The 203777-nt window shown below is 41.2% G+C and overlaps 2 protein-coding genes across 2 annotated transcripts; one reads left to right on the top strand and one right to left on the bottom strand.

Moving 5' to 3' along the window:
* The first annotated feature begins 43064 nt into the window (after positions 1–43064).
* Positions 43065–157092, top strand: Arhgef6 (Rac/Cdc42 guanine nucleotide exchange factor 6). Its single transcript, XM_051142457.1, has 22 exons — positions 43065–43904; positions 45073–45156; positions 75988–76072; positions 78191–78318; positions 81001–81202; positions 90146–90216; positions 104146–104240; positions 108232–108327; positions 109324–109446; positions 134589–134727; positions 137765–137824; positions 139939–140085; positions 142609–142695; positions 143413–143491; positions 144437–144582; positions 145643–145768; positions 147352–147372; positions 148796–148889; positions 150244–150321; positions 152355–152454; positions 155567–155621; positions 156793–157092. Exons 1-22 carry the CDS (start codon positions 43740–43742, stop codon positions 156931–156933), a joined length of 2322 nt encoding a protein of 773 aa, XP_050998414.1. The 5' UTR covers positions 43065–43739; the 3' UTR covers positions 156934–157092.
* Positions 157093–166117: 9025 nt separating this feature from the next.
* On the bottom strand, positions 166118–179463 carry Cd40lg (CD40 ligand). Its single transcript, XM_051142135.1, is given in 6 exon segments — positions 166118–167042; positions 170207–170269; positions 172128–172182; positions 176789–176884; positions 176886–176921; positions 178855–179463. Coding segments are annotated over 6 exon segments (783 nt in total). The 5' UTR covers positions 179011–179463; the 3' UTR covers positions 166118–166665.
* Between the last annotated feature and the right edge of the window lie 24314 nt (positions 179464–203777).

Below are 203777 nucleotides of genomic sequence, written 5' to 3'. Positions count from 1 at the left end.
AGTGCTATCAAGCCTAAGAAGTAAAGGCTCATTGACTAAGACTTTCCCCTGTACCATCTACCTTGATTTCCTGCATATCCTGGAGGGGTAGGGAGGAGGAGCGGGGGGTGGGCCAGTAATTTCTTTGTGGTACTTTGGACCAGAGCCCTTCAGTGACGGAAATAGTGCAACCCATAATGATCATGCTTCTGTGTGGTTGTTTCTAAGTTTCTTAACTTACTGTGACATGTTCAGTTAAGGGTAGAAGAATGTTGACTTCACAAAATTTAATTGACAAAGGCAGTGAATAATCTTTGTCAGAAGATGGAGACCTGAGCTCCATCCCCAGAGCCCAAAGGAAAAGCCTTGGATGGAGTCCTAATTCCAGTACTCAGAGGATACAGACAGAAGGGTCCCTGGGCCTTACTGGCCAGTAAGTCTAGCTTGCTCTGTGGGCCTCTGCCCTATGGTTTTAGGTTTTATATTAGGGCAATAAAACCTTCTGAATTAATTTTCACAGAGAGAGGAATTTAAAGTATTTTTTTTTTGAAAACACAGACCACCATTTATTCCAGGATCTTGTTGAAATGGCCACCTTTCTAAAACTTTTATGCTTACTTCAAGGTTCTTCTCCCTACTTTAAAAAAATTGTATCTTTGTATATCAGTGCCCATGGAGGCCACAGGCATCAGACACCCCCCTCCTTCCCCTGCAGCTGCAGGTACGTGCAGTAGTGGTGCTGGGATAGTGCAAGAACAATACAAACCCTTAAACATGGACCCAGCCTGCCAGCCGTTTCTGACCTCCTCTGAAATGAGGAGGGTTTCAGGGTTTGTGCTTACATTGGTAAGAATACGGAATCTGGCCAGGCGTGGTGGCCCAGGACTTTAATCCCAGAACTCTGGAGGCAGAGGCCGGTAGATCTCTGACTTTAAGGCCAGCCAGGGCTATGCAGTGAGACCCTGTTTCAAAGAAAACAGAATTAGCATGTATGCTCTGAATGCTTTTTGACATTGAGAATTTGGTGTAGAACCCCTTCTGTCGGTTTCTTAGGATTAATTTTTTTTTAGTTGGAATAGGACGTGATGGGTTTCATTGTGGTATTTCTGTGCATACTGTGTGTTTGTTCTGCCTCCTATCCTGCTCCACCCCTGGCTGCCCTCTTGCTGTTCCCCTATTAACCCTCTCTTAAAATCTCTTTCCCCTCAGAGCCTCTTTTCTAGTTCTTTGAAGCATATCCTCCTTAACCACACATGTGTATGTATATACATCTATATCTAATACTCAGTCTGCCTACCTACCATGTATCAAGTCCTGAGTTCAGTTCCCAGCACCACGTAAACCAGGCATGCTGGCATATGCAGGGAATTTAAGACCAACCTGAGCTACATGAGACTTGATCTAAAAGAAAGAAAAGCCTATAGCTATGGTTCAGCACGCAAAGGATGTTTGCTACCAAGCCTGATAACCTGAGTTTGGTCCTTGAACGTTCTCTGGCTTCTACATATGCATTGTGGCACTTGCATACCCCAGGCCCCAAATCAAAAATATTTTTGAACCATGAAAATGATTCCTGAAGGATGTTTTAATGCTTTAAAAATCTAGAATCTCTGCCCCAGAGAATGTTCCACCGCCCTTGAGTTAATCAGAGCCCCCCCCCCCACCAGGAAGGCTCCAGCAGATCCTTGCCTTGAGGCACGTGCCCAGCGGCCCAGAGTGTAAGATGGGGTTGTTCCATGTAGCCTCTGTGACAGCCCATGGAGCATGCTCCACAGCCCCGCTGGCTTCCAACACTACTGTCACTTGCCACTTGTAGTCTCTGTCTAGACTGAAGTAGGGAATGGTCTTCCCAACACTAAGTTGAACAGGACACATGCAAAAACTGCTTTCCCAGCCTCCTAGATCCACAGTGGCATTCGTTGTAGGCTACCCCTCTCTATCCCAGAGTCGCCATTACCTGTCTCTAGACATTTCATAGTGAGTTTAAATTCGTGGTTCAGCATGACCATGAGTGGAACGTTGGAGAAATTATAGGTGCTCTCTCACCTGTAAAGAGGGTTGATAATGTGTATGCCAGAGATGGGAAAAATTGAGCTTGTGAGCCTGGCTCAAATAGTAAATACTACATAATTATTAAATCTCATTATTTTCCACCAATTTCCCCCTTCCAGGACTGAAAATTCTTACAAACTGAATTTTGCTTTTCTCCTTGTTCAGTCATATTCATTTTTTGAGTGTGATATTATTAGTCCATGTAGTGTTTTCATTTTGCTTTCGCTTTCCTCCATTCACACTCCCCCATTAATGATTATTTTAAAGCCATGTATGTCCTTTTTGTAAGATCTTACTAAATATTGGGGTGGTTTTTTGTTCATTTATTTTGATAAAAGGGTCTCTATATAGTCTGGCTATCCTGGAACTCACTTTGTAGAGTCACAAAGATCCTCCTGCCTCTGGCTGCTGAGTGCTGGGATTAAAGGTGTGAGCCGCCACACCCAGTCCTCATTCGTATTTTTTGAGACAACGTCTCACATAATAGGCTGACCTTGAACTGCTGGCCTCAGCCACCCAGTTTATAAAGTGGCAGGAATAGAACCCAGGGCTTACCCTCATGCTAGGCAAGCGCTCCACCGTGTTATATCCCTGACCCAAAACTGGTGTTATTCCATTGCTTCTGAATGCAGCATAACCTTTATTCCATGCTGATACTCCACCCATATTTTGCCTATTCGTTCTTCTCAGTTTGATTCATACACCTCTAGGTTGTGTGTCTGTGCTGTGCTTGCATAAATCATGCTAACATTTGGCCCTGGGCTGCGATCCTACTGCTAGTTGAATAAGGTTCTGGTAAACATAGAGGAAGACAGTATCTTTGAATTGTCCCAGGCAAGTCATCTGTGACTTTTTTTTTAAGCAGAGGAAGTCTCATTTCTACAGACTGTAGGGCAAGCTGCTTCAGCTTAGGCTGGGAGTAGTCCAAGTAGCAATGTACTGTCCCACGAGAGACTTGGTAAGATTCAGTTGTCTGTATTCAGAATTCTCCACAGCTGATATGCAGCAGTGGCCATCAGAAGATTAGAAGAAGTACGCATTGGCAGGGCTACTGATAAGCTCTCGGATTCTCAGGGCCACTTGTGCTGAAACTTAATGTACAAAAGCTTGCAGTTTTCTTTGTTAGCACAAGTAAAAGTCAAGAATTCCCCTAGTCTCTGTTTTGAAGGTCATCCAAACTGCTACCACAGTGCCGCCGCTGTCCCTGGGGATTCCAGTTGGTACTTCTAAGACTCACACAAGGTAGCTTGATTGTGCTGCTCCTGCCTGCCAGACATTGCTAGCAGCTCCTGCGCCATTTCTAAAGAGCACTGTACTCAATATTGAGCAGCATGCTATTATGGGTTCATCTCTGGAGTGGCATCTGTAGGATCTTTTCTATACTAATGTTATCAAGCTGGATTCCAGGAAGAGAGAGAATACAGTATTTTGTATAAGGAAAATTTGGTATGAAGAATTTCTTAATGGGTAGGAGTAATTGAAATAAAACTAAGTATAGGAGGGCCAGATAAAATAGCAAACAAAAAATTTTCTCTAATCACTCCTGCTAGGTTGAGATGAAAGTACCCAAAGGAGACCTCCTACCTTTATAGTCTTCAAAAACTACTGTAGGGCTGTTCTAGAAGATCAAGGAAGGGCCTCCCCACCTACTTAATCAAACCCAGGAGAGGTGTGGCTAGGACTTTTTAAATGTTTAAGGTACATTGGCATCACACCAGCAGCCCCTACTAGAAACCCGCCCTCTAAAGGGACTGCTGCTAAAGGAACTACACAGGGAGGTATCTGGCCAGACACCCTTAACTGGAAAAGCTGCCTAAGGGTGTTTCTGGAGACACTGTTCCAGTCCAGACCACATGCGCCCCACAGGATCACATCCCAGACAGGCCCCAGGCGAGAGATGTCCATGCTGTGGAACCAGGAAGCAGCACCAAGTCCTGCGGTGGCTTACTAATACTTCTCTGACAAGACCTCCATGTGCACCGGAAGGCAAAGGTCCAGGATTCATTTTCATGGAGCCAGAACAAAGTGAACCTGGAGTCAGAGGCAGTAAAACAAAATAAGCATAAATGGTGCTGCTGGTTGCCTAAACTGAGTTAGGAAATGTTTCCTCCTTTGCAACTATTTTTTTTCCCCTGAAGATGCTATATAGCCAGGCACAATGACTATCGGTTTTTAAATCCTAACACTTAATCTAGGTAGATTTCTTTAAGCTTCAGGCCAGTCTGGTCTACATTAATATGTTCCAGGCTGGCCAGGGCTTCATAAGTGAGACTATGTCTTCAAGATATCAGAGAGCCTAGATTGACCTTGAACTCCTACCCATACACCCCAAGCGCTGGCATTACAAGCATGTACCGCCGCCACCACTATGACTAGTTTATGTGATGGAACCAAGGACTTTTTGTAATGTAGAGGCTAGAGAACCAGGCTTCTTCTAGTTCATAGTCTCTTGTTTTTTAGTGAATGGTAGCATTTTATTCAGCGGTGTAATCTGAGGCTTAAACACTATGTGGGCTGAGCTTTTTCCATTCTACCTGTGTGTTATTTTATTGTAGCATTTACCTATGGCCTTCTACATTCTACAACTGAGTTATATCTTCAGTCTATTCCTTGGCTTGGTTTGATGAGGTATTTTTTGTTTTTGTTTTTCGAGACAGGGTTTTTTTTTGTGTAGCCTTGGCTGTCCTGGACTCGCTTTGTAGACCAGGCTGGCCTCGAACTCACAGGGATCCGCCTGCCTCTGCCTCCCGAGTGCTGGGATTAAAGGTGTGTGCCACCACTGCCCGGCTGATAAGGTATTTTGAGACAGTCTCACTAAGTAGTCCAGGCTGGCCTGGAATGTACTATTGTAGACCAGGCTGTTCTCAAGCTTTTGGTAGTTCTCTTGCTTTTGTCTCCCACATGCTAAGATTGTTGGCATGAGTCACCATACCTTGCTTAGCTTCTTTTGAGGTAAGATCTCATAAGGCTGACCTTGGACTTGCTATCCTTCTTTCTCTATCTCTGCAGTATAAGAATTTTAGACATGTACCACCATGCCCAGTTTTATGTGGTAATGGGGATTGAACCCAGGGCTTCATGCAAGCACTCGACTGCCTGCTGAAATATATCCCAGCCCTGGTTTGGCCTTTAAAAAGAACTTGCATTTTATGTACTTGTATTGTCTGCATGTGTATCTGTATACCTCTTGCTTGCCTGGAGCCTGAGGAATCCAGAAGAGGGTGTCTGATCATCTTATAGATGTTTGTGAGCTGCCATATGGATGCTGGGTCTTCTGGAAGAGCAACCAGTACTCTTAACTGCTGAGTCATCTCTCTCCTCCCTTTGGCCAATAAACAGGAAAAGATGTTCAATCTCATTAGCAAATGCAAATCATTAGTACATTGGGATCCCATTGACCCTATTCAGAATGGCACTCATTAGGAAAAAGAATAACAATAAAAACTGGTAAGAGTGGAGAAAAGGGAGCCCTTATTTACATTGTGTGAATGTAAACTTGGACAGCTATTATAGAAGCCAGTATGGAGATTTCTTGCAAAAATTATAAATACATCTAGAATATAACCCAGCTATACTACACCTGGGTATTTATTTACTCTAAGAACTTTAAGTCAACTATCACAGATGCTTGCACACCAATGTGTACTGTTCACTGTAAGTTAAGGAAGCAGACTGGTTGTCCAACAAGAGAGGAATAGATAAAGAGTATGATGTGTGCGTGCACACACACACACACGCACACACACACACACACACACGCACGCGCGCGAGTTTTTCAATCATGTCATTTGTAGGAAAATCAATACAGTTGGAAATAATCATGAAGGGAACTAAGCCATTCTCAGACAAATTAATTCTTTTATCTCACTTGTCCTTTATAAATTCTGCGTAGGTAGACAGAGTCATGTATGTGCATGTCACGTGACTGTCAAAGTGAAGCTGTTTGAGGGCACTAAGACAAAGGAGAAGAGGCAAGGGAAGGTTTTGGGGTATAGGTGAGACTGTACTTAACATATCATAATGCATACATAAAACATAAAATTACAACATTTACATGGTTTTTGAAAATTTGATTTGTAGCTGAGCATAGTTGTACACACATGTATTCCCAGTATTCTCTGTGAGAAAAGGAGCCACGTGAAAGGAGCCCTATGTTCACTCCTGCCTGCAAAAGAATTTGCTGATAATATCACACAGGGAAGTAGAGTCCGAGCACAGTGCATGCGTTAGGGTCTCCGGACAGGGGCCAGAGGTCAGACCTGGAGTTTCAGAGAGGAAGAAAAGCACAAAGTCCCCCAGATGTCACTTTGAGCTTCCCTTGTGGGTCACTAGTTAACAGCTAGCCTGAACATTCACAGTGTGACATTTTGCCAGGCCTAGAATGAATTCTAGCAGCTATGGAGTAGAAAGAATAGGAATAGACGTCACATAGTGCTGAAGCTCTTGGGACTCTGAGCTGGCTAGCCAGAGTGGAGTCAGCTTTTTAACACACAGACATTCTGTTGAAAAGACACACTTGAGAACCTCTCCCTGAGGAAGGGCTACTCTGTTTTCCTTGACAAAGCCTAAATTGTGCTTCGCCAGGATCAAGGAACAAGGAAATTCACAGCATCTCCAAACAATGTTCTCCTTTTTGAAACATGTTTTCTTTTTTGAGACAGGGTCTTATATAGCTCAGGCCAGCATTTATTTATTTATTTATTTTGGTGGTTGTTGCTTTTGTCTTTGTTTTTTGAAGCAGGGTCTCTCACTTTATAGCTCTGGCTGGCCCGAACTCATTGTGTAGACTAGGCTGCCCTCAAACTTGAGTGCAAGGATCAAAGGCCTGTGCCACCATGCTCAATTCTTTAGGCATGCATGTGATGAACATGACATAAATTCCTTTTTTTTAAAAGTGTGACAAATTTGGGCATACAGCAGAAAGATTGGGAGTTCAAGGTCAGTTTTAGCTTCATAGTGAATTTAAAGCGAGCCTGGCATATATGACACCCTATCTTCAAAAAAGGACACATAGCAAGTTTCAAACAAACATAGAGAAGTTGAAGCCCTCATACATTACTGATGAAAATGTAAAATGGTGTGGCTCTTACTGAAAGTTTAAGTTAACACATAACCAGCACAACCATTCAAAGAAATCAAAGTAAGTGTGTACATGGACATCTAACTTAAGGCCAGCCTAGGATGTGTGTGTGTGTGTGTGTGTGTGTGTGTGTGTGTGTGTGCGCGTGTGTGCGTGTGTGTGTGTATGGCTTTGTAGAGACACAAAATGGATCCATCGTAGCTTAAGCCTGAGGAATCTTAGATGGAAATTTCATAGTGGATTTTAACAATGGTCATACAGCTCTTGTTAATAGAATCTAGAGATTTAAGTGCTTAAAGATTTCGTTCCCAGCCTATGGCATTTTTGGTAGGTGATAGAAAATTTAAAAAGTGGAACCTGATTGAAGGTCTTCTGGCCATGGAACGCAAGTTGTTGAAGGGGATATTAGAATGCCAACCTCCTCATCTCTGTATGCCTTTTGTATGTCAACTATTAGGCGAATAGTTTCCCATGTGTTACAGCCATGATATGCAGGCTCATAAGCAATATGGCAATATTCTCAGAAAGCTAAAACACAGATAGTCCTGCTACCTGTATTTATAATTACCAACAACAAGGGCCAGACATGGTGGCGCACACCTATAATCCTAGCACTTGTAAGGCTGCGGCAGGAATATCACCACGAGTTGAAGGCTAGCCCAGACTAGATATTGAAGCCCTGTCTAAAGGAAACACCACTGTAAAAACTAGCCAATAATCAGAAAAATTTCAATTATCTACAGACCGGTGACTGAATAAACAAAAGGCATAGAATCATTCAGTGGCATACTATTTAGCACTAAAAAACATAATATAGGAACTTCAGAAACTACAAAGGGGGACTGAGGAGATGGTTCAGAGACCACTAGCACCCACATGGCATCTCACAAGGGTGTGTGACTCCTGTTCCAGGTATCTTGTATCCACTCCTGTCCTCTGTGGGCACTTCATGCACATCTTGCATACACATAAATGCAGACACTCAGTAACGACAAAGGACCATGTTCTTTATTGTTTCATTTGTGATAAATGCTCAGAAATGATGATTTTTTTTTTTTTTTGGTTTTTTGAGACAGGATTTCTCTGTTTAGCCTTGGCTATCCTGGACTCCCTTTGTAGACCAGGCTGGCTTCGAACTCACAGCGATCTGCCTGCCTCTGCCTCCCGAGTGCTGGGATTAAAGGCGTGCGCCACCACCGCCCGGCTAGAAATGATGAATTCATCTAGACAAAAATAGATCTGTTGTTACTTAGGCTTTAGGAAGTAGAGATTACCTGTGTCTAGAATTTCACCAAAGGAAATTCCTCATATCTACAATTTCATCTAATCCAAAAATCATACTGGATTTTGAAGATGGTCACATAGCTCTCGAAACTTGCCAAAAAATGTGTTAAACAATTATAACTGAATTTTGTGGTTTCTAAATGACACCTCAACAAAGCTATTTTAAAAAAAACATCTGGGGGCTGGAGAGATGGCTCAGAGGTTAAGAGCACTGTCTGCTCTTCCAAAGGTCCTGAGTTCATTTCCCAGCAACCACATGGTGGCTTACAACCATCTATAGTGTGATCTGGTGCCCTCTTCTGGCCTGCAGGCATATATGAAGGCGAAGCACTGTATACTTAAATAAATATTTTTTTAAAAATCTGTTGAACATGTCACTAATAATTATAGAAATATAATTTAAGACCATAATAATTTTGATACACACACACAGACACACACATACACACATACATACATACATACATACATACAGAAACTGGATTGCTGGATTTTCCAATTTTATATGTGTTCTTTGTTTTAGGTTTTGAGGAACCGCCATATTGTTTGGCACAAAGGCTTTATTAACTTCTTTCCCATCAACTACATGTAAGGGTCCCCATATCTTCATAGCCTCATTTGTACTTCTCATTTTTTGTGTTTTTCATATCAGCTCTTCCTATGAGTCAAGGTGACATTTGAACATGGGTTGATTTCTATCTCCCTGGTAGTGACGCAAATCATTTTCACCTATATCTGGGTCATCTTTTTTTTTTCTTTTTCTTTTTTCTTCCTGGTTTTATATTCTGTTTTGAAATGGGGGTCTCAAATTGTAGTTGAGGCTGGCCTGGAACTCATGGCAATCCTCTTGCCTTGGCCTCCTGAGTGCTAGGAACTCACTTGGCTCATATGTCTTTTGAGAAATGTCTGTTTAGAGCTAAGTGTAGCATCATATACCTCTGAATCCTCGTTACTCACAAGGCAGAATCAGGAGGATTAAGTTAAAGACCATCCTGGCCTACATAGTAAGACCTTGTCTCAAAACCATAACAGAAACAAAGAAGGTATATATAGAGAGGATAACATAATTTTATTAAGATATTTAGTTTGCTTAAAAAATTGGATTACTTTCAGGTGTCCTTGCCACTCCTTGTCCTCCAGAATAGCCTTAAACTCATGGAATCTTTCTGCTGAGCTAGTTTTCGTTGGTTAGTTTGGGAATTTTTTTCCCCGTTTTTTAGCTTTTGACTTGCTTGAGTTTCTTTTTTCTTTTTAAAATCAATTTTAGATATTAAAATGTAAAAAAGAAAAGGAGGCACGGCAAGAGGTCTTCAAAAGCCTGATGACCTGAATTTGATACCCTGATCATGTGATGGAAGGAGAGAACCACTTCTGAAAGTTGTCCTCTGATCTCTGTTTCTGTCTCTGTGCCTCTGTGCCTCTGTCTGTCTGTCTGTCTGTCTGTCTGTCTGTCTGTCTGTCTCTCTCTCTCTCTCTCTCTCTCTCTCTCTCTCTCTCTCTCTCTCTCTCTCTCCCTCTCTCTCTCTCTCTCTCTCTCTCTCTCTCTCTCTCACTGAACACACACACACAAATTTAAAGTTCTGGATAATACCCTCTTGCTGTATATGCAGGTGTTTTGTTCTTTTGGTTGTTTCCTTTGCTGTAGTTGTATAAAAGCCTGTTGTTTTGATATAATCCCACTTGTCTATTGTTCATGTTTCTTTCTAGTGCTTTTGCTGCCTTATCAAAAGAACTTGTTCATTACGCTGCCATGATGAAGTCTCCTTGTGTTTTCTTCAAGTGATTTCTTAGCTTGTAGTTCTATCTGTGTTTAATCTGTTTTGAATTGATTTTTATTTTTGGTTCTATGTTGTTGTTGGTTTTGAGACAGGTTTCTCTGTGTAACAGTCCTGGTGTCCTGGAACTCACTCTGTAGACCAAGCTGGCTTCGAACTCACAGAGTTTATATCTGGTGAAAAGTAGGAATCCAGTTTCATTTTTCTGCTGTGAATATGTAGTTTTCCTAGCACCGCTTATTGAAGAGACTTTCATTTGCCCATCATGGATTGACTGCTTTGTTAAAAGTCAAAGGTATATATGTTTGGGGTTTTTTCTGTGTTTTGTACTCTGTTCCTTGGTGTCTGTGTGCATTTTTATGTCAGTAGTATGGTATGTTGGTTACTATGGTTTGATAATTGATCCTTTAAAAAGAAAACTCACTTTTACTATTTATTCATGTGTCTATGGTCTGTGTATACAGGTTCATGTGGGTGCCCTTGAAAGCCAGAAGGCATTGGATCTCTTGGAGCTGGAGTTGCAGGTGGTTGTGGATGCTGGAAATTGAACTTGCAAAAGTGCTCTTAACCACCAAGCTATCTCTCCAGCCCTGTGGTATATTTTGAACTCAGGGAGTGTTATGCTTCCAGTTTTGTGCTTTTAACTGAGTGTTCATTTGACTATTTAGGGTCTTTCATTGTCCCCTACCAATTTTAGGATACATTTTTGTTTCTGTAAAAAATGTAATTGGAATTTTGATAGCAGTTGTTTTAAATTTGTTCATCATTTTCAGTATAAAGACTATTTTGACAATAATCAATTTTGTCAACCCATGACATGAGCTCATTGCTGTGAATCACTTTCAATTTCTTTCATAAACAAATGTTTTATACTTTTCAGAGATTTTACCTCTGCTGTGCTTTGGATGTCATTTGTACCCTATGAGTTTGTCATAGCTTAGTCCCTGCAGAGGACTATTTTATGGAACCTTAAGAGTTAGTGTGATGGCATGGTCTGGTGCTTGTATTTTATTGTTAAATCATTTTGCTTCCCAAGATATGCTTGCTGTATTTTACTAGGAGACTATCATGCATACAAGTAATGCTATATAACCTTGTCTCACAAATTCTCCCTGATTGGCTCAATAAAAGGCCTACACCTGGGCAGGGCAAAGTGCGATAGGCAGAGCTAAGGTTCTGGGGATGGAGGACAGAAGAATCAGGGCAAGAAGAGTGGGACAGAGATAAGGAGAGGACAGGCCAGGAGAAGAAAAATCACCATGGGTTAGCTTAAAGGAGAACCATATGGACAGGGGGCCATTAACTCTGAGGAGCAGTGTTGGAGAGAAGCAGCCCAGATGGAAAGTATAAGCAAGTATTTATGGAATTATGGACGGGAAGTAGCCCAGATAGGACTGATTAAAACAAATGGCATGGGATGTGGGGCTGGGAGGTAACAACAAAGTAGCTTGGGCTTTGAATCTGCCCAGCCCTGGGTTTAAGGCATATTAAAAATCCAACATTTATATGTGTCCTTTATTGATTGATGTGAGATAAATAATAACCACCATAGTAATCATATGGTTAAAAATAAGTTATTAATAGACAGTTTTCCACAACAAGTTAGAGCTTAGTGAGGCCATAAGTAGGTAGTTATTCTGGGATTGTGAGTTCTTTGTTTTTCATGTTCTTCTTTATTTTGAGGATTTCAAGCATATATACAATTAAAAAAATTCACTCCATATTTCTTTCCTCTAACTTCTTTAACTCCCAATATGTTCCCCACTTCCAACTTTGTCTTTTTATTTTATTGTTTTGTTTTTGTTTTTCGAGACAGGGTGTCCCTGTGTAATAGCCCTGGCTCTCCTCGTCTCGCTTTGTAGACGAGGCTTGCTTCGAACTCACAGCAATCCACCTGCATCTGCCTCCCAAGCGCTGGGATTAAAGGCATGCACTACCATACCTGGCTGTCCTAATTTTGTCTTTTTAAAAATAACCCACAAAGTCCAGCCTATCTATGCATGGGTTTGGAGCCATCCACTGCCCATTTCAGCAACAGTTGACTTGGGATTTCACTCACTCAGGTCTTTCTCCACTCCTCATAGGCAGTGAGTTAATTGGGCAGAGTTAAGTCTTGCCAGGACAACATATTGTCAAAAAGCATTAACCTGAGCTGAAATGTATAGTAGCTCTTTATAAATCCCAGTACTCAGAAAGCAGAGGCAGGAAGATTGCCACATGTTCAAAAGGCCAGTCTGGCCTACATCATTAATACCAGACTAGCCAAGACAATAGAGTGGGCCCTTTCTCAGAAAACAAACAAATGGGCTGGACAGTTGGCTCAGAGGTTAACACTTCCTCTTTTTGCAGAGGACCTAAGTTTGGTCCCAGCACCCTCATCAAATGGCTCACAGCATTCTGTACCTACAGCTCCAAGGGATCCCACACCAAGACTTTGTGAACAGTTCTACCCACACCTGAGCATATATCCACACAAACACACTAAATATATACACAGTATTAAATAGAAACAAAATTTAAAAGCAACAAAAAAAAAAAAAACCCCACAAAGCTGTAGAGATGGCTCAGTGTTTAAGCATTTGCTGCTCTTGCAGAGGATATGGGTTCAGTTTCTAGTGCCCTTGTCATAGGGCACATAACTGCCAGTAACTGCAGCTCCAGGGAATCTGGCCTCCACCAACACCTGCACTCACCTCCATCTCTTGGTCTGCCCATGTGATCCAGCTCTTTTCCTGCTTAGGTCTTTATGTATTATTTATTTCTGTATTTAGCAGTGAACGCACATGCCGCAATGCACATGTGGAAGTCAGAGGACAGTGAGAGGGACCCGGCTCTCTCCTTCAACTACTTGGGTTCCAGGGATCAAACTCAAGTCATTTGGCTTGGTGGCAAGTGCTTCTACCCACTGAGCAGTCCTGCTCATCCTTCTCAGGCATGTTTGTCAATTGCAAAATGGGATGATGACACATGCTTGTAGTGCTAGCACTTGGTAGGATGAGGCAGGAGAGTCATGATGTAGCTGAGGCCTGCCTGGGCTCTAGAAAAGCTCTTCCTCAAAAAATATGGGTGTGTTTGGCATCCTTGAAGAAAACATCTTTTCTATCTTGGTGAATTTAAAATTCTGAATGTAAATCAATATCTATCATATCTCATCTCTATCAACTTAAAAACATCTATCTAGACCTAAAAACATCTTAACCTACTAAAAAACTAAGCTTAATTGTAAAGCTAAAATATCTGGTCTTCAACCCCTTCAGAGACTTGAGAAGGAATAAAATTAATTACCTTAGTATAAAGAAAGTGCAGGTTAGCAGCTTCAAAAATGGAAAAAAAAAATGACAGAGACAGTTTACTGCCTGAGCAGTCACCCAGAACTCTCTATATCATTGGAGCAGCATCTTCAGCCTTCTTGCTCAGTATATCTGACAGACATATTTGTGAGGCAGGAACTATTGAGGACTTGCTACCGTGGCTGGGCAGAGTTTGGCCGTCAACTTGTGTAATGATATAAATGTATATGTTAAAAAAAAAATAAGGAATGAAATAAAATCATGCAAAGACAAAAAATGGGGACACAGAAAAGGAAGATGCAAACACATACAAGCAAGAATGAGCGAATATAATTAGAAATTACTATCCTGATATAATTTCATTTTTAAAAAGTAAAAGTGATAAGAACTATAAAAATATTGTCATCTGCAACTCCTCTGAAAGTTTGTTATTAATAAATGGCAGTACTATTCATTTCTATATACTGATTTTTACGTCCTGCAACTTAGCTGAATTTAGTAGTTATAACCGTTCTTTGTTTTTAAATCAGTATGCAAAAGACATATCTATATTCCCAATCCATTATGGAACAGTTCACAATAGCCAATATAAGGAATCAACTTCAATGTCCATCAACAGATGAATGAGTGGGAGTGTGTGTGTGTGTGTGTGTGTGTGTGTGTGTGTGTGTGTGTGTGAGAAAGAGAGAGAGAGAGAGAGAGAGAGAGAGAGAGAGAGAGAGAGAGAGAGAGAGAGAGAGAGGCTATTCATCTATAAACTGGGTAAAATTCTGTTCTTTTCAACAACATGGATGAGGCTGGTGGACATTTATGTTAAATGACATGTCAGATAGATAAATAACACTAAATGATCTCATTGATGGATGGGAATTTGTAAAGCAGATTTTTATTTAGTATACTATAAGAGTGCAGAGGGCATTGCATTAATGAAGGAATGCCCTGTCTACAGATGTTTAAAAATCGACTTAATGCATATGGAGAGTCTATCAGTCACAAGACATGGGGAAGGCAAGTGGGAGATGTTGAGCAATTGGTATGCTGTTGTGGTTAAACAGGAGGGATAAGTTCTGATATGCTATTGCGCAGCAGGGTGCCTAGTTAACTGTAATGTATTATTCATTGCAAAATAAACTATTGTGAATACTCTTACTGGAAAGATACGAATATCTAAGGTTATGGGTATGCTAATTATCCTTATATAATCTCTTAAGTTTTCATGTTGTACCTCATAAGCATTTATAGGTATCTGTGAATTACAAACCAAGTCAGGAGGCCACCTCATGGTGTGGGTCTGCCATCCCTGCTACTAGAAAGGCTAGGGCGGAAGGAGTACAAGTTCAAGGTCAGCTTGGACAAATTAGTGAGACCCTGTTCTAGAGTAAAGTAAAAAGAATTACAGGCTTTTCTTTGTTTTTTGTTTGGGGATGTGGTTTTATTTTGTCTTCCTGCTTTTTTGGGGGGGGTGGTTGTTGTAATGTGGTCCGTTTTGTTGTTGTTGTTGTTTGTTTTTGTTTTGAGAAAACTTAAAGTTGGATGAGTAGGGAGGGATAGAAGATCTGGAGGGACTTGGGGGAAGGGGAAATATAATCAAAATATACTTGAATTGGAAAATTGTTTTAAATAATGAAAACTATAATAGTAAGAAAGTAAAAAGAAGACTGAATGTATGTAGCTCAGTGACACAGCACTCAGCTACTACATGTGAGGTCCTAGGTTCAGGCCCCAACACTGCAAAAGAGGAAGGTAAAATAGGCCTGGGAGGTATCTCCACTGGAGAGTGCTTGCCTCGTATATGCGAGACTTTGGGTTGAATCCTATCAGTGTCCAGAAGTTTTGAAAGAAGAATAATTAAAACAAAACAAGCTCACAAGGATAGAACTATATGCCCACTGGAAAGGATAAAAAGGTTAGAGAGTAATAATCATTGTAATATATGGAGAAATAATTGCTGATCTGAAAGTCATGGCTTGCTCACTATGGAAAACAGATCGGCAGTTTCTTAGTAAGCAAAGTGTAGGTTTATCATATACTCAATTGAAGCATGCCCAAGGAGGAATGCACAAGTTGAGTGTACAAAGACTAGGACAAGGGTTTTCCTAGCTGGATTACTTATGAGAGCCAAAATGGTAACAGTCCAAACGTCCATCTGCAGATTACTGCATAAACAAGAATAGAGGATAGAATCTCATTAAGCCATAAAAGAAATGTAGTACTGATACATACCACAACTTGAATGAAACTTGAACACATAATAAATGAAAAAAGTCAGATACAAAAGGTCACATGTCATACATTCCTATGAAAAGTTTATAATAGTCAAATTCATAAAGGTAGTCACTGCAGGAGCCTTATGACAAGAAAAGGAATTTAAAATAAATGGGATCTAAATGAATTAACTAAATGGAATTAATCCTGATAGTTATACAATTTGTTATTATTTTAAAAAAAACTCACAGACGAAGAGGCAGAGGAAAAAAAAAAAGGAGCTGGAGAAAGGGTGCGGCAGTACGGAATGCTGACTTGCAGGAATGGCTTGGCTACTGCACTCTGGACCCCACAGCAGCTGTGATTACAAGATTGAGCCTGTCAAAACTCTATCATGCTTAGGCATGGTGACGTTCACTTTCAATCCCACTATTCACCAGGCAGATGCCAGTCAGGGCTATAGAGAGAGACCCTTCTCAAAAAACAACAGCAACCAAGAAAACCCTATGACATGGAACGGCTGAGAGCATACATGCAGTTAAAAGTTGATGGAGAAATTAAATTAGAAACATTTTCCTTCAGTGATTTAGCTACTGGTTCAGATTCCAATGCTTCTAAAAACAGCCCTAATGAAACTTATTGGGCCACACTAAAGCAAACAAACAAATAAGCAAACAAAAAACCAACCAACCAAGCCAAACCAAACCAAAACAACAAACTACTTAAAAGTAGCCGGGCAGTGGTGGCACAACCTTTTTTGTTTGTTTGTTTTTATTTTTCAAGACAGGCTGGCCTCAAACTCACAGAGATCTGCCTGCCTCAGCCTCCCTGAGTGATGGGATTACAGGTGTGTGCTCCCACCACCACTCAGGAGCCAGAGGCTCCTGTGAATTCAAGGTCTAAAGAGAGTTACAGGACAGCCAAAGTTACACAGAGAAACCCTCTCTCAAAAACCAAAACAAAACAAAGAAAGAAAGAAAGAGAAAAAGAAAGTAAGCCAGGTATGGTGGGTCACGCCTTTAATCCCAGCACTTGGGAGGCAGAGGCACGTGGATCACTGTGAGTTTGAGGCCTGCCTGGTCTACAAAACAAGTTCAGGACAGCCAAGATAACACAGAGAATCCTGTCTCAAAAAACGAAAAGCAAAACAAAATAAAAATAAAATAAAATAAAATCCCGAAAACATAGAAGGTAAAAGCAGTGCTACTCCCAAAGGGGGATTAGCAGGAACGGGATGGGGACACAGTATGGATATATATGAAAATGTCAGAATAAAACCCATTATATGCTAATAAAACATTTTAACCCACATACATTGGATCAAGTATGGCAAATGGCACATGCTTCTGATTCAGCACTTGGCAGGGTGTCTACAAGTTTAACGTCATCCTCAGCCACATAGTGAGTCCGAGGCTGACCTGAGCTGTATGAGATCCTATCTCAACACACAAATCAATCAACGGTGTACTTGAAATGGGTAAATTATATGACATACAAAATAGGCATTGAGCTGTAAGAAACTAGTAGTGAATTTCAAGATGTTGTTAGTGTTGTTCTGTCCATGTCTTTTGAGTCTTAACTGTTTCATTCGGTAGTCATTCTATCCTTCACTCGGGCTGCTCTCAAGTTTGTGATCCCCCTCTCTCAGGCTCCTGAACGCTGCTGAGATCACTAGTATGACCCACCCTGCCCAGCTGCCTCTAACAGTTTCTGAGAATTCTCTTGGGCCCACTTTTCTGTAAAGCCTATCCTTTGTCCATGGGCTAACCAAGGCGGAAGCTTTAGTTTAATTCGTGGCTTCAGTCCCTAGTCTCTTGGCCCTATTGCTTCCTGACCCATATGTCATAAGTCATCATAGCAGAAGCATGTGGCAGATACACAAGAACTAGGACAAGGTATTCCCCTTCAAGGCAGGAGCCCCGGGACCTACTTCTTCTAGCCAGGCAGGCTCCTCTCACTTCCTGACAGTGTCACATTATGACTCCATCCATGGACTAATCTGATTTGGGTCAGATGCTTCATGATCCAAAAGTGCGTGATCCAAAGTCCAGCTCTGAACATTGCATGGGGGACAAATATTTCAACACAGGAGTTTTGAGAAGCAGATCTTGAGTCTGGAGCCTTGGACTAGTTAGGTGTCCTGACACCCAGTATGTGGGTTTTAGAAAGACATGGTCATATCTGTTGTGGTTTGATCATCATGCCATGGTTGCTGCATAATAATGGACACAAAAAGGATGCCTGACATTCAGGGACCTATTGGGGGAATCTCTTGGTATTCATTATGTAGCCCTTGATAACTTTGAACTCACTATGTATCCTAGTTTGGCCTCAAACTCACGATGTTTTTGGCATCAGTGTGAGTGTGACTGTAGGGATTACAGGTGTGCACCACTATGCCCTGGAAAGACAGCTATTTTGCTTGGGATACATTACTACATTGGAGCTTCTTGGAAAGGTGTCACTCCAAGTGAAGGACTTGCTAGGACTTATGGGATGAATATTGTTCTCACTGGAAGTTTAAACTGATTTAGAGTGAAGCTGAAAGAGGTAAAGAGGAATTATAAGAGTTAAAGACACGTTTCCTTTCATGGAAAGCTCCTTCCTCTTCCTTTCTCTACTCCCCTGGCCTGCATGCCCTAACTCTGCTCTAACTCCTCCTCTTCCTTCCTTACCCTTCTCCACCACATATCTTTTTGTTTTCTTCTAGTGGCCAAGGCTGATTCTTGCTTGTTTCTGCTTATGCAGTATTTAAGCCAAGAACTTCTTATGAGCTTTGAAACTCCCCCTTCACGAATGTTTAGAGAGTTCATTCATTCCACTGTAAGTATCTATAGTTTTTCCACATGCTCCAAGCCTCAGAAACCAAAACGGAATGAAAACTGATGCTTTGACGTTATCCCGTCTTTGCTTCATAATGTATGAAGGTCTCCTTAAACTAATAATATTTTTTTCTGAGGCAAAATTGTCACAGATTCTGTTGTCAACTATAAGCCACAGAAAGTTGCAGTTTAGGAGTCAGCTGTTTTGCAGATCAAATGGCATACTATAAAACAACATGGTGCCATGGCCTGTAGGTTGGCGTATGTGTTGAATCTCAATCCTCAATATGTTATTAAAAGTCCAGGGTGTGGGATGGCAGTGTCACTCAGTGGTAGGGAACTTGCCTGAGGGCATGGTTTTATCCTGAGCACTGCAGAAAGGAAACAAACCAAGGAAGAATCTGGGCGGGGGGGGGGGGGAGTCCTCCAATCCATGTCCTCAGGAGGTAGAAATCAGAGGGCTGCCTATGAGTGTCACTGTGAGTTTCAAATCAGCCAGGGATACACAGTGAGACCCTGTCTCAAGCAAACAAGCAAACGGCATGCCAAACCAACTGAATGAAACAAAACCAGGAGCCAGGTGTGGTGACAAATACCTGTAGTCTATGTTTTTATGATGGTGAAGCATGCACGTTACTGAGTGAGCCATCTCCCCAGCCCCAGAATTATTTTCTTTAAAAGTCTTACAACATTATCTGACAGTGAGTGCTCTACTTTCTTTCTTTCTTTTTTATTTATTTATTTATTTATTTATTTATTTATTTATTTTTTGAGGAGACAGGGTTTCTCTGTGTAACCTTGGCTGTCCTGGACTCACTTTGTAGACCAGGCTGGCCTTGAACTCACAGTGATCCACCTGCCTCTGCCTCCCAAGTGCTGGGATTAAAGGCGTGTACCACCACACCCGGCGAGTGCTCTACTTTCATCTACATTGACTGTAGGTTTTTGAAGATGGTGACAGCAATGTAGATTACAAAAGTATAGAGCTTGTCTGGGGAATCTTGATCCACATTACACTTTCTAGATAACCACCCAGAGGCACACAGGGTGTGTGGGACATTTCTCATTCCTTTGGCCCATACGTTTCATTCCTAGCAAATGCCCCTATCTCTTTGAGTGCTAGGGGAGCATACTTTTTGCAGCATGAAAGAGCTTGTGAATGTTGCTGGCATAGTCTCAATCACCGATGGTAGAAGGATGCTTTCTACCTTCCTTTGCTGGATCCATTCAGTCAAGCTACACTGGAAAGGAAGATAGCTAAAGTTTCTGAAAGGAAGTTCTAAGGCATCAAAGCAGGCACAGTATGTTTTCTTTACTTGCTTTACATGGAACCTGGTGGCATTAGCATTTATAGAGATAGTACTCAAGGTAACAAGGGCTCTAGCTCAGTTGGTAGAATGTTTGCCTAGCATGTCTGATTCCCTGCGCTCCATCTTCAGCACTACAGAAGCCAGATGTATTAGCACATGCCTGGGAGGTACAGTCAAGATGATTAGGAGTTCAAGGTTGGTCTGGGAATGTTGCTCATAAGTAGAGCATTTGACTAACAGGAGCAAGGGCTTAAATTCAATTCCCTAGCACCACCAAGAAGGTAAGGGTGTTGTCCTAGGACATCCCTGGTGATAAAGTGAGTTGAGTCAAGGCTAAGGTACATAAGACCTTTTCTAAATTCTCCTACTCTTCCCCAAAAAAAAGAATGCTTGGAACTAAGATTTGTTTTTAGGTTATGGTATATCTAGGATCTGGGTGGGTTGACATCATTCCCTCTGGAAAAGCTGATGTTCATGTAAGTAGTATGAATAAGTTCTAGACATCTGCTATCTAATATTATACTATATTAATTCTGCAATCTTTCTGTTGCATGTATTTACATGTTCTAGGCATAAAGATAGGCATGTGTTGTGTGACCTTCAACCTCATGTAGTATTTTCAAGGTTCAATCATGGCACAGAATTTCAAACTTTCAAAAATTTATTTATCTATTTGGGTTCTTTTTCAAACATATTCTCAATATATATGGCCCTGGCTGACCTTGAAGTTGCAGCAATCCTCCTGCCTCTGCCCCCCAAGTTATAGGATCTAATCATGAGCCACCAGGACTGTCAATATGTCATACTTTTTTAATGACAAAAGTTCTACTCTAATAATTTACCTTTTTAAGCTTTGGGACAGGGTTTCACTATGAAACCTTGGTTGTTGACCTAGAACTTATTATGTAGGCCTCTATATAACCCTGGCTGCTCGGGAGCTGGCCATGTAGACCAAACAGGTCTCTAACTCATGACAGTCTCCTACCTCTGCCACCTGAATTGTGGGATTAAAGGCGTGCACCATTGTTCCTGTTGATCCTTAGCTATTAGAATAATAACATAGACATTTCGGTGCAGGGTTAATACTAACATATGTCTTTCACTTCCTATGGGTAATTTTAGGGGTAGAATTGCTGATTCAGATATTAACGCAATGTTTAATCTTTTGAGAAACTGCCAATGATCTAGTTAAATCATACTTTCAAATAAAGAGACTTGATTATAGAAGTGAAATATTAGATCTAATAGTGGTGACTTCTCTGTGCTGTTTTGCTGGAATTCTCATTTGCTGATATCTAGCATTTCGGATATATTCACACCTTGCTTTTCCTGACTCTGAACAGACAGAAGTAACAGTAAGAGAAATCCCTAGGCGCACGCCTTTAATCCCAGCACTTGGGAGGCAGAAGCAGGCAGATCACTGTGAGTTCATAGCCAGCCTGGTCTACAGAGTAAGTCCAGGACAGCCAAGGCTACACAGAGAGATCCTGTTGCAAAACAAAAACAAAACCAAAAAACAAAAAAACAAAACAAAAAAAAAAAAACCAAACAACAACAACAACAAAAACAAAAAAAGAGAAACCCCTAGTCTACTTTCCATACTGACTAATGGAATCAAAATGTTTGAAGTGGTGGGAATCTGAAATGATCATGTTTAACAAATCGTGACTGTCAAGGAGGCAGGCAGATCTCTTTGAGTCCAAGGCCAGCCAAGGCTACATAGTGAGAGCCTGTCTTGAAAGAAAAACAAAAGTACTATCTTTATGTTGTATTTTAGAGCCAGAAAAATAAAAAGTAACTCTACTTGTTGGAACAGGTGACTTAGTGTTAACATTAGGCATGGTGGCACACTCTAGAATCTTAGAATATGGGAAGTGGAAACAGGAAGATCAGAAGTTCAAGGTCATCCTTGGCTACATGGCAACTTTGAGGCTACCCTTGCCTACATTAAGACTCTTAAAAATCAAGGTTTTATTCAGCAAAATCCTGTATGAAGAAAAGAAAAAGGCAACCTACAAACCAGGAAAATATATTTAGTCAGTATAATTTTTTAAAATTAGGGGCTAAATTGATGGTTTAGTGGGTAAGCACACTAGCTGTTCTTCCAGAAGACCAGGAATTTGATTCCCAGCACCCACATGGCAACTCACAAATGTCTGTAACTCCAGTTCCAGGGAATGCAATGCCTTCTGCCTTTGTGGGTATGCACTTGTTACACAGACATACATGCAGACAAGACACCTATACACATAAAAATAAAACTTAAATTAAATAATTAATGATAAAGCATAAGGTTATTATAATAATTTTACTAGTATTATTAAAATAGACAGATGAAAACAACATACACACATATGTGTATATATATATTTCTATATATTACATACCACAGAATACTACTTTGTAATATAAGCAGTGGATTGTAATCCTAGTAATTAGGAGGCAAAGACAGGAAGGCTAGGAGTTCAAGTCCAGCCCTGTGCCTAGAATTTAAGACCAGCTGGGGGTGTTTGTTATTCTGTTTTAAAACAAACAAATAGACCCTAAAAAGGAAGAAAAACACTTAAAATTTCTCCTTTTATGGGAACACTCCTCCATGGTTGGTGAAAGTACAAACTTGTACAACTACTTTGGAAATCAATCTGGAAATGGTGCTACCGCAAGACCCAGCTATACCACTCCCATGCATATACTGCAAAGATGCTCCACCATACAAGAACATTTGCTCAACTATGTTCATAGCAGCCACAGCTAAAATCTAGAAATAACCTACATATCCTTCAACCAAAGAATGGATAAAGAAACTGGTACATTTACAGAACAGAGTACTATTCAGCTATCAAAAAACAAGGAAATCTTGAAATTGCAGGCAAATGGATGGAACTTGAAACCATCATCCTGACTGAGGTATCCCAGACCACGAAAGACATGCATGGTATAATACGCACTTACAAGTGGATATTAGCCGAACATAGCTGTCCTCTGAGAGACTCACCCAGCAGGGATCAGGACAGATACTGAGACTCAAAGCTGAACTTAGTTAAGAACTGAGCGTTGTATGGAAGGATGGAGGTGGAGTGTCAGGGCTCCACAAGGAGACTATCAAAGCTAGCAGATCTGGACCCAGGGAGCCCTGCACAAACTGATGCACCAGCCAAGTCCCCGTGGGAACACAGAGGAAGGGGATGCAGGCTATCCAGATGAGACCTGATTGGCTGTGGTCAGGTGGTGGGAGAGGAGGACCCCACCTGTCAGAGATCTAGAGGAGGGGAATAGGGCAGAAGAGGAAGGGTGGGTAGGAACAGGAAGATAAGGGGGGGGGGGATTACACTCAAGATGTAATGTAAATCAATTATAATAAAATTATCTTTTTAAATGATTTGTCTCAGCAATGAAAAATATAACTAACACTCTCAAATATATCAAACAAAAAATTTATAGTAAAATATACACAATAATAATTTGTATAACTCATTAGCAAAACCTGAAAATAACCAAAAAACATGAATACATTCTGGAAGAAAAATATATAAATAGCCAAAATACATGAAAAAAATGTTCAACATTGTTGATCATCAGAGCAAAATTACTATGAGGTATAACTACATATTTGTCATAATAGCTAAATTGGGATGGAGAGATGACTCAGTGGTTAAGAAATTCGTGTTCAGAACCACGAGGACTGGAATTTGGATCCCAGAATCCATGTAGCAATGCCTCTACCCTCTGAGAGATCCACTACCTGTTTGTGGCTTCCAGGGATGCAGCCATGAGCATACACATGTGCAGTCAAACAAACACATGTATACATACAAAATAAAATTATTTTAATGCATTTAGTTTGTGTGTGTGTGTGCGCGTGCACGCAGATGAGAGAGAGACAGAGACATATATATATATATATATATATATATATATATATATATATAGAGAGAGAGAGAGAGAGAGAGAGAGAGAGACAGAGAGAGAGACACACAGAGAGAGACAGAGACAGAGACAGAGACAGAGTGTGGAGGGAGCATATGCATCCATGCCACAGCATGCTTGTGAAAATCAGAGGACAAGTAAAGGAGTTGGCTCTTTCTTTCTACCAGATGGGACCCAGGAACCAAATGTAGGTCCTCCCGCCTAGCAGCAAGATTCTTTACTGGCTCAACCTTCTTACAAGACCATAAAATAAATCTTTAAGAAAGTAACTAACTGATGGCACACACTTTTTATCCCAGCACTCCAAGAGGACGAGGCAGGGGGAGTTCGAGGCCAGCCTGGTCTACAAAGCAAATTTGGGACAGCCAAGGCTACACAGAGAAACCCTGTATCAGAAAAAAAAAAAAAAAATACAACAGAAGTGCCTAACTGAAACAGTAGCAGCAAATGGTGAGAAAGGTGTGCAGCAGCTGGGCAGGAGCAGATGCCACTATGTGTGTAAACTACTGGAACAACTTGGGAAACCATGTATTGTTACTTTGATTACTTTTACATTTTGACTTCTTTAACAGTTTGTAAGATACAATTTGTATCTTACATTTGTAAGGTACAATTTAGCCATTTTCAACTTCTATTTGCCCTTCACCCCCTTCTCTCTACTTCCTGACAAGTTACCCTCCTAATTTTGAGTCTGCTTTTTTTGGGAGGGCTTCTAAGTTTAATTAGACTTCTCTGAGTGTGGCTGGGGGATTATTTCCCGCAGCAAGGAGAATTTAACATCAGCCGTATCAAAAGGAAAATGATACCCCTTACCTCAATGACTACTAACTGCTAATGGACCATCAGGGCCAAGTTGGGTCTTCTGGGCCCCTCCCCGTCGAGGGGCCCAGTCTTGTGCAGGTCTGGTCTAGATAGCCATAACGGCAGTGAGTTCGTGAGTATGATTGCTACGTCTAGTCTAGAAGACGTGTTTTTGTTGCATATTTCCTCATCTTCTGGCTCTTCCATTTTCCTGCTCCCTCTTTCAGTGTGTTACCTGAGCCTTGGCGAAGATGACACAGTTGTTCCGTTTAAGGCCAGCCACTCCAGGATCACATATTCTCAGCACTTCGGACGTCTATGGGTTTCTGCACCAACTGCCAGTCACTGCAGTAAGAAGACTCTCTGATGCCAGCTCGGGACATTAATCTATGCGTATGAATATGAGCACCTAGGAGGCAGTTTGACAAGACCATTTAGTGAAACTTCTTTTTTGTTCAATTCAGTTTAGAGCCTGATGCCAGCCCCTCCCCCCTCTCCACCCAGGCCCGCCCTCATGCCTCTTCTGTCCGTTCTCCCCTCTACTTCTTGGAGAAGTGAGACTAAGGGGTACCAACTCACCCTGGCACCTCGGGTCTTAGCACGACTGAGCGTATCCTCTCCCACTGATGCCAACCTGCCAAGGCAGCCCAGCTAGGGGAAAGAGATCTAAAGGCAGACATGAGAGTCAGAGACAGCTTCTACTCCCATTGTTAGGGGACTCCCATTTTGACTATAATGGACATCTATTACATATGTGCAGGAGGCCTAGGTCTAGCCCATGCATGTTCTTTGCTTGGTGGCTCAGGCTCTGTGAGCCTCCATGGGCCCCGGTTAGTTGACTCTGTAGGTCTTCCTGTGGTGTCCTTGACCTCTCTGAATCTCTCAATCTTTCCTCCCACTCTTCCACAGCTCTGTCTAATGTTTGGCTGTGGGACTCCACATCTGTTTCTTAATAAGCAAAACATGAAAATGACCTAGCAATGCTGCTAATGGGAACTTATCCAAATGAAGTGAAACTTAGACATTCAAAGTCTTATATAGGATCATGGCAGCTCTATTTATATAGTCTCAAACAAAAAGCAGGCTGGTGGTCCAACTTTAATAGAATAAACTACACTCTATTCATCAACTAAATATTACTCAACAATCACTACTAATGCAGGATTTGCTGGGGGTACTTGCCTGTGATCTCGGAAGTTAGGAAGGAGAAACAAGACAACTTCAAAGGTAGCCTGGTGTACACAGTGATTTCCAGGCCAGCCAGGGCTGTATAGCAAGATCTTATTCCCTTAATCCAAAGGGTTGGTGTAGCAGTGTGAGGATGGGGGATAGCCCACGCAGCACGGGGGGGGGGGGGGGGACTCTCCAAAACATCCTGAGTGAAAGAAGCCCAGATTTTAAAAACATATAATGGAAATTCACACTTAGTAAAAGTTGGAGAAGTGTAAAAGGACCTATTGTGGTAGAAAGTAGATCTTGGTTACAAGGGGAACAGAGGAGAAAGGAGATGGGAGAAGAATCGAAGAGCTGCAAGGAAGGAGAGCAGTGCATGCCACATGAACCTGTTCTAGATTTTTTTTTGAGACAGGATCTTGTTATTCAATCTAACCTTGAATTCATGGCAATCTTGCTGACTCAGCCTCACAAGTCCTAGAATTACAAGTAGGAGCCACCATACTAGGCTCTAGTATTCTTATCGTTCCTATTTTTTTTTTACCATTATTTGTGTGTGTGTGTGTGTGTGTGTGTGTGTGTGTGTGCGAGCGCGTGCGCGCTCTCAAACGCGTCTGTGTGTGTGCAAGCACCCATGCAGGTTGCTCTGTGGGCGTGGAGATTACACTCAGGTTGTTAGCTTGGTGGCAGGCACTGTACCTTGTAACCCACCTCAGCAGCCTCATGGAAGAAATGTTTGATAAGCCGAGCATGGTGGTGCACACCTGGGATCCCAACACTCTGAGGTAAAGGCAGGCTGCTCTCTATGAGTTCTAGGCCACCCTGATCTACCGTTGATGGGATTACAGGCACGAGCCACCACATAGAGATTCATTCCTCTGCTGGTTTTCATAATTCTGAGGTTGGGAAGTAATACAGTGGCAGAGTGCATACCAGCACTTAGGAAGTCCTAGGTTCATAGCCTAGCACAGCCACCACCACAAAGCAGTGGTGTGACGCCCATCTTTAATCCCAACACTCAGGAGGAAGAGGCAGGTGAATTTCTATGAGTTTGTGGCCAGCCTTGTCTACATAGTGAGTTTCAGGTTGGCCAAGGCAACATAGTGAGACACTTCTCAAAACAAAAGTTCTCTCTGTGGGAGTTTGAGAGTTAAGAGCATTGGTTGCTCCTTCAGAGGACCTGAGCTTGATTCCCAGCACCCATATGGCCTATTACAACCATCTGTATCTTCAGTCCCAGGGTATTCTGCACCCTCTGTTGGCATCTATGGGAACCAGGCAGTACATGGTGCACATACATGCATGTAGGCAAAACGCCCACACATATAACATTAAAAAAAAATGAGGGAAAGGGAGGCCTGAGATTACTTCCTGACACCCACACAGGGGCATCTGACACATTCTGGCATCCGAAAACACTGCAATGTGTAGATACCAACATAAGACACACACATACATATTATTAAATAAAATTAAAATATTAAAAATTCTTCCTGTGAAATTAATATATGTTGTGTATATTTGTAATATTACTAACATTCTTATATCTGTTCTCTCCAGTTTATCGATGGATACTCAAAATCAACTACAACTGTAGCATCGTACTAATTTATAATCCTTCTTATTGTCATGACAGTACAGACCTCTACCATCTTCAAATTATATTGCTCTGGTCCAAAAGTAATGTATACCTATTGTATAAATTATATTCCTGTTGTATCTATCATTCACAAAGAGAGTGTCACCTGATTTTCCCATCCACGCAAGAGAGCCCTCATGTTGAGAAAGTCATGGCACTTTTCTCGTTTTTCATAGTATTGGAGATAGAACACAGGGCTTTGCTGGACAGGTTTTTACCGCTGAGCCACATCCTCAGTCGGCTACGATATTTTTGTTTCTGTTTTCAGGCAGAATTTGGAACTCTGTAGTTCAGGGCTAGCTTTGGCTTTATATGATTACCTTGTATCAATCTCTGAAGTGCTGGGATTAGAGATTTGTGCCACCATGCCTGACTTCTGTGGAACTTTTAACTACTATATATATATTTTTTTCATTTGTTGCGTGTCTTCTATGTACTGGACACTTTTTTTGGACACTGGGACATATATGTAGCAGTAAACAAAATATTGCTGACATCACGGAACTTAGTTTGTGGTAGGAGCTGCTAACAAACAAATAGGGAACATGCTGAGCAAGCAATAAGTGTTTTGATCAAATATAAAAGAAATGCAAAAGAGAAAATGACCATGTCCCCTGGATGGGGAGGCCTGGTGGCACTCAGAGGAAAGATAGCAGGCTACCAAGAAGAGACTTGATACTCTGTGAGCATATACAGAGGGAGGAAGTCCCCCTCAGTCACAGTCATAGGGGAGGGGAATAGGGGGAAAGCGGGAGGGAGGGAGGAATGGGAGGATACAAGGGATGGGATAACCATTGAGATGTAATATGAATAAATTAATAAAATATATTAAAAAAAATGAAAGTGATAAGAATTTTCAATAATCTGTTGGGTGGTTTCTTTCTTTCTTTCTTTCTTTCTTTTTTAATCTTTTACAGGAAGGTTTTTGCTTTGTTTTTTGGTTGATTGGTTTGGGGATAGAGGCTCACAAAACCGAGGCTGGCCTAGAACATAAAATGTAATCAACAATGACCTTACGCTTCTGATCCTCATGCTTCAGCCTCCCAGGAACTGGGGTCACACCATGCCCAGTTCCTGCCCTGCTGGAGCTTGAATCCAGGACTCTGCACCTGCCAAGCAAGTACTTTACCAACTGAGCTCCGGCTCCAGCCCTTGTTATTTTTAAAAAGAATTCTCCTAATTCTTTGAGAATTTCGTACAATGAATTTTGACCATATTTACCCTTTCTCCCAACACCTCCCAGGTCCACCCATACCTCCCTACCCGCTTCTGGTCTTTTTGTTTTGTAACAATGTGTGCAACTCGAGTACTCTTGGGTATGGGGCCACTCCCTGGAATGTGGTCAACCTACCAGGGATCACACACCCTGGAAAGAAACTGGCTGGTCCTCTCCCAGTGTGGAAAGGAAAAGGACTATTGCACATATGAACTCACAATAGTTGTGGTGTCATCCACAAGACCTGTGTAAACTCAAGCCAGACAAAGTTCCAGTATGGAAGGGGGAGGTGGGCATGGAGTCTTTGTTTTTTTTTTTTTTTTTTTTTTCCTTTGGACATAAGGGGATTTATGATGTAGCCTAGTGTAGCTTCAAATTTCCACTTTCGGGGATTATTGGTTTTCACTACTACTCCTGGCTAAAGTAATGACATTTTAGTAGCTCATACAAAGACAAATACAAAAGCCCCTGGGTTTCGACTTACTTGGTATGCAAAGAATCCATGGGAGCAGGTCAAGTAAGAAGCTTGGTAGGGGATATAACTTAATCTAGACAGAGGCCAAATCATGGAGGCCTAGGTGTCCATGGTATGCCCTTTGGGTTTTATCCCAAATATGGTGAAAACTCAATTGGAAAAGTGAGACCACAAGAGAAAGATTCTTTCCTCCTGTTCGTTTGAGACAAGATCTTGTGTATTCTAGGCTGGCCTCAAACTCAATATGTAACTGACCTTGAAGTCTTGATCCTCCACTGGGGTGACAGGCATGAGCTACCACATCCAGCTCATATGTGTTTCTGAGGCCTGGGAATGCAGCTCTGTTGGTAAAGACCCTGCTTAGCATGCATCCAATGTTGTGTGGCATGCCCAGCATTGAGTAAGACTGGGCACAGCAGTCCTTACCTGTACCTACACTTGACAGACGCAACAAGAGTTCAAAGAGCTGCCTGAGACCTTACCTAAAAAAAATATTCTGGGACTGGAGAGACGGCTAAGGTTAAGCCCACTCTCTGCTCTTGCAGAGGACCTGAGTTTGGTCCTCAGCACCCATGTCAGTCAGCTTATCACTCTAGCTCCAGAGGATCTGACAGCTCAGTCTTCCCCACAACACCTATACTCATGGGCCCCCACCCCATGTTAAAAAAATGATAAAAATGAAAAAGTTATCCTGTTTCCCTATGTTCATGTGTAGAAATTTTCTACAGTACAACAGGGCAAGAAGAGACATAGCAGGCCTTTGGGGCAGTGCTATTAGCTGAGATTCAGGTGAGACAGAAAGTAGCTTAGACCAGTACAACAGCAGTAGAAAGAATTGTAGGAAGATGACTTCTGAAATTGTACAGGGTGGACAGCAGAGCCAGTTGCCTGAACTTGGGGTCTAAAGGAAGGAAAGGAAGTGAAGTCTGACTTCAAGGCTTTTCACCTTGATTTCAGAACTCACTGAGATTGTCCATCTAACTTCCTCCTGTACTTAGTCCCTTAGGAAGAACAGGCCTGATGCACTGCAGCACGGAATCTGAGTCACACTGACCCGAGGTTAGATCACTGGGGACAATAAGTAGGCAGTTGAAATATGAGTCTCAAGTTGAAGGCACAGGTCAGGCCTGGCCATTTATAGTGATGAATTCACCCAGGAAATGAATATGGCTAGAAGAAAGATGACCAAGGCCTGATCCCTGGGGCACTCCGATCTCAATCTGGAAGAAACAGAACAACTGGTCAAAGAGACACACGTACACTAATGAGGTTAGAAGACACCAAAGTCACAGAAGCACAGTGGAAGATGTGTCTCCAGAAGAGCCTTTATGGGGCTAGATAATTCATTTATGAAAACAAAAGAAACAATTTCCCATCTCTTTCTCAAGTAAAAATAATGAATTGCTTTACATAGTACCTGGAATTGAACCTGGGCTTTCATGAAAGGTAGGCAAGTAATCCACTGAACTGTAGCCCTAGCCAGTAGATGTCAATTTTGAGAAGTAAATTCAATTAGCACCATTGATGAATTTTTCTTAAACATCGTTTTTCATCTTTTGCTGCTTAATTTCACACACGCTTGGGTGGCCTAGGAGTGTTTTCAGTAGACTGGGGGTTGAGGCTCTGTAAATGTTTCTTCTCCTTAAGAAACTGAGGAAGCAGGGTGAAGGAGTAGGGAGGGGGCCATCGGTTGACCATGTGTAATGCATTCAAATCGTTAGTCTCAAGTCCTCAGAATCCCACGGCACAGAATTAAAGCTATATGCCCTCAAATATTTGACAGTTTCCATAGTGGATACGGTAAACCCACACTGTGTGATCCTGAAAGGAAGAACTTAGAACTTGCTCACATTTCATCACAAAATCAAATGTTAACACTTTCCACTGCAAATATCATTAAGACACTTTAAAAGCACCTATGATCCAGTCTTCAGGGGAGTTTGAGTTGTCAATAAAAATTCACCAATAAACATGAAATAAGGTTATCTCCCATTGTTGTTTTCCAACTGCTTTTATTTTTTCGTGTGGTGTGCGAGAGACTAGTATAACATATATCTTAATTTTTAAGTCCCTAGCTTCATGAATTTGTAGCAATACAATTCTGATTACATTTAAAGGACAGATTTAAAACAATACAACCCCCAGCTTTGAAACCAAGAGTCTTTGAACAATAAAAATATTTTTAATTGATTATTTAAGATGTCTCTGAATATTTCAGTAGTTAGGAACACAGTGCTCTTGAAGAGTCTCAGAGTTTGAAGAGTCACAGTTTTCTGGTGAGCTCAGAGCTACCTGTGATTCCAGCTCCAGGGGTTCCAATGCCTCAGGCCTCCATGGGCACCAGCACTCTTGTGCACACACCCACCTACAGGCATACTCACGACAATAATACATGTCCACAGCTCATCTCTAACTGTTAGGATTTGAGCACTGGACTTCCTTATGTAGCAACATGAGTTTCCAGAAGGTAATAATTGAGCATTTTTGCAATTTTTTATTATATTGCACATATATGACACATACATACAATAAACTATATGCAAAAGGAGAATCACAAAATAATAAGGAATTATGTAAATGTTACATTCTTAGTGTTTTGGCTATTTGTATTTGGCAGCCTTGAAAAAAAAATCTCTACAATTCTGAATGCAAACCACTGTCTATCATATCTCATCATTATCAATTTAAAACATCATCTAGACCTAAAAACATCTTAATCCCTAAACAACTAAGCTTCGTCGTAAGACTAAACTATCTGGTCTTCAGCTCCATCAGAGACTTGAGAAGGAATAAAACTTAATTGCCTGAGAATACAGGGGGTGCTGGTTATAAATGCTGCCGAGAAGTCTGGTGAGAGGTTCTATAATTCATCACCGGGTAACATGGAGGTTGCTTGGGCTCGGTTTGGCTGTGTATAGTGACTTATGCTTGTAATCCCAGCACCTAAGCAACTAAAGGAGGAGGATTACCAAGAGTTCCAGCCTGAGCTCCATAGTGAGTTTCTGGCTAGCCTGGGCTACTGAGTGAAACCTTGTGGGGGGGCGGGGGAGAAGAGGAGGGAGAGGGAAGAGAAGGAAGAAGGGAAGAGAATTTCTGTTGAAGAGTGATTCCCCAGATCCTCATAAGGTAATGATTTTAGGGGATAGGGTTTGTTTTGCTTTATTTTGTATTGTGGTACATTTTGCTGATTTGAGAAAGGGTCTCACTATGTAGCCATAGCCAGCCTTGAACTTGTGGGAAACCTTATTCCTCTACCTCCCAGATGCTGCGATTATAAGTGTGTACCACCAGACCTGGCTTATGCAGAACTGGGGAGTGAGCCTAGGGCTTTGTGCCTGCCAGGTGAAGTATTCTACCAACTAAGCAATATCCCCAGGTCTCTACTGACATGTATTTTTCTTTTATGATGACTCAATGAGTTTAATTATGATTGCTTACAGGAGCATGAGTAGGGTGTTATTTCCTGGAGCAGGGCAGTTTACCACTAAAGAGAACATCTTCCCTTCCTCCCAGCAACTATTAACTTCCACTACCTCTTCTCGGGGCAGAAGAGTGCCCTGCTCCACTCCCTGACATCTTGATAGTTGACATCTATCTAATGTTCATCTGTGAGAAAATACGCTTTGCTTTCTTAGGCCACCTAGTCCATGGCATCTTGTCAAGACATCCTCAGCAAGGAAGCATAGAGATGTAGGAAATGGCATGGACATAGCTGCTGGACTGAAGCATTCAAGTGTCTAAACCCCAGGTTAAAGAGGGACACTAGCACTTAGCATGCTGTACTGGGAGGGAAGACAGAGCACATACTGCAGATGCGGGTAGGCGGCTTAGTTTGCAATAGATGGATTGCTGCTTCTTAAGCTAAATACAAAGCAAGACTTCAACCAAGTGGGGAAGGCAGGCAGGGAGTTGTTTCAGAGTCCACAAGAGAGAAATGCTTTAAATAGTCTTCTGATAGGTGAGAGCTGTTTTCTTTTAAATACCTTAAGTTAAGATCACCTCTGAGCCTGGTGGGTGTGGGAGCACATACCTGCAATCCCAGGACTTGGGAGGCAGAAGCAGAAGGACTGCTAAGAATATGAAATCAGTCTTGTCTACAAAGCAAGTTCTAGCCATGGTTACATAGGAATACACAGTCTGAAAACAAACAACGTAAAAATAAAGAAGGAAGATCTCTCCTAAAGTATTTTTTAAATCTTTTTTTGCAACATAATATTTTTATTGATTGTTTGGAAATTTTACATAATGCACCCCAATCACAGTCACTTCCCAGTCCTCCCAGGTCCACCCTACCACCCTTGAGTCTTTTCCCAAGAAGAAGAAGGAGAAGGGGAGGAGGAAGAGGAAGAAGAGGAGGAAGAGGAGGAGGAAGAGGAGGAGGAAGAGGAATAGAATAAAACAACCAAAATACCAAGTCCAATTTGTGTTGGCCGTCTTCAATGGCTTCCAGTCTAGACTGTTTCTTTTTTGTGTCTATGTGTCTCATTCTTGGCTGTGGGTCTGCAGTCATTGATACCACTGTAAAAGAAGCTTCCTTGTCCTTTACAGTCAGCAGCATCTATCATGGACTTCCACATGGTTCCTGGCCACAGCACAGACATCTACATGGCCTCCAGTGTCAGAAGGGACCACAGATCTCTGCATGGTCTCTGGTGCCAGTAAAGACCATAGACATAAACATGGCCTTTGGCCACAGCCTGGACCACAGACACAATCATGGCCTTTAGCAGCAGCACCAGCACAGTGAATGTCTCCTAAATGGGGTTAGTTCCTGGATGAAAGACACTCAAGAGAGACCCCCCCCCTCTACTTCCATGTCATTTTGTATGCATCACCCAGTGAATTTTATTATTATTGTTTACAGGATCATTCCTGGACCATGAGCACCTTACCAGTGACCATGTTTCCCCCCTCCCTAGCAACCATAAAGTGCCTATAGATCCTGAGAGAGGGGTGCTGCCTCTATGATGAGCCCGATCTGGTCCAGATAATCCTAACTTCTGTGACTTCAAGAGTGTAGCATCTATGTTAGTCCTAGAATACAATGTTCTACCCCCTCCTCTAGCTCTTTCATTCTTCCTGCTCCCTCTTCTGTGCTGTTTCTTGAACCTTGAAGAAGGCAATGGTATTTTTGATAAGTGTGTGTGTGTGTGTATGTGTGTGTGTGTATATGTGTGTGTGTGTGATAAGTGCAAGTTCTCATGGAAGCCGGAGGTGTTAGATCCTCAAGAGCTAGAGTTTAGCCACCTGATCACCTAATATGGAGGCTTAGAATTGAACTCAAATCCTCTACAAGAGGAACAAGCACTCTTCACTGTCAAACCTTCTCTCTAGTGCCCAATATTTTTATGGATGTTACACCTCTGACACCAAGAAAGCTCTGAGCATCTATGATTTAAAGAATATTAATAACCTGGTTAATCAAACACATACCTATATTCCTAGCACTTGGGAGGTAGAGGCAAGAAAACCAGGAGCTCAAGGCCAGCCTTCCATACACATTTGAGTCCAAAATCAGCCTGGGATACATGAGACCTTGTTTCAAAAAAAAAAAAAAAAAAAAAAAGAGTATTAATAAATAAAGATCTATAGTATGCAACTTTTTGAAATTGGCTTTTGTTCAATACAATACTTTGTGTTCCATCCAAGTTGTTGTATATATCAATCATTAGTTTATTTTTATCATTAAGTGGTATTCTACACTATGTCTAGAGATCAGTTTTAGGCATTTGCCTATAAAAGAACATTTGAATCACATAGGTATGGTAGCTTGTGCTTGTATTTTATAATCATTTTGGAGGGAAATGCTCACAAATGTACTTACACATTTAGTGCTTGTTTGCTTGCTTTTCTTCAAGAAACTGCAGACTGTTTTCAAAACAGCGGTAGCACTTTCTTGACCAGCAGTGATATTCAAGTTCACCTTTTCTGTATTCTCACTAGCATTTTGTGGCATCACTGTTCCTTTATTTTAGCCCTTATTCTGTTTGTGTCTCATGTATCAGGTAAGCATTTATTTCTCCAGTGATTAATTAAGCTATGCATCTTTTCATGTATTTATTTTATAATCCAAATATTCCATTTCATGAAATGTCCATTCAGGTATTTTGTCCATTTTCTGTTGGATTGGGGTTGGGGCAAGGTTGAGACAGGTCTCGCTACTGTAACCCACTCTAGCCTGGAATTTACTATGAAGCTCAGGTTGGCCTTGAACTCATGGTAATCTTCATGCCTTGGTCTCTTCAATGCTAAAATAGTAAACGTGAGGCAGTATGAGCAGGTAAATTGGCTCTCCCCCACTGTTGAAAAATTTGTAAAAATTTGCAAATCCTTTTGGGGTAGTAAGATGTCATTAGACATGTGATTTGTGATATTTTCTTCCTGGCTCTGATGTTTCATCCTCCTGAAATGAGATATTATGAAGCATTCATAACATTCCATTAACTCTAATACACTCCGGGGCCAGATGAAGTTTGTCCCTTTTCATCCTTCCTGCTAGCTGTGTTGTAAACATGGTGCCTTAAGCTAAGGCAATCTTTTTTTTTTTTAATTCATGGTTGCATTTCTAAAAAGGAAAGGCATTTTATTGAGATATAATTTATATAGCACATAATTCAGCTATTTAAAGTGTATACTTCAGTAGCTATCTCTATAGTCACAGAGTTGTGCAGCCATCACCATGTCAAGTTTAGAACATTCCTGTAACTCCTCCCTCCAACCCACCCACACACATAAGCAGTCACTAGTCCTTTTTCCTCAACCTTTGCCCCAACCCTGGGACATCACTGTGCTACTTTTTCTTTTCAGATTTGCTTATTCTCAGTATTTCATGTGAGTGGAATCACAACATATAATCTGTGTCCAACTTCTTTCATACAGTGTGATATATTAAAAGTTTATCCACGAGATAGTATTTATCAATATTTTATTCATTCTTCTAATAAATTCCATGTTGTAATAGTTTATCAGTTAATCATGTGATGCATATTTATTTTCTGTTTGTTTCTTGGTTATTTTGAGACATTTTTCATGTAGCCAAGACTGGCTTTGAACTCAATATGTAGCTGAGGCTGACCTTTAACTATTGGTTTACCTGTTTTCCCTTCATATTGGTGGGAGTGCAGGCATATGCCACCATGCCCAGCTTGTCTGCCCTTTGAATTATAGCTACCTTAATTCTTGTGAAGTGGAACCCTGCTGTAGTTTTTATTTATAATTCTCTGATTGCTGAAGAAGTTAAGCATCATTTCATGTGCTTATTGGATCTGTACATGTTGTCTTTGGAGAAACATATTTGCTTTTAGTTGTCATATTATTGAGTTATAGGTTCTTTACAAGTCTACATAAATGTCCTTTATCAGAGATACTTTATTTGTGAACTCCTTTTCTCTCTCCCTCCTCTCTCTTGTTCATGTGTATGATGTAAGTAAAAATTTAGAACTCTGAACTAGCACTTGGTCAATGGAAAATCATGTCTTTGTGGGAATAAAAATGTATACAATTATTATGAGAAATTATTTGGAGGCCTCTACAAAGTCAGGAAATTATAGTGGGAGAGATGGAAAAATGTACTTCAACTCCATCATTCAGGAAGCAGAGCATTTTCTGTGATGACGACATACAAGGTATAGCCTTGCCACTGGCTTGTCGAAGTCGAGAAGAGGTGTTCTTTGAAGACAATAAAGTGACTCTGTTTACATTCAATCAGGTTGCAGGCACCTTATAGTCATTTGAAAAGTACAAGTTCAGCATAAAGAATTGCCAGCCGGAGAGGTTCATCAGGTAGTGTGCCTACTGTGTGAGAGTGCGGACCTGATTTCAGATGCCTGGAACCTAAGAGCTGCATGCTGGGCTTTGGGCTGGCTATTTGTTTACTCAACTTGACATAAACTCCACTTAGCTGGGAAGAGGGAAGCTCAGCTGAGGAATGGCCTCCTTCAAGTTGGTCTATGAGCCTACCTTGCAGGGTGCACTGTCTGCATTCGTGAGTGAATGTGGGATGGTGCACCCCACTTCTGGGAAGGTGGTCTTGGCTTGGATAAGAAAGCAAATTCAATGGGGCTGGAGAGATGGCTCAGTGGTTAAGAGCACCACCTGCTCTTCCAGAGGTCATGAGTTCAATTCCCAGCAACCACATGGTGGCTCATAACCATCTATAATGTAATCTGATACCCTCTTCTGCAGATAAAGCACTCATATACAATAAGTAAAAATAAAATAAAAAAAAAAAAAAGAAAGCAAATTCAGCAAAGCGTTGGCGGTAAGATGGGAAGCAGTGTTCCTCTACAGCCTTTGCTATAGCTCCTGCCTTGACGAAATGCTCTGGCATCCTTTCATGACGGACTCAAACTCACATGGAATAAATCTTTTCCTCCCTACTTGTTTTATATATATATCATGGCTTTATCACAGCAATAGAGACGCAAACTAGGACAGCCTGCAACCCTAGCTCCTGGGAAATGGAGACATGCAGTTTCTGGGACTCACTGGCTAGCTGGTTTAGCCAAAACAAGGGGTTCCAGGTTCAGTAAGAGCTTTGACCTCAAAAAATAATGTGGAGCTCAATAGAGATTGTTACTTGAGGTCAACCTCCAGCCTCCACAAGTTTATGTGCAGGAATGTGCACCTGGCTATGTATGTGCACACACACGCATGCCACAGAAGAAAAGAGCCAGGTGTGGTGCATACCTCCTGCAACCCCAGGACTTGGGAGGGAGAGTGCAAGTCCAGCCTGACTACATAACATTGATCTCAGAAGTAAAAAATAGCAAGGGTAGGTGTGGTGGCTGGCCCTATAACCCCAGCACTGAGGACTCAGGTCCTCATGTTTGTACAGTGAGAATATTACCCACTGAGCCATCTCCTCAGCCCCTCTGGCTGCTCTTTATTTTCCTTTCCTTCTTCCCTTCCTTCCTTCCTTCCTTCTTTTCTTTCTTCCTTTTCTGAAGATAGGGTCTCACTATGTACCTCTGGTTGTCCTGAAACCCACTATGGAGATCAGGCTGGCTCCAAATTCACGGAAATCCCTCTGCCTCTGCCTCCTGAGTGCTGAGATTACAAGCATGTACCTCTCACCATGCCTGGTTTGGGCTGATAATTCTTATGATAAACTCTTCCTTTTCAAATTACTGTAAGGGTTCTCCATCTTGAGCTTAAATTGGTTGACTTTTCAAGTCTGAGACTAACCTAGGGAATAAATTTAAGAAGCTAACAGCAGCAGAAGCTTAGAGGATTGGGGTGTTGAGGGCCTGGATAGAAGTAAATTTCATACAGTGGACAAAAGAAGTAAAGGGAACCTTAAAAGAATGTAAGACTAGCAGATTACTATAGAATAGTCGATATGGTAAACATAATATACCATGTCCAATGCCCCATGGACTGTGACAACCGCCTCTCAATCAATAGCTGAGGCCCAGGCCTTGTTAGAGACCTTGGGCTAAGCTGAGTCAGTGGAGCTTGCTGGACAGCAGCCATCTGCCACCTCCTGAAAGCATGCCCTTCTGGGCGGGTTGTTCCCACGGGACGTGTCTCACCAGAGACATTTTGCTACAGAAGCACTCAAGGGAACATCAAGGAAAACTTCTCCCCACCACACATCAGAGAAGCCAGAGAGCTACAGAAAGAAAGTCAGTGGGGCAAAAACTGGAGGGGGGAAGGGGGAAGGGGAGAGGGAGGGGCTCAGCGAGAGCCTGTGGAGTGAGGAACCAGGAAGTAATCGGCACTACTTCTCTCTCACCCCTCAGTGATAAAACTTAACACTGTGCCATCTGGCAAAGCAAGAAGCATTTAGAAATCCTAGGTCTATCTTCAGAGAGAGCAGCCATGAAGGCTATCTGAGAGGTAGTGCATCAATCCCAGTGAGAGGCAGTCTGAGGACTGAGAGACTCACTGCCGTAGTGCGAAAATTGTTCCTGTGGATACTGAAACCAAGCACATCTTGCCAGGGGCTGGAGTGCAGGCGAAGCTCAGAAGCCAGGCTGTTTCTTCAAGTGTGGCCTTGGTCTGTGTGCATCCGAGACAAGGGAAGGGCTCCACTGCAGGCCTTCGGAACTAGAAGAGCTGGGCACGGGTCCAGCAGATCTTTGTTTAAACAAGTGCCCCAAACAGACTTGTGGTTAAAATAGCAAATCAATGTGAAAATTTCAAATGCATAAAAGTAAAGAAAATAGTATAACAGGTCCCACTTTACCCATTAGCCAGCTTTAACATATGTTCACATATGGCTCATTCCTTTAAGTCTTTTTATTTCTAACAAAAATGTTACCTGCTTCAGCTCAAATTCTACCCTCATTCCCTTTTCTCCATTACAAGCAGGAGGTTATCATTGTGCACATTCTTGTTTGTCAATCACTGCTCAGGCAATGGAAAGCCTTTGAAAGATTTTTAAAATCTATTCTTTTGAAGCAGGGCCTTCACATAGCCCATGCTGGCCTCAAACTCACTGTGCAGGCAAGAATGTCCCTGAATTCTTGACCTTCCCTCATCTGCCACCCAAGGGCTGGGATGGCAAACTTGCACCATCATCATGTTCACCTCCTTTGAAGATTTTGTTGTTGTTGTTGTTGTTTTTAATGTTTCGAGACAGGGTTTCTCTTTGTAGCCATGGCTGTCCTGGACTTGATTTGTAGACCAGGCTGGCCTCGAACTCACAAAGATCTGTCTGCCTCTGCCTCCTGTGTGCTGAGATTAAATATGTACACCACCACACCTGGCTTGAAGAATTTTTTTTTTTTAAGCAAGCTATCACTAGAAGCATGAAAAGAAACCAGAACAAAACTAGCTAACGGGGGTCTTCTGGAGTTTTCTTTGGGATAAAGGGAGGTAGGCGAACTTTTAAGCAGGTAGACTCAGCGGGGCAGAGGGTATGAAGCTGGACTTTTGTTCTTTTTCCTCATTCCCTCCTAGGAAGCTTGCTCAGTTCTTGAGACCGCCACTATCTGCTCTCATCTGACTTCCCAGCTCATCGGCTCCTTTCTCGTCTTGACCTGCCTCTCAAGCCAGCCTGGGTGCCATGGTTAGTCACTTCACACAGAAGCTTGCCCGCTCTGACATTATTCCGTAACAGATCTAACTTTCAAGTCTCTATATTAAACAATCATTTCTTTTGCCTGGATGTGATGGTTTGTGGCCGTCTCCACCTTTTCATTACTTCTTACAGTAATTTGATATAGTTAAATGTTTAACCAGAGGTAGAAAGCTAGAAGTTATGGAGCACATCTGTCCGCCTCTAAAGAGACTGAGGTAGAGGATCACATGAGCTTTAAAGCCCACCTCGTCTATTATTGAGTCCCAGGCTAACCAGGGCCATACAATGAAATCTTGTCTCAACAAAACAAAACAAAGCACATTTTAAACCAGATGACACTGGAAATGAACCTATTTTGGATAACAGTATATTCCTGAAATGGCTCCGGCTTTGTTTATCATCATAAAATATAAGTAGTACCTCAGTAATACTGCCAGTTTTTGTTTGTCTGTTGCGTAAAATTTGCCTGAGCAATTATGATGCTATCCAAAATGGCATACAACACTCTATTTAAATAGGTCATATTGAGGAAACAAATCTATCAGCAAATGGACTCTGTTTATTTCCATTACATAGATTTGGCCATGGGTCAAATCCAATTAAAATTTTGATTGACTATATTTATTTTACTTATAATTACAGCAAGCCAAAACCACAGAGATAAAAATCTTTCTTATACAACTATAGATAAACCCAACTACATTACTGAACCTCAAAATGTTAGTGTTAAGAAACCAAAGAAAGAAAAGGACAGAATCAGGTAGGCATAGGAGATAACTTTGATTTGGCTTGGCTTGGGCTATGTGCACCTCTCTTTGCTAACAATGCATCTAGCAACGTGTCGACAACTTGGGGATCCCTGCTTTAGGCTGCACACATACCTGCTTTAAGCAATGGGCATATATTGCCCTCTTCAGCAACCTTTTCATAATGTCTGATAATCAGGTGCGCTTGAGCACCTTCACTCGTGGCTGCCATCTGACAGTGTGCTCCCTATGAGCTATACTGTTTCTTCACTTTGAATAAAGATTTTTTTTTTGCTACTTTCACAATACATGTGAGCCTTTATTTCAGTTCTTTGGTTGAGAAACCAAGAACCTGTAAGCACCTGGTCCAGACTATGACCACCAGTAACGCCACCATATTATATAATTCCCTTTATGCAAGATCCTTGAAAATACAAGCTGGCATAAAAGGATTGAAAGAAGGTGGGCAGTTGCTTATGATGTGGAGAGAATAAAGGTAAAAAGGAGTTGAAAGAACACACATACACACTTTTTTCCTTCAACATTTTTTATTGAAAATTGCTTTTTTAATATAATATATTCTGTTTACAGTTTTTCCTTCTTCAAAACTCCCCAACACCCTCATCACTCACATCTAGAGCCATACCCTTTCTGTCTCTGCTCAGAAAACAAACAGGCATCCAGAGAATAACAATAAAAAAACCAAAAAACACATCAGAATACGACAAAAACAAGCAAACAGGAAAAAAAAAAAAAAAAAAAACAAAACAAAACAGAGAGCTGAAGAAAAACCAGGAGAAACAGATAGATGCAATGAAACACAAGTTCCCACACACAGGAACCCTGTGAAAATACAGAACCCGGAGCCACAAGATAAATACAAAGACATGTAATGTTAAAAACAAAAGGAAAAACACCTGACAAAGCATTATGGGAGAAAGAATCTCCAAAGTTCCCATTGAGTTCATTTGCTGGGGGATTGCTACTGCTGGGAATGGGGCCGGAGTGGTTTTTATGTCCAGTGAGATGATTCTTTTGGAGAAGATTAATTTTTTCATTGGTGAGTGGTTATAATTGAATATAGCTTCTGGATTAAGGAAGAATATGCATACTGTTGAGACTGATAGAGAAAGGTCATCTAGAGCAGTGGTTCTCAACCTTCCTAATGCTGTGGCCCTTTAATACAGTTCCTCATGTTGTGGTGACCCACCCCCACTGTAAAATTATTCCATTGCTACTTCATAACTGTAATTTTGCTACTGTTATGAATCATAGTGTCAATATCTGAGTTTCAGGATATGTGATACACGATCTTTGTGAAGGGGTCATTTGACCGAAGGGGTTGAGACACACAGGTTGAGAACCACTGATCTAGATTGTGTGTGATTGTAACCAAATAACCTGCAAAGGTCAAAATCATTATATTGGAAGCACCCCATACCCTCAGTTTGGTGCTGCATGCCTAAAACCCTAGTGCTTGAGTGGTAGAGGCAGTAGTAGGATCAGGAGTTCAAAGCCAGCCTCAGCTACATATGGAATCAAAGCCAGCGTGAGCTACACAAAACTATCCCTAGCCCTATCACCATCAAAAAAGCAGAAGGGAAGGACTAGAAAGGGACTGTGAGGCTTAGCAGAAAACTACTATGATTAACCGAATGCCTCCCATATGTGAGGAGAGGTAGTGATGGGGTGCGTTTGCCAAGATAAAGCTATGCAATTAAACTTTGCTTTATCATACATTTCTCTAGATGTATTTTACCCGGGCCTCCAAATGTTTGAGAATAATAGACCTCTCTTGGTCATACTACAGAGAAATTTGTGATAAGGCAACATTTAATAGTTCTTCTGGATTCATGACTGGGGCTGGCTTTAGGATGACTATTTTAAACTCAGAGTGTTTGTTGATGGAGAAAAGTGAATTTTTCAGTCTGTAGTGTAGACAGAGAGGACAAGTGCTCTTTTGTTTTCAAGTGCTCTGTCTCCAAGAATATTTGCCTTATTTTCTGTGACTATGTCTGAGTCTTTGCTAAGGGTACTGCAGCTGGACTGTGGAGTGGAACCAGGTCCAGAAAAAGAATTGCTAAAGAATGCAAGTAAACAGGATGTCAGATGTTATCCTTAGCCTATTTCCCTAAACATAGCTTTTTGGCTACAAAATAAAATGCCATTCTTCCAGCTTCTGCTTATATGCCGTGATGGTTGACAGCAGGGACAATCTTCATTTGCTTGGCAAGTTGTCACCACGGGACTCCACGTGTTTTGTAAGGAAGGAATGATCGTGACACACACCATCTCTGTGAGATTGTCTGAGGACATCTGGCCATTTCTGGGAGGAGTTTTCTCAACCCACCTAATTCTTCGAGCTCTGTTTTACCAGCACAGCTCTCCACGAGGCTCAGATCGTCGGACCTAAGAGCCAGTTGCCACCTTCATCGTGACAGAAGCCAGATTTTTTTTTACTGGGGCTAGACTGTATTAACAGTGTTTCCCAAGTCTGTCGGTGCCTATCTCATTTCTAAGGTTCTTTAGAGTGTGGGCTCACTCCGGTTTCCACCAGCACTTGCTTACTTTTCTGCCTCCCCGGCATCCTCCTCACTTCCTTTCCCTACAGCTTCTTTCACTGCTGTACGTGTTCCTCCTTAAAAAAAAAAAAAAAGCCTAATGAATGTGTTTTGCAGGTCTTGAAAAAAACCAGCGATGTTATCCCCAGGAGTCTGTCCATTCGTTATCATTCCTTTCCATATCTTTGAGTATGATCTCTGTGGTTTAGAAATCCCACGTTCCAGTGCTGTCAAAAGAAAAGTTGCCTTAAACCTTTGCCCTGCAAGCACCAGAAAAGAGCTCATAAAAAGGAAGACAGCAGCAGATGCAATCGCGGATGTGGCTTAGTCCTCACAGCTGCCCCAGAGAGCTGTTCAGAGTGTACGAGAGCGTCAGTCATGAATTCAGAAGAACAAGTCGTGACATGGCTTATATCTTTGGGAGTCTTAGAGTCCCCCAAAAAGACCATCTGTGACCCAGAGGAGTTCTTGAAGTCCTCGCTGAAAAATGGGGTAGTGTTGTGCAAACTCATCAACAAACTTTTGCCTGGCTCTGTGGAGAAGGTAAGGTTGTTTTGCGGTGTCTTTGCGATTGCTTTTTTGAGATTTTTTTTCTCTCTCTATTGCCGGGTCATGGCAATCTCCTACTTCAATATCTTTTTTAGAGTTAGGCATTCTTTCTTACTGTCCTTGTACTTTGAAAAAGTCACAAAAATGAAATATTATCCTTCAGTAGTTGGTCCTCAAATGTCACCCTACTAAAAACCTGCTACACGACTGGCAATTGGAGATGGGAGGGCAACCTTACTGTGCACGGGTTTGCTGTGTTGTAGAGATGCACACTAAACTTTTCTGTGTACTTTGGACATGTTTTGAACTTTGGGTACACAAGTCTGTGGAATATGGAATAATTTGCAGCAGACCTTTCTGGTGTTCAAGAGTTTACCTAAAAATTGATGCAGACTTCCTTTAAAAAAAGAAAACCCCACTGAAGAAAAGTCTATTCACAAAAGTCAATTTTTACATAAAACTCACAAAAAAGCAAAGAGAAACCAAGACTATGCATTGAATGCAATGAGCTTTCAAAGTGAAACTAAACTGTGTTAAAGAAATAGTCCAAGATTTTTGAGGCTAAGAAGCCCATGTTATGACAGTGGGTGGCTTCTAATGTAGGCGCATTTATATCGTTAAAAGTAGAGGTTCTCTGACTCTTTTCCCAAGGTCATTTCATTGTAGAATGTGACTGTAAATGGGGCTCCTTTACCTTTTGGAATCAGTTCTACTTTTGTGGAGCAAGTAGATTGACTTATATATATTTTTTTAACTCGGGAAACAGCGATTAAGCTACTGATGAGATACAGAGAGACATGGTAAAGTGTCGTGCTCAGCCACAGTGAAATAGAATATCAACAAGTTACCATCAGGAGTAGAGGGAGGAAAGCAGAGTGGCCTGCTGCGGTCTTAGTCTCTCTGATTTGCTATCCCCACAATTGAGTCAAAGCTGCAAGAAAACCTTTTAAAGTGAAAGGGGCTTGGAGACATTTGAAACAAAAACCAACTGTTTAGGCGTTTGCGTCACTTCCTTCAGTGGCTAGTTCTCTTCCTGGATGGAGAGTGAGGCTGCCCTCTGCCTTCAAAAGCCTACCATGTCTAGTTAGCAGCAAAGGATGATTATGGTCTGTTTGTCATGGCTTAGCAATCTCCAAGTGACATTTGCCTCTTTTTTTTTTAGTATTGTCTGGAGCCCCAAACTGAGGCCGACTGCATCGACAACATCAATGACTTTCTGAAAGGATGTACAACCCTTCAAGTGGAAGTAAGCTTACTTACCTTGCCTTTCATTTGCCCATTAGTTTCTGCTCTGCTAATAAGAACTGTTTGCAAAAGTACATGATTGATTTGCCCTGCCAGTATCCACAGAAGGAAACAGAGGTAGCTCTTTAGAGAAACCAAAGTTGAGGCTGGTGATCCCCATTACTAGTGTGTGTCTTTTAGAACCCAATTTTAGACAAAGCAAACTTATTAAACTGGGCATGGTGGCACATGCCTATAATCTGCGACACTAAGGTGGTAGAGGCAGGAAGATCAGAAGTTTAAAGTCATCCTTGGTTGCTATACATTTCAGTTTTGAGCCAGGCTGGGCTACATGAAATTCTTTCTCAAAAATAAAAACTAAAAAAAGAAAGAAAGAGAAAACCAGAATTGGGGAGGAGAGAGAGAGAGACAGGGAGACAGACAGACAGACAGACAGACAGAGACAGACAGAGAGACAAAGACAGACAGACAGAGAGAGACACAGAGATAGAGAGACAGAGATAGAGAGAGACGCAAAGATAGAGACAGAGAGAGACAGACACACAGAGAGAGACAGAGACAGACAGAGACAGTGTACTTAAGCAAAGTGGGAGATGCAAATCAGAGGCCCTGGATTCAATGCCCAGCACCAGAGCAAAACCACACTAAACTATGTTGTACTTCATGTGGAACTCTACTGCATGCACAAATTATCTTACTTTCAGATATTGCCCAATTTTTCAAAGAGGGCAATAATTTCGTGTGTGCCAAGTTACTCTTCTGTGTTTCCATATTGTTTCTGAAGTACAGGGAATGGATCCTCCCTTTACAGGTGCCCAGGAATTCCTAGCACGGAGCCATACCTTCATGCCCTCTCATAATGCTGTTGTCTGCGAAAGAAACATAATATTAACTACCTCCTGATGTTGTTTTAGGGTCAAATGAGATATTGCTTAATTATTTATGTTTAAGAAAGTCAACCTCAGCTGGACATGCTAGTTCATGCCTTTAATCCCAGCACTTGGGAGGCAGAGGCAAGTGGATTGCTGTGAGTTCGAGGCCAGCCTGGTCTACAAAGTGAGTCCAGGACAGCCAGGGATACACACAGAGAAACCCTGTTTTGGGGGGAAAAAGTAAGTAAGTCAACCTTTTTTTTTTAAAGAAGGGGTTTCCCTGTGTAGCCTTGGCTGTCCTAGACTCGCTCTGTAGACCAGGCTGGCCTGGAACTCACAGCGATCCGCCTGCCTCTGGCTCCTGAGTGCTGGGATTAAAGGCGTGAGCCACCACACCCGGCATAAGTCAACCTTTATTATCTTCATCCCAGGGCCAGGTCAGAAGGGTTTTATATTAAGAAACAAGTATCATCTGTGGACAGACAAGTGGTGGGAGTTTGAGCATAGACTCTGGTGCTAGACTTTCTGGGTTTAAATCTCAGTTCCTGTTCACTAGTGATATTATGACCTTTGGATATTTTATTTCACTCTGCTTCTATGCCTTGGCCTCTCCACCTATAAATACAAGTGTTACCTGCATGTCTCTTGCTTTGATCAGAAATTTCAATGAGCCATATTATTCTTCAAATAGCTATTATTGTTATTATTATTAATACTACTACTACTATTATTATTATTATCGTCATCATCATCATCATTAGTTTTATTAAGTTTTGTCCCAGCTAAATTTTTTTTCCTTCAAAATTTTTCTTAAAATAGCTGGCTATGGTGGTACAAAAACTTTAATCTCAGCACGTGAGAGGCAGAGGCAAGTGGATCTCCTTAAGCTTGAGGCCATCTTCATCTAGACTGATAGTTCCAGACCAGCCAGGATTACACCATGAGACTTTGTCTCAAACCCCGTTCTTTGGTTATTTGCTTTCTTGAAGCCAACCTCAATCTAAAGCCATGCCTGTGCCAGAGTATCTTAGTCCAATCTTCTATATTTCTCAGATTGAGAGGTTCATGGTCCATGTGGCTTCATAGCAGCTGATATGCATTATAGGATGCTGTCTACTGTGAAACAGACCATGACATTTTCATGTTTAATTTTCAAATAAAAACATGGTGAAGTTGCCAGCGATTTCTGTGCTGAAGCAGCCAGAAGGTGTACTGTGCTTCTTTGCAGTTCTAAGAATACTGGATGGTACAGAAACACCTCCTGCTGCTCTCACTGTTGGGGGTTTTCTGATACCTAAAGATTATTCATTTAAGCACAAATGCTTAAAATGATTTTTTTTTTTTAAATAAAAAGGATGTTTTCCACTTTGGGTAGAAATTTTGCTAAAAAGTATATCAGACTGAGATGATTTGAATATTGTAATAAAAGAATATCTGATATTGTGGTTATGAATTCCTTTTCTAGCTTCATAGCATGTTAAAGTCTGTCCCTGTATCCCGGTGGGGTGTGTGTGTGTGTGTGTGTGTGTGTGTGTGTGTGTGTGTGTGTGTGTAATACATCTGGATGTTTTGGCTGTAATGTATGCCTGTGCACAACATGTGGCTTGGTGCCTGCAGAGGCTAGAAGAGGACCTCGGATCCCCTGGAACTGGAGCTGCAGATGGTGGTGAGCTTCCATGTGAATTCTGGGATCTAAACGTAGATCCTCTCCTAGAGCCGCCACGGCTCTAACTGCTGAGCCATCTCTCCAGCTGCCTGCAGAAGATTTTAAAGTTAATTTTTAAAGTTAGCATTCCCTGGGGTGGGTTTCATTACAGAGAATTACTTTAAGGGTCTGGGGAAAGAGTGAGTCAACAGCTCTTAGTGAATGTATCACTGCACCCAAGCACCTTGTGACCAGGTGCTCTTTGTACTATTGTGCACAAAACTGAGACACGGTGAGTCACTCACAGAGGCCTGAAGGAAGGCACATAGAGTCACCCCAGAAGGAATGAGACTGAAAGATGAGCTGGAAAGCACGCAGCAGCAGCCAAGTATGTGACCTGTCCAGTCTCCAAGCTTCCAGGCAGCTGAAAAACAGACCTGTACAGAAGTATTTTCAAAGGTCACAAGACAGAAAAGGCAAAGGGGACGGAGCAAGAGAGAGAGAGAGAGGTATAACTTAGCACCAAGTGCTTAGAGCAGTGTGAGGCATCAGACATGCCCGGTGGATCTCAGTTAACTTTGTAAAGCTCTAAAGTATGAAAAGCAAGAACAGGGCTTGGCTCTTTCCCAGGGCATACTATAATTTATCTGAAGAAAGGCTGCCAGTTTGAATCAGTCAGTTTGAAGGGCTGTAACACTGAGGCAGAGAGGTAATGGCTGAGTATTGGGTTAAGAGGCATGGGGACCACATTGCAGGTTTGTGATCATTTGTTCTCTCTAGATGTCCTTTCTGGCATCTCTCTGGATGAGAGTTTAGGCTCTCAAGTCGTTCACACAGCTAATAACAGAGAAGTCTAGAGAACAAATGCTTTCCAACTTTCATACTACCCTTTGAGACATTTTAAAAATGTATTGATGAAGTCATATTTGCTCTTCATTTATTTTGCCTTATTTTACTTTTGTGCATGTGTCTGTGTGTCTGCCACAGAGTGTATGGAGGTCAGAGAACAGTCCTCAGAAGTTATTTCTCACCACCTGCCTTGTTAAGGCAGGGGTTCATCTCCTTTCTGTTGTGGTGTGTCCTCTGGCTAGCTGCTGTCAGTTCTTCCCAGAAATTTTCTCATCTTTGCCTCTCATCCCACCATAAGAGTGATGGGATTACAAATGTACACCAAGGAATCTGGCTCTTTTTTTTTCAACTAAAAATGCATTTTATGTCTATGGGTGGTTTGCCTGCATGTATGTTTGTGTCCTACTTGCATGCCTGCTGCTCATGGACCATAGAAGAAGGTATCAGATGCCCCTGGAGCTACAGGTGGCTGTGAACCACCATGCGGGGGGCTAGAAATTCAATCCAGGGCTTCTACAAGAGCAGCCAGTGCTCTTCACTACTGAGCCACGAGGTCCTGGAGATCCATTTGAGGTGGACATGCTTGCCCAGTAGGCATTTTACCCACTGAACAACCTCCCTAACTCTCATCTCATTTTTGTTGTTGTTGTTGTTTTACATTGACTTTTTGGTGCCATCTGAGAAATGCTTGTACAATTGAAGGTCATGACCACGTGTGCTTTCCTCTAAGAGTGTTATCCTTTGGCTCTCACACTAGAGCCTTTGATTCCTTTTAAGTTAATTTCTATATATGGCATATACCATACCAGACCATATGGATAGAGTCCAAATGAATTCTTGAACAACAACAACAACAACAAAACTGCATGTGCCATAGATTACAAATGGAGGTTCTTTTCTTCCACCATGTGGGTTTTAGGGATTGAACTCAGGTCGTCAGACTTGGCAGCAAGTGCCTTTACCTACTGGACCATTTCCCTGGCCCACATTGATTCTTCTGGATGTTGACATATAGGGTTTTTTTTTTTTTTTTTTTTTCAGACTCAGGGTCAGGAGCCATATCAAGTGAGCTATACAAGCCTCCTGACATGCAGTTTTCTAATCACCTTTTACTGAAAAGATTGCTTCTCTCCCCTTTAGATGATTAATATAGCTTTGTAGTGACTTTTAAAGTAAAAAAGTGTGAGTCCTTCAATTTGTTTTTAGTTTCAAAACCATTTTGGAATATTCTAGATCCTTGAATGTCTCCTGCCTGTGCTTCCTTTTCACTTTTATTTGGTTTGTGGTATGTGTGTGTGTGTGTGTGTGTGTGTGTGTGTGTGTGTGTGTGTGTGTGTGTGTGTGTATTTATGTATGTATGTACGTATGTATTTTTGAGGCAGGCTTTCATTGTAAAGCCTTGGCTGGCCTTAAATTTGTGACAATCCTGCTTCTGCCTCTGGACTGTGTGATTATAGGTGTGTGCCAACATCTGTCTCTATTTTTTTAAAAAACAGCAAGCTAAGACCTTGACAGGACTGAACTGAACTTCCAGATCACTCTGAGAGTGCTGTCTTAGTGACTAAGTCTTTGAATCTTCGATCATGGTTATCTTCCACACACTTAGGACTTCTTTAATTTCATTCTATTTTTGTTTTCATGAGTTTAGAATATGTCTTATAGCACTTTGGTCCAACTTTTTGGTATTTACCAATGCCAAAATACATTATACTTTTTGTATGAAATAAGGTCTCATGCAACCTAGTCTGTCCTTACATTTGGTAGCTATGTGCTAAGGATGACCTTGAACTTCTGAACCTCCTGCCTTCAAGTTCTGGAAGACACTTCTGGATGCTACTACATGTAGGATGTCCTTTTTTTTAAGTATGCCAGTCATAGTGGTGCAGACTCACCTCAGGAGTGTGTGTGTGTGTGTGTGTGTGTGTGTGTGTGTGTGTGTGTGTGTGTGTTTTGTTTTTTGAGACAAGGTTTCTTTGTGTAGTCCTGGCTGGCTCTCCTGGAACTCTCTGCCAGATGGCCTTGAACTCACAGCAATCCACCTGTTTCTTCTTCTCGAATGCTGGGCTTAAAGGCCTGTGCCACCACTGCTGGGCCAAAATTGTCTTCATAGTTTGGCTTCAGAGCATTCCTTGCTAGTGCATGGAAATACAATTAATTTTTAATATTTATCCTGTATCTTTCAACTTTTCACATTTTTATGAGTTCTAATAGTTTCTTGGTGGAGTTGTTATGATTTTTGTTATGCAAACATGTCATTTATAAATAGGAGATAGTTGTACTTCTTACATTTGGGTCTGGGCAATTTTATTTATTTTTCTGTGCAACTTTATCAGGCTAAAACTTGTAGTACATATCGAGTAGAAGTGGTAGAAGCAAGTTTCTTGTTTGGGGTTTGATCTTAAAGGAGAAAGTGTTAGTCTTTCACTACTAGGCATGATGTTAGGTGTGTATTTTTCATAAATGAATCTTAGTAGTGAGGACATTTCCTCATAATAGTAGTTTGTCAAGTGTTTCGGTTTTGCTTTGCTGTTTGGTTTTACAAAAGATGGTGCATTTTGCCAGACTATGGGTCAGTTGACCTTGAGACACGGAGGTAGGACGTTTGAAAGTTTGGGGTGATCTTCAGCTACTTTTTTGTGCCCCGTGTGTGTATGCTATGCTATGAGTGTGTCTGTGTATGTGAATCCAAGTTTGCACTCACGTAGCAGTTGGAGGAAAACCTTGGGTGCTGCTTCTTACCTACCTCTTGCTATTTTGAGTTTCTTTGTTGTTCAATGCAGCATGCTGCAGGCCTGCTCCGTGTGCAGTTTCCAAGGATTCTTCTTCCGTCTCCACCTCCCGTAGGAGCGCTGAGATTACACGTCTGTTTTGCTGTGCCTGACTTTCCCTGGGTCATAGAGATTCACATAGGGTTCTAGGGGACAAATGTTTGACCCCGTGAAATGCCACCCCCACCCCAGTTTCTTTTGCGCATTTTATGTTCTATTGAGATGATCATTGATTTGGGCTCTCTGTTATGCTGCTGCCTTACCCTGGTTGATATTCATATGATGCATCAGCCCTTCATTCCTATGATGGATCCTGGTAAGTATGCTGCATATGTACATATCATTTTGTGTGTATTTGTGATTATTCTTGAAGAATCTTTCATCACAGAAATGGAATTACTGTGTCAGATTTCAACAGACAATGTCAAATTCACCTACAAAATTGTTCTGCCATCTTATATTTCTACCAAAAGCATAGAAAGTGTTTTCTTCCTCGTGTCCCTGTCAACATTGCCCGTTATTTACCTTTTTATCTTTTAAAGTTTGCCATGGTGATAGATGAAGTAGTATTTTTTTTTTTTGCTATAATTTGTATTCCAAGATTCCAATGAATTTAGACATACTGTCACTCCTTTATAGTCCATTTGTATTTCTTCTTTGTAAACCAAATGCATCTTCCTTATTTTCAAGAAGAATCGAGGAAGTGGGTAGGGGAGGTTTACTTCCTTTCATTCTGAGTAGATATTCTTCCTTCATAGTCTCCCACGGCTGCGCCCTGCCTAGGGCACCCTCCCATCTCCACTTTGCAGAAATATAAATGTCCTCTGCTTCTGGACCCAACTTAGTTGTTTTTTTTTAAGCTTTGTTCATGAAGAGGTCATTGAATGAATATGTGATTCAAATAGTTTCTCTCCCTCCCTCCCTCTGCCCCCATTTCCTTCCATCCTTCCTTCCAATAGCAGCTGGTAGCACTATGGGTTTTCTCTGCCCCACCCCCTCACTCTCTCCTGACTTCCTGAGTCACTCCATCTGCCTTGTCACCACCACAGCAGGGGTACTGTCCCCAAAGTGTGGCCTGTGGGATGGACTGGTTGTCATTTCAGGGAATGTTCTAGGCAGTCCTAGAAGTAAGGCCACTTTATCAGTGCTCATGAGTCAGGGTTCATCTGCCACCTTCCTACTCTAGCTCTGGGAAAGTGGGCGGGGGGGGGGGGAGGGCGGCCAGAGCACTAACTAATGCCACAGTGGACTCCTTCAAGCCCTGGAAGGAGTACTTGAGTGAAATCAGAATTCATCTCTTTTGGCATCTCATTATGAAGCCCTGGCTGGCCTGGAACTCACTATGTAGACCAGGCTGGCCTTGAACTCACAGACACCTGCCAGTCTCTGCCTCCTGAGAGTGTTGACATTAAAGACATGTAGCACCACACCCAGCTAAGAAACCTGAATAGAAGTTGGATAATGTCTCATGAACTGACCCTTTTCCATCTGTTTCCAGTGGGCAAAGCTGCTACTCAGTTTAGTAAGTAGGAAGACTTTAAAAGGGGTGTGGGTGGCACATTTGTTTTTACTAGTTGAGCTAATGTGATACTCCAATTACTCTGGCTGACCTACTCTTTTACTGGCTGTGTTGCGTTTCTATAAAAATTGAGCTTCAAAATGTACACTGTAGCACATAGATGATCTCAGCTTCCCTACAGACTGAGGCAGGAGGATGTGAGTTCCAGGCCAATCTGGACTATATTTGAGACCATGTCTCTAAATGTAGTAGAAGCCCCTGGGATGGAGTTTGGTAGTAGAACACTTGCTTAGCATGTGTTCTTTTGAAAAGGCTATGTGATTTGGGGTCTGTTCAGGGAAGAGATGAGTGTGAAGGACCACTGAGAGCTTCTCTGTTTGGTAGGGGGCGTCTCAGTGGTCACCCTGAAGCTTGCAGGTCCCTGAGTTACATCCCATGTGTAGAAGAAGAAAGCAGTCCACTAACTAGTAATGGCTAGTCCTTGACTCCAGCATTCCCACGCGGGGAGGGGAGGAGGGGTTGGCAAAGGCCCTGGGCAGGCAGGCACTGGTAGTCCTTATCTTGGGAATTGGGTGGCAGCAGCATGCGCAGTGTAGCTGCAGCCCTTACATCGCGGCTTTTGCTCCTTCCCTGGCTGCGGGAGTCCTTAGGCTGCTGCCACCACCGCCACCGCCACTGCCGCTGCTGTTGCTGCTGCTGCTGTTGCTGCTGCTGCTGCTCTGCCCTGCGCCGCTGTCACTTCCAGTTCCTACTTCTGCGATCCAGGTCCGGGTCATAGCTTCCCCTCTTCTGGCCCAGTCTCTCCAGGCTGCTCTCCCTCCCGGGTTCTGGCTCCCGGCAGCAGAGCTGGGTCTGGAGGAACCCTGCGGCCAGGCTCTCACTGGCCACCCGCTCCCGTACTGTGGCCGCCCCGCCGGGGCACGCCTCCCGCAGCCCTTGATCGGAGCTCTAGAGAGAGAACTTGAGGGCAAGAATCTGACTTCTCTCTTTATTGAAATAAATAATACATACATAAACAAACAAATAAATATTTTTTAAAAATCCCTTGCCTGTGGAGCTTTGGAGGCACAGCAAGGAGTTTGGAGACTGGCGCCCCCTCCTCACGTGTCCAGGAGCAAAGTTACAGCCGCCCCTCCCCATCGGCCATACCAGCCTGCTCTTCAGTTTCGCCCTAGTGGCAGCCGCGCGGGGCAGGGTCCCAGCTCCATCTGGGGACAGCGCTTCCTGCAGCCTTGGCACAGGCTGGAGGCGCTTGACGGCCCCGTGACTCTGAAGGGCGAGCCACTTTCAAGGAGGCTGGAAGGAACGAGCAGCAGGAGGACAATCAAACCAAGCCAGGTGACCTGCCTGAGGGGCAAGGGGTCAGGGGGAGGGGAACGTCGAGGGCCTGGTGCTGGGGGGCTGGTGGAGGCAGAGCCGGAGCCGCCCTTCCTCCAGCATTGACCGCGTAGGTCTTCAGCCCCAGCCGCCTGTCTGTTCTCTGCCAGGGCCTCTCCTTGGTGCGGAGTCCCTGGGTACCCAGAGCGGGGGCGGGGGCCAGAGAGCAAGGTGAGGACGCGCCAAACTTAGGGGCGTGTTGTCCAGTTTCACCCAGAAGGCAGACTGGATTCTGTCTTCTCCTCTCCCGGGGAACCAGAACAAGAAGTCAACGGTACTGTTTCTGATGTTAATTTGATGCTCTCCCAAGCTGGAGCAACCCTTGCATTGAGGAATGTTTGACACAAGTCTGTCATAGAAGTGCTTTTCGGATGGACTATACCTGGTATTCCAAAGTAGCTGTAGTTGATTTCGAGTTTTCATTTTCTATTTATTGAAGGACCCAACAGGTATTCCAGCTATTTCATTTCTTAGCTCTGGGGTAGAGAGCCCTCAAGTTTATCAGTCTCCTCAAATATCTTTCTTCTCAATACTTTATATTCTTAGTTTGGGTTTGTTATTGGTTTTGAATGTAGACTCACACGCTTTCTCCTCTCTTTTCTTAATGTATAGTGGGAGTAAAAATATACTCAAAAAATATATTTCGATATGAAACCATGTTTTTTTTTCAATAAAAGCAATAAACAAAAAAACCAAAACCACATAAAACAGGATAAATTTTAGTTGATGTTTAAGTTTTTAAGGTATTGATTTAAAAGGCAAGATTCTGAGGTCCATACTGCTTTTCTAACTTATATTTGCCTGGAAAAATACAGTTTGTCCTTGAACTTCCTATCTTAATTTTGACATTGACCGTGGTAAGAGGATCTCTGATGACATCATTTGCTTCGGCCACAGTTCAGTGTTTCACTACTGAGAGCACCTCTGTCCAAAACTGTAAGACGTGGGCCTGCCCTTGGACTTCAGCAAATTTCTCTTAAGCAAAATAGTATGCTACATGCCAGGCAATGCTACAGTCCCTTCTTACATAAGCAAGCTCCAGGCCCATGTGGTGCAGGGCATGCTTGGAGCAGTTAAAACAAGAGAGGGGCTGTTTCCATCTGAGCGGCTGAGGGATGGCTCAAGTTTTGAATACAGCAAATCGCCAGCTAGGAATCTCAGCTTGCGTTTCTTTGGTGCTTAATTTACTCTTCCCTTTGTTTTCTTTTTCTCTTTTTTGGAATGCTCTCAACTTATCCCAAAATCCGACTGTCTGTGTCCTTAGAAAGAACATTTGAGAGCAGGCTTTTCTTCCCATTTTCAAAGAAACAGAAAAGTGTGGTTAGGCAGAGGCTGGTTGCTGGTAGAGTCAAAAGGCTAACTCAGAACTCCTGGCCTAGGTTTTGTTGTTTGTTCCACTAAAAGGTGATACTTTGTTCAAAAGCATTTCATTTGGAACATTGTAAGGTTGCCCATGTCCTCAGAACTAATTGTTCATTTTGTAAGCTCTCACTTTTGCTTGCATAGAGCCCAGAGTGTTGTTAGGGTCTGGGGCTTTTATTTGCCCCACTGGTCTGCTACCTTTCCAGTCATGCTCAGGGATAGCAAGGGATGGCTAGAGGCAGCCTCCTGGACCTAGAAATTGCCAATACTTATTTGACACCATTCACAGAGTATTACTTCAGCCTCTAGAAATTTATTCAGGAGGCAAAAAAAGAGAGGACATGTGTTTGGTTCATTTACAGCAGTGTGCCCTTCACTGTTCTCAGAGGCTTAGGTGCCAAGGCAAAAAGGTGGCTGAATACCAAATCTATGTTCTAGACCTTGGGATGGATGCTTTCAGTATATTCTCTCAATTGGCCCTCACAATAGCCCTGAGAGGCAGCTGGCATTGCACCCATTCCACAAGGGTGGAAACTGAGGTTTGGGGAGGATCCATACTTGTACCTCACCCCGGCAGTGCGAAGCAGACATAAACTAGTCAGCTAGATCTCACTTCCTCTGCCATGAGGCATGCTGTGGCCATCAGGCAGCCACTGATAACATACAGAAACATCAGACATGACCGTACACTACAAGTATTTGAGGCGGTTTTAAAACCACAAGTATTAGAGTCTCATTGCCCAGAGATGCTGACTTAATTGTTCTGCACTGGGGCTTTTGCATTGGTATTCTTTAATGTTCCAGTTATCTTAGTGATATGAATTTTAAAAAGTTGAAAATATCCTAAAAATGTAGGTTGCTGATTCCTCACAAATGGATACACTCATATAATTTTCACTTGGATTAAGGAGCAAAACATTATCAGAGCCTTTAAGTACTCTTTCATGTCTTCTCGGACCTGAGTGGTCATCAAGGAGCACTCCCACCTGACTCCTAAGAAAAGAGATTATTCTAGAACTTTTCCTGTTTTGGTGTATGAGTTGGATGGTAAAGTGTGTAGTTGTTTTCACAACATTTCTTCCGCTAAGCATAATATTTGAATAACTAACATGTTGTAGGTACCACTGTTTCATCTTTTATTGCTGAGTAGTAGTCCATTGTATGGATATGACAAATTTTTTGGGTTTTTTTCCTATTTACTCATTGGTGGGCACTTAGAATGTTTCCAGTTTTTCTTTGTGTATGTATGTGTGTTGTTGCTGCTGTTGCAATAAGCAATGTTGCCATGAATATCCTTGTGGGTATCTCTTGAAGAACATTTCTGTTGAACTTACAGATAGCAATAAAGTTGCTAGGTCATACGGTGTGTATATATATATTCTGCTTCAAGAAGTTTTTCCAGAGAGGTTCCTAAATGGAGCAAACACTAAGAGTGTGTGTTTTGAAAACTGTGCAAGTGATTCCAGTGTGCATCTCGGGTCGGGAAGCCCTTCTCCAGCTCATCTACAGTTTTTGCAATCTAGACGCTTCAAGCATTTGCTGAGAACATAAGGAAAGAAATGCTAAGCGGTGTAGTGGCACGTGCTTGTAATCCCAGCACTTTGGGAGGCTGAAGCACAAGAATTGTTGAGTTGGAGCAAAGCCTGAGCTACATAGTGAGTTTCAGGCAAGCCTGGGCTACAAAGAGGGAGAGATTTGCCCATAATCCCTTACACAGGTTCCTTTAGAATGTTTACCTCCTTTATTATCATTGTGATTATTACTGTGTGTATATGCATAAATGCCAGAGTTTATGTATGGAGAAAAATTTACCTCCTTTATTATTGTTGTGATTATTTCTGTGTGTACATGCATAAATGCCATAGTTTATGTATGGAGAAAATTTTGCCTCCTTTATTATTATTGTGATTATTACTGTGTGTACATGCATAAATGCCATAGTTTATGTATGGAGATTACAGGAAAATGGTCAGGTCTCACTGTGGTTATGTTTTAATATATCTGCTGGTTTGTCTTGGAGGTCCTTAAAGACAGAGACCAACAATTCTTCATGCTTATAACTCCAGTCCTTGGGATGGAACAAGATTCACAGCAGGTGCTCACTAATATTCACTAAATAAATGATTGGTAGAAGCTTGAGTAGTCAGAAGACACCTTCACTACAAAGGTAGTGATCCATTTTTACACCAAGACTTACATGCTTTGATCCTAGAACATTGACTCTGTCTACCACTCAGAGACAAATTCCTTTTAGTTACCCAAGCATGTGAGCATTAAGAGTAACCTGGCTGTTCATCCCAACCTGATCAGAAGCAGTAGATGAAGTGAGACAAGGGAAGGTATATGGAAGCTCTTGGCAAACTGGGACACAGTGCCTGAATGGAAATTTGGGGTACAGGGAAAAGAGGAGCTACTGCAGATTAGACATGATGGAGATTGGACAAAGTAAGCATGTGTGTGTGTGTGTGTGTGTGTGTGTGTGTGTGAATGTTATAGTAGCATGGTGGTTAAGAGCTTCAGCTCAGCTTTGAACTTGGTCTCATGAGAATTGGCTACTTATTATGTATATGACAGCCTTGCAGGTGGCCGTGGGACATAGGATCATTCATGAAGCTTATGTTACTCCTAGTGTTAGTGACAGACAGCAATAAAAGCAGTTTGCATAGTGCCTGGCACCAAGTATAGACTCAATAAATGTTCTCCTCTTCTTTCTCTTCATTTTTTCTTTCTGATGGGGTCTTCTGTATCCCAGATTGCCCTCAACCTCTCTACATAGCAGAGGATGACCTTGAGTTTCTGATCCTCCTGCCTCTCTCTCCTGAAGGCTTGGATTCCAGGTCCATGCCACCAGGCCTGGTTTCTGTAGTGCTGAGGGTTATTGAGGCCAGGACTTGGTGCAGTCAAGGAAGGCAGTCTACAAACTGGGCTTTGCCCCAGTGTTTCTAATTGGAACTTCGATGTCTTCTAGTAGACTTTCTCACGAATGGTTCTGCATTACGAGAACAGCAGCTCCCTCGGTCCAGTCACATTGAGGTAATCCTAGTTGATAAGTGAACCAGATGATCTCTTGAAATCTTAACATTTAAACAGGCTACATGTGGAGCTAGGATAAACTGTGGGCTCTCCCAGGGTTCTGTGCTCTCGTATGAGCTATGCTGGACAGCAAGGCATAAATGAAACTTGACATTGGAAAACAAGCACATCCAGCCATCTGATGCCTCACCTCTATGTGCTATTTGGTAGAGACTGCCTCGTTTTGGAACGCTGTCTTAGACAGTAAAGCCTAAGAAAAGATAAAAGCCCCACACACTTAGCAATACTTAACACATGCCTTTTTCAGAAAGTAAAACAAAGGTGAATGGTTCTGGGCTTTTTTGATGAGCAATGGTGGCAGGCTTGGCTCTGGTTCTCATGGCTAACTGCAAAGAAGAGCCCATTCAGTACTGTGAGTGCTTTTCCTAATTGAAGCACCTTTCCCCCTGAAGTTGAAATTCTCCTCAAGGACAATCACTGCAGTTTAGAGGCGGTTGCAATGTGTTTAAAATAATTTATATAACATATTTGCCTTGGGAGACTACAGACAGACAGTTCATATTTTATTGATACCATAGCTCATTGTAATCCATGTAACACAGATTGGAATCATTAGTTTTTCAGAGACAGGGTTTCTTTCAGATTGGAATTCTTAAGTATAGTTTCAGACAATCATACATGTTTTAAGAATGATGGCTTCCAACTGAGCCTGCTCTGGTGGCACACACCTGTAATCCCAGTACTCCAGGAGGCAGAGGCAGGCAGATTTCTGTGAGTTTAAAGCCAGCCTGGTCTGCAAAGTGAGTCCAACACAGCCAAGGCAACACAGAGAAACTCTGTCTCAAAACAAGCAAACCAACAACCCCAAAAAAGTATGGCTTGCAACTGCTCTCATTCTTTTTCTACCTTATTGGCCATATATATATATATATATATAGTCTGGGTATGCATTGAGAACAAATATATCTATATTAGAAGGGTTAGAAAGGGCTTCACTCTGTCCTGGAACTCAGTACATAGACCAGGCTGGCCTTAAACTCACAGAAATCTACCTGTCTCTGCTTGGATTAAAGGTATGTGCCACCATACCTGGCTGGATGTTTTGAACTGATAAGAACAATTTATATATGGTTTTCTTTTTTTTTAAATTTTTTTATTAATTTATTCTTGTTACATCTCAATGGTTATCCCATCCCTTGTATCCTCCCATTCTTCCCTCCCTTCCATTTTCCCATTATTCCCCTCCCCTATGTCTGTTCCTGAGGGGGATTACCTCCCCCTGTATATGCTCATAGGGTATCAAGTCTCTTCTTGGTAACCTGCTGTCCTTCCTCTGAGTGCCACCAGGTCTCCCCCTCTAGGGGACATGGTCAAATGTGAGGCACCAGAGTACATGATACGGTTTTCTTTACAGTAAGCTGGGACTAGAAATATGCTTAGGGATCCAGTTGTAAAGAGGAGAGTGAATTATGTAGTTATTAACCACAGTAACTTCTTTAGATGCCATTTGGTGCTCTAATAATAGAAACAACTCTGAGAGATTCTGTTTATTTTCTAGTCTACACACCAACTAGACAAATATGAGAAAGGAATATCTTCACTTTTTTGTGTTCACTTCTATGAAAGGAGCTTAGTTCCTTTGTCATTTTAAAAGATTTTTATTATGACATTAAAATATCATGAAATGTAAAGTGTAACCTAGAGAAAGATGCACATTATTTCAGTGAAGTCAAACAATTCAATGGATGATCTTTTATTTTTGGTGATGACTATAAAATGTCCCCCATTGCATATAGGAAATAAGTAATAAACCTGTTGAATTGAGCATAGTTGGAGAGGTCAGAATAAATGGCCTCTATTTTTAAAAAAATAAAGCCTGTAAGTTCTAAATAAAAAAAAAAAAAAAAAAGGAGCTCATTGTTTGAGTTGAGTTGTATGTACCCACTATGTATGAAAAGCAATGCATTTTGTTAGTACATTGGATCACTGCAATGTTCCCAACTGGAAATGTAAATTCTCTCTTTTAAAATCTCACTCACTCTAATTTGCTTTTAATATTGACTCTAATCCAGGCTGTTTCTGAGAGCAACCAAATACAATATGCCTCTTTCTTCAAGGCTTGTAGTCTTGCTCAGCTCTCCTCAACTCCAGCATATTCTAACTTGGTCACATGCATCAGTGCAACACTCCTTTAGGATCAGTGTAAGAACTGATGCTACGGGGCTGGAGAGATGGCTCAGAGGTTAAAGGCACTAACTGTTCTTCCGGAGGTCCTGAGTTCAATTCCCAGAAACCACATGGTGCCTTAGAACCATCTATAATGTGATCTGATGCATTCTTCTGGCCTGCAGGTGTACATGCAGGCAGCACTGTATACATAATAAATAAATAAATAAATCTTAAAAAAAAATAACTGGCCACACGCCATAAAGTATGCACCACAGTTGGTGATGCTGTTGGATGCAGTACAAGTCTCACAGGTGCACTGAACTTCTCTGTTGTACTTGTTCCCTTGAGCCACAGTGTCACGCTGTGCAGCCTGAGCTGAATGAGAACTTTGCACTTAGCCCAGGGTAGCATTGAACTTGCAGTGATCCTCCTACTTCTCTTTCCCACGTGCAAGGATGAAAAGCATGATGCTTCTGTCATACTGTTTATCTCCTCTAGACAGAGTCTCACCATGTTGTCATGGCTGGCCTTGAACTTAGGATCCTCTTGCCTCTGCCTCCCCAGTATAAGGATTGTAATGCCTGGTAGGCTCATGCTATGCTTAAAAAAAAAAGCATTCGTTACTCTCTTCTCTGTCTCTATATCTCTCAATCTGCCTCTGTCTGTCTATATCTGTCTGTCCATCCTTCCATGTCCTCACCCCTGGTGTGTGTGTCTGTGTGTGTGTGTGTGTGTGTGTGTGTGTGCGCACACGCGCGCAAGCGTGCATGCACTAATGGCATGCATGTGGAGGTCAGAAGACAATTTTCAAGACGCAGTTCTTTCCTTCCACCATATGAGTTGAGGGATTGGGCTCAGGTGTCAGGCTTGCACAGCCAGTTCTTTTTCTGACTGAGCTTTCTCGCTTTTTGAGTTGCAAATGAGCAAAGTAGGAAGGTACACATTGGTCCCTTAAGAGCCCTGCTCACCAGCATTTTATAAAGGGCGATTGTCCACCATGGCCAGAAGCTGCCTGGTTCAGAGGTTCCGAGATATGTATATTTTTGTTTGTTTTTACAATGGAGTTTCATGTAGCCCAGACTGGCCGCAGACTACCAATCACTATGTAGTTGAAAATGGCTGACCTTGAACTCGAAAGTGCTGAGGTTACAGGCCTGCAGTACCTCGCTCAGCTTAGAGATGCACACCTCTGTTGATGGCCTTTGGAGTGTGCTGATGGCTCCCTAGAGTGGATAGTCACATGTCATTTCTGTTTCCTTCTGGCAGAAGATTTACCTTCCTAATTAAGTTCTGCTTAGACAAATAGAGTAAAATCCCAGTTTTATTCATTCTTAGGGACTGGAATATTATTACAGAGATCAGACATGTCAGTTGAGGGATTGAAAAGGACAAGGGGGAAAATAAGGAATTAAACTGAGGTGAGACAAAAAAGCAACATCTTTCAAAGTGGCAAGTAAAACCATTATTAAGGACTGCTCTCACCCTAGACTCAATAACAAGACATTTTCTACTTCCTGGAAGTGTTGACTTTATTTTAAGAGGCAGCTTTAAGGTGTCAAGCTCCTAACATCTTTTTATGAAGAACTGTGCCTGTGAAACAGACCTGAATACCAAGAAACATTTTCTCTTATAATTTGTGTGTTCTTCAAAGCTAGATTTATAGTGAAGTGGGGTTATCTTCTCAATAATTTTAGAGAAAAATATGCAAATTAAAAGTTTGATGTATTTTACTAACAAAATAAATTTAAAGCTGGCATAGCAGTGCATGCTTGTGAGTCTAACACTAAGGAAGATGAGGTAGGAGGGTCACAAGTTTGAAACCAGCTTGGGGTACATAATATTTTTCAGGTCTACCTTAGCTATATAGCTAAGACCCCATCTCAAAAATAAAATTTGAGAAAGCTGGAGAGATGGCTCAGTGGTTATAAGGACTAGATGTTATTCTAGAGGACACAAGTTTGATTTCTAGCACCTACATGGCAGCTCACAAACTGGCTATAATTCCAGATCAAGGGCATCTGATGCCTCTTCTGGCCTCTGTGGGCACAAGACATGCATGTGCTTTGCAGATATACATGTAGGCAGAACACTCACACATATAAAGTAAATCAATTAAAAAATAAAATCTAGTAACTTGTGATGAAACATACTGCAAATAAGCATTTTCTTTAAATTTATTATTTTTGAGATTAAAATATAATTACATTTCCTCACTTTTTTTTCTTTTTGGGTTTTCGAGACAGGGTCTCTCTGTGTAGCTCTGGCTGTCCTGAACTTGCTTTGTAGACCAGGCTGGCCTCGAACTCACAGGGATCCACCGGACTCTGCCTCCTGAGCACTGGGATTAAAGGTGTGCACCATCGTTCCCGGCTACATTTCCCCATATTTTTTCCTCCCTCCAACCCTTCCCATAAACTTTCCTTGTTCTCTCTCAAATTCAAAACATTTTCTTTAATTATTTGCACACACATATACACCACAAACACACACACACACACATACACACACACACACACACACACACACACTCCTAAATATAAATACAACCTGCTCAGTCTGTCAAATATTACTTGTATACATGTACATGATTTCAGGGTTCACCACTTGATATTAGATAATTAATTTAGGGGCTCCTCCCCGGGGAAGACTATTTCTCCCTTTCTCAATATTCTCTGTTGCCTACAGTTTGTTTTTGTTTGTTTGTTTGGTTGGTTGGTTGGTTTTGTTTTTGTTTTTGTTTTTTTATCTAGGGTCCAGGCTCCATGAGATTTTCCTGTTAATGTGTCTGTTGACGTCACCCTTGCTCAGGTCTTGTTTAGGTGTCCATGCTGGTGAGATTTCATAGACATAGCTTCTTTGAGAGAGATTGTAAATTAAACTGTTTGCATTCTCTGAAAGTAGGCTGGACCCTGGGAATATATTATATATATAGCAGGGGGTACATCCTGATGTGGTATTTAAAATTTTTACCTTCTGTGAAAACAACAGAATGGAAAACTTGCTGGTGCACACACAAAATTCCAGCACTTAGGAGAAAGAAGCAAGAAGATTAGGAGTTCAAAGACAGCCTCAGCTACATGGAACACTGTCTAAAAAATAAGAAAAAGCCAATTTAATATAAATGGGAGTGATTTTTTTGTTATGTAAAGTTTTCATATACATCTATATATATCTGTACGCACTTGTACATGTGCATGTATGTGCATGAAGAGGCCGGAAGTCAATGTTAGGTGTCTTCCTTATTTACCCTCCACCTTATTTTTAAAACATTCATGTTTATGTATATGAATGTGTATCTGTGAGTATAGTTGCTCCAGGAGGCAAGAAGAAAGCATCAGAGCCCCTGGAGCTGGAGCTGGAGGCAGTTGGAAGTGGCCTGATGTTGGTGCTGGGCAGTGGACTCATGTCTACTGGAATAGCAGCAAGTGCTCTTGACCATTGAGCCATTTCTGTAGACTTCCATCTTTTTATTCAGATATAAGCTCTAACTGTACCTGGAACTCATCAGTTCTGCTAGACTGCCTAGCCAGTAAGCCCTAAGGTCCTGTCTGTCTCTTACTGTTCAGTTCTGCTACTATAGAAACATGCCTGGGTTTTATGTCAGTGCTGGGAATCCAAACTCAGACCTTAATCCTTACAAGTCAGGAACTTCATTAACTAAGTCATCTCCCCAGCCCAGTTACTAGATCTCATACAGTATCCCTTTACTTATCTTACAAGAAAGCTATGGATTAGTATAGCCATTACTGTTCTGTTGCGGTGATAAAATACCAAGACTAAAGCAACTTATAGGAGAAAGGGTTTATTTGGGCTTATGGGATAGCGATCATGGTGGGAGGTATGACAGCAGGCAGGTGGGGTCGCTGAAGCAGAAAGCTGAGAACTCACATTTGGAACTGTAAGCACAAAACAGAATGAGTAAGCTAGAAATGGTGCCTGTCTTTCAACTCTGAAAACTGGTCTTTGGTGACATATTTCTTCAAACAGGGCCATGGCTCCTAAACATTCCCAAACAGTGCCACCAACTAGGATCAAGTGTTCAAATGCCTGAGACCGTGGGGGACATTCTCATTCAAACCACCACAATTAGTTCTTGATGTATGCTAAGTACTCAGATTATATTTATTGGATAGGTAATAACTTGACCCTAATTAAAATTGGCTTTAGATACTTTATCCTAGATATCTCTGCTTGTCCCTTCATTAGCCTTCAAGGTGGGGCATCTATGTAAGGCGTATTCCTACCTGTGACCTCCTCCAAAGTGACACAGGTGGTTAACTTCACTTCCTTTTTGTGAAGTGAAGTCTCCCAATCACTCCTTGTGACAAGAGAATTTATTTTATGGAATGAGAAAAACATGTTTGGGCTTGGATTTATCAAGTTTTAGTAGTCTTTTGCTCTTTCTCCTTTCTTGGAGAGATATGTCAAAAGGACTGGTCTTCTTGATGTAAGTAGTATCCGTTTGAATTTTATTTCATTTTAAATTATTTACCTTATATGAATGGTTCCCCCTGCATATATTCATGTGCAATACGTATGTCTGTTGTCTATGAAATGAGAAGAAGTATCTGATCCCCTGGAGCTGGAGTTATGGATGGTTATCTAGGAATTGGATCTGGACCTTCACAAGAGTAACACCTGCTCTTAACCCCATTTGGAGCCATCTCTCTGTCCTCTGTTTGAATTTTAGATTGGGAAAGAAGCTGACAACCAGTGGGGGAGCCTGTCGATGACTAAGTAAAAAAGGTGGAACTTAACAGCATGGGCCTACATGTCTTAGTGGTTCCAGAGTCTCGAGGCCAAATGCAGGAAAGTTCAGAAATAGGGAATTCCACTGAGTACTGATGAGTAGTGTTTGGAATAAGCCTTGTAAATGAGCCATGATAGAGGTCTGGGGCTCAGGTGCTGTGTAATCTTTTATAATGGAGAAGAATAACTGCAAATGAAAAAGCAGAATGTAAAAAGAGGAGCCCATGGAGTACACATTGAGAGGATGAGGTAGTGCAAAATCTGGGATCTATTAGAGAGGCGTCAATTTCAGAATATTTTCTCATGCTACCTCCTGAGACAAGTGAGCATGCTTTTTTTTTGTTTTCCTTGTTGATGTTAATGCGTATTTCTTTTCATTTTGTGTGTATGAGTGGTTTGCCTGCAAATATGCATGCGCACCACCATGTGGGTACAATGCCCACGGAAACCGAAGAGCATGTTGGATCACTTCAAACTGGGCTTAGGGGTAATTTGTAAGCTGTCATGAGAGTGTTGGGAACTGAACCCAGGTCTGGTGCAAGAGCAGCAAGTGCTTTTAGCTACTGAACCATGTTTTTAGCCCCTGTTGTGTTTTTGAGACAGAGCCTCACTCTGTCATGGATGTCACTGGGTAGCCCTTTGCCTTCTGAGTGCTGGGATTCCAAGCAGTAGCCTCCCTGCTTGGCTTATGAAGTTGATCTTTCAGTCAGTGTCAGGTTGGCCTTTTGTTGGGCGGCTATTCTTTGACCTGTGGAGGCTAACTGAAACCTGTAACTGATGTGTCTAATATCTGAGTTCCTGAATGCCTCCTCACAGTGTTTGGGCTGTTTCCAAGGTAGAAATTATGTTTTTAATGAAATGTTGTAAAATTAATTAACTAATTAACCAACTAATAAACTAATTAATTAGTGTTCATTGAGCATTGCTGTCTCTGAAACATGACCTGCCAGAAGAACTGCTAAATGTGATCTCTAAATAAAGAGCTTAGTTGGTAGAGTGTTTTCCTAGCATGCAGGATACCCTAGATTTGGTTTCCAGCGTTTCATAAACCAGTATGGAAATGTAATCCCAGCACTTTAGATATGAAGGAAGGAGGATGAGAAGGTGAAGGATCAGACCTCACATAGTGAGCTTCAGACCAGCCTAAGCTATGGGAAACCTTGCTTATAAAAGAAATGATAGTTAATTTTGATGTGACATCCTTCCCACCCAGATAAGCTGGTGTTAGAACTTTGGGTGTGTAGTTTATAGTCTTTCAAATTGCAGGTTACCTCTTCCTGTTTCTGGGAAGTTATTTTGTCATATCTTCTGCCTCTGAATTGAAGTTGGTTTCAGAACATGTGTATGAACACGTGAGGAAAGCTTACATTCGCTGTGATTTTGCTGCTATATAATACAATAATTAAAATACAGTCCATTTCAGCAAGGCAATGAAAATCCACAAATCCTTCCGGCTTCCCTTCTCTATAATAACTTGGGTTGTGGTGCTTATGATGGGGTTTAATTAGTATGTGATTCAAAAGATGAGCAACAGAGAGTTTGAAGTGCCGCTGGTCACCTCCTAGCCACAGGGATTAATCACTTAATTTTTCAGACGAATATTGGTGTTTCTTGGTTTAGATAGCTGTTAATGGCAAAGCTACAAGGTAATTGATTTTGTTTGTTTTTGTTGTTTCTTAAGTGATATTTCTTTCTGAGCTTATTTTGTGCTGTTAGAGGTTGAACCTGGGCCTTGCATATGTTGATCAAGCAGCGCTTGGAACACTGAGCCCTCTTTCTTTCTGAGATTATTGTACTCTTTGGTTGTGATTATTATTTATTGATGGGAACATTTAAACATTCAGGATGTATTCAAATATCTATTGTGATCCTACTGCATAGCAGGAGCACTGCTGGACACGGAAGGTACAGGAGTGAAAAATTGCACTGGTGTCACATGGCTTACATTGTAGAAATAGTCTGTCTGCATGTTAGTCTTTCTCACAGAGCATCCTGTCAATCAACCAGTGAGGGATTATTCCTCACATATTCCATATGTGTTGGCAGACCAGCAGGTCAGTTTGGACTTCAAAGACTATGATCCAATTGGAAACCCATGAGTAATCTTGATACCTGCAGGGGGCGGGGGAAAGACATGTATATTATGAAGAGTTAGCTTCCTGGTAGATGACTGGGGGGCATCACGTATCCCAGAACTTCCTTCAGAAGAAACACAAAGGTAGGTCCATGGAAGACTTCATGGAAACTAACAGAGGGACTGAAGCTGTCCTTGGGTTCCTGAACTTCTGCTCTCTCCTTTGTGCAGACCTCAATACTAACCACATGTCATGTGCCAAGAATGTGTAGTGAAAGGAGTTCTTTGCGTATATTTTAAGGCTCTGCCCAAGTCATCGGAGGCCCCTATGAAAGCAGAACCTTCAAACCCTCCTCCTCAGCTCTCTAGATTGTTACATTAAACACTGACACTTCAGAAGAGTCTCATTCTTTTTATACTTACCACGGTCCTCGAACCACAGAGTTCTAGAATACACAGTATTGTGGATGTCTAGTCCTTTTGTCCATCCTATGAATAGAAGCAGAGAAAGCCTTGTAGATGTTAGAAGTTGATTTGGGAGTACTTAGGTAGTGACAGTGATGAGTTGAAATGTATTATTGGGGTGGGTAAGGGGGCTCAATGGACAGATCCACTTGTTTCGAAACCTAATAACCTGTGTTCAATCCCCACATGATGGGAGGAAAGAACTGACTCCTATGGTTGTCCTCTGACCTTCATTTGCCTTCAATGCTCTCTCTCCAGAGTGACTAGATGAAATGCAAAATATAAGCAGAAATATATATTTAAATGAAATGTATTCTTAAAAAATACGAAAATCGGCTACTTTCCAAATACTTGTGAGCTGTTTCAAACAAAACATTTTCCCATAGAAATGAAGCTTTTTATGGTGATTATTTTTTCTGGCTAACCCACAAACTCTTGTTTAATGCTTTATGTGGCTAAACTATAAAAACACACAGAGACTATGTAGCAGGTGCCATGCGAAGGCTCCTGGAGAAAAAAAAAATGTGTTCTTCATTCCAATTTAGAACATTCAGATGTCAGTCCTTCTTAAGCAGGTGGTGACAGTGGCTGGGGGGGGGGGCAGCACCTCATGTTCTAACATTAAGACATCCCAGTGGCTGAGGCATCACCCCTTTCCCCCCTGAAAGCTGGCATCCAATGTATTTCCGAGAAGGCTGCAGTGACAGGATGATGAGGGAGCTGCAAGTGCAATTGGGTCCCAGATGTCCTCTATGCTCTTTTTCGTCCTGGTGGTTGTTCTCTGTTGCAATGTCGTTTTTAAATCCCACGACTGCCTTTCCACCACAGATGCCTCTATCAGTTCTTGTCTCTTCTCCTGTTTCCTGAACACTGGGGCCTCAGCTGAAGATAAATGTCTACTGTGGAGTTTTCCCTGAAGGCATAGCAAGGACGAGTGAAGTCCTAGGCTGTGGTGCACAGGGGCTTGGGAAGTCAAGCAGCACCATGGTACTGAGTTTCCTGCCTCAGGATTCTATAAGATTCAAGTCATCTAGGAGTCAGTGGTAGTCATACAATGTGACTGCATAGAGGTACACGGAGACAAACTGCCTGTAGTCACAGTCACGATCCAAACGCCATTGTTCAGTGGCAGGATGATAGAGATAGAATTTGAATTTGTAAATTGGTCATTTTAAGTTACAATCTGAAAAAAAAAAATCAACTTCTAAAATCTATTCTGTTACTTCATAGTACACCGACTCCCTTGCTCTATATATTAAACACACATGGCAGGCAAGCAGTCTATCACTGGACTACATCCCTAACCCTATTCACTTTTTATTCTGAGACAGTGTCTTATTAAGTTGCTTAGGCTGGACTTGAAGTAATTCTATAGCCCAAGCAGGCCTTGAACTAGTGTTTTTCCTGCCCAAGGCCCCCAAGTACCTAGGATTACAGGCCTGCTTCACCAGATCTGGTTTATGGTACATACTTGTTGAAGAGAATTCTCTTGCCATAACATGAGGATGTGATATCATGACATCCACTTAGCAGTACATTTTAGCAAACATTAAGAAGTCGGCATTGGTGTTTATGCAGTGGCCTTTGGTGAAGTTGGCTACTGTGAGTTGAGTTCAGTTTTTATAACCTTGAGAACTAAAGCAGATTTGAGACCTGAGAGATCTTTGCTAAGATGTTGCCTTGGAGATTCTCTATTCAGAAAATGGACCAACAGACTTCTCGTTGGCCTGCACTGGTCCAATTCTTCTAACGTTCCGGATGTAAAAGCCACAAGAGAGTAGTGTTGCTTTCCTAGATCCCTACAACTGCTAAGCAGAGACAATGCTGGTGTTAGAGTCTAAGTCTCCAGACCCCACACCAAGGCTTTTTTTCAACATACCTCATGTTGTTGTGACTACAGGCACAAATCAGATCCTGTTCCTAAATTGCTGAAATGCAGACAAATGGAGGGAATCAAAGTCCAATTAATTCAGGGCTTACTCTTTGAAGTTTCCCTGCCATCAATAGAAGCGGTTATTAGGCCGGGTACAAATGCCATCACTGTATTCTTATAAGTGGAATGCTAGTGGGTAATGAGTCCAGTCTCTGAGCTAAGAGCCTTATTTGTTGCTGACTTTGTGCCTGCTTTTAGAAGGAGCTGTGTGGAAGCCTGGCAGGTTACAGAGCCAGAAGCAGCACCACCAGTGAAATATGACTAAGCAGCTCAGATTTGCTTTCTCAGTAGTACCATTTAATGTCATTTCCTTCAAAGTGCAGGGGTTAGCGGAGCCACTGTGTTCAGCTGTGACAATTAGAGAATGCGACTCAAGACGATTTCAGTTCATTTAGGATTCTGTCTCCTAAGAGCAAGATGAACAGGGAAGCATTGGAACATCCTTAAATATTGGCATCTTTTCTTTAAACAGGTTGGAAATAGAAGCTGAATGTCCATGTGGTTCCATGGGATTACTTGTTTTTCAGTTGATTAGATTAAAAAAAAAAAAAAGAGTGATGGAGTCAATTGTTATCAACGTAAAGCTGAAATTAACTTGAAATGAAAGTTGACTGGCTGTTGTTGAAGGCACAGAATCCTTAAAGGCATTGCCACTTCTGCAGTAGAATGGGGAATGGATTCCTTTCTTAACTAAGATGTGGCTGGCCTGCTGGGACTGCTTAACTCAGGTGCCTAAGGCGTGATAATGAGGCAGTCAGGAGGTCTGGGGTGGTTTAGTTCCTGTTGTAACTTCAGGCTGCCCTGCCCCCTTCTGACTCACTGCCTTACAGAACGGGAACTGCCCTTCCTGGATCTGGCAAATGCAGCATGAGTTGCGTCAGGAAATGGGAAGGCCAGCCCAGGAATTAGGCAGAGCCCCTTGGGAGGCAGTCTAGTCTCATGGCTGCAGTTGTTGAATCAGTCATTTGAGGGACGCTAGCAAACTGTCTGCAAATGCTGTTTGGACTGAAGTAGCAAGGGATTTCTTCCTATGCAAACCCAAGGATGGCGTTTCTGTGTTTTTCTAGGTCTGGTGGAAACCTCAAGCACATGTGCAAGGCTACAATTCCCCTCAGAGCACCCACTTGTAAATGTTTTTTTGCTTTGTTTTTGTTTTTGAGGGGACGTTTCATATATCTCAGGATGGCCTCAAGCCTGCTGTGTAGTTGAGGCTGAACTGACTTTCAGATTCCCTTGCTTCTGCCTCCTGACTGTTGAGATTACAGTAATGCCCCAACACTCCTGATTTATAGACTGCTGGGGGCCAAATCCAGGGCTTCATGCACACTAGGCAGGCACCCTACAAACTGAGCCACACTCTGAATTCCCAACCTGTATTTGTATTGGTCTGTGACTACTACTCTGGGTTTTCAGTTATGCATTTAAGGAAGCGAGGAAATAATTGTTTCCATATTGCAAGCTCACGGGGAAAAACAAATACAATGAAAATCTTTAATCTTAATCTATGATGATGTCAAGATATCGTAACCTTATAACAACAGAAATTTATTGTGTTATTCATGGCTCTGGAGGTTGGGAAGTCCAAGATTAAGGGGCTAGCAGAGTCAGTAGCTGGTGAATACATGACCATGGTGTCTTCGTATGTTGCAAAGGGCAAAGAGGCTGTTTGGGGTTCTTTTATTTATTCACTTTTAAATTTATTTTTATTTTATGAGTGTGAGGTTTTGCCTACATGTGTGTCCTTACACCACATGTGTGCCTGATGCCAGCAGAGGCTAGAAGAAGGTATCATAGCTCCTGAATGTGGAGTTAAAGACAGTTGTGAGCTGCTGTGTGGATGCTGTGAATTTAACTCTGGTCCTCTAGGACAGCAGCCATTGTTCCTAAGGACTGCTCCATCTCTCCATTAATGAGGTTACTAATCCCATTCATGAGGTATTTATGCCTTCTCATGACCTAATAACTTCCCAGTGTTCTCACTTCCAAAGAGTACTACCTCAAAGATTCGGTTTCAATGTAAATTTGGGTGACATAAACACCCAAGTCATTGCAATATATATTTGCTCTCTAAGTACCATGCCAGGCAGATGCCAGGGGCCCAACGAATCAGTAATCATAGTTATATGATTAGTGAGGCATGGACTGGAGATGTATCTCAGTGAATAAAGTGCCCCTCTAATGTACATGAAGCCCCAGGTTCCTTCTCCAACACCAAACAGAGCTTGCTGTGGTGGCCCGTGCCTAGGACCCCAGTGGTTGAGGGGTAGATGCAGGGACATCAGAAGCTGAGAGGTAATTCTTGGCTACATAACAAGTTTGGGTTCTAGACTAGACTCCATGAGACCTTGTCCAAAAGGGGGGGGGGGTGATTAGTGAGGTAATAGAGGAAGGAACAGCGAATTGAAGGAACGTCTTTTAATGCATTCCTTTACCTTACATGTTGAAACTGAAAGTGACTCCAAAAGGCTCTATTTGTAAAGTCATAGAAATAATAACTTTTGCACAATTTACACTGGCAGGTCCCCAAGATTTCAGAATTTACAACTGGCCCTTAGAGGATGGAAAATATAGGTTCTGATGTCATTGTGGTTTTCCAGAATGGAAAAATGCTGGTAAAACCTGTAAAAACTAAATGTCTTGTCTTATTCCATCTACTGAGGTTGGAATGGACTTTGGCCGGCTATGTATGAATGTTCAGAAAAGAATCCCTAGTGAGGATCCGTGACTGTCTTCTCTATTGCTTATCCAGAGTTGAGTTTCTGTTGTTTGTAAGTGTGAGCCTTATTCATCTCATTGGTGGAGTGATACCTTGGCATTCTCTAAAAAGATTTCAAGTTCTTTTTTCCTTATGTGAGTCACAGAAGTGGTAAAATGAATGGAGGGTGGGAGTACTGCTGTTTATCTGACTTTCACAGATCTAAATGATCTAGCTGGCTTATTTCTGGACCAAAATGGGAATAAAGAAAGTAGTTCAGCTAATCAGAATCTCAATCATATATCAGACACTAAACAGCCTAGTGAATGTTTCATGGAGTGCTACTTGATGATATTACCACAGCTTTGTCATGCTTTGACTTGGAGTTGGAAAAGCACTTTGAGCAATTATACATGTTACCTTTCCACCAGCCCCAGGGCGTGCAGATAGAAAGAGGGATTAGTTCTCCATTTTGTGACATTAGCCTCTAATACTAACACTCAGGGGTAGAGACAGAAGAATCGCGTGTTCCAGGCTAACCAAACCTACATAGCTCTGTCTCAAAAACAAGCCAAAGAAAAAGAATGAAAAGTGATGTTCTTCCTACTTGAGTGGCCTGTATGGCACCTCAATTCTCCTTGTTTTTCTTATCTCACTCCACCTTAAGGGATTCTCCCCACTTTCCCCAGTTGGGCACCTAGTCTTGCTGAACATTCCCATCTATAAATTTGATCTCACATTTCTCCTTTGCAATATGGTCTAAATGCCTGACAATGAATGGAAGTGATGTGCACTCTCCAAATAACATGTCCTTCTCTGTATGGGACCAGATCAAGTTCAGAGAAGAAAGAGATCTGCAGAAGAATTTCGGAGAGACTGAGGCTATAGCTCAATTGGCCAAGTACTTCCTCAACATGCACAAAAACCTGGGTTTGATCCTCAGTACCACCTAAAAAGGGCATGGTGGTGCATGCCTCTAAGCCCAGAACCCAAGGGGTAGAAGCAAGAGGCTCAAAATCTCAAGGTCATCCTTGACTGCAAAACATGCTCAAGGCCAGCTGGTGCTATGAGAAACTCTGTCTCAAAACAAATAAACAAACAAAGCAATTGAGAACTTAGGAATGTATGATGTAGGGAGGCCTGTCTGTAGGTGTATCTGGATCCCCAAATGGTCTGAAACAGTAATCCCTGGGTATTGTTTTTCTTCTATCCCCCAAAGGCTCCCTTTAATGCCTTCTTGCATAGTTCCTGCTGCCACAGAACAGGCTAGGTGTAAGGAGAACAGCATCTGTGGGTAATCTCAAGTATATTTGGGTTTTCACAAAAGGGAACTGGGTGCAGTCCAGGCAACTTCCTCATTTGAGCAGTAACTCTTGTTGATGCATGCTTTAGTTTATGAAAATTCACATGTTCTAAAATTTAGGCGACTAACCAGAATATTTTAGGAATCCCAACATTTGTAAGCAAACAACCCATGTAAAGAACCACTATCCTAGTAAAACAAGGGGGAGATTTTCATCATAAGTTCTACTCTCATGTCTAGTCTCCCGGCTTTTCAGTTTGCTTACTATTGTAGAGTCTGCCCACGTTTTCCATATCTGTCTAATACGCATGTCCACATGCAAACATATAAATTCTAGAATTATTTTGGCAATGCTCTCACCACCATGTATTGCATTGTGTTCACCTTGTCTTTGGCAAAGTAAAACGGACCTCCTGTCAGTTCTTTCCAAGGAAAGTGCATTTTAAACATTCGGAATATAGTGCCATTTAATTCTTCAGAAATATTAATGGTACCTTTTACTAAAAGGCTATCTGTGCTTCTTATTTGTTTATTTGCACTCTCTCTCTCTCTCTCTCTCTCTCTCTCTCTCTCTCTCTCTCTCTGTGTGTGTGTGTGTGTGCATGTGTGTGCGTGTGTGTGTGCACTGTGTGTGTATGTCCCCATGCCCATTCCATATTATGATTATAGAGGCCAGCAGACAACTTAAGGAGTCAATGTTTTTACTTCAATATGTGAACTTCAATATGTGAATTGTGAGGCTCAAGCTATGTAGACCATTCAGGCCTTGAAGTTTTGGTGATTTTCCTGATTTCACCTACTGTGTGCTGAGATTACTAGTGTGACTGAGTCACCACACCTAGCTAGCATCTACACTATTGGCTGCCTCCTTTAGATTGTGCCCGTGCTCGAGGATACTAGCCTCCATATACATGTCAGAGACTATATAGAAGCTTCAACACATCTTAATACATGGAATGTATTTTAAAACTAACATTTTATGTTGCACTTAAAACAATGGTGCTAGTGAAATGGCCTAGTGATTAAAGGCACTTTCAGCCAAGCCTGACAAGCAGAGTTAACTGTCAGGGATGCACATAGTAGGAGAGAAGTGATTCTCACACACACACACACACACACACACACACACACACACACACACACACACACGGGGGGCGGAGGGGGAGCGGGGTACGGCATCAGTATGTAATTGGTGCTTTCCGAGCAGTAACCCATCAGAATGATGGCAAAACCTGGCAATGTAAATTTTATTTTTAGGCAGGTCTCACTCTAACCCAGACTGACCCGGAACTCATTCTGTAGCCCAAGCTCGCCTCAAATTCCTGTCAATCCTCTGCCTTAGCCTCCCAAAGTGTCAGAAAGGTCTGGCATCATAGTTAGAAGGCAGGAAGAACACCCAGGCTCAAGCAGATGAAGAGTCAGAGCCTCTCAGCTCACAGCTGAGCAAGGCAAGATCAATCAGCAGAAACAGGAAGTGAGGCTCTGAGCCAAAGGCAGGTTGGGCCAGAAGTTCTGCAATGTGGCATCAGGACCCTAAGCAGTTGGGCAGCAGCAGGGAGGAAGGGGAGGAGAAACAAGGACTTGTGACAGTGCCACTAGTGAGGACAGTGAATAAAAGGTAAGGCAGAAAGCCTCACCTCCTTATTTGTAGACTTCTGCAGCCTTTGAAGAGGTGTTAGGCAGTAACTGGAACCCCTGCAGACAAGCTTCCTGTAACTGCCTGAGGAGCTTCACGTGCTCAGGTCAGGAGAGTGGGTCTGAGTATGCGCTGTAGATTTCCTGGTGGGCGCTGCCTTCTCAGCTTGCCTTTCATATCCCAGTACTGTTTGGTTCTGACTCACTGATGGCTGCCACATGTCATTAAGCAGCTCAGCTGCTGCTCCAGTTTCTCCAGAAGGTATGCAGAGGTTTTGCATCCTGTCTTGTACATCTTTTCCCTCTTGAGTACTTGAGGGAGGGGTCTTTTCAGTTTCGTTTGTTGAGCTGATTACTTACAGTTTCAAATTTCCTTTCTAATAGGTATTTGAACCTGATGACCTTTATTCAGGGGCCAACTTCTCCAAAGTTCTGAATACTCTTTTAGCTGTCAACAAGGCAACAGAAGGTAAGGCATGTGGGTGATTTATGACCCATGTTTCTAGACATTAACTATGACCATAATCATTCAAATGGTGCAAATTTCTTCCCTTCCCCCAATAAATCTAAACAAACATGGTTTTATATAACAATGTACCTCTCACACAATAGCAAGAAAAGATACGTGCTTACTAAATTCCAATATTCTCAACATAACAATAAGAACCAAAATTGATTTCATGCAAAGCATTTGGATTGCCAAGTGAATATAACAAGACAGAAAAAAGGGAAAGACCAGTTCCTCTTTAAAACAAAGGCTTACAAAATACAGCTATCACTTCCCTTTCTCCACCAGAGATATTGCTCTTATAGTTTTCCATAAAAAGGAGCTTTTCTGTAGCTTTGTACTACGAATGAAACCTCAGGCTTCTCATGAATGTAAAGAGTAGCTTATTTAAATATTTCACATCCACTGTAGTGGAGGTTATCAGAGCAACGCAGAAGCTGACCACACTGCACTAGAATCCCATTTCTCCTGTGACATCATCTCTTAACCTTATCAGCAGTAGTCATCATGAGTTCAAGTGCTGTGAGTCCTTTCCGTGGGTCTAGGCTGTCTCAATAGAACCAAGTGGTCGCATTCAATCTTTGAAACACAATTGGGGAATATGGCGATGATGGAGTCCACATTATAGATAAGGAATTCCAGGCCCACAGTTACCCAACTAGAAAATGGATGACTAAACTAGGATTCAAACTCGCAGGGGACTGCCTAGAGCCTTTATACCAAACATACATTCTGCTGTTGAATGGATTAAAAGCCAAACGACTGTGTGCGAGGCACTGTGGGGTGCCACGGAGGAAGTAGAAGATATGGCCCTGCCCTTGAGGAAATTACCATCTATTTATGGAGACTCAACTTACCCACGTGAAACAATTAGAGAACAAGAGAAGACAATATAATCAAGTGCCAAGTAGGATGAAGCATCTAGGAAGCCATCAAGTAATTATAGTTTTGCCCCAAAGAGCTGCAGATAATAGCAAGATGTGGAAAAATACTTCTCTGAAGTTGTTCTTTGGCTATTTAGAAAAAAAAATGTTTTTGAGCTATTACAAGGCATATAGCAGAGAGCACAGCTAATTCGAGTAGCTATATTTAACGCACATGACAACTATCCAGTTCTGGAAAGGGAGGATGGTATAATTCTAACATTATGCCACACAAATTATATGTTCCTTTGCCAAACTCTTCTAGCAAGTTTTACAGTCTCTTCATTTACCACAGATATTTATAAAAATACAAGGAGGTGAAAGTAAAAAAAAAAAAAAAAAAACAACCCACAGCCTTAAGGAGATTACTCTGATGCTGAGCCTGTCGCCTAGGAAATGTTTGGGCTTTAGACTTTTGCAGTTTATATCTTTTAAAAATAAGTGGAGAGCAAAAGGAGCCTCATTTGAATTTGTCAAGAAGCCAGCCTCTCCCTTGAATCCACACTCAGCACACTGAAAACCCCCAGCTCAGCTTCGGCACGATTGAATTTCACAGTAAATCAAGCAAGAGAAGACTCCCCTGTTTGATTTTACAAAATGATTCTAGTACCAAGATCCCATCTGTCTCAAACACACCCTTTCCCTCATTTCTGATTCTCCACCCCACCCCAAAACACCAGGGAGACTTTGTTATGTGTGCTGCGCATATTTTTACATGTAAGCAAAGAATCCCTAAGTTATGGGCCAGCAAACAAAGAGAGAAATTTGAAATATTTCAAAAGTAATAAGAGCCACAAACAGCTGTTTGGTACCCAATATAGGTCTGAGTTGGACAACAGGGCATACTGTGGCAACTGGTTCAAGAGGGAAGAGTTGTAGGGAAATGGGTTAAGAGAAAATGTGGTTCTGTCGCTGTTTTTCATTATACTGGACAGCAGTGGCCAGTAAGGTTAAGAAGAAGAGAGCTGGCCATCGAAAAGGAAAAAGGGAGGGGGAGACCTAAAATCATAGAGCCTGTTCAGTGTGATAGAGTCCCAGTGGCTGCTAGGATGGCTGTGACAATGGCCTGGGCTAGAGTGTCTCCTGTTGTAGGTGGCTTCCTGCTGGGAATGTTTTGTTTGGTTTGTCTTTTACCGGCCTTTTGCTCTTTCCACAGATCAGCTATCGGAAAGACCATGTGGACCATCCTCTTCTCTTAGCATTACCACCACCTCTCCAACCAACCCACAGGCAGCAGCAGTTCCCAGCACAACTCCAGAGCAGCAAACCCAGGCAAAGGCAGTGGTGAGTAGAGTTCCCCATCCCTCACTCTGTCCGTTTTAAAAAATCTGTTAAACTCAATCAACATCCCAGATGAAGTTCTGTATATGCTGAGGGAGATATTCTGTTTGTTTGGGGTGTCAACAGACAAACAAGGTACAGAGTGAACACCAGTTCCAGCTGGAATACCTACTGGGAAGTTAGGGGTGAAGTCCAGCTTTGTTGTTTACTAGAATTCTGCTAGCCACTTGATGGGAATGCTATGCAAATGTCAGTCATTAAGACTGCTCCTGATGGCATTTTGCTGTTATTTTCCCTATGCCTTGAGCTTATTAGAATGAGTTACTTCCCTGCTCTTGCAGGTAATCAATAAATACTCAGTACTGCTCTGGTCTTGATTGCAGTCTTCTTCTTGTTTTTTTTTTGTTTTTTTTTTTTTTTTTATTCTTATTGAACAAAACCAAAGCTTAGCAAGATGTGGTGGCACAAACCTGCATTTCCAGCACTCTGGAAGCTGAGGCAGGAGCATCACTAGTTTGAGGTACATTCAGGTCCAGTGTCTCAAAAGAAGAACTGTCTGTGCATCTGGTCTTAGACCAGTGGATCTCAACCCCTCTGATGCTGCAGCCTTTTAGTGCAGTTCCTCATGTTGTGCTCACCCCAACCATAAAATTATCTTTGTTGCTACTTCACAACTGTAATTTTGCTACTGTTATGAATCATAATGCAAATATCTGTGTTTTCTGATGGTCTCAGGTCACCCCTGTTGAGAGGGTTATTCGACTACCAAAGGGGGTCACCATGCACAGGTTGAGAACAACTGCCTTAGAAGCTCTGATTTGGGAAGACATGCCATTTTCTGCTCTTTGATTTTTGTCAAAAGTGACTGGCTTACTATAGGCCACCACAACCTGTTGTTTTCAGAGCATCTAAACAGGTGATTCTTATCCTTTTTGAGATCATCTCTTCCCCCTTCTCTTGTGACAGGCTCTCATATAATACAGCCTGGCATAGGACTTGCTATTTCTTGGAGGAAGAATGACCTTGAATTTCTGATTTTCCTGCCTCTACCTGCCAAGTGCTAGGATTACAGATGTGCGCAATCATACTTGGTTTATAGAGTGCTGAGGAGCACAATAGGGCTTCTTGCTTGCTAGATAATGCCTCTACTCCCACTAAGTTACAGCCCAGCTGCCTCTCAAAGCTGATGAGGATCCAAGATGGAGGTGCCAAACACACACTGTGTCTGATCAGCAGCAGAAGTTGATGAATGCTATGACACCATAGTCTTTTGAACACTCTTAAATTGAGTATAAAAGCTCATGTGGATAAACTAATTGAGTTTACCAGATTCTCATAGGAGACTATGACTCTCAGAAGTTAAGCCCAGAACTTCTGCTTTACATAACTGTGGGTATTTGGAGGCAGTTTCATGTAGCTTAGGCTGACCTTGAACTCTCTGTGTAGTGGAAGATAACTTTCAACTCCTGTCACATCATACTTGTGTGCCTTCATCTACCCAGCCTAATTGAGATATGTAATTTTTACTGATGACTGCAGGCTGGCCTAGTTAAGATTTGTTAGCAACTGAGAGATGGGAGCAATTTTTAAAAGAGTGGACTAGTAGCTAATATTTAGACCAAGTTTTATGTTGGGTGGAAGCAGGATGGAATGGTATATTAGTTTATTTTAGTAGCTGCTTCAGCTAAGTCGCCATATTTAGAAAACTGGTGAAAGTAGAGGGGAATGAAAGCTATGACTCGCTCGAAAAAGTACGTTCTGAAATGTGCAATTTTTATTTAAAAATGTTATAATTGTTGTTATTGTTGTGTGCATGTCTTACCTGTATATAAATGCAGATGCATGCGGAGATCAGGGAACAACTTTTAGGGGGTCAATTCCTTCCTTCCTTCTTTCCTTCTTTCCTTTCTTCCTTCTTTCCTCCCTTCCTCCCTTCCTTCCTTCCTTCCTTCCTTCCTCCCTTCCTTCCTTCCTTCCTTCCACCATGGGCTCCAGGGATAGAACTCAGGTCATATCTCCTAAGGTCCTGCAGACATTTGCAGATGGATTGGAAGGGGCTATTAATCTCTCCTGAGACCTATTCATAGACTTTTAAATTCAAAACTGAAGCTAAGCTAGGCATGATGTCACACACTTATAATCCCAGTTCCTGGCAGGCTGAGGCAAGAAGATTGCTGTGAGGTCCACCCAGGCTACATAGTGAATTCCAGGCCAGTCTGAGCTAATGTGAGACATTGTCTCAAAAACAAACAAACAAACAAACAAAGAAAAAAAAGAAAGAAAGAAAAAGAAAGAAAGAAAGAAAGAAAGAAAAGAAAAGCCCACAATATAAATAACTGAAATGGACCTGGGGTTTTACTCTTTTTAAATTAAAAGGAGATTATGGGTAAAGGTGTTTTACCTGCATGTATGTCTGTGAACCACCTATTAAAATGCTCAAGAAGGCCAGAAAAAGGCATCAAATTCCCTGGAACTGGGGTTCTAGCTGCTTGTGGCTGCCATGTAGGTGCTGGCAACTAAACCCAGGTCCCCTGTAAGAGCAGCTAGCATTCTTAACTACTGAGACATTTCCTCAGATCCCTGGGGTTGTAATTTTGATCCCTGCACTTTGTGAGTATCTGCATAATTTCTACTCATGCCTCAATTAAAGGGGCACTTAATCTGGTGTGGCTTTTGTTTTTCTAGGAGATGACGGAAAATGGAAGTCACCAGTTGATAGTAAAGGCAAGATTCAACTTCAAGCAGACTAATGAAGATGAATTGTCAGTCTGTAAAGGGGACATCATTTATGTCACTCGAGTTGAAGAAGGAGGCTGGTGGGAAGGCACATTAAATGGGAGAACAGGATGGTTCCCTAGCAATTATGTCCGAGAAATTAAACCCAGTGGTAAGTAAAGCTTTTAAAAAGTCTTAAGTGCAACACTTATTCCTTCTCAGTGTTCTTATTGAAAATGTTTTATTTTAACTTGCTTAACCCAGTTGATACGTGTATGTCCAAAATAAGACTAGAACAGAACGGGGAATACTTAGATATGTTGAAACAAAGCTGTATTTAGATTATGTGAAGACTAAATAAGTTACGGAATCTAAAGTTCAAACAACTGCTGTACTGTAAGTGCGTGCCTCTCCGTCCACTGCAGCCCAGAGAGGCCAGTGCAGACTCCTTCCTGCTCCTCTGAGGATCTCCATGGCAGAGTACAATAACAAGAGAAGCTGAGAGCTAACTTCCCTTTTTAGACACTGCCTCAGAAATGTGGCGAGAGATAGAGAGATAGAGTTTCCCTGCAGAAAGCTGCCTGGCCACTTTAAGATCAAGATTGGCCTTAGTGTATTGTACACCGTGAGCTGCCTTCCCCTTTCTTGAACAGTACACATTTGCTTTTCAGAAGTCTTTTTTTGTTTCCAGATTTTTTTTTTTTGGGTAACTGATTTGTCCTTTTTAAATAAGAAGGCAGAATCTTGTAATGCTCAGCAGAAATTAGCAGAGCATTGTGGTATGTATCTGTAATCCTAGGGGAAGTAGGGAGCGGGTGGGTTATGAGTTTAAGGTTATCCTTACTTGTAAAAGAAGTTCTAGGCTAGCATGGGCTGCGGCAGGCCTTATCTCAAGTAAACCAAATAACAACAAAAAAGCAAAAGACCCCCCCTCCCCGCCTCCACAGGCAGTTAAGGAAAGTGGTATGATATGATAATACAGATAAAAGTGCTGTTATTACATCCCTTCGATTTTCAGGAATATTTACCCAAGGGTTTAATCCTTAGTGTATTACTTCTTTTATAGATGTCCTCGTTGTTTTTGTTTTATTTTATTTTAATGCTTCAAAGTTGGTGGAGGCGGTGGATGGCTCAGTGAATAAAGATGCTTCCTACCAAGCATGAGGATGTGAGTTCAATCCGCCGGACCCACACGGTAGAAGAATAGAAACAACTCCCAAAGTTGTTCTCTGACTCTCAAATATGCACCATGGTGCATGCCTCCCACAACAAACAAACCAACCAACAAATGATTTTCACTTTTAAAAATGATACTGTCGGCCAGTGGCATGCTCATGAAGGTCCTTGCTGCACAGCAAAGCTGTGATGCACCTAGACTGATCACTAGAACCCATGGATCTCAGCATGTGTGCCATGGCTGCAGTGCGCCTTCCCCACACACATCATGTTCACATATACACAAAATGTTTTTTGCATTGATTCTTTTAATTAATGCAGACTCACTCTAAATAAAATAAGATATGTCAGTAGTATAGTTAATGAAAGTTCCTTCTCCCTCCACAGCCATCCCCAGAAGACAATCACTCTCAGAAGAGTGTCCTCAAAGTACTCAAGATGAAAGTTAGCTGTCCTATTTTCTGGGTTCTGGGCTAAGTGAGAGGAGCATCTCCTGTAATGAAATGTGTTTACTAGAGGATTTATAAACATTTGCTTGTATAGACTGCTCATTAGTTTTTGTCATGCTGGGCATGGAACCCAGGTCCTACCTAAGGCATGCTGGGCAAGTGATTTACCTCTGATCTAGAGTCCCAGGCCTCAACAGTTTTAGTTACTAGGAATTGAGACATTTTCTTTTAAGCTCTGAAGTATTTTCCCAGGTCCTGCCTGGAATTGCCTCGGTTTTGATTATTTTTTACAGCTGACCTTCACCTCTGGCAGTATCTTTCCTTTGACATAATCTGGTTGTGAGGATCCTTAAGCCAATATTCAGATTTACACTAATGTTCCCTTGTGCAGTGTCCTCCTCTGCAAAACTAAAGGGAGCCGCTTTTGCTGCCTCGCCTGAAAATTCCAAGCATTGTTTACAGGCTAAGAGAAGTGAAGAGCATGTCCCTCACTGGGATGTCCTGTAGCAATGGGCCTGGTCTTTTATGGACTACCCTAGGCCCTGGCCTCCATTCCCTTCAGGCTTTTCCTAGGATGCTCTAGCTTAAGACTCAGATTAGCAAGCTCTGGGCCTGACTTGAGCACTTAGGAGATCCCTAGAAACATCCTGCTAATTGGGAGTAGTAGCTGTGGCTTCAGAATCCAGGAAGTTTGTGAGGCAAGAAAGGCCTAGGATCTACTGTAAGGGCAACGCCATCTCTCATGGAGCTCATTGTCATTGTGTCCTTATCTTCCATGCTGCTATCTTTGTCATTTCTGTAACCTAGCCTAAACTAAGTAATTACAGCTATTCATTAAAAATATAACCCAAATCATGGCTCCTTCCAGCAAGCATAAAAGCCTAGTGCTGGTCCAACCTTATCCTGACTGACTTCACTCCCCATCACTCATTCCACTTTGTGTACACTTGCCTCTTGGCCTACCCGGCTGTCCAGCCAGAGGCCATAGTCTCATCCGGTTAAGCATTGTGCTTGCCTTGTCACCTTCAGGTCTGCTCTTGTGTATGCTGTAGCCATTACCTTCCTGAGTCACCCAGAACAGAGGTGAACTCTATCCGTCCTGCCTCTATGTATCTCTCTGTCCCACTTCAGGCTTTGCTCTACTGCTTTTCTCTCCCTAATAGCCAATATATTTACTTCCTTATTTCATTTACTGTCTACATCTTACCTTTAAAATGTAAATACCACAAGAACAGAGTTGTCTTCTGCTTTGTTTGTCCTTGGTAAATATATGTAAAATGACTGTGTGTGTGTGTATGTGTGCGTGTGTGTGTGTGTGTGTGTGTGTGTGCGCGCGCGCGCGCGCGCGTGCGTGCGTGCGTGTGTGTGTGTGTGTGTGTGTGTGTGTGTGTGTGTGTTGGCTCATACCTGTAATTTCCATCACTTTGGAGAGTTAGACAAGAGGATTGCCCATGAGCTCAAGGCTAGCCTGAGCTACATAATGAGATCTTGTCTCAAAAAATCAAGATCAAGACAAAATACACTTGTGTAGGGTAAATATGGTCAAAGTACATGATTTACTTGAAAAAATTGTGTATATGCAATCTAATGCTATGTATAATGAATATATACCAATAAAACCCGTAGGTTTAGAAAAAGATGATATTTTAAAAATAAATGAATACTGTAAAGTAGGTGATAAAATTGCATTCATTGTCTCCACTGAGTATTTGCTAACCACTTGGGGTGCTTGTAACTTTGTAATATTCCCCACAGACTGCCCCTAGGACCTTCTTAAGGTAGCAGTAAGGAGGCTTATGTGCTTAATTTACAGTAACAGCATGGGACAGAGCAGGCGATACAGATAAAGGTCAAAACAAGAATCTATTGGAGCAGTGAAGGAACAATTTGATTAGCAGTATCCTAAGTTGAAGGGAAGCCTTTGAACTGGCTTGTGAAGACTCGAAGATGGTTCTGACTGGTGGATGGTTACTGAGAGTGAGATAAAGGAAGTTTATAAACTTTCTTATAAGAAGGCACAGAACAGTGCCCAGGATGATTTTCCTTGAGAATGAATAAATACATGAAAAAGATTGGGCCCTTGAGCTAGATATCCAAGAAGAGGGGTATGACAATGTCAAGATGATTTTTATTTTTAACTAATATTTTAACATTAATTTTAAAAGGTAATATATAAGATATTGAGATTCATTATTACATTTTCATATTCTCCACTTATACATCCCAACTTTCTACTACCTCTCTTGCTATTCCTTCTTCTTCTATGGATAACCCTACTTGTATTTTAATGTCATGATTGATCTTCTATCTATGTATCTATGTCTCTATGTATCTATCTTCTATCTATCTATCTATCTATCTATCTATCTATCTATCTATCTATCTACATATATATGCAAATTCTATTTATAAGAAAAAATATGCAATACTTTCTTTTCCTCCACATCACCCTTGTTCCATCTCCCCTATCTTGTCTTAGTCACTGTTCTATTATTGTAAAGAGACATCAAGACCAAGGCAACTTGTAAGAAAGCATTTAATTGGGGCTGACTTACAGTTTCAGAGGCTTAGTCCATTATCATCATGGTAGGGAGCATGGAGGCATGCAGGTAGGGGCAGGCAGAGAGAAAGAGAAACTGGGGTTGGCATGGACTTTTGAAACCTCAAAGCTCACCCTCGGTGGCAGATTTCCTACTCCAACAAGGCCACACCTAATCCTTCTAATCCTATCAAAGATTACCACTCCTTGTTGACTGAGCATTCAAATATAAACCTATGGGCAGAAATTCTTATTCAAACCATCATCTCTCTCTCTTTTTTAAAACTTTTATCTCTCTCTCTTTTTTAAAACTTTCATAGAATATCTATGATTTACATGTCATGCACCAAAATCCCTCTCCTTTCCTCATCCCCTCATATCTGCCCTCTGCCCTTGCAACCTCCCCCCAGTAAAGTAAAACAAACAAACAAACAAAAATCTTGTCACAGAGACTGTAGTGTATCATGCAGTATAGCCTTTTGTCCACATATGTTTACTTTCAAATGTTCACTGCTACAACTCATGGGTCTGGTTGGAAGCTACAGTTCTGACCCCTTCATGTGTTCCAGCAGGTCATACATGGGGTAGATGTTGGGGTGAAAGTAAACATATGTGGAAAAAGCTATAATGCGTAATACACTACAGCTTCTGTGACAAGATTTTTGTTTGTTTGTTTTATTATACTGGGAGGGGGTTGCAAGGGCAGAGGGCAGATATGAGGGGATGGGGAGAGGAGAGAGATTTTGGTGCATGACGTGTAAATCATAGACATTCAATAAAACTAAGTGTGTGTCCCTGGTGGTCTAGTGGCAAGGATTCAGAACTTTTACCACCACATGTCTTAAGACTGTTCCCGCCCCCCACAGTTACCTTTTTACTCTCATGTCTTAAATATATACTCTAGATTCTGTGTATGACAAGAAAATATGAACTATTTGTCCTTCTGAATTTAGCTTATTTTGCTTGACAGTATGATCTAAGTTCTATCCATTTTCTGCAAATAACTATTTTATTATACTTTTTATTTTAAAGATAGAGTCTTACTACTCTAAGCTAGCCTTGAATTCACTATGTAGGGATGATAATCCAGAGCTTTAGATCCTTCTTCCTGTACCTCTTAAGTACTGGGGCTACAGGCTTGTGCTACATACCCTGTGTTTTGTTTGTTTGTTTATTTATTTATTTATCTATTTATTCACTTTACATCCCAATCATAGGCCCCTCCTTTCTCTCCTCCCAGTTCTACCTTCCCTCCCCCTTTTCCCTGTCCTCCTCCCCTACTTCTCAGATAAGGGAAGTCCGCCCACCATCCCACCCAGCTCATCAAGTTATACCAGGATTGACCTCATCTTCTTCCTTGTGGCCTGGTGAAGCAACTTCACCATGGGGAAGTGATCACAAAGCAGGCAACAGAGTCCATGTCAGAGATAGCTGCCCATTCTCCTTTCTAGGGGACCCACATGAAGACCAAGCTGCCCATTGGCCATGTATATGTAGGGGACCTAGGTCAAGGCCATGTGTGGTCCTTGGTTGTAACATCATTCTCCATAAGTTCCTCTGGGACCAGGTTAGTTGGGTCTGTTGATCTTCTTATAGAGTTCCTGTTTCCTCAGGGTCTTCCTATTCTTCCCCAGACTCTTCCAGAAGAGTCCCTGCACTCCACCCAATGTTTGCCTGTGTGTCTCTCAGAGGACAGCAATGCTAGGCTCCCATGTGCAAGCATAGCAGTGTCATTAATAGTGTCAGGGGTTGGCTCTCTCCAATGGAGTGGGTCTTAGGTTGGGCCAGGGATTGGTTGGATATTCCCTCAATCTCTGCTCCATCTCTAACCCTGTACATCTTGTAGGCAAGGTAAATTTTGGGTCAAAGTTTTTTTGTGGGCAGATTGGTGTTCCCTTCCCTCCTCTGGTCATGTCTAGTTAAAGAGTGGCCTCTTCAGTCTCCATGACCACTGCTAGTAGGATTCTCAGCTAGAGTCACCCTCATACTCTCCCAGGAGCCTACCTTGTCATACTCCTCAGCTTGACAGAGATGCCCCTGTCAGCCCACAGTTTCTCTTCTCTCTGTAGGCCCTCTTTCCTCCCACCCCACCACATCCCCAGGTCTGATCTCCATGCTCATTTCTCTCAGTGCTCCCTCTCCTACCCCGTTCCTTTGAATGGTTGCCTTTTTTTTTTTTTTAACAAATTTCTTTCCATGAATTTTTTGCTGATATGTAAGCTTAGAAAACAAGACTAAAGCCAGGCGGTGGTGGCACATGCCTTTAATCCCAGCACTTGGGAGGCAGAGACAGGCAGATCTCCATGAGTTCGAGGCCAGCCTGGACTATAGATAGAGTTTCAGGACATCTGGAGCTGTTACACAGAGAAACTCTGTCTCAAAACAAACAAACAAATAAAAAAAACCAACCAAACAAAAAAAGGTAAACAAAACTAGTTTTCAGGGAGGTTGAAAGTGGTTTACAGATGAGATGTGTATTCCATAGACACAAGCCTTTGCTTTAATGTTTTAGACCTCACTGCTGTACAGCCTCTTCAACCACTCATGAAGTCAAATCAGGAATGGAACTCAAGAATTTGAGTGATCTCTATCTGCTTGTTGTTGGATCAAAGGTGTGGCCGTATGATCACATGGGCAGTCAGTGATTCTGGCAAATTCACACACCTAGCCTGGAAAGTGACACATTCAAAATAATATCAAGAATATTTTTGTAATCTCAATTATGATAATGTAATGTCAAAGCAATCCCAGAAATACTTAACCCTCCCCCAATAGAGTGCTGTGCCTGGGGAGTGCCATGTAGTTTCCATATCTTGAGACTGTCATTCATGAGAACACTTAGTGCTGAGGTAAATTTGCCTTCAGGGAGTGGCATGTTAAGTTTTAGATTCCACTGTAGGTCTTATGTAGAGATTACTTGCGACCAGAGGCACAGAGGCAGCTTTTTCATCTGCTCTTTGACAGGAGACAGATAGATTGCAAAGAAGCGCAGCATAAGAACAACTCACCCACAGGGTAGTATAGAAAGGCAGGAAATGAAGTAGTTGAGTCCCCCCCCCTCTTACACACACATACACACACACACACACACACACGATGGGGGGGGGGGGAAGACAGACAGACCATGAAGATAAATATCTCACACTAAGATGATATAACTTCAGCATTGGTAATAAAAAGCTGTGGTTGGGCTGGAGAGATGGCTCAGTGGTTAAGAGTACTTATTGTTCTTTTCAAAGGACCTGGGTTCAATTCCCAGTACCTACATGAAGGCTCGAAAGTGTTTGTAACTTCAGTTTCAGGGGATCCAACACCTTGTACTGGCCTTTGCAGGAACCATGCACTCCTGTGGTATGTGTTCCTGTGTGCGTGCCGTGCATGCGTGTGCACGCGTGCGCGCGCGCGCGCGCGCGCGCGTGTGTGTGTGTGTGTGTGTGTATGTGTAGACACATACAGGTAAAACACTCCTACACATAAATTGAAAATAAATAAAAAGCTATGGCTACTCATTTTGTTTACATAACATTTGATTTCTTACAACATGAGAAAAATAAACTCTTTTGAGCATAATTACATTTTTCAAAGATCTTACTGTATAATATTCATATAATATGAATTTGGTCATTTCATAAGCCACAGAAGGCATGGTAAGAATTTTGACCCCTTTATTGCATTTGAACTAAATATAAATAAAAAAAAAATAGTCATCTGTATAATTTAAGTTCTCTTTTACAAATCAGTGGCAACCTATAAACTAACAAGTTATTAATAAAGCAAAGGAATTTCAATGACTTTTGATTACCCAAAGTGAAGCATCATTCAGAGTGACAATTATATCTTTTCATTTATTTTATATGTGTGCATATTCATTTTTCTATAGTCTTATAATTCTATTACAATATTGTTTCATGAATATTTCCCATATAATCTTAATTGTAACTCTAATTATATTAAAGTATTCCTAATATTTTATCTGGTACTAAGTAGCATTAAAGACATTTTATTTATCTTTACAACACTCCAAAAAATGTAGATTATCTTATTTTTCTGTGTAATGACATACTCTTACTTGGTTATGTGTAGTCCACCATGCTTTAAACAGGGTTTAATGCAGTATATAATATAGGAAGACAATGAAATTCAAAACAAAATGAAGAAAGGGAGACAATGCAGGCTGGAAAGATACTATGCAGTGATGCTGCTAAGCAACTATAGCCAGGTGTGCTGGTGCACATCTGTAATCCTGACATTTGGGAGGCTGAAGCAGGAGGACCAGGAGTTTAAGGCTACTTTGGATGACATGGCAAAAAATTAAGATTATATCTCATAAAGAGAAATATGTTTTATTTTAAATGGAAGAATGTCCTAGGATATGCCATGGTTGTGTCTTAATGGACAAGACTAACTTTGGAATATAAAGGCAGCATTTTCTAATACAATGTAATAATATTTAAATAATACAGAAAACAGAGGATAATTTTACAGAAGTTTTTGGTGACTTGGAGATTCTGATTATTTTATTGTTGGCACAGTAGGGAATCCCAAAGAAAGGCATGAGTGGTATTATTTTCTTTTCTACTTGTGTGTTAATTTGCAAGTTACAAATACATTTTGGGTTCCTTTGGTTTCCCTTACCTGTTTTGAATAAATTAACTGGAAATTCTGACTTCCATAAATAAGCCCAAACTGAGATTAACACTGTTGCCCTGGCTCTGCCATTGGTTAGCTGTGTATTGACTCTTTGGACTGATCCTCCCTTGGAACTCGAGGAACCTGCACAAGAAGATAGAACTTTGACCTTGTGCAGTTAATGATATTTACACTTAGGAAGGTACATTTCCCTGATCTTTCCATGTTGATTCTCTTATAGTACGTCAGTTGTCCTATGCTATCTAATTTTCATCATGGACTTGTATGATATTGACATTACCTAAATATCTTTTTTTCACAGAGAGACCTCTGTCCCCTAAGGCTGTCAAAGGATTTGACGCTGCTCCACTTACCAAGAATTACTACACTGTGGTAAGTGTTCAGGGGGCAGAACTGTTTTTAACTCGACAGCGGAGATGTTTGACTTGTCAAGCACTGATAATTTTAAGGTGACACAGAGGAAAGATGGGATAAAGTTTCTTTGTAAAAATTCCAAGGCTGTTTGCATTACAGTGGGTGTTCATGTACTTGTGGGAGTCTTAGAGATGTCTAGAAGTTTCACAGTCACTGCACTGTCTGATGCTTCTGAGCATGGCCTACTAACAGTGGGGAAAGAGAACATGCCTAATATGTACGCATCACAGCAAAATTCAGTGGCATAGATTAACTGTATTTCAAAGAAGGCCAGGCCTCAGGTTTCTAAGATGCAGTGCATTTTAAGTGATTGTGTTCTGTGATTTTCCTTGAGAGCCAATCAGCTCAGAACACCTGCTGGAAAATTATCAATTCTATTTTTGAGGAAAGCCTGCAAGGAAAACAGCCTTTGACACAGAGGGATGAATGAAATGGCTCTGTTTTGAACACAGATATGTCAAACTATATTAGTTATAAATAGGGTATGTGTAAGACTCAAAATAGCTCCTGTTTGAAAAAAGAAATTGCATCATTCTCCTTAATATACTCTCTGCTTTCCTTCATGTCTCCTTTCCAGACTTGGCCCAGTCACTAATGAAAAGGTCAAGTCATCATTAACTCTTAAGTTGCCTTGTCTGGTAGCCTCGTGATCTCCCCAAATCTCTACTGAAATACAGCTTCTGACTTTACCGGGTGTATGATACCCATTTGTACTGCATGAGCTTGTGATTTTGTGCACAGAAAAGGTGTTTTTAAATCACCTCTATAAATGTATGTTAATTTAATTTGTCTTCAAAAATTAAATTTCACTATCCAGTGAATTTGTTCTGTGCTGGTGGCGTGCACAGTAGGTGCTATGAAAAATCAAGAAGGAGTGTACGAGGTACTAATGGGCAACACTTGGAGGAGAATAGTTTGCCCAGTTTTCCTCTTGTTTCTAGGTTAAGTGGCATGATTCAGCAGAGCTAGCCTCCTGTCTCCCTTCAGTTCTCATCACTTCCAAATGATCCTCTACTGATTGGAGTTTTAAAGAAAGTACTGAATCAAATGACAGTCGAAAGTGTGCCATAGCTTCTCCCTGTGGATCTGCAGCATATGGCACTCTGCGGTACATATATCACTTATCTTTCTTCTGGCTACAACACTTTAAAATGTTGAAGGTGGAGGTTGAGGTAGCTCAGTAACACAGCACACAGAAGAGAGCAACCCTTGTAATTCTCATATGCTGATATACACAAACTCTAGATGGACTGCAGCTTGTATAACTCACCCTCTATTGGGAAGCATATATATTGTTTCTAGCTTTAGTCATAAACAGTTCTACATGCAGCGCCTTAGCCATTGAATTTGATAAGGATCTGCTGGGGAGATTCTTAAAAGTTCAATTTTTAGCTCAAATGATATATATGTTTTAAACATTTTGATACCTATTATAGCAAATCTCAAATTTAATAAAGAAAAGAGAAGTTCTTGGGCAACTTATACTGTCCTGAAGGGAAAAAATGTAGAACTTTTGTGTTAATATTACTTAATAATTTTTACTATTTATTTATTTTAGTGTTTTTTTAATAGTCACATGTCTTATAGTTAAGGCTGTCTGAAAATTTGTTATATAGTCAAGGATAGCCTTGAATGTCTAATCCCCTTGAATCTGCTTCTCATCTGTTGGGACAGTAAGCATGCCCAGCTTGCTTGCTTGCTTGCTTATTTATTTATTTATTTATTCACTCATTTATCTATGTATTTATTTTTTAACACAGTCTCGCTTTGCTGGCCAAGCTGACCTGGAACTCAACACATAGTCTAGACTGTCCTTGAACGTACAGTCTTCAAGCTTCTGTTTCCCAAATGATGGGATTACAGGAATGTATTGCCATTTCTGGCTTATTATTGTTTTATTATTGAATACTTTTATATTGTGCCTGTTATAGCTAGATTATGGTTATAAAAAGACTGTTATTAGTTGGTTATTTTTAAATCTACACTACTTTGGAGTTGAATATTTAGGGAAAAAATGTGGCAACGAATTCAGAGTATGTCCCTAGTGATCTGATTATCCTTCTTATCTGTGGATATCTGAGACAAATAAAAACACAATCCCATTAGGAAACTAGAAAACCAGGTTATTCCAAATGAAAGATATCCCCATCTAATCTTATATCAACTCTCCCATCTAAGCACTGTTAATGCAATTATTAGCTATCCTTTACTAGGAGTAGTGTCTGATATTTTACTCTATTATAAATAACTCATATAAATAACAATGAAACAATATGGAAAAGTATAAAGAAGAAAATAAATAACAACTTTAGACACACTAATTTGAAATGATCATACTAACACCTAACTTTTCTTGAGAAATATATATATATTAAATATATAAAGTGTACATATATTTATATATATGTAACTGGTGGTATGAGTGTATATGCACATATATTTTAGCATAAAATAACATCTGTGTATTCTTCATTGTTCTCCTTCATGTACACACTCCAACTGTACTTGTCTGTTACTAGAGCTTTTCTTAAGGTCTTCTACTCAGTGAGCCCTTGCTAATACAAACTCCTTTTACTTAGGTACTATGTATTAATCAAGTTTTCCAGAGAAACAGGGAAAAGAGAGAGAGGGAGAGGAAGAAAGGTACAAAGGAAAGGAGGAAGGAGAGAGACAAAGCCAACTTGTGCAAGAGTGAGTGAGGACTTTTAGCTTTTTTTATTTTTTATTTATTTTTTTTTTTTTGAGACAAAGTCTGACTATGTAGTCCTGGCTGGGCTGGAACTTGATATGTAGATCAGCTTGGCCTCTGATTAGAAAAAAAATCCACCTGCCTCTCGCTACCTCCCAAATCCTGGCTTATTTTTTTAACAAACATCTGTTCATTGCCTTTCATTGCTCGTTATACCTTTATGTGGTACATGAGGAAGGAGTAAAAAGGTAAAGAATGGGTTGGAGGAGGATTTTATGCATCTTAACTGGCAGACTTGATGTTATATGGCTTTTGGTCACATTGGGAATGCAGAACAAACACGATAGCATCAGCCTCAGAGCTGAGAAAGATGCAGAATTGTAAAGCATTAGAAGCTAGTCAATTCAAAATGTGGTCAAAAACATTTTGTAAAAAAAGTACCTGGGGGTCTTGTTAAAACTTTAGGCAAATGGGGCACCCAAAGGACTTGCTGCATAAATCTCTGGTCAGGGATATTGGCAGTAATGTTTCGATCAACTATTCTGACCCCTTCTTCAGTTTTTTTCCCTGAACGCAAAGGTGGTTTGGGTGGTCATTTAAGCTAAAATGTGAGGAGCACGGAAAAGAAGGGCAGAATGTAAGACTGCTCTTGGAAGCGAGTCAGAATATAGTTATAAGCAGAGAGGAGCTAAAAGGGAATCTAGGCAGAGCAACTGTTTGAGGAAATTTGTTCAGGCTAGAGGGGCCATGCCTGCAATCAGTCAAGAGTGGCTCTCATTAGCATTCTTTCTTCCCTCAGAAGATTAGATTGTTTATTTCCCGAAATTGCTGTAGCACAGCGTAGGAAAATGCGATAGCAAAATACACAAGAAAAGTGAATGCAGGAAGGGTCCTTAGGCAAATCAAAAATTCCATGACAACTCTTATGGTGCTTGCTGTAACCTCCTACCTTATTTTTTTTGCTCACTGGTCTCTCTACTCACTTACACCCGCCCTGAATTTTCTCTGCTTTTTTGAGAGTATGTGTATGTGAACGTGTATGGGAGTGTGTGTGTGTGTGTGTGTGTGTGTGTGTGTGTGTGTGTGTGTGTGTGTGTGTGTTTATGGTGTCTGTGTAGGCACATGTGGAGATCAGGGGACAATTTTGTGGATTCAGTTCTCTTTTTCCACTTTTTTGCTTGAGAATCTCAAGGGTTCATATGATGTGTGCGATCAGATCTACCTCTCATTTCCTTCTCTCCAATTCCTCTCTATCTGCGCCAGTACTTCTCCCTCCCAACCTTCATGTGGTCTTTTTTTTTTAATATATAAGCACAGCGCATTCATATGCTGGTACTTGTATCCCCATGGTTGAAGGATGTTCTACTGGAGCATGGGTAACCTCTCAGGGCCTACATCCCTCAAAGAAATGCACTCTACTTCTTGCAGCTGTTCTCACCTGCAAAGAGCTCCTCAGGTGCAGATGAGACTTCGTAATCCACACTGTAAGGTGTCATCTGCCTTGATCTTGTGCAGCTCTCTCCCTGTGCTTTTACATGGGTTCTGGGACTAGAACTCAGGCTGTCTGGCTTGTGTGGCATGGGCTTCTGCATGCTGAGCAATCTCAGTGGTCCTTACTACCCCTCCACCACCCCTCTTTCTGAGACAGGGTTTCACTATATAGCCTTGGCTGGTCTGGAGCTCACTATATAGACTAGCCAGTGACTTGCAGGTGTGAAATCTGTCAGTACCCCTGAAGGTAGGCAAGCAGTTTTACTGGCAAGAAGTCAAATATGACACAAATACAGAACTACAGTGTCCTCTTGGCTCTCAAAGGTTGTTTCCAACATGCTGTCATTTCTACAGGCAGCTGAATTATCTCAGACTGCTGCAATGTAGGTTTGCTGTGACTTGAGGTTTTCTGGGGTCACTATAGTCTTCCTTTATAGAGAACACTCCATTTAGAGACGTTATTTATATATTTTAGCCTCTTAAAACAATTTCTTCATACATTTTGTTATTTTTGTTTTTGAGACAAGGACTTGCTGTGTCTCCAACTGGCCTAAAACTCACCATATATAGTCTAGGCTGGCATTCAACTTTTGACTGTCCCATTTCAGCCTTCTGAGTACAGAAATTACAGGTATGCCTTGAAATTTTCTCATACTTACATTGCTTTTTCCCCTTTTTAGGAAATATAGGAAATTCACTTTATGGGAAAATAATGGTCCAGAGTAGAAATGCGGCTTCATGCCACCTCTTCTGTTCTGAAGTCAGGGAAGGTTAGTTCAGCAAATGGGTGCCCACTTGTCCTCATGGAGACAGAGCAGGGAGGGGAAGGCAGTGTCTGGACCCGGCCTATCATCATAAGTTTCAAGGGATTCTATCCTAATCAAATTGTGCTGCTCTGAAGTTGGTCTCTGCCGAGCTCCTTTCCTTCTGACTCACCACTGAGGCCTTCTGTTAGGGCACACACAGCCTTCTCTGTCTGCTTCCCTCCTTTTCCTTTCATATGAGATGCCCTGTGCCCTTAAGGGGGGAAAAAAAACGATCTCCATTCATCAGCTGTTCTTTTGAGTTTGAAAAAAAAAAAGCAAGAAAAGTCTGAGTGAATTCAGGAAAGAATCTCAAACATCCCCCCAGAGCACTGCTGCCAATGGAAGTGCAGTGAGGGCAGTTCTGTTTCCTGTACTGCTAATCTCATGTGGTTTGAGAGGAAATAATGTGATGAGGAGGCTTTATTCCCCTTTGGGGTGTGTGTGTGTGTGTGTGTGTGTGTGTGTGTGTGTGTGTGTGTCTGTCTGTCTGTGTGTCTGTGTATGTGTTCATTTTTATTCACGCTTGTACATATGCAGGTGTACATCATAAATATACACGTGTGTGGGTGCCAGGAGTCAACCTTGAGTGTTCCTTAGGAGCTGTCCACCTTGTTGTTTTGAGGCAGGTTCTCTTAACTGTGCCCTAGAGCTCAACAACCAGGCTAGGCTGACTGGCCAGGAGCCCAGAGGGCTACATCTGCCATCACCTCCCCAGCACTGGAATTACAACTGTGTGTCACCACATCTGACTTTGTCTGTAGATTCTGTGGCTCAAACTCTGTGCTTGCTTAGGAAGCACTTTAGTGACTCAGTTATCTCCTCAGCCCTGACAAAGCTTTTGTCACTTTAGTTTGGTGAGGTCAAGCACCTTGCAGTTGTATGAGTTTCTTTTCAGGGGTACAGACGGACTCTGCAAATGGAGGAGCATTTGCCTAGATTTGGGGAGGCTCTGAGCTCCCATTGTCAGCATGGGAGGCAAAGTGGTCTTTCCTCCAGCAGGCTCCTCTGCTTCTTTTTTCTTTATTTTATTAGCCATTGTGACAGAGACGACAGTCCTTGAAGATAGGGTGATAATTTGAGGTGGCTCACTATCAGACAGGTTTTTTGTAGGGGAAAAAATGCACATAGAGATGATTAGATATTTTCATTCCTTCTTGAATTTAAGATGAAAGAAATGATGCCACAGTTTGAGTTTTGAATTCCAATACAACTTCTATATACAACCAAATAAACACTTTCAGAAGGACTGTTTAAATATTTTATGTTTTTTTATGTGTAGGAGTGTTTTGCATGTATGTATATATGTATACCAGATGTCTTCCTCGTACCTGCAGAGGCTAGAAGAGGGCACTGGATCCTTTAGAACAGGAATTACAGATAGTTGTGAGCTGCCATGTGGGTGCTGGGAACTAAACCCTGGTCCTGTGCAAGAGCAGCAAGTGCCCTAACCACTGAGCAATCTCTCTGGTCCCCAGATAGATGCTTTTTAATAAAGCAATATTCAGGACTCTTGCCTCCTCCTCAATAGTTAATAAAATAAGATACTCACGAATTCTAGGTCATGCATCTCTATTTCTGTGTATACAAAAGGAACACTGGGGCTGAGCACAAGTAAAAATGATTACCTGGGGTACTGCCATGAGCACCAGCCCAGCTGGCCAGAGGGATAAGATGGACAAATGTGAGCTTCAAAATCACACAACTTTCCATGAAGACTTGGGCTCACAGGATTCACAGGAGTTTTTTTTTTTTAATTAACATTAACCTGTGTTTTGACTCTCGTGTGTGTGTGTGTGTGTGTGTGTGTGTGTGTGTGTGTGTGTGTGTGTGTGTTGGATAGAAGCATGCATAGCATGGTGTGCATAAGAAGGTAAGAAGACAACTTCATGCAAATTGGGGTCTGTTTTATCTTTCCACTTTTACTGGGGTTCTAAGACTTGAGGATTACATGGCAAGTGTCTTCATCTGCTGAGCAATCTTGTTGGCTTTTAAAAAAATTTGTTTTTGGTTTTTCTTTTCTTTATTTATTGTTGTTTATTTAATTTTTTGAGGCAAAGTCTCTCATAGCCTGAATTCCCCCTGAATTTGGTATATAGCTGAAGCTAGCCTAGAACTCCTAATCTTCTTGCCAATATCTACTCTCAAGTCCTGGAATTACAGGTGTGCATCATCAAGCGTGATGTTATTTTCAATTTTTTTTTATTGAACATACATTTTCACAAAATGACTGTATTCATGTAGTAGTGTGCAATGGTTCCTTTTGTGCATTAATTTTTTTAATCAATTTTTGTGGTTGAGCCTCAAACACAGAGCCTCAAGCATGCCAGGCTAATGTGTTCCACCACTGAGCTACATCCCCAGACCAATGTTTTGTCTTCTCAGCAATAACCAACCTAAAAGGTATGAAGTGAAAAGTGTGTTTCCCTCATAATAGATGGAACTGAGCATTATTATATACCTGCTGGTGACTTATGTGTTTTAATTTGAGAAATATATATTCAGATTTTTGAGTCATTTTCAAAGACTGGAGTGTTCTCTTGCCTTTGAGTTCTTTAAATTCCTTATATATTTTGGATATTAGCCCCTTAGTAGATAATAGTTTGAAAAGTTTTTTTTTCATTTTATGGGTTGTCTCTTCGTTCTATTCATTGACTCTTAAGTGTGTTGGATGTGTGCATATGTTCATATGTGCACATGTGTATGTGCATGAATATGTGCGTGTAAAGACAAAAAGCCAGTGTTGGGTGCCTCAGTCTTTGGCTTTATTTATTTATTTATTTATTTCATGAAACAGAGTTTCAATACATAGCTGGTCTGAGACTCAGTTCAGGAAATTCACAGTGCTCCCTTCCTGGGTGCTGGGATTAAAGGTGTATGTGTACTACCATGCTTGACTTTCCACCTTGCCATCTTGTCTTTTGGGACAAAAATGAACCTGGAGCACAACCTATTCAGTTAGACTGGCTGGCTGGCAAGCCCCAGGGATCTTCCTGTCACCATTTTCTTATTCTTGTGTGGCAAGCACTTGGCTCATGAAAATTATATCTCCAATGTTCATTCATTTGCTGTATAGAAGCTTTCTTGTTTGATATAATGACACTGGTCTATTTTTGCTTTTGTTTCTTGTACTTTTGGTGTCAATGTCCAAAAGAAGTTATCACCCAGAACAACACAATAGAGATTTTCCTCTTTTTTCTAATACTTTTACAGTTTTGAGTCTTGAATGTAGGTATTTAATCCAGTTTAAGTTGATTTGTGTGTGTGTGTGTGTGTGTGTGTGTGTGTGTGTGTGTGTGAACAGTGTGAAATAAGGGTCTGTTTTCATTCTTCTTCATGTGTGAATCTAGTTTTTCTAGTTTTTCTAACAGTGTTTATTGAGTAAACTGTCCTTTCACTATTATGTGTTCTTGATAACCTCATCAATAATACATTGGCTAAAAATTTGAATTACTTTTTAAAATACATTTTATTTATGTGTGTGTGCGTACACGTGTGCACGTGCGCACACATGCACACACATGTGGAGGTCAGAGGGCAACTTGTAGGAGTTGATGTTTTCCTCTACCATGTGGGTCTCAGTATCAAACTCAGGTCTCAAGCTTGGCAGCACCACCTTAGCCAGCCAAGCCATCTTGCTAGCCCTCTTTGTTACTGTTGACTACTTATTGCCCTTTGTCTTTGTTCTATTTATTTCTTTACATTTTCTTTGACTATTACATGACAACATCTCTCTCCTTAACATCATGTGTGTGCACATGCACATGTGTGTGCCTGTGTGTACAGAGAACAGACAGAGAGCAGAAAAGGAGGGCATAAGTTCTGTTCTAGCAACTATTATATTCCTTTGAGACAGGGTTTCTTACTGAACCTGGAGCTAGGCTGGAGGCCAGCAAGCCTCAGAGATCCCCCTGTGTCCACCTTCTATCGCACAGTGTTGGCATTACCGGTCGCCATGCCTGGCTTTTTATGTGGGTGTTGGCATCTGATCAAGTCCTCAGGGCTAGACAGATGGCTCAGAGGTTAAGAGCACGGACTGCTCTTCCAGAGGTCCTGAGTTCAATTCCCAGCAACCACATGGTGGCTCACAACCATCTATAATGAGATCTGATGCCTTCTTCTGGCCTGCAGGTGTACATGCAGGCACAACACTGGATACAAAATAATAAATGAACAAATCTTTTTTAAAAAGTTGTCATGCTTCTGCAGTGAGTGCGCTAAGCCACCAAGTCATTTCTTTGGTCCTCTCTTCTCCTTCCTCTGCCTCTTCTTTTGAGACAGTGTAATGGTTAAAATTCATCACTAACATGACTAGTTTTAGAATCCCCCTAGACTACTGAGCTCTGGGTATGTCTCTGAGTGTGTTCCTTAACAGGATTAACCAAGGGGAAAGACCCACGCTGAATGTTGAAGATATCAGGGCATGAGCTGGAATCCAAGTCTGGATACAAAGAAGGCGGGTTGGGGGTGGGTGGATGGGGGGACAATGAAGTGACCTGAGTACCAGTACCAGCATTGTTTGTCTGCTGTTTTTTGTTCCTCATTGTGTTGTGAGGAATGGAGTAGGCTGGGCTACACCTCCTGCTGCTAAGGCGCTACTTGCTGTCAATGATGGGCTCTAACTCTTCAAACTGTGGGCTGAAATAAAGTCCTTCCTTAAGTTGCTTCCTGTGCTGCTGGGTGTGGCACCTGGGGCCCTGAGCATGCTAGGCAAGCACTGTAGGGCGGTTCCATCCCTAGTTTGATGGCTTTTCCTTTCAATACACCTTTGTCATTTTGTGTTGGAAGCATGGCATGATGTGCCTGGTAAACGAGACTGGAGAACAGGTGTTCAGTCATGTCGTGGTGAGGCATGATGAGAGGGACACATTCCATTTCCCCATGATCATGTTTTCATCTTTTGGTGAGCTCCAGAACTGTGACCTTCACTTGGTGTCCATTCTTAGGTGAGACAGGGTGGGTTGAGGGGGCTGAGATTGGTCTTTTCCCTTCTTCTGCATGAGTGTTTATAGTGGCCTGGAGTTTAGATACTCTCTTTTCCATGTCAGGCAGACTCTGATAAATAGTTTCTCCAGAGGGCTCATGGTGTTAAGGACATAAATGTCCCCATGTTGTTTGGCTACCAGAATATTCTGGTATCATAATAACTGTTCCTCCTCTTCTGCCTGAAAGGGGAGGTTATTTCCTTTATTTTTTTCTGGGACTGGGACAAAATTCACAGAAGTATAAGTGCTTTAGTGACACCGAGTCCCTTGAGTGCTTTCAACTTTCAGATTGGTCCATTGTGAGTGGCCAACTTTGTCAGTCAGAGCTAAGGCCTTGGCCTGCTTCCTGTGGAAGTCTCCTGCTCTGGAAAGTTCTAATTCTCAGCACCTGTTTGTCTATCCACTCTTTGGAATTGCCACTTTTTCTAGCCTCCTTCCTCACTGATCGTAGTTTATTTCCATTTTGTCCAAATAATGTTAGAAGGAGATAATTTCCCAGGCTCTTCAGTACTAGATGAGATATTAGAATACCCCTACTTTAGAAATATACAGCAGATTTTGTCCATATTCACTAGCACTGTGTCTCCCTCTGAACTTCTTGTCCTCCTTTTTTTTTAACCCATTGAGTCCAACTAGTGCTTCCACTAAGTACATCTGTTTAAAATGGAAGGACCTTGCTTCTTTTTCTTAATATAGGCATTTGCATCTATAATTACTTTCTTAAAGCATCACTTTAATTGAAAACAATAGGTGTTTTTTTCTTTTTCTTTCTTTCTTTCTTTCTTTCTTTCTTTCTTTCTTTCTTTCTTTCTTTTTTACGAGAAGGTCTCATGTATCCCAGGCAGGCCTGAACTTCCTCTGAAGATGAGGATAGCCTTAAACTCCTGATCTTCTTGCCCCGACTGTCTGAAAATACTGGGGATTGGAAGTGTAAACCACCTCACCCAGTTTATGTGGTTCTGGGACTCCAATCCAGGCCTTGTGAATGCTGGGAAAGCACTTTGCCAACTGAGCTCCAGACCTAGTTTTTGCGTGCTGTATTTGCGTTTCATTCATCTCAAATCAGTTTTTTAAAAAGATTTATTTATTTATGTGTTTTATGTGCATGATTGGTCTGTCTTCATGAACACCAGAAGAGGGCATCAGATCCCATTATAGATGGTTGTGAGCAATCATGTGGTTGCTGGGAATAGAACTCAGGACCTCTGGAAGAATAGTTAGTGCTCTTAACCACTGAGCCATCTCTCTAGCCCCTTAAAGCAGTTTATAATGACCTTTTATTGTAACTGGATTGTCTTGGAGGCAGTAACATTTCTATTCCATCACTGGACTAATTTCAGAAAGCCTCAGTACTTTCAGACCTCTGAATGTACATTTGTAAAGAATAGTTTCTGAGCAAACAGGGGAACTGAAAGTAGACAAGAGTTGCTGTCAGTTAGCCTGTAATTTAACCCTTGACTGTTCTTTCCTTCTTTTTTCTTTTTTTTTTATCACAGTCTTGCCCAGGCTGGCTTTAAACTGACTGTGTAAACTGGCCTCAAACTATCTTTCTGCCTCAACTTTCTCAATGCTTGGATAATAAGCATGTACCTTTATGCTTAGCAAACCCTTAGCTTTGGAAACCACCTTGTGGCCTTCTAAGTCACTGATTCCCAACTAAGGTGACATCACCATTCTGAGCACATTTTTTGATAGTCATAACTGTAGTATGGGATGGAGCACAACTGGGATCTAGTGGGTCGAGATCTGAAATGCTACTTCACTCCCCACAAGACACAGGACACTTCTCCCCCAACAGAAATTTCTGGTCTGAAATGCCATTACTGGGAGAGACGCAGTTAAGCCTCTTACATTGGTCAAAGTGTTCCTCGCTTGCCCAGTACCTGCCTGTGCAGCATCTGGGCTGCTTCATAATGGCTCCTGAAATGTCACAATCTGAGATGAGGTAAGATGTGCCTTACAACTGAAGCAGCCTCTCAGCCAGTAGCACAGCTGGGACCACCATCTCCCAGTTCAATTGGTCACCAGAAAACCAGTTGGCTCCTTGGGCCCCTACCTACGTCAGCCACTCCACGTTTCAAAAGCGAGTCATCATGCTTTGCCTTGTGAGTACTGGCACTCTTTAGTATCCACAAGGATTGGCTCCTTGGATACAGAAATTCAAATCGCATATAAAATGGCCTATCATTTGTACATGACCTTTTTGCATTCTCTCCTGCACTTTAGATAATCTGTGTGTGTGTGTGTGTGTGTGTCTGTGTGTGTGTTTGTCATGTGAATAGTTGTTTTGTTTTGTTTTCATTTTCTATGGCTTTTTGACACATGGTTTCTCTGGGTAGCCCTTGACTGCCCTGGACTTGCTCTGTAGACCAGGCTGGCCTCAAACTCACAGATTCACCTGCCTCTGCCTCTTCTGAGATGAAAGGTGCATACCACCACATCCAGCTAATAATTGTGACACTTCTAAGTATTTCTTGTGGTTCTGGAGACTGAACCTAAGGCTACACACATGCTGGGGCAAGTGCTCTACCTCTGAACTACACCATCAGTATTTCCCCCACTTTTTATCTTGAGACTGGATCTGATTAAGCTACCCTGATTGCTTCGGACTTGCAGTCTTCTTGCATGAAGCCCATGGGATTAGAGGCTTGTGTTATACTATATTAGTAAAAGAATAATGACAAGGGGAAAAGTCCATATATGTTCAGTTAGATGACATTTAAAAAATATTTTCAATCTGAAATTAGCTAAATCCTGTGGAAATTGAAGGCCTATAAAAACTATCCATGTAGAAGCCACAAACACAAGGGATCAGGTGTGTGTTTCTACCATTTTTGTAGACCAATGTGCTTCTTTTAGACACACATGGTTCTTGTAGGTGCCTACTTAATGTCTCCATCTTCAGATATAGTGGAAGCTCCTTATCTGCAAGCAGCATGGCCATTGGCATGGGAAAGATTTGTTCAATTAACTAGAAGATGTGAAAAACACAGAGCAAAATATTAACTTCGTTATGTATAATCACTTGAATTGAAGGTTGTGCCTGCTTCCAGAATGGGCTGGAAATGGGGCATGCCTGAGAATTGGTGGAGAAAGACAACGTGTGGGGTCATACAGTGGCAGTTGTTCCTATAGACTCTATTGTTAGCTAGGTGTATTGGCTTACACGGATAATGTAATTTCAGCCACATAGACACTGAGGCACATGGATTATGGTAAGTGGGAGGTCTGTTTGTGCTACATAGTGAGTTCCAAGCCATTATAGACTAGAGTGAGACTTAGTCTCAAACAAAGAACAAAAAGGGATTTTGTTTTATTAATAGTAAATAATTATTGAATCGTTCTCATTAAAGTCCTCACAGTACTGTTTCTTATTTTTTATTTGAAGTGTTCAAACCAGAAGCCTTTGTTTTTACTGAAGGACCAGTTTTCGCCCTCCTTAACTATGTCCTAAATGCTGTGAATTTGTCTTATCAGAAACAATACACAAACCAAATCCCTGATGTTTTGTGTCACAATTACCCTAGAATCGTCCTACTCTTGAGTCTCTATGTTTTATAATTTTATTATTCATAAACTGGGAACACTGAGCCTTATTAGATAACCTAACCCTTCCTTGATAAACTTATTTAAAGCATAAATGTGACCAGCACCATGTAAGTGGCAAGGCTCCTCCAGTTGTGGGTAAGTCATGATAATTGTGTTCATATGAGTTATGCAATACCCCTCACTGTCAGATAATTATTAAAATATTTTTCCAGTGTGAAATAAAGTACATTTGTATTTTTGTGTTCCTTACATCTAGCACCAGCCTAAGTAAACTGGGACACCTTTTTCTGGGAATTTGACTTGAAGATCTAAAGCTCTGTTTGACCTTGGACTTGCTTGATGGTTATAAGACCTTCTTGTTTCTCCGCAGGTGTTACAGAACATCTTGGACACTGAAAAAGAATATGCCAAAGAACTTCAGTCTCTTCTTGCTACTTACCTAAGACCCTTGCAGTCTAATAACAAGTAAGGCTCTTTAAACCCCAGTGAAATAAAGCGAGATAATGTCAGCACTTGGAGGCATTGCACTGAATAATTGATTTTGCCCTTTAAAAGAATTTCCACAGATCACAGGTTGCCAAGAACATGGTCAGGGCAACAACAATTATGCAAGATGTTGCTTGTGGAGCGCTTGGCTTGCTTTCTGCAGAAGGAATAGCTAATCTGAGATTCGGCCTATGACAATTTGTGCTTTGAATATTTTTCTCTTGCCTCTTTTCCACATTAAATTAAAAATACTTGGCACTACACAATTGTACATCCTTAAAGAATGGAGTGTGCTATTTCTAGCACACCTCTACAGTGTGTAATGATCAGATTCAGGTAACTAGCATATCCATGAGCTATTTTGAAATATACAATTACTTTTTGGCACCCCTAAAATTCCTACTGTGCTGTAGAATATTTAGATGTTAGACCTCACATCCAGTTGTGCCCCGGTATCCCTTAACTGTTCTTTCTCCACCTTACCATCTTCTTTATATTCCCACACTTTGGTGGTAACCTCTCTTCTAGTCTCTGTTTCTGTAAGATTTACTTTTAAAGTATTTTTAGTTAAATTTTTTTCATACAAATTCTTTGTATATATTTTATGTATTAAGCATATTTTCCCACCACTTACCCTCAATTTTCTTTTCCTACTTCCTCTTCATTTTCCTACACAGTTTTTTCTATTTTCAACACACACACACACACACACACACACACACACTTTTTTGTATCTATAAAAATCAATGAGAGGAAACACCTGATATTTGCTTGGTTTGTTTGATATGATTTTTTTTCTAACTGTATCTATTTTCTGGCAAACGCATATCTTCCTTCTTCTTTATAGTTAAAGAAATTTTCTTGTACATAGATAGCAAATGTCCCCCGAGCACTCCTCTAGTGTTGGGCACCTGGATTGGTCCCACTGCTTAGCTGTTTTGGACAGGGCTGCAATATTAAACAAAGGGTCTGTTCACTCGCCCTGCTATATACATCCATGTGCAGGTGTACGGGGTCTCCTTTTTAGCTCCCACATTTCCTGTGCATTTCAATGTTTGCTTGTACCATGCAGAAAAAGGACTGCTTGAAGCTTTTATTTGGAAAGCACATACACTGGACCTTCTCATGCTCACTCTGACCTTTGCTTGCCAGGTCAGACCTCGTTCCCATGCTCCCGGGGTGGAAAGAGTGTGGCATTTTGCAAATGTTTAGAAGAGCAATTCAAAGCCAGCATTTCATTCAGGCAGACGTGAATAATAATGAGATGAGAAAGCATTTCTGAAAGCAAAACGTACAAGACGTACTAAACCTGAAATGATTTTCTAAAGTCTAAGCTAAAGACTGAGTTTTCATGAAAGAAAAGTATGCTAACAGCAATCATCAAAGAAAAAGAGACCACGGGTTTGAGAGGGAGTGGGAGGGGCCAGCTAGAGGGAGGAAAGGGAAGGGGGAAAGGATGTAATTATTTTTTATCCTTGTAGGGATAGCATATTTAACAAATAATGACTACCCTTACTTGTTACTTTAATTGATTAACTTTCGCTAGTCCTCATGTTCTGTAAGTGAAATAGAAACTTTAGCTCACATGGTGGAAGACAAAATCCTCCCCTCTTAACTTGGGAAAAGCTGACTTTTGCGAGGAAGTCTGTCTAAACTACCAACTTCAGGCTTAATGAGTTTAACGTCATTAACTGTTTTTCTCCCCCCTTTTCTCACAAATTATGTTGGTTAGGCAAACGTCCAACTGAAATTTGGCTTAAGTGTTCTCCTGCATTTGGCTTTTATTATGTGAAATGTGTTTTGTTAATCACAGCTCTCAGAGCAATATAGGAACACAGCACATCACCCTTTCTAGTTTCCTGGGAGAATTGGCTGTCTCCACTGAGTAGATAAGAAATCAACGTCTGGACAGGCTCACTGCTTTGCCTGTCACACAGCCAACAAGTAACCAGACTAGCTTGACCATGTCCCTTGTCACTCACTATCTGAAATGTACCTTCTGTTTTCGGGCTGTGACAGGCCAGAAAGAGGGCCACTGATCGGTCATCCTGGAGGGGAGATAGTGAGATCTCAAATAAGGAAGAGGCTGACTTGCAATCCTGAAACAGGGAAAGGAGGCTTGAGACTGAAGTCAGACTTTCCTCGCCCTCAGTGGCTGCTCATACCGGAGTCAGGGTATTTGCATCGATTCTGACTGTCCTCTCATTCCCACAATGATTTGAGCAAGCCAGACTGCCCGATGACCAAGAGGCTAGATATGTCCCCAGGCAGGATGCAGAAAGTTCAGGGACCCTGCTTTCTGTGCCTATGACAGAGCAGTACTCAAAGAAACTGGCTGGCTGCCAGAGTCCCCTTAGACAACAAGAGGCAGTTTCCAGTTTGTGCTTCAAGAGGGCCTAAGGGGAGACTTTGCATGTTTCGAGGGGCACTGGATCTTCCCCTCTGGATTAGTCAGGAAAACTCCTTTGTAAATATTGCCCCTAGGAATTAGCCATATTTGTGTTGAGACAGTATGTCTCAGGTAGCTGAGGGCTAGCTTTGAGCTTAATCACTCAATCCTCTTAAACCCACCTTACCACACCTGTTTTAGGATTGAATGTTTAAATTAGTTCTTTTACATCTATGAAGGTTCTTACACGAGTAGTGTATCTTCACTCTGTCCTCTCCCCTTTCCAGTGCCTCCCGGTCCCCCTACACACATTTGGTGTGGCTCAGATGTGTTCCAGCTAACAACCATTTCTTACAAGAGTCATCTCTTTATTTTTAATCATGTGTATGTATGTGTATGTCAATGTGAGCATATGCCACATGTGCACAGGTGCTGGAGAAGGCCAGAAGAGGGTGTCAGATCCCTGGAGCTGTAATGACAGGCACTGTAGGCAGCTCCAGTGTGGGTGCTGGAAACCGAACTTATGCCCTGTGCAAGAGCAGCTACTGCTCTTAACCTCTGAGCTATCTCTCCAGCCTCCAGAGCTGTATATTCTGAAGGAGGGAGAATATGTGCCACATCCACCTCTTATGTGACTCTTCAGACAAGTTTCTTCCCCAAAGTGCTCAAGAGTATGGTCTCTGGGCTCAGAATGCTTGGGATAGCCATTCTTTGCTCCTCATTGCATTTTGATGTTGGCTAATTTGCCTACCACCTTCTCTGTGCCTATATTGTCTCACCTGTAAAATGGAGACACCCATGGCACGGAGTTCACAGAGCAGTGGAAGCTCCTGCTTGAAAAGTGAAACAATTGAGATGTAATAGGAATAAATTAATAAAATATAAAAAAAGAAAAGTGTTTGCATCAGTGTCCCATGCCTTATGAGGGTCAGCTCCTGTTCTTAGTGCCACTTAGTGTTTTGTGAGGGGAAACTGAAGAGGAACATTCCACAGTAAAGGCCTTGCATAAAATCATTCAGTTTGCCTCTATTTGACTCCATTCTATCCCACAAATAACGGTAACAAAATTAACTTGTTTCCTCCCCTCTAATTCTCTTTGATGAAGAATGCTTTTAGTTGTTATTTAAGTATTTTCATGTCAAAAAAGCAGCTTTTTTTTCCTACCCCTTTTTGCTACCCTCTCTCCTCTGTACTTGTTGAGCATAAATATTTTAGTCACTTTCCCATTTTCTAGAAAGGAGATACACCATAGAATTTTTTTTACCTTATTCTTAATGTTGTATTTTTACTCTGTTTTTATAGTTTGATAGTAAGCTTAACAAAATATCTAAATGGACCTGATGATCACCACACTTCTTTAGGACCAATATTATTTTAGAAAAGATGAACTGAGAAAGGAAGCTAAACAAGTGTGCTAGGGACAATGAGGTTGTTATAAGTTTTTTTTTTAAGCAGTTGTTATAACACAAGCACTTTGACTTCCCTCACAGTTGCCAGCTACCAGCAAGCTATCACCCAAGTGGGCTCCTCTTTCCATTCTATTAACTAGAACACTGTGTCCTTTTTCCTCCCTTACATCAGCCTGAGTACTGTGGAATTTACATGTTTATTGGGAAACTTTGAAGAAATATGCACATTTCAACAGACACTCTGCCAAGCCCTGGAAGAATGTGCAAAGTAAGTGAGGCAGTGACTTTGCTATTTCCTTCTACACTTAATGGTTAATTGATTTTGCGACAGTATCACACTGGCCAGACTGGCTTTGACCTTGCCATATTGTAGAAGCTGACCTTGAACCTCTGATGCTCGTGCTTCTACCTCCCAAGTATTGGGATTATGACTTTAGGCCAGGCACTACTGCACTTTATATTTGTGTATTTGCTGTAGTTTTGACACATTGTCACAGACTAAAGCTAAAACCCAAAGATGAAAAACCCTGTAAAGACAGTGATGGTGTTTTGTGTCAAATCACTATATGTATGTGAAGTTTGGACATCTAGTAAATTGTTTGACTTTAATTTTAAATCACATCATTCATTTTATTTGTATGAGTGTTTGCCTTCATACACACACACGTATATATATATGTGTGTGTGTGTGTGTGTGTGTGTATATAAACTTTTGTTCAAGGTGTGTTGTGTTGTTAAATTAAATCAGTTTTGCACATGCTTGAACTTGGTATGAATTTGAATATTCTCAGTGTGTCAAGAGAAATTTGAATATAATCTTCCTAGAAACCAACAGCTCTGCCTACTAATTACCAGTAAGAGTCTGACTCTGTACATCATCAGCGTTTTAATTGGTGGCTAGAATTTATTCTTAAAATTTGTTTATCTAAGCTTTGCCTGAATATATCTGTGTGTCACATGCCGGAATTACAGACACTTGGGAGCCACCATGTGGGTGCTGGAAGTTGAACCTGGGTCCTCTGAAAGAGCAGTCAGTACTCTCAACCACCAGGGCATCTCTCCAGCCTGGTGGCTAGACTTTTAATCAGTGATCAAAAACTGTATTCCAGGGATAAAGTGATTTCAGTCTACATAAAAACAAACAAACAAAAACAAATCCCATGGCAAGGCATCGAAAGATTTACCTATTTCTGGGCTCAATTGCAAATCTCTTTGCCTTCTATTTCCTGGTTTACATTCTATGTTTGACATGTTTTACTTACAGGTTTCCAGAAAACCAGCACAAAGTAGGTGGCTGCCTACTGAACCTCTTGCCTCATTTTAAATCGATGTACCTGGCTTACTGTGCAAATCACCCTTCAGCTGTCAACGTGATCACCCAGCACAGGTAATGCCCTGCCTTTCCCCCAACTCAGCTGTACTACAGTGAGAGCCTTGCTCAGGAGGACTTCTTCTGGGAATCCAAGGCCTCCAGGTCAACTCTTTTTTTTTCTTTTTTTTTTAATTAATTTATTCTTGTTACATCTCAATGGCTATCCCATCCCTTGTGTTCTCCCATTCTTCCCTCCCTCCCATTTTCCCCTTATTCCCCTCCCCTATGTCTGTTCCTGAGGGGGATTACCTCCCCCTGTATATGCTCATAGGGTATCAAGTCTCTTCTCAGTAACCTGCTATCCTTCCTCTGAGTGCCACCAGGTCTCCTCCCCCTCCAGGGGACATGGTCAAATGTGAGGCACCAGAGTATGTGAGAAAGTCATATCCCACTCCCCACTCAAGTGTGGAGACTGTTCTGACCATTGGCTAGATCTGGGTAAGGGTTTAAAGTTTACCTCCTGTATTGTCCTTGGCTGATGCCTTACTTTAAGCGGGACCCCTGGGCCCAAATTTGCTATCATAATGTTCTACTTGTAGGTTTCTAGGACCCTCTGGATCCTTCTACTTTTCTATTTTCCCATACTTCTCTCATTTAGAGTCCAAATAGGATGTCCTTCCCTCTGTCCCAGTTTCCTGGTAAGTGAAGCCCGGTGAAACGCTGTGGACATGTATTGCAAGAGGTTTTCCAATAGGATACTAGGAAACCTTGCAATGTAATAGCAAATGAGTGGGGTGAAGGATGGAGAAAAAATCAGGGAAGATTTTGCTTAAGTAAGCTTCTATTTAACATTAGTGTGTTAACACTACATATACCAATTTTTGTTTACATTATCGTCAGTATATTAATTCACATGTTATTAGGTTTCTCTGTGACATATCCACATACGCACATTATCTTGATTTGGTCATATCCATTCTCTTAACTTCTTTTATTTCATCCCCCTGGAGTCACAGATTCTGGTTGATATTTGTTTTGTTAGATCTCTGTCCATAGTCCAGGCTCTCAACCAACTCTCATCAGTCCTGCTTCATTCTCTCAAGTACACAAACCACCTGGCATTTTAAATTCTAGTTCCTAAATATGAGAAAATGTGGAAATGTATGGCTTTTTGTGTTTCTGTATTAAACTTACATTTTTTAACATGATGATCTTTATTTACATCTACCTCATGAAAACAGTATTCACTTCTTTGTGGCTGAATAATTATCCTTTATAGACAGAAAGATATATAGATATAGATAAAGGCACACACACACACACACGCGCGCGCGCGCACACACACACACACACATAAACACACTGAGAAAGGCTGGTTCCATTGCTTGGCTATTACAATTAGAGCCTCAGTAAACATGGGTTTGCAGATATCTCTCTCATGAACTGCCTTCATTTCTTCAGTTATATACACAGAGATTATATCGATGATAGTTCTGTTTTTAGTGTTTTGAGGCCTTTCCATAATGTATAGTGGCTAGACTAAGGTATCTTCCCAGAGCCATGGATAACACAGTTTCTTCTCTTTGTTTCTGCTACTAATGGTTGTTACTTTCTTGATGAGAGCCATCTGAGTCAGGGTGAGATGAGACTCTCAATACAGTTTTGATTTTCATCTCCCTGTTGGCTGACTATTGATTTTTGCCCATAAATTTTCGGTTTGTGTTTCTCCTTTTGGGAAGTGTTTACTTGGATCATTTGTCCATTTATTTATTGTGTTATTTCTTCTTTGGCTGAGTTTAATGAGTTTTTTTTTTTTTTAAAGCTTGAAGAAAATCTTCTTAGAGTTAAAAAGAAAAATCCCTGGGCAGGAAGGCTGTAAATTTCACCAGCAGCAGGGAGAGGAATTGGAGAGAGGAGAGAGGGAACAGATTGCCATTTTAGCCATGCTGGCTTTGGAGGGCAGCTATCTGGTAGAAAAGCAGACACATAGCAGGAAGGCAAATAATGGAGAAAGAGTGCAAGTAATTGAAGTACCAAAGAAAGTGTGCTCTGGCTCTGGCCAGTATCCAAAAGGAAAAAGGACAGAAAGGAAAAGGTATGCGTGTCAGCGTGGCTCTGCAGCAACCGAACTTTTTAAGCTTTTAGGAAACATGTGTTTGACGTTCTCGAGAAGACTCCCCTTCTATTCTGCAGGCCGTCTCTTTGTCCAGTTGTTTCTTTTGCACTGTGGATGGCTGCTCGTTTGCTTGTTTGTTTTTAAAACATCTCTGTAGGTGCTTATATCACTTCTTGCTTGATTTCCTGGCATATGGGAGTTTTTCTCAGAAAGGGCTTGTCTATATTTCAGCGTTTCCTCCGAGCAATTTCAAAGTTTCTGGCCTTACAATGAGGTCTTAGATGACTTCTGGAATACCTTTTTATGCAGGGTGACAGATACGGAAGTAGTCGCCTTCTTTGGCATGTTGGTATCCAGTTGTCCCCAGTCTTTGTGTCACTGATCATTTATATTTTCTCCCGCGCTCTGTTTAATTAATGTTTCCTCCAAACTCTGCCACTTCTTGGGGGCTGATTGATACAAGTCTCAAGCAGTCAAATGGATAAAGCACAGGCGATGGTAAGGAGCCTAACAGTTGCTGTGATTGGTGTTCCTTTGATAATTTGTGTGAAGATGGTTGATTTTGAGTTTGTAAAGTAATAATGGCATCTTCCATCAGAATAAGCCTTTACTGGCATAGAAAGGTGGCTTATTGGGTGAAATGTTTCACACACAAATATAAATACCTGAGCTGGGATTTATAGCACCCAGGCAAACAAAACCAGGTCAGGCATGGAGGTGGCTGTCTGCAACCCCGAGCTGGCAGAGCCCTGGAGCTCAGTGGCTAGTTAGTCCAGCAGAACAGTGAGTCTTGAATTGAACGATAAGGCACAGAGCAACTCAGGAAGGCATCTGACACAGATTTCTGGTTTGGACATGTACAGACACACACACACCAGATGCACATGTGCGAGCGCGCGCGCGCGCACACATACACACACACACACACACACACACATACCCCAAAGGGAAAAATATGTCTTTATAGGGCTAGATAAGTGACACATCTCTTCAACTTTTCCTTATCTTCCTTATCTTGGACACATTCATGAAAATATTTGTTTGGATCAGAAATGGAATGAAGGCTGGAAGATGAAGTTTGACCACTGGAGTCATATGTAAGAAGATTCGGTGGAACAATAACTGTGCCAGCACACATTAGCTCTGCGTGCCTTTACTTCACAGACTAGCTTCAGAACAGACATGGGTTCTGGACACAGCTCAAGATGAAAGAGAGTAGGCTCTTACTGTGTCCTAGATTTGAAATCTCAGAGACAGGCTAGAAAATTAGCTGATACCAACCCTCAGAAGAGGCGAACATTTAACTATGGAAATCAGCATGCATGTTTCTTTTAAAAGTAAATTCAAAACTACAGTTTTAATTTTTTTTAAAAAGCCTCCACCTTTTGACTATGTGCTCGAAGAAATCAAGGTCAGCAGACAATAAAGGCACCTGCACATACATGTCTTAGTTCTATTCACAGGAGCTAAGACGTGAAATCAAGCCAGGTGCCTGTAAGTGAATGAATGGGCAATCAGAATGTGGCATTTATACACAAAGGAGTCATTTTCACCTAGGAAGAAGAATGCAGTCGTGAGGTTCTCGCTTCTGTTTCTAATACCCCCTCAAGGCACACAATACAAATAAACAAAAAACAAGGATACCATAGGCATGAGATTGCACTGACAATATTTTGTCGTGCTGGTGAGGTGCCTCAGAGGGTGGCTTGCTGCTACACAGACCTAACAAGTTTAACTCAATCTCTGAATACCAATCCCACAGTGGAAGGAGAGAACAGACTCACAAAAGGTGTCCCCTGACCTTGGACCCACACTCATTCATGCGTACACATCACAAGCACACACACACACACACACACACACACACACACACACACACACCATTAGCATCATAAGTAAGCTGAAAAATTATTTTTAAAAAGAGTAGATATTACTGTAGACATTTTAATGCAAGTGGTTCAACTGCTCAAAGGGAACGTTAGCTAATAATAGCACCGGAAATGTAGCAGGCATGTGGTAGTAAGAGGCTATGAGGAAGTTACTATTATTGCCATCTCTGCTTACAGATAAGTCACACTGGCAGGCTTAGGCTGAGTAATGCCCAAGAACTCATAATTGGCAAGTGGTAAAGTCAGAAGTCAGGTCAGTCAGGTTTCTAAAGATGTTTTTCATAAGATAGATATTTACCCACAAAGACTACCATAAATGCAATTTTGAAGAACTATAGTAATCTGTGCACCCAGGAGCACCTCAACCAACTCAAGAGACATAATGTTATCATTCATATTTGCATCACAGATTGAGATGTGATGCCCAAATCATAGAAGTCACCCACTTAAGGTATTCAGTGAAGCCAGGAGCATCTGGGAGTGGAAGGCAAGATGATCAGGTCCTCCTTGGCTATGTTGTGAACTCAAGACCCTGATCTTGGACTACGTGAGACTTGATTTCAACAAAAGAAATAATAAAATGTCAAATATCATGTCACAGTCTGTTGAGAATCTTCCAATTCTTCTCATCCGAGAGTAAAGGATATAATTACTTGATCTTTCCTGTACTCACAGAATTGTGCAATTGTCAGTTGCTCAATTTTAGAATATTTTTAGCACCCCCAAGCAAACATATCTTTAACAGTCACTCAATATGTTCTAACATCAATTAGCCAAAGGTAACCATACTAAACTACTTCCATAAGGAGGAATTTACTTATACTGGCTTTTTGTATCTGGCTTCTTTCACTTGGAATATTTGCCTTTTCAGCTATATTTTTATGTAGCAAACACAATATTGAGTTTCATTATTATATGTATATTTCCTTCTCTGATATCCCCTTAAAGTCTTTCTGTCTCTGCAAAAAAATATACTTTTCTGTCACATAGATACATACGTGTGTGTGTGTGTGTGTGTGTGTGTGTGTGTGTGTGTGTGTGTGTGTGTGTGCTCTACATATGAGATAAATGTGACACTTAATTTCCACTGGTTCACTTTAACTGTTAACTTGACACAACTTGGAACACCTGAGAAGATTTATCTAGCTCAGGCTGACCTTTGGTAATTGTCTTGATTGTTAATTGAAGTAGAAGACCCAAGCCATTGAGGGTGACACCACTCCCTAGGCCGGGGGTTCTGAAGGGTGCAAGAGAAGCAAAAAACCAGCTGAGAACAAGGAAGGATCCATGTGTTTAAACTTTCTGTTCTCAACTGTGGAGGTTGTGCTTTAAAGTCCCACCTTGGCTTCCCCACCATAATGGACTGTGACCTGGCATTATAAGCTAAATGCACATGTTCTCCAAATTGCTTTAATTCAGAGTATTTTATTATAGCAACAGAAAAGACACTAGGGACGTTTTGACTTCCAAGGCTGGCTTAGTTCACTAAACTCAATTCTCTTCAGTTCTATCCATTGTCCTATGGCTGAACAAAACCCCACTCTCTGCACACACCATAGTTTCTTTATCCATTCATTCCTTAATGAACCTCTAGGTTGCCTCCGTTTCCTGGCTGTTATGAATGAGCGTGGATGTGCAGGGATCTCTGTGGCCTATTGATTTAGATCACTTTGGGTAAATACCCAGTAGTATAGCTGAGCCATATTCCATTTTTCGTTTGGGGGCTCCATTGTTTGCTTTATGAGGAAGCCCTGTACTGATGATTTTCATAGTGGCTACACACATTTAAACTCCCACAAGCAGTATATAAATGTCCCTCTTTCTCCACACCCTCGCCAGCAATTTTTTTTTTTTTTTTAGATCTCTTTATGGATGTATATGAGTACTCTGTTTGAGGTTGCCAGATCTCATTATAGATGCTTGCGAGCCACCACGTGGTTGCTAGGAATTGAACTTAGGACAACCAGCTAGTGCTCTTAACCTCTGATCCACCTCTCCAGCTCATCATATTTTAAAAATCAAATCTACTTCTTTTTTTTTTTAAGTTCTCATAAAGTACATATTGACTGTTATGCATGTCGCTCAACACCTTCTAACCTCCCTTTTCTCACTCCTGCCCTCCTGTTAGGCCCCTTTATTTGCTTAGATGGTTTCACTTCTACTTTCATGTACGTACACGCAATTTTATATATTTATATAAAATCCAAGAAACACAAATGAGAGAAAAAAATGGTATTTGTATTTCTGAGACTGACTTAATTCATTTAATATAGTTATCTCCAGTTGCATCCCTTTTCCTGCAAACATCAGCATTTGTTGTTGTTTTCTTAGTGGATTTTGATGGAATCTTAATGTAGTTTTAATTTTCATTTCCCTGGTGTCTGCATGTTTTAAAGCTTTCCATATACTATAAAATCATCAGCATAGCTTTTAAAAATGTATACACAGGAGGCTGGGGAGATGGCACAGTGGTTAGGAGTGAGTGTGTACTACTGCTGCAGAGGACCTGGGTTGGCTTCCCAGCTCCCACATCAGAAGGCTCACAAATAGGTGTAATTTTAGCTCCAGGGGACCCAATGGTCTCTTCTGATCTTATGGGCACTGGCAGAGGCTTATATAGACACATAAACATACATATAAGTAAAAATTATTTTTAATAATTCTGTTATATAGATGCCACATATTCTTCTTCCATTCACAAATGGATGGATCATGAATAGAGTTTTGAGAATTCAAATCTGTGTAGACATGTTTGTACATGTTGAACTCCTGCATCCTCTTATCTTCACTTCTCAAGTACTAGGATGATAGGCATGCACCACCATGCTGGCTGGGCCCTCATCTTGTTTTTCATTGAGGTTCTGGGTCCTCACAGACATTGTAATACCAGCCAGGCTACAGCTACAGCTCTTTCTGTTTCACTGTTACAAGAACTAGCAGACTATTTGCCAAAGTGACTGCATCATTTTATTCCCCCACCAGCAGTGCATGAGAAGACTCTTTCTATAACTTGATATTTGCTATTGTCTGTCCTTGTTCCGTGTGTGTGTGTGTGTGTGTGTGTGTGTGTGTGTGTGTGTGTGTGTGTGTGTGTTGCATGAATGTATGTATGCAGTTTTGCATATGGGGACACATGTGTATGGAGGCCTGAGGTTGGTATCAGGATTTTTTTTTTTGATTGCTCTTCTACATTATACACAGAGGATACATTCATTTTTAAATTTTTTTTACATCTGCCTGAGCTTCTTTTATTTATTTATTTTAATTTATTATAATTTATTTAGTTTACATGCCAATTTTAATCCCCTCACTTGTATCTTTCTCTTCTCACCCTCCCTCCCTCTTCCACCCTATTCCCCTTCCCTAGACCTCTGGCAGGTGGGGTCCTCCTCCCCCACCAGCTGAACACAGCTATCAGCTCTGCATAGCCTGCATCCCCTTCCTCTGTGGTCCTGCAGGGCCTCTCTGCCAAGGGGAAGAGATCAAATCACAGACAGCAGAGTTCCTGTCAGAAGCTGCCCCACAAATCGCTCTCCTCTCCCCTTCCCCTCATGGTGAATGAGCTGTCCATTGGCTACATCTGACCAGGGGTCTAGGTTCTCTGCTTGCAATGTCCTTGGCTGGTGCATCACTTTGTGCAGTCTCCCTGGGTCCAGATCCCCCAGCCTTGATGGTCTCCTTGTGGGACTCCTGAAGAATGGGGGGGGGGGGCGGATGGGAGGCTAAATTTCTTAACCCCAGAGCTCACCAGTCTGGCTAGTCTCATTAGGAAGTTTGGTCTGGAGATCTGTTATCTCCAGCTTCTGAGGCTGGACTTAACTGGGTGGCCACCACACCCACCCAGCATTTCCATGGCCTCTGGGGTCATCTTGTTCCTGCAGCAAATGCTTTAATTACTAAGTCATCCTCACCAAGCTGGTCTTTAAAAAACCAAACAAACATATAGCCACATTAATTGGGCAAAATAATTTTTCATTGTGATATTGATTTCATTTTCCTAATGAATAATCATGTTGACCATATTTCATTTGTTCATTGACAACCTCTGTCTTCATTATTCATCATCAGATTTTGTCATATTTATATCTCTTATGAACTTTATTTTTAGCTGATAAATAACACATAAGAGTTACACATATTTACAGGGTACCATGTGATGTTTTGATACAGGCATATACTCTCTAATATTTAAATAACACATCTACTTACTCTGACATTTAGCATTTTTATGGTGAGAACTTGTGAAGTCATTTCCTCTTTTTTTAAGATGTACTGTATATTATTGTTAGCTATAGTCACTTTCTATGTACACTAGAGCATCTTGTTACTCTCTAGGGTAACTTAATAGCCATGGCTCAGGATTTTCCCCTCCTGCTCCATCGCTGTCTCCAGCCATACACAATCCTTATTCTACTGTCAACTTCATGAGGCCAGCTTCTAAAATCCCATGCACCAGTGAGATCATGATATTGTTTTTCTTTCTGTGCCTGGCTTATTTCACTTGGCATAATTATTTCCAGTTCCCTCTCTGTTATCACAAATGGTGATATTTTGTTCTTTTTTTTTTTTTTGATAGCCGGAATAGTGTTCCTTTGTACACATGTACCACATTGTCCTTATCAGCTGGTTAATAGACACTTAGATTGGTTCCATTTCTGGGCTATTGTGGATTGTGTTGTGGTATACATGGGAGCCAGATGTGATTTTTCTACAACATACTGACCTCATTCCCCTTGGACAGATAGCCAATAGCATGTTTGTCAGATTATATGGCAGCTCTAATTTTTCATTTTTTGAGGAACCTCTATACTCGGTAATATTGTAATTTTGCATACTACCTGGGCTAATTTATATTCCATCAACAGTCTGTATGGGTTCCTGTTTTTTCTACATCCATATAATTACTTGGCATTTATTTCTTTATTTTTCCTTTTGGTAACAGGTATTCTTACTAACGTGAACCCAACTGTTTTGATTTGCCTTTCCCTGATTATTGGTGACATTTAGCATATTTTCTTATATTTGTTGGACACTTGTGATATCTTCTTTTGAGAAATGCATATTTCAATTTTTAAACCAAGTAATTGTTTGCTACTGACTTTTTATTTTTTTAAAATTTGGAATATTAACACTTTGTCAAGTGTATATTTTGGAAATATTTCCTTCTGTTGTATAGATTATTCCGTACTTGTTGTTTCTTTAATATGTGGAAGCTTTCCACGTTGACATAAGCCTATTTCTCTTTTTGCTATTTTTTAAAACTGCATTTTTTATGCATGTGCACATGTGACTACAACACATGTGTATACGTCAGAGGACTCTCCTTCCACCATCAAACTAAGATTACCAGGATTGGTCACAAATGTCTTTATTAGTTAAGCCGTCTCAACCCCCCCGCCCTCACTTCTTTTTGCTATGTTTGTATGTATTCCTCCACCTCTGTGTTTTTCTAGTAAACTCACAGCTTCAAGTCTTACATTTAAGACTGCGATCAATTTTGTGTTGATCTTTATAGCTGTTAAAAGATGGAGGGTCTAGTTTCACTCTACTACATGTGAATACCTAGCTCTCCTAGCATCATTTAGTAAGACTGTCTTTTCACTGTGGTGTGTTCTTAGTACTCTTGTCAAAAGTCATTTAGCTGTAGATATATAGTTTTACTCTAGACTCTAAGCTTTTCCATTGGTCTCTGTGTCTGTGTTTGTATTGATGGCTAGTATGTACTGTTTGCTCACTGTAACATTGTGGCTTGGTCTGGAATCACGCAGTGTATTGCCACCTGCTTTTTTCCTTCAAGACTGCTGTGCCTTTTTCTTTTTTTGCTGTTCTATGTAGGTTTTAGATTATTTTGCTATATGAAGATATCACTGGGGTTTTGATAAGGATTGTAATGAATTTGGATTTATTTGTGTTGCATAGCTGCTTTATTTCCTTGTGAGTGTGTGTGTGTGTGTGTGTGTGTGTGTTATATAAATGTCAGTAAAGGTATATCCCATGCCATGCGACAGTTAGAAGACAACTTTTAGAAGTTGTTGCTCTCCTTCTCTCCTGGGATGCTGGAATCAAACTCAGGCTGTCATGTTTGCACAGCAAAAGCTGTTACCCACTGAGACATCTCACCAGCCCTACCCATTTTAATAACGAACAATGGCTTCCTGTTTCTTGCATTCTTTTTTATTTCTTTCAACAGTGTATCATGATACTCACCTTAGGCATCTTTCACCTCTGAAATTATTCCTAGATATTTCATTCTTTGGTAGCTGCTATAACTGACATTACTTTCTTGGTTTCTATTTCAGATAACACAGTATTGGTACACAGCAATGCTATTTGGTTTTATACCTAGCAACTTCACTAAATTCGTTTTGTTTATTAGTTCTAGTATATCTTGCTAGAGCCTTGAGGGATTTTGTACCATATCATAGAATTTGCAAACACTGACAATCTGTTTCCCTCTTTTCCAGTTTGGATGAGCTTCCTTTCTGCCTTCATCTTGATTGCTTTGGCTAGGACTTTTTGTTCTGAATTTGAATTAAAGTAGTGAAACTGAGCATTCTTGTTTCAGATCTTACAGAAATAAGCATCCAGATTTTCCCTATTCAGTATAATGTTAGCTGTCTAGATATATATATATATATATATATATATATATATAGCCTTTATTATGTTGCGGTACCTTCCCTCTATAGCTTATTTGTTCAGTAGTTTTATCATGAAGGCATGTTGAGTTCTATTTAATGCTTTCCTCTGCATCTAATGAGGCAACCATATGCTTTCGTTGATGTGGTATACAATGTTTATTAATTGGCAAATCCTGAGCTATGCCTGCATCCCTAGGACAAACATCACTTGATCATGGTGAACAATCTTCTAAATATGCTGTTGGATCAAGTTTCCAGTATTTTGTATTGAGAGTTTTTACATCAAAATTCTTCATGGATACTGGTCAGTAGTTTTCCTTGTTTGGTGTTGGTTCTACGGTGATGTTGGCTTTGCCAAATGTACTTTGAGTAATTTCCATCTTTTTTATGTTTTGGAATAAGTTAAGAATTGGTATTTGTTCTTGCAAAAATAGAATTTAGCAGTGACGCCAACTGGTCCTGGGCCTTTCTTGGATGGAAAATTTATTCCTGATTCAATAGCATTACTTTATTGGTCTGTTCAGGTTTTCTATTTCTTCATGTTTTAGTCTTGACAATTTGTTCATTCCATCTATCCAGCTTGATAAAGTTTAATTATTCATAATAATCTCTAAAGATATTTGAGTATTTCTGTAATGTCAGCTGTCTCAACAAAGAAATGAAAATTCCTTTTTAGTATGTTTTTTTTCTGTGTACCAGAATTTTCAGCATGTCCTGTCTCCACTTTTGTTTCAAAAAGTTTTCATTATCTTTTTCTTAATTTTTCCTTGATCCACTGGTCATTTGAGACTAAGTCGCCTAACTTATACGGATTTGTAGTGTTAATGTACCATGTTGAGCTTGTTTTGTAGTCCACTGTTTGATGTATCCCAGTGGGTGTTCTTTATGATGCTGAGAAGAATGAGTATTCTGCAGCTGTTGCCTGGAACGTTCTGTTCATGTCTGCAAGGTCCATTTGGTCAAGGGTGCAATTTAATTCTCATGTGCCTTTGTTGTACTTGTTCTACTACTGCTAAAGGAGGGGTGTCAAAGTCTCCAGTTATTACTGTCTCTTCCTTCAGGTTTACTGATATTTGTTTTACATATTTATTTGCATAGGTTTCATATACTGAGTGCTGTTTTGTCTTATTGAATTGACTTTTTTTTTTTTATCGTTAGTGAGTGTTTTCTTACTGCTTCAGAAGTAAAGTCTATTATATGTGTGCCAGGTAAGTGTGACTATTCCTGCTTTCTTTTGGGCTCCATTTGTATGGGGTATCTTTGTGACAGAATCAGACTCTATAACTCAGGCTGGCTTCAAACTCGTGATGATCTTCCTGACTCCTTCTGCTGAGTGAGCACTGCAGATACAGCATCTAGCCACCTTCACTTTTAAATTTATCTGCATGGAGTTTCTTCTGTATAGCACAGTTGGGTCCTGCTTTTTTGGTAATCCATTCATTTCTATTTACGCTCAGATAATTGTCAATAGTAGGTTGTACTACAGCCCTTTGTAACTTGTTTTCAAGTTCAATTGTAGTTTCCTCTTGGCTCATTGTCTTACAATCTTCCTTTGTGGTTAAGTGATTTACTCTGTTGGCATGTTTTGATTCCTTTATAATGTTTTGTTTGTCTGCTATAGAGAATTTTTGTGGTTTCCTTGAATGTTATAAAACCTATTTTTGAAGAGAAGTTATTTTGAAATGTTCATAAAAAGGAAAACAGAAACACCAAAGAATCAGAAAATAAACTGATAAAAAGGGCATAGTTGTGTTCCATTCTTCCACATAATTTTAATTTTTAATGTCCCATTTTTACAATTCTTCTATTGTCTATCTCATAATATATTAACGCATTAATTTTTAAATTTCATTTTTTGAGTTTTCATGGTAGAGAGATGGATGTGTTACCTATCAAGACTATGATATTAGAGCATTTTGAATTGGCATTGTTACTGGTTTTGCCTTTTTTGTTGGTACTGGAGATTGAACCTGAGGCACACAAACATTCTACCACTAACCTATATTCCCAGGCCTCTTTTATACATTTTATTTTGAGACAAAGTCTCACTAAATTGCTGAGGCTGGCTTTGAGCTCATTCTGTAGCCCAGTCAGGTCCTCAACTAATGATCCTCTTGTATAAGCGGCCCGGTGTTTTAAATTTTTATTTATTTGTATCTTTTTGGCTGCTATGTGCATCTTTGTACTTTTTATGTGTCACTTAAAAATAAATTTAGCAAAACCAATCAACCACCAAGAAGTTGACAGGGGGAAGAGGGAGTGAGTGGGAGCTATATAGTCATTGTTGGTGTGAGCAACTCTCAGCATAGCCTTTAGCTGGCCCCAGTGCTTGTTTCAGCTTAGCACTACTTTTTGGTGTCAGGGCTCAGTAGCTCTGGCTTCTGTCCTTGCTCTTTTAACTTTACTTTGAGTCACTTTTCTGTGAAATTTATTCTATGTTTGCAGATGAGTCAGTGTTGAAGTCTGGTTTCTTCCATAAATGTTTGGGAATGCAAGCGTATTTATTTAGTGAGATCTTTGGCATGCTTAGTTTGAGCCAGAAGTTCTTAGACCAGTATAGATGGCTTACAAATTTTTTGGATTCTATGCTTTAATGGGAATTTATTCCATAAGATAAAACTTCAACCATTAACTTTTTTATATCACATCTTTTTCTTTTTGGGGATTCCTGGCAGCTGTTAAAAGACAACATGTTAAGAGTAGCTAAGGGAGGGGAGGCACTTTCTTCAGTGGGCTAGCCATTGGTAAGTTACTGTAGCCATTACTACAGTAAATTACCCCTATCCATGTAATGATTCAGATTAAACTCAGTATGTCACACACAAAAGACATGAAAGTAGGGGGGAAACTAGTTGGGAACAAGGAAAGTGTCAGTAGATAAGAGAATAAGAGAAGGTAAAAGGGTTGGGTATGATCATGATACATGGTGTGTGTGTGTGTGTGTGTGTGTGTGTGTAGAAAATTGTCAAAAACAATAATAAACAAAAACACATAGGGAGAGAAAGGAGAGGAGGAGAGGGATAGGAATAGAGAGAGAAAGAGAGGGAGGAAGAGAGGGATGGGAGAGGGAAGGGGAGAGAGGGAGGGAGGGAGAGACAGAGAGAGAGAGAGAGAGAGAGAGAGAGAGAGAGAGAGAGAGAGAGAGAGAGAGATTCCCTACTTTTTAAAAGAAAGAGTGTTCTTAAAAGATCATGAGAATGTATTTGTATCCAGCTAGCCTTTTCTGAGTTTTTACCACTGATCTTGTGTGTGTGTGTGTGTTGTGCACCCACACATACATTTATATATACAATGTTATTAATTCTTTAATGATTTCGTACATGTATATGATGTATTTTGATAATATTCACCCTCCACTCCTTGCCCTAACTTCTCCCAGATCCACATTTCACAACCACCCTTGACTTTCCATTTTCCTTTATTTTTAAGAGCCCATGTGTATTGTCCATCTTCCATTTCCACTGCAGCATGGTCAACCAACCAGGGGCCACACTTTTTAAAGAAACAGAACTGACTCTCCTCTTATCAGCTGTGCATAGACCTCATCTGAGGGCAGAGGCTTAGGACTGATGTTACAGACTACTTGACTTTTTTTTTTTTTTTTGCACTGAAGCCATTTTCTAATTTTAACATCTTTTAATTTGGGGTCTGGAGGGATAGCTCAGCACTTATGAGCACTGGTGCTCTTGCAGAGGACCCAGGTTTGATTCCAAGCACCCATATGGTGGCTCACAACCATCTGTAAATCCAGTCCCAGGGGGATCCCATACCTTCTTCTGCCTTCCATGGGTACCAGGCATACATATGATACACAAACAAACCTACAAGCAAGACAGTCATACACTTAAAATAAATGAAAATTTAAAATTCTAAATAATCATTTGATTTCTAGAGAGACTAAGACTGTACAATCCAGGAAGCCCTGCCCCAAAATTCTCAAAAATGGGAAAAGCCCTCCCTTAGCACTCCCTCTCTGTTTCTTTGTTATACAACTAAAAGATACCAGAGGTTCTGTGGTTTGCCTGGAATTCTTGGTTTCAACTATTCATTCAGCCGTCTACTTTTTTTTTTTTTTTTTTTTTTTTTTTTGGTAAAATACAGATTCCTTTCTACATATTCCAAAAACACATCCAGAAACTTAAGTTCCCTCTAAGTTCCTTTGGATAGTCTCCTTGAGGAGGGCAGGGATAATTTTAGAGGTTTCCATGGTCACATGTTTTGGCACTCAGAATCAAATGACTCACAAGTTGAACTCTTCATGTGGCTTGGGATTTTAGCAGTGTGATGGCTGTGTTGAGAGAGGAACTGAGGAAGGCTTGACAAGAGAGATAATGTTACAGGAGAAACTGGGTGGATGGAAGCTAAGTCGATGTTTTGATTTAACCGCAAAAGTCACAAAAGTTGCTTTTCGTGTAGTTTAGTCCATATTAGAGAGTCAGCAAGGCCAGTGCACATCCAAAGAAAAGGGAAACCAACTTTAACTCCTGATGGCAAATGACTGATTGCATTGCAGAAGAACATGTAAAACAGGAAATATTGGGATGCTTTTATTTAGAAAAATATATTCCATATTATTATTATTAGATGATGAGGGGGATTTTCTGAAAAAAATTATCAATAGTTTCTGGCCAATAAGTGCTTCAGAGGAAGTGATTTGAGTAATTGCAGTTCAAGTTCTTAGTTGCTTAGAGAATACTATCAATGAAAAATCACCAGGGACTTAGTTGTGATCAAACGAAAATTAGTCATGTTTAGCTTTTTTTAGCGAGAAAGACGTATCTGAGGATGGTTGGATACTTCAGTAAAAAGGAATGGAAAGGTATCATTGCATGTTTTTCATTTCCATAACAAAATACTTGAATCTGGGAAACTTTATAAGGCTCATGGTCATGAATGGCACTGGCATTTCCTTGGCTTCGGTGAGGAAATCAAGGAGGCTCACATCACCATGGCAGAAGCATGTTGAGGAGAAATCACGCCACCAGATAAAGAGCTAGAGAGGCTGAAGCTTGGCCTTGCTTTGTACAGTATGTGGGGTGTGTGTGTGTGTGTGTGTGTGTGTGTGTGTGTGTGTACATAGTCACCCCCCCACACATACATATACACACAGAGCTCAGAAGTCAATGTTCAGTGTGTTGTTTAGTTAATTTTCAACTTATTTTTTTGAGACAAGGTCTAAACCTGGAACTCACCCATATACTGAGGCCAGTGTGGCTTCAGAGATCGACCGATCAACCTGATTCAGGCAATGTGGGAATGAAAAAAGGCCAGACACATGTACAGAAAAACTGTGATCATGTAGGCCCCGTGCTTTCTGATGTAGAGACATCAATGAGATGATGCAGCAACCCAGCCCCTCAGCATGTTTATTAAGTCCAGCACTGGGCGAGGGGTTAGTGTCAGTAGGCAGTCTCTGTAGGGGAGCAGTGTCAGGTTACAGTGTCAGAAGAAGGAAGTTGTAGTTACTAGTTTTCACTGATCAGCCATCCATAAATACTCACACTTGCACACACTCTCCACATTTGCACTCAGAACAGATAAAAGCTTGGCCATTCCTCTGAACCTCACTCCAGGCAAAGGAAGGCTTTGTTACTCCCAGGGCTCTGAGGCATTGGGGTCCTCAACATGGTCATGCCATAGCAAGGAAATGTCAAACAAAAGACATTCGCTTGAGGTTTTCTGGCTCCCTGCCCACCCGCCCCCACCTATTCAGTTAGCCTAGCTGGCCAGCAGCTCCCAGGGTGGTCTTGTCTCTGCTTCCCGAGCACTGGGATGGCAGGTGTCTGCTGCGCCTGCATGCTAGGGATACAAAGTCGGGTCATTATGCTTGTAGAGCAAACCCTTTACTGACTGGACCACCTCTCCAGCACACTTGCCTTGCTCTTCCCCTCCCCCGCCAATTTGTGTCTTATTTATTTATTTTTTTTACTTAAATTGTACTTTTGCTTGTCCTTTGATAATTTCACACATGTACACAAAGTTTTTTTTCTGAGACAAGAGCTCATTATGTAGCCCCAGCTGGCCTAGACTTTGCTGTGTAGACCAGGCTGGCCTTGATCTCACAGAGACCCACGTGCCTGTATGTCTTAAGTGCTGGGATTAAAGGCATGCACCATAATGTATGTTGGTCATATTTATACCCAGTTCCTTTCTTTTATTTCCCTCTCACTCACTCTGGAACACCTCTTCTTCCTACTTCCATGTTTTTTTTTTGTTGTTGTTGTTTTTTCACAATCCATTAAGATGAATTACGATTTTATGCATGCACAAGGATATATAGTTGTTTACTGGATTATAATTAACACCCCAGCGGCTACATCTTTGAAGAAATATGACTGCCCCTCCTCCAGAAGCCATTAGCCGAATAGCTGTTCAAGTAAGGGTGGCCCCCATCCATACTACACTATTGACTGGCTTGATCCTATGCAGGTCTTGAGTAGGCAATGAAAACTCCTGTGTGTTCACAAATACAATAGCCCTGCCATGGCCAAATTTCTAAAATCATTTATTTGCGTGGCAGGGGAGCAGGGATGAGGCAGGGGAGCAGGGATGAGGCAGGGGACATGTGTACCACAGAGTGTCGTGTCTGGAGGTCAGAAGGCAACTTTCAGGAGTACATTTGCTCCTTCACAGTGTAAGTTTCAGGGCTCAAACTTGGATCTTCAGGCTTGGTTACAAATGCATTTACTCAGTGAGCCATCTTACTGGCCCAGAGCTTTTTTGTTTTGTTTTGAAAACAGTTCTCATAGAGCTCAGACTGGCCTGGAACTCACTATGTGGTGTGGAATACCCTTGAATTCCTGATCCTCTGCTTTCTGCTTTCCGAGTGGTGGGGTTGCAGGTGTACCCCAGAGTACTTCCCAGTTACTAGTCAGTAGTATACTCTTCTATGCATATTACTTACTAAAGCCTCTTTTCTTTTGCAGAATCTCCTTTAGCATTTCTTGCAGATCGAGTGAAGGTGTGTTTCTTATGTGGTTTTGTGATATGCAATTGACTTTATTACAGTTAGGGAAACAACAACAGAATGCATATTTTGATGCTATCTTCCCTAAGTGTCTGAGGGTTACTACTACTCTTTGGTCTTATATGTGAATATAAGTTTATAGCTGGATTTAGTTTCTTTCAGCCTGAAGAGCTGTGTTAGTAGTTCTCGTAAGGTGGGTTCCTAGCGAGGGATTCTTTCAGCTTGTGTGTGAAAATGCTTCCTATTTTACTTCATAATTCCAAAACTTTCATCCTTTCCATTATCTTATATGTTTAAGAGCACATTCCTTTTGTCCTTTGAACAATAATTACTGTAGATACTCTGAAGACTTTGTTAAAGCTAGCATCTTGTTGCTCCCGTGGACAATTTTTATCATGTGTTGTTCATCCCGAGGCACACATTTCTGTTTCTTTTCATGTACACATTTTTTGGTTGAAAATGAAAAGCTCTAGATAGCTTGAGGTTTTTACCACCATGGATGCTGACCACATTGCCTTTTCTGTGAGGCTAATTTGGCTGCTGCTTATTTTTTTTGATTCTTTTGTTTTGAGAAAAGTTCTCATGGAGCTCAGACTATTGTGTTGATGTCTACTTCCACAGAGCATGCAACCAATGGTGTCACGCTGGATTTAAAGAAACTTTACTGCAACACTTTTTTTTTTCTTAAACATCCCCCACCCCAAACTCTTTGTTAGGCTCAGTTTAACACTATATGCAGATGTTAGGCTCCTTTATTTTCAACCAAAATGTCTCTAACTAATTTTGGAAAATTCCCTGGGACATAAATAATTCTACCATCTAAACCAGTGGTTCTCAACCTGTGGTTCATGACCCCTTTGTGGGTTCAAATGACCCTTTCATAGGGATCACATAAGACCATCAGAAAACATGGATAATTACATTACAATTTATAACAGCAAAATTACAGTTAGAAAGTAGCAATGAAAATAATGTTATGGTTTGGGGTCACCACAACATGAGGAACTGTATGAAAGGGTCATAGCATGAGGAAGGGTGAAAACCAATGGTCTCAGGTAAATCAAGTTCATGCAGTGGCCATTTTTGACACGAGCTTTAGAGGCTTGCCCTTGCCCCCCTTAGCACTCTGAAACACTTTCTTTCCTTCTTTCTCCCTGACGACTTAGCTGGCCTAGGGATCTGGTAATGTTATGCTTATTGCTTGCTACCCAAGTCCCTATTGTTCTGTCAGAGAAATTAAACTTGAAGTTCTGCACAATTGTCTAGAACAGGTCCTTTTGAGAGAGCTTCTGACCTCTCTGCTCTTGACAACATCTCTGCATTAGTGCTACGACCACTTGGAGGCAAAGTGGAGTCTGGTCTTTCCAGCTTGCCACTGCTAGCATGGTACCCTTGTCCTTCAAGTGACCTTGTGTGAAGGTGATGGAGAGTCAGTATTTTCAACCTTCTAATCTCTGTATAGCCTGCATTTTAGGTGCAGGGTCTAGAGGAAGGGAGTGTCCTCCTTCACAGCCTCACTTCTTTTGGAATTTAGTCCCTTTTACTTAGAGTTGAAAAGGGTGTGATATGTTGGTGGCTTGCCCATCTTAGTGAAGTGTATCTCTTGACTGAGTGCTAAGGGATTTGGATGTATGTTTGTTTGATGGCATTTTCATGGAGTGTAGTGTATGTGAAGCTGTGATAAAGGTGAGAAGGCTACGGTGGCCTGGCTCAGATGCCACTGACTTTTCCCTTTCTTCCGTCTACTACAGCTTCATGAACAAATGTTTGTCTGTTTTACACCATCAGGACAATTTCTGGAGACTCTGAGTGGCTCCCAAATGGTTGGTACTAGTCATGTGTGACTTACTGGAGAGTGAGGACAATGAACACCCCTTGCCACCACCCAGAAAGTTGAACTTGCAAGCACTTCCTTGGTTTCAGGATTTTTCTGTGTGTGCATGTGTCTGAGAGAGGAGCGAGGAGAGGGGAGAGCACCTGGGCACCATGGAGTCCAGACAAGGGTGCTGGATCACTCAGAGCTCACTTAAAGGCATTTAGGGAACATCCAGCTTGTTACCTGGGAGCTGGGACCTAAACTATGTGACTCATGATTTTATGGAAAGCAATCTTAACATGAGCCATCTCTTCAGCCCCGCCATTTCTTTATTTTTTTAAGTCTATATGTGTCCTTACCTCATCTGCTCCTATTTGCTTTACCACTTTTATACTGTCCCAGTTAGAAACTGTGTTACATGGTAGGATTCACTTGACATCTAAATATTAATTAGCTTTCTTAAGGATTAAATGAGCAGTATACACAAAGTACACGGTCTGTAAGCTGAGAGATTTGCTAAGGCATAAACTTTACACATCTTCTCCCTCTGTTAGGAAGGAAAATCTGAAAGTAACATTGGAAAGCCCTTTAATCATTATGATTTCCAATGTGTTACATGATTGTTTTAAAGAGTCCCTAGGACTTTTAAGGATTGTAAGATCTGTTTGCTGGTTTGAATTAGTGGTGCTTTTGTGAGAATTTTATGCCATACCTTAGAAGACTCTCTGGAGTCTTAGAGGATTAACTCTTTCTCTTCTGACTTACTTATATGAACCAGGTGAGAGTAGAGTAAAATGCTGAGCGTTGCCTCAGTTGTGCTTTGAATAGAGTCTCTGCCATTTTTCACGAACCTCTCGATCACTGACAATATGAGATACAAAGCATAGCTGAATGAAGTGCATAGGAATATCAGATTAAAGTCCTGTTTTGATGAGGGCTTCTACCGAAATAGGGACATTAGTAGATTTCTCTCTGCCTTCTCAAGTTGCCATGCTCAGGTGAACTTCTTCCTTTGGGTCTGTAGGTGGCAATATCAAACCAGAAATGCTCACATGCACCTGTTGGCCAGGAGAACACAGCCTTCAAATTGGATGATTACATACAGATGCCTTCTGTAAAATGTAGCAAAGTCTTGTCTGAATTTGAGTATGTAATCAGACACCAGCTTTGCTCCATCCTCAGATTTACATATATTTGAATGGCTGCTTCTGTCTTCTGTGATCCACTGGGTGAGGTCTTCTGGGATTTCCCCTCTCTCTCCCCTGCTGACTTGCTACGGTACCTTTCTGGCTCTTCTTGGGAATAACTGCTCTCTTGCAGAAATACCCACATCTTCCCCATGTTTTTGTATAAGACCTGTCCACCCTTTCCATGAGTGAGAAAGTGTAAAAAGCCAAGAGAGGAGGAGAGAGTGTGCACTACCACAGATCTGGACCTTATTTTCATTGCCGTTGGAGTGACTACTACAGACACCCTGTATACTTTTCTCTTTAGTAACCATCCTCACCCTCTGTTTATCATTGTTGCTAGTAATGATGACTTTGAGAAAACACCCCAAAGAACTAGCCATTTGTTCTGTGGACAAGGAACACAGTTAACAATTCTCAAGTCTCAATTGTGTTTTGCTCGTGTCTTTGAGGAGTCAGGGAAGGCAGTGAGACTGACTCCCACAAAAAAGTGGTGTGGACAAAAACCCAGCCAAATTAGGGGTGGTGGTGGAGAGTGTGCCAGTGATTCCAATATTTGGGAGTGGAAGGCAGGAGAATCGGGAACTGAAGGCTAGCAGGGGCTATAGGAGACTAACTAACAGAAACAGATAGTCTAATATTGGGGGCTGGAAAAAAGAAAGGAAAATAAGGATCATTTCTGTGTTTTTCCCACTGTCTAAAAGTCAAAGCTTCCTGTGTCTCAAACCAGGGCACCACAATTCTAAAGAAAGGCTGTTGGGGAGGGAATAAGGTAAAAAGGAGGAATCTTTGACCCTCTGCTAGGTTAGGGTTATGTTCATTTAAGTTAAAAGTCTACACAGAAACAGTTTTTTTTTACTGTGTGTGTGTGTGTGTGTGTGTGTGTGTGTGCGCGCGTGCATGCATGTTACAGTAGTCCAAGTGTAGAGGTCTGAGAACAACTCTCACAAGTTAATTCTTACTTCCACTGTGGATCTTAGGGATTGAACTCAGTTCAATTGGAAGACTCCCACTCCAAGCACTTTTACTAGCTGGGTCACCTCAATGGCCCCAGAACCACCGTTATGTGGGTTAGTTAAGCACTCTCGTGTTATTATGACATAGAATGATTTCCTCCAGCCTTCCAGCCCAACTGAGAATATAACAGAGACCCATCTGCCATATTTTCTATGAAATACGTGTATATTGAATTTGAAACAGCATTTATAAACTCACTTAAAATTGATTCTTATGAATTACATAAGGCATCGAAAACAAGCCTTGAGCCTGGTGTGATGGTACACATTTGTAATCTCATCTGAGGCAAAAAGATCAGGAGTTCAGAGCAATCTTTTGCTTTATAGAAAAGGTCAGCCTGAACTATATGAGACCTGTCTCAAATAGCTAAAGAGTTGGGGGCAGGAACTGGAGAGATGGTTCAGTGGTTAAGAGCACTGACTGCTCTTGCAGTGGACCTTATTTCAATTCTTAGCACCCACATATTGGCTCACAACCATCTGATCTCCAGTTCAAAGGGATCCTGCACCCTCTTCTGGCCTCTGAAAGCACCAAGCATGCATATAATACCCAAGCATACATAGAGGCAAAACACCCATATACATAAAATAAAGTAAAAATTTTCTTTAAAACTATTTAAAAGTAAAAACCGTTTCAAGCCAGGTTGGTTTTTGGTATAATGATTGTACCTGTATATATTTTATTTACATATAATATTAAATTTCACAGTAAACTTATTTGGCTAATTATGTTTTTTAGGCTCAATTAACTATGACAGGCAGTGTTTCTATAACACAATTTGGTTCATTTCACTAGTGTCATTTCCTTTGCTCCCCAGTAATCTGTTTTAATCCAAGACAGGTGTCTCATGTTACTTTGAAAAAAAGTTAAATTTTTTATAATATTTATCAAGCCTAGGAATTAGAATTCTTCATGGAAAGTAATAGCCCAGTGTCTATGAGCCTGGCTAGTAACTGCTGCAACTCTCACAGCAATTAGAGCAGAATATGGGAGATTGGCAGTCATTTAGTCGTAGAAAGAAAACACAGAGGTTATTTACCAAACTAAAAAGAAATTAAGGAAGTTATTTTGTTCGGATTGCATGACTGCTCAAACACACTTTCTTAATAATATCTACAAGCGATGATGTTTAATGTCTCTTCAGCTCTTGGTTGGAAATTAAACATCAGTTGATTATCCATTAAGCTGTACATTATGGGTCCTAGGAGATTTTAAAGATAAGATTCTAGCCAAGCATGTGTCTTGAAAAGGTAATAATAATGCATCTGCTGGTTAAAGTTGACAAAAACCACTTTCTGTAGAGAGGCAGAGTGGTGATAGGGACAGGCCCATGGTTTGGCTTCACACCTACATATTAAGTCCCCCATAGCCACCTACCGGCTATTAGTCTTATGGGGCCTCAAGCTTCTCGACTGTAAAATGGGGGAAACAGCTATACTGAAATGCTTAGCATGAAATGGCAGCTTTATAAATCCCATTAAATCAATCCAAACAGTAGGTTTTATCTGTTATTTTTTAAGACTTATTTTACTTTTTACCAAGTGTATGGGTGTGTTTCTGTGTCAAGGTATGTGAACATGTGAGTAAAGGTGCCCATAGGATCCAGAAGAGGGTGTCAGAGCCCCTAGAGCTAGAGTTACAGTCAGCTGTGATCTGTGTGATGTGTGCACTGGGTACAGAACTCTTGTTCTTGCTGCAAGAGCTGTAGTATATGCCTCTAACCGCCAAGTCTTTCTCCAGCTCCTGGTTTTATGGATGACTTACTTCAGGCTCAGGCTGTGTCCAGCACTTCCCCTCAGCTGCTTCTAGAACATGGCTCTGAAAATGGATGTAACTGATAATGATGATGATTTGATAGGACTGTTCAGTTGTGAGCTAGCTTCCCTTAAGGCAGCCATTGTCAGACCTTTCTCCCCTGACATGCATATGACACTACACAGTCAGGGCTGTTGTTGTGGCTGCTGAAAGTACATCTTTGACTAATCCCAGAAACCTGAGGAGAGAGTGTTAATTTATAATAGGGATCGCCTGCAAGATACTCCATTTCCAAGCTTATTTGTACTCCATTGCTGATAGGAGGTTTCGTTGAACACATTTCACTATCTGTGGTAACACCACATTTGGAAGCCACTCTACAAAGTATGTGCAGGTAAAAAATGGCCACTTTTCGGTAAATTCTTGTTTGGACTGACAAGGAATGTTGGTGAGTCCAGCAGGAGTCTCAAAGGTTAAGACTATCTTGTAGGCACTGGGAAGCTCTTGAGTAGGAAAGTCATAGTGCTAAAGCTGGGGATGGTGAGTGGGGCAAGGCAGCAAGCTATGGGAAACACTCGGTCTACTGAAGCTTGCTAGATGGGATGTGATGAAGGCTTGGACTTACATGGTAGTTGTTGGAATGGACAGGAATAAATGGCACCCAAGCAAATTTGGAATGACTGAATATGTACAGGTGACCAAAGAAGGAAAGCAGTCAAGGGAGGAACAAAGTTGCAAAATAAGTTCTCAAGAAGTGAGTTCCTTGATCCAATTGCATCCTTCTTTCCATGTCCCTGTTCCCACCCTCTTCTTTCTTCTATCTCTTCCCTTCCTCCCTCTTTCCCTCTTTTTCTTTCTTTTTCTTCCTTCTTTCTTCTCTCTTGCTCTCTCTCTCCAGGTCTCTCTCCCCATCCATCCCTCCCTCCCTCCCTCCCTCCCTCCCTCCCTCCATCCCTCTCTTATTTCATTGTTTTATACAGCATCTTATTCTTTATCCTAAACTGCTCTGGAAGTCACTGTGTGGCTCAGGCTGACCTCAAGTTCATGGAGTTTCTCTCCTATGTCCTGAGTACCAGGATTAGAAGTGCTAGCGCACCTAGTTCTCTCTATTTTTTAAAGCATATTATTGAATGACCCTGCAGGCCTAACCCTCACTGATGGAGACAATCTGGAAAGGTCCTGGAAGATAGAGAACGCAGCACTTGAGATTTACATATTGATAGGGCTAGGCTCATGAAATGAACTTTTTTTCCCCACTAAGATGCTGCTGTATGGGAGTGTTCAGGTAGCCTGCAGAACTGTGTCTAGGTCCTAGGCAAAAATGACTCTGTGGTTAGTCATACCAACACTGTGCTGCTTGAATATAGCTTTTGGTTGTAGAACAGTACAGTGGAGTGAGATGTGTGTGTGTGGGGGGGGGTATGGAGTTGTTAATCTTGGCATCAGATCAGCAAATAAGTAGAATGTTTCAAGTGACCAAGAAAACATACTATTTTAACCAGAAATTGAGGTCATCTCATAGTCTCTTCACCCTGTCACCTGGGTACATAAAGGTGGGAACTTTTAGGTTGTTCAGGGCTGTAGCACTATCCAAGGACAGAGTCTGCTCCCTAGTAGCTGCTCAGTCAGTATGTGCTGAATGAGTAAATAGCACCAGGGATACCAGGTATGTCCCATCGCCATCTCCCCTGTTTGAGGCACAGAGCTGATGACATTGGAGAAATGAATAATTACTGGTTTTCATTGTGAAAAATATACAAACACAGTAAGCTGATACTCAACTTCAGATATTTAGCAGTATTGAAAGTATATTCATTGTTTTTCTCTAGTGATGATCTAGAACGCTTCATGGAAAATCAAGGTGCATCCAGCCCCGGCATCCTCATTTTAACAACAAGCCTCAGCAAGCCATTCATGCGACTGGAAAAGTATGTTACTCTCTTGCAAGAGCTGGAACGCCATATGGAGGTAAGGAAAGACAAGCTTTAGCAAGGTCTGCTACCAACTGGTGTCCTCTGTGTTGCACAAAGCAGATGGTCTGCCTCCAGACTAGCGTTAGTAAGAATCCAAAAAACATCTTGGCTTCAAATTCTGTTTGATCTGATCGTCCCTCTTTCCTGGATGGTATTCTAGCATTCTTTTTTTATGCAACAAAATAAGATACCTAGTCTTTCCTGATGCACAGATATCATTGTTCCCTGTTTCCTCTTCCAGTCCTTGGTGCTGTTGCTTCTCTGAAGGCTATGCTCATTTATTGACTTAGGTCACCCATTCTCAAACTCTGGGCGGCAACCCCTTTGGGTGTTGAATGACCCTTTCATGAGGGTCACGTACTAGATATCCTACATACCCGATATTTGCATTATGATTCAAAACAGTAGCAAAGTCAGTTATGAAGCAGCAACGAAAATAATTTTATGGTTGGGGGAGGGAGTCACCACAACATGGGGAACTGGGTCACAGGGTCACAGTATTAAGAAGGTTGAGAACCACTGATTTGGTTTTCTTTTGCTCTCTTTTCTGTAGATGATGGTGGTTTAGTGGCAATCAGAACTACACGGTTCTATTGTTCTGGTATATTAAGTAATATTACTGTGATAGAAAATAGAAAATGCAAGCCAACATCAGAAAACATGAAGACCAAGTAAAAATATGTTTGTTGCAGATAGGAACATTGTGCACATTTGGTTTTCTGACTCTGACATTCCTTAAAGACATAAATGGATCCAAGATAACTGTATCACTGTCCATCAGTATGTCTACATCAAAGGCCACTCACATTTTTGTTTTTATGAACAAAATTAAAATTATTTGTAATGATTGTAGTGCAGCTCTAATCTTTTCTAAATATTAGGAAATGCAACTGGCAACTGAGTATTAAGCACCCAAATCTCGCGATTTTCAAACGCAGCCACATTGCTTTGAGCTGTTCTTTCACGATCTGGCATGGGGTGTGGAGGCGTGGGTGGGAAAGACTACTGTGTTTACCCTAGTTGCTCTTCCTGTGTCTGGGGGAAAGGTTTTGAGGTTTTAAAGGGGTTGATTATCTTTAAAGAAAAAAGTTACATGCTGCTGCTGCTTGTCAGCTTTTGTAAGGAATGAGAGCTTGCTCTCTGCATGAAAACACACTCTCAGGGTATTGGAACTGCCTGAAAGTTGGAGGCAGTGGGGAGCTGGTGAGGAAAGGCTGCCCGAATGACATTTCAATTGAGACTCTGGAAGGTGTTGACCTCTGCTGGATGCCTTTCTGTGTACTAAAGCAGTCCACCAGACTGTTTGAGGTTTGCCCCTCCTTCCTTATCACAAAACCCCAGAAAGCAGTGGCTTCTGCTAGTCTCAGGGCCGCAGTAGGAACAGCACGAGGAGTGCACAGTGAAGCTGGGGACAAGCTCCCAGGCCTTAGGTGCTCTTCCTGTCTGCCTGCCTCACCTGTTTCTAGCCCAGCCTCTGTTTGGTCACACTGGCTTTGACTTCCTTCTGATTAGCGCTATCAGATGATAAACCCATCTTTCTGGCAGTGTACCATTGTGCCAGCCCCGATCAGATTTCTAATCACTTGTTAGGATAAGTTTTACTATGAAAAAGAACACACTAACCTTACACAGACAGTCCTGCCTGTGGTTTGAGCCAGACCTCTAGCCTGTTTTCCCGTGTTTTCTACTTGATGAGCAGAATTGGCATTGTCACTGCTTCAGCTGAAGCCAGGGAGTCCATGTGTATACACCCCAGGTGAGGGTTGCCTAACATGTCCATACTCCCCCACAACAGGAGCAGCACTACAGGATCAGTGATGCCCCTCCATGTAATTATTTAGTAAATATATTTATTACGCAATAATATTTATTGTATTTTTATTATTTAAAACAAATGTTAAATTTAAATATATTTTGATCACAATCTTCTCATCCCCCAAGTCCACCAAGATCTTCTCTTCATCCTACCTACCCAACTTCAAATTCCTTTTCAAAAATCAAATCCAAACTCCCCAAAAGCTACAAAATAGAATACAACACCCAAAAGAAAGAAAGAAAGAAAGAAAGAAAAAACTAAACTGTAACCAAATAAAAGCACAAAAAACCTGCAGAACTCTTTATTTGTTGGTCGGGAAAATAAGAAGTCTTACCTCAATAATGATACTTATTATGTTGTAGCTAAATATATGATGCGTTATAAACTGTCTTAAAGTGTATGTGTGCATGCATATATTAAACATATTATATACCATAAATATCTATACATTTGCTCATTGATTAGAAAGATGGTAGCAAACACTAATTTTACATGCAAAATAGTCAGTTGTATAATAGAAGTTAAGAGTTCGAAAACAGACCAGAATTCAGGATCTCAGTACTTCCAGTAATTAAATGATTAAGACATTTTCTGGGGCTGGAGAGATAGCTCAGCAGTTAAGAGCACAGACTACATTGTGTGTAGTGGGATCCAATATGGATCCCAGCACCCAAGTGCTGGCTCACACTCACAACTGCCTGTAACTTCAGTCAGCTCCAGAGGGATCCAAAGCCTCTGACCTCCTCAAATAGTTACACTTATGTGCATGAGTGTGCACATGATTTCTCTCTCTCTCTCTCTCTCTCTCTCTCTCTCTCTCTCTGTCATATATACACATGATTAAAATTAAATTAAATAAATCTTTAAAAATAGAAATAAATGAGATTTATTTTATAGTTCCATAAATTTTACACAGGTGTGGATTCATGTAATCACCATCATAGTTAAGATATAAGACAATTCTAACACACACACACACACACACTCACTTCTGCCGTGTTATCCATCCGTGGCCATGCTTTCATCCCACCCCACCCATGGCAGCATCCATATTCTCTTCTGATATTATTTATTACGTATTTTTAAATCATTTCCTCCTTCCTCCCTCCCTCCCAACTCCATATACTCCTTCTAGCTCTGTTCTCTCACTAATTGTTGCTGTATACATGTATGCATGTGCTGATACTGTTTTTTTTTTAATGTCTCCCTTTGATAGGACACTCACCCGGATCATCAGGATATTCTGAAAGCAATTATAGCATTCAAAGCACTCATGGTAGGTGACACTCTCAGATTGTCAATCTCCATTTTGTGTACTTTGTTACTGACAAGAGTGATTGGCGTGAGACATTTCTTTCCTTGAGCAAGGGTTCTCAGGATAGAAACAGTAAGCTCTTGGGACAGGAGCTCCATGATTGCTGCATTTGGTTTTATTCTTCACAAATCATGCTTACCTACGAAATTTGCCAGGCTGAGGGCATAAAGCAATCACATTTGAAAGTCTTGGCCACATTAAGCAGTGATGTGTAGGTGGGGGGTTTCCTTTTTTTTTCTTTGTCTTTGCCCCTATGGCTCACCCTATGTCTGTATAACGTGTCATTCACTGATTGGCATCAATACTGAATTTTACTATTTACGCCAAAATATGTGCATGTGTTCTTTGCATATGAAAAAGAAATCCATCCTAAGAGGAAAAGCACAACATACTAAAATGAAATTGCTTAATATAGATTGCTACCAGAGGTAGCTGTAACCTTGCATCTTGAGCGTCAAGATTAACCTTTCTCCTTGAACCCCACTGATGTAAAACCTTTTGATGCCATTTCAGAAGGGGAAAAAAACCCTTTATTTTGAATAATGGGTTAAGTTTAGATATATTTGACATTTCTAAAGCATTCTGTGGGATTGGACCAATGTTTAGCTTTTGATCCTTGCTGGAAGGTTAAAGCATAGCAGTCACCGTCACTTCACTTCTATTGCTTTTGAGAGATAAATAACTGACGTGTCAGTGGTTAAAGGGAAAGCTGAAGATCAGGTAAGGTATTATGACAAATTTGCTCCCATTGTCAGGCAAAAATAGTAAAAATGCCAGCAGTCGCTCAACTTCGTAGAACAGCTACTCAAACACATGGCATAGCATTTGTTGTAACTTGCATCTCTTTTATTCAGTCTTATGTAAATGAATGTAGAAGGCTTTTTGACAAAAACAGGAAAGCCTGCAGTACAACAAATTCAAGTGTCTTCCGCGTGTGCTGGGGTATGCCTGTAATAGCACCACTTTGGAGACTGAGACTGAAGGTCCAGTTTAAGTCAGAGCCTCAGTTGCATAGCGAGTTTGAGGCCAGCCTGGCTTGCACAAGACTCTGTCTGAACAACAGCGACAACAAAACTAAAATACCCCCTTCAACAACAAAAAGCAAATTTGTCTCTTTTTTGTCCTGTCGTAAAACTTGCTTTGATGGTGGTAATATGTTTACTGCAAATACATGTGTTTTAAAAATCTGTATAATGTATTTATTTTTTAAAGTCTTAGTTGAATGGTGCAGCACATTTTTGTAGAAAAAAATTACTTTCCAAAGAATTATACTATGTTCATTGGGCACAGTAGCATAATGAACAGTTGCTCAGACTTGTGTTTACTTTGGAATGAGTATCACTACATCATTCTATGATGACTTTAGTCTTCTGAAACAGGTTGTATGCCTATATATATCTTCATAACCACATAGTATTGGCAAACTGTTTCTTGATTTGAATTTCCAATTTAATCATTATGAAATCCATTTGCATCTATTTCCCCCAATCCTTTTAGGAATAAAAATAAGCTTAGTATTTTACAAAAATGTACTGTTGCTCCCTAAGCAAAAGATAGGACAGTGCGTGTGTTTCATGATAAACACAGTTTGATTCACTATGGCATAATAAAATAAAATAAATTCTTTTCACCATTCTCTATTTTCAAAACTCTAGGAGTCCTTTTGGTTCCTTTTTTTTTTTTCTTATCAAGTTGCTACCTTGTTGGAGAGTGAGCATACATCATATAAAATTACAGCCATTATGGCTCTACTTGATGGGATTCTGCTCCTCTGTCCCTCCAGACTCCTCATGGGGAGGCAGAAGTAAGCCCCTTCTTACCACTTTATCTTGATGCTTCAGCAAGATGGAAGCTATCTCCTCTTTCTGTAACTTTGAGAGGCTCAAAGCTAGGTAGTGTATTTGTCTGGCAGGAGCACTGATGGTCATAGGATTCAGAGTAAAGAAAAAAGAGATGCAGTGAAAAGCTAGGAGTCAAAAAACATGCCTTATTTTGAACTAGGTTGGAGTCTGAGAATTTTCCCCATCTGTCTTGTACAAATCCCCGTTGCATCATGTTCTGTTTTGAATCTGTAGGGGCAGTGCCAAGAACTGAGAAAGAGAAAACAACTGGAATTACAGATCCTTTCGGAACCTATTCAGGCATGGGAAGGAGATGACATTAAGACCTTGGGAAATGTGATCTTTATGTCACAAGTAATGGCACAGTATGGCACCTGTGAGGTAAGTTGTTAACATTGCTTCTTCTGTTTTTCATATTTCCCTTCCTTTATTAGTCTGTCAAGGTTAACAGGGATAGTGGCAAAGGAAGTGGAAAATAAAGGATAACTTTGAGACACATTTAGATAGTAATATCAACAGAAAGGGGTGACTTAAGGGATACAGCAGATGGCAGGTATAATTTAGGCCAGCTAATTTTCAAAAGATCCTAGGTATCTGCATGGAGATGTCCTATAAGCAGCTGTTAGTATACTATGGAAATGTAGGTAAGAGGTAAGTGTTAGAAAGAGAGATTTAGATGTCTCTGACAGATATACCTTTCTAGGAAGTGCATATCCAAAGAGAAGCACAGAGTTTGAAAGATGGATTATTTCTTTTAAGAAGAGGCCAGGGTAGGGGAGAATGGTTGATTATATCACCTGGTATGATTTATTGGGTGTTAAAGTTGTCTCCCTTCTCCATAAACACCTTCCTATACTCTCTGACATGCTTGTGGCAGAGATTCATTACTTTGGGTTAATAAGCAATCTCACTGAAAATGCAGACACCCTGGGGAAAGTTAATGCAGTGAGAGTAACGATTAGTCATTCCCATCTTGGGGGTAAGAATCCTTGGGTGAAAGGAGAAGGAACTCCTGTGGGGCTGGGTGGAGGACACTAATAGGAGAACAGAAAAGAATTGGGGCTTGTGGTGTCATTGCAGACCCTGGAGGAGCACTTGAAAATGTCCAGCAAGCTGAGTGCTATGGAAGGTTGAGAGGTCAAGTAGTGTGAGGACCCAAAAGAAGTCATTGGATTTTGCTAGAAGGCAGTTATTGATGACTTTGAGAGAGCAGTGGGAAAGTGCAGTTAGGGAGGGATCAATGGAGAGAAAACGAAGGCTAGGAGTAATCTGGCAATAAAACGTCAAGCAATGAGATATTATAAATGAGGAATTACATGGGGTGAGCAAGGGCCTTAAGAAGCAATAAGCATCTGTTAAAGGCAAAAGAGGAGGAGCCAGTGAAACAGGAGAGAAGAAGAGAGATGTTTGTACAAGGAAAACTAGGCAAGAGAACGATCTGAGAGAATAATGGCTGTTCCGACAGTTAGCTCTGAAGGTTTACTCTACTCAAGTGGAAAGGAGAGTGAGGAGACAGCCATGAGGCAAATGGAACTTTTGCTTTTGAACCTACTAATTGTGACTCTGTTAAGGGATCAGAGGTGCCTCCATGCTTTGTTTCGTAGAGGTCAGAAGACAACTGGTTAGTTGGTTGGTTCTCTCCTTCTACCACAAGGGGTCTGGGGATCAAACTCAGGTCTTCAGATCATCTATCAGACTTGCTATCAGACAAATCTTCACCCAGTGAGTCATCTCAGTGACACTATAAAGGATTTTTTAGGTGTTTACCATGAAGAAATGATAAAAGTTTAAAATAGTAAATATGCTAATAACTTGGATTTGGCCGTTTTACACTGCATACAAGAATGAAATTCCAGCTGGCCATAGTGGTGCACGTCTTTAATCCCAGCACTCTAGAGGCAGAGGCAGGCAGATCTCTGTGAGTTCAAAGCCAGTCTGATCTACAAAGTAAGTCTAGGAAAGCCAGGGCTCCAGAGAAACCTTGCCTCGGAAAAATCCAACCAACCAACCAACCAGAAAACAACACAAAAAATTGGAATGCTTATAAATGTGTACAAATCTCTTGTGTGCCAATCAAAACACACATGCAATTGGGCTAGGGGGAAATAGGCAATGGAAGAATGTGGATTTAGTATGCATGAGGCCCTGGGTTGGATTTCTATTATCATTCACAGAGACCAAATAATTCACACCATTTCCAAATGTAAAATATATTTGCTTATTTGTCTTGCATGCCAAGAGAGCAGCTATCTCTCTTGATGTGTATATGTGTGTGTTGACTTGTCCATATATGTGCATTTGTGTGGCAACCAGAGGTATGCGATAGATGTCTTCCTCTATTACAGTCCAATTTTGTTTCTCACTGAATCTGTAACTTATCAATTTTTTGTAGACTGGCTAGCAATGGGCTCCCCAGATCTACTTGCCTACAAGCCTGCAGAATCCAGCATTTGCTGCTATGCTCAGAATGTATATGGTTGCTAGGAATCCTAGCGCAGGCTCTCAAGCTTGAACAGCAGGAGCTGTATCCACTGAGCCCATAGTTATCCCAGTACTAGTGATTAGAAATAATTTGATGATGGCAAGTCTTAGCAAACTATACATTTTTTAATCTGTTGGAAGTTGCTTCACTTTGCTACTATTCAGAGTAAAGTTATATTTTAGTTTTGTGAACCTTGAAAGACTTACGTTGTGTCACACTGGTGGGTTCTTACCTCACACACTCGAGAATAATGAACACACTGATTTGATGCTTCTGACTTGGCTATTTTATTTATTTGTTTATTTATTTATTTAGCAACTCACTGCCAATGCTCAGGTTATATAAGGTTTGTATGTCAAAGTAGTGATTTCAGACAGTCTTAGTAAAAGCAGCCCAATTTCTGTTCTTCTTTTCTACTTCAGGAAAAAGAAGAACGGTATTTTATGCTGTTTTCCAGTGTCTTGATAATGTTGTCTGCAAGTCCTCGGATGAGTGGCTTTATGTATCAGGTGAGTAGATCCATATAAAACAAATTATCAAAGGCCAGACAAGAACAGGCTTTTGTTCAGATGTGACATATGCAGGATGGCATTTAAAGTTCAAGCCTGTAAAGGCAGAATGTTGTGACCCTTCACTATAATGAAGCAGCTTGTAAGAACAGATGGTCTTGAGATCAGAGACCTTTGTATTGGCCTAATCCTGCCCTGGCTATCTGCTCTTCTGCTTGTGAGCTAGGTCTCCAGTTGTGTGAGACTTAGAAATCTAAGTCTACAGTTGGATGAATTAGCAACAGCGCTTTACAGACCCATATCGTTATCACAGAGCAATGTGAAACTGGCACTTAATTCTGTGATTGTCATGCTGCAGCCACATTGTAGAATTTGGATTTGTAAGATGCCAGTCCTTAAATGCCTTAGGAAATGAAACCTCCCTTAGGCTGTTGCAGAAATGTACAACATTATGCTATGTATGCTTCTCTGTTATATGTAGTCCTAGCCAATACTCTCTTTCACAGAATGTGAGCCTTTGCTTTAAAATTCATATGAAAATAGCTTAGTCAACTGTTTTTGTAAAGAGGTTAGGGTTTACAGTGATTAGCCAAATGCACACTTCTCCCTTGTCAGACTAGTGGAATATATCTTGCCATGTGATTCCTGAGAGGATCAGAAGTCTGAGAGAAAAAATGTACAATCACGGAATTAATAGGAATATTCTTTTTCTCCTAGGGAAAAATACCAATAGCAGGGATGGTGGTGACTAGATTAGATGAACTTGAAGGAAACGACTGCGCATTTGAAATCACAGGTAAGTCATTGTCTCCTTTCCCTTTTTGCAATCAAGTGGAGTTTACACAAATAAATGATCTTAATTTCTCCTGTATAGTTAGTTCATCAGCAGGTTTTTTGGGGATATGACAAAGCCCATCCCGTTCCCCAGACTAACTGGAGTAGACTGATTAAACCACAAAGCCTCCGTGTCATGCGCTAGCCTCAGCTGTGCCATTACTTTCCATCTCCTCTTGCCTAAGGCCTATTCGTGAGCACTAGAGAATGATAAGCTAGACTGACCTTCTCTTTCTCTGTCATGTGGATCATGGTGGCCAAGAAGCCAAAGGTGTGGTCCTCCATCACTACTCTTATCATCAGCTTATAAACTAGCAGGGCTTGCTTGCATTCTAAGAAGGTGCACAACTTTATACACAAACTGAGCAAAATGCTTCATCTTTCTAATTCTCCCTGATATTGTCCCTTTTGCCAGGCCTCTGTGATTTACTTGTAATGGCTGCATTTCTATATGGATGTCACAGTGAGGAAGACAGAGTAAATATCCCCAGCCTTATCAAAACCTATACTCACCAAAAAAGAGCCTAAGATTTGGTACTTGCTTAAATATCTTTCAACTGGTTTCAACTACATACTGTTCCATCTTGGACACTGGGCAAACCAGTACAATATTCTTAGATTAAACTATGAACTAGATTGCCAGTCAGTACACTTAAGATTTCACTTGCTAGTGTATTTATTTTGAAGTTTTACATTATGTCTAAGACTCTGCAAAGTGGTAGAAATCAAGGAAAGTTTTAGAAATAAAAATAATTTTTCATAACAAGTTCTCTGTTCCTAATATTGAAGTTTGAAAGGCAGGTTATTTCATAGAAAGGACTATGCTGAAAATAGATGTCCAATGAAGTGTGTTTGTAAGACGTATTCTTGCCTTTTGTTCCTAACTGCTCATCATTGGGTGATACAGGTAGCATGATAGAGAGAACTGTGGTCTATTGCAACAATATCCAGGACTTCCAGGAATGGCTGGAGCAGCTGACCAAACTGACCAGAGGACCAGCATCTTGCAGTTCCTTGTCTAAGACCTCATCATCATCGTGTAGTACTCATTCTGTAAGTAGTCCATTGGGATGATTGGGATTATTGAAGTATTAGGATTGTTGACCTTTTTCAGACTTTGCCTACTAAAGCCTTCTGAAAATCAGCAGCAAGCATGCCCTTTGACTTTGGGTGGTCTCTACTTATAGCCTTCGAAGTACAGTTAAACCTCACTGATTCTGATTGGTTGTCATTCTGAAGTTCGTTGAAATTAACAAAACATTTCAGTTAGGTGTGTGTGATTTTGGCCAGCCGTTTTAAGGTACTCCAGCTAACTAAGTCAAGCGTTTCCCACCAGAGGTGCTTCTAAAAGGTTTTAACGTTAAACAAGGCTTAATTGTGTTATAGCTATTATTCTCCCATTAATCATGTGCTAAGTCAAAGCAGGGCATTCACTTCCCTGAGTGCTTAAACATCTCTGTGTAATCTCACTCATGCTTTCACATCTGCTCAGTAACTTGCACGAAAGGTAAACTTTTAGCGTTGTCATCCTCTGAGCTCTCAGAGATCAAGAACGTCTGGAATTGGAATTAATGAGATTTTACTGTACTTGCTGGGTGAAATGGAAGCTTTCCTCTGTTGTCTGGTAACACTCAAACCGGCAGTGCCAACATTCCTATTTTGAGTGCTGTGTGTTGTGGTGGCAGAACACAGGTTTTGGGTTCAAATCTTGTCTTTGCCAGTTACTTCACTTTGCTGAGTCTGTGGTAGTTTACTCAGATGAAATAACCCATTTCCGATTCTATTTGAGTGCCAGACACATCACTGAATCTCAAACGCTGTCTATTGTTCCACTCTTGTCCCTTACAGAGGTTACATCTCTGCATTAAACGGAATTGCAGAAAATAGAGGACAGTATCATGGGACACCGAGTCCATTTCAAGCTGTTCCTTAGAGATCCCATGACCTTTGTTAGAAACTGTCAGTTTTCCAACTGGACTCTTTCAGTATTCCATATTCCCCCTTTTACATCTGGCTTTGCTGATGCAATGAAGCTACTGTCATTGTCTCACTGTGTGGTACCAGGTCGGGTTCAGATGGCAGATTGCCAGCATCTCATGAGACATTTTCCCAGTCTTTTAGCTCTACCGGACAGCCCCGAGGACCCTTGGAACCTCCTCAAATTATTAAACCGTGGAGTTTAAGTTGCCTACGACCTGCACCTCCACTTAGACCATCAGCAGCACTAGGTTATAAAGAGGTAATTTTGCTACATATGGTGTAAAATGCTTCTGACAAGCTAATTTGGAGCTTATTGCAAATAGTTCAGTGAGAATATGCTAGAATTTATGATAGGACATATATATTAATATATGTGTACATATATACATATATATGTCTTGAATTGCTAGACTCAGTGATTGCTTTTTAATTTTGCATTTTCTTCATATACCAATATTGATGGAACTGAACAGTTCAAGTGCACTGCCTGTTTCCTTAGTTTTTTTCCTCAAGTGCCTCTGTTGTCTCTCTACATGGCAAGAACCATTCTTTAGAATAGTTAACTATACATACACATCCCAAACAAGAAACATGTCCTTGGAAGTTGCATTTCCAAACAAATACCCAATTCTTCATTTTGTAGCATGTTGACCAATAAAGCCCAATCAGTAAAATGTCATGAGACCAAGCCATGTGTCTCAGCTATGAAAGCAATGTTTGCTATAGTGGGAAGGATAGGAGAATGTAATGAAAGAAATGTCTTTTTACAGAGAGGCTTCTCTTTAGCAGCTTCCGGCACAGGGCATTTGATTTTTGCCTAGTGTGCTACCAAGATATACCATGATCAGGGTGGCTGCTCCTTTGCTCTAGAAGTACAGTCAAGGCACTCCAGTCACTAGCTCCCATAACTACGCAGAGTGTTCGTTAACTTTTCCATCCAGTGAGGTTTTCCCTTTTACTTATTTCTAATTATTTCAGACTTCAGAAAAGATGCTCATTTATTAATAACAACTCTTCAGGTCTTGTGGTATGAAGAGTAAGTTGCTGACGGTTATGAAGTGAACCTTAGAATTTTGACGTAAAGGCAATTCTCTGTCCAGTGTGTTCTGATCCTGGAGACTTGGCTCAGTTTCAAGTGTTCTTTGATTGGATTAGCCGTGCTTTGCTCCGATTAACTGTTGCCTTCGTCTCTCAGTGCAATAAAATAGAATAATATGTAGACACTGGAGGATTGTTTTTTACCTCTTTAAACTGGTGTGATGGGAGACATGACTCTTGAGCATACTCTTTAAAAAAAAAAAAAGTAACTATTCGAATTGGGTCAGGAAGTGGTCCTGGTCCTGCAGCTTTGCTTGGAAATGACCTGCAACCACTGAGCTTCCTTTGATTACTTAAACTAGGAGTGCCACTTCATAGTAATCTATTTCTATTTCTGTTTTTAATAATGGACATTTTACAACTGTCAGTTACTAAATTCATACCAAGATGAGCTCTGAAGGGTAATGTTGACTTAATCCTTCACATAACTAATCTATTAAAACTAAGGCATGATCACTTTTTTTTCTGCTGGGGGAAGAGGGTAATTAATATATTCTTGCTGTATACTGTGCATTTTAGTGGTTTTCCAGCATTTGTAATTCTGCACAGAACTGGATTCTTTGGACTTTTGCATGAGGATATTGCATCTGAAACTAATGTGGGAAATGTAATGATATTCTCTCCATGTAATTTATGAGAACACTAACATTTCAATGTTGTTTTAGAATTATGATAAATGGATTTGGTCATTATAACCATCGACCTCTCACGCTCATCTTCTCTTTCTTTACATATTCATTTTAGAGGATGTCTTATATCTTAAAGGTAAGGGTAGAACAGTGACATCGTAATGTTGTTGTGCTGTAACCTTTGGTGAATGAAGCTTTCCTTTATGCTTGTTTTGTCCCTTGCTATATATAATTGGTGGCTAAAATGTGAAGATGCAATTATGACATGTAAGTACTTTTTTCAGAAGCAGGCTTGTGTTTGAGACGCGTAAAAAGTCCCTTTTTATATCATGCCTTTAAAACGCTCATTTTCCTATGTTTTTAATGCTAGCTTTTTTCTTATTTTTTCCTAAACCACATATGGTTTTTTTATGTTTCTCTCTTTTTAAGTTTAAGTGGACCCACTGTGGCTAAGTGAAGGCAATTAAATTCTTTGTTTCATATATTTTAAAGTACTAATTACTACTCATGTATCAGATGCATACATACATAATACATACATACATAATACATACATACATAATACATACATACATACATACATACATACATACATAATACATACATACATAATACATACATACATAATACATACATACATAATACATAATACATACATACATAATACATACATACATAATACATACATACATAATACATACATACATAATACATACATACATACATACATACATACATACATAATACATACATACATAATACATACATACATAATACATACATACATAATACATACATACATACATATATACATAATACATACATACATAATACATACATACATACATAGATGCTGGAAACATAGAGTATAAGACAATATCTTGGGATTCTAAGTGTGAATCCAATCTGTTTATTTGCATATTAACATTAAACTTTTTTAATATGGCAAAAACAAATTTGCCAACTTTAATCTCTATTGTGTATTAATTACAAGTGTCATTTATCAGGAAACCCTTCATGAAATCTCCTCCCTGAGAAAATGACTTAATCTCCCTACCTTCATTTTTCCATCTGACTGATAGGAATTATAATTTTCTTTATAGGCCTGCTTCTAAGCAAAAGTTATTCAAGTCATTTTAAACTCTTAGAAAAGGGATAATGGTTCTATCATTGGTTACATCACTTACTTAATTCACTTCAAACTATCCACAGGGAATACGAACCAAGTTAGGAATCCTGGCACTCTTCTGGGGTTGAAATCCCCTTACTTTTGCTGCAGATGGTACCCTAAAGACGCTGCCCTTCCTGCACAATCTGCTTCCTTCTCCATTCTTATTCTCATTCCTGTGGCAACTGAGAGTGGATTGTCATTGCCTGTGCTTTGTTGAACCTTTTCGAGTTTACTGGCGCCATTTGTAGTATGTGTAATCTTAAATTCTGACACTTTCCTAATGGATGCTATCGCGATGAGAGATGCATTCGGGTTCATTTTATTTGCTTTATTTTCATTTGGATTTGGGAGAGAATGTTAATTCATGGAGAAACCATTATCCTTACAGGAATCTAGTAAGAGCCCCAAAACCATGAAGAAGTTTCTTCACAAAAGAAAGACTGAGAGAAAAGCATCTGAGGAAGAATACGTGATTAGGAAAAGTAAGTGTTCCATACTTTTTGCAAAGTTATTTATGGGTGAACTAATAATATGAGGATTTTTTTAAAAGCAGATAATTAGAGCAGTTTGTTCTTGGCATCATCTGTTGTAAAAATACACAGAAAATTTGGTCACTTCTAAGACTTCTGAATAAGCTGCCTCCTGCTGCACTTCCTGCTGACTCCAACAGCCAGCAAGCTGTATCATTTTCATACTGCAAAACAAGTCACCCCACCTGGTGCATATCCCCCAATGGGGCCCATGTGCTACAGACCAAGTTTTTCCTCTAGATTTCTGATGCCTGGAATATTTTTTTTTTCTGAGCAGATAGACTAAATGGACCTGAGGACAGAAAATTCTTTTGGCAGTCTATTGTTCAGGGTTGTTCTCAGCCAAGGAGTCAGCCTGCTGACATCGGGAAACAGCGCTTTATTTAGGAGCTGACTGCAAAGTTAGTCAGTCAAGTGATATGTCTGTCTCTGGCTCTAAAATTGGGATGTACATGGAGGAGTCAGTGATGTAGGAGCATTGCATGTAGCAGTTGCAAAGCTAGTGTAGTTAACTCTTTGCTGTCCCTATGGACATAGCTCAGTTCATAGCAAGCCCAAAGCCCAAAGTTTGATCCCTGAGACCACATAAACCAGGCATAGGTGGCATGTGCCTCTAATCCCCACTTGGGAGGTGTACGTAGAAGGATCAGAAGTTCAATTTTATCCTCAGTAACATAACAAGCTAGAGGTCAGCCTGCACAACATGAGACTCTGTCATAATATAATATAATATAATATAATATAATATAATATAATATATATTGTATCATAGTAATATATGTTAAAATTAAATCTTTGCTGAACTCCAACTACTGCAGCCCCAACTTCACCCTCATTTAAACTTATTAAAGGAAGATTGCCATCTGAGTAGCTAAAGACTGAATTGGTGAGGAAGGAGGGAAAATCAGTGATACCTGGGCTGGCTGCGAAGATGGGCAGGGTTAATAGGGAAAGGCTCTTAAAAAAGACAAGCCTTGAAGTTAACTAACAGGATGTTTTTGGTGTACTGGCTGAGAGCTGGAGCCAGTATCAAGCCTCACTGCCATCATTTTAGCCTTCAAGAGATGATTGGTAAAACCCTAATGGGTTTAGAGTTCTGAACTTCAGAAGCATCCTGCCCTCCCCTGAGTACTGACCTCAAAGCTATTGGGGTTACTGTTGGTGTCACTTTTTTGTCTCATGGAGCTTGAGCAAAATTTCGCCTGCCTTTCAAAAACACTATGAGTCCTTGACAGTGATGGGCACAGCATTATTTTGAGTGTCCAGGATCATATATCTGGAAGTCATTACTGATTACATTTGACAGGTACAGCTGCCCTGGAAGAGGATGCTCAGATTCTTAAGGTGATCGAAGCCTACTGCACCAGTGCCAGTTTTCAACAAGGTAATGGCTCAAGTAGAATTCCCCACAGTGCTTTAGCTAATGAATGGGGTTTGTTCTTTCCTGCTCACTGTCTGTTAGGTGGAAAAGACCATCAAAGCAGACTGGGTTGCAGGGTGTGGAAAGCATGTGACTCGGTGCAGAGCAGAGGTGCAGAACTCAATCTTTCAGATAAGGTGCTTTAGCTACAAGGTGGTTTGTTTACGAACTGTTGCTTTTCACCCAGAGAGAAAGAGAGATGCAAGAGGGAAAAAGTTGGAGGTGATAGAAATGAAAAAAGTTTTTTTTTTTTTTAAAGTCACTCTCTTTTGATCTACACAGATACCTTCAACAGCACTACTTAGGAATTAAAGAGCCCAGAAAGTTCCTGTGTCTGCAAACTGATGTTAATCTCATCACATAGGCAGAACTGGAAAGGAAGTCAGAATACTATCTCTCATCAGCTATGTGTCGAAATGAGCGGTGCCTCACCAGACTAAGGTTTCAAAGTTGCTCTGAAATCTGGAAATGTAGCTGCCCAGCTGAGGCTCGTCAAGATGTGTAAAATGTCTCAAGAGCTGTTAGGTGTTATACCTGAAAGTTAGACGATGCCTTCTGGTGAAGCCTTGTGCCTTTTCCAGCCCAGGTTACATAGACTGTATATTTTCTTTTCCATCATCATAAACTTATGGGACACCCTTTAGAAAGTTGCCCATATCTGTATAAAAAATGAATGTCCCGTAGCACTGTGTTTTTCACAGTTGCTTAGTTGCTATGAGAGATTTCCTAAGAGACTGCCTTGACACACTCTTTCAAAGGAACACATCTCACTGGCTGTCACAAGAGGCAAGTATTTGATGTGGAAATCGATACATTGCACCGGTGAACAGGGACAGTGCACCACAGACACAACCTGGCTGTGGATCTTGGCATGCTCTGGTCTACTAAATTTTGAGTGTGAAAGCTAGGGTGGAGATGGGGACGAGGAGACACCAGAGGAGCATCCTTCATACAATATCCAGCTGTACCTCACCTCTGGACCTCTTGGTTTCCTAGCTGTAGAGTCTGTCCACACATTCAAAGGGAAAGCTCAGGAATATGATCTGGCCGAAAGAGGCTCAGTTTTGTTCCTCTTTCCTACCCTTGTACATGTGGGAAGTGTTGAGTGCTTGCCATTCAGATGTGGCCACCATTTCAGTATCCTAGTAGCCCTCCATCTCAGCCCAGCCGAATGTCCTCTTCTAGAACTACTTGCCCTTTGCTTTCTGTACTCATTCATTTATCCATCCATCTATCTTCTGCATCCTAATCAGATACTTACAAAGAGCTAGTCTCTGAACATGGAAACACATCTCACCTCTGGGAAGAGGGGAGTGATCAAGTTAAACCAGTGACTTTGTACAACTCTGAAGGATATTGGTCTAAAACAGAACAGGCCAGTGACCTAGGCAGACCAAAGATTAAGTCCTTGAACCCAGAGAGGAAAGATCTAGAGTGAGATAGGGATAAGTTGGACCTACCTGTTACTTCTCCTGTGCCACGCTGTAGAGACAATGTGGGCAGAGAGCAGTGAAGACACCTGAGTTTTGTTGCTGATATGATAATCTCCCACCTCCACTGTACACAGCACCAAAAAAATAGCTTTAAGCCACACTACATTTCTCTAGACAGCTGCAGAAGGGATGAATGCACGCTGTATCCCAAAGTATTACTCCTCTTAGCCTGGTCTTTACTGATATTAAAGAGTGCTAGCTCATGGAATGTGGTATGTGAATCCTAGAGGCATCTAGAGACTGGGTGGTTAGTGGTCAGCTCTTTGCTCCAGGCAAGGCAAAACAGAGAAGTCTGGGGGTTCTTGCCACATCAATTCCCCTTCTGGAAGATCAAATAACATCACTTGGCCAGTTTGAGTTCTCCCTGTCAGGAAAATGTAAAAGTGGCATGATTGCCCTTTGAGGGCAAGGGAGTAAAGAAAGCCAATGCTATCACACGGGACTGAGACCAAGCATGGCCTCTGATACTAACTCCATACCCTCTCTCATGACCTTCACTTACAGGCACTCGTAAAGATTCAGTCCCACAAGTACTACTCCCTGAGGAAGAGAAACTCATTATCGAAGAAACCAGAAGCAATGGGCAGACCATCATTGAAGAGAAGTGAGTAGAAAAAGTGACCCCTTTCTTGGAGTGTCTGGGGCCAGAAATTAGGGGTGGCAGGGTGGCGGTCTTAGAGCTTCTGTTGCTGTGATAAAACACCATGACCACGAACGAGTTGGGGGAGAAAAGTGTTTACTTCATCTTGCAAACTCTCGGGGCACACTCCATCACTGAGGGAAGTCAGAGAGGTACTCAAACAGGATAGTACCTAGAGGCAGGAGATAAGGCAGAAGCCATGGAAGGTTGTTACTCACTGGCTTCCTCCTTACGGCTTGCTCAGTTTACTTTTTTTTTAGAACCCAGGATCACCAGGCCAGGGATGGCACCACCCACAATGGGCTGGACCCTCCCCCTCCAATCACTAATTAAGAAAGATGTCCTACAGGCTTGCCTGCAACTGAGTCCTATGGAGGAATTTTCTCAATTGAATCTTCTTCCAAAATGACTCTAGCTATGCCCAGTTGACATAAAACTAGGCAGCACATACGTCCTGCCTTGAAGGGCCCCTCCTTTTCTCCCTCTTCCTGCTGCTCTGCACTCTTGTCTTTCACAAAGAGGGGCCTTACTGCTGAGCAGACTTTTGGGAGCTCCTAGGGGCAGAAAGAAGGGAAAGCAGAAGCAGAGGGCTAGAAGCTTCCTGCTCCCCTGTGGGGTCAGCAGTTTCCCAGCACCAGAAATCTACACACACACACACATGTGGATCTGGAGGTATCCAGGAAGGCCTTCGCACCGACTTGCCTACCCACAGCTTTGCAGCTCACAGCTTTCAGTCAGGAGCTCAGCTTCCCCACAGTTGACCTCTTGTAAAGTCCTAAAGTGATCTGGTGGGGAAATATCATATATCCACAGATGAGCAAAATAAGGTTCAGGGAAACTGTGCCTATGGTCTACTTGTCATAGTAGTGAGTGTGACTTACTCAGGGTGAGGGTCAGCTTAAGTATCTTCCAGCTCATAAAGAAACATGGAGTAGCCAAGAAACTCACTCCTTTACACTTGAGTCATTTCTGAAGTCAGGCCTGAATTCACATAGGACACACCTCTCACAGTGCTCGTCACTGTTAGTGTGTTTTCACACTTGCTCTATGCTAAAGAGAGGAACAGGCTAGTGTAGCCAGCATTTGCTACTTTTTGGGCTCTTTACTCTCTTCCACCCTTCCAAACCCCCAACACTAGGTAGAGAAGAAAAAAAGATAGAGGGGAAAGGGCGTCCTTATCGTTATCTACTTCCTGCTGATTCCGGATGTCAAGTTCCTTGCCGCAAGTTTGATCTTCATTGTCAGGATATCGAATTTCTTCTTCTCAGTTCTTTGCCTACAACTACCTGACAAACTACAAACCACAGCATCCAACCATCAACCAGCCAACAACAGCAACCCCACCTCTCAGGGCCCTAGCATTTATATATCCTCTAAAACCTTCCCAGAATTCCAAAGGCCACACAATTGCAGAAACTATCAGCAGCTGAAAAATCCATGCCCCTGCTAGAGCACGAGGCAAACCATAGTCAGCTGCTGTGAAGCAGCCTCATATATCCACCCCTGGGGTTAAAACGAAACACACTCCCATAATGTCTCTGTGTTTTTAAAGAACCAAAACTTCTCACTACAGGCTAGAGAGTGCCAGTTCCTCTCTTGATTTGCTCTGTATTGCCCCCAGTGTCGCCCTGAGCTACTTCTTCCACCTCTCCAGATTTGTTTTCCTCATCTGTAAAATGGGAATGATGAAAATATTTTCTGAGTTGTTATGCGGTCAGATATGATAATTATAAGGTTAGCACTCCAAAATTAATACCATGTACAACAGTTATCATTATTAAGAACATTATTATTGATATAGTAATCATGATAGCCTTGTCAAGGCTTCAAAGAATGTAGTGTTACCCTTATTTCATATTTATAAAGAAAGCAATAGCCAAGACCAGACAAAAAGGAGGCAGGTTACACAGGTCAGAGTAATCGGAAGTAGCAGGATGAAAACTAAAATCTAGGTCTTTGAGAGATGGCTCAGCAGTTAAGAGCCCTAGATGATCCTTCAGAGGACTCTGGTTAAGTTCACATTTTGGGCAGCTAGCTCACAGGTGCTTCTAATTCCAGCTCCAGGGGGATCTGTCACCCTCTCCTGGCCTCCTTGAGTACCTTCACTCACACGCATATAAACACACATCAATAATAAAAATTAATCCAAAAAATTTCCCAGCTAAAATCAAAATCGATAGATTCCTTGACTCGAAAGAGTTAGGGAGTAGAGAATACCACAACTAACAAGGGAACTTTACCATTTCTTAAGAGATCGTTATTTTTTGATCCTTTGATTCTCTGTTATGTGAGGTTAGCTAAACAAGAAGGATAACACTAAACATAGTATAGCAAACATAGGATCTTGTGATCTGTCTCATTATATAGTAAGTAATATTTGCTCCTTTTCTAAAGCTGCAGCAATCAAATCTCAGGATGGGAATCTTTAAAAAGCCGAACTCACAAGAGCAGAGAGTAGAATAATAGTTACTAGAAGCTTGGAGATGTTGATTTAAAAAACTATAAAGTTCAATTATATAAAATGACAGATAGGTTTTAGTCTATCTGACATGTGGCTCACTGACTATAGTTGATAACAATCTCTTTTATACTTGAAATTTACTAAGAGCATAGACCCCCAGTGTTCTCAACACACCCCCCCACACACACCCACAAAAGTAGCTACAATATGTGGTGGTGGCTATTTAATACCTTCATTTGGGGAACAATTTTATAAGGCAAACACACATCGTGCTGTGTACTTTAAATATGTATAGTTTTTATTTGTCAACTATTTCCTCAAATGGAAAAAAAGACAACTTTTATGGCCCTTATCTGTTGTTTTCTGGCCACTCAAGCTGGGAAAGGAAGTGGCAGGGTAGAAATGATGCTGTAAATGGCATCGAAATAGGCATGTATGGCGAGAGTTTTCTTTTTTATGAAGAGAAATAATGTGGACCATCCAGGGTGGGATATGCCCCATCAGCCAAACCCCACTGGATGTTTACATCTCTGTATTTATGTAGTGTCATAGGTTGCTTATTTATCAGTACTTCAGTGATAGTCATTCATTTCTAAGTTTTCTCTGTATTTTCAGGAGCCTTGTTGATACTGTGTATGCCTTGAAGGACGAAGTCAAAGAACTGAAGCAGGTAATGTATTATTCAAAGTTATATTCTCAGATGACAGAATTGCTCTGTCATCTTTGCCACTGGGAGATGGCGTCAGGAAGAGCCCAGGAAAAAGGAACTTTGGGAGTGTTTGTATTGCCTTTATGTTATCAGGTGGGTTTTATTTCTTTTATCGTGTGGTCTTGAATTTCTGACGCTTTTCAGAATTATGCAACAGAGTCCCAAACTTAGGCACTACTTTCTTGTTCCCTCATATCTTAGAAAATAAATGAAAACAAGCCCAGGTATGGGGGTGACTGCCTATAATCCTAGCCACTAGGAAGTTTGAGGCAAAGACATCATGGATTTGCTAGCCTGGTATAGCAAGACTTTGCTGAGAAAAAGCAATGAAAGGAAGAGAATAATGAAGGAGAGATGGAAAGAGGAAAGAAGAAAAGAAAGAGTGAAGGAGAGAGAGAGGGAAGGAAGGAAGGAAGGAAAGGAAATGAAGGAAGGAAAGGAGAACTGCCTATGATAGTTTGTGAATTTATATGTTATGTGGTCCTATGCTTCAAGAGGGAAGTCTAGAGCCTGGAGAAGTACTTGTAGAATTCTTAGCAAATTCTGGCTGGGACATGGTGAAATCATAGTGAGGCCATGAGGAGTAGAGCAAATGTAAGGAGACATTGCAGAGTTGGAATTTGTGGCATATGATGACACAGAGCTGGAGTTAGGAGAGAAGAGCCATGAGAAAAGCTTCGGCCCTGGTTATCTAACTGGCTGTGGTGGGCATCCTTTCAGAGCTCCAGAAGCACTGGAAGAGGTTTGAGGTAACGGGAGAGGTGATACTAAGTTCCCTTTAGAACATAGTAAGTTTAGGAGCTTATCATCTTTTGAGATCGACCTGCCCTGCTGGGATTGTCCTGTGGCTCTGCTACTCAGAAGATGAGGTTGGCACTCTAAAAAGAAGTGATCCTAAATGAAAAAAAAAATGGAGCAAGAAGACATCCAGGGCAGGTTCAGTCTTAGAGAACACCTGCATTTAAGTGAAGAGCTTAGGAGGCAGCTTACACACAGACTGAGAAACAAGGGTCAGCCTGCTTTCAGAATATGTAGTCAGAATGAAGGATGCCCTCGGGGAGGAGAAAGGAAGAGGATTTGACCTGAGAAGGGCTGCCTTGGCTCATTGATGGACAGCTCTTTTCCCTTCTAGGAGAATAAGAAAATAAAGCAATGTCTGGAAGAAGAATTAAAGTCGAGGAAGGACCTAGAAAAGCTGGTCCGGAAGCTGTTGAAGCAAACGGATGAGTGCATTCGAGCTGAGTCCAGCAACAAGACCTCAGTTCTCCCATAACCAGCACTGAGCAGCTGAGGACAGTGCCTTCTGCACTGGTTGAAATGGCTAATTGCCAGCTGAATGATTTAACTGTGCACTTCAGCTTTTTTGCTTTGTGGTTTTGTGTTGGGATATATATTCTCTCGCTCTCTCTCTCCCCTTCCCTCCTTTCCTCCTTCCCTCCCTCCCTCCCTTCCCAGCTCCCTCCCTCCCTTCCCAGCTCCCTCCCCACTCCCCTGTTTGCCCCTTGCATTTGTTGCTTAGTTATCAGTTGATTGATATTTGTTTTAATGGAGAAATAGTCTGAGGTGGTGGTAAAAATGACCCCAATACTTTGCTATGCCCAACAAGCCTTTTACTACCTAATTCACTGAAGGCAAAGCTTCTGGAGTTATGTCTAATGTAGGTGAAGATGAAGCCCTTTGCCCAACAAACAGGCTGCCCTTCCCTTGACAGTCCCATGGCCCCCCTCAATACTTTAAAAAAGTTATTGCCCTGTGTTATCTCTTAAGACCAAGAGCAGTGTAGTGCCTGTATTCCCTCTGTGTTGGTGTACATCTAAAGTCAGTGTGGTAGGAACTCCAGTCGCCCACACCAGCACCAAACCCATCAACAAACTGCTTCAGGCAATTCCCCCCTCCGCAGCAGGGCAGAGCAGCTTGGTGCAGTTATTCCTAGTGCTTTGCAGCTTTCTAGCCCAGCCTTCTGCCTCTATGTAAGTTTTCTATCTCCCCCCTACCCCGTGCTTTTATCTAGCCATGCCAAGAGGTGTGTAAACTATTGTGGACATGCTTTGCTTAGTTTGTCAAACAGTTACTATGAGCAGTGACTTTACCGTGAATATTCAAACTACAACCTTTTCACCTTTCTGAATAAACTGGGTGAGAAGACATTGTGCCCCAGGACACACCTTCCATCCCATCTTATTAAGCTCTGGTTTCTGCAGTAAAACTGAAAATTATCATTGGCCTCTTTGGAGTAGGCCGCGTGATGAGCCAGTTTGTATATCCTGAATTAAAGGGCCCCTCCACTGGCTATGCTGGTTGCTAATGAAGCTGATTGTCTGAAACCAGTTTGCTCAAATTGTTTATAATGTCAAACCATTGACTTTGTCCATAGTCCAGAAACCTGAACTGTGAGAAAGCCGATTTAGAGGAGAGCCCAGAAGAGCACTCTATACTTAAATTCAACACAAGTCAAAATGAGCCAAGGCTACAGGATGGAGCAGCACAGCTCCAGCCTACCTCCTCAGATAGCAGGACGCCTTAGCCAGATGGCAAAGTCACTGTAAAGAGAGGCAGAAAGCCAAGCCGAGTCTTGTATGTATAACTGATGGGTGCCTGTAAGTGCTGTTTCAAAACCCAACTTGATGTCTAAAAGCTTGTTGGGGAGTTCTTTTTCTTCCTGGTTTAGAGGCTCTCACAGTGTTCATAATTTCAGGGTACATGGACAACATTATAGCACCCACAGGAAATGGAGTATTCCAGAAGTCCAACCTCAGACAATTGCAACAACCATCTTTGTCAGCTTAAAGAGCAAAGGCTTCTTCTAATCCCAGAGATTTCTATGAGACATCTTTCATGTAAAAATTTTACAAAAAAGAAACAACAGTAGCAACCCAGATATTCACGTGTCCTGTCTGTGCAATAGTTTGCAATAAATGTGCAAATTTGTCCATAGGAAACACTTTTGTGATTACCAAATAATTAGCTGATTGCTTAAGACATTGAAAGGTCTCTAAAACAATGTGTACATATGCATGTTTGGGGACTTTGCCCTTCTGAGGAGAGGCCCTTGGTAATCTGGATAATGAAACTTGTGCAGTGGGCTGCCTGTGCTTACACACTAAATAATATACAGGAAATGAAGCCATGTTAACCCAACAGCCGTGTCTCCATAGTTGTGTTGTTTACAATACTCTATAAATGGGTTCCTGTTCTTCTGTAATTCAACTGCTGCCCTTAGAGGCCTTTCAGTTTCTTCTCTGTTATGTCCCTTCTTATAGGAGCTCAGATTTTCTAAACTTGTTTTTATTTCAAGACTTTTAAAATGGAAATTTTCAATAAACAAGAATAAAAAGTACTTTATAAATAAAATCATTTGTTTATTTTTTTCCCTGCTGGCTGATGTTGAGGAAGGTTTTTGGTGCTTTTTTAAAATGTCATTTTCTTTTCAGATAACAAATACAAATTGCATGTTGGTGACAACATTGTGGGCTTTCATTCCATGCATGCACCATGCTATCCCTAGTCACAGGCTAATTTAACATATAATTTTATCACCTCAAATATTACCATGTCTGTACTGAGAACATTTAAAAATCCTTGCTTTTAACTCTTTTAAAATATACAAGGAAATATTAACTGGAGTCACTGTATTGTGCACAAATTCTTCCTGTTTTGCTGAAACTTTGTCCACTTTGATCAAAATAATATCCTCTCTCTCTCCCCACTCAGGCTCTGAATAATCCTTATTTTACCCTCCACTTCTAGGAGTTTCTGTTTTTATATTCCACATACGAGGAATGAGATAACGCAGCATTCATCATTTTCTGCCTTGCTTAGTTCACCTAGCACAGTGCCCTCCAGGTTCATTAATGCTGTTACAAATCAGTTTCTTCTTTTTAAAGGCCGAGTAGTATTACATTGTATGTACGCCACATTTCTTATCCATATATCTATTCATAACTTCTTACCATATCCTATTCATTCTCTCTCTGTGTTCCTGTCCCTGTCTCTGCCTCTCTGCCTCTCTGTCTGTCTCTCTTTCTTTCTCTGTCTCTCTGTCTGTCTCTCTCTGTCTCTGTCTCTCTCCCCCCTCCATTGTGGCAAGGTCTCACTGTGTGGGCATGGCTAGCTTGAAACTCACTGTGCATACCAGATTGGCCTTTAACTCGATCTGTCTGCCTCTGGCTCTCACATAGTGGGACTAAAGGGTACTCCCCACCATGACCAGCTTTAGGTTATTTTAGATCTTGACTAAGTGACTAGTAAGCACTTCAACAAACATGGGAATGAAGAGAGCTCTTCAACATACTGAGTTTGTTTCTTTTAGAAATGGTGAGGAGTAGATTGAGGTTGGAAATTTTATCTAGTCCACTTGCATCAGCCTTCCCCCCAACCTACTTTTTCCACTTAAGGTTCTATTTCATAGCATGATCATACCTGTAATGTACTGAGCAAATGTCATCTACTGGTGACATAGAACTTTCCTTGTCTTCTGTAACTTTCATCTTCTGGCTTCAACTTACAAACTACTTGAACTGCATCTCACAATTTTCCTTCCAGCATTAGGAGACACACATTCATTTTCCTATCCAAGGGCTCATCCCTCTTTGTATTTTACAAGAAGAGTTTGTTAATCCATGACGTTTTCCGTTGTGATTGCTGGTGTCAGCAGTTAGGATGAAAAGTATTTGAGCTGCGGACTGGAGAGTGGATAACTAACTTAGTGAAGTGCTTGCCACCAATGCAGGAGACTCTGAGCTAGATCACCAGAACACGTGGGAAAACGGGCATGAGGTGGGATGCACCCGTAACCCTAGGACTGAAATGGCAAAGATAGGTATATTCCTGGGGCTTGCTGGCTGACTAGCCTAGCCAGGTTAGTGAAAGACCTATCTCAAAAATTAAGCTAGGGCTGGTGAGACGGTCAAACGAGTAAAGGTGCCTGCTGTGCAAGCACAATGGTGTGAGTTAAATCGCTAAAGCGCACAAAGGTGGAAGAAGAGAACCACCTCCACAAAGTTGTCCTCAAACTCCTACTTACATGTGATTCCAGATGTGCATGCCCCTACCTATCATAAACCTACACACATAATAATAAATGTAAAAAATCCAAAAGGTGGATGAGTCCTGTGCAACAATACCTGACGTTGACCTATGACCTATACATTCCCACTCCCCCATCTCATATGGAGACAAACACACACACACACACACACACACACACACACACACACACACACACACAGCACACGGAGGGGGTATTATTTGAGCCAGATACTGGATACTGTTTTTTGCTCCACACTGTCTATTCCTATCACCATGCTTTCCTTGAAAACATAAGGGAAGACTTTCCAAAGCCTTACAGAGAGGGTTCTGGAAGCAATGATGCTTCACATACACTTCCAGTTATGCCAAGATTTGGGTAGGAAGGGTGAAGTTAAACAAAATCTATCTTCTGGTGGCCTGCGGGACGTGGGACATTCCCAACATATTGTGGTGTTGGTAGTTCACAGTGCAATGTCTCTGTTCAACCTCTGTGGGTGACACCGTAGCAATAATAGTACCAGGTAGTAGTCATAGCAGCAACTTCCTAACATTTGGGTCACAACTGCCATAGGATGGTTTTGAAGTCATTAGTTCAACAGAAGCCCATACCTCTCATTTCTGTGTCCCCACATTTTTGTAGATACCAAGTTAGCTTTGTGCTTGAGGTACCTTCCTGGCTCTTTCTTGCTATAAACAAAATTTAACTCCCACATACTAGCACTGCATTAAAGCCTCAAATGAGCCTGTCAGGTTACCCTTGCTGTTATCTCACTCTTACAGATAAATAGAAGTCCTGAGGTGTTGACTTATGTCGATGGTAGAGGTGTGATTGGAGCCTGTATTCGGGTCTACCTCTTGGACTTGTGCTCTCTAAACCACACGTTCTCCTCTGCCCTTGGTACCTGTTCAACACTGCTTCTATGTCAGCTATCAACCATTCTGAAGTGAGCTCTACTTTGTGCAGAATTTTGGGGTCATTTTGAGACAAGTTTTTGAGTATTCCAAGCGGGCCTTGAATGTACTATGTAGCCCAGGGTGACCTTGGATTTCTAATCCTCCTCCTGCTGCCTCTGATTTCTTGAATTACAAGCACATATCACTATGCCAGGTTTTATGAGGTACGGGGTATTGAACCCAGGGCCTCATGCTTGACATGCAAATACTATGAGTTGAGCTACACTTGAGTGAACACTTGTCAGATCTCGGGAACTGCTTTTCAATACCCCGAAGTGGCTTCTCTTCTGTGTTCAAACTTCCTTCTTTGCAACTAAAGTGGGTTTTCTGTTTTGGTTTGGTTTGGTTTGGTTTTGATGTTATCTCACTGTGTAGCTCAGGCTGGTCTCAAAGAACTCCAGTGTGGCCCAAGCTGCTCTTGACCTTGCTGGTTTTCTGCTTCAGCCTCCCTAATGCTAGAATTTCAGATTTATAGACGTGCACTGCTGTGTGTGGCCTTTTGTGCTCTCCCTCCTCCCCTTACTTCCCTTCTCCCTCCATCTCCTCTCCCTCACTCCTAGAGATCTTTCTCCCACTAACTTTTTCCTTTTTGTACTTTTTGCTCCACTCCACTCCCAGTGCTTTCTCTGTTCCACTGTACAGGTGGAACAGGTGGACACAGCAGTCAAGTCGGATGCTTGATTATATAAGTTTCAACTAATTCAAGATGGCCCCTTCCTCTCATTCGTTTGCAGCGCTGAATGCAGACCACTCTTCTGGGTCCCAACTCGTGCTTCATTTGCTGATCAGCCTGAGAGAGCAGAGTCTGTTGGGACTTTCTGCTGACTCTCTTGTTGAGTCATCATCAACTGTGCAAAACCCAGCATTCTCACTATCCCCACTTTCCACATGTGGACATTATGTCCAACAGGTTAAAAGATTTGTCCATGGGTTATGAAATCGATCATTTCCTGCATCTGGACTAAACTTCTCTCTGACTACCTCCAGAGTTAACCATAGTACCACAAGAGGAATAGCACAACAATGCTTAGTTCCAGGTTTCCTCTTTAAAGAGAAAACAGCTCTAAGCATAGTGGATCTGGTCCTGTCTGAACACACCACAAAATATCTTCCCACTGGAAACCCAGGAGTCTACAGGTTGCTTCCCTTTAAGTGGGACGCTCCTGCGTTGAAAGCGTGTCACAGCACACATTTGCATTTTGTGGTTTCTTGCTTCCTATCAAATAGCAAGGGCAGCAATATTTTATTCTTTGTTCATCTTCTGTTTATGTAGAAACAAAACAAAGATGATTGGGTGTTTCAATTATTTCTGCTCCCCTTTTCCATGGAATGTAGAAGTAGCATGTTTATAAACTATGGGTTAGGGTTCTGGCTCATCTCGTAAGCTACTTTCCTCGCATGCACAACACCTTGGGTTTAACTTCCTAGTACTGAGAATATGGAGCATAGTGACATAGGCTTATAATCTCAACACCTGGGAGGTAGAGGCCAGAGGATCCTTGGTCAGCTCAGGTCTCTGCTTTAGTAAATGGGGTCGATGAGGACGGCATTCAGTGGAATGAGCAACACTGAAGAAGACCTAATCATACAGGCAACAGGATCAGGACTTACGCCTGCATGCATAGGCTCAAAGGGCCTTGGGCCTACTGATGAGATATAGGGAAAGCCTCAGGGATGAAAGAAAACCCAAACTATTCCCTTGCATAGAGTGGCTCACTGCCCTCCCAAGAGGATGAGAATTGGAGGCAGGAAGATCATTGTGGATTTGAGCCCTACGATGAATACATAGGTCTAGGCCAGCCTGGGCTATACAATGAGGCCCTGTCTCAAAAAAAAAAAAAAAAAAAAAGGCAAAACATACAAATAAAACTCCAAACAACCCCTACCCTCAAAGTATTTTTACCAGTAACTTGAAGGTGGTTATTAAAACCATGAATCTAGCAGCGAGATCTATGGCATATAGGACAGAAGGAGAAGGGCTGCTCTTAGAGACTATCAAGAGGAAGGAAATCTTATGAGGAAACCAGGGAGCTACAGAGGGCTTTTGGCTACTTGCAGTGAAAGCTTGGAGAAACAGGTCCTGGATGGAGCTGTGGCAAGTGACATCTAGAGGGCAGTAGAGATATCAGAAGAGGAGCCAGCAGTGTTTTCTAACAATGATTTTACTTCTGTTTACAGACATTTAACTAATTGATTAATTTAAAGAAATCCATATGCAGGCCTGGCTAGCGTGGTTCTCACTATGTAAACTAAGCTGGCCTTGAATTTGCTGCAATCTTTCATCTCCCTGAAACTAGGCTGATAGTTTGGGTTTACATCACCGTGCCCAGCTGAAAACAGCTGTTGTGGACATTACTAAAAGTAGAACTAATTTGGAAGAGAATGGCTCCCAAGGAACAAGAAGGTAGGCTGGAACACAGAGGAAATGTTTAAAGCAAGAGAATATGAGTATATGAAGGTTATTTGTTTTAAATATGTCTGGGTGTTCTGGTCTTGTTTATACAGCCATTTCTAGGAGATAGTGTTTACAAAGTGGTCAGCCCCGAAACCACACACATGCAAACAAAAAATGGACTCAGTATGTTATATTTATATTTATGCATACTTATATGTACATACATATGTAACACTAATAGTAAAAAAAAGAGAGAGACTCTCATCAATTTGAGAGTAGAAAGAGTTGGCTGGAGGGGATGTGGGCATGCCTGTAAGTAGGAAATAAAAGGGGGAAAGTAATGATATTATATCTTAGTTAAAATGTACAAAAGGTGAAATGAAATGAAATATATCTATCCAGGAGACAAACTACTAGACTAACTCAGACAAATCGCATGAGGAAGATGATGCCACAGCATGGCTACTCAGCGGCTGTCAGGAAGAGAGAAGTATGACGTTTGTGTTGTTGCCCTCTGTTTTGACTAGGCCAATGCCTTTTTTCAAGCAGGCTTAGGATCCTGGCCTTCCTAAGGAAGGCCCACACTGAAAGAGCATCATGGCCACTGTCTACTTGGCTGCCATGGCTGCTGCCTCACTTCCTTTAAGCTGCTTACCTAGAGGTTTGTAAGTTGATGCCTTTTTGTCCTTTTGCAGGTTTGGATGTGTACTCCCAGGGCCTCACACTTTCTAGAAAAAGCACCCTACAGCTGACCCACCCTGACCCCCCCCCCGCAGAAATTAAAATAGTAAAAGGATCATTGCTCCTGGAGGGTACAAAGGCACAGTGCACATATTTCTCGTGAGTTCCTAAATCCACAAATGCCATTCTTGTTCCTGGCAAAGGTCTCTCGTTGAGGGATATTGCAGACACACACAGTTATCTGGCATGGTTCCAGCTTTACAGTGGCTCTTCATATTGCGAAAGCTCCAGTCAAGATGCAGTTGTGCCATCCACAGGACTGAAAAGCAAGGACATAAGGAAAGGCGCTTTCTTCTTCCCCTTTTATTTCTATAGTAGTAATTTTGTTGGTGTTGTTGTTGAATGTGTTTCTTTTAAGCAAAACATTCCACCAGTTAAACTCTGAGTTTCTTACATCATCATTTCCCACCCCACAGTTGGCAGTAGCAAGCAATGACTCCGTTGGGTTCAGTGGAAGGCTCTGGGGCTAATAATCACACTCAAGGCGTCCCAGCTATGTTTTCCTCTTGCTGAGAGCAGAGCCACCTGGACAGCCTTTAAAAAGATTTGCTACCTCTTCTCGTTTAAGCCTCTCTCTCTCTCTCTCTCTCTCTCTCTCTCTCTCTCTCTCTCTCTCTCTCTCTCTCTCTCTCTCTCTCTCTCTCTCTCTCTCTCTCTCTCTCTCTCTCTCTCTCTCTCTCTCTCTCTCTCTCTCTCTCTCTCTCTCCAGTCTCTTTTAGCCATGATCGATTTTTTAAAATGTCAGTCTCCTGTAAGCTTTCCAGAGCAAGTTAGAAATAGAGGGCCAGATTGCTTTTTGCCCACCAGGCTTCTGTGTCATCTATGAAAGGCTGTGGCAAGCTTCCAGAGAGTACCCTGTCACCAGCATAACTTGTTGTATGCTCAGCTTGAGAACAAAGTTTCTGATAACAACAACAACAGCAAAAAAAAAAAAAAAAAAAAAATTGGCAAAATTTCCCCCAAATACTTCCTTTTCCCCTCAACCTGCATGAGAGCTATACAATAACGCAATAATGTTAAAAGATCTTTATTATTCAAAATAAATAATAACATAATCATTAAGTTCACTATGGAAACAATGGAAACTTCAGGGAGCTACGACAGATTCCTTTAAATACAGTCATTCCATCAGAAGGAATGGGCAGGCCAAGAGCTGCTGTCTACACTGCCCTGTTGCTGTAGACAGAGACAGGGCACAGGGTAGATAATAAGAGAACAAGTCAGCAACAACAGCCTGACTGTGGGGGGGGGCGGGGGAAGAAGGAGGGGGAAGAAGGGAAGAGAGATAAAGTAGAGAGAGAGGGATGAGGGGGGAGAAGAGAAAGAGAAAGATGAGAGAGGAGGGGAGATTGGGGAGATGAAAGCCTGAGTACTGGGGTATTGGAGGGAAAGTTGAGGCAGAGTTTCTCAGTTCTCCCTGGGAGACTTTAGAAACTGGCCTATTGGAGCCACAGAGACCCCAAGTCAACCATTACAGATTGTGAGCTAAGGCTCACAGTTGCCCTTCTGCACCTTTCCTGGTAATTCAAATGCACTGTCCGCCGAAAGACACTCATAAAGCAACAAAACTGAGCTTGATTAATTATCTGCTGTTTCATCAGCGCTCCATCATCTGTGCGTTATGGCTTTCTGGTTGTCTGCATCAGTGGGGTTGCGGTTTCATATTATCAGCTCTTAGGGAGCAGGATCCGTTAGGATTTTGCCTGCCCTGTAACAACTCTCTTATTCCAGCTCTATGTGCCTTAGGGGTACATAATAAATAGTTCTCCATGAGGAGGGTCCTAGGGTTATAAATAGGCAGTTCAACAGGGGGCGGGTCCTAACTGCTTTGCTGTATAGGGAAGACTGCCAGCATCAACCCTGCTGCAGCCTAGGACAGCACACTATTCAGAGTTTGAGTAAGCCAAAAGACGTGAAGCCAATTCTATGGATTACTTGGCTCGCATCAGTCACGTTGACAAACACAGAAGCACCTGCTTGTAATTCAAATACTCCTCCCAAGTGAATGGACTGTTCCTCGCAAGGCTTGGAGGAACTGTGGGTATTTGCCGCCCTGAGTAAGATTCTCTCGGATCCACTGCTGGCTTTCAGACAGACGCTGACTATAAATGGACCTTGACTCGAAGATTCCCGATTGGAACAGAAGGTGACCTGGGTGTAGACATAATAGAGTCTTTGTCTTTTAACGGTCAGCTGGTTCCCATTTTCGAGCGTCACCAAGTTGCTTTTCATGGTATAGTATCCTTTCTCCGCCCACTGGAGAACTGTAAAAAAGAAGGGGAAATCCCTGGTGAGTGCAGGCATAGCAAGGTGCACATTCTAACAGGAAATAAAGCTACTTTGTGTGAGCATGAATTCTCAAGGCACTTTATGGCCCTCAGAGGCACATGGAATTAGATACGAAGTTTACACGAGATTCAGAGTTAGTGTCAGATTCCAGTCTGGGTTTTCTTCAAGCATGGACAAGTCACTTGATCTGCCCAAGCCAAAGTTCCTCAGCAACAGAACAGGGGCAGTATTACAGCACAATTCAGAGACTTGAATTGGTTAAATAAAGTTGAAGGGAACAGCAGAATTTCTCCCCTCTTTAGAGTCCTCCAAGCCAGTCTCCCCCTGAATTTAAGAAAGTGCAAATGATGTGTGCCTTGAATTCCCAGACAACACTGAGGTGGAAGAATCTCAAGTTCAAGGTCAATGTCATCACTGGCCACAGAGTGACTTTGAGACATGCCTGGGCTAAGTCAGACCCTGTAGAGAAGAAGATCACTGAGACATGCTGGTATCCAGCCTACATGAGAAAACATGAGTTCAAGGAAAGCCCCTACTTCAGGAGACCAGGTGGAGAATGATGATCTTTGTGTACCCCCACTACACTTCACATCTGTATACAGTCACACAGACATACATGCACATGTATGAATAAATACATAGTTTTAAAATGAAGTGCAAACGATTTCAGATTTATGCATGTCATCAAATTCTTCCTAATGTGTGAACATTGAGCTTATCATGAGCTTTACAACGTTAGAGTTGTTGGTCTACCTAGGTTAGCATCAGCTCAGAGTCAAGACCCCACTTCTTCCTACCTTATGCTGTTGCAAATCTGACCTGCCTCCCACGACCAAGCCTAAAATAGGCAAGGAAGTATGAAAATAAATCATGTGCTCATTTAACTTTGTTTTGATCTCCCGCTGTAGTGGGTGCCACCAACTTGAAAGTACCCATATTCTTGTGGCTACGGCAGCGTCCCCACCAACAGGGTGCCATTTTCTCTCCTGAGATGTTGAGTGGGTTCAAAGTAGTGTGTGTACTCGATTTCAAATCTCAGCTTCCACAGCTAGGTTTGATGGGAGTGAGGGGTGTGCCGTGGGGAGAAGTAAAAGTATCGATATATTTTCTATCTTGAGGTTTTTCCAAATATTTAATTAGGTCTTACATCCATAAGGGCATAAGATGCTACTTTTTTCAGACTGCTGTTTTTGCGTAGGAAGGCGTCTCATTTCACCTGATACATTGCACTCCAAATTCTCTATAAAGGATGTTTGTTTTGTGATCGTTTCACTTTTGAACCATTTTATTCCAAAAAAAAAAAAAAAAAGACCAGATTCTCTTCTGTTTAATGAATTAAGTTCCCCCCACATCCCTTACTTTTCTTTCTTGTCTTTTCTGAGTCAGGGTCTTACTATATATCCTTGGCTGGCCTGCAACTTCCTATTCAAACCAAGCTAGCCTAGAATTCACAAAGATCTACCTGTCTCTATCTCCTGAGTTCTCTCCCCCCTTTCAGGACAACATTTCATGTGACCAGGGTTGGCTAGACTTTTCTTTGTAGGTTAGGAGGATCTTCCACGATCTTTTGCCTCTGTTCCTAGCACAGAATGGTGTCACTAGACTCGGCTCTTTTACTTCATGTTAGTTCTTGCCAGGGGATGTAGGTCAAGTTTGTAGCATCATATCCAGAAAAAAATGAGAAAGTTGAGCCTATGGTGTACTATACTACTTCACCTACACTGTCCTGTTTAGATTTACTGTAATATAGCCTGTGAGATATTTCGCAGGCAGTACCAATTCTAGGCCACTTGAAAAATTCAGAATTCCATTAAACATATTTAAAAACCAAAGGACATAGGTACAGATCGACAAAGACCAGTATGGTGATTATAGGAAATTTCTCTGTTGCTATAATCTAATGCAAAAGTGAATGGCTTTTCTGGACACAACAATAACTGTGGTGTATTCCTATAAGTGTATTTTTGAGAGAAGAGTACACGACAAAATTAATAAATATCATAGGAACAACTGGTATCCATGAAGAACTTTATGTCCCTCCCTTGTGTTAACAGTGAAGTAAGCTAAGTACTGGCACCTTACTCTGGTATAGCACAGTTTGATAAGGTAATGTTCTTCCACATTAGTTGATTTGATATTCGAAACTACCCTGTGAAGTGGGTTAAATAGAAAACTGCCACAGAATGAGTGGGATTTGCCTAAAGTCACTTAGCAAGTGGTCCATGGCCCTTGAAATGTAGTGTTCACATACCCCTAACCAGCATTCTTACTTCTATGCCATGAACCACAATATCATGCATATGCTTATCCATCATACCCACTGAGGAGATCAAATAACACACACACACACACACACACACACACACACACACACACACAAGATTTAGAACTTCGCTGTAGCCTTGTAAGGCTTCTCTGATGCTCATGTCTTTGTGTACATGGATAATTATATGCTAGTATACATGTTCCAATCTGTCTACAGATGTATCGACAGCACTGTCTACAGTACTAGCTATCACAGGGCAGAGATTTGTGGATGAGGATTAGATGATGGTCATATATATGGAAGTAAAAGCATTCAGTGTTGAAAAGATCGCGGTACGCCATCTGTTGTTACTTCATTGAAAGATCTAACATCTCTGTGCCTATTGATCTTAGCAAAGTGATTTTACCTTTAATTTCCCTAAGGTCAGCCCTACTGAGACTGGAGTTAATCATACAGGGATTGACAAATGACAAAAAAAAAAAAAAATCCCCCGAGGCCCATTTATACACAGTGAAAAGGTCTTAGGAGGAAAGATGTTCCCAGTGAGGAGGTCACTACCTGCCATCTCTCTTTATGTTGGAAAAATAATGGTTCTTCCACCCAGTCATTCATCATTTAGAGTCAGCCACTGAGCAAAACCATAATGAGAACCTGGGGGCTATCCCCCCTCCTTTTGTCCCTCTAAGTCCCATCTGTGCATTTGGGATGACTTTGATAACAAAGGACAGTATATGAAGAGTTATATGGGTGGGTTCATAAATTGGTCCCTGGAGGAAGAAAAGTGCCAAATGATTAGGCTGCATTGCTTTGGAGCACCCTCTCCCACATGCTCACACACTTGGGTGGCTTTCACAATGATGCTATGGGACTTACCAGATGCTTTTTTACTGTTGGCCTCACTTACAACATGTGCTGCAATTTGAGGATCCTCATCGCCTAAAACGAAACCAAAAGCAAACTGTCAGGACAAAGAAATATACAACAGTTCATGGAATTAATGGGTCCAGTTCTACAACTGTGTAATAGAGACTCTAGAGTAGTTTGCATGAAACAGATCATAACGGGTCTGGAATCCTTCCAACTGAAGGAAAAGGTGATTTTTATTACTTTAAAAACTGAACTGGCCGATTCCATTGAGCCTTTTCCCTGATAGATATTCAATACTCAATTCCACTTAACACAGATAGACACAGGCTAAAATATTGGTCTTCATGAAATCTGCCTTGCATCTTGCTTTTAAGAACAGCTTCCATACACTGGAGTTGTAGTGGCCACCAAAGCTGTGCCTGAATACTCAACTAGTGAAATGATCGTGGCATCTGTTTTGGTCAAACGACTGGCCAGACTTGCAAGTCTAGTTCTGTTTTTCACTCAAGAGCTTTGATTCCAAATTAAAAGTGTTCCTCTCCTAAGTGTAGAAACTGTGGGAACTTTCTTTCCAGCAGTGGCCCTGATGCTGATAGGTATTTTATGAAGGACGTTTTGTCATGCGTGACTTGAAAGACCAATTTGGTCAGCTTTATGATTTGTCTGAAGACAAACATCACAGAGACTTTCCTCCAGAATCTCACTGCAATTAACAGATAACATGGCAGTCACTGTGAAGGGGAATGCTTCAGGGGAATCCGATAACCCTTTGGCATCCAGACCAAAGGTTAAGACAGGACCTGACCACTCTCTTCCCTTAGGAAAAGAGGATCTATACCCTCACATATACGTATTTCTTCATGTGCATTACATTTGGGTAGTCGTAGCAGCGTGTTCAATAACTTTGTAATGTTACAGTTTCTTCAACGACACCGCTTCTTTCCCTTTTCTCTACCCAAGACACTGTTTTGGGGGTGGGTGCTATATTCTCAAAGGAACAGGAGAAACTAGAGTTCAGAAAAGGAAGTAACAAGGAAAGGAAAGAGCCTGGGAAGCATCACAGAAGGAAAGGGGACGGTGCTGGGCATGTTCAGCCTAGATAAGAAAATGTTCGCTGGAAACGCAGGCTCGTGGCTGTGGGCCTCAGCAAGCACACAGCTGCTACAGAGGGAGTGATTATTCTTCGCTTAGTCCATCCTCAAGAAACAGAAAGTGCCCAATAAATAGACATTACAGGAACACAACTTTAGGTAAGGCTTTTTTGAGGAACACAATTGAGAAGTAAAACTTTTTTTCAGTAGATACTGGCCTTAATATCGTCATTAAAGAGCTGTTCAAATGTAGGCCAGGCTGTCTTATTGAGAGTAAGTTATCCTATCTCTAGGGATATCTGAGCAGAGGCCATATGCTCAGTAATGCTTTGAAGAACATTCATGTTCTTGGGACTGCACCAAAATCGAGAGCCATCAAGGTCCTTTCGTGAGCTCTAGATGTCCAGGACACTCTCACTTCAAAACAGGACAAAGATTAGAATGTAGTCACTTTCTGTTCATTCATCCTAGAAGACCCACTGGGTACTGTCCTCCCACAAAATAGGCATCATTGAAAGATAAGTGCCATTTTTACCAAATGATTACTTTCTTGTCCTTTGGTCCTCTGTTGGTGGAGGCAAAGTGTGTGGCCATTTGGATAAAGGTATTGGATGTGAGGTTTCTTCATGTTTGCTATCATCAACATTTCAGGAACATATTTTCATCAACTTGGACACAAAGAGCCTTTCAGTATCACTGAGGCCCAAGAAAGTACCAATGTGACAAATGTCTTTTGCTTTATTTGCAGGGCTAAATGTTCCCTGATTCATGTGGTCAACCTAAAACTTCTTTTTCTCTTTAAGCATTTTATAAATTGGTAAATATATAAAACATACCTTTTTGCATTTCAAAGCTGTTTTCTTTTTTCTCTTCTTTGTTTAGCTTTATATCCTAAAAGAAGAATCATGAGAAAAGATCAGTTGACAAAAGCTCTGCTTTAAGGGTTTTAGAGGGATCGAGCATTTGGTAACTGTCAGTAGTGTGTTTTCCACTTCTGGTGAGGATTATAATGTAGACTAAGATGCTGCCATTAATTCCATCATAGCAACTGGGAGTCCTTGGCTCTGACAAATGAGCTGACAGCCCAGAAAACCCAGGGGATACCCTGGAAGCAAACTCCAGGCCTTATTATCTCCATTATAGTGCTCTCCCCAAATCAGAGGTTGTGACTCTGACCCTTTATATGACCGTGCCCTCCCTGCTGTTGACATATATTGATTAATAATGCTGAATAGGGTAATAATTGCACTCTGGAAACTTGCATACGGAATATTACTAAAAATACAGACTGTGGGTCTGTTAGAATAAGGTTGGTTTGAAACCTTGTAGGAAACGATTTGAATATGATCATGGGAGAGAAACCCAACCTTTAACTTTGAATGTGCTTTTGTGGATAGTTATTCTGTATGGCCTGTGTTAATTTAGAGTGATCAACATTCAGCAGCTATAATCCCTCTTCTAATGCTGGTGATGGTGCCCAAACTACTTAGTTTCTTGTTTTTATTTAAAATTTTTATTATATTTATTCATTAAAAATCCAATACATATTGCTTTATGTTTATTTATTTATTTTTTTTTATTTAAGACAGGTTCTCAAGTAGCCTAGGCTAACCTTGAATTATTTCGAAGCGGGGGATGACCTTAAATTTCTGATACGCCTGCCTCCACCTCCCAAATGCTGATGGCAGATGTGTACCACAATGCCTGGCTAAACACAGCACTTAAGGATTTCGTTTACTTATAAGGTGAAAGAATGCTGGACATACTTAAGGAAGCTAACACAGACTTCCTTCTACGTAGACTGAGAGATGATAAAGGCTATTGCTGCCATTTTATGAAGACCGAATCAAAGGCCTAGCAAGTATGGGGTCATCCAAGAGTCTGAGGCTTAAATGAAGTACAGAAAAGAAGATCACATCCACAGACCTGGCTCTATCTGTTACATCACTCTATCCTCAACAGGAGGGGAAAGAGAACAGTACAATTTCCACATTTCACAGTCCTTTGCTCCCCATCATTCCTGGACCCTAATGCCTGTAGGGCCTTTCCTTCACATTCTTCACCACAAGCAGGCACGTGTGTTGTCACTCTTGACTATTTAACTATAGGCTCAGCTTGGTTGCCAGATGTGAGGGTGTAAAGCACAGAGCCCCAAAGGGGCTCTGAGCCTTGTAACACTCACATGGGTTATACAGAACAACTTTCCATTTGAGCTATAGTGGGACACTATGACAATGTGGCAACAGGAAAATGTTTGCAAGATAACAAGTAAACAAATGACTGTTGGGTGTCTTTTCAAACACTGATGTGTGTGTGTGATGATTGAAGTTGAGATACTTGTATGCTAGCTGCTTGCAGTGGGTTTGGGGCCTGGCCCAGATGAAAATGTGAAGTCAGCAAAGTTTGTCTTTTATGTACCCAACCTTGCCTTTTGGTGAACTTTCCCCCACTCCCCAGAACCTTTTTCCCCCTTTGGCTTTACTCTTCAAGTGAAAGCCTTTTTAAAGTCAAATTTCAGAAAAATCTTGGATTAAAGATTTCTCCCTCAATGGAAATTCTACATAGCAGATAGGGATCTATTTATTGCCCTTTAATCGGAAATGGAAATGATTTGATGTCATCAGAGGCACCTCAAAAGTTTATAGCCAAATAGGCAAGAAACTGACCGTACCAGATGCTGATCAAAGTAGATTTTAATGTGTAATTATGCTGTTCAATGTGATGCCTTACTTGCCCTAAGACGAGCCTTTACTCCTTTCTTCCACAGTGAGAGCTCCACGGTACTTGTCTCAGAAGTTAATGAGCTCTCTGTCATGACAGGTATTTAAATGAATATTGGGTGGCCACTTTGTAGAGATGGTAGGGAGAAGACTGAAATTCTAAGAACTGAGAATTACACCTGCTATTTCTAGCATTCCAGGAGGCCCTGTGACTTCAAGGTTACTGTGGGCCAGCCAGAGTCCAAAACCTGCTAATACTAGCTGAAAAAACACAAATCTAATCTGGAGTTAGGCTATAGTTGGCTTGCTGGGCTAACCAGTTCCAAATACTGTTTCTGGATAAGACTTCTAGGGAAATGCTGACCTAAAGAGGCATCAGTCTATAGAGGAGGATTAACTGCTGGACAACTTTGCCTCTCAGCTTTTTTATATCCTACGTAAAGATGACAGTACTTGGGGCTCCATAGCCACTGCAACAGATGCTAGGGGCATCCTTAGTAGGTAAATAGTACATTACTAGGGCCTTGGCTGATATGCCTAAAAAGTTTTGCATATTTTTTATACAAGCAGAACTGATTCTTCCTTACTTGTATCCTAAGTACAGGATTCTGAATGCTTTCCTACATCTGACTGAATGAGGACAAAGGGAATTGGCAGGTCACTTGCAAAACCTTTCTGTGAGAAAAAGAAAAGGAGAAAAAACAAAAGCAAACAGAAACCCAAGCCACTTTCACTGCAATTCAAGAAACTCGAAGACTGATCATGAGAACAGGCCGGAGCTGGTAGTGTTCTTAGAGAGTCTTAGACTCCAGAACTCTAAGCACTGGAGAAACCTAAGATATTTCCCAAACACACCAGTCTTGCAAATACAGTGTTAGGAATTTTGCGTAAACCCTAGATCATGGAAGACAGGGTTAATACACACATGGTACATTATAACTTTGCATAATAAAATTGGAAAACAGTCATTATAGAGAATGGAAACAATAAAATCTATATTAAGCTGAACATAGTGTGGTATGCCTGAGCTTAGAATATGGAGGATCAGAAGAACAAGTCTTCAGCTACATAGCAAGTTTAAGACCAGCCTAAGCTACTTGAGGCTGTCTCAATAAATAAATAAATACATTCTACATAATATAAAGAACTTAAAAGACAGTGGCAGGTTTGAACTCTATTTTCATCCCAGTAAGTTGAGTAGGAATAAGCTTTTAGAATCATCTTCACTGGATTGAATTACACCTTGTTGATGGTATCGAAGGACACATATTAAGCTCCAAAATAAGATCTGGAGAGGACAGTGAGGTGGCTGAGCGAGGAAAAACACCAGCTACCAAGGCCAAGGATCTGAGTTCAATCCACAGGACCTACACGGTGGAAGGAAAGAAGCAAGTCTCGCAAGTTGTACTCTGCCTTTCATATGTGTCACAGATTTACAAATGAAGTAAGATTGTGAGCTCTCTACTCCATCAATCAATTACACGTTATCTGTACATAAAAATGAATTTCTGTTGGTTTGTTCAAATGGCCACCCACCTGACACAGAGCTGCCCTCAACGTTAAGTGTCTCTCCTAGAGCAATCCATAAATTATCCAATGGATGGCCAAAGGTGTTAGAGTCAGTGTTCTGAAGGGAAATGGGATATTCTGTTTCATGAAAAGAGAGCACCTTGAGCTTGTGTTTGTGCGGCACTAATAAGTGAAAAAAAATCTGGAATTCTTGTTTTAGATACTCAGGTACTGGATGACACAGCCTGGTTGTTTAGAAGGCTTCAAGTTTTTAGCATGAAATGCTTCTATGAGTGAGTAGTGCTCCATGGCGCTACGGTGAGCAGTACTGCAAATGGGCAGCCAGCATTCCCCACACTCCTTCATACAGCAAAAGGGAAATTCCCGAGCTCACAGCTCACAGTACTTGACATCCCTCCCATCATTCAATAGGCACTGAAGCCTGGATCAGTCCTCAGGAGTGCTCAGTACTGTCATCACAGGCAATAGCTTCCCTTACGGCCCGCCAAGATGGCACCAGCCAACCATTACTACTTTCCATAAGAAATGGAGATCAGGGCTAGCCAGTGCTGGTACACTCGGGAGGCAGAGGCAGCCTGGTCTACAAAGTGGCTCCAGGACAGCCACCTCTATACAGAGAAACTCTGTCTTGAAAAAAAAAAAACAAACAACAAAAGTGAGAGAGAGAGAGAGAGAGAGAGAGAGAGAGAGAGAGAGAGAGAGAGAGAGAGAGAAATGGAGATCAGACCTTGGCTTCACAATGGAAAGATATCAAAGGTTGGATGGAGAAATACAGAAATATAAAATACATCTGTATATACTGTGTAACTTCTGTGTGGCAGCCACATGTGTGCACTGATGGGCATGTGTAGATGTACATTAGCATATCTATTTTCTTCAGAGAAAACTTTTTTATTCAGTAGCGTGCACATGTCCAACTTTGCTCTTTGTTTTATCCATTTGTCTTCTTTTTTTGTATGCACAAATGAGCACACCTACCTATACGTATGTGTATGTATCCATGTATATATGTGCATGTGTGTGTTTATATGCAACACATCTTGATAATGGCTCACTCTGTAGACCAAGTTGGCCTGGAACTCATGGCAGTCTGTCCTTCTGCTCTGGTCTCTTGAGTGCTGAGATTCCAGGTGTGACCACTACCACTGATTACCATTTCAAACCTTTCCAGGTCAGAATTCACTTTGTAGAACTAGGAAATGTATTAAGACTTCTCAGCGAAATCTGCCAGGAACTGAATGCCTTACCTTGACAAGGTCTTCAAATTGCCTTCTTATCTCCTCACAGTTCAACAAGGGCAAGGGTCCTTCTCCTTTGTTGCACTTCTGTAGCTTCTTTATGAAATACAAAATCTTCATAAAGGCTTACTTCCTCTTCTACCTGTTGTGAAATAACAGGCTTATGAGAAATGTCATAATGAAGAAGAATGCAGCTAATGATGTCTGCCTCCACATTCACTCCCATGGCAGGGAAGGGAGGAGGACTGTGAAAGCATGAATGGGGAATCATTTAAGTTATTCTGATGGATTATTGCTGTTTGGCACTTGCCGTTTAGCAACCTAACAAAGCCACTGATTCAGATGTCATGCTATCTGCGGCTCTGGCTAGAAATCACAGCTATTCTAACGGCTTATCATCATGAAGCGTCTATGGTTCTCAGTGAGCCACAGGAGTAATAGCCTATAATTGTCATGTTTCCCACCAGCCATAAGGTAGTTTGCTGTTGATCTAGTTTGCCTACTTCATGGCAGTGTTCAAAACACGGGGCTTTATAAAAGAGTTCTTTCAAAATGTGGATTTGTAAGTACATCTCTCATTTCCTTTGTGCCTGTAGAAAGCATTTGCATGCTTAAAGAAATTATCTCTCAGCCCCAAAGTGAATGATATATTTTCTTCTTTCAATATTTGTGTAATTAAATGAATGTGAGGAACTTGTGTTGTCAACTCATGCCATACAACTTTTTTGTCTTAATGTAAATTCTTAATTTTCAAAACAAGAGCCAATACAAGCATGGTGGAACATATCTGTAGTCTCCTAACCTGTAGGCTGAGGCAGTAGTGTTGCTGTGAATTAAAATAAAAAAATCCAAGATCAATCAACTGAAAAAACAAAAAATATTGTGCAGTTTACCAATGGTTTTGCTAGTTTTTAAGGGTTCGCTTAAATATTAGAGCGCATATGAGTCTATATGGGATACCACTTCCCCATTCTCTTCATGTCTCTATACAGGCACGATTGGAAAAACAAACACTCAGACACAGAACCCATCTCTTTGCTCAGCAGTGAAATCCAGTTTGAGTAGGCAAACAGGTTGTCTCCACTCTCCTTACCTGTCACTGCCTCTCCTCATATTGATAGAAATTTCATGACCCTTATTTAGGTCCTCATCTCAAGAAATGCCAGCTGATGATCTCAGAGAAAACACAGTCACCCAGTTGTTGTTGCCTAGCCATCGTCCTTACTCCCACACTGTTAGAAATATCTAAGTACTTGATTACTTTTCTCCAGGTCATCTGGGATTGGCATTTTGTGACACAGCCCATGTTCCTCTTAGTGGAACTGAACCAGCACATGAAAAGAAGGTCAATCCTGAAGTCACTTTTTTAATATACTCTGCTCCCTTCACGTCCTCTCTTGTTCCTGTCTCCCCAATCATTTAAGCATGTAAAACACCTCAGAGGAGCACAGAGCAGCTTGCAATGGCACTTGATATTGAAGAGTTGTATAGACAGCACCATTCCGACTTGAAAAAAATGCAAATTGAGGAGATCGAACATGTCTGTACTAATCCAAAAACACAATGGAATTTCGGATCAAGACATTGCTCTTTTTCTGTAGCTCACTTTATTTTAGTTGTCTTCATGGGGAAAAATAATTTATTTTCTAAAGCAAACTTTAGGAAATAACTAGAGTCTAGCATACACTGCGTGCCACGTACTATTCTGAGTGCTTTACAAGGCTAGACTCATTTGATGTGTGGCATGGGTACCATATCTATCTCTATTTCCCTGACACAGAAAGAAAAGTAGAAATATGAAGTGGCATGCCCAGAATCTCAGAGCAGTTAAACACCAAGCTAAGATCTGAAGCCAGGCTGTCTGATTTCAGAACCTAAATTCTTAGTCACAGGTAAAAAATGTGAGGCTCCACTTTCTAGGCAGCAAGTATTATGGCAGAAGATCTCAATCAATCTAAAGTTTCTACTGTCCACCATCACTTGGGCAGAACCTCAACCAACTGGTCCACAGATCAGTCAGACCCGCCCCCGCTGCCCACCCCAATTCAGTTAATGAAGGCTTTAGGTCACTTTACCTTATCCAATCTTCTATGAAGATACACAGCAAAAAGCACTGACCCAATCATCTGGGTGATAAGAAAAACAGTAAGTAAATACATAAAAATCTTCATGCTGGCGGGCAGTCCAGTAGCCACGGATCGGGGCGAAGGTTGGCTGTATGTTTCTATCATGCTGGGTTCAAGTTGAAATGCTGTCTTCTGACCAAGAAGGTGCCAGAAGCAGCATGAGAAGACTGTCAAAGTGGCCACCTTACTCAGGAGTAGTTAAGAGCGCATAATCGTCGCAGCCCACACTTCCTGGAAAATGTGCTTCGTAGTCTTCTGTCCCAGCAAAAAAAGTTACGTAAAGGTTTTTTCTTTTCTTTTCTTTCCTTTTTTTTTTTTTAAACTTACACCCATACCATTCACTTCCAGGCTTTCCCTTTTGTTAGTAAAGAAGAAACGAGTTTCTTCTTCCATACATTCATTCTTGCCTTGAAATGTCAGACTTCTTAAGAGACAATGGCAGTATTTTCCTATTGCTGTCTGAATGTTGGGGCTCACCAGTTTCAAGGAAAGTGACAAATGAGTCCACTAGTAATAAACTTATTTCCATTTCAATCTTACTAACATAAATCTGAAACGTGGTATAAAGAAAAAGAAACAGTGCTAGCAAAAATATGGATTGATTTCCTGCCGTGTGCGCCACTAATTAATTGCTTCTCAAGACTTTGTTTCTTTAATCTGTAAGCTCAATAAACTCTTGCCAGCTCATTAGTCAAAAGCACATGTCATAAACAAAAAAAAAAAAAAAAAATGGCTCCACATTGGTTAAATAAGATGTAGCTGGAAGGAGAATTTAAGAAAAAAATACCTCTGCTGAAAGGCAAATCTAACTACAGTGTTTGGGGAAATTAGGTCACAATTCGGGGAATGAGGCTAAGGGAGAAGCATTAGCCTGACTTGGCCACTTTGCCTGTCTCCACCGTTACAGTCCATTATGCTGCTGTGTGGCTGCGGATAAGAAAAATAAGCTTCAGCTGGGACACCTGGATCTAGTCCTTGCTGTATCAATAAATGCCCACCAGATCCCTAGGAAGCCCTGTTGCCTCTCTCTGCCTCTACATAAAGGTTTTGGTGAAAGTAAAGATGGAGATGGAAAAGACTTTTGAGGCATCTTATATAATATAAATATCCCCATCTTTAAAGGGTTTCTTAGCCTAAAAAATGATTTTTCCAAATGATTACTAACTGTATAAGATGGAAAAGTAACAATGGCCAAATCGCCTCCAGTTGTAACACTGTGTTCAGGATCACACACGTATCAATGGCCATTGTGATGTCATATCAGATAAGCTTCAAGTGAAACACAGTTGTGGAAATCCCTCTCTCACATCCCAACCTCATGGAGGAACTGATGAGATGGCTTTGGAGATCCCTACAAAGCTGTTTTAAGAGACACATAGGAAATACAAACACTGCTCTGCTAGGCATGTTGCCTCTGTAGTTAGCACCTGCCGTCTTCCCCTCCCACGCTTCAGCATCCTGTCCTGGGCCCAGACCTATGCAATTTTTTTTTTCACTACATCTGCTAAGGAGGTGGCTTCAAAGCAAATGATAGACTTTGATCAGTCTAAGTTAGAGGCTTTGGTTCTTAGACAAGTGATCATACTCGGGCTCAAGGCTGTGTCCCAGGCCAACTACACACAATTATAGAATGTTCGGTTTACAGAAGCCCTGTGAAGATCAGCTTGGCTCAGCCAAGCTCAAGGGAGAGGTTGCTATAGGGACCTCGGACAGGCAATCAGGGCTTGTTTGTGTGATCAACTTCAAGAAAGAGTTGTTCAGTCTTCCTGCTCCCCTTCTTCATTTCCAGGCCCCTGAAGCCTGACTTTTGCTCACAACATAACATTGAAACTGCTGCTTCTGCTATTAGCTCAGTTATAATTTTGGCTGAATGCTTTTTAGCATTTATTTTATTTTTTAAATATATTTTATTAATTTATTCATATTACATCTCAATTGTTATCCCATCCCTTGTATCCTCCCATTCCTCCCTCACTCCCATTTCCCCTTACTCCCCTCCCCCTATGACTGTGACTGAGGGGGACCTCCTCCCCCTGTATATGCTCATAGGGTATCAAGTCTCTTCTTGGTAGCCTGCTATCCTTCCTCTGAGTGCTACCAGGCCTCCCCATGCAGGGGGCGTGGTCAAATATGGGGCACCAGAGTTCGTGTGAAAGTCAGACCCCACTCTCCACTCAACTGTGGAGAATGTCCTGTCCATTGGTTTAGTGCTGTCTCTTTTCTTCTCCTGAATTATTTTTCTACCGTTTTCCTAAGGACTTTCCACCCTTGAATCCTGTACCACCATTGATTTTGGTTTCATCTTACTTTCCAGCTTTACAAAGTGTAATTGGCTAATGAAAATTGTATGGATCTCGGGTGTACAACACGATGTTACATGCACTGTGGAGTGACAGATCTTGTTTTTAACCAGTCATTTTACAGGCTGTCTGTGTCATGTCATACTCAGGCATCCCTAGTTTGAGGTTCTTCCCTTGTGTCTGCCAAATATAACTGTATCGCACTACTGGGAATTTTTACGGCTAACTTAATACTACATATTCCTCTTGCTCAAGTCACAGGGAACTCATGGATCTCAAGGGTAGGCCCCACCAAAAACTCTTCAGCAAAGCCTGGGAGTGTGAAACATCCTTGCAATTCTTGGGAGTCTGAGGCAAGAGAATAGCGAGTTTGATGCCACCCTGGTCTACAGAGACCCATTCTAGAAACAACAATGATAATACCTAAAATAAATAGGAACCCTTCAACTTCCTACATTCAGAAGTGATCCTCAAACTTTCTTCTCAGAAAATATGTAGGCTTATGGCATGCCCAGAAGTATCTGGAGCTCTAATTGAATGCTGACCACCATTGTGTTAGTTTATAGAAAGAGGTAAATCGATGTGGATTGGCTCATTTTGTAGTTGCTCTGCTCCAGGCTTTTCCTTTTTTAAATTAATTTATTCTTGTTACATCTCAATGGTTATCCTCTCCCTTGTACCCTCCCATTCCTCCCTCCCTCCCATTTTCCCCCTACTCCCCTCCCCTATGACTGTGTCTGAAGGGGACTTCCTCCCCCTTTATATGCTCATAGGGTATCAAGTCTCTCCTTGGTAGCCTGCTATCCTCCCTCTGAGTGCCACCAGGTCTCCCCCTCCAGGGGACGTGGTCAAATATGAGGCACCAGAGTACATGTGAAAGTCATACCTGACTCTCCACTCAACTGTGGAGAATGTTCTGCCCATTGGCTAGATCTGGGTAGGGGTTTAAAGTCTACCGCCTGTATTGTCCTTGGCTGGTGCTATAGTTTGAGCAGGACCCCTGGGCCCAAATCTGTCTATCATAATGTTCTTCTTGTAGGTTTCTAGGACCCTCTGGATCCTTCTACTTTGCTATTCTCCCATGCTCCTCTCATCTAGAGTCCCAATAGGATGTCCTCCCCTCTGTCCAAATTTCCTGGTAAGTGAAGACTTTCATGGGACATGCCCCATTGGCTTTTCTTAAGTCTCCTTCATCTTTTTGTGATACTCCTCTTTTCCAGGGTGGTAACTCATCTGTAACCAACAACTGTAAAGGGAAAAATGCTTTCAGTGTATTATACTTCAACAACTTATTTTAGGTGTGAATACGCTTGTGATTGTGATTTTATCTAGATCATCTACAGTACAATCATAATTTCTTCCAGAAAAGTGATTCCCAGTGTTTGTGAAAGAGTCAACTGTATTAGTGCTTTGTTTGTTCTGTGAAGGGTGTCAGAAAGTCTGTTTTTTCCTAAATATGCTGGAAGATTGTCTGCTAGAGGATACAGCTCTTGATTGTCAGCGTGACTTATGAGCAAATCCCTGCCCACATTTCTTCCCCCATTTTTCACAAACTATTCATGCTCCTCCCTGCTCATCACACATATTAAGCTAGGCTTTTTTACCTTCACAGGCTGAGCTTATTCATAGTATTCCCTCTGTACAGGCTGGTTCCCTTGTTCCTTAGCATTAATGTTTGAAGTGAAATGCCACTTCCCACAAGGTGCCCTCATCTCTGCTTCATCTACCATAATTCTTGCCACATTACATCATAGTTGATTTGCCTGGCATCTCTGTCATTAGCTCCTAGAACAGAATATTTGTTTTGGTAATCTCAGAGTCCTTGACATCTGAAAAACTATAAGAAATTAGTGAATATAACTAATCTGTTTTTTAACGGGATAGAAAGAGAAAGTGTGAAACATTTTAAGCTGGAAGAATACCACTGGAATGCACTGGGGCTAGAGAAATGGCTCAGTAGTTCAGTGCATTGGCTGTTCTTACAGTGGATATGGGTTTGATTCCCAATACCCACATGGTGGCTCATAAGCATCTAAAACTCCAGCTTCAGGGGATCCAATTCCCTTTTCTGACCTTCTTGGGCACCAAGCATATATGTGGTACATATACATACATGCAGACAAAAGACAAAGCACTCAAATGCATCTTTTTAAATCTAAAAAGAGAAAGAATAGGAGGAGGAGAAAGAGGAAGAGTATTAGTATTAGCCAGCCTTGCTGGTGATACAAGTCACAATATATTATTTTGAAACTAATACCCCCTAAAATGATAAAAAACATTTTAAATGTCATATTCTGTAGGTTTCTGAAGTTTTTGAAACCCATTTCTAACTATTTTTCTTATCTATCTGTATAATCATACCTATCTGTTAAACCTAAGATGTATATTCCTATACTTGACATAACCATGAGTTGATCAACTAACAATTGCCTTGTATTACTTAATTATCCTAAACAGCCTGCAATAGCACTATCAGAGTATTGAAAGTAAACCATGTATTAATTGAGCTGTATATGTACAATCCCTCATGTTAGAATAGAAGTATAATGTGAAGAATAATATTAAATTTGAATTCAATTTCAATGTATCAAAACTAAACTTATTTTATACCAATATACAAAATTTCATATCAATGAATTAAAATTAACCTTATTTGTGAATAACAATGAAGGCCTTAAGTTGAGGAGTGGATTCAATTATCTACTTTTTGTCCTATCATCTCTATAGATTTCTGTATTCCTCTTTCCTTTTTTTCAACCCCTATCTCCATACCTACCAATGAAAATAAACATCTATAGCCCAAGAAAGCAAAAGAAAACCTACCCAACCCCCTTAAGGGAAATGGGGCATCTTTCTCTTAAAGTTTCTTCTGGCTGATTTGGGTCAAATAATACCTGTAGGGGCCCAAATAAAATTGAAAAAAAAAACGGTTAATCAAGCTAGGAATAGTGGTCCAGTCTCTAAATGTTGAGAAATTGCAGGCTTAATATTAAGTCCAGCTGCTATCAACTCTAGAGAAGAGTTTTGCTCCTTCTTCCCTTTTTGTGGCTAGTAACTTAGTCTCACATCTCTCAGCTCTCTGTCTTTCTTCCTGAACTTTTTTAGAAAGAGTATGAAGAAGTGTGACTATGCCTAAACTCATTGCAAACAAATCAATAAACAACAAAACAAAGCCAAAAAAGATCCAGGAGCCTTCTGCCATGGCGCCTTGGAGAGGGACCATAGCAGTTTTTATTTTATTAGTTTTCTAGGCAGTTAATTCTATTACCTAGGTCAGTTTAGAAGACTTCCAGCCTCCTAGGCCTGCTTCTCCAACCAGCCATGTGTATGCTGCCATCCTTTGCTCTGTAAGAATTGAGCCGTGACAGGCAGCTAGGAGCCATGCCTGTGAAATGCTCTGGCCCATGGGCACTCTTTGGGAGCTATTCCCCCTGTCAAACTATGACAACATATGAATTTTAAGGGTGTGGATACCTGAATTTAGTTGGGAACAAGTCTCTTGAAATTAGAATCTTCCCTCATACCATTAGAAATTACAGAACCCATTGGGCCTCACATCGAGCGCCACTTGTTGGTTCTGGTTCCTTAACAATTAAACTTTATTATGAATTTATTAAACAAAGATATCTTCCTCACAACCCGACTATCCTAAACAGAAGGGAAAAGAGATAAAGGAGAATAAGAATGAAAGCTTCTGGGTATCAGTTCCAAGGCACGAATCCTCTGGAGTCAATTTATTTGCTTATTTTGTCCCCCTTTTTCCCCCACGTTGTCAGCTTTCCTGAAATGTCTAGTGATCTTTAGCTTTTTATCCATGTCCTTTGTTATAAGGTCAAGTCTCATTATGTAGCCATGGAGACCTGCCCCATAAGTGCTGGGACCTATAGATGTGTACCACCATACCCTTCTAGTGTTCTGGTCTTATTCATGAGTGATAAAGGGTTTATTTTTATGAGTAGATGGCATGGGTTCCTTCTACAATTGTGTTGACCTGTTACCCCTATAAATGTCTCTCTGCAATGGCAAAGATGCCTTTGGCTTCTGTTTAAGTGTGTGGGACCTGTCAATAAGCAGGCTTCCCTTTAGGCTCTGTGGGTAGAGAGACAGGAAAACCAAGGACCCTGTCCAACTGATAAGGTAAGAAGGGCTTTGTTCTGGAGATGGAGTTTAGAAACTTGCAGTCTTGACTGATTGGTGCTGGTTTTCCTTAAGTTTATTCTTCTCATCTTTAGAATCCTACCTAGAGCCCTTTCCAGACTACTTTAACCTGAGGGCAAAGGCTGAAAAGTGACACTAATGAAAATGTACCTAAAGGACATACTGTTAAATTCTAGAGGATACCCAAGACCAGTAGCGGAGGTGGGATGCCTATGGGACCTCATTGACCATCAATTCCAAAAGAGCTAACCCATTCCCGGCACAGGGTTTTTTGTTTAGTTCTGTGGTTTCTAATAGAGTGTATTACTGCTCCCTTATAGGGTAACCCCATTTTAACTCTTTTTATATGTTTATGTTTATATTGTAGGAAGCTTTTATAGTAGTGGTCTTAATATGATTTTTTTCAGAAAGTCTTAGTTTTAGTTGTCCCCATACTTCCATCTCTACTATGACTTCCCATCCTCCACCATCTTAACCCTTTCTGCTCTAGTATTCATTCTTCCCCCTATATATCACTCTATTCTATAGTCCCTTCCTCTTGAATGACTTCTTATTAATTTCCTGAGCCCTAGGGGGAATTCTCAATAAAACTCACATACCTAAAGATTCAAAACTAATATCCACAAATGAAAAAAAAAACACGATATTTGTCTTTCTGGGACTGGGTTACCTTACCCAGAATGATTGTTTCTAGTTCCATCCATTTACCTCTGGATTTCAGAATTTCATTTTTATTTAACAGCTGAATCCATTCCATTATGTAAATGTAACACATTTTCTTTATCCTCTAATCAGTTGGTGTTTCAACTACTTCCATTTTCTGGCCATTGTGAATAAGCCAGCAATAAACATGGGTGGGCAAGTGTTTCTATAGTAAGATGTAGAAAACTTTGGGAATATCCCTGAGAATGGGATAGCCAGATTATGTGTCGGATTTATTTCTAGTGTTTTTAAATGAACCTCTACACTGATTTCTATAGTGGCTACAACAGCTTGCACTCCCACCAGCAATAAATGGGTATTACCCCTTTCCCACATTCATGCCAGCATTTGCTGTTGGAATGCCCAAGACCCATGCAAGCCCAAGCCAGATTAAATCCCAGCAGGAAGAGGGGAGGTGGACACAAGTCCCCATCCCCAGCTAAGGAACTACAGGAACCTGATAGCTACTTGGAGATAGACAGTCTTCTTTAATAGTGTGGCTAATGGTAGGTTGACTACCTTCAATGGAAGGACACGTATATAAGAACACACACGCAAAACTAACTTCACTTGGTGAGTGAAAAAAAGGACAAAAAGATGGTTGGGTAGTGAAAGGGGGTGGATGTAGGAGGAGATGAGGGAGAAAAGGTAAATATGATTAAAATGAATTTCATAAAATCCAAAGAGCTAGTTAAGAACTATAAAACAAAACTATGTATATTATTTTTGTGGATTATAATAACACAATATTCTGAAAACATCTCTCACATTCTAAGAAGCTGGAAGTTTTGCAGGACCTCACAGTGAAAGTTAATAAAACTCCTTAAGTCACTTAAGACCATTGTCTTGCTGTGTTTAATCAGCTTTTAAGAGAACAATGTAACAATTAACATTATTTGCCTTGGATTTCCCATGTAATCAACTTTTATAATCTAAGATAATATATATTTCTCTATTGTGGGTTCTGATTTCCTCATCCCATAATTGGTTTTGAGGTACCCAAGACTTAAGTTTCTCAATAAGGAAAATAAACATCTCTCTAAAAAAAAAAAAATAGATTGACATGCTTCTGACTGATAGAAATGTATATGAATCATTTGCTGCTGTTAAACAAATACAGATGTTGAAAGCAATTTCCTAAAGTCTACCATAAATGTTGAAAGCATCCATTTCTGGATATTGGTTGATTAACAATGATGGAGGTTATCTCGGTCAGTTGGGACCAGCTGTAGCCAGTGACTTCATCCTTCTAAAACTGTTAAAGGTTTCTGTAAATTATACCATTCCTTTTCCATGTGATGCTTTCTGTGCAGCTCAATAATACAGAGCAAAGCCCTTTGTTATGGATAGAAAGAAGACACAGACACAGGGACAGGCAGATTCACAAGACAGCCCTTAGGCAGGCACTGATTCAGACTCGTGTAGCAGACGGAGGATGGAAGACACAGGGAACATGAAGGAGAGAATTCAAATCTAGACGGCACTCTTGTTTAAATGCCTCTAAGGGAAGAATGCTTTGATTTCTTTCCTTAATGTGACACCAATGCGCTGTTGGTGACTTAGAGTTGATCACTAGTGTGTCTAATCCTCACAGTGGATGTGTATGATGGGTATTGATGTAGAAACCACAGGATAACTTTTTGAAGTGTCTTCTCTCCTCCTACCTTTACATAGTTCTGGAATCAAACTCAGGTTGTTAGGTTTGTGAGGCAAATGCCTTTAGCTGCTGAGCCATCGTGCGCGGTTCTGATGTCACCTTTTCTTGTTTGGCATGACTTCTGTGGCTACTTTATTTTATATTTATTTTAGACCAATGATTATGATATACTTATGTGCATGCACAAAGTTTTTTTCATACATAATTTTCTTCCTCACTCTGCTCCCCATCTCCCTTTTACAGTTGTATTCTTCTACCCACTTTCCTTTCCATTTTTGTGTTATATGTAATCTAAATGTTCTTCAATGGCTGTGTGATGAAAGCTTCTCCCACAGCCCATAATGCTGCTAAGATGTGGCAGAACCATGAAGTGGCAGGCTTCCTTGGAGGAAGTGACACACTGGAACAGTATTTTGGAAAAGTGTGCCGTGCCTTCAGTCCCTTCCTCTATCTCCTTTTGACCCCTGTTATGAGCATCTTCACTAAAGCACATGCTTCCTGACATGGTGGTTTTCCCCCCATGCAAGTCCATAGCAATAAGGCCAAGCAACCATGAGCTGAGACCTTTGAAACCACGAGCTCACATAAACCTTCCATATATTTAAGGTATTTGGGCCAGCTGCCTTTTCACAGCAAATAGAGTTGCGTAGCACAAGTCCTTACCTGCTGTGGCCACTTGATCTTGGATTTCCAAGCTTTCAGAATTAGGAACCAAAAATCTCTCTTCCCCTTTTCTGGTAAGTTACTCAATCTCAGGTATTATTTTGTAGCTTCACCAATCAGACAAAATTGTATGAATGATGGACCTTAATGTATTTATCTCCTACTCTATTAACTGATATTTAGGTATATATATGTGTGTATATATATATTATATGTATTTTTATATGTTTAAATGAAAAAGGCATTTAATAAAATAATTTCACTCACTTCATAGGGATTGCCATAAATCCCAACCAAATATAAGAAAGAAAGCCAGGTTTTAGAGGCCATTTGATAGAAAATATAATTTCTTTAATAATCTTTTCTTTTATTTCCTTTTTTCTAATGTTTGTACCACAACAAATAACCCTGTACTTAAGTACTCATTTAAATTCTTCTCAGTAATTTTCATAGGATCCAGAAGGCCAAAATTCATATTTATCTTAACATTGGGCATTCAAGCTGTAATTTTAAAACATATCATACTCAAAGTCACTATTTTCTATTAGTTAGATCAAGTCATAGCAAAATATTTGTATATATTTTTTCTTCAAATTCATAAAGCATATTTTAAGCCTCTCATGTAAAATTCCTCATGGCCTTAAGAATTTGGGTTGTATCACGTGAGATTTCCCATGTGGCTCAGCGGCACAAAGCTAAAGATGATGTGACCGTTGGTATCTCCATCCAAGACTCTGTATTTATTTGCTGGCTACATTAGCAAGAAGCAATTTCACAAGTCGCTCCCTTGAATCAGTTCATTTGCTTAAATTAATGTTCACTGAGTGCACACTGTGGGCCAAGTGCTGAGCTGGACCTGGGGACACAAAAATGAGATGAACTTGAACGTTGAACCGTAAGTAACAAATCTTAGAATTTAGTGTTCATCTGTTTACCTTGGCTTTCATAATGTGGAACATGCTCTCATATCCACTCTTCAGGATATTCTTTCTGGGTCTGATTTACTCTGACATTCCACAGGCCCAGGCGAAGGAAGCTATGGAAGGACTGGGGCTAATCATCTCCAGGATAGATGACAGAAGGCAGGAAGTGAGTGCTTGGAATGTTGGCCTGGTTTCCATAGTGAGACCAGAGTCCTCCTCGGGATTGACACTGACTAACTGCCTACCTCCATCTAACATCTCCAAAGAGAACTTTCTTTCATTCATTTTCAAAGTAGCTTTAAACAGGGTCTCACTATGCAGGCCAGGCTGGTCCCTATCTCACAACCAACTTGTCTCGTTGTGAAAGCTGACATGACACCCAGCTAAGAATAACATTCTTCTTGGCTCTACTGTAATTTAAAAATATTTAGCACTTTCAGTGTGTGTGTGTGTGTGTGTGTGTGTGTGTGTGTGTGTGTGTGTGTAAGGACAATTGTGGGAATTGGTTGTGTCCTTCTACCATGTAGATCCTAGTGGATAACATTCAGGTCTTCGGGTTTTGTGGCAAGCACATTTACCTACTGAGCTGTCTTGTCAGATCTCTACTGCATATAAATTCATGGAAGAAAATAGCCTATATGTACTGAGATGCTTAGACAAAAACCAATGGCTACTCCTGAGAAGTAAAGCTGCAGCACAAAGGGGAACAAATTATACCTTTTGCTCCATTTTCACTGTAATCTTTCAAATTATGTTTATAGCATACAATTTTACCTTCGGACAAACTTTATATTGAAGTGAAGGACACAAATCATAAGCCAAAGGATTTTTCACAAAGTAGACGCGCTCATTGTAGTCATCACCCAGCTTTTAGTCCTATTATTACCTCTGAAGCATCCTTCCAGCCCCCTTCACATTTCACACTGGAAATCACTATTACGTCTTCTATGACCAAAGACTACTTTTGGTTGACTGAGGGTTTACTGCTTCTTATCCCACTAGCATTTGGTAACATCCATATTATTTATTTAGTCATTCTTACAGGTCCGCAGCTTTATTTCATTTCAATTTTCATTTCTATTTTCTGTTTCATATTTTCATGAAGATTTTTTGAGTATTTTTATTTAAATCTTTAAAAATATTTATATTTAGATAGAATGGAAGGAAACAGGGGAAGGGCTAACAATCGAGATGTAATATGAATAAATTAATAAAAATATATTTATATTTATATTTAAAATATATGTGTGTGTATCTATGTGTAGATATGTGCATATGTGGGTGCACTGCCTATAGAGACCAGAAGAGTTGGAGTTACATGTGAGCTGTGAGGCACCTAACACAGGTACTGGAGTATAAGCACAGGTCCTCTGGAAGAACGATAGAGCTCTCAGCTACTGAGCCATTTCTCTAGCCATGTCTTAGTCCTAAATGAGAAGCTTATGTAAGGCTCTGCTGTGTGCAAGGCATAGTGAACGCTCATCAGTGAGCTCTTCCTGCCCTTTTGGGAAACCCTAAAACCTGTGTTGGTAATAGAGGGTGTCTTTGGAGTAGTCTGTGGCTTATATCTGAGGGAATGTGACTTCTTTTTGTCTTTATGGGGAAAAAAACCCTTCAGAGGTATGTCTTATAGTAAAAATCTCTATCTCCTAAACAAGTGCAGCACACACTTTTCCCCTTATATACAAGAAGATCTTCCTCCAAGGGAAACTTAGAAGAAATTTAGAGCCATAGCAGGGCTTTTGGAAACCATTAGACCTTCTATATGAATATAACATCTACTGCTAGTGTAGCGGGCAGAAAGACACTGCCTCTATGGCATCTTTCTATATGATTTCAAAAGGTTCTCTCATTGATGTTTCCCATGAAAAGACCACCGAGGGAACCTAATGATACTGGATATTGTCCTGTCAGATAGTTGCCGGCATCCAGCAAGTACTGGGCTCACTGAGAAGTTTGGAGATCCAAAGTGAAGGATGAAAATACAGCTAGCTATGAAGATAGAACAGCAAAAAGAAATTAGTCACAGCACAGTCGGTAAGCACTGCATTAGAGAAATGCTGCTCAGGTGTGCTTAGGGGCATGAAAGAGAAACACTGGAGAGGGTGCTCAGGAGCACCAAAGAGAAGGAGGGGAAAGAAGTGAGAGGGTCAAGGAAGGTTTCCCCGGAAGAAGTAACACCAGAGGTCCTAAAGAATTTTCTGGGCTTTGGAAGAATGCAGTTGAAGCATGAAGTGTGGGTAGGGGTGGCTTGTGAAAGGACACAGGCTGGCGGCAGGAGCTCTAAATGCACTTGGTCTAGAATTCTTGGGACAAAAGCTTTGCTCTGGGGTCTTTGTCGCAAGAATGTGGATGATCAGGCCTAAGACATTTTTCAGTATTTTGTTTTGTTCCATGGTTGAGTGTATCAGGGACCGAGTATCCTGTAGAAGGGGTGTATTCATGGGCACTCATTTTTCTTAAGGAGTAAGCCTGACACGCTTGAAAGGCTCAGATTTGCCTGTCTGTTTTAGCCTACCTTTTAATTTTTAAGCCCACTACTGCATCAGGCTCAGCCTGCCTTATGCATCTTCCTCTGGGGCTCCAAACTCCCTTGGGCTATCCTAGAGCTTCTAAATCCAGACACCTTCCCACATAGCTTTTCCCTGCTCCCCTCAGTTTCGAATACCCTAATCCTACTTCTTGATGTAATTTATTAGAGACCCACCTCCTTCTCACTCTTCTACTTTCTCCAATCTCTGCTATCATGCGTGAGGTTGTGCTCCTCAGCTCTGACCTTTCTGGCTTCTATAGTCCCTTCCTGACAACTTCTGGTGGAGGCATTGCTTCTGAAATGTATTCTCTGTTCCCAATGCAGCTGCAAGATGTCTTCAGAGGAGCCCCTCTTCCCAGTAGGATCCTAACTTAGGAAACCTTTAGGTACACTGCCAGTGACCCCTAGGGCCAGCCCTGTGTTTTCTTTATAAATGGGAAAAGAACTGAAGTTCAGAGAAAGGGAACGACTTACCAAGTCAGGCAGCAAAGGAGTCGCATGGCTGAGACTAGCCTGGGTGTCTTGGATTCCAGCCTCATGCTCTTTTCCAGAAAATGAACTGCCATTCTCAAGGCTCAGGGCTTCAGGGCAGCAGCAGCTCCCACCCACTGCTACACTGTGCAGCCATCTCTCTCAGTACTTCCTGCCTGCACTTTTTCATTACTACCGACCAGAGCTGGCCCGTCCGTGCTTCTGACTCAGCAGTCTCAGCAAAGGACATCTAGTCATGTCTTTAGATGATTAAGGAAGAATTGGAGACAGGAAGCTTTTTTTCTTTTCTACATGGGTGGGAGGTGGTGGTGGTACAAAAGGAGGTGGAGGCGTTCAAATAAATAGTAAGGTGAGACTGGCAAGTAATCTCTCAGCATAACACATACAAGGGAGAAGAATTTATACGGAGGTGTTATATTAAAAGATGTAGGGTTATCCATTAGGTGTATTATGTCAATGAAGTAGTTTTACTAGCTTAGAGAGGATCATGATATTGGTAATAGCATAGCAAAAATAGCATGTTCCCATAGATCCACTTTTATAAAAACATGGGAGTATCTCCAAAGTATCTACAACTAGCAGTTAGAAATCATTTTAGTTTTCTCTCTGTCTTTTCATCCATGCCACTCACCCCCCCCCCACCCCCGCCACAAGCCAAAATGCTTACCAGGAGCTTTCAGAGCTGTAGTGCCACAGGTGCTCCTTTGTGACTAAACAGAGTTGAGAATTTCTTTCTGCTGCACTGTCCCACAATAAGTGTCACTTTTCAAGGGTTCCCACCTGAGTATATTCATATCCAAATGAATGGCCCTGGGTTTTGGAAATGAAGATACTTCCTGCATGAGGAGAGAAAGCAGTACCAGTGACCTTTATAATTGCCAGGCTGCTAATGCCTGCAGAGCTATCTCTTGAGGTGGGGAATCACCCACCTGGAAGCATGGTTCAAAAAGTAGTAGGAGTGACGCTTTGATGGGGTTAAAGAGTGTCCGCCAAAATGTGAACCCATGTGGGACCTGTTTATGTGATCTCATTGCGAAATAGCCCCAGCAGATGTTGTTTCTAATTAAAGCAATGGCCTACAAGAGGAAGGTGGCCCCTATCTAATTCAATGGCTATTCTCCATATTAAAGAGCCAAGTTTTCACTCGCTCTTAGCTAAAAGGCTCAGAAGCAATAGTGGAAACAATTTAGACATGCCCCTCTGCTTGTGTGTGTGAGAGAGAGAGAGAGGGAGAGAGAGAGAGAGAGAGAGAGAGAGAGAGAGAGAGAGAGAGAGAGAGAGAGAGAGAGAGAGAGAGAAGAGAAAAGAGAGAGAGGGAGAGAAAGAAGAGAAGAGGAGAGAGAGAAGAGAAGAGAAAAGAGAGAGAGGAAGAGAAGAGAGGGAGAGAAAGAAGAGAAGAGTAGAGAGAGAAGAGAGAGAGAGAGAGAGAGAGAGAGAGAGAGAAGTGAGGAGGTGGACACAATTTAAAGACTAGTTGCTACAAGTTACAGATCTTCAGAAAACCAGGAAGGCTCTTCCCCTAGGGCCTTCAGAGATGGGGCGAACCTGCTGACATCTTAGGTTCAGACTTTTGATTCCCTAAGCCAAACAAAACTTCTGTTGCCTTTAGGATGCCCAGTTAATGATATCTTGTTCTGCCAAGTCCTAGGAAACAGACACACCACTTATAGCAAACAAATTGGTCTCATCTTCTGAAATATGCTCCAGGAAGGCCAGAGTGGGAAGATGCTCAACAGGGACCCACTCTCCAACAGAAGCACCATGTGTGTCCTTAGATGATGCTGTGCACTGGTGTGCACATGAGCGGGGGAACAAGTGGAAAAGATCCATAACACTTCATAGTGATAAATTTGCAGATCTTTGTTCTTTTGTTTTAACTTGCACACTAAATCCACCCCCCTAGTGAATATATATTATTTGCACAAAACTACACATCTATATTTGTAATATGTATTTGTAGTTATATCAATTTAACCCATCTGGGTTATCTTTAATGACTCCCACTCTCTTGCACCGAGAGAGCATGTCTAAGTGAAACACTCTTCGAGCACTTTCTTTCTTGTAGATAACTACTTTCAAAAAGGTGAGTGTGGGTAGTCAAACCATACCTTTACATAGTGTGTGCAACTTCTCAGAGAGCTCACCCCTATATGCATTGATTTACTCAAGCCAAAGGCTCTTTCTGACAGATAAGGGATCTGAGGTCTTAACAATGTTAAGCAGTGCTTCCAATGTCTCATGGGTCTTAATGCTTAAGTACCAGCTTCTAGAACAGCCTCAGAATCATAACCTCTTTTGTCAAATGATCCTTATCACAGGGGTCACCTAAGACCATCAGAAAACACAGATTTTTGTTAGCATATAAGCAGCTTCATGAGCCTGCTTCCAGGTTACTTAGCAACCTCTGACATCATCACCTGTCTGCCACTAGGTATGCCAGGGGCCCAGGATGTAAAAAGGATGAGCCTGCACCCAATTTCTCTCTTGCCTTTCTTGCATTTTCTCTAAGGAGCATTCTCTATCTCTCTGTCTCTCTCTGTGTCTCTGTCTCTCTCTCCCTTCTCTCTCTCTCTCTCTCTCTCTCTCTCTCTCTCTCTCTCTCTCTCTCTCTCTCTCTCTCTCTCTCTCTCTCTCTCTCTCTCTCTCTCCTCTCTCCCCCCCTCTCCCCCCCCGACCCCTTGCTTTTCTGTCTCCCTGTCTGCAGAATGGCTTCACTGACCTCCTCCTGCAAGATCAGTGAACCTGCCCGCCCAAGAACTACACCCAATAAACCTGCCTTTATGTACTTAAATTTGGCTTGAATTGGCTCATTTTGTCAGTGGATACTACCTACCAAAAGGGTCACAGCACTAGGGAGGTTGAGAACCACTCCCCTAGGATGTAAATTATGTAAAAGCGGTACTTTTTGTCGGTCTTGTTGACACATTTGTCTTCATTACTTAAAGTAGTTCCTGGAATATTGTTAGATCCGCACATTTTCCTTTGAATGAATCTGTAACTACAGTGCAATGAAAGCAAGCTTCTCCTGGTTTTATTCAAACCAGGCTGTGGTATTCTGCAAAAGCTGAGCAAGGTTGCTGAAGGGGTTCTGATAGTACTCTTTCCAATATCTGTCCTTCCACGCTCTGATCTTTGCTCCAGACAAGGGATAGTTTGGTTCAGATTCTTCAGTCTACCCTTCCATGTACCCTGCAAGGAGGCTTATCTATGTTAGCAATGGATGAGATAGGGCAGGAAGCACTAGAAAAGGTTCGCTGTCCAAACACAGCACCTCCCAGTGTAAGATAGGTCTGAAAGGAGGGAAGGCTCTGTGTGGGTGTGTGAGCCGTGTCACTGATACACTGATTTGCTTCTGGGTCAAAGAATGGGAACTGTTCAAAGAAACAAAAATGTAGAGAGATGAAGAAACAAGCTGGAGGGGTGGGGCCAGTTGGAACAGTTCAGGAAGCAAAGGAGTGAAAAACTGGGGAGAAAAGTCAGAAAGACTTTGGTGAAATAAATGGGAAGCTCTAAACTGGAAACAAATGGGAAGGAGAAAAGTAGAAGGCCGCAGTCTTGTCTCTTGCCGCCCTTTACTGCTAAGCTTGCCCTACCTTAGTTCTCAAGATCTCCCAAGGGCTTGTCTTTCCTCCCGAGGCCTGGCCCTTAGGTCGTTTTCAAGTGTAAGTCCTCCTGGGAAACTACCTGGTGAGAAAAAGTCTGGGAAGTTTATAGCTCTGCCTGCTCTACTGGACTAGGGTATGACTAGTGTCTGCACTGACTCATCTGGGTTGAGAGTGAGGGTGGAGCTGGGGAAATCCTTAAGGGGAATTAAGAGTCAGACTTCTGTGGACAGCAGGAAACTCTGGGGACCCCTTGGCCTTTCACAGTTGTCCTCTCCCTGCCAGGGAGAGGAAGTTTAAGGAGGATAAAGGATCAACCAATTTTAAGCAAGTTGCCTTTAAAAGGCACCACTGTTTATTAAAGATTTGGGGAACCACCCATTTCTAAATCCAGATAAAGCCATATCCATTTTGGTAAAGGATGTCTTCTGGGACCTGTGAGATGCCCTGAAATGTGAGAACTCTTCAGGGTATTTTTCTGCTTTTCCAGCATTGCTTATTTTTGCCACCAGACTTCTAGGTTCCTTGTACTAGTTAATATTTGCACAGAAATTAAAGGCTCATGCTATGGACAGAGTGAGGTTCTTTCATAGTGAGCACTGAGAAAGATGGGGGGGCTTGTTAACCACAGATCTCATCTTAGCACCTGGGGATCCTGAAGGGCCTTTATGAGAGAGAAAAAGAAAGAAATGCAGTGAGGCATCAGGCAGGAAATCCCTGATCTGAGATACCTTCTCTCTAGAGCAGGGCTCCTCCTATCCAAGATCTGGACCTCAGGTCCTGAGGCCAGTATCCGTATTTCTCTTGAGATACTTAACTATATAAGGAAATAAGACCTTCGTATAGAGGTCCTGTCTGCAGCTGTTAGAGAACTGTATGAAAGGGGCAATTTCTTTTTGTTGTTGTTGTTGTTTGTTAGTTTGTTTTGTTTTGTTTTGTTTGAGACAAGGTCTCTCTCTGCTGCCCAGGATGGCTTCGTAGACTAGACTGGCTGTGAACTTCTCATTGTTCTGCCCCAGTGCTGGGATTACAGCCATGTACCATCACATGTGGCAAGGAATGAGCTCTTAAAAATGAGGAACATATTGGGAAGGGGGAGATGAAAGAAATTAATTCTGCTAAAAGCATGTTTCCTAGAAATTTCGGGCTCTCTTATAGAATCACTGTGTACAAAATATGAGTCCCATTCAGATGTGTTAGTCCATACCTGAAATCCCAGCACTCAGGTGGCTGAGGCAGGAGAATAGCAAATTTGAGGTCATTCCAAGGTACAGAGTGAGAATGGGACTCAATAAAATAAAACACAAACCAATACAAAAGGCCAGTCTAGAATGTTATTCATGTGCCTATGCCTAAGAATTAACGAGTGCTGTCTTTTAGTGCTCCAATCATCAGCGCCCCCTCCTCTTCCTCCTCCTCTTCCTCCTCCTCTTCCTCCACTTTTCCCTTCATCTTTTTGAGGTAGCATCTCACTATGTAGCCTAAGCTAGCCTAGAATTCACAGAAATTCTTCTCCCACATACTCCAAAGAGCTGGGATTATAAACCCGGCCCACTAGCTTCTTAAGCAAAACAACTACCTCAACATCTGCTCTCATTTGGGAGCAGAATGTCTACATTCTTTCAGCTTGGGATAAGTAAGAATTTTTCCCGTGGTGTGGAATTCGGCCACGTCCCTCACAGAGTTGGGGAACAGTGCTACTTGCTGCATTTTTAGAGCTAGCGCTTCTGAAACAGGAAATGTGAACAGAGCTGACTTAGTACTAATACTTTCTCTTACTCCTGTAAGAGGAAAGACTGCACTTGTTAGCTCCGATGTGCGAAACCACAGTAGAGGTTTTGTAAAGATGAGCATTTGTGGCTTTTGCACAAGTTATTCCTAAACGAAGGCCGAAGACAGCATATGACACTTTTCAAAGTAGCTTCTGGATTGGTATTTCACTGAAATGAACATATTTGAGCAAGACCGGAAAGACGAAATCTATGTTTCATGACCTCTACAGGAAAGAAATAGTTGCACTGTGGAACATTCTAGAGCAGCAGGCTCAAACCATGGCCCCGGAAGAACAGTAGGCCTTTTTGGGTAGGAGGGGGACAGACAGGGAAAATCTAATGCCCAATAAGGCTTCGGATAGTTTTCCACTTTCACCAGGTACCCACTAGCCCAGTTCTGCAAAGATCAGATACGACCTCTAGCCTTGCATGATGGCTAGGAAAGGAGACAGTGGAGGAAATAAAGAGGGAAAAAAATGAATTCCAATTTCAAGATGTACAAAACTTCTTAAACAGTAAAGTTGCCTGAAAAAAACACTTCATCTATATCAGCTATCCAGTAACTGATAGTGCACATAGCTGTGCCAGGCATGGAGACATGGTCCTAGAAGAATCCAGTGCTGATTCAGAACAATCTAGAGTGAGGGGAAGAAAGAAACGAGAGCTTTGCTACAGACGTGTATGAACACAGGGGCCTTTGACAAACTAAATTGAAGCACTTTGTAGGAGAGAAGCTGCCTTACAACCAAGACACCCCCAACTTTCCCTCTTTCCACATACCCTCACACACACAGGAAGGGAAGCTTTCTTGAAACTTTCTTACCCTTTCAAAGAAGGGAACATGACTGCCTTCCAGTCTCCTCGAAATTCCATTCACCAGAGCGGATTGAATTTAGCGCAGGAATTTCACCCTTTCGGTGTAGATTTACTTTGTCTGTTTTTTTGGTTCAAATCATTTCCAAAGAGAACTCTCTACAAACTATAGTCTGCACATTGGACACACCCATTCCCTTTAAAAGTTATCCATTCTCTAGCAGGCTACCAAGAAGAGACTTGATATCCTATGAGCATATACAGGGGGAGGAGGTCCCCCTCAGTCACAGACATAGGGGAGGGGAGTAAGGGGAAATGGGAGGGAGGGAGGAATGGGAGGATACAAGGGATGGGATAACAATTGAGATGTAATATGAATAAATTAATAAAATATATTTTAAAAAGTTATCCATTATCAACAATTCTCCCATTTTCTTCTCTTCCTATGAAGGCATTTGGGCCTCAACTGCTGTACTTGCTCCCTTTTGACTTTGGTGTTTTGTGTGACTCCTGAAGAAAATGCAGATGAATACCTCTGCATGCCCTTTTTTCCTTCTTGGTCTGTCATCAGCCAGTGGCAGCACGCCTTCGGTAAGGAAGGAAAACATCCTTTGATGACTGCAGTTATACCAGTGAATGAGTAAATGAATGAGAGGAGCAAAGAATGAAGTGGTGCCGTTTTCAGAAAAGCGGATGCAAGTGAAAGTTAGCATGTCAATCAAATAAGCCAATCCCAGAAAGAGAACTATGTACTTTCCTCAATTGTGCTTCCTGGATCTTACATAGCTGAATAAAATTGTATATGATGCACAGCAGTGTAAAGATATGACATGAAAGCAGAGGTAAAGCTGTCCGGGGAAAAAAAAGGCCCATCAGAAGGGGGTGAGGGATGGAAAATGGGAGGACCAGGGATTTGAGGGAAAATAGACTCAAGCATACAAGCATTATGAAAGCTTGAAAAATAATTTACCAAAAGAGCAAAGGGACAGTAGATGTGGTTGAAAGCAACACTCTTTACTGCATTTCTTGGGCTACTTTTGGCTCTGTGGACTACATTAGCAATGTTCTTAAATAGTCCAGTCTCCTAAACAGTATCAGGCTCAAGGAATTTCATGAGTAGGTTATTTACTTTTTTGGCCACAAAGAAGCAATATACATAAATTTTTCGGTTGTGTCTGTATAATTTCTTTGTAAAACAACTTAGCATTTAAAAATAAACTCCACTGAACAAACAAATAAATTGTCATACCAAGATACCTCTGTGCAAAATAGAAACCTCATATACAATGTCTCATACAGAATGCTGTAATTTACATAAGGCATGCCAAAAATAGCTAGTCATGCTGGTACACGATTGTTTTTCTAAACTCGTTTATTCTCTCACAATTTCATATATACATAGACATATGACATTTGTAGAGTTTTTTTCTGTGTAGCCTTGGCGGGACACACTTTGTGGCCAGGCTGGCCTTGAACTCATGGAAATCCCGTTTCTGCCTCCTTGACTGCTGGGATTATTGGTGTGCGTCACAGGCTGACATATGATATTCTTGATCAAAGTCCACTCCATTATTCTCTCTTGTAACCATCCCCTGAATTATTCTATACTTTCAAGGAACAGTTAATGTTGATACTTCACCAAATATTCCAAAATAGACAAAAATTTAAAAGTCCTAGTTATTATTTCTCGGTGTTTTGCTGTCATTTTCTTTCTTTCTTTTCTTTTTTCCTTTTATTGTGTTTTTGTTTTTGTTTTTGTTTTTGGAGACAGGGTTCTCTGTGTAGCTTTGGCTGTCCTCGAACTCACTCTGTAGACTAGGCTGGCCTCAAATTCAAGAGATTTGCCTGTCTCTGCCTCCCAACTCTCTGTCTTTTACTTTCTTTCTTAACTTTTTCTTTCTTTTCCCTTTTCTCTCTTTCTTTCTTTTGCTCTCTCTCCCTCCCTTCCTCCCCTCTCATTCTCCCAATGCCATGATAACATATCAAAATTTGAACAAAGGGTATAAAAAGTAAGCTTCCTGTCAGTCTCACACATATTGAAAACTACCTTGCAAAATATTTCTGCTATTAATCCAGCAGTAGAGAATGCCCCTACACCTGCAGAAAGACAGAACCATTTCAGTCCTCACAGAATGGTTTAACATTTAAAAATCTATTAATCTAATTTTTTAACAGAATAAAGAAAAGGCATTATTGTGATAAATACTGACAAGGCAAAACATTCAACACCATTTTTTGATGATGCTTTCAAACATGTGCCGTGTTCATCATTCCTAAAGACGCATTAATATGCCAATCTTACCATTTTTGCATTTCAGAACATCTCATTGTCCCTTTCTTTCATTCATCTTGTTATTTCCCCATTTACTTTTTAAGACAGGCCCTCATGTATCCTGTAGTGGCTTCAAACTCATTATGTAACCTAAGATTACCTTGAATTTAGGATCCTCCTGCCTCTGCCTTTCAAGTGCTTCAATTACAGGTATACACCACCATGCCCAGTTTATAAGACTCTGGGGGATGGACTCATGCTGAGCACGTAGTCTACCAATTGAGCTATAACATGCCTAGCCTCTTCATTCATATTTTCAATAGAGATAATAATAAGTACTTTTCGGTATTGTAAGGTGTGCTGGTTGCTTGAATTTTGTTCTTTGTTTTCCTTTTTTATCAACTTGACACAAACTAGGGAAAATAACTATAGACAAGTCTATGGGGACATTTTTTTAACTAATGGTTTACATACGAGGGTACATCCCACTGTGGAAGATGTCATCCTTAGGCAAGAAATCTTGGGTGTAAGAGAGTAAGCTAAAAAGGATATGGAGGCAAGCCATTAAGCAACATTTCTTCGTGGCCTCTGCTTCAGTTCCTGCTTCTAGGATCCTGCCTTGAGTTGCTGTCCTGACTTCCCTCAGTGATGGAGTGTGACTTGGGAGTTGTAAGAAGAAGCAAACCATTTTCTACCCTATGTTGCTTTTAGTCAGTGTTTAATGCCAAAACTAGGAATCAAACTATGAAGATTCATTAGTAACCCATGGAAAGTGCTACCATACAACACTCCCCTCCCTTCTTTCTTCCTTTTATTTGCTCACCCATGTACCATTCATTAACACTACTGAGTACACTAAGAGAGGGGATATATTATTGTTGCATTGATTTCCTATTTTCTTTCTGTTTCACCAGTAGATACAGAGCAATTTTACTGTAATAAACTGCCCTAGCTTGTTTATTCATATATGGTCTTATCAAGCAAGTAACACTCTTCCTGATGAATAAGACATTGGGCTCTTTCATGCTAACTTCTGGATCTCCTTAATGTGTAATTATACTAATTGGCTTCATTGACTATAATAACTTAATGGTTCCTGGCCTTATTTTCACGCTAGAGTCACTTTAGAAATTTTCCCAGTTTATCTTAATGGACAAATAGAATTGTAAAGTCATGCAGTAATCATTTGACTCCGGTTAGAAAAACTTCTACTAGGTTCTACAGTTTGAATGGTGGATCATAACTCCTGTTGACACTATCTTCATTGTGAGGTCTTGAGAGGGTTGAATTTTCACCTCACTATGGTATTTGGAGGTGAGATATTTGAGGGGTAATTAAAGTTCAATGAAGCCATAAGCATGGGGGCTTAGTTTAATGGGACTGTGGCAATATAAAAATGGGGAGTCTGATGAGGTGTTCTATTCACTCATGTGATGCCCTTAAGCACCCCAGAAATCAGCAGAGTCCAGTAATAAGGCTCTACTCAGGAGCTATGGCTATTGTGATGCCTAACCAAGGCTCTGAGACCAGTACTGGAAAACAGTATGAATCACTGTGCTATCTCCACGTCACCATGCTTTCTCCTTTAGCATTTGTCTAAGTTTTTATTTTACAGTTATCTTTTCTGATTGCATTTGACTCAACTATGTTGACTGTCCTCTTGAATAATTTAAGGTTATTTGGGGCTTAATTACATCTGCAACATCTCTTCATACTTGCCTCATAATATCACGTAATCATGAGAGTATTATTCTATTAGTAGTTACTTCCCATAGGAAGACAATTAGATGAAGCTAAATAAAGCACAAACATGAAGGTGAGTGTGCAGCAATCTTTTTTTTTTTTTTTCAAGATAGAGTTTCTTTGTGTAGCCTTGGCTGTCCTGGACCCACTTTGTAGACCAGGCTGGCCTTGAACTCACCTGCCTCTGCCTCGCCAAGTGCTGGGATTATAGGAATGGCCACTGTGCCCAGCTGTGTACAGGAATCCTATGGGCCATCATTGAACTGCACTTACTACAATAGCTACGTAAATAATCTCTCCCTCCCTTGAGAAATCATAAACTTTTCAAGGGCAGGGCCGTAGCTGCTTTGTAAAATAAGCAAACAAGTAAATAGGTAAAAACAAGAACCTGAGCATGTATATTCCCATACATGCTATATGTAATTCTAAGAAAACATAATGTGATTCTGTATGTCTTCAAACATCCTTAGTGTATTTATTCCTCCTCCTCCTCCTCCTCCTCCTCCTTTCTCTTTCCCCTCCACATTCAAAGCCTCCTCATATTTCCATTTTTCCCTTCATAGTACCAGTGTTCTGCCTTTACCCACTTTAGAAGTACAACCAAGAACTCTTAGCAATATGATTGCCTAAAGAAAGCCAGCATACTGATAACAGCAATTGTCATGCCAATGTGAACAAGGGAAATTTCACATGGTCCCACCCCTACATGGAGAGCTACAGGTGGTCAGTGACTACTGAGAGAGGAAGAATACGTCTCCTCCAGGGACAAACTCATACGTAGATTGTCCAATCCTAAGTGGTCAGCCCTGTACATGTGCTCATATGAGCAAACCTAAATGAACTCAGTAGGTTACATACACATGTGTGTGCACACACACAAGTATATTCATGTAACAATAATAGTTGAGAAAGAGTTCATGAATTTTGGAGGAGGACTTGCGAGGAGTTGGGCAGAAGTGATGCACAGTGTTTATGTATGAGGTTTTTTTTTAACTTATTTTATTTTTAAAGATAATAAGGAAGAAATCACTTCGCATATGCCTGTTTTGATTTACAGAAGGCTTACCATTGTGCAGAAAAAATAGACTGAGGAAGCCTTTAGAGTTTCCTGAGAAGCTGTAAAACTTAAGCTTGGGTGAGAATCCAGGCTGAAAGGCCTCTGTGGTGTTTGTCATGTTACCAGGAGCAACTGGGGAGCTACCTGGCATGTCTGTTGACTTGGGCAGTCTCTCACCACAGGGT

This window comes from Acomys russatus, chromosome X (genome assembly GCF_903995435.1).
Source record: "Acomys russatus chromosome X, mAcoRus1.1, whole genome shotgun sequence".
Lineage (NCBI taxonomy): Eukaryota > Metazoa > Chordata > Mammalia > Rodentia > Muridae > Acomys > Acomys russatus.
The sequence above is the reverse complement of the archived record's forward strand: the minus strand, read 5'-3'. Positions and strand labels throughout refer to the sequence as shown.

Bases quoted from the DNA above. Each gene is read 5' to 3' on its own strand.
- Arhgef6 (XM_051142457.1), top strand. From the start codon at position 43,740: ATGAATTCAGAAGAACAAGTCGTGACATGGCTTATATCTTTGGGAGTC. The intron at 137,825-139,938 runs GTAGGTGACACT...TTGAATCTGTAG, and splicing joins TAGCATTCAAAGCACTCATG to GGGCAGTGCCAAGAACTGAG. The intron at 143,492-144,436 runs GTAAGTCATTGT...TGGGTGATACAG, and splicing joins CTGCGCATTTGAAATCACAG to GTAGCATGATAGAGAGAACT.